At 41.0% G+C, this 253,366-nt stretch overlaps 2 protein-coding genes across 4 annotated transcripts; one reads left to right on the top strand and one right to left on the bottom strand.

Annotated features, from left to right (window-relative positions):
- The first annotated feature begins 39,046 nt into the window (after positions 1–39,046).
- KL (klotho) lies at positions 39,047–87,240 on the top strand. The gene is made up of 5 exons (XM_088522160.1): positions 39,047–39,796; positions 74,205–74,715; positions 79,206–79,474; positions 82,102–83,218; positions 86,915–87,240. The coding sequence occupies exons 1-5, from the start codon at positions 39,047–39,049 to the stop codon at positions 87,238–87,240; spliced, it is 2,973 nt and encodes a 990-aa protein (XP_088378286.1).
- Positions 87,241–98,630: 11,390 nt separating this feature from the next.
- Positions 98,631–237,375, bottom strand: STARD13 (StAR related lipid transfer domain containing 13). Of its 3 annotated transcripts, none has more exons than XM_088522218.1 (14): positions 237,358–237,375; positions 134,994–135,065; positions 133,886–133,967; positions 126,129–126,192; positions 119,921–121,299; positions 118,369–118,542; positions 116,168–116,327; positions 112,023–112,221; positions 108,819–109,026; positions 107,994–108,108; positions 107,060–107,281; positions 104,754–104,971; positions 100,524–100,700; positions 98,631–100,167 (listed from the first exon to the last, which is right to left on the bottom strand). In XM_088522218.1, exons 4-14 carry the CDS (start codon positions 126,159–126,161, stop codon positions 100,050–100,052), a joined length of 3,003 nt encoding a protein of 1,000 aa, XP_088378344.1. In that variant the 5' UTR covers positions 126,162–126,192; positions 133,886–133,967; positions 134,994–135,065; positions 237,358–237,375; the 3' UTR covers positions 98,631–100,049. The 3 variants fall into 3 exon arrangements, with proteins under 3 accessions (XP_088378344.1, XP_010219107.2, XP_010219108.2); XM_010220805.2 differs by lacking the exon at positions 237,358–237,375 and adding an exon at positions 213,261–213,429; XM_010220806.2 differs by lacking the exon at positions 237,358–237,375 and adding an exon at positions 153,359–153,398.
- Positions 237,376–253,366: the final 15,991 nt, after the last annotated feature.

The following is a 253,366-nucleotide window of genomic DNA, read 5'->3' as shown; positions in this document are numbered from 1 at the left end:
ATGACATTTTCAGTAACAAATTCATCTCCAATACAGTTTTTTTTTCATTTTTTTTAAAGCCCCCAGATTTATTTATTCATTCCTTTACTATGTGATAATGTATGCATTTAATGTTGAACTTCAAAGGCACTTTCATGTTTTAAGGAAAAGGTGTCAAATAATGCTGCAGAGAGGTGTTTTTCCATCTGTTCATATCATGTTTGTTTTTGTGTTGCTTTTTGAGGGGCTTTTTTTTGAAATCCAAACTATTTCTGAACTGATTATTTCAGAGCTGTGGTTCTGTTGCTATGTACGTTGTGTCTGCCAGGATTATTTGCCTGAATCCTTTTACAAGAGAGCAAAAGCCAATGCAGAAGTTCCATCAGTAAGAAAAACAAGTAGTAACCTGGGCTAACCTCTTCGGGGTGGGAAGCTGAGAGTTGACACCTTCTCCGTAGAGCAGCTGGGGAAGAGGAGCACTGTGCAGTGCTGATAACACTCACCAGGAACCTGTAGCAAGTTTTTCATTATGCTCTGAGCTTTGTACAGCAAACTGCACTCAGGAAAAGAAGTCCCTTTTCATGCTGCCCTAACAAATACCCAGGAGGACTCTCTCGCTCAATGCAACCTCGTGCACTGAGCACTCTGGAAGCCTGGAAGGATTTGAGAGACATGCAATAGATTCTTCTGGCCTAGCATGGGGCTTGTTTTCCACGACAGCAAGAACATTGTTGATTCAAGTTAAACTTCTGCTCAGCAATAATCTTCGGCTCTTTTGGCACAGCTGCTACATAGCCAATATTTTCCTATTTTGTATGTGTTAATGATTATTTCTGCCTTTTTTTTTTCCTCTCCCCTGACTGTGTCTTCAATTTGTCGGGGGAGCTCTGAGTTCTGTCCTCCACTGTCAAGGTCCTGTTTACCCTTTCTTTAAATGGAAATGACAGTGTTTCTGTCCCAAATAATCTTCAGTGTTTGGGAGACACTTCACTTTTCTACTTGAAAAGGACTTAATGAGGGCTCATTATCTTCTTTGATTGACTACCTTATTCCTGTTGGGAAGTCTATACCACCTTGCTGTGGACTTATTTACAGTGATAAGATCCTCTGAGAATCTGCCGTCTGCCACGCGGCAAGCACAGTATCGGCAAGCTACAAGCTATGCGACCTATCATTGCTAGTGAACATAGTGTTTACTAACGGAACTGTCTTGCATCAGACCATAGCAGGTTGCACCCTACCTCTCTTACAGTCAAAAGAGAGCAGTAAGCATCTCCGGACAGCTGGACACAATTTTATCCCGAGACAGGCACCTACATCAGAGATGAACTTTCAGAGACAAAAGTTTCTTTCAGAGTAACTTTCAGAGATGAAAGTTGCTTTCAGAGTAACTTCCAGAGAATCATCCTCTGAAAGTGCCCATTCCTCTGAACTAACTTAGAGAAGAGCATGTGTCGACCATTTCAGCCAGTCATGGCTCAGATGAATCCTGGTAATTTTAATCACTGGAGTAAAAGCGTTCATGAAGAATCTGATTTCTGACAGAGTTGTGAAGAGGACCATCTTTCTCATTTTGTCACCAAAAAAAAAGGCAACAAACTATTTAAAACTTGTGTGAAGCCACTGCCATCTTTTAAAGCTTCTTCTAGTGCTTCCTTTTTTTCTCTGAAAAGACAATCTGTTCAGTGGAAAGAGAACCAATGTCTTTCTGTGAGCCTCTCCTCTGAAAGGCTTTTCAACAGAGGAAGGACACATATTCAGACAAGAAGGGCAAACTGGACTACAGATCCTAGTAAATGTGGTTCTTGTGGAAAGGCCTGTTGCACTAGTGTAGCTCACTCCTCTTGTTGGTATTATTGTTCTTTGTCTCTGTTATATTTCTACACTTACCTTCTTCACTTACCGGTGGAAATTATTCTGTCTTAGTAGCTCTGCTTCATAAACAATTCTGCTGATTTCAGGTGTAGCAGTTTGGGCATGATGGCACTACTACATATATAACCCTTAGAGCCTCTCCTGTATATATATTCCTTCTGCATCTGCAGTATTTTTGTGTTGGAGTAGTGGAGCTGAGGAATGCTCAGGCAATGCCTTACTGACAATGCACATTTTTCCTTGCTACCACACTCATTTCTCACTGACCACAGCAGCAACATACTTCCACTCAGCATAGTTCACTAGAGAGGTCCGCTTTCCTTTCATGATCAATCCTTCTAGAAGCCGCAAGGACAGATGCTTTGAAACGTGGTGATTTTTTTATATATATATTTTTTATTTTTGTATCAGAGGCATATGTGTCTGCACTATTCACAGCAGTCAGTATCAGCAAATTTTGCAACTTGTTTATATTCTTTCCTGTCCTCATGCCACTGATAGATGTGAGATTTTTTTTTGAAAAGACAGAATTGAAAACCTCTATTTATCATTGTCTTAAAGCAATATAAAAATAAATAGCTTTTCGAGGGGATAGCTGACTAATCAGACAGGCAAACTCTCCACAGGATTGAGTGTAATTATTCCCAAGCATTAATAATGTTGTTATGTTTGTGTGTTTCTCTCTGTAAGGAGATTACAAACATTGCAGCAAAAAGCACTCTCTGAATATAAGATGTTGCCATTGATTTCTGCAGAGATGTTGCATCAATTGGCAAAACTTCATCTATCTTAACTAAAAGATATATCAAGCAACTGTACGTGAAGTATGAAGGCTTGAATTTACTTGTTATCCTGTTCTTACACAGCGCCTGCAAAATCCTCTTTGACCTTGAGAAACTTCGAGATTTGAGATTCTTGCCCAAGATGGCAATAACAAGACTGGGGGATATGCGGGTGGGATAGCAGTCTGTGTGGAAAACTTGTGCTGGTCTCAGTTCAGTTCCCGATGATAAGATAATTTCATCAAGGGGAAAAACAAGTCACTGAAATTTGTCAGCTGCGTTGTGGTGTTCAGCCCTAAGGGAGAACATCAGCCTGCTTGGTGATCAGCCATCCCTGCTCCCAGATGGGCCAGTGCTCATCAGCAAGGTCAACGGTAGGACATGACACAGAGACACTGAGAGCTGTCATTGCTTGAGCTCTGCCTGAGAGGTAGAGAAGTAGAGGAATGCAATACTTTTTTGCCTCCACATACATGTACTGATTGTTCACAAGATCTTTGAGGACTGCCCGTGCTCCCTACTGCTTTTTCTTTGAGTTGAGCTAAAAAGAAGATTCTGACTCAAAGCTGAGTAATGATTTCTTCTATCATTAGTCTGGTATTAGATCCACTTTGTATCAGCATGATGACAGTGTAGACAGGGGTTTAGTATCTTCTTGCTGTGACACCAGAACATCTACACTTGTGTGACAAATGCAATGCAATATTCAATAATGTAAACCACATAATGCTTATCAGCTTAATAAGCAAAAACATTTTAATGATGTTATCTTCACTTTTTATTTATGCTTGTTTGTTTGCAAAATTCAATCACTTGGAATTGTTTTTTGTTGTTAGTGCAAGTTGGTTCTGCTGAATGTTGAACTTAATATAATCTGAAAGTGTTATTAAATATGATGCTTGGTCTATTAATTTCATTTTAATGTGCTGGACATCTTAATAGATAACTTTGTCTTGGTGTCCATTATGAGGGAAGATCATTTTTTGAACCAGCTGCAGGACACACTTTCTGAAGAGAGAGAAAAATAATTATTTAGAAAAATATATAGCTTATCACTCCCTCTTTTCTAGTCTATGAAGTGAAGGGTCTTTTAAGGAGCAAACACATCAGATATCAGCTGGTATAAACAGGCCACGCTACATGCCATGAATTTTAGATTATGTGTCATTTTTATTTATTTTTTTCTTATTTTGAGTAGCTTCCCTGAAGTTTGAGCATGAAAAAAATGCTAGCTGTAAAGAGCCTAGTGGATTTATCACCCAGCAGGTATTCAGTGACAGCTCTTGCCACAGGGATTGTAACTCTTCTGCTGTCACTTTCTCCTTGAGTGCAAGCTACACAGGCTGGGAATTTAAAACGCCAGCTAATGAGGGATTAGAAGCATGTAATTTTTAGAACCCTTGTACTGTCAGGAGAAAAAAATAATAATAGGTTTCCTTCATCACTCATGACAACCTGATCTAAATTAGCTGGAGAGACTGTGGTGAAGGACGCTTCAGTTGTAAACTCTGATTTTCATGTCACTTATGTGGCACTTCCTGGTCAACCTGTTCGCCTCCAGTGATATGACAAATTTCAGCTCTAGTAGTGGCTGGGGACAGATTCGTCCACCGCAGTGTGAGGTGTGGGCTGCGTATGCACCACTGTGCTTGTTAATGGTATTGTAGGCGCTCTCTTGTTAAAGGCAATAGGAGTCAGTAGTCTTAAGGACATGAGGTTTTGGTTTAAACTGTCAAGGGACATATTGGAGAGGACTTAGTAACATGATTTGCAAACAGCAAAAAGACATTGAAAAGTAAATTTAGAGCAGAAAATCTAGCAGTTTTTCTCTCCCTTTCAAATGGAGGCAGCCTGAAGTTTTATCCCTCTTTTCTTAGTGGTGAAATTAGTTTATTAATGAAATGATATTTCGAAGGACATTTTTTTTGTCTTCTTCCTCCATTCTTACCATCCTTTCTTGGGTGACACACCAATATTGGTGTCTTCTGCTATGTCTGTGACAGAGGATAATCTTTTAGGACAAAACACTCAGCTGCAATAGGAAGAAAAATGGAGTTTCTGGCCAACTATCATTAAGTATTTTGAACTAAATGAAAATGTTACATTACCAGAAATCATATTCTTTTGAAATATTTGTTTCTGTCTCCTTTGGATATCTCAACTAGTTTAAAATGAAGGAAGCACTGGTTACATTCACTGTTGATTTGAGTCTCTAGGGAGCTTGGCAGACTTTGCTTTACCTTCAATTGCTTCTTTAACAATCCACATAATTTCATTTTTTGTGACTTGAGCTCTGTTCGCCAAACAGAGTGCCCGTAGAGTATATCCAGATGGAGACCCTAGCACAAAGATATTTCAGGTTTCATTATTCATTTTTTAGCAGAAACTGAAAAGTTTGGGGAGTTTTTGTTTGTTTGATTGTTTTTATGTTTGTTCATGAATCAGAAGACTTTGATACAGTTTCTGGATGCAATCTTTCACTCCAGAAAGTGCTTTTAACAGAGAAACTGGAGCATGCTGGGTGTGAGGGTGATGAGGACATGACCTACTTTATGTGGCGTTAGAGCTCATTGAAAGCAATGACCTTTTTTGGTCGTTTTGCCCTCTTCCTTTTGAGATGGGGATTCAAAGGTCCTTTCTGGGAAGGGAAGGAAAAATTCTAAAGCTGAAAGAGCCCCATCCGCTTCTACTCTTGATAAAGTGAAAACTAGGGCCCCTTGAGTCTGCCTTTAGAAAACGTTTTCACAGGTTCCTAAAACCCTGTTTCTGTGTTACTTACACCTTTGGGTAACCAACTTTTTCCATTTCAAGGATGGGTGCGAGAGAGGTACCAACTCCTCCCGCTTTTGAAACCCAAGCCTAAGTGCTGTCTTATTTCTTGCTTGTTTTCCCAGGGCTCCCTTTAGAGGACCAGTTAAAAAGTTACAAGTTATGAAAAGAGTTAGAGATAGAAAAAGTTAAAATGGATAAAAGCATGAAAGGGATGTGATTTTAAAGGGCTAATCTTCCACACTGGTAAAGATGAAGAGTGTTTCTAGCAAAAGAGCAGAATGAAATGTCTAATATAAAATAGTAGCAGTGACAAGGGGTGAGCTACATTGACCTTGAATTCATATATCATCCTTAATACCATGATTCAAGCAAGTAGGATAAATAACTTCGTGCCCTTTGGACAAAGACTGTTGTGCACAGTGGGTGCTTTCCAGCAATATTTGTAGATATTTTACCCAGTCTTCCCAGAGAAGCACAAAGACTTTGGGTGAAACTCAAACTCTCTCATAAACACTGTCAAGACTCCTTCTTTGGTTTTCAGCCTTACAGCTATTTTAGCTGACATCTGTACTAATCTATCTTTTTTTTTTAAGCCTGTTCTCTTGGACTGCTGCCTAAATCTGAAGTGGGGAAAGGAGCTACACAGGAGTGCTCTGAATAGAGAGATAAGCAAGGGCTGTCACCAAAAGCAGAGCTCTTCTGATAACTTCAGCATTTCCATGCACTTACTGCTTGCAGTGGCGATCATTTCTAATGTACTTCCCGCCTGCAGGTATTGATGGATTTGTTCCGATGTGCGACCTTTGTTTAGTACCGATTACCGCGATCACTTTCTCCGTTGTTGGTTTGCACATCAGCAGTTTAATTACAAAGACAGCTCTTTCTTAAATGTCAGCTTGCTCTATTTTTGCTATCTGTGTAGTCATTAATGCCTTTGGGCCATGATTCACCAGAATGGTTTTACGCAATAGACCTTGATACCAACCTGATGTCAATATAGTTTGTCCTTCTCTTTTAAAAGAGGGAAAAAAGAGGCTGCTTTTCCTGTGATACAAAAAGTTTATGTCATGGGTATTCATGTGCATTTACAGTTGTGCATGAGGGAGATGTGTGTGCCTAAAAATGGGGGCCATCTTATTTTGATGAATGACAATATGTTGCTTAGGGATTCATTAGGTCACATCATATTGTCACTAAGCAACAAGATGTGATCTGACAACAGTATGAATCTTTTTTGTATGTTGTTTACTGGTTCCTTAAGAGTACTATAATTTTGTGCCTTGGCCACTAATAATTAACTCTAAACATTCTATCTAATGCTTTTATTTTCACTGTTTCTGTGGCTGTTATTCAGACTCTGTAGTTTGACATACTTGTCCTTATCTCAAATATCCCAGAAGGCAACATTTGCAGTTACTCCAAGTGTGAATTGCAACTATTTGAAATTAAAAATATTTTTATTTTTATCAGGCTAGCTTTTGTGCTCTTCCAGCTCTCATCACTTCCAATGTAATGCTAGGTAGTGACAGTTACTCACTATTTTGATTAATCACTGAAAAGGCAAAGATATTTTTAGCTTAGGTCATGGTTTACTTGATAAAAAACAATCTGTATTTTTATAGGATCTGGACTGAAAAGAAACTAGTGACCACTTTCAATAGAAGATCCAGCTGGCCACCACACTACTCACTAGGTCCTTCTTCCAAGCCATCCTTTCCAAAGGCTGGAAGATATCACCAGGTATGAGCACTTTCCCTTTCATACAAATAGCAGGCCATTTGCTCTTCAGGGGCCACTGCTGTTCAGTCTCCAGGTGTCCTCCAAGCCATCTGCAGAGACTTGTTGTGACTCCTTAGTTGGGCTCCAATGTACAGGCAGCTCGAAACCCCTTGAAAATGGAGGACTCTTAATGAGGAAGAAGAGTTGGTAAGAAAGCTAATTAAGCTATAACTTGCTCAGAAGTCTCCAGCTGCCCGTCTCTGCCCCTCCCTGCTGTCCCAAGTGTCAAAGCCATGGAAGTGGCATTTCTCTGCCAAGGAGGGCAGCCTGCATGGGGGCACAACCTGCTTTTCATAATCCCTGCTCTTTAACAAGAACCACTTTGGCTTTGTATTTTGTTTTAGGGAAAAGTCTATAAACAAAAGTGAATGATTCATGTTCTAAATTCACTTGGATCACTTGTCCAGAAGACACTTGCTTATTTTAACTTAGGCTAAGGATAAAATAAATATTATTTCCAGGTTGCACGCTGATGAACTGCACTGTGATTAGGCATGTGACTAAAAACTGAATAGCTGTATGCCAGCGAAGAAGATGAACACAAGTTTTGGAGGGCAGAAGTAACCATTAGCTAACTGGCACTAACCCAGCCTCTACTTGCACAGTTACCAGTGGAGTCCTGGTTATGATCAGGCTCCTGGAGGTTTTTGGAGTACAGATATCACCTAAAGCAGGATGAAAATGAGGATGTCTTTTACAGCCCTGCCTGTTTAAAGATTCAAATCAGCTGTGCCTAAAAAGAAGAAAGAAAAATTCACTTGAAACTAGGTAATTTCATCTTTCTTTCAAAAATGCAAGCATCAGCAGTGCCCTCAAATGGTGCTGTTTGTGTGAATGATAGATAGTATATTTGCATTCACAGGTACCAGTACAATTCGTACTGCTCTGTTAACCTCACATACTGGGGATTTATGGCTGTACCAGACTGATCCAGGCTGGTTGGATGTGCCAAAGCTCCACAACGTCCCCTCCACCTCTGTGCAGCGGGTGTCTTCTGTCACAGGCTGTGAAGAAGGAGAGTGAAAACTCATTCGAAAGCATTTTGTGTTGTGAGGGAACAGGGCAGGCTGCCACGCTGCCAGAATGGGTGGTGGACCCATCTGGTGACCTTGCTGGCCCTCATCTGCAGGGGTTAATAGTGTGGTTGTTGTTGTCATGAGAAGTGATATTGAGAGCATCAAAGAGCATTGCATGAGAGAAGCTCCTCAAAGTTCCCCTGGGATTTTCTTGCTTCTAGTCCTCCCTGAAATGGTCCTGCTGATGTTTATAGGATGCTCATTAGGGTCTCATTAGGATCTGCCTTCTTTGGGGTAACTATAGCAAAAGACTTGCCGTGGGATGGGCCTCTTTTTACATGTTCCTATCTTCCCAGACACTGTCCGTACAGAACTGCTGGTGGTGTCTTTTACAATGCTGTGTTCACCAAAGATCAGCTTCCTGAAAAAAAAAAAAAAAAACAGGGAATAAGCATATTGGGTACAGAAACCTCATGCTTTCTGGAGTCCGAGCTTGTGTCATTCTGGACAGGACTGATTCCTTGGAGCCGTTTGGCAGAGCTGTGGGTGGGAGATGAGAGGACTCCAGGTGCCAGTTGCAGGGTCGGAGATGTGGGCGTATCCTGTGTGTGGTCTGCCCCATTCATTTCTATACATATATGTACACATATATAGGCACATAGATATACAGGCACACATTGTCATGTGAGCACTCCTCATGGTGCCTGCTGGCCATCGCACTGCCAGAAGCAAGGTGGTTCATGATACTTCATTTTGATTTGCAGCTAGGACAAGTGGCCAGATATCATAGCTCAGCTGTTAACAATAACTGATTCAGATAGGTTAAGAAAATCACTTAGAATTGATAAAAACACTCTCAGGTTCCTTCTTGCTAAATTTCTTCCTCTGACACTTTAAAGCTGCAGAGCCAGTGAGAAGGCTGCAGATCCAACACCATGAAGAAAATGAGGTGAGCGTGGGGGCACTTATCTCAAACTGGCAGCTGCAGAGTTCAACCCCATCCCGGATTAGGCCTGGAAAGCCCTTCCGAATAAATAATTTACTGATCAGCTGAGGATACAAGAAAGTTGGTGGTAATATCTCATTTTAGAATGATGATTTTGAGTGCAAAGGACCTGTCTTGGTGCTTTGCCAGTTCTTCAGCAACTCGTGGATAGGGTGAGCATACCTAGTCTCCAGATACCTCAGGTTTAATATCTGCCCCAGGAATCAGGCACCGTGCCTCTAAATTGCAACAGTGCCCAACTGGTCAGATTGGAGTGGTTTTGAAATACCTGAATCCTTAGACTCATTTTTCAGACAGGCTCTGTTGGGCGCTATTTACCTATTGGATTCACTTCTACATTTATCTCCAGGGTTTAGAATATAAGTCTGGGCGGGAGTGAGGAAGGAAACTGAGACATTGCTTTCTTACTCCTTTATGAGTACTCCTCAGTATCTGAGGAAAGGCTTGGATTTATTTTCTTACTCCTGTAATGTAAAGTAGATCCAAGCCTTTCCTCAGATATTGACATCAGAAAGATGTAAATTACATCGACAGTATACAGCCACTGCAAAATACTAAAGCTCACTCTGGAAAAGGAGCAAGAAGACAAAACCAGCTATTGTCAACCTTAGCACAGCCCACTAGATTTTGGGCTGAAGGGTGGCACTGCCAGGACGGCACAAGCTACTGTAAAACAGCACAAATGCCTGTGTGCAGATTGCAGCCCAGCAACACCTCACCTGGGAAGTGAGAAGAAAATTCTCACCGGCTCTAGCACAGTCCTGTAGTCACCCGCAAAATTTTGGGGGCAGTCTTCACCACTTTTTTGACCGGGGTCAGCTTGCAGTCTTTCAGACATGTCTAGATCTAGTGTGGGCTGGGGACAATTTCCAATGGGCTGTTTATCCAAAGCACCCCCATCGTGGCGGCTAAGGGAGTTGCAGGGTGCTGTGGCATGTCTCGAGCCACAAGAGAAAGGCCCTAGGCACATTTAGTATACAAGAAAGACTGCACACCTAGTCTGGAAGCACAGCTGGCTTTTTGGCCTAGCTTGCAGATTTGCTGAAGTCACTATTGTAATTGAGACTTGTTGCAAACTCCTCTCTGCTTTCTGAGCCTCACACACAGAACACGTCTCAGCTTTTGGTCTTCCAAAAGAAAGAAGCACTTAGATGAACTTGTTGGTCCTGATGCAACAACAGCCTTTGCTAAAGAAAGTGATATGCCAAGCTCTCAGATGCAAGAGCCGAAGGTGCATCTAGAGGGCTCTCCAATGATAGGCTTATGAAAAGTGTTTATTCCTTTTCAGATTGTCATGAAAGTTTTAATAAAATGTTCCTTCTTCAAACGGGCCCCAGAACTCTTCCTCTCTCTTTGGTATCATGCATTTGCTGGTTATTATTCTTTATCCTGGCTGAGCATGCTGAGTGAAATACTCAGATTGAAGTCTCATTCATAGTGTCTGTGCTCAGGGTCTATGAATACTAACTTACCTCTCAAAGATATCATTTTATTATTTTCAGTTCCTGGGAAAAATGATTTCTTTTAATTTCTAGGAAGAACTAATAGTTAATTGAGATTAATTGGATGAGACAGAAGCAATTATTTTAGCCATATATTACAGCAAGGATATTGTTAATAGCTGATAACATATAGTTCCAGTAAAGATCAAGAAAATTAAATGTATTCAAAGAGATATTCTTTTTGGATTAATAGGTATTTTTTTAATGAAAAAAAAAAAGAAAAATAATATAACCACTAAGGAATTAAGCCTTTCCATCTCTTGTGTATGTGTAAATGAATGTCCACAGATGTGCATGCCCACATGCACACTCCTGCCTAATAAAACTTGCTTCTGTTGAACCCCAAAGTGTTTTGGTGCATCCCTGAGCTCCTGAGACTGTGCACTGCAAGACTTGAAGATGTGAAGCAGCCTGGGAAATAATCCCACCTACGACTAGACCTCCCAAGTCCATTGTCACTATTGCTTGTGGTGGATCTCTGGATGACTTTTCCCTCTAGGGGAGTCAGGGTCTTGCATCAGTGGCAATTAAGTGCTGTTGGCATAACTATAATAACCATGTACTTCTGTAGAGTGGAATTTAAACTTTGCTTATGATACCCCGTGTGAACCAGCAGAAAATCTGAGCTAGCCTAAACAATGACCTGGAGAAGGTCTATGGTCCTGCAAGGATAGTTCATGTCTCAAGATAGCTGTCATGGTACAGCTTTTTAGACACGCTTATGTTTCTTGAAGAGCCCTTTAGAGACTTCAAGCTACACCATGGTAAAGTGTGTGGTCATTCTAATACCACTGTGTGCATATTGGTCTAGAAATTACAAACTACTGACTGGTTTAGGAAGGATGGGCTGGTGGCACGGGCAAAGGCATGTGATGGAGGAGCCTCTTTTAACATCAACTTCATGGAAAACCATAGGTCATTTATGCTAAATAGCCAAGTAATTAACCACTGGACTTTAGTAGCTCAAATGGAAACTGGGAAAAATAATATTGCTTTTCCTTTCCCCTTTCTCTGTTCTGACATATTATCTTGAAAGCCTTCAGAACTGGGGACATCTTTGCTGTTTATAAGTGCAGTGGCAAATATAACAAGGTTATAATCTCAGCTAGGACACTGAGGCATTGCTGTACCACAAAAAAAAATACAAATTATTTGCAAAAGATATTTTTTCATGGAAGTGCACTGAAACATGGCAAAAGCTATTAAGGAAGATGAAAGCCTGCTATCACTTGGCTGAATGTTTTTTACTGGCCTGCATAACTGGGCAAAAGGAATAATTTTGTTTCATCTAATTGTTGTTGCAACAAAGGGAACTTCAGACCAGCTGTTGAATTATTGTCAATTTGTTTGCTAGTTACATTTTATGGAAGCAGCAAAGAAAACAAGCTCTGAGAAACTGGAAAACCAAACTCGGCACATTAATTACTTCACCATCTTTTCTTTATAACTGAAATATCCCACATGCCTTAGAAAATAATTGTTGCAATGTCTGTTTTAAACAATAATTGAAAGACTAAAATGTCCATTAAAAACTTTGATTGAAAATATATCTCCTGAGAATTAAAGTTTTTCCAGTTGTGGACACAGACCTCCATGATTTTTATTCATATTGCTGACAACTAGTGAACTGGGATATATCTCTTCTTCAGTGGAAGATGAAAATTTTCATTATTGCGAAAGTGCATAATTGTTAGTATTCCCTGTTCACTGAGCTTGGTGATGCACCAGCAACAGATTCGTCATTGCTCCAAATAACCTTCTTTTTATGGGCATGAAATATGTAGAGAGAGAAGGAAATGCAAAATCTGAGCAGTGCAATCAGGATATTTTTAAAGATTCTTGCAGTTTGCCTCTATTATCTAACGTTTTACATTTTTTTTGTTTGTGTTTTACAGTAATATTTTTATAATTTTATGCTTAGTTTCCTAAAGAAATGGGAATTTTCACACTGAACCAGCTGTCCCTCAAGATGCCTGCCTGCCTTCCTCACATAAATTGTTTCAGGAGAAAAAGAAACTTTGAGAAGAGCAGAGAGTGAGTTGTTGCCTCTCTGAGAAGGGACAGGGATAAGAGAAACAACTTTAGCACATAGCAGCTTGGAAATGTACCATAAAAACACTGTCTGGGAAAAACTTTGCGTATGCTGGGTATTTCAAAGGAGCTCCACAATACATCTGGACATCAAAATAAACTTTTATTTTTTTAACATTAAAAAGTCACAGGCCTAGTTTTTATGTTTTCTTTTATTTTCTTTAAGCTTATAAAAGGTTTTAAGAGCTGAGCTCTAAAACATCCAACAGGGTCCCCAGTGGGAACTGCTGTGTTCAAATGCTGTTGAAAACTCAACTATTTTTGATACCTAAATAGGAGCTGATCTGAGAAGACCAGATGTCCTCATTCATCTGGAACGCAGGTCCTCATCCTGGCTGTGCAAAGACTTTGTTTGAAACACTGTTTTAAAGAAAATTTCCCCCCATTTTTTCCTTCATTCCATAAAAGGAAAGCAAGCAATAGTGTTAGTTCCTGACTGAACATAACAAAAGGGATGTTCATCATAAGATTTGCCATTTCCACAATAGGATCTTTGACCTAACGCAGAGATCTGTCACTGCACATACAATCAAGACTGAAGGCCTAGATGTCCTAATGTTTTTTTCTAGTTTGTTTAATTTAGACAAATATTGAATATTCTGTAAGATCTGTAGAAATACCAGAAAAAGTAGTTGTCAACCATCAAATTGTGCTTTTTCTAATGGAGTCCTCAAGAATCAATATTTGCCATGCAACTAGTCAACAGTTTTATTAATGTTATGGAAGTAAACCGCAAATAAAATTTTAACTGATTTGTAGAAGCAGTACTGATGAGAGCAGGATGGCCACATTGAGCAATATGAATCATTTGCTGACTAAGGAAAAAGGTCACTCAAGTAAACTGTGTTTTCATAAAGACAAATGCTAGGTTTTGTATCTAGAAAGAAGGAGCATAGACCATCATCTCTGCATGGGAATGGGGACTCAAAATGTTGTGTAATCATCAAACAGTATTAAAATGCAACGTCATGATGAAGAAAGCTACTAAAGTTAATGAGCATATTGGTCTCCATGTGGAAAAATCAGGAGGTGATTTTTGTTTTGTATATGGTATTACTGGTACTGAAATGGGAAGGCTGCATACTCTGTGCAGTTTTCTTCCTAGATCTGAAAAATGGAAAGCTGCAAAGAGCACAAGGCAAATACAGATGGTGCCAGGCACCAACTGCAGCAAGGAACATTCTGAACAATTGGAAGAAAACAGGTTTTTACAATTAGAGTGGCCAAACACTGGCACAGGCTGCCCAGGGAGGTGGTGGTGATCTCCATATCTGGAGATTTTCAGAACTTCGTCAGATACAGTCCTGAATGACCTGCTTTGGCTTTGAAGACCATCTGCCTTGAACAGGGACAGGGGTAGGATCCTTTGGAGTCCTTTACAGCCACAGCCCTTCTGTGAGTCTATGATTTGCAACCTGCAAAAATGTTGTACGCTGAGATATAGAAGGAGTTTTTGGACCAGTTGGTCTTAACGATCAAGTAGCATATCTTCCCTCCAGAAAGGAGTGGGATTTGGTAGAATTCAGTTTTAACTCAAGACATTTAAATTTAGGTGTCCACATTAGTGTTTACATGTGGGTTTACCATCTAAACACCAGTTATATCTATGGACATATTTTCCAGTCCTACATTCCATAGGATGTCTAAAATATCACTAGACACCAGTACTTATGCAACTGAATTGCCTTTATATATCTGTAAGCTATAATGGAAATATAGACATCTATCTGACATGCAGACAGCAAAAAAAAAAAAAAAAAGTGTTTAACTTAATTTCACTCTGCAGGCATATTCAAGACCTCATCCAGTTGCATAAAGCTATGAATTCTTTTTGAGGTATCCTGCTTGATGCCTGACTGCTGATCCAGAAGGGAACAGATCTCTGACGGAGCCTGTGATGTATCTGTTAGCCCGGGGTGGATGTCTCCAAGACCCTAGATGCCTGCATAAGAGAAAGTGAAGTTAGGCCTCAGCTGTCTGCATGTGGGTCTGTAGACTTATTTGAAATACCCTAGAGTTGCCTATTGCTCTGCTGTTGTGTGGAGTGGTTTTAGGATGTCTTACATTCTCAGTTCAAATCTGGGCTGTTTTAAGAAAGAAATACTTTAATTAAAACTTTTTGTTTTGCAACATAAATACATAGCTTATAGTGACAAACTTAGAGTAGATCGTCTTATGGTTTCCTTTAGCCCAAACCTCTGTATATCTGGGAATGAAAATACTGTTGTCCTGTACAGTGAGAAGGAATATAATTTTTGCAGCCAGCTCCAGCTCCCATGTTGATTTGAGCTAGTCTTTGCGTAGCAAAACTACATCAATTAAAGGTCTCCGTGAGCAGAAGATAAGTGCAATGGTCCCTGCCCCCTCTGCCTCTATGCAGTTGTCCAGTGCCTGACAAAAGAAGCTGCGACATTACAGTACTTGGCAGGAAATTTCCGTCCAGCAGAGACATTGCTGCATACATTTTGTCCATGTGTAACCTATGAAAAAAATGTCTGGGTGATTTAAAAGTTTAAAATGGAGACTTCTTCCTAACATATCACAGTAATCTGATCTAATAAATTAGATTAATGTCTTGGTAAGATATTATCCGATCATAGTTGTAACCAGAACATCACTGCCTACTGTGCCTTCTGTTTTTCAGACACAGAACAAGGTCTATGAGCTCTTCAAAGCAGGGACCATCCTTCTCAGTTTTGGGTCCATTTGCAGAATGGTACTATCATACATAATACATGTGCATAATACCTACCCAATGCAATTCCACTGATTTCAAATGGCTTGGGCCATCTGCTCTTTCAGTCCAATATTTATCTCTGTCAGTGTCTGAAATGTGGCTTCACAGCAAGATGTAAATGCTATAATGGGGCTTACACAGGAAGGTATAAAGTCTATCAGTTTTCCTTTTAAGTCTATAAACTAAACTTCCTGTGTCCGAGCCTCCTTCTAATCTCATTTTGTGTGTAGTTGTCTTACCCCCTGGAACATGCCAACTCATATCCCTTCCCCTTCACAACATTCTAATATAGATGCTCTCAATACTTTAATACACCTGTAATCTTATTTTTTAAATCTAATAAATTATTTTCCTCCTGAACAGTCTCTGCTGACATGTTCCCCAGTTAATTTATGGTGAAGTATTTTTTATCGACACGAATGCGATGCCTTTCAATGCCGTCAGAATCTTTCACTGAGGTGAAAGTGGTTCTGAGTGGTAGTTATATATACTGTACTGCAGCATCTTTCTCCTAATCTTTCTCAATTCATTCGGCCCATTTTATTTTTGAGTCCCCATTCAGTACTGGATCCTAAATAGTGTTGGTCTCCTCCCTGCTAACAAAATACTCGCATTGTGCATACTGCTGTTACAGAGAAAGGACATTTTTCTCTGAAACCAAAGCCTCCGTTTTGCTTAACTGGACCAATCCCTTTAGAAGGCAGCTCCAGATGTGAATTTGAGACCAGAGCTAATATGTGGAATATATAGATTTAATTCAAATATTTAGGAGTTTGGAAATTTTAACAGGGCAAGTGAGGGTGAGCACCGGGTTTGGTCTCACACTGCGCTTGGCTCCCTTTCCACTTCTACTTTAACTTGCATTGTAATCACTGGGCAACATAAAGCACTGAATATTTCCAAAAAATAGCTGCAAATATTTAAAGAGATTCCAATTTATTGAAGACTCTGGGGAAAATGTAGCATGCTGCTGTTTTTATACTTGCAGCACTTAGTCTAAAAGAAATACAGTGGTTTCATTCTGGTATATGAAGTATAACTGATATTTTCTGATCATTTTAAACTATAGGATAGAAAAAGAATGGTCTTTCTCTTTCTGCTAATTTTGAGATTTCATTTTCCCAATTTTAAATGTGATGAGCTAGGAAACACTAATCCTATTTGCTAAATTCATTTTGTTTAGCTGCTTTTATAAAATTCTTATTACAGTTCACATGTTCTGTCTATTACGGAAATGTCATTAAAGTCTGTGAATTTTATAAAACATCTGTACTAAGAAGAAAAAGAAATACCATAGAATTACAAACATAACAGCAAAGCACAAAATGGAAATGTTAGAGGTACATTAAACACTCTTTGTAGTAATGTGTCATAGAGAGTTATGGCTTAATTTCCTGAAGAGGAGCAGAAGTTCAACATTTTGGAGATAACTTATCATTTTCTGTGATTTTTTCTTCAAAGTAAAATCTTGAAGAAAAATACCGAAAAGGCTTCCCAACTATTAACTTGAAGCCTATATATCTCTAAAATTCCTTTTGCATTGTAGTCAGTGAAGCAGGACAGGACTGAGGAAAACAAGTCCATGGCATGTACATGCACGTACAAAGTGTGTTTCGCGTTGTTGCATTACAGGAACTCTGAGGCGTCCTCCCATTAACCCTTAATTTTGCCAGATACATTGTAGGCTACCCCAGAAAATAAAAAATAAAATGCTTGTAGTGTCCTCTCTAACCTGCCCCCGAAGTCGTGAGTTGTGTGTACAATAGCTGTAGTGAGATACTTCCAGATACTTCAAGATACTTCAAGGAGATGCTGGAAGAGATGCAGCCATGGACATTGTTCTGGGAGCAGGAAATGGGTTGTAAGATAGGGAAACTATATGTTCCTGTTCTGAACAATGCTGACATACTACAAATAGTGTATCTCCAGCAATTATAAGAGTGAGTACACTATGAAAGAGAGTGGTGGATTAATCTCTTGAACAATTTCTTCAAATACCAAGTTAAGAACATGATGAAGGCATTATAGTGTGAAAAAAATGACATTTAAAATTATATAGGCAGGACGTCAGGATGAATTATATTCTAGCTGGTCCCCTCCAATGTTAAAATATGCAGCCTCATCATTCAATAAAAAATTATGGTTCAGAAACTGAATACTGATCAACTTTTTTTTCTTGGTCCATCTAGAATTCCTAGGGAACTTTTTCATAGGTAAGTGAATTTTATTGTGTATCTTTCCCACTGCTCAGCCTCTATCTACAAGCTTTTTTATTTGGAAACTTTCTTGTAATCTGTAATGGAATAGTTAATAATTATTGCATGGTTATTTGTTATGTAACATGTTCTTATGGTCTTTTATATATATATATATATATATAGCAAATATTGTTCTACTGGGAGATATGAGGTGTGATTTTTTTTTCCATTCCTAGTGTCGTTAGGATTGATTTACTAATTGTATATTGAGTTTAGACCAGTGAATTGAGTACCATGGTGATTATTGTTCATTTCATGTTTTGTTAGTTTAAAAACAAATATGATTGAAACTACTAAGGAGAAGTGATATGTGGAACCAAAAATATATGAAAAGCTTTTTTTAAAGCTTTTCACTGTATCTTAGAGTGAGAACTTACAAACAATAATTATTAGTGAATGTCAGTGAAAGTAATGGCCTCACTGGGCAAGTGAAAGAGCATGGACTTGTAATACTTCCACTGTTTGCCCACCTGCCTTGCTGTAGGTAAACACTTCAAACTGGTGTAGAGTGGTTTTCCAAATTATGTAAAAAAAAAGTCTTGTCAGGTCATGGCATCTCATCTTCGCTGAAAATGGCCAGAACTTACTGTTAAGAGACAAAAAAAATGTGATGGCCTGTTCTGCAGCAGGTTGTACAGGTGAAGCTTCTGTGCTCTTCTTTGAAGCATGAAATTGTCCCTGTGAAGTATTCTCTCTAATGCAATTACGGATGGTACTTTTCAATATGTAATCATACATATTTCAGTTGTTTAAAATTTTCATGAGAAAATGAGAAGCGTCCTTAATCTTGATCTTTTTCTATATTACGTTTTCTTACTGTCTAGCTGTGACAGCTGTGCTCCTTCCCCAGCCCAACCTGACTTTTCACACATAGCCGTAGACCTATTCAGGTGTTAACCACCAGTGACATATCTGATCCTGGTGCTTCCCTCCCTGATCTCTTCCCCCTTTCAGACAATAACCTGACAGACAATAACAGTCCTGATGGCTGCATTCTGAAGGAGAGAAAAGGGCTAATTGAGCATACATCAGCCAAAATTCAACTGAAATGAAAGAATGACTGTTAGTCCATCATCCTGTACATATGAGAGAGCCGGAGAGCCCATTGAGCTCTCCTTGCATGGCAGTGGGCTGCATGCCAGGGTCTCCTGTTGAGCAGTGATGCCTCTCAAGGATACTCCATGCAGTTAAGAGATCCTCGCCGCAATGAGGTCTGTGATAAGTGACTATAGAGCACTTCCTAAACTTGTAAACTTTACTGAATCATATACGTCACTGCACAGAACTCTTTAGTCATAAACCATCAACCATGTCTGGGACCAGGATTAGATCCAGCTGTAACGAGAGTCCTTTCAAAAGGAGTTTGGAAAGCAAAGGGAAACCCTGTGACTCAGTGGGAGAGCGTCCTTGGTAATTTTCTGTATATCTTGTAACCCATGCAGTAAATAGTAAGGGAACATGCCATAGAATCTCATGAAACCATTGCCCATATCAATAACCCTATTACAATTTCCTTCATATGCATGAAGTGCATCATGTCACTCACTCCCCTCCACTGCTCATTCCATGGCACTATCTAGATAGTGCTTTATGTTCAATGCTCCAGTTTCTACATGCTGCTAGGGCACATGGAAAAAATTAAAACATTCAAAACTGAGATAGAATGAAATCTGTGGAATTTGGGGAGTTCATTCTTTCATTTTCTTCAACATTTCCTTGCTAATGCTAACGTAACTTTGAAATAATATGGAATGTGTATGGTCTTATATTATCATAATGAGGAGAGAAGTGTGTGTAGACTAGGTCAGATCAGGATTTATCAGTATGTGACACTGAATTATAACCCTAGATAGAAAATACTCCTGAAGTTTTTTAGGTTAGATTATTATTTTTAATGTTGTCTGCCTAGTTTTCCTAAGGATTTTTTTTCAGGTACTTCCCACATTTTCCATATCATATCATATCATATCGTATCATATCATATCATATCGTATTTATTTAATTTATACTTTTTCCCAGAGGAATGTTAAAAGAGATGGACAGGGTTTAAGATTTCACTGAGGCCTCCAAAAAACAAAAATGTGTCTTTTGTTCACCATACTGCAGTCCAAGACTGTCTAGAAGCACATTATGGTTATTCTATGAGATTTGTGAATCTTAGGGTGGTAATCCCATGAGAATTACACATTTCAGTAGTACTGAATGCTAACACCAGCCTAACTTCATCCTGGTACCCCGTGAGTTTCCACTCTCATCTGTAGAACATATCTATGAACTGTATGAACAATTCTTGATTGTATTTTGTACCACTGGATAATCTTGAGAAGCAACAACTTATTCCACAAGTCCTTTTCATGTCAAGTGATTTTCTGGTTTGTACTTAGACAACAGAATATCAGATGAGAAGGGGAGGATCTTAAAATTGCTTAATATCTCTTCTGGGTATTAAAGTTCTCTGGGACCTGAAATATTTTTGGCAGTCTGCATGACTTCATGCCAGCTCTTCTAGAAAGAATTGACAGTGACTCTCACACTCCCAAGACAGCAGATCTTAATAGTATCTTAATAGTGTATTGCCCAGATGTGGTTTGTCTTCTTGTCTATTTTGATGACTTTAGGTTTTCCCATTCAAGTCTGGGAAGACTCAAGCTGAAAGTCACAGTTGCAACTGCATGAAGTCCAAATTTGTTAAAAGTTGCAGGCCTAATTTCAAAGAAGTCATTCATTATCATGAGTTTGAATGAAATGCAAAAGCATCACAAGTAAAATAACTGATAATAACAGGCTATTTTACCCAGAGTTGTAATTCATGACATGGAGAGATGCTGTCAGTATTCTTTCAGAATTGCTAGTCATGGAAGAGGGATGTACACACAGTCTAGTTACAGTTGTGTAGCTATACTTCATCGTAATTCCAAGGATACTCAGCATTTTGCCGTTTCAGTCTACATTTTTCCAGTTAGAAGCATAAAACAGTAGCAATTAGATTTTTCTTTTACATTTTCTCTTCTCCCGCTCTTGGGCACACACAGAGTATGCAAAACAGAAAACGAAAAGCAGGAGTTTTCTTGTTCCTAATCAACCAGGCAGGTGGTAACCCCACTTCTGATTCCTAATGTGCATACATGGTCATGGAGGAAGGCTGTAATAACCAGTCAGAACAAAGTTCATTCACACAAACCTGTCTTTAAATGATGCCTGGAAATCCTTTTAAGCTTTTGATACCACTACTTTATATTTTATGTATATTTTTCACACAGAATCTCTTTTGGATAAGTATTGTATCTGGTGTCACAGAAAGGAATCTTCAAATTATATATATTAGATAGTTTTGGTGATGAAAGTTTTGGCCTGCTGCTTGTATCTTCCTGTTACCTGCCCTTTCCTACTGGAATCATCCTGTTCTATGATCTTCAAAATGATTATTCTGGAATTTGAACACAATCGGGAAGATCGAATGGATATCTGAGAGTTATTAAATCTGAGTTCTGCTTTTATCAAAAGCAAAACTTATTGCATGATGTTATCTGGCAAAAACCCATGGTGTGGATATCACTGACTGTTTGATGTGGATATCACGGACTGTTCAATGCAAAAATAACAGCAAAAGATGCTTACCTCGAGCAGATGTTGTACAATTCATTACTGTGATGGTAAAACTTTCTGCAGTCCAACCATGAACATATGCAGTTGGCTATCTGGACGATTTATTGATTGTCCTTTGGAAGATCTTTAGAGCTTTGCTTTAGCAGCTGTTGTCATCTAAGCTACTCTTTTCTAGAACTTCTTCATCTGCCAAATGCTACTATGGTTGGCACATCTGAATTTTTAATACATCTTTGTTTTTCTCATTTTTTTCATCATAGGCTTCCATATCATTTTTGTTTCCTGCTTGCCTTCCAGATCTCACTTCTTTATCTCCTTTTGCTTTTTCTCACACTTCTCTTTTTTTGTCTTTGTGCTCTTCTCCTTCATCTTATCTAACTTCTCTTTTCCTTCAAAGTCCCTTCCCCTCCATTTTTTTTCCTCCTAAATCCTGCCGGTTAATATAATATTTGACCATTTAAATATTTTCTGTCTCTGCTCTTCAGGCTTCTGAATTATTTTATATTTCTTCTAAAACTTAATTACCACATCAAAGAGAACCTGTCCTCATTCAGACAGGATTTCAGCCTTTCCATTTTTCTCTTTATGTGTTTGACCTAATTAGAAGCCAAATTTAAAAAGATACTTCTATGGAAATAAGAAATCTTACAAGCTGTTGCCAACATATTGAATTATATCTTACACAGAATTTGAGAAATATGAAAATATCAGAAATTCTGCTGAAAACATGTCCTATATGAAAAGTTACAAATAAGTTGTAGGTGGTGAAGTAGCTCTGATGGTTAGATATAATAGCATATTCTTTTTGTGATAATGACACATTACTTTTCCTATCGGGTAAATACCATCATTTTAATGTAATAAGCAATAATTTTGTGTCAAGACCTGCAATCACTATGTTTTATGGCAGCAACCATTATTTTATGATCTCTTTGCAACAAAACCACTTTTTATCATCTCATACTTTTTATGGCTTCCTTGTTCCTAATGAAGTAAATTTGCTTCCCACAGAGACTACCTAAGACCTATGTGTAATAAACTGGTGGTTCCTGTGGATTTCTGTTCTGTGAGCTTAAACTGTTACATTCTCCAGCTATTAAGCCTTTTTATGTAAGCTTATACTATAACTGCTTGTTATTTTAACTCTGGGTTTAAACAAAGTGACCATTACATAAGCGGTACTTCAGATCCCTTCCAGCCCTTGTTTCTGTCTCCAGTTATTGAAAAATTAAGATTGGCACTAAAATGAAACATTTCAACAATCATTGTTATTAATCTCTGGTACTTAGGGAAATGGTGAATTCATCATTGCATAGGAACTTTAATTAAGACTACATGTCATTCTGAATTGCACAGGGATACTCAGATTGACAGTCCTATCTTGGGTAGCTCAAAGAAAAATTTCTTCTGCAGGAAACTTTCTGGTGTGTGTTATGCGGGAGACCAGATTAGATGCACATCAGAGTCTTTCTGACCTTAAAAACTACAGGCAGCAATTTTTACTGGCTTAATTCTGCTGACTTGGATGGTGCTACATGAGCAGATAACTCATTACTAATCCATTTTCCTTAATCCCTAGGAACACATTGATGCCTTGAAGGTATATCTTACAACACCACAGTGTATCTTTAATACATAAATCAGAAGTTTTGCAGTAAGTATGAAGTACCATACCTGCTCCCTTCTTCTGTAGCTGGGCTCCATAGGGTAGAAGGGATCCCAGCTTGCTTATTTGCAAGTCTCTGAGATAATGACTTATAAAACTGATATTTTTCAGACCTAGCCTCTGCCTAAGATTCATTTGACTCTGCTTTAAAAAAAAAAGGCAAAAAGAAATCTACTCTGTTTTAATGAACAGTTGTAGAGCTGAAATACCTGAGAAGCAGAGTATGGGAGAAAATCAGAACTAGCTAAATAATGTTGTGGCTCTACAAACATTAAATTTAATTAGGCTACATTAGGGAATATTGTCCATCACACTTTCTGCATGTACAGGAGATATTTAATAATGAATGCCCTAGGAAGGTCATATTCAGAAGAAAAGCAGTCTGTGCTGTGGATGTATTCATGGCTAGTTTAGCTGGGTAGCAAATATGGATTTTGAATAGAGGGAGATTATGAAGTTACAATGTACTTTGCTTTCAGTGGTCTCAGTAGGAACCCTGCTTCTTTCAATGTGCCAGATTAATAAATCAGAGAGTGAATGAGCCTCAGTGAATATGTTCCTTGGCTGTGGTTCATCTCCTGATGAAGTCCACAGGCATCTGTCTACAGCCTCCAACTCAAGGGGGAGCAGGGCTCTTATATAAAACAAAGCGTGTGGATGCCCTATAGCCTAGAGCTAAATGGCTCTGGATTATGGTATCTCTGTGTTGATTTCTTGAATGGTACAACCTGACAAAAATGGGTCTGCATTTGACTGGAGCCCACAGACCATAATAACACATTTAAGATGACATTCAAAGTCTTGTAGATCTTACCACGTACATTTGGTTCTCTTTAGTGTTTCTTCGCTATTTTTCTTTTCATGTCTTGGGTGATACAATGCGTTTTCTGGCTGAGGAAATTACTCCAAAAGCAATGACTGATTGGTGAGCATCGAATATGGCAGCAGAAACAATATTAGTAAAAAAAAAAAAAAAAAAAAAAAAAAAACTCAAAGCATAGGGAGCAAAAATCCCATAAATTCTTTACAGGATGTAAGATGTATATTAATAAAGACAGCCCCTTTGTTGGTTAGTAGAGTGGCAGAACTTCCAAGAAATACAGAGCACAGCTGAATTTCTTTCATTAAACATCATTAGAATAAGTAGTATTTTCAGTATCATTTTATGCAGTAGAAGATTAGCTGTGGGAAGCAACTTACACAAGAAATGATAGTGCATATTATGGGAACCATTAAAGTAAATGGTGCTACTGTTCCATTAATTTAAATGGGAAATTAGCATTATGCTAAAACATTATGAGACTTTGCCTGTAGCACACATATAGGGACACACTTCTCTAAAAAATAAGACTCTTAAGCTGTTTCAAATAAAATAGCATTTGGGAAGACAGTGGTCGGTTATTGAGTGCCTGTGTTTTCCACTGGCTCACCATCAACTGGAGGTACTGAGCATCCCCACCCACTGAATCATTAAGTAATTGTGAGGATGCAACCTTGTGCACCAGAGAGATATTTGGGACATAAGTCTTTCCAGAGATGAGTCAAGCTGTTCCCGGGAGTTTCCAGGAATGAGTAATTTCTGACCATGCGATAAACTTGGCTGTATCATGTCCACTGTTTGGATTTTAATAAATACTAATTAAGAAAACTCTTTTGCGTCCTTCCTAGAAGACCTCACTTTGCAAGTTAATGTGTTAAAATGCAGGCTGTTTCACAGAGTCTTAAAATTATTAGCCAGCATGTCCAAAAAATCTTCCAGTATTGTGTAAATGGACTCTAGGAGCAGAAGTTAGATGTAATAGGCTACTACAACAGCTACAGATCTTAGATATATAGAGGGGAATTAGGCATCGCTGTCAATTAAATCAATGGTATTTAAATAATTAATGCAATTTAATGCATTCTACAATATCACTTCTACTATTTTCATTATTTCTTAGAGCACAGTAACACTGATGAGCTAGAACTTCATTGTGCTAGATGCTGTGCAAACATGAGAAAAAGGGGGTTCCTGTTGCGTGTATCTATATTTTTCTGTCTGTTTGAAACACTAAGCTCTAACAAATGGTCAAATACCAGAACAAGTGCCTCAGAGAGGCTGGGGAATCCTCACCCTTGGAAGTATTCAAAAGTATTTTCTAGGAAGACAACCTGCTCTGCCTTGATACCTTGAGAAGTGGATTGAGCAAAAGGTTCAGATGTCCCTGTCAGCATAGCTCTTGTATGATTCACCTTTCCCACATGTTTTGTCACACAGAGGGTATATAGGAAAAAAAAAAAAAAAACAAGAATGAGAAAGCATGTTCAGAATGCCTTTAGCCAGAACACCTTATCACATCACTCACAAACTCAGACTTCACTAACTTTTACATAATGAACTTAAAATGTAGAAAATAGAGCCTGACAGACAAAAAAAAAAAATCTTCCCAACCACCTCTAACCACTTTCCACCTGGAGAATGGATTTTCCCAATGCATGGAAAAGGTGACAGTAAAGTCTTTTTTTCTTTTTTTTCTTTTCTTTTTTTTTTCAATTTTAGGGGTATTTTTTTAGTCAGTCTTGTTGATCACATATGAATTTCCAGCAAGCTAAATTAAGAGTAAAAAGAAACTTTCCTCAGATGTCCTATATGATGAGATTTGCCTGCAATGAGGCTACGCCATGACCTACAAACACTGTGATCCACGATGTTACGCCTTGAGAAAGTCTCTTCAGAATCTTTGTACTATTCTCAGGTCAGTTTTGTGACAGTGCACCCAATTCCTGACCCTCACAAGAGGAGAAACCATGTTCTCTCTGAGCTGGGAGGTTGTTGCAATTTCAAATTTGATATTTCTTTAGCGAGGTCTTTCTGTTATTGCTCAAATTTTTCCTCTTAATCACTTGCCTCATATCAATGGCATCTATATTCAGTACCTTTTATTCCACACAGGAATACATTTGTAGTCCCCATAGTGCAACAACAGATGACCAAATTTGCAAAAATGCTAGAAAATGCATTAGTTAGAAAGAAATCAATTCTTCTCTGCAAACACTACTTCTTTACTATTGCTTGTGACAGCCATGTTTTATTTTGTGCTTTCACCACAAGGGAAAAAATGCAAAAACTGCAAAAGGTAATGAAAAACCCTTTAAAAATGCGTAGATACAATTTTAAACTCTAATAAGTTTCCCTATTGTACATTCAAACAAAACTAAAAGAGTTTACAGAAAATGCTTCTTGCTGCAGCTTAGCTATTGAAATTAATGGGATTGTAATACAATTCAGCTGGTTGAAAATGGAATTTATCTTATCATACTCTTTGGGTATGAAGAAATGTATCAGGCAGAATATATCTTATGAGAGACGTCCATTGTAATGAATGTAGCATTCATTATTTTTCCAAGACAAGTTTATTTTAGAAAAAGAAAATGAATACAAATAGGTTATTGAAAGTCATTTGTGATTCACTCAGTATTTTGAAAAGAAAAGAAAATGTCATGGCTGTTGCCAGATAAAATGGATATCTTTAATACTACAGAAAGATAGTTATATAACATAGTTTGATCTTTTTCCTGCCCCTTGCTGCAATTTGCCAAGCTATTGAGGACCTGCACTGTGGCTTTCTAGCTCTCTGAACCATGGAGCTGAGGGTTTAGAAAGTATCTTGTCCCAAATCTAGTACCACATAAAACTGCAGAAATGAAGTGGGGGGATTAGAGGAGTGATGAAAAGCTGAGGTAGCCAGGAAGCTTCACTGATTTACCTGTGAGCATTTAACCTGAAGAATATTTTGGCATCATTTGGTGGGGACAAATGAGGACTTTTATACCAGTCACGTAACACACTGATAAAAGATTGAAAGTTAAAATAGGCCCTGATCATTTTGTCTTCTTGAGATGTAGCTTGATCTGTGGCATAGGATGTATGAAAAGCTGCACTTTTGCACAGCCCTGCTAGCAATCCTTGGGTGCCTGCAGCCCTGAGACAAGAGGCACAGAACAACCTGTGTGCTGGGGCAGTGCTGGGGAGGTGAGGAAGAATCATTAGTTTCTATCCATCAAAACCAAGCACTTTCCTGCTTTTGTCACTCAACAGAATGGCTTGTGCGTAACAAAAGCTGAGGAATGAGGCCATCAGTTCACTGTGCTTTCAAAGCCTGCGCCTTTTAAATGCATTAGCACCGTTATTCCTCCCCTCCATGACAAATGGCTCAGATATGGTGCTACTGAGCTGCTCTCACACACTGAGGCACGTCGCTTTCGGTAAAAGCTGTGCATCCCATCACCAAAGAGGGGGTTTGGAACTCCTACGTCTTTGAGGTGTGTATCTAAAGTTCAAAGCTATAGGATACGCACATAAAGCTATAGGACATACACATGCACAACTCTATAACACATATGCATCGGGATATCACAATGAAGCGTTGGGATTGTAGAGTTTTCAGTTTTTCAAAAGTAAACATGTCATTGCACTGCCAAAAAAGATGGAGCTGGAGTGGTTAGCTGCCCCATCCATCTTTCCATCTGTAGCTAGGAAACATGTTCAGGCTGGAGTGGCTGGTGTCCCTCTCCTCATTCCTAGGAAAACTAGATGGTTCAATGCTTTCTGCTACCTTAAGAGGCTGCATACTCTGTGCCCAGTGATGTATGTCCCTGCATTACATGTCTTAACATTACTGCTTTGGGGTTCCTTGGCAGAGTTGTTTTGAAACTTCTTGATATATCTGCTTTACAAAACTTCTTATATACTGGCCTCTAGGCTTGTCTTTCTTTCTCTATACCACTTTTCAGTCTTGATTTTGATAAAGTGTCCTTGGGATAACCAAACATCTCTGTTTATGGAGACTCTCTATTTGACACAGATTCTCTTTTTAATCACATAATTCTTAGTTATTCTGACCTCCCTTTGAGTGATGGTGCTAAGTGTTATTTTCAAAATGTGACAGCAGCAAGAATTCCCAAAATGAGCTTCCTGTGCATCATGCACTATTATTGGATAACAACTCCTAGATTCCCACTGTGACTCACAAGGTGTTATTACATGCTGCTCACCTCCGAAGTTGCTCTGATTCTTCCTTCTCTCTATCCTCCTGTGAAAATAACTGCCTCAAAGTCTACTATCATCTCGCCTGAGCCTTTCCTCCTGTGCTAAATACAGAGCTCAGCACATCCAGCACAGTATCACTTTCACAGTCCTGCAGCTGCAAACTGACTGGGGGCACTGGGCTGCTAAGGAGCAGTCTGTGTCCATTGGTGTCAGCTGCCCTGTAGGTAATGTGACATGATGTTAATTGTGCTGTTACCTGTTCAATCCTGGGCCTGCCTTTGCCCTAGGAATTAGGACTGCATCCCTCCTGGCACTGCTGAAATCATGGGATTCAAGAGGGGCAATGGCTGAGATGGAGTGCCAAAATCACACTATAAAAGTGCTCTCTTCTATTCCACCTATTATCTTAAATGTTAGGAAAGAAAGCTCTACAGAACCTTTATATCCCTGCTGAACACATCAAGATTTGGGAATTTCATTTGATCTGTTTGCACGTTGGTAGGATTCAAGTCAGGACAGAAACCATGTGGGCTACAGGGTCAAAGAGAGAGTTCTGGTAATTTTACCTAAGCAACAGGAATCATGGGACTTCTAGGCTATAGCACAACTTGTAAAAAAGCAACCAATCTAGATTTCAAGATTGCCAGTGATGCAGAATGCAACACAAACAGTTTTTTCAGTGGGTAAAAATCCGATTATTTATCGTCTAGATTCAGATCTCCAGAGCTAATAAATGTTTTGTTGATAGACTCCCTCTGTTGAAGTGCTGTTCTCCATGCAGATACTTAGATTGTGAGCCAGACATCTTATAAACACTCTTTTCATTTGGCTATTTATATTGAGATGATGGAGTTTTTCAGTCAATTTTCTTTCAACCGTTTTCATTTTCTCAAACTTTTGAAGTTGGTTGGCTTCCTTCTCAGGCCGTGAACACCAGCACTGAGCTGGATATTCCAGAAGTTCTGACAATGCCAAATACATGAGAATTTCAGACTCAGTTTACCTTCTTTGAAACAAAAGGGGGAAGCCTAGATGGACTTGGATGGACCTGAGTGCAATAATGTCTGGAAAGTTCTATTCACAAAGTCACTGCCAGCTTTCCCTACCAAATGAGGAAATAACTGACTGCTGCTCTCCAAAAGGTCTCCCCAAAACTACCACTGTAATCAACTGAGTAATTGGAAGGAGAGCATATTTTTCTCTTGGAGGTACCAAGCAAGCTGGAGGACCATGCTTGGAGGACCAAGCAAGATGCCAGTGGATTGACTCAGGCCTCAGAATGATCTACTCATATGAGTAGATCATATATGAGCCTGCCACTCTAACAGTTCAGTTCAACAGAAGCCAACACAAGAGCTACCTCTGACTAGGAGCAAATGTGGGATGGGAGGGGGCTGAACGGGCAGTAGCTATGCAGAATGGGATCTGAGGGTCACTATGGATGAGGAGCTGAAAATAGAATCATCATTGTGCAAAATAAGCAAATATCATACAGGGATGGATAAGCAGGAGCTTTAAATATTGGCCAGCTAAAGTAGTCCATCTGCTCTGTTTGGGACTTTAAAGGCCTCAGCTGGCAGACAGCAGGTTGCAATTTTGACATCAAAACTACTGTGGAAGAGAAAAAATAATGTGTTAGAGGAAGTCCAGGGAATGGTAACAAGAATGATCAGCATACATGACTTGTGAGGAAGGATTGAAGGAATTTGCTTAATCTAGAGAATAGAAACTGAAAGGTTAAGTGCCTAAGCGCTGAATGAGTAACATGAAACTGAGAACTGAGGTGCCACTGGGAAACAACAGGTAGAGACTTGAGTTATCAAAGGCAAAACAGGAACAGCCCCTCTATATGGCCAGAAGGTGACACGATGTAGAGAATATGAAAAGGACTGAAGATCCATTCCTTATCTTCATAATAAGAAAAACAGTCAAGTGGTGGCTTGGAAATAAGTTAAAGACACCTTTTTTTCCTATTTTACCAACTTCCATGAGGTGCAACTGAACCATCTGGAGATGCAGCGGTATTACAAAAAATAGAAACATGCTGATATAAAGACATTTTCTTCTGGAGCTTTACCTTAAATAACTTTAGGAGAACCAGTACAGCATAGATTGGTAAGATAAAAATTTAGCAGCTCTCCAAATGCCACTTGAATTTCATAGCATTGAGAAAATGGTCTAACTCTTCCAAAACCTCAGTGTTTTCATATGCAGATTCACTTTTGTGTAAGGCCAGCAAGAAAATCACAAGATCACTTCATCCTGCCTGAAAGAAAGAAAAACGAATTTGACAGCTGGCCTTAAGCTGTTTCTCCTTGATGATTCAAAGAAAATAGAATCCATATGAAGCTGCTGATTACTTCCTCAAATACAGATAGAGAGCAAAACCTTGAAAATCTACCCCTTAAGACCAAAAGAAATGAATATATGTAAGGTGGAGAAAGGAGCTTTTCTTTTACATGAATTGCAAATAGCTCTTTTGAAGGGATATCGTAACTATTTTGTACTCAGAAATGACTTTATATTTTGAAAAAAAAAAGTAAGAGACAGGTTTTAAGATACCCATAAAGGTCATGTGCACTACACAGAGTCCTGACTTTGAGGAATTACCATGGAGCCAAGCAAAGTATTCCTTTACTTTTGATATTGGCCAGCAAGTACTTATTGGAGGAGTGGATGATCAACAATGAAGATCTCTACATTTTACTAAAATTTTAAAGAGAATGGTAATTCTCTTAAGAATTACAGGAATCATAGTCTATTTTTTAACCTAGATGAAGGGATGCATTTCATTTTGAATGAAGAAGACAAAACAAATAAAAGTAAATCAAAAGACTGATGTTTGCTTGATCAAAAGGGATGGGAAAAAGAAGGCTTATCTTAATACTGACTTTACATTTATAAGAGGCTACGTAATGACTAAAGAACATTATAAAAGTTACATGACTCTGGTAAATCAGTAGACTATTTTAGAAGGCAGCAAATGATGTTTACCAGCAGCATATCAGGCCCCACAGTTACTGATTGACTTCTACAGTAATAATTTTTAATCTACTTTAAGCCATTTATTATTGGATTTTTCATACAAAATATGAGCAGAAAAAAAAAGATTAACAGTATTATCTATGCCTATGTCTAGTACAAACAGTATGGCATGTCTGTGAACAACTTTTATGGATAAAAAAACGAAAGCTGGATAGAAAATTTTTTAAAGGGTTCTTATTGTGCCTCAGAACAAAGCCAGAACTTTTTACTGTAATCAAACAGAAACCAAGGACAGACAAAAGAATATCAATTACTGCGGTAAGGAAAGGTTTTCAGCTAGCATCAATATGAAGACATTAATGTGAAGGTCGACTGTTCCCACAATGCAGGCAATGAAGTTCATGACTCTCACGGCAGTTTTTAATGCAGAACAAAACATAGATTAGCAAATGTTTATTTATGGCAGTACAATTACAAAAGGTATGTTTACAGCACTGAGAGAAGGTGCAGCTGACCTTTAAATCCCTCTCCACCAGGTATGAGGCTTTGTTTTTTTATAAGTTTTCCTTGACAAGTTTCATATTTAGTTTCTGACTGGCTATAGGTATTTTTTAATGGGGCTGGTTACAATGCCAATTAATATGATAATTCAAAAGATGTGATTTAAGACTTGTCATAGCGTTTACTTAAAGCACATAGATACCTACACTATGCTATCTACATTTTGTCTGGTCATACAAGATAACACAGTTAAGCAAGTCATTTTTATTATCTTTCTACACCGTGCCTTTTTACTGCAATGGCATGCTTGCCTAGCACTTTTGAGTACCTGGAGAAAACCTGAAATGGCTGCATTTGTCAGGGAATGAAATATTTGGAGGTGAAAGCCTCAAATTCTTACAGTTCACAAGGCATCATTACTGTTTCTCTAGAATGTATCTGTGTTTTCATGGTCAGTGGCTGCCTTGGAAAGATAAAATGCTTCTTCTCTGAGTCTCTTTCGTGTTTTGTAGTCCCTCATATCTTCAGAATACCACGTTTGGAGGGTGCCTGCTTTCAAGTGATTTTTCCCCTCTGTCCTGTGGCTGGTTGAAGCTGTAGGATGGAATGAGCCATCAGACGCGCAAGAGAGATCAGTGTTTGAATCTGTTCTGCCTAATTCAGATCAAAGACATGAACTTGAGTTTCTTTTTGCATGTGTTGATGCTGCTGTCACCAGGCATCCATGTCGGCAATTGCACTGCATGTGTGGGTCTTGACCATTGGGGTGGAATATGCACCTTTTCCTTTATCTCTTGATTATACAAAGTAGAACAGGCTCATCGGAAACGATGAAACACACAATCCATCCTTGCAAACTGGGGGAAAGCAGTGTTTTCCTGGCAGGTCCTAAAGAACAGATTGTTGAGTCTGCAGGCAGAACCATGCACATCCAGAAGTTTTACACTTGGTTTCCCACAGTCAGATAAATGAACCAAAGCAGAAGGCTGTTATGACTTAAACTTCTCTAACTCTTTGATTTTTTGATAAGAAAATCCCATTTGTATCAAAGCTGGTATGTATATTTCCATAAAACAAACAAACAAAAAATAGTGGTTTTGATAAAGTTGCATTTTCCAAACAAAAATACTTTCTGTTGGAAAATTCACAGCCTACCCTAAAAATATCATTTGGATGATACAGTCAGTAAAATAAAATTACCCTATTAATAGCTTGGGGTTTAATAGACATTTACCAGCAAGCAGGTGATGCCTAGTCTCAAGAAATTTTTTCAGAAGTCATTTGAAGAAAGTTGTGCCTCATCTATCTGAACTTGTTTTTGAAGTCATCCTCTGAACTTGTATATTTAACAAGATGCTTCCTGTAGTATCACTAGGGTCTTGAACTCTGGAGACTAACCTCAGTTAAAAGCTTCTGATAACCCCCACAACAATTTATATTATTATAGTGCCTTTAATCTCTCTCCCTTTAATCCCCAAGTCTGACACTGAATACTAGATGATATCTTCATTTTAACTTCCTCCTCTACAGCCCTAGGAAAATCTTTCAGGCTAGGTAGAAGTGAAGATGATTATAGACCACCTCCAAGTAAGGAAAGAGTGAAATAATATGTGTTGCAGATGATATATTAAAAGCGAAAGTAGGAACAAATCTTTTGGTCTTAAAACAAAGGAAATCTGTATGTGAGTGTTCGTATGAAATATCTGCAAATATGACCGTATTTGGAGAACAAAAGCACTGCTTTGCTATATAAGGCTACTCTCAAGTTATTACAGCTTATCCCCATTGTTCAGAAATATGTTTGTATACATGGAATTTCTTCCTTTATCTCATTGATGGTCATGCATGATCAGAAGAGAGAAGATTGATAACAATATTTGTAGATTTTTCTGCAATATAGTAACTGTAGGTGTTTCTGTATTTTTACTGCATGGCTGCTATGCAGTTGCCTAATTGACCGAACAAGAACTTTTCTTCTATCTTCCTTCCCTTTCAGCTCCAGAAACCTTTAATCTCCTTGGGCTCACATGGACAAGTCCTCAGGGGCCTCTCTCTATCCCTCCTGTCAACAAGCACCTCTGATGAAATCCTGACCCTTGACATTTCTAAGAAAGAAATGTGGATCAGCAGCATACAGCTTGTCACAGTGGGGAGCAAGAGGCGAGAAAAGGTTCACATCAGAGCAATAACCTTGGTAGGTTGGGGTAAAGGGAGGCTTATGCCTTAGGAGACAGCTTTGTAATAAACAGCAAAGTGTAATAACAGGTTAAAAGCTGGAAAGAACATTTGTAAGGCCTTCCGTAGATGTTTATACCTAACCTCAAAACTTGGCACAGCATTTTGAACATGAACAGATGTGTCCTTTGAGTAAGAGCAGGTGGAGGAAGACTTTATCGAGCGCTAGTCAGGAAGGTTAGACAAGTTATGGAGATGGTCACTGATTACTGGTGCATGTGTAGATGAAAAAAAATAAGTTTGCTCCCAAAGCAAATGACTAATTGCATTTTTGGCCTTATTAGTGCAGCTAAATAAACGAGAAGAGAATTAAAAAAAATGATTCCTGGGCTTACGGTTAAGTAGCACCATCTAGCTCATGTCTAGGGTGGTTATGGTTACTCCACTTTGTAGTGGCTTAGTCTTGGATAGAGCCAGAGGTAGTTGTCCAAAGCAGAACCAAGGAATGGCAGATGAACAGGAGCGTGATCCCTCAAGCTCAAGCTTACCACACCTTACCATGGAGCACGATCAGAGGATGACTGCTCAAGCTTACCGTGGCCTACTTTTATTTATCTGCTACTTTTATTTATCTGCTACTTCCAACTTTTATTTATTTATTTAATCTATTTTATTTATCTTTATAATTTTATTATTATAAAACTAATATTTTTTTTGTTATTTATCGTGAACCCACTAGCTACTGTAGAAGTTAGTAGCCCTGACAGGACCAGCCTTGTTTCGTTCCCTGTAATGTTTGTTCACTTCATTCAGACAATGATCCTGAAGGTGACCAAAGCCTTTCCCAGTTCCAAATGTAACACAGAAAAATTAAAATCCTTTGCAAATTAAAATGAAGGAGTTAAAACATGTGAAATTTATTTTTAATTAGTGGTCAGTCATTGGTTGAGGAGACAAAACACACAAAGATATGATAAATATGTGGAAGCATTTAGTAAATCAACTTCCTCAATATTGTCAGCGTTTTAAGTTAAAAGCTGATCTGAACTACAGAAAGAAATAATAAAAAGAAATGACCATACAGCCATTCATTTCAATTAGCTATGTTTATCAGATGAAGATCAGGCTTACAATAATTTAAGTATCAAATTAATAAAAAATAATTAATTATTTTTTCTTGTCTGTCTATGACTTGGCTACAGAGTTAAGGCAGAAAAGAGCCACATCAACCAGTCAGTTTTCCTCTATGACCATATATTGCCCAAGTGAACACCTACTCTGACAGCACGACGACAAATATGTAGTCATCTCTTGGTACTTAACAAAAAAATCGTATAAATAAATAGTCTTTCTCCCTTGCTTTTCTGCAAGAAGTCCTTTTTTTTCTGTTTTGGCCAAAGGGAGGAATTGCCTGATGATGCCTAACATCTTTTTATATCAAATGCATTCAAAACTCACTCACTGTTATCTGCTGTGAAGTGTGTTTCACCATACCAGAGATTTATTTTTCTCTCTGTGGGTGGGACTGCCTTGCTGTGTATATATGAAAGAGTTTTTGCTACAAAATAAGTATTTTTGCCATTTTTAAAAAATTAGGTTTAGATGAAGAATATATTCAACATGCTGGCAACGGGTTCATTCTTCCACCAACAAACAAATTGAACTTAGACAGGCTCTGAATCACTTTTTCAACCTAAATTTTTGCATAAATTACATTTTGGGCACCTATGAAAGAGCACTCAAAATCACAGATTTACACTTGGGAAATCATCACTTTAGATGCATACTCTGAGCTGTAGACAACCTTCCTACAAATCTGACAATTTTAGAGAAATAGTTTTCTTAACTTTTACACACACCTCAATAAAGATATATATATATATATCTTTAATCAATATATATATATATCTTTAATCAATACCTTTGTCAGCCAAGTTTTGGGACTTTCCTCACACCTGTTGTGTAGATACACTGAAGAGTGTTTTTGTCAGCATCATACAAATATTGATGTTTTCTGGAGTTACCTGCTTGATGAAAGGACTTATAAATAGATACGTCAGCCTGTCACATAATGCCTGTGGAATCAAAGTTACTCCTCCATATAGATACTAATCACATAGCTCCTCCTTACCTATTATACTGCTCATCCTTCTCTGGCTTGCATCAGAAAAGACACTAGAGTGGCTGGTGGAAATCTCTTCACTGACCTTCCTGAAAATTCAGGTTAATCTCATAAACACCTAATTTTACAGAATTGTGGGAGGATAGCGGTAGCACATACAGATTTGCTTCTCCTGTTTTGATCTATGGAATAGTTTGTTAGCCCATCAGTGAAATTTAAAACATTTAACAATCTATCTAACTTGTGCTCAGAGAGAAGTCTTAGAGCACTCTTACTAACTACTGATCTAATAATTGCATTTTTAAAGAGCTTCAGAAGCCTGTAGGTCTCAAAAATGTTTATGCATTTCCAAATAATATTCTCTAGACATTTAGTAAGTAGAAGTCAATTAGACAGAAAAAAAAATATTATTCTTAAACCTGAATTAACACACCCTCACAATTCTTTCTGAAACAGTCTTTGTATCACATTGGAACAGGCCAGTATTGGAACGAGCTGAAAAGAGAAATGAGCATCTGAGCTAAAGTGTCACTTAGCTCACTGCTTATTGAAATATAGGTACAGCAATCATTAACTTATCCTGCTGCATGATTTTAGCAGGATATATTCTTATCAGTTTACCTTGGAAAAGTGTTCTGAAGATATGACAATATAAGTAATTCTGCAGGAAATTCTTCCCTGACTGAATTTACTGCGTAAAAAATTCAATGTTCATGTACATAAAACTCAGTATTGCATTTTCATTTTTAATAGTAATGCTTTTTATTTCTTCATTCAAGCCCCCCATGGATCCTTCTTTTCACAGAGGATATGGCATTTTGCCGGATGTTTTAAAATAATAAGAATTTGAAGAGTGAATAGAAATGCCTCAGCTGTGCCTGAACAGAAGAGATAGGATGATCATATATAAAAAGTCACCATACATGTCTCTAGAGTGCTGTCAGCTGTAGCCTGAGCCACAGGATTCAAGCTTTTGGGCCTTCCTGTGGAGATTGAATGAAATTATTTTAAAATGATTATGGTGTACCAAAATAGAAATTAAAATAGAAGTGAGAACAGTGAAATGATGGTTCCGCAATTCTTTATACCACAACAGAGATCACAACCTGGGATTTTCACATGTAGGAGTCTCTATGGGGGAGAGTCAGTCTACCCAGATCCCATTTAACTTGTAAAATCTGTTTCACACCCACCAATTAACCAGTTTATCTATTTTCCAGGATCTTCTACCCTAAAAGTTCCTAAGCCATTAGGCAATTCCCTGCTCTGTCTGTACATTCCCTGGGCTTTTGTAACCAGCTGTTCACACAGGTTCAGTGGACTTTTGAGAGCCAGGCTCTGCAACCAATGCACCCAGGTTTGGGCTCCTCTCTTAATCAGAGGTGATCGTCGCAGTTTACATGCTTCATGGCTGTAGTTGACAAGAAATGCTCTTCTCTGCCTTCTCCCCAGCATTCCTGGCCCTCTCCATCTGCTCCAGAGTCTTTCTGCTGCTCACAATGGGGAGAGGAGCCTGTTCCCACCTCTTCTCCACCTTTCTGTCCCAGTGCAGATACTCCTTTTCCATTCTCCTTGCCTATCCATTCTTACACCAGTTTAGCAGGAGGTGCCCAGGTCCTTTTGAAGACAGTGAGGTGATTTCTAAATTCTTATTTCATCATTTGGATGATGGGGAAGTGTCAGAAATAAAATAAATTTTATTGTGTAGTCATCTGCTGCCAGAAAGGTGCAAAGAATTTGCTCTGTTCTGATTATGGAAGGTGCCAGAGCCCATCCTACCTCAAGAGAAAACCTCCAGCAGCTGAGTATCCACTAACAACTGGCATTTAAATGCACTAACTCGTTATTAGCAACTATGTGCAGTTCTTCTCTGAGGGCACTTATTTTCTAAAAATAAAGTGAAATCATTGCAATGCCTTCAAAGTTAAACAATAACTTTATCTCCTGGGAACATCTCTCTGTCCTTAGCAGCCTGTCTTGTAGGTGAGTTTTATTCTTGGATGCCCCCAACTCGTGCTAGAGTTCACATAACTGAATATTAAATATCAACCTTTGGCAATATTTGAAGTTAATTCTTACTTCATAGCCCTGGTCAAAACTTCGTCTGAAGGAGACAAGAGCAGCAGACTGTGACCTGCCTTCAAGAAAAAGTTCATGTGCCACCCCTATATAAGCAGCTAACAGGCATAACTAAACAATTTAAATAAAGGCATAACTAAATAAATACGCAGCTTGATATTTTTTCCTCCCCATGAAGATCTGCGAGGCATTTCTATTTGAAACTTGCTTTGCATGCAGTAAACAGCCAAATACACCAACCTGCAACTCCAGCAAGGGAAGGGCACTACTTGGAGGCGACAGGTCGTGAATTACTGCGTGCATGTGGCTGGAGTGTGTGAAGTCCCCGCTCAGTTCTGCGTTTCTAATCATTATCGGTGCAGCTGCGGTGTCTCCTGACACGATATCATGACGGAAATGCCGGATTCAAGTAAAAAATATATATATGTAACTAATAATAATAATAAAGCACCAGGCACAAAACTTCGATATTGCACATCTTTAATTCCTTGTCTTTCTTCTGCGAAGACGCGGTGGGAGCCCCGTTCGCTGCCCGTCACTTGTGAGATGCGGGGACTTGGGGACTCTCCGCAGCAGCGCCAGCGCTCAGGAGGCTCGTGGCCACCCCAGGCCCCCCGCGGGGGGCGACACGGGTCCCCCGTCCCCGCGGGGCACGTGGGCAGCACCGTGGGGGGCTGCTCGCCGCTCGCCGTCGGGTGCGCTCCCCCGAGAAGCCGCTTTGAGGGACGGGGCAGGGCTGAGAGCGGAGCAGCGGCAGCGCCGGAGCTGCCTCCGACGGGGCGACCCCGAGCAGGTACCTGCAGACGGAGCTGGCAGGCGAGCTCTGCGCGCCAGCAGGCTGCGGGTGGCAGAGGAAGACCCGAAGCGGACACACAAGTTTCTCCTTCCCCCGAGGAACCCCCCGCCGCCGCCCTCCTCTCCTCACCTCTCTTCTCCGATCCCGCCCCCCGGAGCCGGCGGCGGCCGCCGCGCTGCGCTCCCCGTCGCCCCGAGGTAACCATTAACAGCCGTGCCCAGCGGCGGGGGGGCGGCGGGGGGCATAAAAGGGGGCTGGGGGGCAGGCGCTGAGCGGAGGGAGCCGCCGTCATGGCCCCCGCGCCGCCGCCGCTGCTGCTGCTGCTCCCGCTGCTGCTGCTGCTGCTGCGGCCGCTGCTGGCGGCGCCGGGACAGGGCGCGGGCACCTGGGCGCGCTTCGCCCGCCTGCCCTACCCGGAGGACCAGCTCTTCCTCCACGACACCTTCCCCGAGGGCTTCCTGTGGGGCGCGGGCAGCGCCGCCTACCAGACGGAGGGCGGCTGGCGCCAGGGCGGCAAAGGCGCCTCCGTGTGGGACACGTTCGCCCACCGCCCGCCGCCCGCGCCCTCGAGCCCGCGCCCCGCGGGCGGCGACGTGGCCAGCGACAGCTACAACAACGTCTACCGCGACGCCGAGGGGCTGCGGCGCCTGGGGGTCTCGCACTACCGCTTCTCGCTGGCCTGGGCCCGCCTGCTGCCCAACGGCACGGCGCCCGCCAACCCCGCCGGGCTGGCGCACTACGCGCGCCTGCTGGCCCGCCTGCGCGAGCTGGGCGTCGAGCCCGTGGTCACGCTCTACCACTGGGACCTGCCGCAGCGGCTGCAGGACGCCTACGGCGGCTGGGCCAGCCCGGTGCTGCCCGCGCTCTTCCGCGACTACGCCGAGCTCTGCTTCCACCACTTCGGCGCGCACGTGCGCTACTGGCTCACCATGGACAACCCCTACGTGGTGGCCTGGCACGGCTACGGCACCGGGCGGCTGCCGCCTGGCGTGCGCGGTGGCCCGCGCCTGGGCTACCGCGCGGCCCATCACCTGCTGCAGGTAAAGGGCGGCGGGAGCCTCGGCGTGAAAAATAGTTGAAGAGATGAATTAACATGGAGGGATCATCAGGATTTAGCGCCCGTTCTGCTCCCCTGTGCAGTGGGGAACCTTTCAAATGGGTGGGCGATGCCTGGGATCATCCGTTGGTGTTGGTGGTGGCCTCAACTTAATAGAAACACGCAGAGTGTAAATGCTCCTGGTGGACCATAGAAATGTTTAACTGTGGCCTCCCAATATCTGTGAGTGCCATTTGGGATGGGTGATTTTAGACCCGTGGCTGGGCCAGGTCCATCATCCACCTCAGGTTGCCATGGTAATCGTAAACACGAGTGTAAAAAGAGTTCATGTGTTTGATACAAAAGCCTGATCAAATTAATGGAGGTGGAAGGGGTGGCTGAAACGTCCCACCAGAAATATTTCCTGGCAAAGTAGTGTTTTTTTGGACCAAATGAACATTTGTGCTGGAAAATAGCCCTCTTTTCCCCAGCTAGGCTAGTAAGCGTATTTTTATATACGGTATATTTGTAAAGTTTGCTGGAAGCACTTGCAGCTTGTCAGATAGAGTTAAGCAAAATTATGTGCAAATCTTCTCCCTGGCAGGGCAAAGGATTCAGTGTATCTAACTTGAATGATATTTAGTTACTGCTCATAAGATGTTATCTGTTTTACCTGAGTAATGCGCCTTCCAAAACTCTTCATTTGCTCTATATGCCCTCCCTGCTTCTCCTGAGTATCACACACAAAATGAGAATGCTTCTAAAATACCCAGCTCCTTACTTAGTCAACCGTTTTTTTCGTTTTTTTTTAACTTTGCATAATCTGTTGTTAAAATTGTTTCAAGACAAAATAGAGGGGTGTGCATGGATATACACATGGATGCAGTTTGCACAGGGGTAAAAATTTCAGATGGCACTTAAGTTCCTGGTGCTGAAACCTTTAAACTCTTAAGTAGCTCTTTGGATGCACTTGACTGGGTTTGGGGCCGTGGTTGTGCAGTTCACTGAACCGACTCTGCTTGTCACTGAAGTTACTCTTAAACTTAAGCGTTCGCAATATTAGCCCCAAACCTTGCAGCAAGGCTTTATTACCCACCTGTAAATGATTTTTAAACTTTTCATAACATCACTAAATACCTGGTCACAAATTATTTGCTGTGCTTGCATAGTTACTCTGAAATCAGTAGGACTCTGCACAAGGGGAAGGGCTGTAGACTTGGTGCTGGCAATGATCAAATTTTAGGAACTGAAGTTTTATTTCTCTGAATTCTTACAGATTATATGCAAAAGAAATCATTAAAGCTATTAATTTAAGCACTCGAGCTATAAAAATAAAGTTACCTTGCAAGTCTTGCTTCAGCTATGAGGGTCACAGGCATGCTGCCATGGACTTCAATGTTGTCTTGTCACTTTATTTTCTTTTTAAAGCCTCTCCTTTGCTGTGCAAAGTGGGCAACTGCTGAGTACCAATTCAATATCCTGAATGGTTCTCCCCTCCACCTGGTTGTTCAATTTTTGGTTTCACATAAGAATAAAAGGCTATGAAAACAGACAGCTAAAAGCAGTGCTTACTTGCTCAATTAATTTTCCACAACACTGTTTATCTCAAGTGTTTATATTTCACGTCACCATAGAATATGAGTGAGCCCCTCATAATCTCAAGCATATGCTTGTTCTCACAAAAGTCCTATCAAGAAGGAAAGTGATGTCTTTATGTTTTCCTAAATGGGAAAGTTTGGCTCAGACTTTCTTGAGGCAGGTAGAAAGTCTAAGCACTTAGCCCAGGGCAGTTCACTGGTTCACTGTAAGTATTTTAGGGACACAATCTCTGGATTAGTCTTTTCCTAGTGACTATCAATGCTTTTTTTCAAAAATAGTGATCATTTCTTTTTACACAACTCTGTAAGGTAGGAGACTTTTTTTTTTTTTTTTTTTTTTTCGTATTTGACAAAGGTGGATCTGAAACACAGGTGCAATTAAGGTCAAAAGTATCCACTGATTTTAAAGTCTTTCTTCCTGACATCTTTCTTCCTGTCAAGTCCATGCAGAGGAGCTCCCATCCCTGAATCCTTAGGTAGGAGTCTTTGGTAGAGGCCAAGATCTGGCCTGACTCTTTAGAGCAGAATGGTCAATGGCTTTAACACCGAGGTCCTTTTCTTTCCTACATCCCCACAGTGACACCTTTCAACTTTTACAAGCAGTGCGGTAGGAAGCTTCAGAGTACAGTTTCCCTGAATACGCAGTTAGGTGATCATGTAATGAAAGGCCAAGTTGTACCTGCATGTGTTAAAGAGAATGAATTACATTTCCATGTGCAAATGTAATTTTCCTCGCCCTAATTCTTGAGTGATTGACTTTACATCTTGGATAATGTTTGTGAATGGAGGTGGGGATGGATATAAGCTTATAAGCTTGGGAGTGACTTTGGTCGCTCGTTCTCAGGAGCACGAGCAGCCTTGGCGTGGGTCAGAAGGCTGTGCAGTTGTGGGTCTGCCACTTCATCCTGCAACTTGGGAAACATGCACAGCACCGGGCAGGGCTGTTGTGCACTACAGTCCGCAAAGGAAAGATGTAGCTGTTCTCTGCTCTCAAAAAACTCTTCAGCCACCCAAACCGTTGCTGCTTATGTCTTCCATTACCATTCTCAGGCTTCTCCCTTCTCTGGGGCCTTCTTGTTTCTTTTTCCAAGTGAAATTCAGATTGAAGAACATGTTCTTTAAAAGATAAAACATACTCTTGTAAATGCTTTGTTCTCGACAGATTAGATGACTATTTTATTCTCATAGTTTTGTCCATATTTGCAAATGCAAACACTTCTGATTATCTTCTTTTTGCCTTTATTCAAACAAAAACTCTCATGAGGAGAAAGATTAATTGCTAGTGAACACTATTTGCAAGAGATTTATCTTACTGGATACTAATTACACTAAAATGTAATAATTTCCTTTAAATTCTTTAAAATTCAGCAGATATAAAGGTGGATTTTGGACTCTGTCTTTTGGAGGGAGTTGTTTATTATTTGAAAAAGTAATCAAATAAGGGTTGATTCGATTCAGGTCAGTTCAGGTCTGGTGGAAACAGGGCAATGAAGTTTGATCTGCTTAATGACATTCAAATTTGGCTTGATTTCATCCTTTTGAATTAGATTTTTTAATTACCTTGATTTTTTTTTCTGAAGTTTTAATGTGATTTTAACAGTTGTTCCAATTTCTTATCAATACTCTGGAATGGGTAAATTAAAAAAAAATAGTGGTATGGTAATATTTGCAAAATGTAGTGCATGGAACCCCACTTTGATTTTGGAGAAGCAGAATAAAACATGCTGAAAAAGCTTTTTGAAGGACTTGCACATATTTACAGAAGTAATTATGCTCATGTGTTTTCGATGCTTGCTCATATCTGTACATGCATAAACATATATGAACAAGCAGACATGTACAGATACAAGCCTCCCTATCCCTTAATTGCAGAACAGTTTTGAGGACCAGACTTGCAGACTGCGTGTTGCTCAACTCCATCTGCTGCAAGTAGCAGCATCAGCACCTGGAGCTTCAGTGGTTTGAGCCATGCGGGTAGAGCCCCTGCTGTAGTCAGATTTTTTCTGCTGATGACATTTATGTTCACATTTATGTTCTCTTTGAGGGACAAAAGGACAGGTGACAGAAACTTCTTTTCTTTTTCTTTTTAAGAACTAGGTTCATAGAGGAAGTGTAGTACTCTAAGCTTTCCTGCCACCTCTCATTAGTTTGTACTAATAGCCAGCTAATAGTGTTACCTGCTCAAAATGTTAAATATTATGTGTTATGTTAAATGTTAAGTATTATGCTGTCAAAATTACATGCTACCTTGGCATATATAGGATGTTCTTTGGAGAGAGGAAAAAAGGACATCTCTTAAATAAAACTTCTACTTGTCAGGAAGTTCCACAATTGAGTCATATCTAAACGGGAAGCGTAAGGCACAGTTTTTAGAAAGAACAGGTAGTAATAATAATAATAATAACATAAAAGCGTATGCAAGAAAAAAAAAACACTTTATAGATCCATCTTTGGTTGTTTATTAGAGTGGTACTGATTGACATTAGCCAAAAACTTCACCCTTTGATAGTATCTCCACTGACACTTGTTGCTTTTGACATGTCTAAGCCCTTCAGACTTGGTAGGGAATATGTGTTTATTCGCAAAATAAATTGAATAGATCAAGTGGGATTCATAACAGTTGGTGTCCTTCAAGTCAACAGTGAGAAAATGTTGGGTATATGATGCATCGCTTTCTTCAGATAGGAACCAAGAGAGGTGATTGTACAATATTCTGTTTTTTTTGCAAATGCATTTTTTTTTTCATAACTACTTCACAGTATATTGTCTGAGTTGGTCATACTTGCCTTTACTCAATATAAACAGCATTTGCAGAAACAGAAGAACACTGTTTCCTGCAGAAGTGAGTGAAACTGCTGCCTGGAAACCAGGCACATAGCAACAGAATACTGATTTCCTTTCTCTTTCCAAAACAGAAGGTAAGGACTTTTGCTGACCTTCAGCGCTAAACTTAATAAAGTGTCATTAATTGCAGCATGGGGGAGCAGGCTTCTCTAAGGGCATATTGCTTCTTTTAACATTCAGACAGCCTTGAAACTTAAACCTGGTGCAAGTAGAATAGTTTTGGAGTTCTTGAAAGCAATATAACTCACAATAGTTATAATAATGCATGAAGATTAAAAAAAATCTAAGTAAAAACTTTTTTTTTATTTATCCTTTCTTAAGACACAACTCACAGAAAAACAAGAAATTGGTTCTGTTTCTGATCTTGAATATCGATCGCCTTTTCAAAGAATCTGTTACACTAGTGATTATATTAATATTCAGTCAAGTGAATCAAGTACCTTTCACATGTCAGAGATGTCAAGTAAACATTTGTCAGAGAAGACAAGTCATAGGCCAGATTCAAGTAAGATGCTACAAATCTTACAAATCTACAATGGTAGCTGCCTAGGAAGGTTCTGGGATATTCCCAGATTATATTAACAGCTATGACTTGACATGACTTTCTGAAGCTTTACTCATCAAAAGCACAAAAAAGTAGAGTCCGCTTTTAAATTGTGATAAATGGAGGAGTTGGGACTTTGACATTCTTTTTATTCAAATTAGCATCGAAGGGAGAATATGCAGCTTCTTTTTTGCTATTTCTATTTGCATGCATATACACTTGCAGAAATAATGTTATATTCAGGCATAGAAAAAAGCAGTTTGTTATCTTTAAAGAGTACCTTGTCCTGTAGTTATAGAAATATCAATGAATGATGTGGGGATGACATGGGAATGATATGGGGAATGAGGTTTTATCAGGGAAAAGTATGAGAGATTCCATAGCTCAGAAAGTTCTTCAGAGATTCTGGGAAACGTTATTAAGATGCTGGCAGCAGCACTGGGGACAGTGGCTGAAGTGGGATGAGATCCCTCCTCCACACTGGGGAAGCTAAGGCAGAGGGAGGTTTCCTGAGCAGTGTCAAACCACACATGCTAACGGGAGCACTCGATCTGGTACAAAGCATGTCAGCTTTATTTTTACCCCCTTTTTCTCCAAAGTGGTGATGTCTTTTCACAAAGAGTGAGGAGATCTGTTGCTCAAGCAGGAATGGGAATATCCGAGTATATGGCCACCTTTGGTCTGAAGGAAGTCAAGGCCGTATCTCCAGCCCGGGGAGCAACGTCTCTTCAGGAGCCGGGCTCTGTGCTGTGAGTGAATGGAGATGTCTCACGTTGAGTTGAGTTGAGTCAGTCATCTGCTCTCCGCACGGTAGCTGCCGCTCCGGGCTCCTGCTGTGCTGCGGACGGGCCGGCTTCGGCAGGAAAAGCAGCTGCTGTTCATTAGGAGCATTTTAGCGGTGCTGTCTGAATTTTATGTAGTTGCGGGTTTTATAGTTGGGGATCTCTGCTTAATCCTTTTGGCATCCCCAAATCTGTGTTCTCAGAGGTAATTTTGAGAGTCACATGCCATTTTTTTATTTGTTGCAATTGCAGTACCAAAGTTGAAGGTGCCTAGATGACATTGCTGGAGCTTATCCAAAGTAGTTTACTGTGCTTCCATTTTAGACACTGTGCTTTTCATTAAAGATTGAAGTTCTTATTTAACAAGTTGGACAGCGCAATGTTCAGGGCTAGCAAGATAATGATTGCTGATTAACAGCAGCTTGATATAGATAAGGACATTTAGATAGGCACCAAAAAATCACATCTTACAAAGTTGCACAACATGCATGAAAGCAAGGCTGCCTGCTCCTCGATAGCCTTTTCTGTCTGTTATTATTCTCTAATGCCTTTCTTCATGCAGACGAGATCCAGTGTTCGTCACAGTTCTGGGGATCTGAACTGAAGCCTGTGGAAAGTCTCCTGTTACCGTGTCTGCCTTGCTATGACCGAGTCTTCCAGTTTCCGTTCCATCTTGCTGCTACGGAACATTTCCAGTACTTAAGGTAGTGGATGGGCGTAGTTCCATATTTGAGAATATTGTTAAGACAAATTATAAGGTGTGTGTATATGTATTTATATATATATATAAACATATGTATACAAAGCACAACTTCTTTCTTTTCTGCAGAGTGTAGTGTTTATTTTGAGGTAGAGCTGGCGGTCTTACAGTTCCTGCTTTTCCCTTCTGACTGAAGGCAGAGAGCTGCTGCAGGCTCTTCCTGTGATCAGTCAAGTAGAAGAAACCTTCATTTAGGTGCCTTAATCAGGCGGAAGTGCAGAAAATTAGTCTTTTCTGTAGAAATGGACTTCGTCGGGAGGCATAACTGCTGTCTGGGGTAAGAGAAAGTTACTTCACTTGTCACATGCTGAGAATCTGACCTTCAAGAAGGTCACAGTCTGACTTCTCTTAGGTCATTAAATCAGATATTAAATCAGATTGGGACTCTTACAGTTACTTGTGCAAATATCGTAGCTTCATCCCTCACATTACTAAGATCTTCTTCTGAGTAAAAGCATCTCCTTCCTACCAGTCTGCTCTGAGGAACAAAAGATTCTTTTTCCTTTAGTATTTTCTCAAGTAGACTGAAATGTGAGCAAACGGTGAATGTGTCTGTGTAGCTGGTCGTGCTACTGGCAAGAGGTGACTAGATAGGAACAGTGAGCGGAGAGCAGTGCAAGCTGTGGGAGATCGAGATGGAGCGTTTTAATAATTTTGGTGACTAAAGTACATATCCTGCCAGGAAAGAGCACTTATGGATTTGCATGCAGTTGCTCTGTAGTTTTTTCTGCTCTAGTTTGGGGAGTCTGGGATTTGTTTACAGTTTCAGTTTGGGAGAATCTTTTTCAGAAATGTTTGTTAATACTTGCAAGGCAGTATGTGATTTGCACATTTGGTTATTGCAGGTGAACAAAAACTGCTGAGCAAGGCTGATCTAGGCAAAATTTTAGAAAAGCTAACAAGCCAGAAATTGAGGCAGCCTGGTTGCAGGCAGTGGTAAGGAAAGAAATGCTTACAGGATATTTTTTCCCTTTCTTTCCATGAAGGTAAAAATAAACAATAGGAAATGATCCTGAAGAAATAGGGGAGCTGACCTCCAAATGCAAGGATGAGAGGTTTTAGAAATTGCAGGATGTATGTTATCTATTGTTAAATACTGAACAAAAACTTGCCTGCCAAAATGGTAAAAAAATGTCTTAGGTCACTGTGATTGCTGATTTTAGATTAGATCTAAGAATGTGATGGGCGCAGAAGAAAAAATTGTAGAAACATCTCAGGGTATTTAATAAGTTACTGAAATCAAGATCAGGCAGATCCCTGGAGGAGAAGGTATCCCTTGGAATATAATCCTGAATAAAACATGGAAGAAGAGTCTGTCTACTGGCAGAAAAGAAGAATTGAGAGACTCTACTGTGTTTGACAGAGAAAGTTGCCAGCAAGAAGCAGAAGATTGAATATCAAGAAGGAAGAGAAACGAACTAAGCATGAGAGGAGAAAGGAATATTAGTCCTAGGGAAGGACTGGAGGCCTCAGTAAAATGGGATGAATAGGAGACAAATAATGCCAAGAAAGAGAAAGAATAGATTCACAGGAATCCTGCCTATGAATAGTCCTGGTTATAATAGGGGGAAGAAAATTGTGAGTTAAGAGTCAATATGCTCACAAAAGCAAAGGTCTAGAAAATCACTTTCAATAAAATTAGATTGGACAGCAGAACGCATCTGTGGCTTTCGGAGGAATGAGTTGCTGGAATGGCTTCCTGGTGGTGATAGTGTGAACAAAATTCCTATTTTAAGTCAGAGATAGGTCAGTCTGAGAAAAGAGACTTTTGATGCAGTTGGTGACGATGGAGATGACAGATCTCAGTAACCTGCATTCTTCCTCTTTGCTTGCAATTCACAGTAGAATGATATATGGCAGGATTCAAGCTCTGGGAATGTAAATCAATGTAAAAACTGAAAACCAGTATGTATTAAGAGTAAACGGTTTGTTTAGGATATTGGGGATAGCGATTTACTTCTGGCTCTCTGTAACAGCATCAACACTGCACAGACCTGAGATTACACATTGATTTTGTGGTATATCTCCCCAGAGATTTGGCAAGGAGGACCAAAACAATTTAAGAATCTCTGGATTTTGTTGCTTTGAAGCATAGCTATGTTGCCTTCATTTTTGGGCATGTTTAGTCCTTAAGGAAAATAGCAATTCTGTGTTACAAGGAACAAAAACATGCTTTTGTTCTCATTCTGAACAAAAATATATTAAATTCTCCCAGTTCCTTAAATCTCTGCAAGTGTTGTTTACAACGGCTGCTGCAGCATCTGAACCACACAGATTCCCACTGTACTCTCCCTTTGGTCTGCACACCATGATTTTGATACTTGCTCTTTAAAATTGTCATCACAGTTGAGCTTTGACTTCTGTTGAATTCAGGTTAGCACACCTCAAAAAATAACTGAGTGGTTTAAAATTGGCCAGGAGAGGTTGTACTATGGAAATGCCGTGTTATTTTCTAAGTCCAAAAGTCGTTCTGCAGGTTAATCAGTGTCATGCCCTTAGTAAAAGCTAGAAGATGTTGGCATTGCTAGGATTATTCCTGGGTGTACAAATTTAGAAGCGGTTTGCTTTACAGTGGGGCAGATAGCGGTGTCTGTTGGTTTTGATCCTCCTTCTAGAGAAGACAGCAAAGAGTCCAAAGGGCAATAGCCTTTCAGAGGCAAGAACAAAGTTTACTCAAACTGTTTATTTAACTTTCAGCATTTTACAAAATAAGGTCATTTTCACTGCAGGCATGGTTATTAATTAAGTCTTCTGATTGTGCTTCCTTAACTCAGGTATGGTAGAATTATGCAGTATTTATTTTCTTTTGAGAAAGTACATTGGAAATGCATTGCATTGTGCATATATATATATATATATATATATATATGTATTCCTAGTACATTTTATTTAAAAGTCAATTAATTAACTTTGACTTGAAGTTTTTAAATGAAAATTCTCTTGGTTCCTTGCTGTTCAGTGATGACATACTTATTGTAATACTTTTTTTTTTCCTACTGTAGTGCAATGTTAAAATAAGTATAAGCTCTCTATGGAAAAACAGTTCCAGTCAGGTCACTAATTTGAAAGAAAAGCCACCACAACAGAACAGCCAGTTATTTACTGCATAAAGAAGCTACAAGCCAGGCCAGAAAGAGGAGAAAATAGACCTGAAAAGTTGGCGAAATAAAGCCAAGAATCCGTCTTCCACTTGTCCTCCCCTCATCTCCATGGCACTGGGAAAGGGGGAGAACTGAGCAGCCTGAAAAGGAAGCTGCATTAAGGCCGGGAATTTCAAAGGAGCTTAAGGAAACTCAGAACTGCTTTTTCCTTAAACTTTTCTTTAGAACCCTGTTACTTTGAAGTAGTTAAATAAATCAACAGGGAAAACAGATGAGATCCTCCTAACTCAAAGAAAATGTATAATCATGAGATTTGTGTAGAATCTCTACCACAGGAGGAAGGTGTCAAATCTTGGACATGCAGTGAAGTTTATTGTATTACTTCCCTTGCTTGCCCATGAATATGCCTCTTTTTTGAATGAGGAAGCAATATTGGGGTGAACAAAGCAGAGCAAGGAACGTGAGTAAACTGAGATTTTGCTTCATTAGTCATAGTAATATGCATGGCAGAAGTATATTATTTGTGCTCTTCATAACCAGGCCTGACTGCCCATCATGCCAGCAAGCCTTTTCCTCAATTCCTAATACTCTTTGTCTTCCTGAAGTAATACAACGTCACTAGAGCAACTGAAATCTAAATCATTTGGCACTGGAATTCATTGAAATTAAGTTTTTCAGGTAGACACTTCAGTTTCACTGAAAAAGTTCAGAATCCAGGTGCATTAAAAAAACCCCACTTATTTCATTTTGATCTTGCCATGGCAAATCTTAGTTTCCCATTTTGACATAATGTTGAAAAATTTCATTTTGATACAGCGTGTCAGTCACTCATTTCACACGCTGCCACCTGTATTTTTTCTTTGGATGAATGCACATTGCTTCAAACCGGGTCAGCTTACCCTTGTGAAATTGCTCTATAACCTGCTGCAATATGACTGACTTCATGAGGCTGTAGATTGATGCCTTTTAATCTTTGATGAAAGAAAAAAGCAGTCCTAGAGCTGTCAGGACAGCATTCTTGCAGCATAGTGGTTACTCTGTGTCTTGTGTTCGTAGCTGTTCTGCCTTTGCCATTTCTATATGGAACAGAATTCAGTGATTTTTCTGGTTCTTTTTCCCTATTTTGGACGGAAAGGAAAACTGGTACTTGAAGGAGGCATTTACTTAAACAGGGAGGGAATAAAAAAATCTAATAAAAGCAGCAACAAATTGACATGGTCATTTTCAGAGTCTGGATGTTAGCGCTAGCAAACTGTAGCACAGAGCATCTGGGAAACAGCATTTTTCCATAGCACAGCTTAGGGTAATGAAAGAGACCACTTCAAAATTGGTTGGTGTTGGAATAGTTGTAGAAACATTTTAAAGCTAAGTCATGAAAGGAGAGGCATGGAATTTGGAAAAATAAGGATTTTGTACTACATGTTGGAACCCACCCTGAAATGGAATTGCCACTCCTTCCTTAAATGGCAACCCTTACTCTTCCAGGGCTTGATCTCATGTTGGATTCCCCCCAATACAGTAAAGTTGTCTGCTTGTGCTTCTTACACTCTCCTGTTTGACAGACATAACTCTTTTTCTCAATCCTCTTTGCCAAGAAAGTTACATCATCCTCAGCATTGCCCATTTTTATGTCTTCCTCTTCCCAATGATGGGGATTATCTTCCCTTCAGTATTTCTTTGCTGCCCTTGCTTAGTCTCCAATAAGTAGCCAGGGGCCCATTCGTATTTGGCAAGATTGCAGAATCTTCTAAAATATTTCTCAGAATAATCTCTTCTTCCTAAGATGCCTTCTGCTTTTTGGCTGAACACATCTGCAGTCTTGGTTAGAGAAAGCTGGATGATCTTGTATTTAAGACAGCCAGCTTAGCTGAGAACTTGGATTTGTGAATCTGCGAAGAACAGACAGAAAGCTATTTCTGTATCTCCAAAATAGGTACTATTTTTAAAGATGAATTTCCTAGGAGCTTGGATGCAGCACATAAGAGGGCTAGAGGAAGAAGAAACATTAAATCAGTGAGCTAGGTCTTAAATTCTGAGAGGCTTTTGTTTATGTTCCATTCTTTTTTTATGGCAGTGATCATGTGGAAATACACATTGAAAGAATAACCTTGATTTGAAGCAGAGGAGTCTTAGCAGTTGTGTAAGTTGCCCGAATGTGATGTCGTATTTGAGCTCCATCTCGGTGTTCTCTCCTCATCTCCTCCTTTGGTTTCCCTTTATCCACATTTCTTTACTTGACTTTCCCGTTTCAACAAACACACTGAATGGTGTGGCCTTCTTTTTTGTGGAGAAGTGGAAGGAGGAAGATAGGATAAATTAATATTATACGTTGTAGTTTAAACAAGAAATGTGTTTAAATAAGATCACTAATAAAAGTGTGTAAACATTTTCAGTACATGACAAGAAGACTATTTGTCTTAATGGCTGCGTTTCAGTTGTGTGATCTGATGATGTTGAATACAATTCATAAACGCAAGTGAGGAACTCCTGTCCTGCCTATGTTCATGGGAACAATCTGTGAATTCAAAATGTAGTGCTTCATATTAGTTTAAGGAGACAGTTTGTTATGGCCATTTAGATGGAGGAACTCCTTGTTAAAGGAGGTGGCTAAAAACAAAAATCAGACAAAATTTTAAAAAAAGATTGTTAATACAGGTAATAGTTTAAAAATAATTGTGCATTAGAAATAGGAATATTAAAGCTCATCTTTTCCAGTTTAACCTAATTCCACTTGGAGGTCTGGAGATGGTGCCTGGAGAATGAAATACCCTCCATTTACCTGAGGGCTTTCACTTTTTTTTCTGTGAAGCATCTTGCTCTGGATCTTCTGCAACTGATGAGAGATGGGTTAGGGAGACCTATTGCAGTTGTTCTTGCATTCTCTTTTTACCCTTGTGCAAGTGCAAAAATGCTGCTTTCTCAGTCTGCACATTATATTTCTGGGAAGATTAATTACCAACCCCATCACTATTGCAAAAAAACACAGTGAATTATACAGCTGTGTGCAGCTTCAGAAAGCACCTGTCCAAAGCCTTAGTTTTGTGTCCCAAAATCTTTAAAGGTTACAGCATGCCCAGAGGACAGTCTGGCAAAATATGTCATTCTGGAGTGTTTTCAAAAAAAAAAAAAAAAAAAGATTGCATATTCTGGGTTGAATACAGATATCTTTTCATAGCTTAAAAAATGACTTTATTTTGCTGATGGATGTGTTAACTGGAGAATAAACTGTGGAGAACACAAGTATTTTTTTTTATCAGTTTTTCTCTTCCAGAGGCAGCTCTGGGTAGAGGAGAGTTTGGAGGGAAGAGCAAAGTGCCTAAGCCACAGTTTGGTTTCACTGTTAGCTGGCCACCACTTTGGGGTGCTAATAAGAAGGTAGGGCAGGGGGTAGATTTGCACAGCCCCCACATCCATCTTTGTATTTAGTATGAAAGTAATTCATTGGCATTGGGTTCAGCTGGGACAACCTTCAACCTGAAAGGATGATCAGTAGCAAATTATATTTATCCAGCTGCTAGAAAGCAATTTTAAACAGGCTGGAATTCATGTCTACCCTGAATTTTAGCTGTCAGCAGCAAGTTGTTTTTTTTTTTTTTTTTTTTTTTTGATAGCTTTAGTGAGACTGTGGAGTGTCTGCCCAATTTAACAGCGTCATGGTGCTGCCTTCCAGGCAGCACTTGCATCAGCTCTGACACACAGCTTGGCATCTGCTTGGCTTTTCAATAGTTGGCTTTTCAATAACCATTATAAAATATGATTTAGTGTAAAGCTATTTTCCTGAAGACAGTTTGACAGCATTCCCAGGGATCCCAGAGGGATGTGCAGCCAGGACTCATGCTGCAGCTCTGAGTCAGCTGTCCACTGGCCTGGCCAGGGGTGTAGCTCTGTGTACTTTGGCTCTGCACCATGGCTAGTGAGTGGAGATACTCCCTAGGCTGGAGCCTGCAAAGCTTTGGCATTGAGCAGAGTGGTGGCAAGTGATGGGCCTAAGAGTCATGGAGCAGGGCTGTAGGAGCATGGTGATGGCTGTGTGAAGGAATGTGTGTGCTTTGCTGGGTAGACCCTGGATGCCAGTAGAGCCCTCTTGCTTGCAGACTGCAGAGTGCCCTTTCCTGTCTGCTGGGTGTAGAGAGAACCTGCTGTGATAAAACTAGAGTTTTTGTAGACTTTTGCACTTAATTGAATGAGTCCTGCTCCTGAGGTCTGCAAAAATCTTCTGTAGTTGCTCTTAGGGAAATGCAAGCTCCTTTCCTTGTGTTGGGGAGAGGGCAGAGGAGGGGAGTACAGGAGGGTTAGTCCAGTAATTGCCTTAAAGTAGTTTGTGATGTAAACCACATAATTGTCACAATCTCTCTCTGTTTGTAAACAAAATTTTCCTTTAATGTTCCATTATTTTCTCCATGGAGATTGTTGAAGACTATTTCAATTTAGGTATACTTGTTGTATTTAACAGATATTTACTGATTGCTATAAGAAGAAAATAGAAAATATGCTTGTCTTAAAAAAATAAAATGAATTGAAAGTTGTTCATCAGTTGCATAGAAAAAGTGGAATAAGGGAAGACATATAGCAGCCATTCTGAAGAAGATGGGATAAAAAGCATCTATTTCCAAAGCGAATTCGTATTTGTATCTGATATTTCAATACGGGTGATCACTCCTGCCCACTGGGATTCAGAGGCAGAAAGTTTAATGATTTTGATGAACTTAATGAACTATGAACAGAAATAACTGCAGGTGAAAAACTGTTAACTTATGACACCAAAGTCAACCTAGAGTCATTGGATGACTTTTTGTGATAATGTAACTCTTTATCTAGAAAAATAAAATCAAAGCGATCAACCTGTACTGCAATAGGACACTTGAAATGGTGACAAATGGGGAATTATTATTTAAGCTCAAGAGTGGGAATTAGCAGTAGTTAAAAAAACACTAAAGAACATCATGAAGGTTGCAGTGAAAGTGGAAATTTCAGGCTGAAGGGCAGTTGCTAGTGGGACTGAACTTTTGAAGTGTTTTCACTATCCTGCTTTGGCACAGAGTAGGATTGCACCAAGTAGAGCATGAGCTAAACTTTAGGAAACATTATCAGTGCAAAGTATTATCAAGATTATAAACAGATGAACTGAGAGGCTAATATATATATATATATTTTTTTTTGCCAGAAGTTGAGAACCTGCTGGTCACAGCATGACTGTGAGATGCCAATATAAACCAGCTGTGAGAAAGATATTTATTTCTAGTTTGTATCAGGTGCTATTTCCAGCAGAGATGAGGAATTATCTTATTTGAACATGGCTTTTTTATCCAAGCAAGAACATTTGAAAAAGATACACTTGCTTCTCTAACTGGATCAATGGTAGAAACACATAAAGGAAAATAGCTATATGAGGCAAAGGACAGTTTTGTTTTACAAACCAAACTGTTTAGACTGAATGTAACCTGAAAATTAGAAAAATAAAATATTTACCATTTTTGAAGTATGATCCTATCATAGTCTACCAGAGGAGAGAGTATGAACAAAATACCCAGCTAATGTTAAAGTGAAACAGGGGGTTGAACCTGATGCCCCTGAGGTGGTTCTTAATCTCCTAATCATGTTTTCCTAATGCCTGGCATAGAAGAGACACAAGAGACATTGCCTAAATATGGCAATGATTTTCAGTTCAGTATTTTTCATGTTCCTAAGAAAATTCTCCAAAATTAGAATTCTTCATTCGCCTTTAGAAGACTCATCAAATTCTTGTGTTTTAGCAAAACATTTCTAATGCCTTGCCCAGAACATCTTACACTTTTCTGGAAAAGTGTCCTGGGTGAAAAGGTAGCAGCTGGTTAAGCACCATCCTGCAGGAACTTAAATTCACAGTCAGCTGGATTAACTCCTGGTCTGCAGTAAATAAGGTTTGTGGAAGGTCTCTGCTTTAGTTCACTTTTTTTTTTTTTTTTTTTTTTTTTTTTTTGCTTCAGCACATTGTCTTCCCTGAAGATTATGGAGGCAACACTCTTAGAGTATGCAAAAAAAAAAAGAAAAAAAGAAAAAAAAATCCCCATAACATTTATAAAAGTATAGTTGCTAAACTATATACTTTAAATTGGAAAGGACCAAACCATGGTCCTTTGGTGTGATGCACTTCACTTTACAGTCAGCATTTACACCGCAAACATTTACATCTGAACTAGTTACTTTATGCTCCCTTTATGTTCAGTAGACACATTTTAAAGGCATGACCATTTCCAGCCACCTTCTACATGGAGTAAGATAAATTGCTCCTAGAATTTCCTGTTTCTTTTCATGGAGTATAAAAGGAAGCTGGAGTGAACAACTCGGGCACCTTCAGATTCAGCTCCCACTCTCCCACCAAAGGAAACATCCACGTGGGGTTTGGCATTTGTTTCATTTCACCGGTTATATTTGGATTCTTTCCATGAAGACAAACCAAACCAAACAGGCAAGGGCTTGTGCTTTTTGCCGTTCTTACTTCTCTTGGTAATGGACCATATCATGGTAGCTCTTTCTTTTGGCAACCTCTTGGGATTCAGCAATTCTCTGTCCTTTTAGCTGTGCCTGGATTAACACAGAAAAGACTCAGAGATGAACATATACCATAGGCTCAGCAAAGAGTGGGATTCTGCCATATGCTGTGCTGTAGGGTATGTCCCCTTGGATGCAGTCCTGTGCCACATGCTGCAGATGACCCTGTGTGATCAGAGGGGTTGGACTAGATGATCTCTAGAGGTCCCTTCCAACCTTCATGATTCTGTGATTCTATGGTTCTATGGGTCAGTGTGCTTTTCTCCTCCTTACTCATCGTACAAGTCTGGTGGTGCTGCTGCCAGTTCACATTGCAAGACAAATGCCATAGTTGGAAAGCACTGAAGAAAATCATACAAGCCCTCTTCCCTAGCTGGTAAATTTTCCATTTGATACTAAAATACACATTTTGGAACTCTGAAAAATTGTTCTAAAATGTAACTTTATAACTTACACTTTTAACTGTAGATTCTTCATTTAATTATTTCCTGTAAAATGCTGCTAGTTTTTGAAAAGTGCTGTAACACCAAGCAGTACTTTTGAGTGTTTCGTAGCTCTTAACACACATTTTCTTCAGTGAGACTGTGTAATCTAGAAGCTCTGAAAGAAAATGCTGGGCATTATCAGGAAGGATTTTGAGAATCAGAGAGGGGACAGAATTTTCATAATAGCATAAAATATCGGTGTACCCACATTTTAAGTACTGTGCGCTACTTTGGGCTCTGCATTTCAAGAAGGACATAAAAGAGTTAGATAATGGCAATTTAAATGATTAATGGAATGAGCAACTGTTTTACGAGTAGATACTTAATTATGGAGAGGAAAAAGCTGAGGGGAATACAGCCAAGGCCTAGAGAATGATGAAAGTCATGGATAAGGTGAATGCAGAACTGTTATTTGTCACATCCTACAGTACTGGAGCTAGGAGACACTCACTGAAAATTAGTAGTTTAGAACAGAGCAAAAAAGAGGCTGTGAACTTGTGGAATTTATTGCTGCAGGAGATCAAGGAAGATTTTACCCTCGGGTTCAAAAAGGGATTAGACAAGTTCACGAACTGTAAGCAGATATTAAAGGAAATGGACAGAGATGCCCCCTCTCACATGCCCAGTAGAACAGCCAGGCAAGGAGGATCTCAGAATGTCAACGGGCTCATGTTCTGCCCTGAAATAGGATATGAAATGTCCTGCTGCTGCTGTCAGAGGTGGCACTGGGCTGGCCAGACCTTTGGTCTGACCCGGGAGAGCTTTCATTTGCCCTCATATTCTGGGTGCCTCGTAGCTCATTTCATATTAAACATCAGCAAAGTGCCCGAATCTCCAAGCCCTTCAGACCCTGGTTCAGACCATCTTTTTCTTTTCTTTTCTTTTCTTTTCTTTTCTTTTCTTTTCTTTTCTTTTCTTTTCTTTTCTTTTCTTTTCTTTTCTTTTCTTTTCTTTTCTTTTCTTTTCTTTTCTTTTCTTTTCTTTTCTTTTCTTTTCTTTTCTTTTCTTTTCTTTTCTTTTCTTTTCTTTTCTTTCTTTCTTTCTTTCTTTCTTTCTTTCTTTCTTTCTTTCTTTCTTTCTTTCTTTCTAATGGCTCTTAGGGAACTAGTTAGTTACTGATCTGCCAATTGCACTGCTTCCTACAGCATGTTTACTGCAACAAAGATTTCATGTCATCTGTGCAATCTGTGATTTCTTTTAATATCTGAAGCATAATTGTGATTTAATGTGCCTTTTCCTAAATCTTTTTCCAATAACCTTTGTAGACCATGCATGTTGAGGGTTATGCTAGCCTAACTGTAACTAGTGAAAACATTTTTCTCTAGGAAAAAAATGCTGGGTAGTTCTTTATCATATATCTGAATTCCTGTTTGATTTTCTTTAAAAATAGCCTATATTTCATGCTTCTGTAATGTTAGGCTGCTTAAGCATGCAACTACGATAGCATTGCCATTGCAATCAGGAGTGTGTTTGGTATGTGAATCCCTGTAGTTTGTATCCTGAGGTGGTTTTAACTACAGAAGCTGTATTATTTTTGGATGGGACTAACCTGCAAACTGCTCTGCAAGAGCACACCTAGAGTGCTTCAGCTGCTAATACGCTTCTAGTCCATTGGGTAGTGTAGTTATTGCTCCTTAGCACCAAATATTTTTCTCTACAGACCTATTTTGACTGGTATGCTCCATTTGTTGAAGTACGGATAGGCGCTGTGGCTGGAATTAAGCAGCTGCATATTAAAGTTGTATTAGGCACAAGGATACACTTAATCTCCTTTTCCATCTGAGGAGCCCTGAATATATGTAAAACTTCCATCTGCTTACATGAGCTCGTGCTGATCTGAAATACAAAGACAGGATTTAAAAAATATTCGGTCACTGGAGTTATCACTGCTTTGCAAATGGGGAGAGAAGTAGCACAGCTGGGGCTCTGTTGTTGCCCTTTGGTATTTAAGCCTGAGTTGCACGTGAGTTTGTTGTCTTTGGAGTGGGGCTCTAACAACTCCTCAGCTAATTTACAACCCTACAATGTTCCATGAATGTCTTCATGGAATTCTATTGGAAGTCTTTGCTATCACTGTATAGATTTTTGGTCAATCTCTCCAAACCCTTTTCTTTCAACTCTCATTGTTTAAAATAGGCAATATTTAAATGATAGACTTGACTCACTGTTAGGTGTTGATCTGGTCATTGTTACCTTAATTGCTCATAACCCCCTCCCAGTTGCTAATCACAGCATGGCTGAGGCTGGAAGGGACCCATAGAGATCATCTAGTCCAACCCCCTGCTCCAGCAGGGACACCTAGAGCACGTGGCACAGGGTGGCATCCTGGTGGGTTTGGAAGATCTCCAGAGAAGGAGACTCCACAACCTCTCTGGGCAGCCTGTTCCAGGGCTCTGTCACCCTCACAGGAAGGAAGTTCTTCCTCACATGGAGATGAATCTTCCTGTGTTTTTTCATGGTGACTGTGAAGGAGAGCACCGTTACTTTCTTGTGTGTCTTAGCTGGATTTAGGAGGGTGAAGTGATGCTACCATCATTGCATGGGAAATATGTGAACTAGCATTTCTGTTATTCTGATATGTTTTAATGTTAGGACTAGGCTTCCTCACACAAGTTTTCTTTAAATTATCCGAGGCATTATTTTACTTTGTTTTGGGGTATTTACTGGCAAAATCTCCAAAGAGTTGTTTGTGCAGAAACAAATGCCATCGTTATTTACGGTATACGGTTATGGTATAACTGAGTATACAATCTGACCTTCAGTGCCCAGCCACAGAGTTTAAAAAATGTATCTAAATCTATGAATTAGCTGCTTGTTTACAATTTTAGTTTCTCCTTATGTTTCTCCATCTTCATTTACAAGGGCTAGAAAAACTCATGCCAGAAAAGTTTTCAGCCATATCTGGTAATAATGGGAAGAATAAAATGTTGATATACTGGCAATTTACTCCCTAAATTCATAGTCAATGATGACTCTCATTTGTGTGTACAAATCCTTTGATATGACTGGTATTTTAGGGGGATAGGCTTTGTTTCTGGGCCATCTGAAGTTTAATATTACACTCTTGATATAGTACACAAAAAATAAGTTCTGCCATGTGCTAGTTCCTTCAACGCTGAACTGTTTTAAAACATCATTTAGTTTTAAAACATCATTTGGAGTTAACCAAAGTGAGATATGAAAGTTGCTATCTCTTCTTCAGGAGAGGACTATTTTGTCTCCAAAAGAGAGCATGTGTAGAGAACTAGCAAAGAGCCTGTCAGGGAAATGTGAAACATCTGATTAGCTTTGTGAAAACCATGTGGCTGCCTTTGAGAAGCACTGATTGCACTGTCAAGAGTCAAGTCTGAACCTAAATGTGGTCAATACCTTTAAAGTCTGTACAATACTGATAGAGTATTTACGAGTAACACAGTTAATGTCAGTTCTGTTCAGAAACCTTGTAGTACTAAGGAGCAAGAGCATAGAAATTAAAGCAAAGATTGCTGAAAGAGGAGCAGCTGTTCACCTTTTGTAGCCGTATATATCATATATGTAACATGCCCTATTCTGTATGGTTTAGACTAAACAGTTTCTCTGAAAACAGTTCTCCTTGTCTTTTGCTGTTTCCTATTTCTTTTTCTTTCTTTTATTCTTTTTTGTTTTTGTTTTTCTACATGGATTGGATGAAAACTATTTTAAGTCAGCTTTTCCTGTGATTTCTGTTCTTGTTTGCTAAAGCTGAGATTGTAGTATTTTTGTGCAACAATAAAAGTACCTGCTCTGGATTGTATGCTATAAAAATATAGTAGGTAGTTCCAAAGAAGGAAACTGCTAACACTACATGCGATTTTTATACCATAAGATTTAACTTCTTACCAACTATGTTAAAATATGTATTCAATATTCTGACAGCCAAAATAAGCAGATCCCTTGTATACAAACAGATGAAACCTAGTTTATTTTCTGCAGATATTTAACAATATAATGATCATACTCATAAAGTAAGAATTATATGTTTTTGTTTTATATCCTTTTTATTTGTTGCAGTTTTATATTCTCAGAGATTCTACCTTTTAGCTGAAACGGTGCTTTTTATTATGTTTGCAGACTACAAGATTAAAGTAGGAGAACTTTCATTTGTACACTTTTGAGCCAACACTCATATCTGTAGCAGACTAATTTTATGCCTGACATTAAACATGCATTTAGAAACAACCATAAAGCGACTTCTTCATGCTTTAAAAGTATATTTTCATGCTTTCAGCAGGCTTTGGATGAGATTCTTACTGCGTTTTCCAAATCAAGGGAGATATAAATTGCGAAGAGTTTAATCTGTAACTGCAGTGAAGCCATAAGCTCATGGAAAAACATGCAGAAATGCACTTAAATCATTCTTCTTCCCGTAGAAATGCAAAGATCCCAAATTACTCTTTTTTTTTCTACAAAGTTGGATGTCTCATTTTTTTCCTCTCTCTCTTAATTGGAGTCATGGGTATCATAAATCATTAAGAATGTTATACCCCAAGAGTTTCTCTTTCCCTAAGAGTCTACTTGTCCCTTGCCATTCCCTGCACTGGAATTTCTCATCTTCTGGCTTGTGATTTGAACACTTGCACCTTATCTTCTGGATGGCAGCTGAGGAGTGTGGTGATTCCTCAAAATGAGGAGGACAGAAATCTGCCTCCTCCGGTGACTGCATCCCTGCTGACGAGGTGCATTTTGCTGAGTGACCAGAGTAGTTTGGCACAGTAGCCAAACATCGCAGAACAGTAAAAGCGAGTAACACTGAGAAGGATTATAGGTATCCATGGTGAGTGTATTAATTACTTTTCAGGTGCCTTTAAGATTGCTTGTGCTGTTGCAAAGATATGTGGATAACCACTGAGACATCAACAATCATTGGTTATGTGTCACTGCAATCTTCAGAAAGGGGAAGGAGGATCCAGACAACTACAGGCCTTCTGTACTGGAATGCATATCTGGGTAGGTGAAGGGAGAGCCGTGGATATTGCCTGTCTTGACTTCAGCAAGGCTTTTGACTGTCTCCCATGACATCCTCATAGGGAAACTCAGGAAGTGGGGGTTAGATGAGTGGACAGTGAGGTGGGTCAAGGACTGGCTGAATGGCAGACCTCAAAGTGTTGTCATCAGTGGATCAGACTCTAGTTGGAGGCCTGTAGCTAGTGGTGGATCAATACCCAGGGATCAATACCAGATCCAGTTTTGTTCATCTTACTCATCAGTGACCTGGATGCAGGGACAGAGTGAACCCTCAGTAAGTTTGCTGAGGAACCCAAACTGGGAGGAGTTGCTGGCGCCTCGGAGGGCTGTGCTGCCCTTCAGAGGGGCCTGGACAGGTTGGAGAGCTGGGCAGAGAGGAACCTCATGAAGTTAAAGAAAGGCAAGTGCAGGGTCCTGTGCACCTGGGGAGGAATAACCCCAGACACCAGTATAGACTGGGGCTGACCTGCTGGAGGGCAACTACGCAGAGAAGGACCTGGGCATTTTGGTGTACCAGCAACGTGCCCTTGTGGTCAAATAGGCCAATGGTATCCTGGGCTGCATTAGGAGGAATATTGCCAGCAGGTCGAGGGAGATGATCCTGACCTCAACTCAGCCCTGGTGAGACCATATCTGGGGTGCTGTCTCCAGTTCCAGGCTCTGATAACCAGCATAGGTATGAAGGTATCCTGTAGTTCTTTTGAGTGTATAGCTGTCTCTCAACTTGCTAAATGCTTAGTATTCTTCCATTTTGTACAAATGATGAATTATAAAAATGATAACTAGGATTACAGCTAAAGGATGTAGAGCCAAGTTCAAAATTCCTGCAGCTGAAGTGGACCACACAAGAGGGATTCCCAGAGAATGACACTCTGCCTTTTCTATTGCAGTTGTTACATGAGTAATTTGTTTGTTATTGCAGAGCATTGTAATCATTGCATTTGTATCTTGTTTTACAACCCACTGGACTTTAGCTGTTTCATCTGAATGTTTTATTATCTGCCATAATCACATAAAAGCTACTCCAAAAGTTACTGGATAAAAGTTAATTTAGGATACATTTGCGGTGATTTTCACAAATTAAGCATTACTTGCAAAGTTGCTGGGTAATTCAAATCACACCCTTCAATTGATTCTTTTACATGCACACATATTATCAAGCAGGTGAAAGACAATGAAATATTTTGTAGTGATTTCTTTATACTGAGTATGCATACAAACACAGCTGGATCTCACATAAACAGTTGTAGACTGATTAGAAAAAAAAAGAAACAATTCCCTATTCACATCTGGTCAAATTATAATCTAAACAGTTGTCTAAAGATTGAAAGCTGGTATCTTCACACGTATAATGCATATCCTGGTCCGTTTTTTTCTGGCACCCCTCTAAAGGGCTGCTTGGAATTTTTCCATCTGTTCTGTGGTCCATTATCACTGATGCACAGCTCTAATCTCGGAATAATTGAATTTAATACACAAGGTTATAACAGGGTAAACTGGGTTTATTATGCCAGGAGTGACTGAGTTAGAGTTGAATAACATGATGTAAAGTTTGAGAATATTTGTAGAGATTAGCATTCAGGTAGGTCTCTCTCATTTTGGGCTGCATTTGCCCAAGTTATCTCACAAATCTTTGATCCAGTAATTTCGGATAATTAGGATTTTGCCTAATGATGCTCAACTTTGTCCCATGTACAAACCACAGGGTCTTGTTACCTGTCATTGTGTAATGTTAGTAGGTAGAACCAAAAGTTGTGGCAGTCATTAGACAATGTTGCTGACCTCATGGCTTTTATGCTTTTTGCATGATTCTCTTTCCTGTGGTGCTATATGATGATATGGTGATCTGTGACAGTTCTTAATGTGTTGGTTACATATATATTAACTGAATTTAAAATTCCTGGTGTGGTACCAGTTGTATAGTAACAAGTGCCTCCAAGTTACCCTTTTAGAGAGACATTTCCCAGTTCTTTCTTTGCTATTGAAGCATGACAGTGATTGTTATTTTCACAAAGGAACTCACAATGGGAAAAACTGTCTACCAGTGCATCCATCTGATGCAGTTTGGTGGATTGCTACCAGTCAAACCACCACTGCCATGGTGGTGTTTTGCCTCAGATCATCATCGTCTTGCAAAGATGCACCCATGCACTACAATATGACCAGATGGCCATAACAAAATGAGTAGTTCATCATACCTTCCAGAATATTTTACCTGCATTCTCAAGGCCTCTTTGAAAGTCCAGTTATTGTGCTCTGCCTGGCCAAAACTCTGAGGATCATTTAGAGAATGGATCCACTACTACTACTACACAGTATTAGTTATTTTGTTGTGTGACCGATAACCTAACAATTTATACTGGAGTCCTTGCATGCGTTTAGTGGTGAAGTGGAGGTGAAGAGGAGGTCTACCTTATGACTCTTGTAATAAAAGCATTTACTACAGTACACACTAAACAATTCTGTAGCTATTGTTTAAAATCCTATTCCAGAGGAGGCTACCATCCAATTTATACTGCTCCTCTGTTGTTCTAATCTCTTCAGAATAACTTTTGTTCTGAAGAAATTGTATGGGATCCTGACTGTATGCTGCAGGGACCACCCATTCATGTGTAGGTTCATTTTGCTATTGAGCCCACACTACTCTGTTGTTAGCCTTAAATATGAGGAGGTTGGAGGAACTCCTGTCTTTCACCCACTCTGTAATTTCAGGATCACCTTGTTATGTAAGTGTTAGATTTCCCAAACCAAAGCGTTCTTCTTCTGAGTTGCCAATCTTGTGACAGCTGTCACTTCTTCCAGCATCATCTGCAAATCTTTTGCTACTTCCTTTGCGGCCTTATCTTCCTTGTCATTCCAAGAGACTTCTCTGGTATTATTGTTGCATGCAATGTTTGGTTTAAAATTCTGGAAATAGTAATTATCCAGCTATCATGGTAATCCCATCCATTGTGCAGAGATTACTGAGATCCTGATATCACACTAGTAGTTTATTGTGTGAAGTTCATGCTCTAGCTAGCTTGAGCCATCTGGGAAATGCAGTTCCTGTTCTTCGTTTTGTGCTATGTGTTTTATTTCCATTTTAGCTTGTTGTTTTTATGGGTTTTTCTCTACCAGTGGAAATTATGCTGTGTTCCTGTGGTCAGCAACCCTTCTGCTGGAGACTGCAGAATTTGTCCAAGCTTGAGAGGAGTTCCCAGATTCCCTAAAGCCAGGGTCAGCCTTGACAGCTGTGGGCTGGAAACATGCCCATTTTTTACCTTTCTTGATGTCAAATGCCAAATGTCCAGGTTTTGTGGGAACTGTAACCAGTCTACCTCCTGTAATCTGTTCCCTGTGTTCTAGAGGCCATACTAGCACCCAATACTCCTTTTCACACAAGGTGACCTGACCATTCTTTACTTGTTTGTGTGTTAAGAGGACCCCTTACTGCTTCTGGAGGGGTGACAAAGTGCAGTTAAAGTGCTCATGCTAGAACATTGGAAATATTTAAATTTGTTCTGATCTGCACTCATATTGCTGCACCTTCCTAGCAACTTGGTTAAAGGATTAATTGTATCTGCAAGCATAGCACTTGTTTGGTTAACTTGTTCAGCGTTGAGGGTGGCAGTTAGTTAATACATCATCTACTCAGGAAAGTACATGCATCTGAGCAGCCTCTGATAATTTTTCTGATATTTGGATAATGTGAACATGGTTTATAGCTGAAGCATGGTAAAATCCTTAGGGGAATATATGTGAAGCAGTACTGCTGCCCCTTAAAGGTAGGAGAAGACTTCCTCAACACTTTTTTAATAACAAGTTTGCAGAGAGAGCATAGACCAAGTCCGTTAGACTCTGGCATTTCCACTACAGCAGGTATCATTTGTGGTGTTGTCAGCATTCATTGCTTAAACATCAACTGTTAACCAGTAAGTTTTGCTGTCTGCTTTAAGACAGGCCAAACTGAAGAATTTCACATTCATGGTCTTTTCATGGTTATTTATTCCTTGCTGTGGTCATTTATTCCAATAAGCTATGGATGATAAGTTCTGAACTTCTCCTGTGGTTTTGAGGATATTTTTACTGCCTCTGTGTCTCAGGATGAGGACTCATTATTAGCACTTTTGCCTGAACACTCCCATTATCTAATTTGGGGGCGTACTTGGGGGAAAAAAATCTCTTCTAATTCATCTGCAGGTGGTTTAAGAACTTTTGGGCAGCACGATAGTGTTAACTTCCGGGATAATTTCTTCTTGCCATTCTGGCAGCCTTTTCTAACCATAGAGGCATTGATTTGCTTTGCAATATCATTGGATGCGTTTGCAAAAACGACATGTCCAGAATTCCTTGTCATACACAAAATCTTCCTTTGCCACTCCAGCAACAGACACATACTTCACTAGGGGCAATATATTTTGAATGTACCAGTGTGCCCAAGATGAGATTTTGAGTTAATGTCTTACACCCATTCACAGGTCTTTTGTTACAGGCATTTTAGATGCAGAGGTGCAGGTAATGAGTAATACGGGTTCTTTATTCCATCATTCCCACCCAAAATTACAGACCATCTTCAGCACCTTTGTAAATTGGATTGTTGGTTTAGGTAGTTAGATAAGGCCCCCAAGCTAAAATATGTTGGTGTCACTTCCTTGTCTGTCTGGGATACATACTGATGATGGGCTTTAGTCAGAGATCATTTTTCTTCCCACTACACGATTCTAATTACACAGACTTGGTCCTTTTATTTGTTTATCTTCTGCCCAACTGCTCTGAGACTTTCTAAATCCATTCTCTCCTATGCTTCTACAATTTTTCTCTAGGAGAGAGTACTGCCTGTATACCCACTAAGCTGTTGGAAATATTTTTTTTTTTTCCCTGCAGAACACCTGGGTAGCAAACATAGGTCAGCAGTCTGTACAGTGAGCATTTTCAGTGGTGTGAATTCCCATAGATGGGTGTTTGACTTTCCTAATAGAAAACGAGCTGATATATCAAACACAGAACAGTGCTGTCACTTCTAGATTTCTCTCCTTGAAGGTGAGAAATATTACAAGTTCTATCGTTTCCCGTTGTTTTTAGCATTCATTTAATCTGTGGACTCGGACAAAGCATTATTTTATCAGACTTGAGTTTTACATATTTAATTTTCCCTTATTGCTACTGTTTCCAGTGCTGTGTTACTTTCTCTCTATCCAGTCTTTGACTTAAAATCCAGGAATGTTCCTTTTGCTTTTCGGGATAGTACTGCATTCAGTTGCCACAACATTTACCACTGTTCCTGTTAAGGGTTCCTCCAAATTATCGGTGCTTTTGTTATCCTCTTTGTTCAGCACCATTACCCAGTGCTTATAGGCTCTTACAAAATGGTGTTATTGCCTTGGTTTGTACTGCTTACTGTAGCCTGTACTGTTCTGTGTACCTGCTTTTTAGGTTACAACCAAGTAACTCCATGGCTTTCTGCCTCCTCTCTCTTTTTTTTTTTTTTTTTTTGGAGATATTTTGTCTACTTGAACATTGAATCCTGTCAACAGGATTTGAACTTGCCATTTCCTCCAGAAGATCACAGTATAGTAGATGGCTAGTGATGCACACCAGTCTCAGTCCTGGAGCTTTTATAGGTGTATGTAGCTCCAGCATCTAGCCCAAAGAAATGTTGATAGCACTATACATGTGTATTCCACTAAAAACTCCCTGAATATTGTGTCCCAGACTCCAGTGAAAATTGAGTCTTTCAGTGGGGACTAATTTAGCTCCCTGCTATACTGCAATCTCAGCTTTAAATCACTCAAACTTCTCTATAATTTTATCTTCTTATTGTACGCTGCTTAAGAATCTCACATATCTTTAATATTCACATGGGTCACAACATTCGTTGAACTATTTTTATGCAGTTCTGTAAGTAATCTTTCCTATCAAAGGTAATGTAAAATGATTAAAAACATCAAGGGTGTTTCAGAAGCATTTGTTGTCAGAAATAAAGTTATTCTTATCTGGTCTCTCATTGCTTCCCAAAGTCAAGAGCTGCTTAATTCTTTCTGTGCTGACCTTTGTGTTTTCAGAGACTATTAAGTCTCTTGAGACTTAGCTGCTTTTCCAGTCCACTCAACTTTTGGTATTTCTCTTTATTTGGACAGAATAGCTGAATCTAGCTAGTCATGCCAGACTACCTTTGTTATTACTGGTGGGAAATAGGTACTTTTCATCCCACTCTCATCTGGGCATTGAACTGTGGCTTGGAAGTCCAGAAGCTTCCCCCTTTGATGTGAATTGCCCAGGTGGAGTTGTCCATGGTGTTGGTGATGAAGGATGGGAAGGGGTTGTGCAGTTGCTCCACAGTCTAGCTATACTCTTTGGGTGCCCTGTACAGAGACGTGCAGAGGCGAATGGCCTTTCAAGGCAGGATGAGTCTGAGAGAGGCTTATTTCAGGGCCTGCCACAATGTCTAGGCATTGCGTACTTCAGAGGAGTGGTTTCCTTCAGGAGTCATTGTGACACAAGCTGTGATCACCTGTGATCAGGTGGGGTTTCCACAGAATCACAGGTTGTTGAGGTTGGAAGGGACCTCTAGAGATCATCTAGTCCAACCCCCTGCTCCAGCAGAGACACCTAGAGCACGTGGCACAGGGTGGTATCTAGGCGGGTTTGGAAGATCTCCAGAGAAGGAGACTGCACAACCTCTCTGGGCAGCCTGTTCCAGGGCTCTGTCACCCTCACAGGAAGGAAGTTCTTCCTCACGTGGAGATGAATCTTCCTATGTTTTTTCATGGTACCCATTACCCCTTGTCCTGTCCCTGGCCACCACCGAGAAGAGTTAGGCCACATCCTCCCTACATTCTCCCCTCAGGTACTTATACATATTGATCAGATCCCCTCTCAGCCTTCTCTTCTCCAGGCTAAATAGGCCCAGCTCGCCTATTTCTTTTTCTGGTTTTCTTTTCCTTCCCTTGCACTGTAGTCAGTTGGTGTCCCCTACATATCTAAGCGTGATAATGTTCTCTTATGCTTGATTCCCACATGATTACAGCACACAAAAGCACAACGCTTCCCAGACCTTCAAATCAAGATTCAAAATCTAATTTAAAAACAGCTCTCATCTAGCCTCATCTATTTCTTTTGTTAAGGTTTTTGGAACGCCTGTAAGGTGTCTTGGTTCCAGCTTCAGGCTTAGAGGTTGTCTTCTCCTTTCTATTCTAGTGCCAGCAAAGCGCACTTGTTTTCCCTGTGATGAGAGTGAATAGTTCTTTAGCAGCTGTGTCTTCAGACAAGTGTTTGATGCCATCCTTGGTGCTTTTTGTTTTTGTAAAGAGGAGTATCATACCAAACAGGAGCGTTGTCCAGAGGTAATGCATTGCTCCAGAACTTAAGATACTTGGTTTAATTTTGCTTCTTCCATCTATTTCTTTAGTCAGGTCCCATAATTTCCCTTTCCACTTCTTAAAATAGGAATAATAATAATGCATCCTGCCTTTTTGGCGATATAAATTTATTCATGTTTATGGGGCATCAAAATGTTACAGTACCCAGCACAGCAGGAAAAACAGTAACTAAATAAAACACTGTAGTTCAGGTGTATGATCAATATTAAAAGCTATAATTTTAACAAATTGTATATTATCTATATATAAGGCTGAATTATGTTCACTTGAAACATTCTGTGTTTCATTCTGTGCACCATTTACAAGCCTGACAAATCATTGATTGTTGAGATTGACAGAAAACACCTTTTTCTGAATAAAGCATTGGTAGTAATGTTGTCTAACTGACTCTTAAAAGAAAACTTTAAAAAGGAGATATTTATGGAAAAGCAGAGAGAAAAAATGAAATTATTAAATGACTAGCACGTTATCTACAGTAATGTATTGTGTGTTATACATAAAGATTTTATCTTACTAGTCTTATCTCACTAGCTGTATCTGTTCTTTATTCAGTGTTAAGGGTGTAATTTTCTTGTGAGAGAAAATGCCTGCTCAAAGACTGTATGGATAAAACCTACTTGACTGAATCTAAGGATGAAACATTATATGGAAAATGACATTCTTTGTTGTGACTTTTGATTAAAATACTTGCTTCTGGTGATATGAGAAAAAAAGACATTATATTTTCCCTCTTCTTGGTTAAAGGCACATTCTGAGTTATTATGCATTTCCCATGTCAGCCCAATAGTTAAATCCGTTTTCGACGGGCTTTTGACTTGATAGTGACTTTTCTGGGCAAATACATCTGCCCTGTTTCTAGAATCGAAAATCCCTTGCACATCTTTTCCAATTAATTCTTCTCTTTGTATCACTAAACAAATTAAAGTAACACCTTCCTACTCAGTTTCATTAACATGCAAGTAGGGAGTTAATACAGATAGTTTATCTGAGCATGGAGAAGAGTTTATTTGTGAAATTAATGGTTCTTTTATTGGCTCAGAAGACACACAACTAAAAATTGAGACAATGTGTTTTAGAGAAATGAACAGAAATTATGGAATCCTGATGTTCCCAATTATACTTCTCAAACTGCTCTTGTGAAGGTTATGCATCATGATAGACATAAGCACTCGAAACTTGCAGAATGATACATACCAGTGCCAGACTGAATAAGGTCTTGATGATCTTGCACAGGATTTTAGAGGAGCAGTCGGGCAAACAAATATCTGCATATTTCTAAATTGACTTAAAGAGTCTCAAACTGTGTAGATCTATCCTGTGATAGAGTAGGATATGACTGTGTCATGTTGTGAGGTCTCTTTGCCTGTGCTGAATTATTTCTGCTGTCCCTGTGGGAACATGGGCTTTGTAGGACTAGCCCATGCTGTGGAATTGCAGGTGGCTTTTCTGCCTTGGAAGGAGATCTGACAGTTCATCAAACTGGCTTATTGACTTTGACTGACACAGGGATCTTTACAAGGCAGGTCAAATATGGCCCATGGCAGAATTTCACAGGTGGATTGTAGGTAGAGAGTGGTCTGAATAGGTATAAGGAGTGGGAAGGCAAGGAGAAGCGGAGCTTATCAACTTGAAATGAAGGCTCTACCATGAGTGACATACAGATGTACAAACAGGTTTAGCCAAGGACAAGGTACATGAGGAAGGCCACATCATGATCGGAGGCTTTGCCAGTAACAAGATAGCTCCAACCTCCGCAGGTTCAGAAATGTAGGATCATATCGCAGAAGAAGGAGTCAGTCTAGTGTTTGGTGGCTACGAGTAGGCACCAAATTACTGTTCAAAAGCAAGTACCAATGGCAAGACTACCCACATTTATAGACTAGACTACCCACATTTATAGACTAGAAAACAGCATCTAGGTTTTAGCAGATACTTCTTCTCAAAACAGACTGGTGACTGCATGACTCTTCCAAGAACCAGTTTGTAAGACTGTTTGTAAACAGGCATTTTAAATAAGGTGTTTCGTTTCCAGTCAAGCCAAATGATCTCTGTGGAAATGGCAGATGTGGCTTAGGATTTATGGGAGACTCATACCTCTCTGAAACTTTAGTTGGAGAAGGGAATACTCTGACGGGCTTAAAGCAGCATTAGATACCTGGGCATAGGCAGCTGTTCTAAACATCTGTTACAGATGTCCAAAGAGAGTCTCTGCTTGGTCACTGGCTTATTTTGTGTTTACCTCTCTCTCTTGAACTATCTCATTAATCTACACCCACAGAGCCAGGGGACTTTAATACTCTTTTGGGAGGTTTATTATCACAAAGATAGTATTGTTCCACTTCATGCATCCTCTGGAGTCAGATATTTAAGGCAGGCTTCTTCTCACTTGCTTTTGTCTGTGTATAGATCATAAGGCTTGTCTAAACTAAACGATAGGTTCTGTCCATCGATGAGAGGACTCTGTAAGAGTGACTCATCCTGCATATCTTGAAAACTCATCTCATGAGTATTCATTTTCTATAAAGGCAGACAAGTTAACCAGTCCAGAAAGCAAAGTTGTGTGAGACAGTCTCATATCGATACACTTCATATATTTTTGTATTTTTATTCCTGTGAGGGATTAACCAGCACCTAAATACCTTCAGAGAAAGGACTAATCTGTGAGATTCTCCTCCTCTGTGCTTCATGCTGAAATCAGGGATACTGAAATGCTGGAATATCTCTCTGCACTGTTAGGGAAAAACAGGGTAGGACCGTGGATTATGGGGCAAGTCCTCCATAATCCTAGAGGTGGGCGGGCAGTGTCCTCGGAAGTGCAGATGACAGAGAGATGAGGTTGTGTGTCTGGGAATAGGCATGACTGAGACAGGAAATCTGAAGATGAACCAGGCCAACAGAGGAAGGATTTATAGTACCATTATGGGGAAGAAGATAAGGATTTTTTGAGAGAAGTTAATGTGTTTTTAACACATATCAGCAAAAGCAAATGATAGGTTGCTTACAGCATGGGTATACATTCCTATTGTAGTATTAATCCAAGTGTCATTGCTAACAACAGTAGTGCCAATGAAGCAGCCCAAAATAAACTTTAAACTGCTAATTTAGATAAAACAGTTCCAATAGATAAACTACCTGTGCCATCACATCACAGAAAGAAAAGTAGGAATGCATGTACTGAGTGAGAAATTAAGACTCGGTAGCAAGGATAATCCTTTGAAACTACCATCAATAATGTATCTCCAGATTTCCCTTGGATTTGTAAGTGGTGACACATTTGTTCCCTGATAGTATTTTAGAAAAAAATATAGTTAAAGTGCTCGGAGTAGAGCATGTTGGACATGGTGTTTAGTGTCTTTTTTTCTTTCCTCAGCAGAATGGATCTTCACAATAAGATAAAATTAAGTCTATGCAAGTAACATCTCATTTTTGTCATGAGACTTGAAAGTGGTTGCTGTATTTAGTTTTTCACTAGCATCAAAATCCACTGTATTAATATAGACAGGTGGTAGGACTGCTTCTTTCTTAATCACAGTTATTGCTGAATTACAAATAAAAGCATGTATGATAAAGTTTGCAATTGAGGACTTGATTCAGATGTGCACACAGAGGTGTGTATTGTCATTTAAAATTTTCAAAATTGTTCTCTTTGGATTTCAGTGACCACTGCAAAAGGACATGGGTCAAGTTGGCTTTAGAGCCTGCGTCGTAGCTGTCAGATCTGCACAGATGTTTTATATTCCCTGTGATGACTCAATGGCAGCAGGCTTCTCTGTGGGGGCAGTTGAACTGAGTCTTGACTATTGATCTTACCTTTAGTTGCCCTTCACTTCCAATTGCTTTTCTCCCAGCAGTGAGAATTAAAATTCTGCAAGAGTAGTAGAATGATAGAAGTAATTATTTTTCTTGGGTAATTAACAGTGTCTTTGTCAAAAACGATTAATAATCTAGTTGTTTAATTTTCCTAATAATGCAGGGATGTGGAAAACATCACAGTTGAAACCTTGAAAGACAAGTGTATGAAAAGGAAACTATGAACAGCAGTTATCAATACATTAATGATAAAACTCATCAACATACTAACTGCATAGATTGGAGGTATAAGGCTTCCTACATGGCTTATATCACAGGGAGGCCTGAAAAAAAACACTCTGACATTCCAATTAATAATCTATTTTGTATCCGGTACTCCTGTGAATTTGTATAGCCCAACTGAAGATTCATGTTATCCTTATCGAGTATCAATAACACTAACTTAGAAGTTTCAAAATGAAATTGTAAAATGTTTAGCATATGTCATTTAATCCAATATTTTGTGAACAGATCATATACTTTTTATATTTTTATCAACGTCCTAGGAAAAAATATTGCCATTTCTACTGATATATACAGGGATGTTGAATAATAGAGTCATTGAGACCCTGTGATAAGTTAGATGCAAAGAAAAAAAATGTGTTTTAGAAGGTTAAAGCTTTAGCGATACTGTAGTAGTTTAGATGAGCATATCCTCACAGTTTAATACTATGACCATAAGCAGTATATTAATTCTTTCTGGTTTACTGCTGGCAAGACTATTACTGGCATATTATGTCCCATCCTGCTTCTACAGTTTTAAAAGGATGATGAAAAATTGGAAGAGAATCAGAGAAGAGCAATGAGAATGAGGATTCGAGGGCTTGAATGAGGGCTAGAGTGCTTGAAACTATGCCTGAAGATAATGAAAGGCTCCAGGAACTCAATCTATTTAGCTTTCAGAGAGAACATCAAGAGACTGTTTCAATCCACTCTGTAAGATCACAGGAAAGAGAAATTTGGTAAAAAAGGTTTCCTCACCATAACAGCTAAGTTGTATCAAGAATCAGGTGGTTGAAAGCTGATACTGGAGATAAACTTATCAAATTTTAGTAAGATAAATTAAATTATCAAGATAACTTTCAAGAGCTATGAAAAAATATTTTTCAACAGACTTTTTAAAGTCTAGATTTGTAGTTTTTCACAGTGTGCTGTGATTCAGAATAGAGAAAATTCAAGTTTTTTTCTTCCCCTATATATCTGTGGATATGCAAATAAAGTGATATTCCTGCAGTGAGAACATAGTTTGAAGCATGTTATATGAAATGCATTTTAGTTTTTGTATGTGCTTGAAAAATGTCCCATCTCAATAATTAATGCTAACAGAAATGTCTGACTAACAGTCCTATACATGTTCGGTGCTTGCTTTCAGGAAAATGGAGATGCTGTTTTCCCCAAACAAGTGGAGGTTTCTTTCATTAATATGGTATCGATAAAATTGGAATAAGCTGCTGATGAGTGAAAAAAACTGAGCAAAATGCAAGTTGATGTGGTCACAGGACATTGGTGCTTGGCACTAGTTGTGTTACTTCAAACTGAATTTCAGATGCATTAATTACAGTCTTTCTTTTCAACAGGCCCATGCTAAAGTCTGGCATCTCTACAATGATCATTTTCGTCCAACTCAAAGAGGAAAAGTGTCCATTGCCCTTAGCTCCCACTGGATAAAACCTCAAAATATGACTGAAAAAAATATAAAAGAATGTCAAAAGTCCCTTGATTTTGTGCTTGGCTGGTTTGCTAAGCCCATATTTATTGATGGTGACTATCCAGAGAGCATGAGGAGTAACCTCTCATCTCTGCTGCCTGAGTTCAGTGAAGCCGAGAAGAAGTACGTCAAGGGAACGGCTGACTTTTTTGCTCTTTCTTTTGGAGCAACCCTGAGTTTCCAGCTCTTGGACTCTCACATGAAATTCCAGCAGTTGGAATCAATAAGCCTCAGACAGCTTCTTTACTGGATAAGCAGAGAATATAACAACCCCCAAATATTCATTGTGGAAAACAGCTGGTTTGTTTCTGGTAGCACCAAGAGAGATGATGCCAAATATATTTATTATCTCAAAAAGTTCATTATGGAAACTTTAAAAGGTAGGACTGAGGTTGTATTCATATCTGCTTAACAGAATCATTATGCAAAATAACGTACTGAAGCTTATTAATGAATCATTCTGAGAATTAATTCTGGTATTTAATATTCATGTAGGCACTTGTGAAATGAGAACATCACTTTCTCGGGTTTGTTCTTCTGAGCTCTTGAAGACCTTTAATAACTGTAGATAGCATATTGTGTGCTTGATGCTGCTGTCTTTGAACAGGAGCTTTCGTAACTCCTGTCTTCAGTGGGAGGAAGTGCAAAATTGGTGTGAACTGTGTACCCTCTGTGGACAGCAGGTAGTTCACTGTCAGTCATATTTATTAATAGCTGTTTTCCATGTTTTAGATACCTGAATGCATATATACAAAAGATAAGAGTATATATATCAAAAGATAAATTCTACCTGACCAGAAATCCTCTGAATAGACAAGGCTGAAAGAATGCATTTTAAAATGAAAAATTGGAAGCCTTTTCGTTCTGCATCTCAGTTCTGCCCTTGCAAAAATTTTATATGAGCACAACTCTCAATATCAGTCACAGTAATCTGAATTTACACCTATCTGAGGAGAACCAAGTTTTTGAGATTATATAATCTGATTAACTTGTTGACCAATTATCTTTTCAAATATGCTACTTTTTATGACAGGTATTTTCTGTTTTCATGTTTCTTTATGGCAAAACAAATTCTCTCAATCCTGGTAGTCATCAATAAATTGTTTGTGTGATTATTTCCCCATTTCCACCTTTATTGCTGTTATTTTCTTAATTTACTATTTAGTAATTGATTTTCATGTCAATAGTCTGCTATTCTGGTTTTAAAAACATTTTTATTATAGCTGTTTGTTCCAACTGAATAGCATTTGTGATGCCATTTACAAATAGGGTAATACCAAAAATTATTTCCATTTTCTTTTTGGTACTCATAAAAATTTGAAGAACTCATATATGTATCATCTGCTCTTCCAGAAACATAATCATTACAAATAAATGAAAAAGTGATTGAATGTGTGAGTCAGTAAATCCAAAATGGGAGAAATCGTATACAAAACAGTTACTAATTATTATATGTAAAGTGTTACTAGTTAGCATGAAGTGAGATGAAAAACTATAAACGGTCATGGCACCTCTTACCCATATGTCTGCTGAGTTTGTAAATTGCTGGACATACATAAATAGATCTGTTTTCTAATCAGAGGTGTCTGGAAACAATCTCAGTTTGTAGATTTTCATCCTTTTTAATTTGCGACTCAGTAAATAATAATATTAACAGCAGAAGCCAGTAAATAACAATATTAACAATAGCACTAGTCTAGTCATTATTTTTTGAATGCCAACACTTGGCTAAGCTTTTTACAGAAAAATAAAAAGACTGAGGACTGGATCAACAGCAGGGACTCTGGCATCACCGTGATGAAAATTATTGCACTCACCTGCTCATTAGAATCTGCAATATCCTGTTAAGTATCAAGGATCTCTGTGTAGTATCTAGGGAATCTTAGTCAAGAAAGAGATCCATAAAGAAATCCTGCTGGCTGTGAACAGTGTTGGACCGAAATGGTTCAAGAGCAAATCCTCTCAGAGATTTAGGGCATGTCTATCCTGTACATGAATTCAGCACTCTAGTGCAGAGATTCCTGAACTTGTTCCCACCAAATTCACTCCAGCAATCACAAAGTGATAAAAAGCATCAGAGCTATTGCCTTGAGAATAAAGGATAATTAATTTTGACCGAAGGCCACACAGATGTGGTTTTGCTGCTTCCAAGATCTAGCTAATATCTCCTGATATGTTGTGTATGTGTCCCAGTTCATACAAAACTGGTGCATATCACTATGTCTACATTAGCAGCTAAGTACAACCCCATAGGAGCAAACCTATAGAGCAGAAATAGTTGTTTTTGAGGGCCTGCTGTCCACGCTTATGTGCGTTCTTGAGTGTGTGTATGTGTTGGGGGTTTGTTATTTTGACTACTGTTGGTTGCCCTGTGACAGAAGCCCGATCAATTATCCGTTCCTGAAGCACGCTTCTGGTTTAATTTTACCCCAGAGCAACCCAGTTCATGTCTTCTGAGACCACTCTGGGTGAGAACCAAGCAGTAAGCCGGGGAGATCAGGAGATTTGTTTCAGGCGTGCACTCCTAATTTCAGTTAAAATGCTGATGTAGGTTCACATGCTCTTGCACTACACGCTGTAGACGAGCACCATGCAGCCTTTCCTTGACTGTGGGAAAGGGCCTCTGTTCATTTACCATTCACAGCCCCAGACTCATTCACTGCTTCTTTTATTGATTTGTTTTTAAATACCTGGGAGGTTTGAATAAAACCATAATATAAAGCAGTTAAATATTAATTAGAGCAGAATATTGATTGAAGGTGTCTTTTCACTTGGATGAGTGTCTAACCACTTGCCCTAGGCTTGCATTCCCTTCCCTGCTGCATCTCCGATGTTATGGATAAATTGATTATTCCTTGTTAGTGAAGCAGAAGGGCATGAGAGTTCCTGTGTACTGTCATTTTGACTAGCTTAGTGGTTAGGTAATAATCCTGGAAGTTAGCAGGTCTGGATTCGGAGAGTCTTAAGCAGAATGGGAACAACTAGGTCTTTGATGGGTCAGGACTGAGCTCTTCTCAGGCCAGAGGGAAGACAGGGGCTCTTGGGCATCTCCTGCACTGAAGCAGGTGCCGTGGGCTTTGTACATCCCCAGGCATGGACAGCAGCTGAGAGGAGTGTTTTAAGGATCTGAGTTTGGTAGTTACGGATCCGTCATGGTTCCTGGGGTCTATATTTATATTATAGGCTTAGAAGAACATGAACTCAAGGGTTGGTAGGAGATAATGTTGTTTAATAGTTAATACGACTCTGGTGCCATTCTTGCCGAGGCAGTGGCACACTTGCAGGTTTGCTGGGGGACATCATTAGGCCAGAAATTATTTCCAATAGGCAGTATGAGCAAATTTTCAGACATCCTGGCTTCTAGACTGCCAGATGCACACGGAGAAAAAGGGGAGATGGACAAGGGGGAAAAAAAAAAAAGCTGCCATTTGTTTTTGTCCTTGTCCCCTTGTCTTTTTTTTTTTTTTTCAATGAGGTGCAATTCTTATGGATTGACATGTTTGAGTTTACAAAAAATCCATTTTTTTCAAGGTGCTTCTGTCATAGATGACAGAAGTTAATACGTTTTTAAAGAAGATTTTGAGAGTTTTTATGAGATCATCAGAAAATGTGGACATGCTCTTTGGTGATTTACAGAAGGGATGAGATGCTGTTCAAAGAGAAATTCTCATTGTGACTAGTTAACAAAGTGGACCTGTACTGGCCTTTACTATGCTGGTATGGTAGATCCCATCATGTACATGTGCAGAGGTCAGAAAAATATCAATATTTACCATACACAATAGAATGATGCCTGTAGGAGGAGAAATATTCAGTTTCTTTAGGCATTTTCTCATGGCTTGTGAAAGGGACTGGGCTGGATCCACTGCTTATATAACCTCAAGTTAATTTAATTGTTTCAAGCAGGGTTGTAATCAAGAATCCATGTGGCCCTTCATAACTGATTGTAATGAGGTACATTAATACAAAAAGGAAATGAGGCTCTCGATATTCTTGTTGCCTGAAATATGCTTTCAGCATAACTAGGCTGGAAAATACTGTGTTTAGTCAGTACCCAGTTTGCCTTTAGAGAAGATGGTGAGTAATAAAGATAAACTATTCTGGCTATAGAGACAAACTTGAGTTCAAAAGAACGTTTAAGTATGTGCTTAAATGCATTGCTAAACTGGGGTGGGTCTAATTATGTAATTAAAATAAGCACCTTCCTTTGTGCTTTACCAAGCCTGGCCCAGAAACACTTTGCTGAATTGCAGTGTTTAATGCAGCTAAAAGTGAATATCACTTGGAAATCTCAAAAAAGTGATACAAATAGATGCCAGTAGATCCTGATTTTAACCTACAAGGGGTGCAGAAATTCAAAGAGTGGGTCTAGAATACATGCACATTTTTAGAAACCCTTAAATATTTAAGTCAGAAAGTGCTATGCCATAAAAGATGGAAAGAGACAGATTTTTCACGTAAGCACAGTCTTCCTGCATTGTCACTTCTGCTGAAAAATCCGTGGAAATAAAAATCCATCAAAATGGAAAAGTTTTATGAGGATCTTACCAAGGTATTTGTAGTGGAGGGGAAAGAGGAAGAGGAGTCTAGCTTGGTGAGCGTGGTTTCTCAAAGCGGCTGGCTTCAAACCCAGGCAGATGGCTCTGCTGCCACGCGCAACGTGCCCGTGCGCCAGGAGTCTGCCCCCGAGCGCCCTGAGCACAGCTGGAATATCCTCCCCGCTTTGGAACGGGCTTTGAAACGGGGCTGAGATGCTTATCTAACCTACCACGCTGCTCCTGCCCACGAGCGCTGCGGTTGTTGCTGATAAGGGGCAATCTGCGTAGAAAAAAGGAGCGTCATGATGAGTTCATTCCTGTTCTTTCCTCAGCCATCCGGTATGATGGGGTTGATGTGTTTGGATACACAGCGTGGTCCCTCCTGGATGGCTTTGAGTGGCACAGAGGATACAGCATCCGACGTGGGTTGTTTTATATTGACTTCCAAAGCCATGACAAGAAGCTGATGCCAAAATCTTCCGTCTTGTTCTATCAAAAGCTGATTGAGAAAAATGGCTTCCCACCTTTGCCTGAAAACCAGCCCATAGAAGGGGTCTTTCCCTGTGGCTTTGCTTGGGGAATAGTTGACAATTACATCCAGGTAAGTCTGTGGATAGAGCTGGCAGATCTCCAACCACATCGCTGCACAAGACCGTGCCAATGACTTTGCTGCACTGGGCAGTCTTGTTGGTAAGTGATATATTATCAGAGTGCTATGAGGAGATGGGTACAAGGCTTTGGGGTCAAAGATTGTGTCTTTCTGTCTTTTCTAGTCATTTCTGTGTGACCAGTGAGAACCAGTCAGATTGAGGAATGATAAATAACGTAAAAACACAGCAATTAAAAGGGAATGGGTCTGGTGTTCATCTTCCTTGAACATTTATTATGTCATTGGTCACTAAAAGCCAGTTCTTTTCAAATGGAAGTTGATTAGATGTAATGCAGTATTTCTAAAGGGCCTAGGATATGATGTAGGAAATATTACTGTTTATTCATTTCCATAATTTTAATGGCAATATATTTGAGTGCTGTGATATTATATGGTTTAGGAAATTTCCTGACACTGAAAGCTCTTAAAGTTTCCAGTGGGTATGTTTCTGCATGCTGCATGTGTTTGTTCTGGCACCATTATTAGAGCAGTTTTGTGTAAAAAAAAGTAGGGAAGCTTAAAGTTAAATGTCATTTCTGTATTCCTTCCTTGCCATTTTGTTTAGCATCATATCTGTTTCTGAGGCTGCAGTACCCCTGGATAGTACTTAGCATGGACCCAGTTCACAATTCTCAGTCTTTTTACTTCAGTTAGTTAAATTTGATATTTCAGGACAACCTTTCAAATTTTAAGGCTTCATAGCATGTGTAAAAATTGTAGCTTAGTTATGGTCTCTTTAACAGTTTGGCTCTGTAATTCTCAGATGTTGTTTTGGCTTACAAGGCTTCTCTAACCACAGTAAAGATGTGCAGTAAAATTCAGCTTTGAGGCTGGTCCAAGAACAGAATTTTTAATTTAGATTTTCCACAAAGGCAGAATATTTCTTAAGGCTAGAACATAGAGGCCTTGTTTGTTTTCTCTTACTCCAGAAGACCTGACTTCATTCTCCTGAAAAATAATGCAACCTCCCTACCTGGCATGTTGATTTCCAAAAAAATTTAACAGTCGTTGTCCTCCAACCTCCCAGATAAATTACAGATTGGAAATGAAATTGCTGCCTTTGGGATCAATAACTGCTGCAAACCTACTGTGTCAGTCAGCTCAAGACAGTTAAAAAAATCCCTCCCACTGCCAAAACCTTCAAAGCTGAATATTTTCATTTCAAAAGACCGTTCAAACATTTTGTGCTGTGAGGCTTAGGTAGCATGATTTGTAGATGCATCACAGTGGAAAAACTCTTCTGACAGCATTCCCGCAGTATTAGTGGAAATGCATGCTTTAGTAATCTGCAAGGGACAATTCTCCAGAAAAGCAATTTTGCTCAGACATGCTGTTTTTTATTGCTTTCTTCTATAAGCACAGTACTGACCTCTCCAGAGAAAATAGCAACTGATTTTCAGCAGCTTCTTGATACAGACCTGCAGAGCCTGAGCTACAAGTTGAACACTGGTTGTAGGCTGACACCTGCTTTTCAAACAGAGGGCAGGACAAGGAAATCTGAACTCGTGGGCACCGTCCGCCATCACAATAATAAAAAGCACCCCCAAAACAACAACAAAAAAATAGACAGGACCAGCAGACCAGCACCTTGTAGTTTGGATCTTTTTTTTTTTTTTTTTTTTTTTTTGGTAAGAGTTATACTAGAGCATGAATAAGAAGGAAATTTTATGGTGTGTATTGTTTTAATTTCAATTTTTCTTATTCTGTTTTTGATATTTATTGAAAAACAAAGATATAATTCTAAGGGACCCTGAGAAGGTCGTCTTCTATTCCGTCTTGTGGGTCCTACACGTGCTTCCTACACCTGAAGCCCCAAAAGCTTTAGCCCTAAGAGGAATATATTTATTGTTGGAATGTCTTATAGCAGCATTACTCAGAAGTCAGAAAAAAAAAGGATTCAGAGATCAACAACCTGCTGAAATAATTTGAAAATGAGTTCAGTATGAGTTAAATAAATAAGAACTTTAGCAAGAAACAAGAGTTTTCCTCATCATATGAGTTCGTGCTAAAAATCAAGTGCAAAACATTACTCATCTTTAATCATAGTTAGGAAGATGAAAACTGAACACATAAATGATGTTGCATTTATTATTTCTGTTACTGCATTCAGGGAGTGAATGAAAAAGAACCCACTGGGCAATTTCCAACAGGCAATCTCTCTGTAGGCCTTTCAGTATATCTTCTTAAACTTGAAAGAAGAATGTTTTAAAAATCACTGTAGTCTTTGCTGAAGATTGCCTCTCTGGAGATTGCAGGTTTAGTGCCTTGTCTCTCATTTCCACTACAGAATGGAGCAATCTGGAGAAAATATAAACACGATGACTGTTAGCACAAGCTTATGTGGAAAGTAGGATGAATATTATATAAATATATATTTAGTACTTTTCTGGTATCACATGCTAACTGAAGACTAATTCATTCTTATGAGTCAGACATGTTATCGAATCAGAGATGTGACAGAGGCGCTAAATGCGATGTTCTCACTTGTGATCTTTCAGGAAATTGTGTCTGATGGTTACGATGTTCCTACACATCTAGAACTAACGGCTTGTATCTGATGTGTTTCTTGTTCCTTCTAGGTAGACACGACACCCTCCCAGTTTCTTGACCCTAATGTTTATGTGTGGGACGTTCACCAGACGAAGCAGCTTATTAAAGTGGATGGAGTTTTTACCTCCAAACGCAAGCGGCACTGTGTTGACTTTGCTGCTATCAGGCTCCAGATCTCACTTCTGCAGGAAATGCATGTCACACACTTCCATTTTTCACTGAAGTGGTCTTCAATTCTTCCCTTAGGTAACCTTTCTGTCATCAACCACACACTTGTACATTATTATCAGTGTTTCGTTAGTGAACTTCTCAGAGTTAATATAACTCCTGTTGTTGCCTTATGGCAACCTATGACCGAGAATCAAGAGCTTCCAGCTTCACTTGCCAAAGATGGAGCTTGGGAAAACTCAGAAACGGTTCAGGCCTTTGCTGAATATGCCAAGCTGTGCTTTACAAGTCTTGGGGACCATGTGAAGATTTGGATCACAATAAATGAACCCTCTGTGAAGAACTTGACATACACTGCAGGGCACAATCTGTTGAAAGCCCATGCAAAAGCATGGCATATTTACAACAAAGAATTCAGAAGATCTCAGAAAGGGAAAATATCTATAGCTCTGCAAGCTGACTGGATAGAACCAGCTTGTCCCTTTTCCAGAAAAGACCAAGAAGTTGCTGATAGAATTTTAGAATTTGACATTGGGTGGCTTGCAGAACCCATCTTTGGGAATGGTGATTACCCACACCTTATGAGAGAATGGCTTCAGCAAAGAAACAGTGTTGACCTATATAATTTCCACTTGCCTTACTTCTCAGAAGAAGAAAAGAAGTTAATCCAAGGCTCATTTGATTTTTTTGCCCTAAGTCACTACACTACTACTCTTGTGGGCTGGGAGAAAGAAGATGCTCTAAAATTTGACCACTATCTCGAAGTTCAGATGATCAATGACATCACATGGCTGCACTCTCCTGGGCGAGCTGCAGTGGTGCCCTGGGGATTACGTAAAATGCTCAAGTGGGTTAAATCAAAGTATGGAGATGTCCCAATATACGTCATGGCTAATGGAATTGATGATGGTCAGAATATGGTGCATGATAAGCTCCGAGTATATTACATACAGAATTACATCAATGAAGCTTTAAAAGGTAAGGAACTGTAAATGGTTTATATGCCTCAAATCCCAGTGTTAGTATAGACTATGTGATAGAAGTACGCTTTTCTTAAAGAAAAAAAATCAAACTATAATACTCTGCAGATTAGATGTTGTTATTTTCATTTGGCTTATGGTCAATTGATGTTATTAAGCGTCAGGAAGACAGATTTTGCACATATTCTGCATAAAGCATCAGAAGAACTTTTTATGTTGGTTCAAGAGATTTAAATAGATGTTGTGTGAATAACTCCACATGTATTTAGTCAGTTTTTCTTCTTACTGCACTGTCGTTTAGCTGTGCTTCTTTCCACTCTGCTGATATGCCCCAGGGTTCAGTGTGTTCAGTTTGTTTCTCAGCTCTCTGTATCTGATCCAAGTGTTCGTAATTATTCATCTATCTACCTCCTTATGCCATTTCCTGAACTCCTTCCTGCTATTCAGAGCTCAAACTAGTCTTTCTTTCTGTCTTAAAGATTCATAAACTATAAGGCAAAAATAGGGTATTATGACATATTTTTTTTAGAAAATCACAAGTCCTAAAAGAGCAACTTTTACCAATGAAGAATCTCTCTGTAAGCTGGTGCAGTGGCTGAGCAACTACTATTAATTTATGTATGTGTATATATATATATGTATATATAAATCTTATTTCTAGCATTACCTTTTTAGCTTCAGCTTTAATCCGTTGTTTTGAGATGTGTTTCCATTTTTATTGCTTACATAGATATTCACAGACTGAAAACAAGGCACCTCTCAGTCTAGTCTTCGATTAATAATGCAGAGAAAGGTCTGTGTGCCCCTTGCTGTAAACCTGATTTTGAAACTTTTGATTACTGAGCAGTTTGCCATCATTCCTCATGAAAGATATAAATCCTACGTCTGGCTGCACTGTTCCCATAGCAGCCATACTTATGCCCAAGGCAGATAAAAATCTCTTAGCCTTTTACTCCTGTTTCATACATCGAAGCAGCCCACTAGCCCTTTTGCTCGTGGCAGAAGGTTGGTTGCCCTCTGTGGTTATCTATCTACTGCGAATCGAAGTTCTTGTGCAGATCCCTGCCCTCCCTGTGGAGCTCCTCTGAACTGATGCACGGCCTTCTTGTCCCTTGGCATCCTTAAATTTGGTACAAGTATTTGATACAAGTAAATACAGGTAGTTTGCGTGTGCCAAGCATGCTATACTAGCTGTGCTGTGTTATCTGCAGGCTTCGTGAGAAAAAAAGATGTTCTCTTTTTGTTTCAGGTCAGTGAAATATTTAAAATCATGAAGGATCGTGGTGCTAGGAGACAAGACCATAATAACAAAACACGGTGATCCTTTTTCATCTGCAATTACATTTCCAGACCTCTCAGTTTTAACTGAGACCAGTTGAAAACTATTTGTTATGAGCTGGCCTTGATCTCATAAGATAATATTCTATTTCTCTGCACCAGGTGCCTTATAATACCTAATAAACCACTGTATGAAGTTCTGAGCATATTATATCAAACATCATTACATTTATTCATCTACTGATCTCAGGAAAAAAATGTCAAATTAGCTTGACAAGAGTTATTTTCCATAAAGATAAACTGATTGGCATTAAACATAAATGTCTACTGTAATTTTTATTTATCAAGCCTTATATTTCACTGTTTTACTAAAGAGTGAAGTATGGCTGACAGCTTCATAAATTCTTAGGTCATCCTATGCAATTTTTTAACTTTCTTCCCTGGAATTTTCTCTGCTCTCAATAGCTACTGAAAATCAGTATTAAGGGTCCAAGAGTTCTTCATCCTGCATTTTGGAGCTCTAGGTACAACTTTCTGGGTCTGTAGAGTTAAAAACATGCCTTGGATATATTTGGGACTGAGGTTTCTGTGTGGTCTTTTTGTAGTGCTTTCAATCCCCGTGACCACTTTAGGCCGTATCAGTTCTTAGCACTTTGTTTTCCAAAGTGTATATGAATCTGAGCTTTGCTCCAAATTCCAAATAGCCCAACACCCTGTTTTTAAAAGAACATTCATTTTGCACAGATCTGGTGTTAGTATCACCAATCACTTTTCCTTTCTATCCATCCTGGAAGTGGTCACGAGTTTTTCAATTTAAGCACTGCAGGCAAACCAGATTTTACTCTATCCACCTTTGGTGTGAGTGAATACATGCCCGCTAACCAGCCCCAATACTTGCCCAAAAGGCCACTCCTGCATTTGGCATCCACAGGGCTTACTCGGCAGTAATGCCAGCTTTTTCACTCTTTCTTTTCTTCTCTTGTCCTGGTGCTGTGCTTTCTTCTATCCTGTGCTCCCACTGGTGCTCTTAGTCTTGGCATTATGACAGGTGCAGATTTCTCCAAAACTTGCTCTTTTTTTTTTTCTTTTTCTGCAAGACTGGTGTACTAACCCACATGAATTTAAAAAATTCTGTCCTTATCTGAGTGCCATGGAGGAAATGTGAGGAGGGAATGGTAGACATGTGGTCTTGCCTTAGGTTTCATGTGCCTTTTTCCTCCAGCTGTTTCCTGGGACTGTATGTGGAAGTGTTTGGGTATATAGTATCACTCACCTGCCTTGTTCCAAGAGAGCCATTTATGCACATAAATGATTCCAGATTACAGCACAGGGTTCTTTGGGATGAGGCTGTACTTTTAAGTGTTTCGTACAGTGTTTAAGTACATCTTTGCCAATGGAAAACAAAGAACAGCAGTAACCATTTCTGCAACACCGTTACATCCACATGCAGTTTTACAAAGACAAAGTAATTATGCCTTGTAGCAGCTCTGTAAAAGGGCAGGTAAATATTAACTCATTTCACACATAGAAAGGTCAGAGGTGCTAAGTGCCTTTCACATGTCTGCAGAAAGAATTATTTTCACAGGGAATAGGAAAATTCAGCACTTTGTGCCTTTCAGTCATGTGTAAATATGATAGAAGATGTTGCTTTAATTTGTGCAGAGTAGTTAAAAAGTAGTGATTTTGGGGGATAAAGTATTGCATCTTGCCTTTATTACTGCAAACTGTTTGGTTTTGTCAAGGAAGACTGATGGTTCAGGGTTAATGCTGCTGCTGATAGACAAGTTAGCAGAATGGATTATGAACGTGTTCCCAGTAAGGAGTAACACAGCTCATCTTGGATCAGAAGCAGGCCAATAACCAGCGAAGCCTGTGATCTGCACGACCTTTCCACTTGCACTGGTGGCATTCCTGTGCATGAGCTCAGCCTTGGCACGTGTGCTTTCCTGATGTCAGTGCACATATGCTAGCCAGAAGCGCGGCCTCTTGGCCGCCTTCCTCAGCCTTCCCACTCCGAAGATTCTCTGCAAGGGAGAAACAGGAATCAGAAAAACATAAACAAAGCTCAGAGTGTGCAGAAAAACCAAACTTACGCTCTTTTGTAAATTAGAAGAAAAAGCCATCACACGATAGGCTCTATGCTGATCAGTAAACAGTCATACATTCATTATTTGTCTACAAAATAAATAAATTATAGAGTATAGGATCAAAAAACTTAGAAACGTTTGGCAACCTCTTACTTTTTAAGACAAACACTCCGTGAATGTACGCATACATTATCTTATCTTTGGGCAGAGAAGTGAGGATCTGCATTTGACATCTCCCTTGCTCTTGCTCTATGTACTGGCATATTACACTGCTCTTGAATGCCAAAATGGCTTTTATTCCTTTTTCAATACTTTGTTTTGTTTTTCAGCTTACACCTTGGATAATGTTAACATACAAGGATACTTTGTCTATTCTTTTAATGACAAGACTACTCCTAAGTATGGTCTCTACAGTTACTTTGCAAATCGGTATGAACCAAAGCCCTCTATGAAACATTACAGAGAAATAATTGATAATAATGGCTTTCCTAGACCTGAAACTGCAGTACTATGCCCTGAAGAGACTGTCTCATGTCCTGAATGCCACTTTTTCCGAACCAGAAAATCATTATTAGCCTTTGTTGCTTTCATATTCGTTGCTTTTATTGTTACTATATTCCTCATTAGTTACTATTCCAGGAGGGTAGGAAGATGATATAGATAAGAGTCTTCTCTCTCTCCCTCGGTATGTCACTTGCTACCCTTTTGTTTGCATCCCATTGGAAAATCTGCAATAATAGCACACAACATTGTGATTGCTTCAGCACTAGGAGGCCATTTAAGCTGCCTGATGCTGCCGGACATGGGCATTGAAAGGAAGATTTCTAGCATGTGGCCTACAGAAATGTCTTTCTGTAGGTTAGTACATTCGGTTTGTGACAAGTCCTTAAATCCTGAGGTTGGAGTTATCTCACAACTTTGCTTGGGATCCTCTGTTGAGCAGATACTTTTCCCTCACTGACTTTCATAGCTGCATTTCTTGAAGACATGGAATGACAGAAGAGCCTCAATGTCAAATTCTCAGAGAAAAGACTGGGGACAAGCAAAAATGATTTATTTTTCCAAATTAAGGGTGCAGTCCTGAAGTTCAGTGTTTGGCACCAACCCCTGGTGAACAGAGAATGGGACTGCGTGGAGACCGGGCAGAAATACCTGCCGTGCCGAGCAGGGAAGGGACGGCCCCGCTGCTCGAGCAGGTTTGGAATGAAGAACGGGGCACTCCGGTCTCTGCACTGCAGTTAGCCACAAATCAGGCTGCCAATTCCCTACCGGCCTCGTACTGCTCGTCGCACACGCGCCTCGTTCTCCATGACCCTTTTCCAAGTCCTGCTGGAGGCTCCGCTCTAAGAAACCGGGACTCATATGGACAATGCTTGATTCCCAAAGTATTACTGAAAGTCTGTGAGCCTCTCCTTTTTCCTCACCAAAATACCAAAATATTAGCAGTGCTGCTGGTAATAGAAATGCGTAGTAGAATAGAATCCAGTGTTATTTTGCCTGTCTTGTGAATTGCTGCATTAGGAGAGTGTCCTGTATGAAGCAGTGTGGTCCTTTTCCCCTGCTGTCTGTTTGCAGGCCTGCCTTGCCTTCAGCTGTAATTGTGTTCTTATTGCCCTATGAATAACGTCAGTCACTGGAAGGAAGTTTTTAAAGCAAATGTGCTCTGTGTCAATTAAGAATTATTTATCTACCAAAGCATATTATGCTGTATTAAATGTGATGTTTATCTACTGGATAACTAGTAGATGACTAAATGACCTCCCAAGGTTCTTTCTAACCTGAATGATTCTACAGTTCAGTGATTTTATGCTGTAAATTAAAATTTACATATGAAATGTGTTTTTCATTTATAATTTAGATTGTATTTATTGTTAAGGAAACTATAAAAATAGAAAAGGATTAGCATCTTATCACAGTGATTAATATATTAACCCTTTAGTTCCGTATTTAAAATTGTCTCTCTTTGCACTAATGTGTATTTTGTTATCAATATTAAGATGAAAAATTCAGGGTAATTAAGTATTAAAAATATGTATAAAAATTATATATAGCTTGACAGGATTTGCCGAAGAAGAGCAAACTTTAAACTGCTATGTATTTATGTATTACTGCCTGGTGCAGTGTGGATTACAAAAAAATAGCACTCCCTAAATAGAGGCCATGCCAGATGGCTTTCTCCATGTCACAACAGTGAATCACCTTGCAGTACATTCCCTTCATTGTGTCAGATGCCATCACAGTACATAAAAAAAAAAAATACATTCATTTAGTATAAACTTTGGCCAGGTCACGTGTAACTTTTTCCGTTATGCTGTTTTGCCAGTGGATGAATAGTAAGGGGCTGGATCCTTTTGAGGAGCTGAGTGCATGTGTCTCTGCTCGGTTTCACTGAGTTCAGTGGGTCTGGGCTGAACCTTCCCAGCATGGCAGGGCCAGAACAACATTGGGGCTAGCCTGATGGTCCCCAAAAGTGTGACTGCATCGTGCTGGCCCTTTAATAACAATTAATCATGCAGTAAGTTAAATAACAGCTATTTATCTTCTGCTCTTTAATAGGCTGGTCACAGAGCGATGTGGGAATCGGGCAGTCCTAGCAAATGCTGCAGGCTCTCCCGACACAGAGGCTGGGTGATATGTAACCACCGACAGGCAGATGGCACCAGCTGGATATCTAATTTGTAGATAAATTGGGATTTGTTACTCTGAGGCAGTATTATCACATACCGTAATGGTGTTGTGGCCTGTAGAAATAACACAGCTGCTGGTGTTCTTCCCTTCGGAGGAGCTTTTAAATGTCACTGCAGAACAGTAACCGCCTGGATTTGGGCACAATAATTTGCCCCAGCAATCTGCTGACAATACTGCATGTGCAAAGCAATGTGTAACTCGCAGGGAGTTAACTCTGCAGTGATGGGCCAGGCGAAGCACCGGCCGCTCCGATGGAGATAACGCTGTGGTTTTCCTTCAGGAACCCAATTCATTGTGTGTAATCAAGGTCCAGCTTCTTGCAAATTTTCTTAGGAAAAAAATCATCCCGCTCCTACAAACCCCAAACCTCCTGCGACACCTCTCTGTGCACGATGAGCTGCCCCTTCCCCGCGACCCTTGTGCATCTCAAGCAGCAGCAGGATTTTAGACAGAGCGCGCCCCCAAACTCAAAGTGCAGAAACAGCCCAAGAGAGCCTGGTTGTATTTTCTGAAGAGTTGCAGGACGGTGCCTGTGGAACAGTGGCTGTCGGTGTGATGAGCAGACGCGTTTCTTGGTTTTAATTGTGCTTCTAGAATGTATCATTGCTGCCAGTTTGCTCAGTGCTCCAAATTTAACATGCCGCAAAATCCAAAATTATATTTTTATGCAAAATATTTTTGTGGTGTGAGTGCAGAGCTTCTGTTTTATTTCTGGAAAAAAGAAAGATTGAATAGTGAATAGCAGGAGAATGTGTTGGCTAAATGAATGAAAGAATTGTATGTGTTTTTTATACAATCTGAACAATGAAATAAAGATACTGTACCATAACAAATTGCAGCATGATCTTCCTTTTTAATATCTCGAGTTTTCTGTTGGCAGCAAGAGGTGAACGGTGCCTTGGGAGAGGCGCTTCTGATAGCACTGTAAGGAGCTTGGGCTGCTGCTTGCTTTTCCAGTGCCACATAAATAACCGTAACTTTTGTTGGGGATTGGTAGAGACTCGGCTCATGCCCAAACTGAGTATTTTGTTTTCCAGCAAAACTATGTCACTGGGGCTTTACAAGGGTTTTGTTGTTGTTGTTGTTCCTTTGTTTTTTGATATTGTTATCAAAAATAAAACCCTGTGGGAGTAACCATACCAGTGTAAAAGTTCTGGTGCAATAGCTTATTCCATTAGTATTATAGCAATGAATTTTACAGCTCTTCTCTTACAGTAAAGTTAATCACAGCTTGCTAGGATTTTGTCAGCATAGTTGTGGCACTAAGCAGCCACTTTGTGGCATATTTATTAAACAACCTAAGGAAAGTGAATGTCGGGGTTAAAAACAGTGGGAGCAGAAAGGAAAGAAAAAGATGAGTCAGACAGGGTCCACACACGGGTGAAAACCTTTAAGCACCCAACCATGATTCACTTTTTCTTGTGCTTTGCTATTTTGCTTTTGAGTCACTCGGGGAACTCTCTGTTGCTGCTGTCTGCAACACCCATATTGAGGAGGGGGTGGCAGAGGTAGGGGCTGTTTCGGCTTCAGCTCAGGAAGTTCGGCTTGTTCCTGCTGCAGCTGGACAGAGCTGAGCCGAGAGGGCAAGGAAAAGAAAGGGAAAAGCTGTTCCTGCCTTTCATGCTGCTCCTGGATTGCCAGAGCACCCTTACCAGCCACTGCAAGGTTTGCTTGGTGCTGGCTGGTTAAACCTCCCCCTTGCCGCCCTTCTAAAAGATTAAAAAGAAATAATAAGGTGAGATGAAACTGGCAGAGTCTGATATATCAGAGACTTTCATTTTGTTTCCTGGGTTGGACAAGAGCACTGTGGTCTGTGTCAGAAAGCTCTAGGAAAGTTAAATTCGTTAAGAAATCAGAAAGTTGGAATAATAGCAGTCTGCAGCCAAGACACTTGTGGGTGGTGACATTTTGCTGGCTATTATTTTGTGATGCTTTGTGTGTTTGTGAAGGAGAGAGGCAAAAGAGGCCACAGAAGTAGAGAGAAGCCAGGGGGAAAGTCAGAGCCGGAAAAGCCGGGAAGCCGGAGGCGCAGGAAGACATGTGAGCTCCTCACCCGGAGAGCACAGTCCCATGGCAGGCGGGGGGCCCTGGATTGGACATTCAATAGTCTTTGTCAAAAGAACAACAATTTTTAAAAGAGGATGTAATCTGAAAAGTGCCTGCACTCTTCCTGTTTGCCCCTTTATCGATAAAGCTGCTACACGGTGAATTTTGCTGCAGGTGGAAAGGCTTGTTCTCGTCTCCAGAGTTGCTCAGATCACTGCAGGGGGAAGCGGCACTGCCCAGTCCCCCCTCTCCGGGTCTCCCCGTGCCGGAGATCCTGGATGACGATCCCCCGAGGTGCAGAGGGGCACTGGGCACAGGAGTGATCAGTGTCACCGTTTCAGGGAGCAAAAGTGCAGGAGGGACAGCAAAGGTGCTTTCCAAATGCTGCAAGTTCCTATCAGTTCCTGCTTAAGCTCTTTTCTATTAAAGGGAATTTCTTCCTCGCTGAAAGAAGGGAGTGAATAGCACAAAAAGCTTGTTTTTTTTTTTTTTTTTTTTTTTGGTAGGGGGGAAGAAGGATGATTTTTTTAGCACTCCTCTGCTGTCGTGATTTTTATGGCTGATAGGTACAGGGGAAAGGACATGGGGCAGAGCCTTCCCAGCCCTCCCGGTGGGCTGTGCAGAGCCTGAGCTGCCTCCAATGGAAAAGAGCGGCCAGGGCAAATGTGGCTCCGGAAAAAAAATGGTGAGGGAGCAGCAGGCTCGTCCTGAGGAGAAGCAGAGCTGGAAACTGCCCCGGCCGGGAGGCAGCTGCAGAGGAGGCAAAGCAGAAGCAGCCGCCTCTTGCCCGGCCTCCTGTGCGCCCCAGGCGCTGCGAAGCGCTTGGTGCAGAGCTGAAACTCGCAGGGCCACGGCAGCAAACCCCCACGGCCCAGGAACCTCTTTTTTCTCCTATGAGTGACCAGGTTTTGCAACCTGGCCATAGGGAAGACCTGCAGGTTCGGGAGGCTCGTGCCTTGAGGGAGCAGGGAGGGAGCATGAGCAGCACTGCAGCCCCTGGGCCATCCCAGCTCCGTGCCTGGTTCGAATTCCCTCTTTGGGCGAGGGACTATGAAGCGGGGATTGAAATGCTAAGATATGACACAGGCAAGCCAGGTTGCATAGTTTGTTCAGAAGATAAAATTTGGTTATAGCCCTTATGAATCTTTTTTGCTTAGAGTTACTACTCTGTGGTAACACTACCTCATTAGGATTTGTTTTTCCCTCAAAAGCTGAGAATATAAATGCCCGTAAAGCGAGAAGACGGTGTGGCAACTGCCTTTCTCAGCACTAACTGAGCCTTTACGTCCACCCTAGAGGATGTTTGTGAATTTTTGACACATTTGTAACACACTGATCAGTCACATTGCTGCAGGAGATGTGACTGGAGCTTGTCCTTGCTCCTTGTACCTCCTGGTTGCAGTTCCTGCACTGGGCAACACCTGGTTGCCCCTACTTGATGTTCACCTGCACATTGCTCCAGCTGGTGACGTGTTATTACTGCATTAGAAGGAAAAAAAAAAAAAAGCAACCAAGCTTTTATTAAATTCTCCTTGTGTCTGTTTTGTCATATGAATGCAGGATAATCATTATATAAATGCACAAGAGACAGTCAAGGACATATTCATTTTTAAAGTCCTCCAGTGCTCCTGTGCTTCAGTCATTCGTCTTCTGTCTTTAATTACAGCAAGTGATCTCAGAGGCACTTAAAAGATTAAATTACTTAATTATTTGGAAAAAAAAAAAAAAAAGGAGAAGCAATAACTGTATCTCTTTTCTGATAAATGCAAGCAATGGCTGAAAAAAGTTTCCTGTGGCACAAAATGCTGGAATACTGGAGCAGTTTGTCCAAGAAGACCAAACTGGAACACTTCAGTTTAACCCAGTATTACCCACTTAATTTTTCATTATTTGCAACAATTATTTTTACTTGTGTTGATAACAACATCAAACTTTTCCATGCTGTCCTCGTGTTTTCAGCGGTGAGCTGTGTGTCATTCTTCAGTTGTTTACAAATCTGGGGCATCTCTTCCAAGGACTTAGAGAACCAACCGTACAAGACAACTGAAGGACAACCCCACCTGGCTCTGTTACATTAGAGACACTGAGCAAAGCAAGTTTGTATCCTCTTTCGTGGTGTCAGGTTTTCCTGAGCAGCCAGTTTTGGCAGCCTTGCTCCTCAGAGATGCCCCTGAGTCAGATCTGACCTGGTTGCATTGGGCAGAGCTGGAGATGCACTATTCTTCACCCAGCTGGCAAGTGTGTGGGACAGGCAGTGGGTTGGTTGGTTGGTGGGCGAATTGGTTGGTTGGTGTGTGGGTTGGTTGGCTGATGGGAAGGTTAGTAGTTTGGTGGGTGGGTGGGTTGGTTGGTTGGTGGGTCAGCTGGAGGTTAGGTTGGCTGGTGGGTTGCTTGGTTGGTTTGGTAGGTTGGTGGGTGAGATGGCCCGTTGGTTGGTTGATGAGTGGGTTGGTCAGTTAGTGGGTGGGTTGGTCAGTCTACCTGCTGCTCTCAAACCTGTCACACCAAGGCCTCTACCAGCAGCGCTCCCTTTCTTGCAGAGGAGAAACAAACAAACAAACAAACAAAGCCCATCTCCTGCTGTGACTAAGCAGAAGTACCAGGCTCCCTAAGAAGCAGGTAAGACGTCACCCTGCGTAGAGGTACAGCTTTCAAAGTTGTGATGGTGCAGCAGGACCTGGCTTCCTGCACAGCTGAGCTGCTCAACAGACTTCTCCAAATGCAGCTATTTTCTCCCTAGAAAATGGAGATTTTCCCAAATCAGGCTTTGCTGAGCTTTACAAAGCTGCAAAAGCTGTGATGAGCACAATGCTTTTGGGCCAGAAAAGGGTCAAGACTTCAGTGATCCTTTTGTTTCCCTGACCTGGAGAAAAGGGACGTGACTCTTGAGGGACTGAAAGCCACACAGCAGGGCTTGTGCTTGCTCTTTATAGGCCTAAAACTGAAGTGTCCCCCTCAGAGCAGGCAGACACTAGGCAAAAGCCTGCAGCCGCTTCGAGGCCAGGGAGGTCAGCACTAAGAGCGGCGGTGTTCTCCTGGTGGGGCTTGTTGGGTGACAATGTTAACCATGGAGGGGATACGGCTGTTTATAGTCACACTGCTTGCTTCCAGCTAGGCCCTGTGGTGAGTCTGGAATATCTCTAGAACAAGTGAGTCTGGGGAAAAAAGACTCTTATTTTATTTTATTTTATTTTACTTTATTTTATTTTTATTTTATTTTATTTTATTTTATTTTATTTTATTTTATTTTATTTTATTTTATTTTATTTTATTTCTGGTGCACTATCTGGGATGTGCAATTCTGATTTCTGATGTGCAATCATCTGATGTGCTATCTGGAAATGAGCACTGGCTGTGTCAGTTAGTTGAAGAATAGAACATGGAGGAGCAGATGGTGATTCACTTTCATACCAAATACTCAGATGTTTGCTCACCAAAATAGCTACAAGAATAATACAGAGAAAATAGTTTTCAAAGAAGAAAGAGACCAATTGCTTGCTAAGTTCCATTAGCTCATGGTTCCTGTTAGTTGTTACACCTCCACAGTGTGTAATAAAGGGAGCTGGGGTGTGTGCAAGATGAATAGCCTAAATTCTAGAGATTTCTGCCTGGCTTGAGGGCTGCCATAACTGAGGCAGCAAACGAGTCTTGCTTTTCTGTCCCCTCCCAATCCTGGTGTCCTCATGCACCAACTACAGTGTTCCAGAAACCTCCAACACTTCCCACAGACCCAGGATCATCTCCCCAGAAACCCACCTCCTGCCTCTCTCATCCTAAATTATTTTATTTTATTTTATTTCATTTCATTTCATTTTATTTTATTTATTTTAGTTGCTGGTTGTTGGGCTGAGCGCAAGGAGCCCCCAGCCAGCATCTGTTTGGCACACGCGGTGGGGCGGTTACTTCTGGTGAGCAGATGCTGCTGGTAGAGTTTCTGTTGCCTGGTCAGCCACCTGTGGTTGCCACATTTATTTAATAAATAAATGTATAATTTGATATGCAACCTCTCAAGAAAAAGGGCTTGTTCCAACATGACTCTGGAGTGGGCCTGACATGGTTCGGGGGAGGAACAGGTGCCCACATGGCTAACTTGCTCCCATAAACTTTAAGCAATTGCAAAGCCTCTCTGTGCAAGTGCTGGTGCTGTGTTTCAGCAATGTGCCTGTGCTTGAGCTGTGTCAAGCAGGTGGAAAAGAAGAGCGGAGTCTGCAGTTTTAGATGGATGCGGTTTAGTTTCCCTAACACCAATTTGCTGGATTAAATACTTTGATTAAAAAAATAAAAAATGTCTGTGAAGCTCCATGTAGCTAAGCAGGGCATCTTCTTGCTGGGTAGAGGATACAAACTCATTTCAGGATCAGAGGGGATGGAAGGAGATAAGCGTCTAGGTTATTTTTCATGCAAAAGACGCTGGTCTTTTAGTCAGAAGCATAGAGAGACGCTGGGATGTGGGTTCCTTTCCTCTTCAGCAAATCCTCATTTCACCTTGGAGTCCTGATAGTATCTGGTCTAACCTCATTTTATAGCTTCCTTCCCCAGTAAGCAGCAAATTCAGTGCATTTCTCCTCCTTCGCGTCCAAGGTGAATCACCCACCACTGTTTTTACTACCATCTTTTCACAGATTGGGAAGTGTATCTGGGAATGTGTGTAATCTTTCCCAACATCAGCCTATAAAAGATAGTCACACAGTTATCGGTAATGTCGTTGTATTTTCCTGACCGTTTACTCATTAACCCAGATACATTGTTCAGTTTGGTATTAGTCCCTGACTTCCATGCATTTATACATTTGCTGAGTTGAGTTTGTACACACTGAAGAGAGACAGACTAGAACTGCTACGTATAGACCTGCTCTGCATTCATTACATTTGGGGGTAACGTTTTTGCTATCTGCATACTACATGTGAGTAACCCATGATGTTGAGAGTATTGGGACTCACAGTTTAAATGTGTATTTTAGCAGAGTGCAAACACTCACCGTGTTCTGGATGTGGGGCCCAACACCCTACATTTCTGGTCTTGGTCCAATTTCAGGTGTAACAATATGAGCTGCTTGTTCTAGCAGTCACTAAACGAAGCCCTTGTGCAGCTCATCTGGCAAGGAGACCATGATGTGGACATGCTAAATCCCCAGGGAGTGTGGGTTGTTCATGCCATATAAGCACTGCAAGGCCTGTATTTGCTCACCAGCTTTTCCATGTCACTCTTGAGCTAGAGTGATAATATAATTTTTCAACCTCTCCCATTTGATTTGCAGGCTCTATCAGTCTTTTCCATATTTCTCCCAATATTTTCATCTCACTGTTGTTTCAGTGTGTACATCCTGTGCAATATCCTTGTCTAACAGGTACCTGCCATTTTTAAGAACAACACTTCTTAGGGTTGCGAAGACCCTCCAACGCTGACGCTGGTTGAGCAGAGCAAATGCATCTGACAGCAGAGTGTTTACAACTTCTGCTGGGGTTACACGATGTATGGGTGCCTGAGAACTCAACATTATCCACACTACACTGCAATACTAGGAGTGGAAACACCAGTGTTGTTAGTGCTAGGACAGTTTGTTTGTCTTGAGATAGCTGCTGGAGGGAGAGGTGGGAGTGAGAGCACATCACCTACTATACTTTGTTGCAAGCAATAAAGGACTTAAGATGTTCATCTCTGCTGTAGCAGGAAATTGGGGGGGGGAAAAAAGTACTTCCTTTCAGACTGAAATTAAATATTTACTTTTCCATGTATGGTGGCACAAAAAGGCTTAGTCTCTTCTTGGCAGCGCCTACGAGCTGGCTCCCTGCTCAGTATGCTGTTTTCTAAGAAGACACCTTTTTTTTTTTAGTACTTCAAAGGGAAAATCATTTGATCTGTAAATATGTGATAAATAGACCACACGAACTGTTATCCTACTGTTGAGTCTTTTTCCCTTCTTCAGTGGTTGGATGGGCTTGGGGTGGCTAAGGTCTCATGAGGTGAGCCCAGCCATTCATACAACTCCTGTAAATCTAGACTTATTTCTGACAAGAAAGCAGGTGCAGAAACAAGGTTGAAATCCAGGGGGAGTCAGGCATCTAAGCTGCTGGAGGACTGAGTTTGCCTTTCTCAAGTTGGCCATCCTAACTTACTGGCTTCTTTAGAACATATATTCCTCACACGTATTCTTCAGGAAGCTCTTGTCCCATAGCAGAACAGCTTGGCATGCAGCGGCTTGTAATAAAAAAGCAAGGGCTCAGAAGCACCATGTTTGTTCCTTGCAGCAACGGATGAAATGAAGACATAACGTGATTCTTTAGTGTATGCAAATTTATTTAACTCTGCCAATATTTATTTACAACTAATGACTGATACCAACAGATGAGGTAAAAATATGAGGTATTGATATGAGTATAGCATTTAAAAAATGTAAGTGTCATAACGTATTCTCAATGGCAACGTAACAATACAAAATACTGTGGCAGCTGAACGGTAGAGGTGGCATGCGGTACATGTTAAAGGAAATGTTATTTCGTTGGCGCATGGCTTGGAGCTGGTAGAAGTGCATGATGCAGATTCAGCAATGTTAGAGCGCAAAGCTACCTTGTGAGCCATGGCACGTGGCACAGGGTCCCTTCCAGCTGAGTCACCACTGCCCATGTTTTCCCTTCACTAACCTAAGGAATTGCTTAGTGCCAGGCAATTGCTGTCTCCATTAATCCTGAGGCTCTCTGCTATACATTTATGCAAACTAACGTGGCAGAAGGGCTCTAACTGCTCATGGTTTGGGAAGCAGCCGCTCATCCTGCCTCCATGCGAAACCCGCTGCCATGGCTACGGGCCGAGGGAGGAGGTGCCCGTGTTGGGAGTCATGGCAGAGCTCGCCCCCGGCCCCACAGCTCCTGCCCCTGGAGCTGTGCGGACCTCCCAGGAGGACCCAGACCTCCTGGGCCTGCCGGTGCCCCAGAGCTCTCCCACCACGTCAGTTGTCATCACGTAAATGCTCGAAAGCGGGCACTGCTTGCACCTTGGCACCCAACCTCCCTCAGCCCGTGAGCCGCTCCGGGCCCCACAGCGGCTCTCGCACCGAGCAGGGCACAAGGCCCTGTGGCTTCGCGTGGGAAAGGCCTCTCTTTGAGCTGACCTCATCCCAAACCTCAGTGGGTTTCGCTGGAAGGACTGAGCTGCAACCCTGGCAGTGAGCGACTCAGCTGCTCCCCGCAGCAATAAATAACACCCAAGTGAGCACACACGGCTAACGAAGAAGAGCGTTAACCCTCCCTTGCACTTCTACTGACTCACAGACATGACTCCATGTTGGGTCTTAGATTAGCTAAAAACAAAATGGAACCCTGTCTCAAAGGGAGCGCCAACAAATTGCTATTATTACTTTTAAAGCATTTTACATTAGCAGATAACAGGTCCCTGAAAAGGAAATGATGTAATGAACATAAATGGCTCTTACTCCTCATAGACGGGGCTGATCCTGCTCCCACCAGTACTGCCAGAGGCAGGTTTGTGCAGATCAGTGCAATACAACATGTAAATGCTCGCTGGTATTACAAAAGTGATCTTCCCAAGCATAGTCTGCATTTCATATTTTAAATCTGAGAGGTGTTTAAAAGCTTTAAAAAGTTTAGATATTTTATAGCAATAGTATAAAAAAGGGCAGGATATTTATCTGCACATCTCTGTGGTCACTGGGAGTGGAAAATATCCGCTTTAGAGTTTCTTAATAATTAGCCATCTGTATGGAAGAAGGAAAGCACAGCATAGAGCCACTTACTGAACAAAATGCTGAACAAAAGATTTACAGCTTAATAACCTACCAGTTTGCCTGCAGACAGGGAGGTCACCTGAGGCCACCTCAGTACATGCAGTGTTATCTTGCATTTGCTAAGAACAAGAAGTTATGTTGAACACTGCAGATAGTGAGGTTCTCTAGTGGCAAATACATCATTAATTAAGGCAACAGGTAAGATCTCACCACCTTGTACTAACAGTCACAAACCTTTTTCAGCTGATTAGAAATGGCTTTCAGTATGTCTACCTTGGTTACCTTTCCTTTTATTTTGCTTGGTGATACTGATCCATTCTTCATTTTTAAACGTACAGTAATCTCTCTCCTCCTTAGTTCTTTTAATTCTTCCTACATCTATTTGCAGGTACCTCCTCGTAGCATACACAAACACGTAACAAATTTAAAACAGGTGTTTCTGTTATCACATGTCTGGTAGCCCTGTGATAATAGTAAACACAGCTTATATAGCAGTGTCACACTAAGGAACAAATGACAGATTCATTTAAGGTCCAACTGATGCAGGTGATTTCTTCTATAATGCACTGAATTATATACAAAATAATTAATTTATACATATACATATACATATATATATAGATACAATATAGATATATACATACTGTACATAATTTATTTACAATTAAAATATGCTTCTTAGAAGCCTTTAAATACCAGAGTTATGTAACACACAAGTAACAGTAATAATTTTTAAAAGGTAATAACGATAAAATCTCTTTGAAAAAACGCTTACTTCAATAACTGAAATTAATGCAGGAAGGCTGTGATGAGGAGAGGTGAAGTCTCCACAATAAATGAACTTTCCTATAAAACTTCTGTTTCACCTTTGTTCAGACCTAGGTCTAATCAGATTTCCATTGCAGGTAGCTTGAAATAAGGTCTTTGCTGTAAGTCCTTCTGCTCTGTCATACCCTGATTTACGCTCACACACTTCCAGGAACACTTCCTCAGATTTTCGTTTCTGGTCCCTCGGCAATCAGAGGCTGAAAGGAGTTTCTGATCCTGGCCACTTCTGCTGCACACAGATGTCCAAAGCCCTTGTTGTACCACTCTGGGGAATGTCCTCTGAAGGAATGAAAGGACACAGTTGTTAAGAAACCCAAAAACCCAAGAAAAAATGCTCCACAGGAATGGTCCTGTCATGCCTCCTATCCCTTCCTGCCCATGGTGGTGCTGGGAACTTGGAACACTTGGCTCTGCGGTCGCCTTGGCAGAAATCAAGTAACCAGATTTTATTTCTATGACCACAGCATCTTAACAGTGCTGGCCAGAGCTTGGTGGATATAAAAGATTGAAGAAATTCTCCCTTCAAAGAGGTGAAGCTGCACTAAGCATGTTTCTGCTCCTGACACCTCCCCACCCTGAGCTGGAGATTTTTGCCCTGGTGAATGCGCCCCTGATTCTGCAGATGGGACACTTACTTTAGGTCGATTCTGCAGATATGGGTCAGCCTGGCTTTTCCTGAGCCACATGGCTCGATTAGGTACTGGGAGTCCATCACGATGGCTCGCACGCCTCCCATGAGAGGGGCCTCTTGATGCTCCACAGAGATGGCCACCAGCATACACATCCCCTTTGGCAAGTCGGTCCTCCATGTTCTGCAGCGACACAGTCAACACAGACTGGCTTTAACAACGAGGCTTTTTGGAGTACTTGAATAACAACCTAAGTCAAAGCTGCAGTTTGTTAGTTTGCTTATCACCTTAAGGCTGGAAAGCCACATATCAGACGGCTACTGAGAGAATATTGCCTATAAATACAAGCAGGGAAGAAGGTAAGAGCGGGAGAAGGAACTTGTTGAAATTAAAACACAGTGTTGGCATAAGATCACAATACAAAATGGACAAGACTGTAGGCTAGCAACTGCTGGAGGTATAATGCCATGAAACACTGGAATAGCCCTCCAGGAGAGGGTAGGAAATCTGGCAGTTTTCAGGGGGAAATCTATTGATTTTTTTTTTTTCCTATGGAGTTGTTGCCTATGATGTCCCTGAACTGCCCTAGAAGTTCCTGGAGGAGTTTTGTGTCACAAAGTGGCTGGGACTATTGCTCAAATGAGGCCACAGAAACTAAGTGAGTTTGGTTTTCAGAGCTAGACTCGCTCCTGTAAATATATTAACTTTAACAGTTTGAGAAGTTCTCACTTGTACAGCAGGGTATGAATCCATATCCAGAACAGCCCTGGGCGCTCAGACCTTCAGGGGTGACTCAGGAAGGACTTTGCTATGCACCTTATTTTCCTGGATGAGAGTTGAAGATTCCATGTGTCTTACCAGTGAAACATTATTAGATAACTCTGTTTCCAGAGTCAGGAGAGGCCTGGGAATACTGTAGGTCAGTTAAGTGGCTGGCATAGAGCATCACTTCAACAACATTGTAATCCTTTCGGGTAGGAAATGGCCCATATCCACCAAGTTTGGAAAGGACATAAAGGGAGCTCCAGCCACCCAGCAAAGGCTCTCCAGGTGACTGCTCGTGTTGCTGTGGCCTGCTTTCTTACCATGGGTTTTCGTTTGCTGTACAGCAAATATCTGGACCAGCTTTCTTGCCAGCTGTCCTGGAAGGACTGGTCACCCAGACACCCCCAACACCAGGGCTGTCCTTTGCTTCACTTCTCCCTGACACACTAGAAAGGGTCTCCTCCTTTCAAACTCCAGCTTTCAAACCCACATGCTTTTGCAGTTCATTCTAACACAATCATAGGCTTTCGTACCTCTTCCCCCTCCAGGATGTATGGTTTATGGTGTTGTTTTTTTTTTTTCCTCCCCTTACAGGAGGAAGAGTAGAATTTTCTAGAGCACAGAAGCATATTTTCCCTCCCCAGCATTACACAACCATTAGCTTGACTTGGGAACGAGTACTATATCTGAAATTTCATGAGCATGTCACCATATCTGTCAGTTAGCCAGTGACATAGAGTTGTTTTCTTACTCCCGAGGTATTTCTTTTCACAAGCAGTCAGGTTTTGCATTGGTCAGTTAAGATATATTTTTATTTTGAGTACAGTCAGTCATTTCACTTTTTTTTCTACCCCAAGTTTCTAGTCTCTCTGGCATCCTGCAGAAGATTTTTATTGTTCAAGAGACCTGCAATTAACACCTTTTTTTTTATTCTACTATCATTTTCTACATATTCTAGTGTCTTTGCATGTTTCCTGTTTGGCAAGCTGCTGGAATAATGTTGGACTTAAATCTCACGATAGTCTATGATAAATTCTCACTGAAGATGATGTGTATCATCTTTCTGTGGATTGTCTGACACAGGGACTCTGTTACTTTGCAAAGGATCATGCTTTGGCAGATAAGCTGCTTTCAAGGACTGTGAAGTTTCGGTTTCAGCAGATATTTTTACATTCTGCATTTTGCATATGAAATTCTGTCTTGCAGCTATTACTCATGTGCAGCTGCTAATCAAGAACATACAGAAAAACACTAATATCAGAATGTTTTATGTATGTGCACTAATAAAAATGCTGAGCTATCTCTGGACGTGAAACTTATGGACGGTGAGTTTAAAGGTTGGTGGGAAGTCACACCTCAGATATATTACGAGCTGCTGAACCACTTACTGCCCAGTGACCATCTTCTCTGCTTTGCTATGACTGTCATTTTGGCACCTCGGCAGCAATTTATTGGGTCTTTCAGGAGCTGGAGAACCATCCATATCAGAGGTCATAGCAAACTTACAATTCCTATTCGTGGTTATACAGGTTTAGGCCAGTCACTTCGTTAAGTATCACGCAGTAGCAGAAATGCCATGACATCGCCAGGATGCTACAGTATTTCACATTAATGCCAGAGGAATCCTTTATGAAAAGTTATGCTTCTGCAGGGCAGCTGCAAATTGCTCCAGGTCCCACATAGACAAAACAGGGTCCTCCCCTGTCCTCTCACCCTTCCAGTCTCCTCTAGGGATTTCGATCACTTTTCTGTGATGCTCCATTGAGAAAGATCAACCAGGAGTGTATTATTTGACAGCCCAACAGCTATACAGAGAGAACTGCTGTGTATTAAAATATATTTATTCATATCCCCAGAAGGGAATGATAACTTCACCGTTCACTTCCCACCATCATAACGCATCAAATTGACTGGGATATCACTGGCTAACCTTGCTCTAGACTTAATAATATAAATTAAGAGAGGTAAACAACAGGACCTGTCAGATTTGCCCCATGGCTGTTTTCAGCCCTTAATAACCCACCAGGATTTTGTTTTATGACATATATTTCAGTCCTTGGGGGTCATTCTGCCTGGGTTAGTGAAAAGAATGAGAACCTGACAGCAAGATTTTTCTATAACTGATGTGATTGCACAGCGGGTCTTTAAAGAACATAAAATGCCATGAAACCTAATAGTGAGTTCAGTGCCAAATAAGAAGGCAGAATTATGGTCCTTGGAACCCTCCCACTGCTCTCAGACAATCTTCTTGGTGCTATGCAGCAGGTCAAATTGATCAATATTATTATTATTATAAATCAATCATATTATATGAGAAATTCATTTTAAAAATAAATTAATTTAGTCCAGTATACAGTGAGCAAGCAAAAAGAACAACAACAATAAAAACCCAGAGTGGAATGCAAGGACCAGTGTTTTCAGATTATAAGGAAATATTTTAAAAAGCTTCCCCAAGAGTTCCAGTAATTCCTATTCCATCTATGTCTAAATGCTATTATTCTGTAAAAAAAAAAAATGAAGTTCACAAGAGGGATCTGCTATTATATTTTACCGACTTTGTCTTTTACCTGTAATCTTTGTTCCCTCTAATACAATTCTGACTCACTGGGCTGTTTTCTTTGTCAAAAGTGCTTATTATATGTCTGGCTCATCCTTTCAATCAAAGAAAGCAGAGACCAAGCATGGAAATGCACAAAACCATCCTGAAATATATAACTACAGGGTTGACTTCATTGGGAGTGAGATATTTCAGCAGCTCCACTATCTCTCCTAGCAAGCAAGAGGCGAGGGCTTCAAAGGCTGGAGGAGTTTTCTTTGTCCATTCTACATGGGCTCATAGAAAACGGTCGAGCTGGGGCTGAAGTGGGAATCCACAGCTGCATTTGAGAGATCTCATCACCCGGTAGACAGTCAGAATAAATATCTAATATCTCTTTCTCTTCATTTCCACAGTAGGATTTTTACATTAGCAAAAGCATTTAGCATTCCTTTGTCTAGCAATATTCTGACTGCAAATATAATATACTTATAATAAAATATACTTATACTGTGACCACATAACAACCTTGGCTTAAAAGCATCACCATTTTCTGAACTAAACATTTGGCTCTTAAGCATCAAACATTCCCCAGAGAGCAGCAAAAGCAGGATAAAAAACAACTGGGCTCTATTTGCACTGTTTTGACAACAAACAAAGCTAAGAGAACAGCAGCTATTATCAGACATCTGTTCTAAGGAATAAATGATATTTATGGCCTCAGGAGTATGTGCTGCTCAAATTATACCAGAAAAAAAGGTCAGCATGCTCTAGGTGTACAATTTTAATTCAGTCTAAGAAATAAACACTGCTGCCCAGAAGTAAAGCTCTCTAAGTACAATTATATGGACACTAAGGCTGAAATGAGATGAGAACAGATCTCTCTTATAAGCACTGCAGGAAGCAAAAATGTTGGAGAAGTGCCTTCAGCTTACCTTAGAACCACGAAGTCTCGGACGGGATGAGGTGCCATGCTGTTCAGAACGTACTGGTAAACTTCTGTCTGCTTGTCCAGGCTCTCGACAATCTTCCACTGCAAGAAGTCCTCATCCCAGACGTGCCGCTCCCTCAGCACTCGGTTCAGGACAACCGATGGGGGAGCTTCCACTTCCACAGAAGCTTTCCAGAGCCGTAGGGGGTTCCCATCCCCAACCTAAAGTAAATCAACAAACATAAAACCTCATGATTTATAAGCATGTGCTCTGTGGAGGATAACTGAGGACAAAATCTTGGAATGAACACTTGACTTCAGTGTAAGACGTGAAGTTATAGAGAATACATATTTCCTTGCTATTCTTCAGTATTATTGCTACATTTGCTGCTGTTTTGTATCTAAAAACACACAGATGCTAGTCTTTGATGGAAAACTGAAGTGATATATTACTTCTGCTCTCACACCAGCCAGGATTTGGACTGGGTCCCATAGTGTCAGAGGAGCTGCTATAGCATTTCTGGTATGAAAGACACTGTCTCAAGGCCAAAGACCCCAAGCATAGTGAGGAATATGTGAAGTAACAGCAGATGAGTGGAGACACTGCAACCCAGGGCCAAAAGAAGGTTACCATCTCGGGCAATCTGATGTGCTATCTGGGAATGAGCATTGACTGTGCCAGTTAGTTGAAGAACAAAACATGGAGAAGCAGAATCACTGAATGGTTGAGGCTGGAAGGGACCTCTAGAGACCATCTAGTCCAACCCCCTGCTCCAGCAGGGACATCTGGAGCACGTGGCACAGGGCGGCATCCAGGCGGGTTTGGAAGATCTCCAGAGAAGGAGACTCCACAACCTCTCTGGGCAGCCTGTTCCAGGGCTCTGTCACCTCATACGGAGACAGAACTTCCTGTGTTTCAACTTGTACCCATTACCCCTTGTCCTGTCCCTGGCCACCACCGAGAAGAGCCTGGCCCCAACCACTCTACATTCTCTCCTCAGGTACTTATAAGTATTGATCAGATCTCTTCTCAGTCTTCTCTAGGCTAAACAGGCCCAGCTCAGTCTTTCCTCATAAGACAGATGCTATAGTCCCTTAATCATCTTTGCCGCTGTATGAGCAGAAGACACAATGATTCACTTTCATACCAAATACTCAGATGCCTCCTCATTAAAATAGCTGCAAGAATAATACAGAGAAAATAGTTTTCGAAGAAGAAAGAGACCAATTGCTTGCTAAATTCCATTAGCTCATGGTTCCTGTTAGTTGTTACACCTCCACGGTGTGTAATAAAGGGAGCTGGAAGTGCTGGGGTGTGTGCAAGATGAATAGCCTAAATTCTAGAGATACAGCATTTCTGCCTGGCTTGAGGGCTGCCATAACTGAGGCAGCAAACGAGTCTTGCTTTTCTGTCCCCTCCCAATCCTGGTGTCCTCATGCACCAACTGCAGTGTTCCAGAAACCTCCAACACTTCCCACAGACCCAGGATTATCTCCCCAGAAACCCACCTTCTGCCTCTCTCATCCTAAATTATTTTATTTTATTTTATTTTATTTTATTTTATTTTATTTTATTTTATTTTATTTTATTTTAATTCCCCCTATTTCTCCCGTCCTCCTGCCCAAGAGCCTCAGCTGCTCCTATTCCACCCTACAGCCTCACCTGTCCTTGCCCTCAGACCTACACAGTCCTATTCCCTCACTATCCTCTCTCATATCCGACGCCGGGTCCTCTTAGTAGCCAGTGCAGGTCTCCATTCTGCCTTTGTGTCTCCAGCAGCTCTGAACTGCCACTGTCCACAGGGACCCCAGGACACCCCTTGCCTGGGCACAGTGGTCTGGCTTTCCCTGAAGAGCTGACCTGTCTGGGAAAATTTCAAAGATGCTGATAAAGGTCGCAGTTACCAAATATTCAGCTGGAGCAAGAAAAAGAAGATCAAGGATAAAAGTGGACATATGGCAGTCCTGGCCAAGTAAAGACTGTGCTCTGTGAACAGGATACTGAAACTGCTCTGGCAATGTTATCCGTTGATAATTCTCATCACTCTCTCTGGTTGCACTGCTTCCTCTACCACTTACTTGATCTATTTTTAGAGACCTTAGCTCACTTCTGCATATCTTTCCCTGGAATGTCATAATTGAATCATGTTACATTTTTATTAACTTCTTTTAGTGATCTTCAGTAAAAGCTATCTGCTTCAGCAGACAGAAGGGTATGCGCTTAGTGGCATAATAACTCATGTGCCCTATATGTAGGATGTATTTTGCTTTGGTTTCTTTACTGCTTCTTCCATGTCTCCTTGAAATTACCTTTTTGTAGGCAAGTTCTGTGTTCTCTAAACTGGAACATGTGACCCATCCTTTGAATTTCTCTTTTGCTTCTTTCTGGAGAGTCTGCATGAGACTTTCAAGGTACATCTGATAGTTCCCGCCTCCTTCATCCACTTGTTTCCCTAGTTCTTCCAGGGTTGGAGAATGCACTTCCGCATCAACATAGGAGTTTCGAGACTGGGTGACCATCTCATGTGGCACCTGCTCCAAAAAAAGGAGAGAAGTGCAGAGGAAAAATCTTCTGAGAACCGGGAAAGCAAATACCTATTTTTATATTTCGTTATTATACAAGGTAAGCAATCAAGATACTATATTGAAATAGTGAGTAAGCCAAGCACTGCTCGTACAGTATCAACTGCAAGTCAAAATGTTTGTATTACTGATAAGCTACTCCTCTAGCCCCCAGAGACGTTGCCTTGCTCTCCTGGGAAAGCAAGATGTGAGCATTTTTTCTCCAGTGTCTGCAGTGAGAGTAGCTCTAGGAAGGACTTTCCTCCTATGTGATTTCAGCTTTTTTCCATGACACAAAGAAATAAAATATGTCAACTTCCCTCTTTTAGTTGGATTAATTTTAACTAAAGTGCTAAAAGCATATAATAAAATTAAATATTAAAATAGCAGATTTTGCTTTTAATTAGACTAAAATTTCCTAATCCTGTAATCTGGGTTGAAAGCTGTCACAGCATAATTACCTTGCATTTTTAATAGCTGCATCTTCGAATGCTAGAAGGGAGCAGTCATAAAGAAATCAAAATCTAAAGTTCCAACTTTAGATGGAACAGATTTACAAACAAGTGAAACACCATCAGTCTCTGAGCTAATACAAGACAGAAGATGTAAGCATAAGTGCAAGTACTTCAAAGGATGCAGCATTATGTGTCCATGAATAATGCTGTTTGAGACTCTCACTCACCTCAAAAAGTTTGTTGCATTCCATTATCATGTGAGCAAGTCCCTGAGTAGCTGCCAGGTTTTCACTGAGGTCCTTCTGATCTGGTTTCCCTGTTGCATATTTTTTCTGTATCACTCTGTAATTAAAGTGAGTGTTTTAGGTAAAAAGAGCTCAACATTTTTAATATGAAAGCAAACATAGTGGCAGGTTGTTCATGAGAGAATAGTTTGTCCTTAGTTTGCACCTATCACAAAGATGGTTCAGATTGTGTTGGGCCTTTTTTAGAAGAGAAAATGTTTATCTAGAATGTGCTGAGCCAAAGGTGAAAAGGGAAAGATCACATATGTCCTGCATATGTGAAGCCCCTTCAGTAAACATTGTGCTTCCTCTCCGGAAACACCTACTGACCTCTGCAAGGATATAGCTTTGCACCTTGTGCCATTCACCTAAAATCTGCATGTTAAAATCCTTTAAAACATTTTCCCTCTTCACTACTGCCAATTTTAGACTTCAATCGGAGCAAAATTGGGCCCTTGTCTTTGCATGACCAGCCAGCACCGATCACACAAAACCCACTTGCAGCCCAGTGAAATTTTGTACGAAAAGCAGGCACTAGTATATGTGCAATACACGGCCAGAAACACCTGCTGGGCTTTCAAAAATGCCTTCTGTGCCTGTACCAGTGTGCTTCTAGCTCTGTGGTACTAGCTCTACCCTCTCCCGCTCCTTGAAACTTGCAGTAGAAAACAGATAGTTGCTGAAAATTTTACTCTTTAGAAGCCCTGAAAGCAACATTTTGTATTAAGTCGAGGATATGACTATGCATAGGACTAGAAAGCAGCTCACCTTGGGGAGCTTTCCTTCTTCACGATGTTCAGGTGGAAGAGGGAAGGGGCCAGGCAGACGGCGATGTTCATGGGGGTCATCTGGTTCTCCTCCACGGAGGTGACGTCGCTGAGGAAGCAGAGCAGGGTCTGCAGGACCTCCCGGTTCTCGTCCGCCATCAGCATGACGGCCGCCTGCACCGCCTGCAGCCGCTGCTCTGCGGGGACATCTGAGCAAAGGCACGTGCTCGTCAGCGGGGTCAGTTGTGACACCAGAAAACACGGGAGCAGGCTAAAAGCACACTTGAACAACGGCTTTTTGAAGAGGCAGAAGAAAGGGCTGAGACCAACTGGCTGCTGGAGCGCTGCTGTGTTTGCTCCTCCGTCAAGCATAGCGTGCCCAGCCAAGTTTATGACATTTCTCTGTTTCTTATACATTTAAAAGGCTGTTCCCTACACAAAAGTCTGAATTTCATTTCAAGTTTATGAAGTGAGAGTCATACTCACTAACTCCTATCTCTGATTGTTACTTTTCAGGTTTCTTTTGTTCCTTGGGAAGACAGCTCAAAAGTCTTAAGAAAGCTTTGGGAAAATGCTAACACTTGTGTCCTAGCCCATAAAAGCATTTAATGAAATCAGTAATGGATGTGCCTAAATAGCATCTAAGACAGATTCATTCCTAAAACTACCATAAGTTTTCTCAGTTTGGATTAGGAGCCCTCCTCTGGGTATTACACACACTCTATATAATCGAATGAAAGAACAACAAAAACAGATTTACAGTGCAGGGAACAGCCAGCTTTTAAGCTCTTCCTGTTAGGCTTGTGCAAGCACTTTATTTTAAAAGCTTTCAAACATGAATGACAAACAGAGCACGGTGCCATGTTTCCAATTATCTACAAGTGGAAAAGCCAGGTCTTTCTGAGACCTTGGAGAAGTCTTTCATAAATATGTACAATCTGTCCTTTCTCCTCATATACCCTCCTCACGCTCCCTCATCTGTGTTCTTCTCCTGGCAAGTCTGATGCATACAGAAGAAGACTGGCCAGACCTTCAAGTCATAGGCAGACTCTAGGCAACTGAGGGTCTTCAGGAAATGGAGAGTTTCATCAAGGAAGGACCTCACTAATGATCCCCCCCCATTCCTGTGTGTAATAACAAACTAAGCTATCCCCAATATGTGAACAAAATTCTATCATAAGTTCAGTGACACCCCAAAAAAAGAAAAATCCCTTGCCAATATGCTAAGAAAATAAAAAACCTTTCTGATCTCACATTAGTGATCTGTGAAACAGAATGAATGGGAAGAAAAACTCCCAACTACAGATTTATTTAATTGCAGACGTTATGAAATGCTATTGGTATCTCAGCAATTTTCAGCATTTTTCTCTGTGTGAAAGGGGTTCTGTCAGTATTGTCTGAAACAGAAAAATATATTTTTGTTAATCATAGAGAAGAAAACACTGATACTCCTTTTTAATCTGAAGTTTTGTTCTCCAATGTCTATAAAGTCTGTCTTTTCCTCTTGTTACCCTATGGGTAGGGATTTAAATAGACCTATATGCAAGTCTTTCTGATATCCTTTGAAACTCTTGCACTGTTCAGGAAAATCTTTCCTGGCACCTTCTCTTCTCCAACAGGGAGTTCTTTAGACTTCCTGCTGCTGTTCCACGTCAGGTGGAGCCAGCCCATACCCCTCTTTGTAGCCTTTTTGTTGGCTGGTAGAAATGTTTCACGCTTCAGCCTTTGGTTGTTGTGAATCCTGATGCCCCAGGAATGGGAATTCCTACTGATTGCAGGCCTGACAAGACTGCAATCTGCCCTGTCTCGTCTCTTTGGCTAGGGGAGAGTTCACCTGTAGTCACTTCGATGCCAAGATAGGACATTCCCAGTCTTGATCAAGCAATAGCTTAAACGTGATTTCTTTCCAGGAGCATGTGGCCTTCTAGCCAATAAGCTTCTCCTGGGTCACTTTGTTTATGGAAACTAATGGACTGCAAAGTTGTTAGTACTGAGAATTCTTGCTGCATTTCTCACTGATGCATGTGCAGGAAGCTGTGACCTGCAACCTGTGAGCATGAAGGAAGAGGGGAAAGAGATGGTCCAAGACTGGGCACCAAGAGTGACCCAAGACATCCTGTGCAACCCAATCCACTTAATTTATTTGTGATGCCACCCCGATCTGTGAAACCAGAATTGCAACACTTCTCTATCCCCTCGAGACATGACACTGCTAAATACACTAGGGACTAGGTCGAACACATGGATTTTTAGGGGAAATGGAGGCACAGAAGTGACTTGGATTCTTTAACACTGGGTTTATACAATATTTCAAAATGGCTTTCTATTGTTATAGCTACTGAAACTTCTGTAGCTGAAAAGACACTTCTCTTGAGTGCTTCCAATTAGCTGGCTTAGGCTGGCAGAGTATGTGTCTGCATCTGCCAAAGCACTGGCTGACGGGTCTTCGTAATGGACATTCTCAAGAAAACTCTAATTCCTCTGGCTCTTCAGCCTTTTTGACACTGCTTATTGTTTATTCCACCCTCAGTCTGGACAAGAATTACAAAGCCATTTCCCGATTTACATGTTTTTTCAGCCTTCTGGTGCATTTGAGTCTCAGATTTTGCTGAAGACTACATACGCTGAAAAGAAGAAATCCTGTCGTGTGTGTGTGTTTTTTTTTTTAATCTGTTAGATCTTTACACGAAACCTATGTTTGGAGGTAAATGAAGGCAGCTGGTTTCTTACATGAACTATAAAGAAAAGACAAATAATCAGAAGTCCCAGTAAAGAAGGGAGCAATACATTGGTCAAGTACCACTTTTCATGCTCAAAAGATGCAATTGTATTGAGATGTTTGCAAGAAATAGCCTGCAATTTAAAGAAATCTGACAAAAATATGAGTCTCTATGCATTTTATGGCTATGGCACTCTGTTCTCTTGGCTTTTTGTTAACAAAAAAGACTTTTTGAAAGCTTCTTAAGATTTGCATACTGTCCTTCCATTAAAATTTGTGGCATTTTGACACTGAATCCTTCAGGCTGTTCTAAAAATCTCTCAGCTGAAGATTATGAGGGTAGATAAATTCTTTTTAGCCATCTTGGTGGTGAACACAAAGAATACAACCCAGTGTTAACAACATATTTAAAATTATTATAATATCTTATTATATAATATATAATAATTTATAAGCATTTATAATAATGAAATTCTTTCAACTTACACTGGTAGATGTGTAGAAAGGTCTCTCCTAGCTTGCTCGTGAGCAGAGGTTCTGGCAAGTCCCTGAAGAACTGCTTCACCATGTCTGCCACGTCGTATGCCGACTGGTCTTCGTAACAGACGTTTTCCGGGGAGCTTTCATTCATCTGCCGAAGGGCCTGGATTCGGGATTTCACTCCGGATTTTCGAAAGAGACCCACCTAGAAAGATGCCAGGCTGGGTTAGGTGAAAGGGCAATTTACTAAAGAACATAAATATTTGTTACAGGAGGCTTCGCTTTTCACCAAAGCTACGAGAGCTTGTTTTACTCTAAGTAATAGCAGGAGAAGCTTGTTTTGTAAATGCCCCTGTCCTAGTTTGCCCACGGTCTCATAAACAGCCTCCTTTCCTGGTGGCAGGACTGCAAGAGTTAATAATTCTGCTGCTCTATATCAGATGGCAGACGAGCAGCTCAGAGTGCATGTGGTTACGCCGTTGCCTGAAGAGCTCAAGCAAGATCCCGAGCTGATATAAATCAGTGACTTGCTTTGCTTCAATGACTGCCTGTTGATTTACTCCAGCTGAGAATCTGGTTCCTTGTGTTTATTTGACTATATATTTTGAAGACTAACACGAAAATATTATGTTTGGCTAAGTCATAAATGCTGTGGAAAAAGATTTGCACATCCTGGTCGAGCTTGAAAACCGAGACCAAATCTATTTTTTTCCCCTTCCTGCTCTCTGCTTCCAACAGTTTCCCCAAATTCCACCAAAAAACCCAGTTAGAAAGCAGAGGCCGCAGACAGATTGTTTCTGTAGTGTCACTGAGACACATTTTTATCTTGTTTGCTTTCTATTCCAAAGGAAGTGGTAATTCTTAAAATGAGGCCTGTTGGTGCCTTCACAGCAGTGCTGCCCTTTTACAGTAGTTCTCATAGGTGGAATTCCCCGGAGGTGAATTCCTGAGCATGAACCACTTTATTTATTCCCAAATGAGCTTACAGTGTTTCATTTGGGAAGTATTAGCACTGTTTTCCTTCAGTTCTGCAGGGGAAAAGGTGAAATATTGAGAAAGATCTAAACAAAAAGATCTAAAAAAAGAACATTTTTCTGGTTTTGAATTATAGATTTTAGCTCTTCTGTGTCTGCTGTCTTTTTAACCACCAGTTCAGCCTCCTGCACAGCACAAACAACTCAGGAAAAAAGGCAAAGGCAAGAAAATGTGCCTGTCTTCCTTATTCCTCTCCCTTCTGCCAGCACAGAGTTTACTTAGGTCTGTCTTCATCTCAAACTGCCTCTCTAGAATGCTCTCCATGTTCAGCTCTAAGGCATTTAAGTATTTTTAATAACACACATAACATATATCATACTATATCCTGTTCTGCAAGAGGATGTATTCACTTATACAGGGATAAACTAGCATGCCAGGTTGGAAACAGTGGCTGTGAGCTGCTGTTCTGCTGTGTCCTCTTATTTATGGGTTCAGTGCCACTCATGACCTAAATATATATTTCAGAATTACAGAAATGGAGCTTTCCCTGTGTGCATCCTGGTACACTTCTGTTCAAAGGTGAAGCCCTCAGGAGTTTTGACAAGAGAACCCAAGAATATCTTGCGCTTCTTATCTAGTTTTCCCTTTCCCTTTTTCTTCTTCCTCCTCCTCCTAATTTCTCTTCTTAGTCACCTGTGTGCTGAAGACATGGGACAATGATGTTAATTCTATGCAAAAATACAAGTCTGTCATAGAGTAGATAATGGTGATCGAAAAAAGTTCAGCTCTGTTTCTGATGGAAAGTGTCCTTGATGGCATTAAGAACCTTTCAAAGCTCGGTCTGATTTGAGAGGTCAGACAATAAATCTCATCAAAACAGTCTGCTGCACATCACTCTGCTACTCCCAATCTGCCTTTTTGTTTAATGATATTTATTCAAACTCTTCTTTTTCTTTTTTTTGGGGGGGGGGGGAAAACCATAATTAATCAAAAGCAGACAGTTTATTTTACAGAGATGTTGTAGGCTCTGTTCTGCAATATTACAGACTCATTCTCTAAATAAAATAGGACTGCAAATCTAGTGATATATGGGAGACTAGTTTGGCCAAATCTCTTTATTTTCCTCATGCTGTGGATCACCTGCAACTACCCGTATGATGCATGATGGAAATAAACATGCCGCTGAGAAAGGCAAAGTGTTTTCCATTTTGCAAGCTGAACAATATATCCTACACATAATGGTGAGGATTCTGCTATCATTCTGGACATTTCAAGGACAGGAGACAGACCTTCTGATGATTTAGATCAACCTGAACTTTATTAAGTGCATGCAGTAGCAGCAATGTGCAATCCTGCAGCATGCAGAACAGATACACAAACAAAGTATGGGCGGATACGGAGGTTGCTTGGGCCTAAGGAGGCACCAAATTAAATGGGAACGAAGGGAGCAACTGTCATGCCAAGAAGCTGAATTACCTGGAGGTTTTCAGCCCTGAGCTGAGTGGAAACATATTTTGTTTCCCAATTTGTACTTCTCAGTGTTCCCAATCTGTACTTCTCCGTTTTTATCCTGTTTTTCACTGTTGTTGTTTATTTTGTTTTTCAATTTCACTTAAGCTGACTTGAACTGGTGCTTCATGTAGCTCTGATACTTCCCAGAAACTAACCCCCTCCTCTTGGAGCAGATACTTGTCTGAGACTGCCCATGGATGCTCCTTTTGACTGTGTCAAATCTGTTAATAGTTTTTTCTTCTCTTCTCTACTTTCTCCTGCAGTTACTTCCCTTTTCTTCTCCCCTATTGTTCTGCTACTTAGCTGAGAAATCCATCCCTACCTTAAGAGGAATCTCCTATTTCTCATACTTAGGCAAGTGCCTTCTCCTCCAGTTTCATCTCTGATTCCAGGCCTGCTGCATTTTTTTTTTCTCCTAGGTTTCTTCCAATTTAGGACGCAAACCCAAATTGCCACAGACATAACCATGAGTGTTAGCTACTGTATACATTGTTTCTACCTGTCTCTACTCATCTTGCCCTTCCAACGTTGTTAATACATTCTCTCTCACTGTTAATATAGCCTGTTAATATAGGCTATTCTTCCAGCTCCTTTACTCCCATTCTACATACAGTGGGAGGAAATCTTCTTACCTCATTTTAGACATCTGCAACTTCTACAGTAAATGAGAGAAACAGTGGGAAGTGTCTGTGTCTTCCCACTGGCTGTAAAAGGAACCTGCACTGACTCACAGCCTGAATTTCCAGATTTCTCTTTGGGAGAGGATGCCTGTCACTGAGCAAAACAACCTGAACAGCAACAGAACAGTGATCAGAAATGGAAAGATTCAGAAAAGACCACTTCCACTCCTTCTGTGTGCAGAAAATTGCTGGTTTTGCCTTTTGAGCTTATAATTAGCTAAAAATAACTACAGAAGAGGTCGTACGATGTGATGCTAATAACAGTAGAGGACTGGACCCAGCAAGCCAGAGGGTTTCTCCCAGACCTGTGTTCATAAGGATACATACCCTTATCCTTAGGGGAAGGACAGCAAAAATATGATTGGTATGATCAGGAGCTAACGTGAAGCAAAAAGTTTGAAATACTTTGAGCATACACACCTCTCTATTAGCTTGCTGCAGCTATGAGCACTGTGAATGGAAACATATGGTAATGGCTTTGCTGTTGAACACCACTGACCTAACTCTATCTGGGTATATCTGGCTTTGTCAACAGAACACTTGGAGTAGTTTGCTGAGTTTGCTCTCTATTCTTAGTTCTTTCTTTGTTAAATAAATAAAGCTTTTTATACCATATCTTGTGAAATTATGAATATGTTGAACTCTTACTAGTGACCATCAAGTGTGAACAGTGTGGATATCAGCAAAACCTGGAGTTTTAAGATCTTCCCAGGACTGATTCAATAGATAGGAAGATTTCACGTCTTTCCTTGCATGTACTATTGTGTACAAATCAGTAGCACTCTTATAGCTACAAGAATTCAACAAATCAGCTGAATGCAAATCTCAAATGGCAAATCATTGGTATTAGCATCAAGTATCAAATCACTAGAGGAGATTTTGACTGAAATGCACAACATGAGATATTCTGGTACTAAAGAGGTTCACTACTGCTTGCTTAGGGTGGTTTTACAGTCAACAACATCCATGGAGTAAAGTTCATACCTGATCCAGACAGGTGCTGCGCAGGTAGCGTAGCGCTTGCTGTATGCTCTGCGGAAGAGGCTGTCCCGTCCTCTGCACATGGACTATCAACGGCACACCAAACACGTTCTTGTCCTTGTAGTCAGGGACTTTCATCCTCTTCATGAACTTTGGGACAGACCTGAAAATCAACACGAAGAAATTGCATGAAAATAGCAGAATATTTACACAGTCTTTCTGAGTAACACTGCTGGGAGAAATTGGTAACACAGAAGACCTTTTGTTTCATAAAGACGGTCAAGTAATGTTAAAAGCACAATATGAGGATGCTTTACAGCCTGTACAATTTTCGAATTTCTTAACCACTTTTATAGGTAGATGGCCTCTGGCTCTAAGATACAGCAAAACAACTTGTTCTAACAAAAAAAAGCAACTGTGCAATTGATATCCAGCTGAAGCTGAAGTGGTTTAAAGTATCTAATAGGGACTCACAGGAAAAGCACAGAGAAGTGTAGCAGAGAAGGTAACAGAGAAAAGGAGGATCAGCCATCTAACATGTAGAATGATTTTTCATCTATTCAAACTATCAGTTTTCTGATCTAGCATTTCTGTTGCCTAAAAACTTGAAGTAAAAATGATACTGGGAAATCCTTATGTGCCAGGTTGATCCCGGGTGTTGCCCAGCTGATTTCTCTTTAAGCTACTTTTGTGAAGCTGGTGAGCTTTCTTCAGTAAATGACGGCGCAAACGAGAAGAGGCTGGATTCTCTTTGAGGGAGTCATGACTGCAGTGGGATTAAAAAGATGGATGAATATGACCCAAATATGACCAAGATTTTCTCTTCTGTGTTGGAAGGAGATAAACCTTGGATTAAATGACCTACTGAAGGAGTACAGAATACAGCTTTACAGCTATTTAGAATCCCACTGCTTATAAATTCTTAGAGACTGAATACACAAACCGAAGAAATATTTGTCAGGCGGGAAAACCTCTGCACAAACAGCAAGATCTAACATTTGCTAATTCTAATCTGCTTATTTGGAGCTGGTGAAGGTGAGATTTATCTCAGTACAGAGAGCCAGAGGAACTGCACTGAAGAACAGTGAGCAGGGGGTTTATTCTATTTATTTTTAGCTATGTAAAGGACATTTAGACAGAGTTAGCAGTTCCAGCTGACTCTACTTGTTTTTTGGAAGACGACCCAATCTATCTGTTCTGAGTAGAATAAGTTGCCTTTGGGATTGCCTGTCTTTTTCCACTAACAGAGCCAGTTAACCAGACTTGCTCAGACTAGGCTCCTAACTTTTGGGAGTGGCTGATATTAGTGATGCTGATCACATATGTATTTCCTTGTATCTATTTTTCTATTTCTAAAAGCAGACTTGCCTTATCTAGCTCACAGCATAATTCAGTGTGATATTCGGTGACGCACTTTGAAAAAGGAAATCCCAATACAAACGTTGTCATATTACTTTTGGACTTAGTGTCTCTGAGCAATTAGGGAAGTTTCTACTATCTTTTTGGTTATTTCTCAGATATTGATTACCTCTTATCTATGTGTATTTCCATTTCAAGATACTTCAGTATGCATGGCTCTTTAGGTTAGCATGCTATTAAACAGGAAGGCTTTTGTAGCTGGTTGCATTCAAAGGGGAGGACAACCCAGCCATGTCTACCTGCCCTTGACTCTGCAATCTGAATGCCCAAGTAGCTGTTATGTCTGCAAGCAACATAGAACACAAATGAGATCTAGGCTAAAGCTGTCATCTTTCAATCTCTACAGGAAAGTCCTTTTATCCAGTTCTAACTACTCTTTTAAAAGCACAAATAGGGCAATATTGTGTAGTGCATGTGTAGTATTATCAGCAGCTGTCTCCTCTGAATCACAAAATGAATATGGGGGATGACTTATTTTAAACATTTCCTCCTTTTAATCACTCTCTCCTACTCCTGTTTATGTTTCTGGAACTTGTATGTTGTTAGAGAGGCTGGGGTTGTCTCACTGTTAGGGCACAGTAATGAGGTCAGATCTCTAGGATCTATTTCTGACTTTGCCACTGAGTCAGTAGGCAGCTATGGATTAAAAGGGACAGTCCCAAACTCTGCAGATAAAGTAAATTGTTCCTCCTAACTCTATTTATTGATCTTGCAATTAGAGCTATAGAATTAGGAGAAATTCCTTTCTTCTAAAGATATCTCTTTTCCAGTCCTCTTGTACTCACCAGGTCCAACCATGTTTGTTTGACATGGAGTATTTTTCCATGATGGCTGTAAGACGAAGTAGAGAGAATTTTTGCAGTAGATTCAGTTGGGCTGCTGACTGATTACTGATGTAAAGTGATGCTATGGAGTGACTCGGGCGATGAGAGATTTGGAAGCTATGCCACCGTAACCGCCTTCAACAAAAGAAACAATAGGAATTCAGACAGTTAAGTGTTTTAATTGGGCAGAAAAAGGTGGTATACTGTGAGAAAAGACAGAGCAATACATAAACAAACATACACATATGCATACAGTATGGATCAAGGTGTGTCAACTGAAAGAAAATGTAGCTTGGAGGCCAAAGAAACAATCTGTTTACTTAATTTTGGAAATGGCCATGTTTTAAATTCTTTATGCTAGATTCAAATGAGGTATGGGCCCCTTTTATGCACACAGGGAAGCAGTATTGCTTGTTATGTTCTCTGGCTCACACACTCCCAACAGGATGTGTGAGATCCAGATTCAAATATTCTCTCCTTGACTCAGAGCTGGACTCGATGCCTGGTCCCTCACCTCCCAGGAGACCAGCCTGGCCACTAAGGTATTTGGAGATGGCATTCTTCAAACCTCTGTTATAAAACTGTTGAAGAATTTTTTTGTCGGGGATTTGAACCCTGTGTCTCCTAGGCAAGCACCATAACCACTAGGCTACTGAGCTATTCTCTTCTCTTTACCCCAATAAACTTTCTCTATGTACTGGATATATTGGAAACAACTTGTTCAGTTTCTTATTTTGTTAAAAATGAACTTTGGCTCAAATCCTACAAACTTTGGCACTGCTTATTTACTTAGCAGTTTCCTCGAGTTGCTTGCACTGGTGGTGAGCAAACATGGGTGGAAGCAGACCGTGGCACAGCCGAATCTTTTGTGAGGATGTGGCAAGACTGACACCAGATCAGAAAGTGTCAAATATTTTCTTATTGCCTCTACACATATGAGCCCACACTACACAAGGCAGCACAGATGTAGAAAGCGCTTCACTCAGAACAGTGCTCAGCTGGAACTCATCCCTCTGTTTCATAACAGGTCTCCAAACTATTAGCAAAGTCCTGCTCTTCATTTTTATTAACAAGTTAATCATATATGATCATTTTGTCCAGCTGCGTAAAGGAGTGAGTGAGTGAAGGCAAAGCAAGGAAATTCTCTGTGAGAACAAAGTGCCACAATTCTGAAGCAGATCAGTGTGTAAAAACATGCACGAGGCTAATGACACCTACATAATGTCTGTGATATATACATGGTCTTCTTTTATAATAGCATGGCTCATGAAAGAAAAAATATGGGTAATTTACACTGTTCCTCCATTGGTTCCACAGAAGAATTTCCAAAGGAAGATATCCCTTTCCCAGAAGTACTCCTTTGCCTTGAGAAGTCTTTTTCCTCATGCGAGCAAGTACTATAGTGACACCCTACATTTGTGATGCCTAGGCTTCACTATATTGTATTTCACAAACTATTGTTTTGTTAATAGAAGTAGAAAGATGGAATTGTGTACAGAATCTTGTCACCTACCTGCTTGGCCTCGTGAGAGATGCTCCCACCCCAGAGTCCCTCCTGTCCCTAACACCGGTGGCTTCTGACTCATTCAGTGATGTTCCATCTCTCTCCATGTCACTTGGTGTGGTCCGGCCATCAGAGACAGAATTCCCTTCAAAATCAAGTGTTATCTGTGTGGGTGACTGGAAAGGCAATGATGGAGATTCCTTCACGGACATGTCATCAACTGGCAGACCTGGCAACACATTCTTTGACCAAACATCTACCACCTCCTGGAGTCCATTGACATGCTGCAAAATGTCATCTAAATGAGGAAAAAGGACATCTTTCTCTAAGTCCAGGAGGTCCCCAGTGCTGGCGTACAAGTGTGAACCTGGCACATTGTCATAAATACTAACTCTGCTCTCTTTTGGACAGCAAGCCATCAATCCAGCTTCTTTTGGAGTAGAGCAATTCTGTTTTCCCAAGGAGATGCTGCCTGTCCTCCAGTTTACATTATTACTGTCGTCTGTAGGTGAAAGGCTTTCAATAGAGAGTGCCTTTGGGAAGGTCCCTGGTTTGTGATCCTTGGGAATATGTACAACCAAGTTCTCTTGGGAATGAAATTCATTTTTTCTGTTTTGGTCTACCACTTGCCGTAAAGCTGTTCCTGACAGAACATCTAGGTCCTCCAAGTACATCCCACCTCTCTTGTTTGCTTCATGACCTTTGCGTTCCTTCAAACACGGTGTGCTCACCCCACTGCTGCTGTTTTCAGACTGACTGCTGTCACTGCTGGATTTGGCAGAAAAGGAGAGTCCTCTTTTGACTGAATCTTGTCCTAAGTTTTGAAGACCACCATTGACTATCTGTACACAGTGCATGTCTTTCAAGGACTTTGGCTCATACTGAAGTACAGGTCCACTTATCTCTAAAGGACCTGTTCTTCCCGAGCCTTTTAGTTTTCCATGCACACCTTTCGCTTTTAGTGTCTCCATACGTTTCAGAAAGGTTTTTGCTCTTGTTCGTGTTGGTTTCTCATTCTTCAGGTTCTCCTTGGGGGCCAAGGCAGTGCTTATGGAAGCAGAGTCTTGCAGAACTGTGTTTTCTACATCATGCTGGCCAGGGCAGTCACAGACCTCCCTGACAGTGCTGCTGATGCCAGAGTGACTCCTGTTGTCACTTCCCCCACTGCTCTCACTGTGAATAGATGAAACCTCAGGTTCACTCAGATCTGTAAGGACACTCTCACTGCTTGTTGTATTTTTCATTTTAATGTCCCCAGAAGACCCATGTCTGTCTGATCGGTGAAACAAAGCATCAATGTCGTCCACTCGAGACCATCGCTTGCTGGTCCTTTGGAAAGTCCATTTATTACTGATAGCACAGAGGTCTTCCTCATCTGAATCTTCACTCTGGAAAATAGCAAGTAGAACATATTAGAGCAAGTGCTTTTACGTATTATTTCCATCGATATGACTGTACTACTCAGGAGAGAAACAAATGATGCCATGCCTCTAATCTTGGGATACTGGTCATCAATACTTTCATTCCAGCCTCTATTGCTTCACTGCAAAAAGTGCAGTGAGCAGGTTACTGGGTAAACACTAAGCCCCTGCTCTTCGTTACAGATTCACGAGTGGAGTGGAGTGGACATGCTATATCAGCACCTTGTGGCTTCAGTGGGATGTTTGGCCTATGCACAAACCTGATGCCTACAGTGACTGTTCAGAATAAAGAAAAGGTTTTGAAACGTGCTTATATGTGGAGCCAGACTTGCAGGGAAGGTGCTAAGAAACATACAGGAAAGACTGTGGAGTAGCTGGAAACTAGATCAGCATGGGCCATTTAAGCACCCAAGGCAGCATATATTCTGGGATGCACTTACTTTTGCAGTGAGAAGTAAGTAAACATTTCCAACAGCAGCAACAGACCTCAAAGACATGCAAATCTTACAACATTTGGATTTCAGGAACCTAAGTGGGCAGCTGTGGTCGAGCTCAGGGTGCTCTAAGGATATGGAACCCCCAGCTGATAATGAGCAGCCCTGCCTTGACTTTGAACAGGGCTTATACTGTTCCCGTGCATCTGTTTTAAGGCAGAGCAAAGTATCTTCACCTACATGACATCCAAACAGCTCTTCACATTCTTGGAAGCAGTATGAAGGCAGTAAAATATGACAGGCTGTCAGACTAAAATGAGGTGCTAAACCAAAAAGACTATTTTGGGACTGGAAAAAAAAAACCCTCATTTTAAGGGTCTATATTTAGAAATATTTTCTATGGAGTTTTAATGGTAAAGTTATTTTCTATCTCTGAGTAGATCTTCACTGACTTGTCTAATTGAAAAATGTAAAATAAATTTTAAAATAACCTCCAAATCTTAAATAACGCTAAACTTCAGAAGATGAAGGCCGTGATCACTGTGTCAGGTCTCTCTAATATCATAAGCTTTTGCCAGTTTATCACTTTAAGTCAGCCAGATGTTTCAGATCTTGTCCAAATAATAAAATAAAATACTGCTTGTGAAACAAGAAATTTGGATTTTTGACACTGCTGGTTTATGTGTTATGTTGAGGTGAGCAGTCCTTCTTCAGCTGATGTTAGCTCATAGGAATGAGCAGATGCCTTAATTCTGCTGCTAGCTACAGAGAAAAAGTAAGCAGCTGGAGAAGCAGCAGGAAGGGAGGTAGAAATGCCTAAAACTACTCGGATTATTTTGCATCAGGAAAGAGTGGCATATTCGAGAGCTCTACCTTTCGCTTCAGCCCGACAGTTTGCTGCTAGACTGAGCATATGCAGCAGGACTGCACACACTCAGACACTTAAAAATCCATCCATTGTGGTCTTAGCAGTGCCACAAAGTGGATATTTTAAAAACCGCAAGGGCATGTACTTTTAAATATTTAGCAGTGTTAATTATATCTACAAAGCATACCGTTGCTGAAGCTTTGCTGGCATCAGCCAATAGGATAAAAATATACAATTTTTTATTTATTGTACATCCACAATATGCCAAAAGGACCCTAAAGAAGATTCTTGGCTGACACAAATCCCTGTAGCTACACTGGCATTACTGTACGAACTGACAGGATTTAGCCTGTCTTTTCTACCAGCTGGAATCTATTAAACTAGCCAAAATGCTAGAGACACTGTGTGAAAAACACCAAGAGGAGAGCAGAGACCAGGATAAGTCGCTAGAGAAGTTGAATAAAGAAGAATAAACATAAATTCAGTGGTGAATCTATTTTAAATTATTTTTAGAGGAAAATAAGTATTAAGATTTTTTTTTAAGTGGGTAGAGATGAACAGAAAAGGATATTGGTATTGAACAAATTGTGCATCTGACCAAAACACAGGCAGGCACAGTCTGCCCAAGAATCAGTCAGAAAACACAGGAGGGTTTTGCTGTTGAAATATCCAACTAATATGGAAAAAGAAAAAAAAAAGTTAGCTTAGTTAGTTTAGGGTATTTTTTTTAATATGTAATGAAATAGGCCTGCTGTGCTTCATCCGAAGGAAGATCAGACACTCGAAATATCTGCATTCTGAAAGGCTGCCAAGGTGACTCACTCCCAATTCTGCGGCACTCTGTGTCCTGTGACATAACGTGCTTTTCTGTGCAATGGCTGCAGGAGAAATTCTGGAGCCCACAGACATTCCCAATGACCCGCTGTCCTTGTTAGATATCAGAGTGCCGCCGCAAATGAGACAGTCCTAAAAAATGCAGCGAGGGCTTTGCCAGCCGCCCGCTGCCAGCTGTGGTGACAGTGGGTCAAGAGTGGGTCTGAAAGTAGTGATTCATTTTACACACATTGGGTAGTATCTTATAGCAGTGACTGGAAATTCCTACTGACCGAGGTTGAATTCAAGTAAATGACTTCGGAGCATTTTCAAAAGTCCCTTTAATACCACTATGTTTGGGAAGATGAGAGGAGGCAGGTTTCTTGGGAAGTGACATATTAGTCTGATAACAGACTAACACATTAGACTGATAATATTAGCCAAGGAGAGAGAGTTTTTGATTCATGGATTTGTCACAGTTGGTTTCAAATAGTATGTTCTTTTTTTTTTTGACTGAGTGCCTCCTTTCCTCAGATACAGAGGGACGCTAACAAAAGACAAAATGTAGGTTAGGTAAAGGAATTTTGCCACATTTTCCCAGCTGTGGGCAGGAATTCTCATAAATTGACAGCTGCAGGAGGCAGTTAATCCAAAGACTTTGTCTGTCCAAATCACTTATGGACATGGTTGCAACATATATTTGAGGTTTTCTCTTGCTTCTCAATGAGGGTAATGGCAGGAGGGCAGCTAACTCCTCACAGAGTGAACATACATCTTAGCACGAAGTGGATGGGAAGCTGGCTGCAGAGAACACTCACCCCTTGTTGGCTTTCACACTGACCTTGTCTGGTAGCTTATTTTGCCAGATTTTGATGAATTACTCAAGCAACTGCATGGGTCCTATGCAAACCTGTTACGCTAAACCTCCAAACCAAGCTGACTGTGCATTTTCCCACTCAGAAGACTACAAAAACTACTTGTCAAATTTACTTGAGCGAATGTTCAGTTCCAGCCCCAATTTCCAGGCTTTACATTGACCTTTCATTGTCCTTCTCTCCTGCATCTCCGCCTCCCTTCACATCCTCTCTGCAGCTGTTGTCCCAGATCTCAGTCATTCCCTCTTTCTGAGCTCTGGTTCTCCCTGGCCTCATGCATGGACAGACCCACTAGCTTCTGTCCCACTGAACAGGTAGCCAAGTAAGACCATCTCACTTCTATAGCAAATCCTGGACTTATGTGAGGACAGCAGTCAACAGCTTCAACCCATTCCAAACAGTGAGGGGTGGCAGTAAGTTTTAGTTAAAGACAGCAAGAAAATCTCCCTCCTCCGGTATTTTATTTTCTGATATAACCAGGAGTTTAAAGAAGCATGCAAGCAAGCAAACATGCAAACCTCCTAAGAGAACCAGAATACTTGTTGAAGAGAAGGAGAGGAGCTACCATACAAATAAATTTTCCCTGGGACAATCAGCATTCATGGGTATGAATGCTGAACTTTTTGCAATTCTGTCCCTTGCACAGTGCCAGGGTCTCTGCTTGAACTCATGTACATGTGCACAGGCAACAGAAAGGAAATCACTCCAAGCAGGTCAACGATACAATGGATTTAGTGAGTTTGTTCTCACTGAATGAGCTCGGCCTCTTCCTATAGTGCCTGCCTGCCCACAGCATAAAGTTAGCATTGTAGTCAGGGGATTTTACCGTTCACTCTGTCAGGCGTGATGTGGGTATTTGATGTGGAAAGTATTGGCACTTATCAAAGACATAGAAATCCATCAGGTCTGAAGCTGTGAAGAGATGGGATCCCTGTGGTTTCACTGAATGGACAAAATGCATGCTGAAGAGGCTATATACACCAAAGAACAAATGCGAATGTGCAGAAGGTGACAGACTATCCAGACATTAAATCATTTTTTGTCTGAGTTCCCTCACACACTGAATAGGGGATAAGTAGACTGAACTTGCAATGATACCAAAAAAGCAACTCTTAGAGGTAGTTTTCAAAAAGCATTAGACAAACTTTCTAAGGAAGGAAAAACATGTACCAAGATTTCTCAGAGGCAACAATTACCATGGTGCACTGCTGAAGAGCCTTGGGGAATTTGTGACTAGAAAACCAAATGCTCAGCAGTTCTGCTGGACATGTTACGAAATTCTCAAAATCAATAGGCAGTTTCTGCATTCCTCTCCGAAACCCTTTAAGTCTCAAGTAATTCCCATGTTACACAGGAGTTTGTAAGGATGACAGGGTCTATTTTCATATTCTTAACTGGGAATAAGTCAGTACAAGAAATAAAGAAAAGCTATTGTTTTCATTTTTTCCCTAGCAAGATGTTCCACTGAGTTCTTGCGTGCATACACAAACAAGCCAGTGTAATGAAAAAACACCATCTTTTCACCCACTAATTTAACTTGTTCACACATAAAGTTTTAAATACTGCATGTGCCCTTCTAACACACGTAGCATTTTTTGTACTTGCTATAATAGTCTTTTTTTTTCTTTTTTAAAATATTTTCAAGATTCTGCATATTTTTGCCCTTCCAAAAAATGCTGACACACATGCTCAAAGTCAAATATGCTTAATTTACTTTTAGGAGCATTACTGACTTACAGCCTAATTTGGGGCACTCTTGTAGAAAAGCTCTGAACAAAGCCAGCATATTTCATGATGTTTTCTTACCTTTTTCCTTTGTAAGTTCACATCGAGTTTCATTGAGGCGCACTTGTTCAGTGTGTTCAGTCGTCTACAGGGTAAAGCAAATTCAAAAGATTAGCAGTCGCTGATTAAAGGGCAAAACTTTTCATAATTTCAAAAGCTTTTCTCTTATCTGCCTGTAGGGTGCTAGCTCCGCGCTACAAGCTTTAGAAAACGATATTGTTCATTTTATTTCATGCTTTAAGGCCACTGCTTTAAAACGGCATCTTACCTTCACATTGTTTGATAGCCAGCTTTTACATAGTGCTTTTTAATTTGCAGTACTTTAAGTACTTAACAAAGGAAACAGATATGAAAAAATGTTTTTTTTTATGGATGGGGAAATGACCAGAGCGAGGAGATAAGTTGCCTTCTGCAGGAATGCAACATAATTAGTATAAAATGATTTAATGTAAATGCTCGGCATTTCAAAGCACCACGTAAATGCTAATTTCAAAGCACTTGGCAGAGATAAAAGAAAAAGAAAAGGTACTCACTTTAGACAGTTAGTACCTCCTTTAAAGAGTCAACATAAAGGAGAAATTGTAGTAACTATTTATTCATGGTCAATAGTTCCTCCCCTAAACCTATAGATCACACACCCAATGTGCAACGAATTTAACACGTTCTTTAACTAAACACTGTTTAGTTATTTTAGACTACGCTCTGCGTGTTAGGATTTCTGTTCGGCTTCTGCTCATTAAATCCAGGGCTACCCCACGATGATACTGGGTTGAAATGACAATCATCTGGTAAGCACGGAAAGTGAACACTGCATGTGTGTGTGCAACCATGTGCAGAGGGAGTCAGAGCACTGCAAAACGTGCCCTTTCAGTAATGAGAGTACTATGCTAATCATAACCACTTCATTTTTACTTCTACTTTAAGGTCCTGATACATGAAACTATCCATCTTCCAGAAACAACAAAGTCTCAGTGTTAAATATGTTCAACTTTAAAGATTTTCCCATTTTAGAGCTGAATTTCAGAAAGAGGAAGGGAAGAGTTACAGAGACATGCATCCACACTGCTCTATGTATTAGATGTATCTTTGCAGCACGATTTCTATTTTGCCTTTGGGTACCAGGAGGGAGCCTGAAAATCTACAGAACGGGCAGAGTTGGAAATGTATGTGAAAAATTATGAGGGCATGTGAAAAAATATCATGTCAGTACTAAAATCTGTCATACAGAGATCTTATTAGTATACGCTTCCCTGGGACACGTTAAAATGTTAGAAATCTTCTCTAACTGCCACCACTTAAAAAGAACCAGCCTACCAAATGAGGATCTTCTTTATAGAATTTCTCTCACAAAATAACACCTCCTCATTTGTAGATAAAATACTCTTCCCTAACTTGAGCTGACAAAACCTTTATACAGTATCAGAAAGCCCTGCACTCATATTAATGTGCGTGTGATGTATGCATAAGCATATCCCACGTGCATGGTAGTAATGTCCTTGCAATAAATTGCAGGCTTTGTGGTTCTGTAACTGTATCTTCAGCCTTCTGCCCACAAATCCTCCTCCTCGGGGATTACATCTATCATTGCGGAACTCATCTTTTGCCCAAACATGGAATTTCTCAACCCAAAGTTTCATTTTGTTGGGGCCCTGGCTGAATAACATTCAATGCTTCTTCTGAGTACAAAATGTTTAAATTTGGATATCTACGCTGATTCCAAATATACTGAGGCAAAGACGTATTTTCTATTTCTTAGCTTTATTTGTGGAAACAGTTTCCTTCAAGAGGTGAACTGAAGGCTTAGATGTGAGTTCCTCCTATTAGTACGGCTTGTGTTAGTGAGACCAGTTTGTAGAAGCATTTCTACATGTCCGTGCTGTTGTCTGCATCACAGCTGAGCTCATCAGCTGTCAGGGCACTCACACCTGCACATCTAAATCAAGCCACTAACACTAGCCTTTAAATTGGATAAACCAAGCTATTCTGCAGAATGATCCATTAAAAACATATCTGAATGTCTCTACAGTGGCACTTAGTTTTACCTGGACGCTGTTGAGTCCCCTTGGTTTGTCCCCTTATTTTTGTGTTCCCATCTGAGCCTCAGGGCTGGATTTCCTTTCTCTTTCAGAGAGGGTGGGAGGGAAAGGCTGTGTCTGTTGGATGTTGTCCAGCTGTTGTTGTCACAACATGGCTGGGGTGCTTGGCCAGAGCAGGAATGGGGAAGCGCTTCCCAGAGAAAGGAGACAACTAAATTAATGATGAGACACTCAGAAATTCTGAGAAACCATTACCTCCTTTGAAGTTGCACATCAAATCTGAAAATGAAGCCTCTAATTTCTAACTCCCCCATCTCTGTGAGAATGAGCACTGAAGAAACAACGCCTGAAAACCAGAGCTGCAATATGGGTCTTGTGTCGTGGGTCTGTGGTTTAGAAAATAGCCCTGTGCTTATTGCTCTTTTTTTTTTTGCAGTTGCTCTTGAGGAGAAGATAGAGAACAAAACATTTGAAATACAGGGGCCTGTGAACCTTCTTTTACTCAGTATAATCTTGCATGTCTTCTAAAAGCAAAGGAAGAAACAATGCACTTCAGGAACACAAAGTAGAGAAAGTAGCAGCCAGTGACTTATACTTTGCCCTGCTTGCAGCTGGGTAACTCTGGAAGTGCGGCCAAAGCAGAATGTGTCATGGAACGTGTCAGGGCATTTCTAAAAATCTTCCACTTGGGAAACTGCAGAAGTCACAGGGTCAAACAAATAAAACAATTTGAAACGATCACTAACCATATTAGAGAGCAAGATCAGTTCAGTAGAGAACTGACATGTCAGTTCTCTAAAAGTGAATGTCATTACTTAGACTGGAGCGTTAGAAAACTAAACCATTATCCCAACTGCTTTCTAATCTGCTTTTTCTATGAAGAACCCACTCCAACAGAAACAGAACTACTGTTTAATGGGAGCCAGGGGCTTAACCTCAGCTCGTAAATGTATCCATCTACAAAATAAGGGCATGCTTTCTGAGGCTTTTTCAATGTGAAAAGATTTGCCAGTAAATTAGAGAACTAATGATGAGATTTGTTAACTTGTCTGGTACTAACAACTCCAAAGCCAGTCTGTTTCAACTTTCCATATCCTGGTGACGTGCCAGTGGTGGCAGAGAGCTTTTCTTGTCAGCATATAGCTGCTAGATGACTGACAGCCAAGTTCTCAACAAATCTCTCAAAAAAACAAAAGCCTTTGGCTACAAACGGCTGCACTGATGTCCCAGACAAGTGAGAGAAGCCTTGGACACGCTACTTATACTGTTATGTCACTAAGAAACATGGGAAAAAAACCTTGCCTGCGGCTAACCAAACCTAAACTTTAAGGAGAACACCACCACCACCACCAACAAAGTAAAATAAACCATGTCTGTATATAACACAGGAGAGGTGCGGTATTTAAGAAAAAAAAAAATCATATCTGGATGCTTTTGAATGCTGTCTGGGAAACCGTGCAATGTTTAGGGGAAGCCTGCAAAATATTTACTACAGCAAGCGCTTTGCTGATGTTAACCTTATTTCTTCTCTAGGCCATAAACACGAAAGATATCCACTGATAAATACTTAAACATCAGAGGGGCAATTCAGGTGCCCAGGTGGAAGCGTCTTAGTGCTATTTCAGACCCCTTTAGAACCAATCTTGCCTTCAGCTGCTGCTGCTCCTGTGTCAGCCAGCCCATGGGGAAGTCTCAGATAGCCCTGGAGATTTAGAGTGGCATTAGATGGCATTGGGGTACTGAACCCTACTCACGGTGATGTATGACTATCTCTCATGATGGAAGTGCTTCAGGAGCAGGAAGTCTTTCCCTTTTACTACCTTTGCAGCACCAAGCAGTGTTTGCAAATAAACACAAACTTGTTGCGAAACAGAACTGTGAAACCATGTGTCTGGCCTATTGCTCTGCTTAAAGAGCCATCGAGCTACTCCGAGGACAACCTTAGAGTGACTTGGAACTCCAAGAATTTTCCTGAACCTGTCTGCAGCTGCTGCCAAGCTGCTGGTGGGAATACAGCCAGTGGCACCAGAAGGCCATGCAGAGGCCATGCAGAGGCTTTTCTGGCAGGAGGCAGTAGGATGGGGTGGCATGGCTGCCTCTGGAGACTGGGACATGTCCTCTGTTACATATCAGGAGAACAGATTACATGGTTGTCTAAACTCTTCCTTGAGGGAAATACTACGCTATTTCTTTGTTTTATCATTATTCCTAGCCAAACTTAGGTGCAAAATGAGGACGCATGTCGCTGGAGGGCTGCTTTTGGTGCTGTATAATGTGTGAAGAGGGTATCTGAGCCCCCTGTGCTGGGTTCTGCTGAAGACTCAACACTGAATAAGGATCCTCGTGGTATGGGGGAGCTGGAATGAGAAGCTCACATGGCTACACGCCTGCTCCACCAGTTTTGTGGATAGAGACTACACTATTTTCCAGTCCTGCCACTTATTATCATTGCTGCAATGGGCTGAGCTACTTCACAGGAAACGTTCACCCGAGGAGACCCCTTGACATCAACGGGAGCCTTTCTACTGACTTCAAAGCTGGGCTTTCCATAGTGCGAGTGGAGATCTAGGCTTATCTCTTAACAGCACCTAGAGCAATATAACCCAACAGATTGCACTGACTACGCAAAAACTGTTGCAAAACACTAAAGCGACCTTTGGATTATTTACAAGGCATTGAAGAGGCTCCAGAAAGAGCCTGCTGGCTGCTTCCTCACTACAATTTTTAAGAGCTTGGTTTAGGGGCTTGAGTAGGGTCTTAGCAGACTAGTATTACATATTTCTCCTTTACATTCTTTGTTGCTGTATTTACATTAATACAAAAGTACAACATGGCTTGATTTTTCCTTCTCACCCTCTTATCACAGCAGCCACAAAAGTTCCCAAAGCAGAATCCGTTGACTGCTATTTTGGAAATGACATAGAAACTCAGCTATAAAATTTTCATGCCCAGTTATTGTTTTGGCAGGCTGACAACATTTGCCTGCAGAATGCATGGCAATTTTCTATTGTTCGTTAAAATGTGAATGGAATCTCATGATAGGGAAGAAGATAGGCCTCTAACCCAAAGGCCCCAGATTCGGCCTCCACTCTGCCAAATTTTAAAATGATCTTGTAAACAGGAGCATTAGACTGTCTCAGAAAGGTCACTGAAATCTTTTACTGCAGGGAGTTTCAGGCATTCTGCATAGAATACTACCAGCTGCCTCAAAAAAGAAGAGGTTTCTCTGCATTTGTGCCTCATACTGTCTCATATACTACAGTGTTATAAGAAAGGCAATTATAAAGAGTCTGATTTTGCTCCATAACTGCAGAGAAATTCAGTGCTTATTCCAGAGCAGTTACGATTCAGAGTGAAAGCTCTCTTCAAACTGATTATTTATCCCATCATTCCATCCTTCAAACAAAAAAGAGGGCCCCATTTTGCCCTACATTATGGGCTGAATGCCCTATTAATCAGTGTGAAGGCTGGATGTTTGAAGAATCGAAGTTTGGGGCCCGGCACAGTAACCAGTACATACAGAAATCATAATCTTTTTGGCTATTTCATGAAAGTGTGTCCTAGCCTTGGTCTCTTGTGTGATATCCTGGCAAGCACCTTGTAGTGAGGCCACTGCTGAGCAAAGCAAAAGCAGAAAACGGGCCACGGCGGCCAGCCAAGCTGTGAGGATTTACAGTTCACTGGCAAATGAGGAAAATGCTGGTTTGAGAGCTAACACAGCAATGCTGTTTGTAGTGGAGGTGCGGCTGACACTGCTTCTGTTCCACATGAACCAGAACCTTGACATTTGGCACAGTCGCTTTTATGGTTTGCTCTCAGTTAAAGATTTGGAGCTGCTGAATTGTAACAAATGAAAACATCACTCTTCCATCTATTTAACCTCTACGTAATACTTCTTCTTCTACCTGACTAATACATGAGGTCTTTTCTCTCTTTAGATCTACCTAAAAACTCCCAACAAAAATTAGCTGTGAGAGTCCGCAGCAGCAACAGGTGAACTGATGTCATGTAGCTGTGTAGGTGCTGAATGCTAATTTAAGTACCTAATTTAAGTATTACTGCTGCTAATTACTTCAGAGAAGAAAGACTGGGCAAAGTCACAGAGCTGTATGATGTGCCACATGCAGCTCACCGTCTGCTCTCGCAGGAAGGAGATGGAGAGAGAGACCAGGCTTTTTTCCCTCAGTCTAGAAAGTGGTCACATAAGTGAACGGGGTCCGAGGACATATTTAAGTGTACTCAGGCCTGAAAAGGCCTGCTCAGGGCAGTTCAGGGAGCAGAACAAGCAGGGTTGGAACTCGTCACATTTAGATGCTGCTTAAACTTTGTGAGGAAAGGGAGGAAAAGAATATTTCACCCTCCCACCCCCAGTCCAGAGCAGAGCACGTCTCTTGCCATGCTAACCCGAAGCAGTGGGATGGATGTATTTGTGGGAGGAAGCTTTATTAGACACTGGTGTAGAAATCCCTTCCACAAGGCTACTGTATAGAAGAGCAGTAGGTTGTGTCTACAGTTACTCTGCCCTCTGGCATCCTTGAGAGCAGTCACTGAAGGATCCGGGTCTTTCCTACCAATTTCTCATCAGACACAGAGAATACCCTGTTTTCCATATCCGTAACTGACAAAACGGGAAGCCATACATATAAACAGCTGCAAGGGAGTTTTGGAGAAATCAAATGGCAATGGTAATCCCAGTAATCCCTTGGGAAGGCTGTGACTCCTCAATGACAGAAGACATCTTCTGGAGCGCAGAGATGGCTGAAATAAACTCTCTTCCAGCCTTGTTTTCTGCAATTAGGAAATGCTCTCTGCAGTCTTCTGTCTTGGACTCATTAATCCCATTAATGCACACTGCAATGGAAGAGCATGTACCCTCTCATGTCCTCAGCTACAGTCACAGAAGAGGAAATAGATTTTGGTCTAATTATCCTGATGTTAGTATTGTGAAAATTTCCATAACATGTAACAAAGTCTGTTTTTTTTCCTGGGCGTCACTTTACTGAAGTGGAGTAGAACCCAGCCTGAGCTGAGCACAGGAGTAAAAAGAGGGAAACATTGTCTCTGCAATGTGATTTTGCAAAACTACCATGGAATAGCTGCTTCTTAACTCTTGGAGGGCAGTTCTGGAGCAATGCAATATAGTCTATTCATCACAGGCAGAGCATAAGAGGCTAGACAAACAGCAAAGGGAATGCCTTTAGGAGGGACAGACCAAGGGCCGTTGGTGGTAACTGCAGTGCGGTAACGAAACGGTTCTGGTCCCACAGTTATTGTTACTGGTGTCAACAGAAGAGCACCAAGGGAAGCAGAGCAGCATGAAAGACGGGTTTCCTGACAGAGAAAGTACCTGCTGAATTCTCAATGCATCTTCTTGATGCACCATGAGGTTTCATCTTTTTTGCTGTGTTTGGACATAGGGTCATTCATGCAACACATACGTTCCTTAATTCTTTTCTGTTTTCTCATATCTGGAAGGTATATTTGTATTCTCATATTCATTGGTTTCAAATCCAATGGATTTTTAAAATTTTGTGATGTTTTCTATGAGTGGGCCCTACTCTAGGATTTTCCACAAGACAAATGAATCCAGAATGTTATCATTTATTTTAAAAAAAATGAACAGTATCGTTACTTAATTAATACGGACAAGCAAACACCTCTTCTGCTGGGCTGCTTTACTATGAATAACACATCAGCCAATGTTTTTAAAGCATGAGAAGAGAAATGTCAGGTGTTATTTACCTGCAAAGAGGTTCTACAAGGTCCTTGTCAAGAAAATCATGATCTTTCTTTACTGCAGCAATGTCGATGGGAAACTGGGAATCTATAAAAGGAGACACAATATTAAGACAACTGCTTGCTATTCAAATGAAAACACACTGTCCTGTCCTAAAATGCTTGGCAAGTGATTACTCACTGAAATGCAGTATAAGCCCTTTAACACAGGCCTGGTTCCTTTTCATGTCTGTGACCCTTTCACTTACTGCAGATTTTTTTTTTCTCTATTGAAGTTGTACATCTTGTGCACCAGACAGAGTGCAACATTGTGCCTCTTTTGCTTTAATAAGATATACATTATTAGCTGTACTTTCTACTGCCTGGAACCAGGCAGGGCTGTGCATGGGCTAATAAGCCCTAGCGGGCCTGGGCTGGCTGAGTTTCTCTGGCAGAGACAGATAATCTGCAGCGTGAAAAAATGAGGATGAGCCCCAGTTTTCCTCTCAGCTCTGTGCTGAGGGCAGCAGAAAAACACAGACCCGGCGCCCAAGCTGCTCCTGACCGCAGCAGCAGCGCAAACCCCCGCCGCTTACCCGAGCAGGGCTGCTCAACCGCTCGCTCCAGCAACAGCAAAGCAGGGGAAGAGGCTGCAGGGAGGAAGCCACAGTCGTTCCCAGAGCTGAAAACTTTGGGACAGTGATTTGACACCCACATGCTTTGAGCTAACACCAGAAGCTTTTCTTGCTTTGCAGTGAGGGGAGAACAAATGAAAGCACAGCTCAAACAATTCACTTCTAATATCTTCATACTTTTAGTATTTTCAATCAATCAGTATTTTCAATTTCAGACACAATTCAGGAGATTTTTAAAAATGAGACCTATGTCTTCGGATTTTTTTTGTATTTGCTTTTGCTAATTATTACACAAGGTCCCCCTGTTTTCTTCCACAGCTATGAAAGCTAGAGTCTTACTTTTCTTTATGCATTTGTATGACTCCCGCAGCTAAGGCTTTGTGAGCGCAGCCTCCCACTGCAAACTCTCACTCCTATGTAGTGCTGCCAGACTGTAAGCTCTCCTGGCAAGGACCCAATGCACTTTCAGTCCTTCACAAATTGGAGAAAAACCTCCTTACCTTCATAGAACTGAGCATATTGGGGAAATCCAGCTGCACGTAACCAGTCACACGCTTCCTTTGCTTCGATTTCTGAGGAGCAAGAGAAGAGCAAATAGTTCACATTTGGTCATTTTGCATTAGAATTTCTTTTAATGGCAATTGGTAAAGCTGGGTAAAGCTGTTAGCTCCTTAAAAACACCGCAATCATTCAGCAGTAATTGTTGATAGCATCAGGAAACAAAATAATACATCTCTCAAAGAAATCTACCTCCCTCCAGAGGATGCCGGGTTGTCCAGCTGTTTGGTGCCTGGGACAAAACCACAACCACCTCCCCATGCAGGGAGAGTTGCTCAGCTAGGGTGAGTCTCCATTTCCTATCCTTCCTCCCTAGCACTTCACTGAAGGGACTTTGTACAGCGGAAACTCTGAAGAAAGCAAGTCAAGAAGTGGCAGGGTGGAAGTGGAAAGACAGAGGACGTGCCTCTGCTCCAACATTTCTTGGACAGAATAATCAGTGCAGACATAGAAGGATATCATCTTTACACTGTCCCCATGCTGCCCTCTGTGTAGGTGTAATAATCCTGAAGGGAGAACTGAGAAGGTAGGATGCCCTTCCCTCCCTTTAGCTGATCAGGGCAGCTCTCTGGACTCCCTCTGCAGCCAAAGGAGAGCTAGATACCTCCACAGAGCGATTCATTTCATCTCAAAGAGTTTTGCATAGGACAAGCAGATCTAGCCTGTGCAAATACTAATCAGCAGTAAACAAAAGGCAACTATATAAAAGCAGAGGATACGTTTTCAGGTCTCTCCAGTGAAACAGACTTTGTGTATATTTGCAGTCACACTCATGGTTATTCCCCTGAATGCTGAGATGACCCATATGTGTTGACATTTGGGTCACTTAATTTTTAGCAAGCTCCATGAGCTGATTCTACAGAGATTTGAAAGCAGTGCAGCTCTGCCTGCACCCATACTGCCTTCATGAGGGGCACTTGTAGGTTGAAGCTGCTTCCAGGGTGTCTGGAAGGAAAATGAAAAAAAAAAAGAAAAGGCATCCTCCCCGAAACATGGATTGTTGGTGAAATCTGGACATTACAACATTTCCATGTGCCTTTTGAAGAGACTTGATTTACATGATTAAAACTAAAACATGCATGTGCACATTTCTTGTATTTGCAAAATCTGCACGCATGCCAGCTAAGGAATAGAGTCTGTAGGCTGAAGAAAACAGACATTTATGTTCTTTATTATCCAACCTGAAAGAACCAATGAAAAGTTTTGGCACATTTGTTGTAAAATCCAGGCAGCCATAATACAAAGCCCTAAACACAGGACAAGCAATGGAACTAGAAAAACAGTCTCGTTTGCTCTTCTGCCCTGTATGCAAAAATCCCAGCTGTAAATCTGCTACGTGCTAAAATGCATTTTTAGAGATAGGAGGTACAGGCATGAATTCCTCCCCATGCAATTCCATTCAGATCACTCATTATATCCCTAATGACTTCACCCACTGAAACTCACTATAAAACCTGCCTTGAATATATTTTGCAGTATGTGACCCACACACCTTTTGAATACTGAATCACACCAGCAAATTTTGTTACAGAGATAAAAATTCTGAATATACGTCTACTTATCAAAAGCACAATTTCCCAAAGACTATTACACAGCCTGCAACAGCTCAGCAACGGCCACAATCATTAGCAGGGCTGAAAAGGATTTACCACCAGGTCTTCATTTGCTCTGACATTACTTCTTGTCAAGGCCAAAAAGGGAGTATGAAAGTACATTCAGTTCTTAACACCACACAAAAGAATGAGCAGCTTATACAAAACGTGGCTCTCACTACTGCACATCTGTGTGCTGAAAGCACATCTCTATTATGTTCCAGCGAGACTGAATATTTTTATTAAATGCTTGGAAAAAAGACAAGTCTTTATACTTTCGCTTCAGCTTAATTCAATCTCATGAAACACAGATGAATCAATCCTGTTTCAAAATGTATTTTACAACTCATAACAGCTGTACATTCTAGCTTCATCTGTCCTGAAAGCACAACTAACAGAGGCAGTGGGTGATGGTGAATGCTACTACTTAATGCTCTTATATGCTTATCATATTTCAATGTGTTTTTCAGTTGGCTGCTCAAATCAGGGATTGATAAGAAATCATCCTGAAGCCCAAGTGAGACCTAAAAATCTCAGGTTGCAATGGGTGAATAATTGCAAAGAATAACCGAGGAAGTAAATCTCACCCTTTTTTTGCTGATGTTGTTCAAAGGCTGTTCATAGCAGGCTACAACTCTCTTAAACTCCTCCATTACTCAAAATGATTGTCAGATTAACTCCGGCTTCAAATCTTCAGCTCTAGCTAATATATGAAGGCATCTATTGTGAGTATTTTCATTTTCTGAACTATCACATAAAACAAATAGATACAGCCTCAAACAAGATTTTCTAAATCAGCCTCTGAGCCACTGGGTCACAGACATGTATCAGTGGGACTGTATTTTCTTTTAGGTCTTTTTAAGAGGACAGCAGAAGGATAGAGATGCAATGTACTATTGGCTCAGAACCAAATATGATTCTGCTCATAGCAGCCTGTTTCTACTGGTTGAAGGCATCTCCTCTGGTTCTTCTGGGCAGAACCGAGTACTCACTCCTCAGCAGAGATGGAAGGTCATTTCTACTATCTCACTTAGAGCATGTAAGCCAAGTTACAGTTCAAAACGCAATACATTTTTTTTTCATTACCGGATATTTCAGTGCTTAAAATATGATTTTAGATGCTTAATTTAACATTCACCTTTAGTATATATACTGTAGTGTATATATACACTGTATATAACACAGGTGCAAGAACCAGCCTGCAGCAGCTGCACTATCATCATGAAGTGAGCAGGCAGGCTACCAGGGAAAACCAAAGCTAGGGAAAAAAAAAAAAAAAAAAAAAAAAGTGGAACAAATCTCTGAGACTGCAAGAATAATAAAACTCACAGCCCATGCATGAGAGTAAATCCTTCTTCTAAAAGGCATTACAGCTTAAGGAGATTTTGGATCCTTTTGAGAAGTAAATTTCTCTCAGTTTCTGAACAGGACTAGATTCTCTCCAAAGGTTTATTTCTCCCCCAAAAGACCTGCTTATGTGAGGATCCTGGACCTTTGGACACTGTAGGGATATTCCTGAAGGGAAAAAGCAGGTGAGTTAACAGGAATTGCACCCTGCAATACAGAGGTGTGCATGCTGCCTCCTTGAGACAGAAGTACTGCACAAGGCAGGCAGAGAATCCTAGGAGAACAACTGGAAGTGACCAATGGAGGAAAAATGCCCTGACACTGGGCTGGGTACTCTTTAGGCCGAGAAACCAAGAGTCCTAGGTTTCTCCTGTCCTTGAAGAACATGAAACCTGCTTGTATTTGCGGCTGGCTCCCAAGCACTGAGAAGGTCTGTGTGGGGAGGAGAAACCCTGGTGGGGCCTGACTCAAAGGCTGCTGACCCTCGTGTCCCTGACGGCAGGGTCCTGCACGGGCCCTGCTGGCCTGTCCTGCTATTTGAAAAAAAGTCATGGGCAATTTACACGGTGGCTTTCCACTTGCTCGAGCAGCAGTTACTGTTAATCATTAATTATGTAGGCTAAATAATAACTCAGTTGCAATATTGGCAAATGTCAGTGTGTTTAACAGGAGTGGAGTTCTCAGGGATTTTCTCATTTTTTAGTTGAAATAACCATGTGGCTCAACAGAGAACACTTTTTTTGCCAATCCTGTTCTCTACCAGTAACAAGTTCTTACTGAGACGTCCGTCCTCAGAAGTCCTTCAGCAACATTTGTGCCGAGACCAGGGTGCTTCATGGTTACCTGCACCCCTGTCACGTATCAGCTCTTGCCAGGGGGAATGTACAAAGCTACCCAAGCACAGATGTTTCTTTAGAGCTACGGAGATTCCTGAGGACTCGTCTCTGAGATCCCCACTTGCTTTACCAGAACTTTTCAGTGCACATATATAAGCAAGGACCTCAAACTTTGTCACCTCTTCAATCAGGCAAATCAACGGATTTCTCCTCTACATTTCTTCCATCTTTCCTCTTGTAATTGTCACTGTATATTAAATTAAATGCTCACACTGTTGCTGTAGCCCAAACTATCTATGGCACAGCAGACCTTGAAATGCAAAGTTCTGGTCCATTTTTTTATTATTTAAGGTATTCAAGTAGAATAAAATAGAGATTCACGGAGAAAACTTAAGAAAACTCTGGTCAGGGTACAGCTGGAATATGGCTTCAAGCTGGTGCTTAGCATTTAGCAGGTTTGAATTTGTCACCTCCGTGTCCAGCGAGCACTCAGCCACGCCGGGCTGCAGCGGAGGCGGCCGCTCACGGCCTCACTTTCCCATCACCTGTTTTGGTACTTGAGGAGCTGCCTCAGTGGTTCTCAGTACCAGGTGCACAAAGAAAACTAAACCCTTGGGACAGGCCTTCTGCACAGGAAAGAAGCAGCAGGACTGTCTAAGAAGTTGTTTCGGAGGGTATTATTTTGTCAAGGAAAAATCATATAAGCAAATTCATTTTCTAGCACAGGACCTTATCACTGTCCAGGAGCATCATGACAACTTGTCACTCTAAGATCTAGCTACTACTTGTTCTGTCTTTTCTGCCCTCTGTTTCCCTGATTCTCTTTTTTTCTACTCTAAGTTTTTCTTAACCTTCAGATATCCCTTTACACGATGCAATGAAAGAACAGGTGCTGTAGACCATGATAAAACACAAAACTTCTCATGTTCCTTGTGGGAAGAGTCCCATGCAGTTTAACAGATACAAGTTTCTGCAACATTTTCAGTTGCTTCATATCCACCAGAATTCTTTAAAAGGGAAAATGAATTTTATTCATAAGATTTTATTAATTTTTGTGCATGTGGTATCTCTGAAATTATTTAGGTTTTAGCATAATTTCCACAGAACTCCCTTTAAAAGAATACTTTTAGCTAAAACCCTAATGGTTTACCTTATTCCATTCTATTTTGTAAGACTTTTCCTGAATAATTCCAATAATAACACAAAGGTAACTGTGCTTTGTGCCATAAATTTTGTTTGTGCCATAAAATTTCCGTTTACAGTACAGAACTCTCGTAAATAAAATAAAACATAAGCATACAATGAATTTATATTATTTTACTACACTATGGGGTGTATTCTTCAATAAATCCAGATAATAAGGTTTTCAATGGTGGAATTTCATTGGAATTATTTTATATCATGCCATATAATTACTATTAGAGACAGGGTTATGTTTTGCAAGCAAAAAACAAATAAAGCTGTCAAAACGTTATTTTAATAGACCCTAAGCTTTTGCAGAATACTGTGGTACCAACAATAATACAATAAAATATGGACCTTTTAAACTACTGTGGCTGAAAATAATTCAAGTGACAATAGAAAAAAAAAGACCTTTTCAGGCTCAAGAGCCATTTCTTTCTATGTAGCTCTTTACACTCCATGTATAATAGTCAGCTGACATGCGTTCGCGCTCTTGACTTCTTAGAGAGGTTTTAAGTGAGAAATAAGATTATTTATGAATATGAAAAAAAATCTCATATGGTGAGAGGTGAAAAAAATTTGGACTGTTTACCTTGGAGGGCAGATGAATAAAGGTATATGATAAAAGGATGCAAAATAATGGGTAAAATAAAAATAGGAAATTGGGAACGTCTATTGTCTGTGCCTGGTGGCACAAGAACAGTGAGATTAATGAAAAAGGCAGAATGAGAAAGAAAAAAGGCACTCTGAACTGATAAAGAAAAAAATATGCTTTTTACACATTTTATAAAATTAATTGTCAAAAGACATTGGGATCAGGAGATAAGCAGGTTTAAGCCTGAGTTGGAGTTTTATCTGACTGCTCAGTGCTAACATCACCGATTTGGAAAAGGATGCAGCATTGTCCAGAGTGGGGGAACAGAAACCTGACTAATGACAGTGCCAAGAGATTTTTTTTCTGATTTAATAAATCTTTCTACAGCTTTTTGTCTCGGGCAACTCACATGTCCAGTGTTCAGGGACAATCTGGAACTATACAGAAAACTTATTTGACCCACTATGCATCCTTCCTTCCTTCCTTCCTTCCCTCCTTCCTTCCTTCCTTCCTTCCTTCCTTCCTTCCTTCCTTCCTTCCTTCCTTCCTTCCTTCCTTCCTTCCTTCCTTCCTTCCTTCCTTCCTTCCTTCCTTCCTTCCTTCCTTCCTTCCTTCCTTCCTTCCTTCCTCCCTCCCTCCCTCCCTCCCTTCCTTCCTTCCTTCCTTCCTTCCTTCCTTCCTTCCTCCCTCCCTCCCTCCCTCCCTCCCTCCCTCCCTCCCTTCCTTCCTTCCTCCCTCCCTCCCTCCCTCCCTCCCTTCCTTCCTTCCTTCCTTGCCTCCTTCCTTCCTTCCCTCCCTCCGTTCCTCCTTCCTTCCTTCCCTCCCTCCGTTCCTCCTTCCTTCCTTCCTTCCCTATTTTCTTCCTTCCTTCCCTCTTTCCTTCCCTCCCTCCCTCCCTTCCTCCTTCCTTCCCTCCCTCCTTCCCTCCCTCCTTCTCTCCCTCCTTCCTTCCTTCCTTCCTTCCTTCCTTCCTTCCTTCCTTCCTTCCTTCCTTCCTTCCTTCCTTCCTTCCTTCCTTCCTTCCTTCCTTCCTTCCTTCCTTCCTTCCTTCCTTCCTTCCTTCCTTCCTTCCTTCCCTCCCTCCCTCTGTTCCTCCTCCCTCCCTTCCTCCCTTCCTTCTTTTCTGAACAGTAAGCTGGGACACTTCTGCTCATCAGCCTTCTATCTGGAGCTCAGCTACATCTCCCAAGATGCAAGACGTGTTCTTCTGGCGAGCAGTTAGGAACTTTACTCCCCTTTGGGTGAAGGAATCATGCTCAATACCTTTCCTAAATTAACGGGATACTGGCAGAATTGCTAGGCCTGAGATTTACGGCAGGTTCACCAGGATGGAAATTCTAGGGACCTGGAAATACTGTGCCCATATTACCTTCTCTTACATCTGGCTTCTGTCAGCACAAGGAACCACAGCACAGTGGTTTCACTCATGCTAACATGAAGGAAGGCAACAAATAGGACAACAGGAAAAACAGTGACAGCTTGCAGTGTAGGAGAGACACTTGTATAATGAGCTATACCACTCTTTAAGCTAAGAGGTGACTTGCAGGAGCTATTAAAGCAGGAAGAGGAACAAAGCAGCAGGGACACAGGCCTCAGGAACGAGGAATAACCTGAGGGAGTCCCAATTTGGTGTAATTACCCTCCCTTCCAGGAAGAAAGACATCAGTGCCTTTAAGACTCTTTTGCCTTAAATCAGTTCCCCAGGGAGTTCTCCTTAAGGTGGATTTCTAAGCAAACTTGCCATGCTGAGATGCTCAGCACAAGGTACCTAAGCACCGTGGGAATGTAATGAGACTTGCACAGTAAGTTCTCACAATATTTGAAAGTCTTAAGACATAAACACACAACATTAATAATGCAGCAAACATTTATAATAGAGAAAATAGACAGTGAAAAGCCAGATTCCCTTTATGCGGTTCAGCTACATGATGTAAACAAGAGATTCGGGTCTTCCTTTTAAATTTTTCCCCATGTCTCCAATAGCTGGTTATCATCATGATGGTCTGTATTACTAATGATTTCACATTCTCCTTATCTTTCTCTATCTTCCACCCTGAAGTCACTTCAAACTAACTCTATGTCCTTCGTTTCTCTAACATTTTTGTGACCCATTCTCCCACAGGTCCACTCCTTTTTTCTTTTTTCTTTCTTTTCATCTTCCTTTTACATTCCTAAACCAGGACTTAAAATCCCTTCTAACCCTCCAAAATCTCGCCTATCTTCAAGCATCACTTCAAAAATGCTTTTCTTCTTAGCTCACAATTGATTTGTACAATGCAGCACTTTGTGATGACACTAATAAAACAATAGCTTGCATCCCACATCTCATCTTGAGGCACTTTAAACGGTTATAAAAACTGATGCGAAAGTTATATATAGGGATCACTTCATCCCTGGGTGAAATGCAGCTGCATTAGGATGAAATGTGGCAGCCGCATAAAAGAACGCTGCAGCAGTTTATGACGAGAAACAAGAAGAACACTTTATCCAGCTGAAACTACTACAAAGGGGATTTATGAGACAGATAAAATTCAAATAATATATATATATAGGGAGTTGACAAGGACACCAGGACCTCCTCCTTCTAGTCTACGGGAAAGTACGCTAGTATTGCTAATGGCTAGAAGTGATTAAAAGCTCAGGTCCCTGTGCCACCCTCCTAAGTAGTATTTATATTCCTTTACTTGACTTCTGACAGCATCCATGAGCATTGGTTCAGCACAGATTTAGAGACCAGAGTAACATCCACTCACTCACCAGTATTACTCTGCACATCCCATCATTTTGGCCTGCCGCTCAAAGAGCTGCCCAAAGCTGTTGACTTGAGAAATAACAGGGCACAGATATGAAATTGTGCACAAGTACTAGAAATTGTGCATGAGTGCTGTATGTCCCATGAAAAATGTGCTTGGAAAAAGGTATGGAAACTGTGAATTTTTAAAGACTCTAGCATAAATTATGTTGTGTTTTTAATGTGGGAGGAATATTATCAAGTAGATAAAGAAGGAGTAATGGTCACATCTCTTGGGAACTACTTCCAATTTCTTGTGACTCATAAAGTTACTATAAGTCAAATTTTGCAAACAGCCTCTCATTTTATGAGTTTCTGCCTTTGGCTTCCTAAGTTAAAGAGATAGAGGCTAAGCTTATAAACTTCTATGCAGAGCGGTCAGAGAGTGGCCTGAAGACCAAAACAGCTGTGGAGCTCATTTTTAAAAGGGAAATTTTAAGTTAGGTTGGTGTTTAGAACCCCTTCAAGCATATGCTCACTTGCTACCCAGATGTACTGTAAAACAATTCTAATAGCATACCAGTGATACTTCTACAACCGATAGACATTAATAATGAATCAGCAAAACATTGTGTCTATATGTGCCTATGCATATGCATGTTATGCATCTTCTATTACACCATCATTTTTGAAAAGTGAAAAAAGGAAATGAGTTGACTATATTAGGAAAAGTATAAAAACAACCTCAAGTCGACCCAACAGTGAGGAGGAAGAACTTTCCACTGGCAACCTCGTACTTTTCCTGGAGCAGAACTTCATATGAAGACTTGCTGAAAGCTCCTCTACACCCTTTTCCTTCCTGAGGAAGACTAGGACCATTGATTTTGGGAGCCGGAAAGTCGTAGCAAGGGCAAGCATAATGTCAGGGAGAAGGGTAGATAATAGGAAGCAAAAATGTTTTAATTCCAACTACATTACTTTTAGGATCTAGGCATAGCTGAACACTTTGAACTAGTAGTGTTATCATCTTTGCTGCTGGACTAGGTCTGACTCTTTGATTGAATTACTAATATTTTGGATACACTGTCATCAAATTTCTGGATTCCTGTTTCTTCAGTCCACATGAATTGTGTGTTTGCTGTGGCACTATGCCCTTGAGACCAGGTTTTAACTTGGGTGCAGCAGATGGCCCCTGCCCTACAGGCAGCTTTCAGCTACCCTTTGTCCTTGCAAGGGTTTGAAATATATAATTTCCTGTAAGGTTAGAGGAGGTTAGTTTCCAGAAGCTGCCCAAGGTCTCTGGAGTGGCCTGACATTCACAGGGCTCTCAAGAGGGTGTAATGCTGGTCAGAGCATTAGTTTCAGTTACCACAGATGCTCATAACTCCAATTACAAACACAGATTCCTCTGTGTCTCTGGAAGCCAGGGCTTCCAAGCACCGTATCCTAAACTGGTAGCCAAGATGCAGACTTCAACACCGCACCTGCGATTTTTCCATAATACCCACCATGGCTTGTGTGTGTGAGGCACTGAAGTCAATTGGTCAAACAGTAATAGGTGTTCCTAGGACAAAAGGCACTAAGGAATGCAGGAAAATGCTTCATGTTATAACTTGAGTGACAATGTAAACAACCCCTCAAAAGATAGCTGTCATAACAGTAAACTTTCTCCTTGAATTACGCACGTAAGTAGTTCAGAACATAATTCCTTATCACCATATTTATTATTGTTTGATTGTACCCTTCACATGCTGCAGATTCTCAAATTACATATGGGTAATCACATATATATCTGCTCTACCTACCCAACCGAGGTTACTTCATGCTGCGAATTTATATTAAACACTGAACAATAATATAATACTACCTGCCTTTAGAGATAATGCTTTGATGTATTAATAAAAAAGACTTTTCAGTTCTCGTTTATAAGAATTAAGATTAAAGCCATTTGGAGTTCTGAGCGAGATGAGTGCTAGGACCATTGATAAGATGCAGAAGTTAAGGAAGAAAGGTAACACTCAAGACAGATGGTCCAGATCCTTGGCTTGTACAGAGTGACTGCAATGCAAATTGCTGAGTTCCCAGGTGGTGTTACTAGTATTACCTGCTCTCAGCTTATCAACATTACAGGCAGATCCATCTTTAAATCCCACTGTAACCTTATTAGCTGTTTCCTGTTGGAAAAGAGGTTCTGCATATTTCTTCCCTAAAAAAAAAAAAAAAGGAAAGGAAAGGAAAGGAAAGGAAAGGAAAGGAAAGGAAAGGAAAGGAAAGGAAAGGAAAGGAAAGGAAAGGAAAGGAAAGGAAAGGAAAGGAAAGGAAAGGAAAGGAAAGGAAAGGAAAGGAAAGGAAAGGAAAGGAAAGGAAAGGAAAGGAAAGGAAAGGAAAGGAAAGAGAAAAGAAAAGAAAAAAGAAAAGAGAAAAGAGAAAAGAAAACCCACCAACCACGACCACGAACCCCAGACTGCAGAATGTCTGTAACTCATAAACTTTGGAAGAAGCTGTGATGTGCATTCAGTCCAAGAACAACAGCAACAGACCCTCTTGACTTTTTTTCTCTGATTTCAGGAATCATTATTATCATTAAGGTATATCAACATGATTAACATTTCATCATGCCTCAAGACTGTTAGTGAAGAATAATTTATAAAATGTCAGTTAATATAATTAGTGAATATCCACTTTAAAAAAATTGAAGAGGATTAAACATCAAACACCCACTTGTTTCAGCTGCTATTTATTACATGAATATTACTAATGAGAGCTTCCAGGGTGTCTTCTTATATAGAAAGACTTATATAGACTGTAAGAAATGAAAAATCAGTAAATAGTAAGTATAATTCATTTATTTTTGAACTGAACATTTTGAAAAATCCATCTTCTTTTTCTGGAGTTAGACTGAGCCTATATAAGCATAAGATGTGATGTGGTATGATCTAAGTTGGCTCTTTTATGAACTCAGGTGGACCAAAGGCACCTTCCAGACTTTACTATCCTATGATTCTACTACATTTTTGGCTTTTTATTTCATGTGATTAGACAAATAGCAAGTGTTCATGTAACATGTTATCACAAACTAATTTTAACCTGTTTTGATGGTATAATGCTGTTAACAGTGGGGTCACAGTAGTGTGTTTTTCACTACGCTCTTGTCCAGAGCTCTTAACAACATGACTGTGCACTGATCTTAGCAGAACCATGAGGAACAACAAAAAGATTAAAGAATGCAGTTACTTGCATACTAAAAAAGAAAAAATCCTTCCTCACTGTCAAGAGGTGCACCTTTTGTCAAGAAGGTGCCCTACAAAACCGTTTCTCGAGAACATAAACAGCAGTAAATGTGGAAAAGTCAAACTAAAGGTTCTGTTTTACAGTAGCAGCAAAGCTACTCTTCAGACAGCTGGACAGATTTCATCACCCATCCTATGATGGATGTTTTCTTTAATTTTATGAAATAGCTACAATTAACTTAATATCAAAATGGTGAATTCAAAGGCCAAAATTTTAAGAATATTTAAATTTTCTAACTGGTAGGGTGCAGATCTTCAAAGATACTTCAAAGTATTTAACTCTCATTTGCCTCCTGAAACACCTACACACCTCTGATTTAAATTCATCTGATCCTGCCATTCTAACACCAGCTGGCTTCAGAAATGAGAGATTAGTATTGCAAGAGTTGGGCATCCCGCACACCTTGGAACACATGCATCTAAACACACTTACACGATCACAGAGCAGAACAGCTTTACTACTCTAATGAAATGGCTTTGATATCCAAACTAAAATGCTTCCAGAATTTTCCAGAAAAATCAATTTTTTTTTTTCCCAGAAAAAAAATCATAGTTTTCTTTTGGTCCGTTCACTTCCAATGAAAGATGCACCCCATACACAGAAACATACAGAAATCACAGTAAAGTGACTCCTACACGGTAGCTGTACATAAACATTTATTCATCCATATTGGAAGGAAAAAGGAACAGAAAATATTTGACTGTCTTGGTATAGTTGTTATTTTTAGCATTTTGGCTGAGTTCTCTAGTTTCCTTTCCATACATTTTTTTAGAGATGGCAGTGGGGGGTTGATATGCTTCTTCGAAAAAAGATTCTTAGTGTACTGAAATATAGGTTTTTCATTCTGCAGCTCACCTAGCTTCACTTCCAGATACTAAAACAGTATTACCAAGTAATTGTTCCCTATAACACATTATTCTGCTATAGCAGAACTAACACTGGGTATCTGTAGTACTGACACTTCTCCTTTCCTTATCCATGTTACACCACAGAGCAAATGGAAGCCAGACTCGTAGGAACCCTGTAATTACTTGACAGTAATCATTGCCAGCAATAAAGCAGAATTAGCAAAGTGCTAATTAGCACACCACCCAGGACTACAACACTCACGCTTTTTTTACTGTTATTTTTAGCTACAAGCAGGAAAGACGTAAATTGCTCTTTATCAAATAGCATGAAAGTGCTTAGGAAAGTTAGATGTGTGCAGTTATCAGTCTATAAAGCTGGAGCCTGCCCTTCAGCTCTGCAGCGTATATTGCCCCAGGAAGGCTGGAGTGCCTGCTCCCTGGTGGGTCAGGGAACAGGCTCTGTGGCCTAGATGGCAGGAGACACCAAAGCTAACCAAGTACAAACCCTGTTGTCATGTACATGTCTCCAGCAGAACAGCACGAGGTGATGCAGGGTGGCTGGTTCTGCACACGGCAGTGAAATGCAGAACTTCGCACTTTTTAACTTGCTGGCTGAATTTCAGATATTTCTTAATCCTCTAGCAGTTGATGAGAAATCAGTTGGAGAGCTTCAGTTGCCACCTGACTCAGTGAGTCCCTCTGCTCTGGCTCATAGATAGCACTGTCTGCCTGCTCCAACTTCATGCTGGCCTTAGATGGATACAGGAAAGAGGGTTTCTTCACCTGACAGGGCTACTACCTAGAAATATGGAAAGTAAATGGCTAGCTCCCTGCTCAGCCAGACTTCTGGTGGGAAATGAGACATGTCATTAACACCCTTATGCTTCAATTCAAAATGGGGAAAGCTGCCCCTAGGAAGGAAGCTTGCGAGGCCCTCTAGGTTGAAGTGTTCCAAGCACCTGTGGACCACATAGACATTTCCATGAAGTGGTCTCCCCTCCTCTGGGACTTCAATACGTGGTTCTGGATACAGGATAGGAGATTTTTTTTGTGCTTTTAACCCTCTATGGAATTCCTTGATTTCTTTATGTCACAGGAGTGTCTGGCCACAGTTACACACACACACGTCCTTCTTGGAACACATATTTTCTGTGTGAATTATTTAGCTACAATCCTAAACCATGACCTGATTCCTGCTCATTTAGAGAGTGTTCACCAAAAGATCAACAAATAAAACTCCATTCTGTAGTCTGAGTTCATTTTAGTCCAAGGGAGAACTTTAGTGCACTAAAAATGAATAAATAAAAGCTTTTTTATATGTGTATAAAAATGAAATGAGTACTGAAGTGCATGCTTGAAATATTTCCTCTGAACTCTGCAGTGCTGGTAGCACGGCACCCTTGTAGCACTTGGTGCTGGTTCAGCATGCGCTACGTGGAGGCACCCAGTGTCATTTGCAGAATGACAGAAGTAATGTGACTATATCTGAAAAATGAAGTGTTTATGGCTCGTTCAGTTTCAGAATATGTTTCATAATCTTCAGCACTCACAGTGTGCTGCTCATGGGCTTGCAACATGCTCCCTCCAAACAGAAGCTGCTTTGTGCTCGCCGCTGAAGAAGCATGTGCTGTGCGACGTGCCATACTGTAGTTTGGCAGTAGCTGTTAGAAGTAAATTTACAGTGGATTAGGAGATGCAAGGCAACGTGCCTGGCACTGTAATTCTGGAGAGCAATAACTGCTCTGTTTAAAGAAGAGATGAGAGATGGCTCCTCTTCAAAATCTTGGGGATTGAGGTTCAATTTGTTGGGCAAAACATTTCCATTTAGTTTCTGAGCAACAAATGCTGCCCTGCCCCTGAAGGACGTGTGAGGATATGTTCTTCAGCGCGAGGTGTGAGCGCTCCCCTGGCGCAGAGGGCTGTGCTGGCCCCGTGCCAGCTGGAAGGAGCCCCTCTGGATGCAGCGCTGCCTCCAGGACGGGCCAAGCGCCCATCCCCACGTCCCTGTGAGCTCCGCATGGAGCACAATCCTTGGCCTTCACCCTCCTCTCAAGGCCAGGACAAGCCCTGTGCTGAGGACACGGGCTGCTTTTTGTCTGCCCAGTGCTACACTAGGGGGATATGGAGATAAATGCCAAGACAGAAAACTGGTTGTAGAAGTTGGGAAGGAAAAGAAGCAGCACTTCGTTTTCCAAGCCTTTCTAGACTTGACCTGGGATTGAACTTTTAAGATTCTGATTTTTTGTGATGGCTTATTTCACTTTCAGATTTTGGCAGGGACTAGCATCAGATATGCCAGAAGTATGATGAGATAAATTGTTCTCCAGACAGAAACAGAAGCAGAAAGCAGGCAGTTGCCTACAAAAGATGGCCTTTTCTGCAGATTTTACTGTAAAAACTGCTGGCTCCATTTTCAAAAGGAGAAACCTAAATCTGACAGCAAAATCTCAACAAAATGGAATCAAAAGATTTTAAATAAACATTTTAAGAGCCCACATGCTGCTCTGAAATCACTGGTTAAAACTGAACACACGATAAAGGTATTTTGATTTAGAAGTTGGGCTCTATTTTATGACACTTCTTTACTCTGTAGGGGTAGTAAGAAATCCTGGACCCACAGTAGTCTGTGGCATTTACTACTAAGCAGTTGCACCGAGGAATGGAAAATTACTGTTCTTTACTTTCTGCTAGGGCTCTATCTTTAAAGATACATTAACTCAAACAAACTAGTGCCAACTCTACTGATTTACCCACGTTAGAGAATGTGGAGGGAAGGCGAAACTGCTCGAAGTGAAAACTGCAGCTGTGATGCTCCACCAGCTAACTCGGATTTGGGGAACAGAGCTGGGGTTTCCATTAATCTTTTTGAACTCCATACTAAAGCCAATCAGTAAAAGGAGCCTCAAAATCTAGTTTGCAAAGCTACTATTTGTTTAATGTATTTCAAAACGTTTCCTTCATTCATTGTTTACTGATCTGGCCTTTTCTAATCAGGGGCAGAAAAACATATTGAATGCCCATCACCTGCAAGCTAATCCCTTGGAAAACACTTCTTTGGGAAAATGTTTTTATGGTGAATACTTTCAGGGAGTGCTGGAGTTTTAAAGTTTCTCATGATGTTTTGCATTCTTCTTCTAAATGAAGAGGAAAAAACTCATCTGGCTCTCATTTGAATTCTCAGTAGACCTTAAAAAGGAAATTCCAAAAAGAAGTGTATTCCTACACCTAAAATCTGTGAGAACGATGCTGTAAACTTGTCTCAAACCAGTGGGTAAAATCAGAGTAAAGGCTGGTCCTCCATCAGGAGCAGATCCAGTTGTTGCACAGAAAGTCAGAGATCACAGCAGAGGGGCTGATTTTATAAAAGAGACTTTGACAGAAGTCATCTGAGAAGCTTTAAGCATGTATTAAGCATGTGCTAAGCATCTTGTTAAACTGTCTTGCCTGCCTAGCACCCATTTTGTCACCCATGAAAACTATTTACATACAGATTTCTGGACAGAAAGAATGGGAATCACCACGCCTCCAAGCAACTGCATTCACCCCAGATACTGCTTAAGTCCATGGGGAGAAGGAGGCACTTCCATGAAAATATTAATCTTACCTTAAAGGTCTAAAGGAAGTCAAATGCATTGTGCCAGAAAAATCACCTGTTGTTCCTTAGAGACAATACAGCGAATTTAAGATGAACAGGTATAAAAAGCAAGAGACATTTCCAGTGAGAGGAAGTGGAATCTTCTTTGAGACATCTCCTGTCAATGCACTGTGCGAGTTAGGGTTATTAATTTCATCTCTTTGCACCTGCTTTTCTCCATTGGCAGTGATGGTCTGAACTCGTGTTTGTGAAGGGATTTGAGATTTATGTAGGAACATTCCTGTGTAGGTGATCAGTGTTTGCCACAAGTAGCATATCTTTCCTACACAAAGCGTTTCATTCAGTTAGTATTACTTGAGCTCAGAATCCACTAATCTCAAACATAAGCAAGGAAGTAAGTACTGGTGTTACTCACCCCATCTGTATCCTATTCATCAATTCACCCACTCAAAATGCATCAGCTGGTTTCCTTAGGATACACCTCTGTCCCGCTTACCAACTTACGCTGTATTTATGGAGACTGTCCCTACAGCTGATACTATACTTCTTTGTATTCAAGTTTTTAGTATTTTAATCTCATGAACAACTTAAAGCAGTTTTTGAACCCGTCAGAAAAATGCTCTTCTTCTCCTAAAAATGCACTCAGAGCATAAAGCCAGCATATTTAGTCCTAAATTAACATGAAGGAGAAGGCTTGTCTTCCTAAACCTTTCAGAAAACCAAGCATCTCCCCTTTCTCGGTGCCATAAGACCACTGCTCCTAGCGCTGTACCAAGTCAATGGGTCACTCTACAAAACACAGCAGCTAATGGGAGAGCACTCCCGTGGCCAAGCCCCACCAGAGGATTCTTACCACTGATGTGCAGACAATAAAACTGATTTGTGAACACACAGCTATGCACCTTGCTCACTTTATTGGTTTCCTACAGCGGTTATTGATTGCCTTCTTCCCTGTGCTTTCCACCTCTTTCAGTTTAGAAACTTTGGGGAAGAAACTTTTAATAGGAATTTGTTTGTGTCATACCTACTTGGCAGACTGCGCACTCCTATTACACAAATAAACAAGGAGCAGGATGCAGCATCACAGCAGGAGACTTAACTAAAGATCCAAGTGGATTTGGAAAAAAAATTGCCTTAAATGAAAAACTTAGTGTTGGATCTCCTACAAATAGCAAGCTGACTCTTCACAAGTATATATCAGAATATTGGACAGTGCACCAGCTTTGACTAACGCAACTTCATCAGCAGGAAATTGGCCTAGCAATGGTATTTCTCCTCCAACAAGCAGACACACTCTCTGTGATACAGTGTTCCTTCCACACAGATCTGAATTTAGGGTATCCTTCACAGTTGGTATGAAGCCACTGTTTGCTACGAGGTAGTAACCTGTCTTACATCACCCCTCAAATAAATTACCTCTTGCCAAACTGCCAATGTTAGGATGGTTCTTAATTTATATTATGAGATTGTCAGCAGGCAAAACAAGTAGTTCATATTTCCATGCGCAATTTATCAAATTAGCTGTCTTAGCTATTTTTAATGTGTTCATCACAGCAGAAACCAGTGACAGTCTGAGTAAATGCTTTGACTTTAACACAGTCACCTAAAAGAAAAAAATGATGAGTTCTTTTCCCATAGGACTTAAGGACAGAAAAATTTCCAATACTGAGGCCTCTGAAAAGAAAATACCTCAGGAGAATATTGTTGTTAGGTGACACTGAGCAAATACTTAATCAGGAATGATTGAAGCAGACTTTGTATCCTGAGGATTTAATGAGCAGCTTGGAGGAGTTGATGGCCTGAGGCATAGCCTCAGGTCATTAAACTTCAAATGGTTATTAATCCCCAGGAAAAGCTTTCTGTCAAGGTCATTAATGCGGTTATACGGAGGAAACAGAGGGTGTATAGAGGAATTAGCATATACTCTGTTTGCAGGAGAAATGCTTTCAGTAAGCATGGGCAGGTCAGTTCTAGGAAACTGCATGTCTGTTTAACTTTGGGTACCATTTCTAAGCTAAGTTGCTCCTTTGCAGAGTGTTACCACAGGAACTTTATCATTTATTTAACAGTTAAATTAGAGATTCAGCATAACTCCACTGGCTATCAACAGACAGTGGAAGTCTCTCCTGATCAGAAAAGGTATCTTAACATATGTTTTTAGGTTAGACTCTTCTCCTGCTATTGCCTCTTTTTAGAATAAAAACAGGCAAACGGTTGACATATACACTGTTTTGTGGCGAATATAGCACATGACTGAAGATTGAGACTGTAAAGGCGTTAAGATCATTACCCTCTTTTCCTGCCAGTTTTCTAGGATACAAGTCTTCTTCCATCTCACTGACTTCAGCAGCAGAAGTATCTGGAACCAGAAAGAGAACAGTCACTGGTCCCAGCCAAGCTTTGCTGATTGTGCGACGGAGAGACGGCGGCAGCGCCCGGAGCGCCCGGCATGCCTCGATCCCCGGCTGCCGGGAACGGGAAGCGCTGCCCGTCACCGTGACTCGTTGTGAGGGGACACGAGCACACGGTGACATCCCAGCGCGGGCTGACGTCCACCTCCCCGGACATGTTCTTTGTTCTGGGTCCTCGCGACATAGTCACTAGGGCCACAGTGACAGTCACTCCTATTTCTGGTGGACAGATCTCGTGACTTTTTATAACTAGGCTCTAGGTTTAGGCTTTTATTTGCTTATTGAATTTTGTGTAGCCAACAGTCAACACTCAAAGCCAGACCTATTGATTTTTTTTTCCCCCCAGATTCTGCTGCTGGTATATGATTTTACTTAGGCAAATAGCTAAATTATCCCTGTGCATCAGATTTTCCTCCAATAAAAGGGTTATAAACATACCTACCATAACAGATGTTCTGAACCTTAATTAATTAGATCTATTTACAAGAGACCTGAAGATCTCTGGTTCCAAATTGTATTATAATGATCAATGTTGATTTTTAGGGCAATATCACAGACTACAAATGCCTAAAACTGTTCCTCCTGCTCTAACTGAGCTGGGAAAATAGAAAATTGTTAGCAAGATCATTTTGATTATACCCTTGAGGATTATCTAACACCCCAATTACACAGCTGTTCAAATTAAGAGAAAAAATCTTTCTTTATTAAAGACTCTGAGGAGATTTAGAATGTGATGGTTTATTATCTTAAGTAAAAAGAAAGAACAAAAGGACATTTTGACATATTTAATTCTTCTGACAATGTCTGCATTAAACAATCAATCCTTAGAAGTGCATGGTTATTTATTGTGTGATTCAACGCCCTATCGTTCACTGGCATCAGCCAAATGTATCCTCACTAAATGGAATTTATGCAAATGTTATTTCAGTTAAATGTCTCAACCTAGGTGTCAATAACATACTCACCTACGTGAAACCTGAGGGCAAATTCACTGTTGTTTTTTTAGTCTAATTAGTTTCCCGGGAGATATTCATTAAATGAAATCGCTAAACTATTGGAGTAGAAAAAAGTTCATTTACAATGATATTATGAAAAAGATCCCCTTTGTATGATACAACTACATAGCTTTTGCAAGTATTTGAGTCCTTGATTTTGGGGGGCATACAGTGTTTTTATTTAGAAACTGATACTGTGAAACATTTAAGTTACGCTTCTAAAATATAAGTATGACTGATTATTTCGAAAATGAAACTTTCACTTAACATATATATTATACAATGTTCCAAATAGCTAAGGAAGAACTGCACACAAGTAACATTAAAGAAAATTTTATTTGGCAGTTCTGGCTTAGGCAGAAGGTGAAGCCATAAATCAGATAAAATAAGTACGTGGGCACTAAATTATCTTCTGGGCTTGGAAAATTCCACTGATGTTATATTTTTATAGCAGTCTGTTCCTGCAACCTAAGTCCCAACTGAGGGATACATTTAAGCCTTTTTCTGAAGCAGAAAAGATGAATTTACACTTCCACTTTAAGGGAGGGCAGTCACAGATTTAAGCAAGCGCTGCCTTGAATAAGATTGTTTCCTGATCAGGGTTTTCAACAGATCTGTAAATGTCATTGAAATCAGTGTCCCTAAGCAGGTCTAAAGATTATCTGCTTGTTTGCTTTGCTGGATTATACCATAAAGCATGCACACTGTTATTGACACAGAAGTAGATTCGGGAAAAAAAATCCCTCCTGAATTTTCGGGATAATTCCTTACTGTTGGGCTTTCTCTATTTTATTTCCATACATACACTTTCTTTTCTTGGCTCCTCAACTGTTACTTTTTAGGCTTTATTTCTACATCTCTCCCACCAACGACCGGGATAGTTCAGTTGGTCTCTGTCCACATTCATTCCTTCCTTTGCTCCAGTCACTGAGTTATGCTCAACTGCTGCAGTCACAATTCCTTGAATGGATCTTACCCAACACACAACTGGTAAGAACTGGATAATACTTCCCTTTCACTTGCATACTTTGGATTGATAATCACTGTAGCTGTTTCTGGCAAAATGACTAGTTTAAGATGACTGGGTTTGTTTACTTCTTGAAAAGACATCATATTGGAATTTAAAATTAACCGTGGAAAATGAGGCCAAAGTGGACATTGAAAGTTCATCTAATCCATTCTTTGCCCTAACCTGCAGGACTAATATTTACTCTTCCTTAGAGGAATCTGGGATTCAGAACAACTCCAAAAATAAATTCTTCTATACACCTGACCAAACAGGTTGCTTTGGTCTCAGACAAGCCAGGTGACAAATTTACTACTCCACACTAAAGCAGTTGTTTTTGTGACACAGCTCTGGCTCTGTTTTCAGAGGCAGATTTTAACTGAATTGGCCCTCAGTTGCTGCTCCTGGAACACACTGCTTGCTTTTCCAGCCCCGGGATTTAACTGCCTCTGCACTGCCACATCTGTGGCGATTCGGCAGAAACTCGGTAAATCTCTCTGTGTTTTCTGCAAATGTTACCTGACATTCCTCCAGCGTTGGCATCTTAACACCATTTACATTCCTGCTCGCAGAAATGGGGGCATTTTTACAATGTGGCTTTTGACGACTGGCAAGGATTCCTGGGGGGTAACATCACTGCAGACTGCAGACTGGTTAACGCTCACCTCTTCTGATCCCTACCAGAGAGCAGTCCTGCCCAGCAGCCCCAGGCTTCTGGGGATGAGAGGTCTGCACAACTGCGAGCTTTCTGAAGGAAGAGAAACATGCTGGCGAATGAAAGGCTAAGAATATACTTCTAGATGAAACATGAAAATTGCCAATTTCTCAAATAACATTGTTTATTAAACAGTTTCCTGCTGGGGGGGAAACTACGCCACTACAGTGACTAAGATTAACTCATGAGTATCTACGTCATAGCAATGTCACGGATTGTCGTGACTTTCAGCCTACTCCTGACAGAAGGGTATTTGTGTCAGGCAAATACCGCCCTTCTAAACAACCCACGGTTATACTGTACGTGGCATACTGAAGAAAAAGCACACCAGATGAGTCAGAAGTATGTTCTTTTAAATAAAGAAAATCCCAAATTATAATCCTTGTACAACCTACACTAGACATCCTCACTATTGATAATGTAACATGAAGAATGAGTTGCTATTTAATGTGAATGAAAATACCAGAATTCAGCCCTAAAAACTTTTGTGTACAAAGTCTTATGAATGGTTCATGGATAATGATGAGTGATTTTTCTTTGCTTCTGCAAAGAAAAAATGTTCTATCAAATAACACATTTATTTATACATAAGTGTTCATAAAGATTAAGAAGATTTGAAGAACTAAATCTCTCTCTCTGTATATTACCAAGTGCCTATACTTAGATGAGGTCTCTGCAACGCTCCACCTATACAAACAGTAGAAAAGCATTAATTATAATTCCGCTGTCATACTACAGTTTTTCTTCAAACTAAGCATGGCACACAATGCTCTACTTACTCTACTATAATTTTTCTTCAAATTTAATATGAGCCTGAGCGGTACCAGCCCCCGATGACCTTTCAAAACAACACAGAAACTGTTCACCTCCTCACCTCCTTCTTTTCTTTTTCTATTTCCTTTGATTTAAAGTTTGTCCGGTGTGAACTTCTAGTCTTACCCAGCAGCACATAGAAAAGATGACATTTTTTCTCTTCCAAAGCAGACAGGCTTTCAAGCAATGCAATAGGCATACTCCATAAAAACATACTTTTTTCATTTCATTTCACATGCTGGGTGTGTATGTTCATAAAGCAAATTCTTATATTACTACATTATTGTACTAAACGGCGACATATCTGCTTCCTTACTGTTGACTCAGTTTTACACCTCAGTTCACAGACTCTCTTGGTAGTTCACCCTATGTGCAAAGAACAGACCCCAACTAGATTTTTCTGTCCCTCAAATCCAAAAGAGAATAATTTTAGTTTTTAGTTATGTTGTTTTCCATTTTTCATGGTAAGGCCTGTTGCACTGTACTAAAAGTCATTCAGCTTACAGGTGATGATGATATGTTGACATTTTGGCCAGCAAGGGGAGAAATGCAGATGCAAAAGGAACTGTGGAAAGAGGTCTCCCTAGAAAAAGTTGTTATGTATGTGTCTGCCTGGGCGATCAAGTAAAAATGCTCTGCTCCACTCATTTTTAATTACCTCAAGAAACCCATCTCAGAAGTCTCCAAGACTTCACTATGCTTTGAAATGAGAAGACTAAAACATTCTGCTTCATCATTTAGAAGGGATCAGTGCATGGGCATCTGCAGTAGGCATTAAGAGCCTTCCCAAAGGTCAAAAGGATAAGACCTGTGAGCTAAAGTGGCTGATTAAAGTAGGGGCAATAGTAAATGGTGAGATCAGTAGAACCAGTCAGTCTTAACCATAATGATACCAAACCCCGCAAGGCAAATGTGGCTTTCAAAATATGCAAAAATAAGCAAGGATAGTACCACAAAAAAGTCCCAAGAATTTGTAAGATGGATGATGATCCTTAACTAACATACATAAAGTTCATCCTAAACATGATCAGAACCTGCTTCTAAAAAGCATATCCTTTGGCTACAAAGACTTTCAGAGGCTCACTCTATAACATATTACACTCATCTCTTCCTTTGTCCATTTTGGATATTTTTACTAAAATTAAGTATTAAGGGTAAACATTTCATTTGCAATTAGAGCACACTACACTGAGACCAGAGGAACTCTTCCTCCATTTAACTACTTCCTAAAGATGGTCAATTCAAATAGAAAATTGTCCACCTGCAATCAAATTTGGAAATTGTGTTTTATGAAATTTGCCTGTTTTATGAAATCAAGACAAGAAACCTAAGGCAAAGAGGTATCAAAAGCTCTCAAGTTCAGGCTCCTTTATTAAATATGCCCTTAATTTGAAGTATTCTTCTTTAAGATACTTACTAGTTCTTTTGAAAACCACCTTTTTAAATTCTATTTTGAACTTAAATTGCAAGATACTCTCTCCCCAAAGTATTTTGTGACTGTGAAAACATACACAGTGTTTTCCTGAGAATTTCCTCAGTCACACGTATTTCTTCGTGAGTGAATATTCTGCCCCTGAAAAATCTCACCTATCACTCCTCACCCCAAGAGAAGTTACATTTTCAAAAGCACGATTTAACTTCTATCAGTTTTCCGAAGAAATAAGAACGGCATTGCTGTGCTCCTTTATTCAGAAGGGTTATTTTGCTGTCAGTCTAGGAGATGAGCACTGAAGAGGCTTCAGATTAATGCTTGGGTCTTTCAGGTTATGGTGTTTTCTAAAGAGTGCTCGCTAAGGGCATCCTTAGGGAGATAAGGGTATTAGTCACCCAAGATGGTACTTAGCATCTTCTCCTTGAGGAGACTCTTTCTGACATAGATGGATTCTGCAATGACAACCAACACCATGAAAACACAGTAGAAGTCTTATGTGAGAAGTAATAAATATGGGTGCATTTTTATTACTGTTTTCATGCAGACATTTTAAGTTCTGTAATGCAAATCCTAAAGGATGTTCTCCTGAAGATTAACAGTTTGGATCAACCTTTTCAAGCAGCACCAATTGAAGCAGGAGAATAATTATACAGACATGAACACACAAAAAATCCTAAAATAAATTTGGGAGGAAGGTGCCAAGAGATCCAAAAGCATAAGATAAATCCTAAATTATTAACAGTTTGATAGGCTCCATATGCTAAACATTTTAGACACAGTAAAATGATTGATTGATGTGTGTTTTATTAAATAATTGTATTAATTAAGCTGATTTTCAAGATTAAAATTAATTTTAAAGAACAGCTAGTAAGAAACAGTGTCTTTATCTCTGTGTGGTTTCCTTGAATTGCTGGTAACTGAATGGCTGCTGGATAGTTCAAGACCAATTGCAAATCAATGGGAAAACTCCTGCTCATTCATGGTTAATCTTTTTCTTTATAACTGGAAGAATGAAACAGATGTGGGCTGTGATGTTTTCTTAACTGAGCACTGGGAGATGCAGAGGAGAAGGAAGGCTCAACACAGCATTGTCGGACTTCTAAAACTCTTCTTGACTCTATGTGCATTTGAACATCATTTAAAATTTTATAAGCTAGTTTATTTCTCTAATAAATACTATTTAATAAAAAGGTACATAGAATTATTAATACCTTTTACCTGCCATTTTTAGGTTCAATGTACTGATTAAACTTTAGCCATCTTTAAGCTGTATAGTTGTTTGCTGTGCCTGATCATTTCAAACCAACCCTATTGTGGAATATCCACTTGCAGAGCTGATATACATAAAGGATGAACTGACACTATGGCTCTGCTATTTTCCTTACGTCAAGTTATTAAACAATTTTCACTATAATATTTTAACAGATTTCAAGGCAAACCTAAAGATGCATCCCTTTTCTCCTTGACTTCATAAAACAAATTATAGTGCTTCACTTGCTAATTTCCACATAACGCCTGTAATTTTTGCTTGCATTACAACTTATCTGTGCTATGACTTCAGAAGGAAATATGATTTCACCTGTCTTGCTGGGGTGTCCCACCTGCACCCCAGTATACTTTCAGAATCTATTGTCCTCTTTCATTCAGATTTGGCAAGGAAATGCAGATCTCAGAGACTTTAAGTTGTATAAGAGACAGTATGGTTAGAGAAAACCATATAGAGTAGTATTCCAGTAAGAAAAAAGCATTTGTAGAATGATTCATTATCCAGAAGAATCAGAGAGTTGGCAGAAGAGTGTATGTGACTGGATCACCACAACATTGGTACCTTTTCCCCAGAGAAATATTTAAGGGTATGAGACAGATCTGGGGAGTAGTGTGGAATAAGAGAAGCAAGGACTCTGGAAGCAGTGTGCTAGGGGGAAGGAATCTGTTAGGGCATTCAGAATCCAAATCCTTAGGGAACTAGTTGTCATTGATGCCAGTGCTCAGAGAGCAACTTGTTAAGCTCAGTTGTACAATACTCTCTATAGCAGAAATAAAGGTCAGCTACTACTCATCACTGGGCTATGAGCTGCTCCAACTTTTGACAGATCCAGAGTGATTAACTCGAGAAACACATCACTACTGCCTTTGTCACCAGGGTTGCAGGAGTCACTGAGTCACCACGTTGTCCTCACATTCTCATCCCTCCCACTGCTTCCTTCTTTAGAAGCTCCGAGAGAACAAGACAGTAAGGGGCTGCTGCACTGAGTAGGAGCTCTACAGTCTACCTCTGCCCTGAGCTTTGTACGTTCCCAGTTTCTAAAACAGTCAGTTGCAATAAAAGATCCTGGAGGATTTGCTATTTCCTAGTTGTCCTACACATCTTAATAGGTCTCAGCGCAACCTCTCTAGAACAGACAAATAGAAATGAGAAAATAGTCATGTCCATAGAGGAGTAACAAGAAGCCATTCTCTAAATGCACATCAAGTTCAATATCGCTGGAGACTCATCCTCTATTTCACCAACCATATCACAGTCAAACGCTGAACAGAGCTTATCTTCCACAAATGCCAATTAAAAACAAAAACATACTATGCACCTACCAGGGTTTTTTTGTGGTGCGAAGGGAGAAACTTGCACAAGTGTTACTGTTATTTATATTTCATTATAAGCCTCAGCCAAAATTAGAAGCTTATGACAGTCGCAGCTTCTCAAGCGTGCAGCTACAAATAGGCTGTGTCCTTACAGAATTTACACTCTTCACAGACAAATGGAAAAGGAAAGCAGAAGAAACAAAACCATGGAGACTTACGGATGGTCATCCTGCAAAGGCAACAATTTAGCTCTTCTGAGTTAAATGTGGAGTATGTGAGCTCAACCCACGCAGACAGCTAGAGCCCAGGACCTCCTGCCTCCTGCGTGAGTGCTCTAATTCTTAGGTTATTATGCAAAAGGAAGATAAGTCACATCCATCTTCAAATGAGTAAATGGATCCCAACTGGTTGGAGGTGCCAGCATTTATTCCCTATTGTTCTCTGTATTCCCCATGGAAGGGGCAGTTACTTTAATGAGGGAGAATGACTCATCCTTGGGTGGGTGGATGGACTGAGAGGGGGAATGGTCTCCTTCCACGCGTCTTTGGAAGCAGCTGCTTTCCGTTGGACAAGGAATGTAAGCAGCTATGTGAAATGACCTGGATCAGATGTTTAAGCCCAAGTACCAAAAAGCTTGAATTAAGTGGACTGGGTTCTCCAGAAGACACACTGCTTCTCTAGCATATGCCATCTTTTCATGACTTGTTTTCTGACAAATACCATAGTATTGCTAATTATAGTGGGCCTAACTTTCATCTGGAATAAATTAGTGTTGTCTGTACTAGACAGTCACAGAAAATGCACGTAAAACTGCAGGATCCTCGCAAGAAAATGAAGCTCTGTGGTAGGTGGAGCCTTGTTGCTAAGCGGGCCTGTTGGTGAATCTTTTAACCCCAAAGATTAAAAACATGATTGCACATTATGGTCTCTGATTTAGCACAGTAGACAGCCTAGGAAACCACAGTCTAGTAACACTGTCTTTGTCCCTGCTTGCCATCAATGGAAGGCCCTTTTTTTCTTTCCTTTTTTTTTCCAGTTATCCACAAAAATAAAACAGAATAAAACCAGAAAGCAAGCATTTTTTCAAAGGTAGAACATAATTTAATCTTGAAAACAGAGGAGAGAAAAGCGTGGATTTTCTCTGACCGTGGACTTCTTGTAATTTAACTGAAGATAAATATTTAGATAATAAGCAATGGAATATTTAATTGTCAGGAACTATTATATTTAAAGAAAGTGCTAGAGTTATTCAGACTTGTTTTCCTATGTGTGTTGACAACCCATTCCCATCATTTATGGTCTGTATGACATACGAATACTATCACTGTTATAATTTGTAAATTGTTAATATTAGGATTGTAGTGGTCGCTATGCTTTCAGCTCTCTATAAAAAAGACATTTTCTACATCAACATTTGGCTGAACATCCATTACTTTCTCATTCATTTTTTGTACACTTTCCCCTTCTTCTTCTCAGTCTTTATAGTTTATTTTCTTTCTTCCTCTGCTGAATTCCCTACTTGATTTGATCTGGGAAGCTGCATACCTTGCCTGCTCTTGGATGCAGTGATACTTGTGAACCACAAAATACATAAATGAATGAGAAAATGGACAGAGCCAAGAGTAGGAAGATATTTGGTAAATCTAACTATTTGGGACTCAAGTCGTACAGGTAATCAGACACTATTTGAATTTGCAAGTGTTACCTCTCCTGTCCTTTCCCCTAGTGCTTTTAACATTTACTTGTGCCTTAGTTTGCATGAAAATGTAAGATTTCCAAGTCAGGATCACAACTTCTCATACACGGGTAGAGCACCTAAGGGGACAGAATGTTCTTTGAATATTACCATGATTAAGTCAAACCCTGACAAACGTATAACAGATAGGATGGGACTAGAAGATTTGTGTTTCAGGAGCTGTTCTCATTACACTTTCAGAGTTATTCTAATTTTAGGACAACTTTAAAACTTTATGGATCTCAGCTTATCTATGTATAAAATAAATTCTATAAGAATAGTTCAAAAAGGTTATGTGAAGTATTATTAAAATGAATTTGAAATCTTTATATGAAAATCCCTGCATAATATCTAATAAGTAAAACTGTATGGAAAGAATCTCCAATTCGCTCACGAAATAAAACATACTACGTTAAAAAATATCACAAAAAGACTTGGAGAAGAAATACATATATCAGCATATAATGTGTATAACAAACAACTTTATAAGCCTATGTTTATCAAGCTTTGCTGGGTCTTGTTTGTAATCACAGAAACTCCTTCAAAAGGATTCAAGAAATGTTTTTTTTATCATATCAGAAAAATAATTTTACTCAGAGAATAACAAAGTGAAACCACTTTTCCAGAAAAAAAAAACACATGTAAGGCAATGCAGCTCTGATATAATTTTTATATATTCTACTAATCAATAAAATATAGTCACTAGGGCAACGCTGACATCAGAACGTGAAATACGGAGGTCCATCTTACATAAACACATACACATTCCAATATGTTATGTGAACTTTTGCAATCTAGCAGTGACTTCAAGGAAAAATATGTTTTTACAAAAGAACACATATTTTCCCAGGCTTGATAGATTCTTGTGTAAGAGCTTTTATGAGATTTTAGACAAGTTGTATTTTGTTTCGTAGTCTTTGTTCTTGTTCTTTTCTTACTGGAAACAAGGAACTGTTGGGAAAAACTTGCTTTCAATGAAAATTAATTCCCTCTATTAAAGCTACTTCAAATAGTGACAACTGGATGGAGAGACTAAACCCTACCAATGCACTAGAATATAGATCTTGAAAATAGCTGGAATTGTAGATCCTATTCGTATTATGTGGTTCTTGGGGGACGGTCTCAGTAGCAAGACTGTAAGTGAGAACAGATAATTTTTGCACAGCGCCTATGTTCTAATCATATTTGTGTCTAACTTGAAGCTTAATTCTGCTGCCTTTATAAAAGATCTGACAATCCCATTGCACCGAGTGGAACTAATGATAGATTCTGCTGAGGGTGACTTAGAGGTGATACCATCCAGCTCCATCTAATCCCTGATTTTGTATTTAATAAGAACTGAATTTCAGAGTTTACTACCAGAGACTCTCAGTGCAAATGTAGAGTTCTGGTACAGTCTTCACCTTATACTGCAGCAAAATAAAGCCCATGTTTTAAAACAATATAACAAAATAGTGTTCAAAATTCCCTGCCTGTTTGAGCAAAAACCATGGTTAGCACCTGTTACTTTTAGGACACCACCTCATGGCTCCCTACATTACTCCTCATGTGTCACCCACCTAAAGCCCAGTTCGTGTGCTCAGTCACCTGGAGCTGGCAGATATTTTTCTAACTTTGGTGCTATAGCAACCAGGCCTGAGGAAATAAGGCAGAACTAGGGCTGCATGCCGAATTCGGACTGGAAGCTTGGATGAATAATATAAATGTATTTATATTGTCTATATAGTTTAGTGTGTTTATACAGTATAGTGTGTTTATATAGTTGTGAGGGTGTTCAACTGCTGCATTAAAGGCCTGTGGGAATTTTCATTATCAGTACCAAGCTTTCAAGACTACCCTCTGAGAGATGATTTTCAAATACATTTACAAATACATTTTAAAAATGAGCTAGTTTAGCTCTTTCAGCACCCAAGTCTATTGAAAACCTCCCGTTGAGATCTCCCAGTCAGATTTGGGTCAGGGTCTTGATTTTCAGGGGAGATGCTTCATTGCACAACTGCCTGAAATACTCCTGTAACCGCAAACTCGCTGTGTTTTTGCAAAGAGCTGAGACCAAGAAGTGGCATTTTCAGGTATGTATCAGCAACTGGAATCCAAGCAAAATAGTGTCTTCATTCCTCCTTGAGTTCAGTGATGAAAAGGCTGACTATTATGTATGATTACCTCTTCTATTAATTTAGATGTATAAATTAGACATGTTTCTACAGGCCTGTGGAGATCTCAAGCACCGTGTGAGCATTAAATATTAGCATGCATCTGTATTTTGAGCAGAGGCACAGGAGAGGTACACACCACAGTACCTGCATCCATAACATTTGTTCCTTGCCATTGGTATGCATAGGCCTATGTTAAAAATAAGAGGAAAGAGCTACCTAAAAAGGTCATTGGGTAGATGGATGTGCAGCTGTGATAATAAAAGGTCTTCTAAGTGAACTAAATGCTTTGCCCATTTCTGCTCTGCAGCTGTGACCTCCTCTGTGTGTCTCAGCAGGGACACAGAGGAGACCAAAGGGAGGAAGATCGCCTCCGTGTTATCCTCTGGGGATCTGCTAAGAAAGGAGCAAACGTGTTTTGGAGGGTGAATAAGGGCATGCGAGCGGGGCAGGGGGCCCGGCCACGGCAGTGAAGATGGTTTCCGTGCAGGAGCAGGCCGCAGTGAGCACTGTGGGGACGCAGGGGTGACAGCGAGGGGATAGAGAGCGGCCAGGGAAGCTCTGCTAGGACAGGGACACCACCATGCTTGTAGAAGCTCTCTGAGAAGCTAAGCCTCCAAATATTTTCCCAGACTAAAGCAGGTGTGCCAATTCTGTGCCTTTTCCAACTGTAATCTAGTGCCCGTAAGGCCTCCACTCTCATTTGCAATTAAGTAACTTAATTCCAACTCTAAAATGCAGCTATTGCTGTTTTTACCTGCAGGTGGAAGGCCATCTCCACAAAAGTCCCTTCAACCAAACCTCTTCTTGTGTACATAATGTGCACAGACTTAATAGCAGCTTTTATTTTACTCAGTGTGATTACTGAGGCTACTTGCTTTCGAAAGCACCAATAAATCCACAAAGCTGAAGGTAATTAAGGGACAAAACAGTGCGAAGGGCTTGATTTACAAAAGTGTTTGATGCACAAAACCCAGAACAGTCTGGACTCAACCTCAGCCCATCCTGTCTGTCCCTCTATGTAAAAATGTTCTTCACACAATGTCTGATCTTTGCTTGTCAGAATGTGTTCAGTGGATGGAAACTGGGTCTAATGCAACTCCCCTAGCTTTTATCTGCTTAAATCAGAATCCTATTATTATTTTAACTTTACAATTACTTAATTAAAGCAATGCCCTAGCCAAAAAAAATTGCCTGGGTGGCCTGAGTATTATACTGCCATGTTTTTTATGATCTGACCTTTCTGCTGAGTTCAAGAAATCACGCTTGATCACTAGGCCTGGGTGGGAGTTTGGCTTGTGAGGATTATGAGAACGTTATGGGCAAAGCCTACTTGATTTATGCACAATTTTTCACTGAAACTGCAAAACAAGTAGCTGTCAAGTTAATGCCACTTAATGCTGATGGCTTTGGAGGGTCACAGAAAGCCATCCTTTTTATGGGGTAGCAAAAAATCATGATTCTAGGTTAGAGTTATAAATGAATAAGTAAATTATTTACACATTTCATTCAATTGGCCCCTGCTCCAAATTCATTTAGTATCTAACAGTTTTGTTGTTGCCCTATGTCCTGCTTAGAGATTCAATGATAGATCGTAAAATGTTCCACTGCTTGCAGAGCTTCCTGTCTGGTGATTTTTTTTTTAAATTTTATTTTCTGTTTTTAACAATATCTTGGCTTTATCTGATATGAAAACAAGAAGCAGTTCTAGTTCTAGCACATGGCTTGTGTTTGCTGAACACTGTATCATAAAGTACAAATTGATTAAGTTTATCAAAAAATACGATAACGTGCAAGGTATGTATGTATGTAAAATACATTTCAGGATATTTTGCCTGTAAAAAGTAGCCCACTCAGGAGTGCACCTTTGCTCTGGCCACATGAAAGATTTTCCTAGGCAAGGAAGAGACTTAAAGCAAAATTAGAACCTTCATGCTTCCTGCCATATTTAGGAAACCTCGCTGGTGTCACTGGAGCTCAAATGTTATAGAAAGAAGAGTTTAGGTAGACAGGGGTTTGTTAGGTCACAAAATAGTCTTAAGTGAGGTCTAAGCAGCTAGGGAGATCCCCCTGGGCAGGAAGCAGCTCCACGCTGGCTGGGCAACAACAGATCCAAGTGTAGGGACTGCGCTGGTCCCAGCAGAAGTGGTTGGAGCCCAAACTCACTCTGCCTTAGGGACTGACAGCTCACATATCCTGCTAGAAGAGGAATGGATGGGGTCTGCTGCTTCCTGAACAGGCTCTGAACTACCTTCATGCCCTCTACCAAGTGCAAAATTAAAGAAAGTCAGGAAGACGTCACGTCAGATGCAGCTTTGTTAGAAGACAAAGCCAACTGCCAAATGGCAGCTGTGCACTTAATGATTCCAGTGACGGAATGAGTATTTAACTTGGTTTTGTTAACAATATGTACCACATACTTACAGTGCATGTTTTCACCAGCCTTATCTCCCTAAGAGTTCTCTCAGCGAAGAGGACAGTCCCCCTCAGGAACCCTATGACTAAGTGTAGATCTTCTAGAGAAGTCACAGGATTTGCTCCGTGTCATATCGCAGCTCAGCAGCTTATAGAATGGGTATCTGAAAACCTACAGCATGAAAACTGCCCTCCTTGATTAAATCTGCCTAAAAGCAGGAAAAACTCGAATTTAACCAATCAAGAGCAGAACTGGCCACCTTGCCAGAACAGAAGAAAAGTGCTGAGAATAACCAAAACATGTGGTAGTTTAAAAGGAGGATGAGAGTTAACGCAACAGAAAAGATAAATCTAAATTCCTGTAAACTTACAAATCAGAGGTCAACATGTGACCAGCAAAGAGATGTTGTGATAATTGCAAGCATATCCTCAACATATTAAATAGACATGAAAAATGATTATACATATACACCATGACAACAAGTGAGGCCAAAGAACATCAATGGACTGAATGACACCAAAGGGAAATAGCGTCAGAAGATGTTTAGAGGGGTTTATTCCTGGGATATTGTTAAGGTCCTAGGTCCTATCGGCCGGATAAAAATATTTGATAAATATGTGAAGCTTCCTTGGCTTTCAGGGTAATGTAGGACATTTTTCTTTTCTTCCCACTCTATCAATGATACAATCTGGGTGTGATGGCATAGGTACACTGTTTTTTCCTTTTTCCAGGTTTTCTATTTGATCCTTGCAGCACGCGATGGTGTGACCATTAGTAGAGGGCCTTGTGAATAGATTTTGGGGTATAAAATGAAGTAATTCCGTCATCTAAAAAGTTTATTTTCCTCTTTTTCCTTAAAAGAGTAGCAGTGTATTGATTAGTAAGTGTATAACCCCATTCTTGTTTCATCATCAGAAACTGCTGGCACCGATTCCCTGCGACAGGAAAGCAAACGTCTGTAGACACGCTGGGTACGTCACGAGCACTGTGACTGTCAAGCCGTGATGTGAAACTAATTGATTTGAAGGCAAACCTGTACTGTGCTCGGCAGGCCCTTCGTTCCTTACAAATAAAGAAACTCCAGATATTGGGGCTATTTTAGCAACAGCCGCCAGAAGAGAGAGGCACGATCGTCTCAGCACACGCAGCCCCTGTGCCAAGGCGGGATGAGCTATTTCAGAAAGCCCTGCATGCTAAAAACAGCCTTTTCTCCCCTGACAGGAAATCTCAGTTTTTGTCACAAATTCTTTCCTCTCTCTCCAACAGCAGCGCCCGCTGTCAGCCAAATACTGACAGGCTGCACAGGGTCGTATCCATTTCTGCCCATTCCCCTTCAGACTTATTCCCGATTTACCCTCTGCTGTCGGGCACAGGGCACCTCTGGTGAAAGGACTGGGAAGCAGAACCCGCCGCTTCGGCCTCTCTGAGACCAGCAAGAAAGAAGCAAAAATTCGAGAGGGAAGGAAAAGCTTGCACGAGAAGCAGCAGCAAGATGTGTGGGATTGCCCAGCGCAGCACGGTCTCCTTTAAAGGTGCCAGCAAGCCTCACCAGAACAGGATGTCAGGATAATGTAAAGAATCCACTTTTTTTTTTTTTTTTTCATTTGTCCCCGTCATCAGTCCCCATGCCCCCTCCCCCTAAGTAAATGAAATCAATCAGCAGGGATTTCTGTAAAATACATAAAACAGTCATCTTCCAGACTCTACCAGAAGATAAACGGTTCCAGACATTGGACCGCAGCCATTTTCCCACACATGCTACAGTGTTTTGTCATCCATATTGGGCCATAAGAGTGAGTCTTTTTTTTTTTTTTTTCCCCAGTCAACAGCCAATGCTTCTCCTCCTAGCACAGAGCAACTAGTACATTAAAACCATTGCAACGAGAGTCGTTTTATTTCTGCACAGTTTTTAATAGAAAGGTTTCATTCCTAATCTTACAGTCTTTGGGGATCTTGTACATAACTGTCACACAGATCTGCTCTAATATCACCTAATATTGCCACTGCCAGCTAGGGCTTCACAATCCTTCCAGCATCAAAGCACAGCAAACCAAACAAGCCACTGAGCCAAGGGGAGCAGCAAACTCTGAGCAGGGCAAACCTCATCTGAGAACTTTCTAACAAGAAATAACAGGACTGTGCACAACAGCTCGTACTGTTTTTTGTACTCCTTTTCGGGGAAAAATACAAATACACGACAAAAGATGCATCGCAATATGAGTTCACAGTTCATTTTAATGAATTTTCAAGCAAGCCCTTAATAGTCTGCTAACATAAAATGCACCCTGGAAAGAACCATGGGGTTTTCTCTTTATTAAGAAATGTGCAACAAAATTCTATCCTTAATTAAAACAAGAGTAATTTTATTAATGGCAGTAGACTTAAACCTGACTTACCTCAATGTAAGTGAGGGTAGAATTTAGCCCCGGGCTGTTTATATGCTGTAGTTCCAGTTAGTTTAGATCTATTTGGGTGGGAACATCTTTTCCCTTTCCAGAAAAAATATTCTTGCCCACCCCTTTTCACCTCATATGAGGCCAAAGCATGCTTTTTGTTTTAAGATATTTTTCAGAAAGGTTACAAACAAATCCTAGCCTCCACAGGAGATAACCTTACTAAACAAAACCACCCTCTGAAGTGATGGACACCAGCAGTTTTAAAGTTTGTTTACAAGTTTTCTAAACAAGCCACCTCAAACAGATAAGCTTATTTACGTCTTAAAAATAAATAAAACCTCTAAGTAAAAGCTATGTAATAAAAGCAATACTTATGCTTGTTTTCAAAGCTGCAAAGTGCTCCCAAACAGTACTAGCTGCTGTATTAAACATCACTGCTACAGTAGAGAAACTTACTGTCTACAGATATCCTTAGGCTTCACTGTACCTTTGAACCAAAATCACTCTCTTCTGTCCTTCATTTTCTGGTTTCTTGCACTGTGAGGCTCAGATGCTGACAGATGGCTCCTCCGTCACCGAGAGCCGCTTCCGCCGCGGTATCTGTGCCAGCTAATACTTCCACGATGCTTAGCTGTTGTCTCTGGAGCTGTGCTCTACATCATTTCTAGTCTGATCAATGCTCTGCTTGGTTTTAGGTTGGCTTCTAGTCCCGCCTCCTGCTCTTGAAGAAACGAAAACTCACAGCTGGATTTTCTATAAATCATCCCTTTTAGCAGTGGCTGAGCAAGTATGGCAAATGCTACAGCTAAGACCTACTGCTGTATTTGAAACTTCAAAAACAATCCCTCATCTTAATGATGCACACATGAAAGTTGATCATGTACTAAAATCACTAATTCTGAAAAATAGCGGCCAGATAATTGTGACCTTCAGGGCTTAGAAGCTGATTAATGTAACGCAAAGCTCATCTCTATTCCACAGGGAGAGCAGGGTAAAACATATTGCCTTAGTGGATTGTTTTATATAATATTTTGCTTTGAAAAGAGGCTTGTCATTCTTACAAAGAAAAAACAGTATTTACAATATAGACCTTTTTTGATGGACTAACTCAGAACACATACATTCGGGCTAGCAGCCCTTAGCTAGAGAGTGCCTTTACTATCAATCTTTTGAAGTGTAGGCAGGAAATACTTTTATTTTCTGTACAGCGCTGAATGCACTATACTGCCCTGAACTCATTATTGTGTTTAACAAGGAATAAATGCAAGGTGGTACCATAAAAATAGCAGGACGAACTTTGTTCCCATGAACACGGCACGGCAGAGCTGAGTTTCTGTGAACCGTGCAATGTTTTAATCCTCCACCCTCTAGACTGTGCTGCAGAAATTAAGAACTACCAGGCAACACCTGGATGCAGCTGGAATGAGCTGTTAAATCCAGAGGTTCTCGGATTTTTCTAGAGCGAGAGTCACATCCAGCAGAAAGTGTCAGAACGGCTCTGTGTCCTCCGCCTGATGATTAAAGCGGTCGCCTTTCTCATTCATGACCGATCGTGTTCCTGAGGCAGACGCAGCCCCCAGCCGCTGTCTCAGGCTCGCTTAGTGGTGATCATTGGAAAAGAAAAGATGTGCCACCATAGACTTGGGCACATGTGGCTTTTCCCCAGTGTGCCCCTTCCAGCAATTGGGATGTGGGGGCTTCCTGACGTAGATGATGGAGCAGGACAGCTCTGTTCAGTACTCGCGACAGACTAGTCTCCTATGAATGACTGAGTTCCTATCTGAACTTTGTCATTTGCTGGCATTTGATTACACTGAATCTCAATGAGTTCCAAAAATATAGTGGAAAAAATATGGAAAAAAACAGTACTTCTGCCTATTTACACTTATTGTCAAACCATTTTATTACATGCCACATCATTGTTCTTACAGGTTCAGTTTTTCCACAAGATAAATGATTTCTCAGGCTTTTAACATATCCCAGTTAATCCTCTCTTTTTCTAAGCTGAAGAATCTCACCTACTTGGTTTCTCTGCTGATCAGCCTTATTGCCTCTCCGTATGTACTGCTGCTCCTAATAAGAGATATACTTCGGTTCAGATACCAGAAGCTCCTACTACATGCTCTGTGCTCAAACCTTGCTCCTTGTCTGCGATGGCAGTTTTGTGGAAGTGTGGAAACGTTTCCTTTTCTGTTTCCTTGATCACAGTTTTGCAGGCAGTAACTGAGGATCGTCATCTGGTGATCTGATCGCTCTCTACAACCACCATGAAGCGGTCTGCACGCAAGAATTTGAGGACAACCGAGCCAGACAAATTTCCAAATTGCTGCTAGCCAGGAAGAAAACAGCACGGAGTAAGCAGCCAGGAATGCTCCTAACTGGAGGCAGCGCAGCTCCCATGCAGCTACTGCTCTCCCAACTGGCAGCCACGGGCCCTGGGCTCGTGGCCAAGCAGCTGCGACTCCGGCTCCAAGCGCTGCAACGACAGTGCTCTCCTGTGGATGCACGAGCTGGTCGATGCCAGCGGCCAGCCGGAGGGGAGCGAAATTCCCAGGGCAGAATCACCGTCCCTGCGCCCCATCCAAATACGTGGAGGCAAATATAATTAATCTGCATTCCAGGTGCTGTTGTACATTTGATACTTACTTATCAGCTGTCAAAACAGACATGACTGATTACTTGTTCGACCTTTAAAAGGTACTTGAAAATCCATAAATAAGACTAATCAGTAGTACATACCCATTTGAATAATAATCAAATTTTGAATCAGTAGCAAAGGTTGTAAGAGGCGATTAAAGTCTTAATATTGCAGTGTGACGTGCATTAAATATACCCAAGATGGGGGATCTTCCAAGGACTTTTGTCCAGTGGCTGAAGTGGGTTTTACACCACATAGACAAGATTTGGTCTTTCTCTGCCCTGAGACTTTTGACCATCACCTGAATAACTACGAAAAGCACGCTGAAGGTGAAAATAAATACATTTGTTCTTCTCTTTGGTTTCACATTTCACACTGAATTCCTTTGGGATGAACCTAAATGGGAAGATCTGCTCCTGCCACTAATGAGCATTCAATTCACAGGATCAAACTTGATTAAATACAAAATAAAACAAAGCAAAACATGGAGTTATCAGAACTGCAAAATCTGCATTTACCACTCTGCAAAATCGCTCTTTCTGAGACACACTATTTGCTAATTGTAGACACTGACCTACATTGGTATTCTGTGCACCAGTATGCCTCAACAGAGAAAAAGCTGAGGCACTGGAAGCTAAATCACCTGCCTTTCCTATTTGCAATCTATTCGATAGTTTTTCCCCTGATTCTGTTTTGGATCACCCCACAGAACTTTCTCCAAAGAACTGTTGACATGAATCAGTCTCTGGGCTTGGGATCCTTGGTTTAGCAGCACTGGTGCAGTCCAGTAGGATAGGGCAGTAAGATAGTTCCTCCTCCACCCATCTGCAGATGCTGCTGTTCTCACTTCTCCCTGCTCTTGAGCAAGTTGAGAGATCTGCCAAGATAGGATACCAGATCAGACCTCAGTAAAAAATCAGAGACTTCTTCCCAGACTGTGACTCTGGAGGTCAGATACAAGAGATTATGTTACTAACTGATCTCTCTGTAAATTACCATTTATAAAGACTAGGTATCTCATAAATGGTCATGTAAAGTGAAGAATTTGGCAATGTATTAATTTATTCTTTTGGTAATGTGAACCACAGGCTAACAAGGCCTATGGGTGAAGAGATTACAGTGCCCCACAGACCTTCATGCAGGCCTTCTAACCCACTAAATGTCCTTGATGACCCTTTGGGTACCACTAGAAGAAATGTGGGCATATGTTTTGATGGATAGACTTATGTCAAAGACGGACCTTGTTCCTAGGTGTGCAGAGCTAATTTTTAAGGAGCTAGGACTCTAGAAAGGGACCTTCAGTGCTCACACAGTGCTCTGTGATGGAAATATGGTGAAACTCCACAGGCTTTGGTGAAAGTTTGCCCTATCTGGCTCTTAAAAATGCTGAATCATAGATAGGATAATTCAGGTCAGAAAGGATCCTCTTTGCTCTTCTGCCCATTCTAAATACCAGGTTCACAAACAGTTACAGATTCCCATAGGCGCACCGGAAAGAAGGGGAAGAGTGAATTATTTACCATTTTTTGCCACAATGACTTGCGGAGAGAAAAGATCTCTCTTTTCAGTGCATCTAGGATGGCTGCGTCTGCTTGTCCCAGGATTCTGTTTTGCAATTGAATAAGTTTAATACTTTGAACCTTCTACTACAAAGTTGTTAAGGGAAAGGCTTTAATAGTTTAAAGGCAGTCTGTAATCAGCTTTCATACTGTGCAGTGCATTTGCTTACAATGTGGCAAAGAGAACTAACAGAAATCTGTATTTCACATCTCAAAACTAAGAACATATTAGTTATTCATATAGTCAGAATTTGCTTTTGCAGTCATTTAGGGGCCACTAGTTAGAAATACCTTGAGCCTTTCAAGAAGAAAGAAGAGATGCAAGCACACTGTGCAGGAAGGATCAGCAAGCAAGGAAGGATAATCCAAGCACGACGGGAGTTCACGTTGTACAGCCCTCGACATCAACGCACCCAGGCCCAGACCAACACCTTCTCCCTACATCTGCTCTTGGGAGGCTGCTGTGGTACCTTCCTCCTCTGGTGGTCAGGAACTTGATTTTCAGCTGCAAGTTGTTCTGTGCCAAGTTACACACATCATTCTTTGGCCAACACTGGCCTCCACTTCAAAGAGCTTTTTCTTCTCACCACTGTTTACTTTCTAATTATAGGTAATGAGAGCGGCCCTGTTCCTCTTCACTTTGTTCTGCCTGCTGACAGAAGACTAAAACACAGCCCACCTTATTAGTCATTTTTGGTAAAATAAGCTATTTTACCTCCAATCCTAAGAGCCTTTCTGAGTCTATGAATAACAATTAAATTCAGACTAGAAGATGGGGAAGCTGAACTGAACACAGTACTGCTGATGAGGCTGTACTGTGTCCTGTACTTGGCTCTCTTGTGGGGATACACTGCCTGACAGCCGAGGGTGGCACCGCCTTGTTAGGCCGTATTTTGTTGTGACTTGTAGTTATTTTCTAATCTGCAAATACATTCAAGTCTTTGTTCTCCCCGTCACTCCCAACTGCCAGCCTCCCAGATTACGCTAGATATTTCCTGCTGCTGTCCTTTAATCAACTGATAACCGCGGTACTACCGCAGATTGCACCGCCCTGAGAAGGAAGGTACACAGAGCCACAGTGCCCGTTCCGCACTCCGGCTGCGCCTCTGCCGCTTGCCAACTACCTTTGATCCCTTTTGCCTTTAGTTTAGGCTTTGCACATCCTCACCTAGTCTGAAGTCTCTGGAAGACTCCAGAGGAAGCACCCAAACTCTCATTACGTGTCCCCAGGACATCAGGCCCGTCTGGAGGGTGAAGCTTTCGGTGCTGGGGGTCCTGATGGAGCGTGCGCTCTCCCTGTTACACCAGGTTTAAGGAAACATCATCTCCTACCTAGGGCTGCTGTAATGTGCTTCAGAATTAAAACTGGTCTCCGAAATCCTGGACGCAGGAATATATATACGCATCTATACATACATATGCCCATATGCATTATGAGAGCATTAACAATAGCCATTTTTGCTTTCCTGGAGTTCAATTAAAAAAAAAAAAAGAGTCACATGAGTTTAGGCTTCCCCTGTAAAGGTGTTGATTATGAAAGTTTCCAAAGTTCTAGAGATGAGGAAGCATAAAGAGGTGGGCAACATGGATGTGATTCATCCTGTCACATTTAGCAGAAAAAGAGGAGAAAGGGAACAAGAGGAAAGGAAAAGAATTTCCTCACACTCACAACTCTGTATCACAATGGATATTTCATGGCAAAATCAAAATAAGAAAGTAATATGGAAAACAGCTATCTAAAGCAGAAAATTATAATGATAATTTGCTGAGTTTGATTTTCTGTTTTTCTTGGGCAGTTTTCATGCTCTAGATGCCCTTACCAAATGCTGCCATTTTCCCCAAAGGCATCTTGAGCTTTTTGCCATACATTTATTACTGCAGCAGATATGTAAAGTAGTTCAGCTATACTACCACCATTTGATGAACAACCCATACACTTTTGCATTTTCATCTAAAATGCCTTCTTTGAAGGATTAAAATATGTATTACCTATCTTATTTTTCAAGAAAACCTCTCTCACTTATATTTGGTACTCGTCTGGGTTTTAAAAGTTTCTCTTCTAGTGGAAAAAGTCTCTAGTTTACATGGCGTATCTGTGTCATATGTACTCCCCTTAATAGCCAATATAAATGTTTTTCAACTCTAAACTCTACAGCTTGAGTCTCACTTATGTAAGTTAAGCTGCTGCTTTACTCATCACACTGCAGAGCGATGGCTGATGAACCCACTTGCCTGGCTGCAAGATCAGGAGCTTCCCAAGCCGAGCTGAAAGCACCTTGGTTCTCTGACTCAACTGGGTGACAAATCGTATCCTGCTGCCCAACTCCTTGTTTAAAATGTTCCTCAGCAAGCTCCGTTTCCTGCCTCTCCTTCTCCTGTAGGATGAAGAATCTAGATGCCTTAAAATGTCACTTTCTGTATCTATATGACATAAGCCTAGTTTAACATGAAGTTCAGTCAGTCCATGGCAAGACACAGTGCTTCATTAGATCATCCAGATGCTTCAAAGAGCTCAGAAATAAAAGTTCTTGGAATTGCTGCATAACATGATTCAAACTTTTTTTAAAGTTGATACTAAAATGTGAATCATAGGCTTGCTTAAGGGGAAAAAAATCTTGTTTTCAGCAAAAAAGTTAATTGGGTGGCCTGTAAATCAGTAATTAAAAACACCACTAACAGACAATAATCATCTGGAAGCGCTAATTTTCTTCTGTACATAAAAGGATTAAAAAGGACACAGGAACAGAGAAAAATTCAGCATCAGCATTTGTCTCAAGACACAGTGCGCTCAGAGGCTGGCTTACTGCACCCCTGCTGAGACCCAGGAGCTACAAAAGGATTTTTCTGTTCCTATGGGAAAAAAAACAAAAAGTTGGATTTCTGAATCCACATATACATGCAGTTTTTAAAACGATCTCAGTAACCCACTAGTAAAATGTCATCCTGAGGGACATCATCACCATCAGTATCTTCCACAGAGCACTTGCAGATAGAAGCACCGCCTCCGTGGGTAGAAAACAGCTGCTATTTCGAGTGTGCAGCAGCGCTATGTAACAATAAAAGACTGGAAGCGAAGAATATGGTTTCCAAATTAAACAGTAGGAGTAATTTCTGCCGACAGGATGCAATTACTCCTCTTGTAAAAGAACTGTGGAAGACTTAATGGTTTCAACACTAATACCTAGGGAAACAGTGTTCCCTAAATACCTAGCCAAGCGCTAGGTTGACTTGGAGAATAGTCAGTCTTTGAGAAGACATCCTGTACTACCTAAGCCTTTAACGGCCTGATTCCCAATACTGCTCTAGCTTGACTGCTTGGTTTCTGAAATCAGGTATGATCATTGCCCAGGGAGAAATTTCTTCAGTATCTCACAAGAGCAGTAGTTCACGTCCTGACTGCGGTAGCCTGAAGCAGAGACTTTCCACCATCGTATCTCAACGCCAGCTCTAGGACTATTTTGGGTAGTCTTCTGAAAAGACTACTCCCAAATGTCCTGGCTATGAACACCCACACAATCTGAAACTACAGAAAATATATCAAAGTAAATACAACATGCTTCTGATAATAAGTTTCTTATGGTCTGATCAAAATATATTTCCAGAACAGAAAGAAAAGCAGCATTTAAATGTAAAAAATATTTTACTTATGGCTAAAGTGCTTCTATCATCTGAAAGTTTCTTTGTAGATAAAGAGTTGAGTGAAGAATGCCAGGCCTTAAATACCCCATGGCAACTCTAGCTCTTACATTTATATGCAAAAATTCATAACCATACTTAAGATAACAGATAAACAGGATTCTCCACAAAGCACTCAGCCTTCTCCTGCAAAAAAACACCAAACCCTCCAGACAAGGCTATTGGTTTACCCAACCTCTTGCAGCATATCATGCATTTTGCAGATATTTTAAGGTGGGTGTTAATTAAAACAAAGGTGCTGTTTACCACACGTGAAGATTATATCTAAGCAACAGGAAAGACAAAGTTTTTCTGCCTAGTCCTATCTCTGTCCTTACAGATATTACCCCCCAAAAAAGCTTATATGGTGGCAATTTGTTCGATGACCTGCTTTGCAATTTAATTATACTGTAATCAACACGCTGAAGGTTTATTTTGAACAAGCAGTTGTAAGAATGGGCATGAATTCTCAATGCTAGCAATGCCAGGGAATAAACGATTCTCCTATCGTCTGACTGAAGAGAGAGCAAGGGAATTTGGTCTGTGATTATTTCATAATGCAGCATTCGTTTTTTGAAATATGTAGTGAGTAGTATTGAGCAAAATTCAGTGTGTTTGTGGCATGAAACCTTGTCCTTCTGATCTTTCAGAAGCTGAAATAACTAATGGTTGCTGGTTTGGTAATTCACATTATTGACATTTTTTTTTTCTTTCATCCCATGCATGGATGCACACACATGCACAAAAAAGCTATACCAATCATATTTCTGTCACCACAATCCTCCAGATCTCTTATCGTGCTTTTCAGAAGGCAAAAAAAGACAAATTAAAGAAAAACAAAAACTGACAGTATGGGAATATGGATTCTCCCGAAGTTGTTTCTTCCGAAGTAAAATATGCTTTAAGAATCTCAATTAACCATATTGATGCTAGGAAAATACGCAGATATGTGAGGCTGTCATTTACAGCTGATGCAGCCAAGGCAAAGGATTTTAGAAATGAAGAGTCAGAATACACGGGAACAGAGAGAAGGCATTTTTTTCTTAAGAGTGAGACACAATGAGATTTCATTCCATTTACATCATTCTGCTATCTTGTAAAAAGGCCCAAACTAGGCCTATTTTTGTGTACCAAGAGAATACGATGCCATAGGAGGCCTTGTCCTTCCCTAACTCTGTTGGAAAAGCAACAAAGAGTTCCTAGTACCAAAAAAAAAAAAAAAAAAAAAAGCCATGCTGTGGTTTTGTGTTTTGTTTTCAAGCATCACTTCTAGGAAAAAAAAAAAGACAGAAAGATATTTTGCACCCAAGTACCAAGCCAAATGGTTGAATGGGAGTTATTTTCAACCTTCCCAGCATGTCATTCACAGCAAAAGCTCAGCAAAGTCATTGCTGGTAATTCTATCATTTCAAGTGTTTATAACACATGAGAAATAAGCACTCTTAAAATGAGGAGTTTGATCCTAAGCACTTCATGGACGCTTGCAGATCAACTTCCAAAACACGAGCTGTCTCACCATGCCTACAGAATTTTTTTCAGATGTTGTAAGTTAAGATGTTGTAAGTTGCAAGGTACCTGACATCCCACTTGAAAAGGGATCTTCACAGGAAAATGAACTGCTGCAAGAAATGGAACCTTGTCTGAACTATCAGGAGACTATCTAAAAGCTTCACTTTTATTTGCTGTATTCTAATGACTGCTGTTATAAACCAATATAAATAAGTAAGCTAAAACCAGAAATAAATATAAGAATCAGGTTGTCTTTCGAACACCCTATTTAAATACATAACTAACAAAGTATAAAATTCTCCGTAATAGTATGGGCAAGATCAGCAACCTGATATGCCTTCCATCCCACCAGGATTGTATGGCAGTGTCATACAAGAGGCACAGTTCTCCTTGAGGACACACTAACCAAATAATCAAACAAAATTAAGGGCCAGGACTTCTGTGAGCACACGAATTAGCCTGATTTACAAAGGATTTCCAAGCAGTTGTTTTTTATCCTATTTGTAGTCTCCCGCTGATGAAGATATTTTGTTATCTTGTACTGTGCAACAGCCTTTCTGTTAAAAGGAGCGTTAAAAGTTTCCCCTTCACTTAGACACATCTATTGACACAATATGTAGGAACTGGTTTTGAAATCTCAGCACCTCCGTTGGATTTAGTTGAAATCAGACAACAGGCGCCAAAACTAGAGTGTTACCGAGGGAAGTGGGGCCACAGCACAGAAAGGATTTTCATAAAACTGCTGTTTCCCCTGGAAACCAGAGAAAATACATACTGATTAAAAAATAATAATAATTTGTTTCTACAGATTTTACTGGTTAAAAATTCCTGCAACTCCATCCGTTGCCCACTAGAGGCCGTGAAGCCCTTACATCTCTCATAATCATTTTTTCTTTTTTTTCTTTTTTTTCCAGAACCAAATGAAATGAGAAATGGAAAATGCATTAAAACCCACACTGAGAATGTCATCTCTGAGCATTAAAATCCTCGAAGCGCTGGCTTAAGGCAGCGCGCTGCAGCCTGGGCAGGCCAGGGCCTACAGCGGGAGGCAGCGCCGGCAGCCAGCGGCTCTTGTGCGCAGCGGGAACCTGCAGGGCGCCTGGGATGCAGGAGGAGGAAAAGGAGGAGGAAGAGCATCAAGAGAAGGAGGAGGAAGAGGGAAGGAGGAAGAGGAGGAGGAGGAAGAGGAGGAAGAGGAAGAGGAGGAAGATGAGCAGGAGAAAGAGGAGGAGGAGGAAGAGAAGAAGCTACTTGTTCCTGACAACATAAATCATGAGCAGTGGAACACAGTGGGCCACTTTTAAAATTAATTCTTCCTTCTGAGTATCACGTAACTGCACCAGAGCCTGGTGAGCTGTAGCAGTCCCCCGAAAGGAGGTCGAGGGCGAGAGGGATTTAATGGCTGGCGTTATCTGGAGCAAACACACATATCCAGAAAAAGCACTGGGAAGGCTGATGTGCTGGGGAGAACCTTGGGGATGTTTCCTGGTACTTGGATTGAGGGCAAGGGCAGGGAAGTGCAGACAGGCCTGGCCCAGCAGGACGGGAACCAGCTGGGCCGAGCGAGGGGAGGGAAGGGCAAGGAGCGGCCTGGAGACGGCACCGGGACCCGCTGGCTGAGTGGGTAGAGCGGTGCAAAGGGGAGAAGGAGGGGACACACGGATGACAGGCGATTTACCCCTACGTTACTCAAGGGCAAAACAAGGAATTGCAAAAAGCGAGCGACACACTGACAGCTGCGCTTTGCAAGACACCAGCGACCAAACAACACAAGTGCCCAAATACACTATTTGGATGCAAGGATTTCTACTCTTGCACTCCACTTTTGCAAGGATCCTTGACTGGAGCTGCTGGTAAGGCCAACCTCCCTTCTCAAACAGATGTCTGCAGACCTGGGGGTGCCTTGTCACCCCGTGCACCTCGAGGGGGAGCTGGGACTTCATCTCCTACTGGTGTCTCCTGTATTGCAGCTCCTGCTGGGCCCTGAGAGCAGCCACAGGTGTTCACATACTCTTTAATCCAATTAGGGCTCTTCTAAAGGAAATTACTTTTCTGTTGTCACACAAGTTACACTAAATGGGTTTGCAGTTATTAGGCAGTTAGAAAAGTTATTTGCACTTAGCGATTTGCTGCCAGAAACGTAGCAAGACACGAGCACTGATGTTCTTGTGAATCCCACAGCTGCCGTGACTTTTCCATTTGAGGACAGAGCAGTTGCCTAAGGCATTTTAGAGACATGCAAGAGCACAGAAATGGTTTATTAATACTGGAAGTGAATCTGCAGTTATTGAGAGCAGATGGTCAGTTCGCACAGGGAATGAACCTTAAATTATCTAGACTTGCAGGACTAAAGCAAACAGTGAAATAGGACCAAATTCACAAGCAAATATGCCGCACGTCCAGTCAGAGACTGGCTCAAACCTGCGTCCTAGATAGTGTGGCTTAAATCCAGATAAAACTGTCAATATTAAACTGAGTCCGAGTTCCAGCCCATTCTTTTTATTTTCACAGAAGTCAAAGCTAATCTTAAATCATAAGGACCTTAATAAAATAACTTTATGAGCATTTTTAATAAAGCTAGGAATCAAGATCCTGTGCACCACTATATTGTATCAGGGATGTAAGAGACAGCAGCATTATCAGGAAGGAAATATAAAGCTGAAATTATATGAATAAGCATTTCATCAGTCCTACAGTCAGTTAACACAAATAATCATATACACATTGCAGTAATAACCTTAGCTGTGATGCACTCCAGAGTTTTTGATTTCTTTCAATACACACACTGCTTGTAGAGATTCTATAAAATAGCCTGAAAGTATCCTGAGAGTACTCTTCAGGGCAAGTCATGGCCAAATTAGAATTATCACTACTACAGACATGTAATAGTGTGTATATGTAAAGAGAAGGACCTCCTTAATGCTAGGAAAGAGCCGAAGGCTCTTTGTTGGCTTAGTCAAATCAGAGGGTAATTACTGGGGGGAAGAAGAGAGGCTTCAGCCAAAGAGGTTGGTTGTGCAGATCTTCCTGCATGTGTCCAGGGAGGGAGTCCAAAAGGCAGATCGGCCCCTGACAGCAGGGTGTCCACTTGCCAAAACCCATTTGTGAGGCAGACACTGGACTGCAATAGAGCTCTGAAGGTCAGCCCAAAGGTTGCAACCACACGAATGGCAGAGACTAGCCTTATATGTGATGGAAAAGGGATGGCAATTCAATTTGAGGAGGGCAAGGGATGTTGGCTTGGTAGCATTAGCCATCAGTGCAACTTGGTGACTTGGGACTAATGATAACTTAAGTCAGATCTCTGCCTTTCAGATCAGTGACTGATAAAGCATGCAGATTTTGCCTGATCTTGGGGGCTGTAGCTTTACTTATCAGTGTTGGTCTTGTATGGAGCTGACTATGCCCTTCTGGCTTTTGTCCCCATCACAGATGACAAAGCCACCCGATGTGTGGCAGTCTAGTCATGAGGACTTTCAATCTTCATTGTAAAATCTTCAAATTTAGCGTAATACGGGCACTGCATTCTTTTTCTTTTTTCTTTTTTCATCTTGAATGCTTGGGATTTTTGTGATACTTTGCATTTTGTTCCTGTCAATGACAACTACCGCAGATATTTACAGAATACCGCTCATTGCATCAGCTCTGTATTTCATGGCTTTTAGCTTATCCAGCCTTGACGGAACTTGCTCAGGAAAAAAATGGGGTTTATTTCCTTTTCATAGGAAAGAATTGAGATACAAGCAGCAAGGGACTTGGCGGTCACCCATGGCCATACGTGGTCACACAGGGAGCATAGGAAGATCTCTGCTAGTCCTAGTTCCCAGTTCCTCCTGGTCATAACCATGTGTTTCTGTGAAAATATTGCCTGTTCCTTCACCCTGCTTAGTGTGTAACCTCCATGGAAGGTAGTCGTCTTAGTCCAGTATGAGGAACACTTTTCTTTCAGAAACCAGTAAGGTTTCTGCATTAATACTTTTTATTTTAATGGAAAAAGCTTCTTTCCCTCACTGTCCCTTCAAGAAAACTCACCTAACTAAAGTTACATGAACTTTCCCTTGCAAACACGACAGAATTTGCTTTTTCAGGGATATACTTATGACAAAAAGCTCTGTTTTAGATTGCACAATCAATCAGCCTTTTTTTTTTTTTTTTATGCCAGAAATCAGCATAGCAGCCCAGTTTGTCTCCAGATCACTACATAATTCAGCAATTTCATGTCTGGCTTTGCGGCGCAATGTGCAAAAATACCCTGGTGTAAGTGACAAGCTTTCACAGCCAAAAGACTGTTCCAATACCTGTAAGCGGGGAAAGCTGGAAGTGTTGTGGCCATTTTCAGAATGCTTTCCTTTACCCTTGATCTTTTAACACTCAAGCTGGAAATCACATGATACATCCAGAGCCCTGCGGTGCCAGCTACAACATTGTTAGGACATTGGTATTTTGGCTCAAAACCTCAGAAGTGCTTTAAAGCTTTCCAAATGCTTAAGAAAGCAAAGTTGATACAATACTTGGAATGCCCAGATTTGATCCAGAATTCTGACAAAATGTGATTTACATATGTATGCACATGATGAAACTTAGTATAAAGAAACTATAAAAGAAGATTTCTAGTAATATCTGAATAATGCTGGCTATTCTTGGAAATATTTTCTATTTCCCTGAAAGGTATGTGGTCCCACAATGATTTTAATAGTCCACTGCTATTGCATATGCCATGACAATTCCATTTAGCAGTGTGCAGAGACTTCCCAGCTTTCTAAATATTCTGCAGATGGTTTTGGTCATAAAAAAATTCTGTTTCTTCAGCTGATGTTTATCATTGATGCTCATTGATTAAATATGTGGCAGCAACTTCAACAAAAAATCTAAGAATGGTGTATGGCAAGTCTGCACTATAAGTACTCTTTCTATTCATGACTAAGCACTAACTACTCTGGCCATACACATGAAACGTAAACATAAAATGTAAAAATGTAAATGTAAAACTTAAATTTGCAGAGTCTAAATAAACCGAACTGAACCAAGCTATTACAAACCATTTTATTTTTCTAGAAGGTTATATAAAAAGTTTTGCTATAGCTACACTGTGACTGCAGGCAAAATGGGGAGGTAAAATCTGATAATGAAACAGTTGCCAGAGCATTTGTACCTGTACCTTGATAGCCTCACCTCGTAAGCACTTTTTTTAGGTTGTCCTCATTGAGTATAGGTAACATTTCATCTGTGGGATGCCCTAGCATTAATAGTCCCATTGAATGAGAATACAAAAAATAGCAACCCTAGCAATCACCCTGGTGTTTGATGTGGTCACTGTGAGGTTGCTATCAAGAATGGCCACTTGAAAACTGGCACTTGTGATTGCACAGGACTTGGACCTCTGCCCATTAGCAAAGAAAAATTTGGAGCAGACACTGTCTTATGTACTCGAAGATCTCTGATTTCCAGACACATTTCTAATTTCGTGTAAGACTTTATTTTTTGGTGGCCTTTTAAAATCTTCATTAAGGGCTGGGATTTGGAAAAAAAAAAGGGCAGAAAATCCCCTGGGATTGAAAACAGCAGATGTTGTCTGCTTTAATCTTCCTTTATTCCAAATTGCTGAATTTAGTGCTTTTAAGATATTTCTTCCTCTCTTTTCAGAGTCCTGTGATTTGATATTTCAGTGAATTTTCAAGAGGCTTCTTCTGTCTGTCTGAAAAAATATTCAACTAAAAATGTGGCATTTTTCAAGGAAGTTACTAGAAGCACATTAGAGAAATGATAGACCAGTGTGAGGACCATACCACAGTGCCTCCATACCTGAGCAGTTAGCCCGATGCGTTACTTTCCCAGCCAATGTGTGGCACATGGCAGTCCCTTCCCACCCAAATGTCCTTGTTCTTCCTGCTCCTCCATTTTAGCATTGCTGATCTGTCAAGCTGAAATACGCATCCTGCCTAGTGACTACTGCAATAGGATTTTCAGTCTTCTCTTAGACCCAAAACAGCTTTTTTCTTTTTTTTCCCTCCTAATCTGTAACTTTCCTTTTCTTTCCCATCTGCCCTCTCTTAATCACAGCTCCTGCTGCAGAGCCTGTCTTCTGCAGGTGACCCACTGCAAGGACGTGGACACAGACATGGATCTACCAGAGTGAGTCCGGTGAAGGGCCACGGAGATGATGAATGGTCTGGAGCATCTGTCATGCAGGCAGAGGCTGGGAGAGCTCTGAATATTCAACTCGGAGAAGAGAAAGCTGGGAGGGATCTTATCAACAAGTAAAATGACCTGCTGCAGGGAGTAAAGATAAAACCATTCTCTTCTCAGCAGAGCCCAGTAACAGGACAAGAGGCAGAGGGCAGTAGCTACAGGAAACTCCATTTAAAAATGAAAGAAAGCCCTTTCAAGGTGCTAAAGCCCTGGAATAGGTTGTCCAGAGAAAGGGTGTGGAGTCTCCAACTTTGGAGATAGTCAGCCCCTGTCTAGACAATGTCCTGAGCAACCTGCTCCATCTGACCCTGCTTTGAGCAGGGTGGCTAGACCAGACGATCTCCAGAGGCCCCAGTCTCAACAGTGCTGTGGTTCTGTAATTCTAAATTTTGCAGTGATGATGGCTCATCCTATTTCAGTTTAGGCAAGGAAATGATGTTATTGCAAGATGACTATGAAGATAAGTGTGGATGGTTTAATGATCAGTAGATTGGTAAGAAATGATAAGAACAGGCTGACAGACTGCTGAGCTTTAAATGTATTTTACTATTAACAAAAGCAAAATTACAAATATATAAAAAAAGGAATGTTCAAGGCATCCTTGAAGTAAGTGATTGCAAAACGGATTGAGTGGAGAAATTGCTATGTAAGACTGAGGAAAAACTGTAATACAACTTTTCACATATATCATGGGAATAATAATTAGCCAAGGAGGCTGGAGACAGTTTTGACTTCCATTTTGAACAATTCAAGACGTTTCCAAGAACAGCCACAGAAAATTCTTTGAGGATTCTATAAATTATTGTGTAGTAAGCAGAACTAGTTCTGCCCATCAAAAAAGAAGTTTGAGAAATAATTTTACTGCGGTGTAGCAGTACCAGACAGTTGAGATCTCTTCATTCCAGGAAAAAAGCGTAACAAGAACCATGTCTGGAATGTGAGGACAGACACATTCAAATGAGAATCTAAGCATACTTTTTTTTCCCCTACAAAACTTAACTTTAGATCAAACTAAGAAGGGAATATAGTATATTTTTCTTTTTTCTTTTCTTTTTTTTTTTGTCTTCAAGGCAATACTAGATATCTGGGGAGAAGGGATATTTAAGCTAAACAACCAAACACTGTTCTCAGTAGGAGGTATGAGATATACAGGAAGACAGGCTAAATGAACAAATAGGTTTAAACTTTACGAGGTCAAATCTTTCTGTTTACAGTGATTATAGCTGCGGTCATTAATAAAAATAATTGGAAGTGACTATCCCTTTGATGTAATCAGATTTACATTGGTGCATGTTCACTGAACTGTAAATGGGAGAAATATTAAACCTCATCTCTTCATAGATGACGCTATTTTAAGAATGCCTTCATTAACCTTGGATTCATATTTTATCCCTTATATATGCATTTTTTTCATAACAATACATGCAGGACAGAAGCAAAGAAAATTAGCTCTCATACAGTTTTGATGGTTGACAAGACTGAATGAAAACATCAGCACATCAGCCTTTGAGGAGTTAATGTGCTACGCATGTTCTTTTAGAAATAAATCTGTGTTTTACAGTTAGAAAGGGCATAAAAAAATCTGTTTTCCAGTGCAAACCTCTCTGCTTCGTGTTTTACTAAGTTTTTGTTCCTTCTGAGATTCATGAATAGTTAGATACTATTATTTCTCATATTCTTAGTTTTGCTCTGGGCTTGTTGAGCAACTGGGAAGGAATGTGAATAAGGTATGTGCCTCCTGCAGATGTAGAAAATCAGTTTAATTTTTATTGAGATCAAAAGTGACTGTGCTAAATTTTCTTTCAAAGTGAAATTGAAACATATTCTCCTTTCAGAAATATCAAGAAAGAGCGTCTGAAAAGAAACATGCTTTGGCTCTGACCTTTGCCAGTGTCTCTTGATTTCATGTCTGAAAGGTAAGGATGCAATGACCTATTCTTTGATATGAAATCACGAGCAAAGTAAGAGAGACAACAGCAATACCAGGAACAACCAACACCTGGTGTAAGGTATAGGCTTGACAGCTTTAAGATCTAGCCTTGCTAGGCAAATTTCCAGTCTACTAGGCTGGCTATCTCTCTGGGATGAAGAGATGTGTTTTAGGTCCCTGGATTCCAAAGACTTTGATACAAGCAGAAATGCCCTGAGCTTCAGGTAAGGAGGTCTTTAGCAAGACTAGAGCAGAGGTGATCTGGAAACTTGAACCTGTATCAACACAAGGGACCCTGAAAGCTCTGGGTGCCCCGGCAGCCCACCAGCAGAGCTGTTGAAGGAAACCTCTGCTCCCCAGAAGGCTGCCAAATCTGGCAAGTTTGTACTAAATGCTTCACTCCGATCACTCCCAGCTTTCCCATGTCACCATAAAAGGCTTGAGAAACTCTAACAGAGAGTTCGAGCAGTTAAAGAACACGAGGTCCAGTAAAACTTCAGCATGTTTTGTTTGGAATGAGCTGCCAGGACAGCTGAGATGGCTGAGGTGTTCGAGTAGCAAAGGATGATGAGAGGACAACTCAGCACTTACGGGAAAAAGATTGCAAAATTATGTTGAATGTGAATATCTAGACTACTTAGGAAGCAGTGGCATAGACGCATGTCTTAGAAGACCACCAGCAATGGGACAGCTAAAGAGGTAGCTGAAGGCTCGAGAAAGAGGACTGAACAACAGAAGTATTTTATATTACCTTGAACTGATACGGCACTCCAATTAATCTGCAAATTTCAGGTTTTGATTAACAACTGAGGGATCTTTAAGGTAGTTCAACTACTTACTGCTACTTTTTTTTACTCTGAAAGTACCTATTAAAAGTGTAGGTAAATTTACCAGGTAAATGGTGGTCTGAATGTGTCAGCATTTGCTAACACAGTCACCCGAATAGGCTGGCTTTCAGAAAGGACTCAAGAATTTTGACTCATTCCTCCTTTGCAACTTTTTCTTCTCAAATATAAAATTAATGTTCATAGCTCTGTAAATTTACTGACAACTCAGACCTGTAAATTTTAAGCTGCAGCTCTGAAATTCATAATTCCTTACCTCTTGGTCTGGACCAGAACTATGTTCTGTGGAATATATGGCAGGCTTTGTTTCTCTGGCACCTGCTCCCCGAAAGCTTTATGGAAACGACACTTATGTCTAACCAGCTATGTGGACAGGACTGTTGTCCTGTAAATTTCTGTGATTTAGTTTTATGGAAAAGGTCCAACAACTTAATAAGTAGTAAGGGGGGAATGAAACTGAATTAAAAATGCGTCCATCATCTCTAACAAAGTCAGCTGAAGAAGTCAGCTGCTGTGAAAAGAGACATAAAGATAACATGTTTTGAAGGAGCAGAAGCAAATTCCACCCTTCCAGGGCATTCGTGGGAGCAGCCTGATGAGTGCAACGCGAACAATTGTGAAACCTTAAGCATACTGCTAATGTGTGAAGCCCTATGTTGGGGGAAGAGAAGAGCATTCAGCAGTAATTGAATCATTCAGGGCTGTGCTCCGTGGATACCCTAAGGTGATTGTGTTCAGAATAGAAGCTTTCAGAATGTCATTTAGTAAATGAAAACAGAGTTGGATACCAGTAATAAACCAGTGCCCTCAAGCTACTCATTTTTTATAGCAACTTAATTGAAACATGCAATCTGTTTAATGCCTCATGCCTAGGAAAGGGGGCACCACTGAGACAAAAATGAGAGACACTGAAATCAAGTGATAAAGTACAATTTTGGTTCCAGTAAAGAACAGTTCATGGATACAATTTTCTTCCGTCAGTGATAAACAGGAGCATGAGTTTGTCAGACACTGAGAGCTAGATTCAATACCCTAGAAAAATGCTGGGTATCTGTTTTCAACTTTTCAATTGCTGGTGAACCCAGTAAAGTGAAACCAATGTCAAAATCTAGTTTTCTGCTTCTTCATATAACAAGAAAGCTGTTTTGGTCTGCATTAGCCCCTTAATTACAGGATTTCTATGAGGTAATTTGCAAGAAATAGGACTGAGTTGTCTTTAAAAATAAGCACATATTCACAGTATGTTCATGCTATTATCATTTAAATGATGTATAGCCATTACATTTTGCCAAAGATTCCTGTGCTTTTACATACACTTAGTAATTTGGGGGGGGTAAAATTAAAAGAAAACTTCAGCAAGATTTATTTGGAGTTTTTCTAATCGGTAGGCTTCTTGTAGACAGATGTCCCCAATATAGGTCTTCTATAGACAACCAGGACTATATAAATAAGAATTACTAAAGCTTGAGAAGAAGAGGCATTTCTTTTCTTCTTAATAATTCATTAGTGAGAGTAAAATAGGAAGGAATCCTCTCTCTGCCTGGGAGCAGAGGATATTCCCTCCCTTTCTAGCAGTGTGCTTCAAGACCCAAAATCAAGCCCTAATGCACAGGACTCCCCATCAACTGACAGGCACATCAGAGCAGTGAGAAACACTGAACCTGAGCCCTAATGTGAGGTGAGGCCCTGCCACTGCTCGCACAAACCTGAACTAAGCCATGGTGGAAGGGCCACAGGCGTGAGAGACAACATTCTGTGCCCCAAAGGCAGGAGCAGCACCTCGCGCGGGCCCGCGGCCTGGCCGGCCACGGCCGGTTGCCTCACGCTGCCTCACGCTGGAAGTTTGGCTGCCAGATTTTGACAGAGCGGCCAGGGAGTCTCCCACACTCTTTTCTTGCCTGTTCTCAGCCTCCTTCTCCGTTGCTGAAGATTGAATGTATCACATGCCTGGAACTATAAGAGGTTTTTGTCACCTGTCTTTCCCAAATAACAGAACTGCATCATTTTGTGCAGATTAGTTAGTGTTAGTAGCTTTGAAGATAATTTGCCCAACAACAAATTCAGTTCTTAGCCCTCATTTGCATTTCCTAGAAGTTCTTTCTAACTACTGCCTTGGGGGGTGAAGCTTTCTGTGCCCAGAGGTGATTTTCATGCATGTAAATATGAATTCAAACAGTTTACCTAGTCTCAAATCAGTCACACGTATAAGACAATTTTCCCCAGGAGCTGTGCCCAAAAAGTGCCATAATTGCTCAGGATTAGAAAAATATTTCACAGATCTCTTTGAGCTCTAAGGAATAAGCCAAGTTTGATGAAAATATAGTTTCAGAGAAATGCAGATATAAAAGCAGAAATATAATTAATGCAGAACAAAATTAGGCTGCCTGCTTTTCCCATGTAGGTCATCCTAGGAAACTCTAGTGACACAGCATGCCAGGAGCAAATAATTAAAGTCGAGTTTGATGATACACTCGATTCAGTCCAAGGTCTCTCTGCTGAAACTACAACCACCTCTGTTCTGCTCCGCACTGACCCTGGCGATAATATCAGCACATAGTGCTGGGCTGTGCAGCATCTGATCTGCAGATGGAAACCTGGTAAAGGCAGTGTTAGCACCACCTGATGTGGGCAACAGCCTCCTCAGGCTGTATCTTCTCAGGCAGCCACTATTAATTACTTGAATTTTCAACAATTCAGCTCCAATGCCAGATACATATAGCATGAGTTGGAGTTTAAAGGGAAAGTCTTTACTTTTCTTAAAAGATGGCAGCTTGGATAAAGATTGTGTGCCTATTCAATCCATTACAAAACCCCGAAACTCTTATTTTTTCCCACTCAGGAGATGGAGTCTTAACTTCACAGCAATTGGTGAGGTGAAAATAATGATCATCAAACATGGTATAATATAAATTCACACTTTTTTGTCTTTCCCAAATGATCTATTGGTAGATAGCTTTTTTATGATTATATTTCTCTCAACTTGTGAATATTAATAAGGTGGCAAATATTGGATAAGTGTATCAAAGGCTTGGAGACAAGGATCTTGCTAATGCAGGACCTCAGCAATAACGTATTATAACTACCAACAAACTGATTTGTGGGATGCTAAGTAATACCTTTGGTCTAATGCAATCCTTTGTTTTTTGTTCTGATACTTGTTTACCTCTGTCACTTTTTATTAAAATACAATCCTGCTGTAATGAAAAAAGACAAGACCACAATAACCTTTAGTACCTCTTTGCCATGATAAATGAGGTACTTTAACAAGAGATCAGACACTTGACAGACGAGTTTAAACGGGGCTAAATTCACTCTGATTAGCTGTGTGATGGATTCTTACATAAGTGAGACACAGTGGAGAAGCAGGTCATTAGAAATTACACTGCAATAGGATGACTACGGTGCACGGCGCTTGCAATCCTGTTAAGCAGTTGCCACCAAATGAAAGCACCTGCTCATTACAGGGTTAGTGAGGAGATTTTCTATGTACCTTACATTGTCAGCTATGTGGGCCTGAGACTCTGTGCCTGGGTTAATATACACACTGCCTCACATAGCTGGACTCTGATCCCGATTCAGCCTCCGTGGTTATGCATTTATTAAATTAATTTCCAGACATGCAGCTATCGCAAATCAGAGTTCATGCTGAAAACTTGTATCACTGAAGCAGTATCTGAACATGTAGAGTAGAGAATAAAATAAATAAGCAGTCTAAACAAAGTGTACACTGTAGTGCCATCTTAAAAGCATGGGCCCCTTGGGCCTGGTGGCATTAGACATTATGTGTACGTATCATAAACCATATAGACCTAACATGAGCCCAGGCCTTGCTATGCTGATAGTCCTGTCTTCCTCAGCTCCTCCCGTGGCTGCAATGATCGCAGTCTCTGAGCCCAGACTTAGCTGCAATCCCACAGTGACTCATGTAGCCACTCGCTGTCACCTCCGTGGTGCCTGCAGAACTACACAGTGCATAAAGATAAGGGTAAAGGCCGCTCCTCATTAGTTTTCTGAGGCAGGAACTGCATCTCGTCCAGTATCTGTTGAAATCCTGGACCAACGGTGCTGCAGCTGCCCCCTGCAATGCAAGGGCACTGGTGCCCCCAACTGCCATGGGCCAAGCTGAGGGTGTCTTGGTCACCCTGAGCAGCTTCTCACTCTACAAGCAACTCCAGAGCTAGCAGGCACATGCGATGCTGTGTGAAGCAAGACACCCATGTCAGTAAGGGGCAAGTTCCTAAGCAGATCCCACTAACACAGCGGGCTCTTCCTGAATAAATACCACTGCTGTGCTTCAGCCCTTACATTTTGGACTTGGCTTCCTGCTTCACGGGAAAAAAATAGGAGAAAGTTCCCATTTATAAGCTGACATTCTCTCCCAGTGATTAAAGCCAGTGGCTGGTTTTCATTTAAAGCTTTCATAAAATGACGTTAAGGAGATCTTGTCCACAAAGACTTCTTCCAAGGACGTGTTTGTGCAATGTATTTTTAGACTGATTTCCTAAGGAAATGACGCTGCCAGGACCGTTCCTTCTGTGTTGGTGTGTCTGCGGCTCCGTCAGCCACTCCTCCTCCTCCCCTTCCCTCCCTTCCCCCCGTAGCTTTTGAACCAATTGGCTGATTTGGAAGAGAGACAGATGGCTCCAAGGTATTAAACTCTTGCAAGTTTCATGAAAAGAAGCAGCTGGGTAATGGAAAGAGAGCCTCTTAGTGGCCTACTATAGAAAAGGCTTCGGCATAAGCTCAATCCTAATTAAGCAGAAGAAAATCCGCACGACCACTCAACCTGGCCGAGCAAGCTCATGGCAAACAAGCCTTCACGGGGACGGGTGCTCACACAACTGGCTCTTGTTATCTATTGCTGAGCAAACTTGCTCGTGTTTGCTGCAGAAAGGGCAAGATAAATTTTTAATAAGGACACTGCTAAGTCAGTTAATGTGCAATGCAGCGATAGTCGCTAATATGATATCCTAAGCCATGAGGCTTGCTGTATTACCACCCAACCTTGACAATGCGTTTGAGAAAGTATTAAATGTTAAGATATTTGATTAAATGTTGAGATATTTGACACCAACAAGTGCATATAGCCCTGCCGAGTCAGCTTTGCATTAAGCAAACAGCACTCAGCACTGTCTGAACAGACCTTGAGCGCTCCCCCCTCAACGTATGGTCCTGTGGAGAGTCTGGGGGGTGAATCCAACACACGCCTTTGATCACACAGATCACACCAGGTTTTTATGTGGCATTCCCTGCTCTACCAACATGTGCATGAGAGCAGCGTCCCTGCTGCAGCCTCCTGTGCCACTGTCAGCCACCGCTGGATGTTCAGCTTCCAAAGGACACTGTGCTTTCCCATTTCCCTTCCTCTTCCACACTATTTACTTGCTACAATATTTATTGGTATTTTAATGCCTATTTATTTCTTAATTAAGCATTAGGACCCTTAACCATGCCAATCTGTAAGAGCTTACTGAAGAAAGAGGCACAAGCCTCTTTCTAGAGCTTCTGACTCATATTTCAGTCTCATGCATGACATATAGGCATGAGTAAATAAACAAGATGCCAAACTACAACACTATACAGCAGTGTATTACCAGCTGGTAATACATGTACAGTGGTACATGGTACCGTGGTAATACATGGTACAGTGGTACCATGGGATGCTATTAGGATGTAAGTACACAGGACACCTCTTAGTTCCATTTCTAACCTACATGCACCTACAGTGATGAAAACTGCACTTGCTGGTTACCTGTGGGTTCAAAGACATTGAGCAGGTCTCCTAACTGGCACCTAGCAGGTCTTCCAGGCACCACCATCCAGCCTGCAGTCAGTCAAATATGCATTCTACCACCCAAACCCGTGATGATGTTTTATTCCTCTGGATAAAACACGAGCAGCAGGGGCCATCTGTAGTACCTCAAGGTAAGCATGGTCCCTGTCACTCAAATGGTAATTACTCTCCTTGGAGGAAACTCCTCCTCAAATAGGTAAATATCAGATCTCTTGTCATTGTAGCATTGTGCACACTGCTAGTAGATCCTATACTGAGGTTAAAAATCTGCCTTTGGGGCTGCTGACCTCTGCAATCATTTGTATGGATATCTGCAAGCACTACCCAGGGCAAACAAGTAATGCTATGTGTGTGCCACTAGCAGCCCAACACAGCTAAGCTAACTCTTCTTGAGGCAAATATTACTTTATACACTAGCCATATTCACCATCCCTGTGTCCTCTCTCAAATCCCCACTATGACTCTACTAATTGATTTCAAGCATCACGACAGCCACTAATTAAACCTGTCACTCTGTTGGGAAACAACTGACTAACTCCTGGGCTGGAATGAAGTCAACATCTACATCTGCAAGGTTGCCTCTAGCTAGGCGCAACTCTGCTCCTAAAGCCACTCCTGGTCATCTCAATCTGGGTGCCTGCGCAATGCCACCGTTGCAACGCTCACTCCGCACCAGACATTCCTGTCTGTACACAGCAGTGCCACCAAGATTGCAACACGCACGGGCTGCCCCCAGGCGCTCGTGTCACTGCTCAACACGCAGGAGCTCACCATGCCTTTTCAGGGTCACAAGCCATTTTGAAACACCCCACAAATATCTCCTACGCTGCCCTGTATTTAAGGCACAACAGACAAGCAAAGAACCCAGCTTTGTGGGCTGGCTTCATACCTGGACACAGCCAGCACAGCTCCTCACAGAACAGAGGAGTACACACAGAGTCTGGGAGCACAGCTCCGTGGGCCTGGCCACAGTTCTCCACAATAAATTGCCAGACATTTTATTGCAGGATCAAGTCAAGAAGGTGCTGAGAGCTCAGGGATACACCTGCTGGAGTGTTGTCCTTGGGCATCGATGAGGCAGAGTAGAATTTCCTGCCTGGGTCTGAACTGTGACATTCGCAGGTAGGACCAGCAAGCCTTGAAACAAACAAAGCCAGCATTAGGGCGATGAAATAGATGCCTGCTGTCTTGTTGCTGGAGCCCTTCCAAAACTCTCACATACAAAGTCAACAGTAGAGGGTTTCTTTCATGGACGTGTTTCATCTTTTCTCAGACGTGCGGAAGTCATTCAGGGCACAGTGAGCTTCTAGGTTGTGTTTGTAGAGCTGAATCAGGCCTTAGTGCAACAGTGTCTTGCAACATGCTAGTGACAGACAGGAATTTCTAAATGTGGTCTACCTTCTGTGAGATTTAATAGTCTACTTATTAATACAGCATCTGAATATCTAACATTATGTTTGGCAGCATTCAAACACAGCACGCGACAGCACATGGCTCACAAGCGGCCATTTTCCTATAGGTATGATCTCTTCTTTTACTGCTTCAGGCCAAAGAACAAGCTACGGACAAAAAAAATCACAGTTACCTAAAGGAAAAAGAACTGAGAACACCTTGAACGAAGTAAATCACCCAAGCCTTGTGAAACAAGGAAATTGTTCTGCTGCCTGTCTAGTGCTTTCCCCCTAGGTAAAGCCATTCACAGCCCCCCAGACAAAGCCACTGGAGAGGTTTACCTTGAGTTTCCCTCTCTCAGGGAGCTGTCTCAGCGCTGCCTCGCAGACTGTCCTCCCTTCCTGGCTGCATTTGTACTACAGCCTCCCCATATGACACTAACTTGGAAACATGGGTTATTTTTGCTCCTGAGTATATTTGCAGACACATGTTTGTCTCTCTGATTTGTAAATGTTTAGCAAAGTAGGCCCCAAATATAAAGCTACATTTTTTTAGCTATACTGAATGTATAATGGAAACATTCCAAATCTGTGATTTTTTTAATGATCAGCCTAAGGGTATATTTGCATTTCATTTTGTTTACGGAGTTGGGAGATGGGCGGAGAAAAAAAAAGGTGAATGGGGCAACTATATAAGAAAGCTCTGTGCAGTCAAATTAAAATATTCATAAACATTGAAATAATCTGTACATAATGGAAAAATAAATATGAAGCTTCTGCTTAAACAGCTTATTTTTTACTGATCAGTGATGTTATGCACAGTAGAATTCTGTTTTAGACATGTAAAAACACATCTGTTAGCACGCTTTGTAAGGAGATTTGGAAGAGGTAGCATGTGCGTAGTGTGATAAGGAAAGGGAAAATATCAAAATGAAAAGGGCAACTGCAGAAAGTTATCTCTGTAGACAGATGCAAAATATAGGACTGAAATCTGTGTTGTTATTTCTTGCGGTAGAGAGTGATAAGGCAAGGAAGCAAGCAAATAGAGGAGAAAAATCAGACTAGTAGAAAGATAAGCAATTAAATCAAGAGCTTAGACTTGTTCCGAACCTATGCATCAGTATGCTCAAGAGCACTGTGATATTACTGGCACATCACAGCTTCCTACCTGCTGATTCACATGAGCTCCCAATATATTTCTTTATGACAAATGCCAATAGCACCTGGCTTTCCTCTGCCTAAGCACTGTGTGCTTTGCTTCCGCTCATCTCGCTTGAAATGTCAACTTTACATTTCCAATATCCATGAGGAAATTCTTAATAAAAAGATATAATCTGCATTTCAGAATGAGACCTTTAAATCCTTTAGCCATGCCAGCTTCTAGGGAACTTTTGTGAAGAATGATAGACCCTGTTTCATAACACTGTTTTCCAATAATAATAACGAGAGTCGCAAACATCAGCATGCCATAGATAATAAAGGGAGCATAATCTGTGTTAACTAGCCATGGAAATGGCTCAGAAATGACAAAAAAAAAAGATTTTTATGAGGTAAATTCTTGACAAAAATAGCTGTGAGCTGGTCACTTCTCCAGGCCAGCACCAAGGTCTTATATGAAGCGCTATGAATTAGCTCCAGTCTTTGCCTCGCTCCCTCCCTGACCCTCAACCATTGCTCCTGCTGCTGCCAGGACAAAAAGCAGTTTCCTTCAGGTATTTTGCAGAGAAAACTGTGGTTATGCTTTCAGTTAAGCTGCAGGGAAAACAGGCTATAGTTTTTATAAAAAGGTCAAGGCACCCCTGCAGGGTGCTCCATGCCACACACATGCCTCTGACTGGTACCTTCTCACTGATGTGCGTAAATGTTAAGCACTTAGGGGCTGCCGCATCTGGCACCCAGCAGTATCTTTGCTGCTTACGAGTGAAATGTCCTGTGCTTGTCTAAATACTAAAATGACTTTTCTATTGTTTTCTGTTCAAAAAAAAAAGTGATCTAATGTATTTAAACATAACATCGGGAAATCTATCCTTATTGGACTCTCAGCTGTGGCACGTCCATATTCCCAACTTCGAAGTGCAATGCTAGTTATAGATCCCACGTTACAGAGCCTCTGTGAAAATAAACCGACACAGACCTATTTTCAAAGGTGCTGAACACCTGTCACATCTATTTACCTCCAATGTTTGGGGAGAGGGGACTGGCACTTCCCAAAAAACACATCTTTCAAACTGTGCTGCACTTTGGAAACGCACAGCACCACCTCCAGTAAATGCTAAGCATTGGTGTTAACTGCATTTTTCTTTTGCTTAATTGTTTCTGCTAGCCAGTGGGAGCTATTTCTAGTTTTTGATGTGGTAAGAAACATTCTAATTAAGAAGAGACTTTTGCAAGTTCTTCTAGATGCAGAATCACAGTGGACTCTTTATAGTCTAAAATCCTTTAGGCTTTTTTAGGTCAAAATCCTTTAGGCTAGTATTTCAGAGATGCTTTTATTTATTGAGTAACTCACCGTATTGGTAAAGACTTGAATGGTGAAAAGCAGTAAAAGTATTTATCAAGTTAAGGTAATTTCCAAAGACCAATTAGCTAGAGCATAATAAAAAAATCTTGGACGACCTTCTAGATGTTTGTTAGAAAGCAAAAAGTAAGCAACTTTTTATGTATTTGCTATCTAGGATTTTTTTTTTTCCTGTGCTGATATGAATTGTGGCATAGGAGATAAAAAGGGTAGGTAGCACTAATTACATGGCTATTTTTAACCCAAACTTTTTGGTTTTCATAGGAATACAGTAACAGGGAAATTCATTTTCTTATGTGTACATATTCTCTGCGTTAGACTTGCACATACTTGCCCTCATTTACCTGAGTCATATTTGTAATACTGAATACGTAATGGCAGTTTAAATACAACTCTCCGTTGCCACTGGCAAGAATAAGACTCAGAAGTTTAGGTGGAAAACAACAGTTCAGCAGCTCTGGATATTTTCAGTTGAACCTCCATTCCTTGCAGCAGGGACTGTAGTGACCATCTCATATGTCTTCTTAATCCACACCCAGTCTTCAAATCCATGCTCTCTTGCTAGTTTCTTTCACTCTTTCACTTTATACGTGCATATATGTATATATATCCTTCATTTCACATTTGATCTCAGCTGTGGCTCCTTCAGCTGCTTTGCTGGGGTGGCCCCACCTCATGCTTTCCACTGCAGGTGAAGATACCGTGCAGGGTGGGACAGCCCTGCCTATCCCCTGTTATCTTGCCCTGGAGCTCTCCTTTGCTCCATATTTTCCTGAGTTCATCAGCAGCTCCTTTAGCTGGTATAAAACAATTTAAGGCAAATGGCATCAGCTCATTGAACTTGACTGAACTGACTACACTGAAAATGTATCAACAGCTTACCAAGACAAATAACAACTAAACAAGACTGCAGAGCCAATTTATTTTCCTCTGCTTTCATCAGCTTTTCCTATGTAAAGACAACTTCAGAGGAACTGCAAGTTATTTCCATTCTCAGGCCTGCTTGCTCTCGTACAATGAATTATGGATACAACATGGAATATCTTACAGAAGTGAAAGGCATATGGAGACTGACTTTGTAGCTAGGAGCAAATGCTAGTGAAGGCAGAGGTCCATGTTCAATTCTGTGTGTTGACATATAGTTAATTATTTATACAAAACTGAACAGAAGAGTAACAAGTGAGAAAGGTTGGCCCTGGCATAAGCAAGAGCAAGGGGGTGTGCGCAAGATCCTGAACTCAGGTCACCCAGACGTGGTATATTTTGTTCACTATAACCGATGATCTATTTTATGGTGTTTTTTTTCTGTCTCTGGAAGGAGACAGAAAAAGCAAGCTTATCTTTGACATGGTCTCCCATATCATCCAGATAGCCAAATTAGGTAAGTGGATAATAGGGTGGGTAGAAAACTCACTGGACCACTCGGCTCAAAGATTGTGATCAGCAGCACAAAGTCCAGAGGGACACAAGTTTCAACACGGGAAATTCCAGTTAGATACAAAGAAAAAAGATTCACCATGAGGGTGGTCAAATACTGGCACAATTTCCTCAGAGAAGTTGTGCCGTACGAGCCCTTGGAGATACTCAAAACCAAACTGGGCAGGAGCCTGAGCAGGCTGATCTAGCTGCCCATGCTTTGAGCAGGGGTTCGGCCAGAGAACTCCAAAGGTCTCCTCCAACCTCAGGTATTCTGTGATTCTATGATGTCTTTGGTCTCTGTGCTTTCCTAGTCTTGTTCACTTTGGAAGGTTTAATAAACTTGAATCAAGTACACTGCCAGCAAATCAGCAGTCATGTTTTCTGAACAGCAGACTACAACCAGGATGTAATTCCTGCACTACGTGAAGCCCCTGCACAATGTTATTTGCCTATGAACTGCAGCTCTTCTGTTTTAGCAGAGTCTTTTTTTCTTGGCCTCCCTGTACCAACAGGCTTCTGAACTTCGGATTCAAACTTAGGCAAAGGTGCAGTGCTCGGGATTTTGCAGGAGAAATGGCAACTGCCACAATGATTTGAGTGGAACAATGTTCAGTTTAATCAGAAAACACTATAGGAAAAGAGTTTCACATTTTTTCCTCTACTAGCAATAATAGATATAAATCAGGGAAGTCTTGCTTTATCATAAAGATAACAGAAATAATAGCAATTTAATTTTTTTTTCTCAAAAGATCTTAACAGATCTTGTGTTGGTGAAATGTCTTGTATAATCCCTCTGTGATACCAAGAAAAAATTATACAGATGGTGTGAAGACAGTATGTAGCCAGATTTATATTGCCTATTTTCTGCGAGTCAATGTGACCTGAGTCATACTTAAAACTAGAATCTGAACCATATTTCAAAACACTATATCAACTGACTTAAAAAAAGAGGGTGAAAAGTCAAGTCCAAAGGCAGTAATTTTCTCTCACTAAAATACAATTACATGGGGTGAGACACGTACTCTTAATCCATGTTGAGAACTCTCTAAGTCCACTTTGCTGAATGTAGCCCAGCACCCTAAACCTCAGAATAGAAACCATCATATCTCAATCACTCACGTCAACAAGAATGAGTCTAAAATAACAAAACATTTTACAGATTGCCTGACACCTTGTACTACTGCAAAAGTAAAGGTGATCACGGAGATTTTAAGGTGGTAGATAATCAAGTTCACCAGAAATCTTTCCACTTGGAGACAATTCAGGCTAGATATATTGGCAAAGAATCTGTCATACCTCTGTTTCTTTTTATATGAAAATGAATCATAAATGCTCTATATATTTCTCAGTTCCAGATTTTTAAGAGTTTGTTAATGTCATTAAAACAAACAAACTGTCAGGCAAACTCTTCTAAATTCTGAGTAGATTAAACCACAACATCTGAAAACAGCCACAGTCATAAAGCTCTGGACTTCGCTAATAGAAGATATAAAGAAAAACATAAAAGATAAAGATATCTGTTTAGTTCAGCAAGTTAATGTGTATCTTTTTCATTAGGAAAAAGCTGTAGCAATTGCTGCCCACAGACATAAAGAAATATTCTACATTTATACAAATGCTAAAAGCCTTGCAACAGCGAACTTGATGTTTTTAATAAGTTGCTGTAAAAATAGTATGATAGAGTATTTTCAAATTCCTATTTGCACCTTTTATGTGAAACATTAATCATGACTTCGTATGACTTTATTACAGCTTAAACAAGGATGTGAACTAAAATTCAGTATGAATGACATCAGTAGTTAAGCATCTAACAAGAAATGATTATCACTATAAATCTATTTTATGTTTTACAATGATTGTTTAAGACAGCTGAGACTCATATGAGCTGAAAGAGCATGTCAGCCTACAGCAGCTGCTGCTAATAACCAGCATGTGTTGGCAAGAGCTTTTTGTTTTCCAAAGATAATTAAAACTTGCTATAGTTTTCCAGCTGCTACATAGTCAATAAGGAATACTTTTAAAGAATGCGTGGTATATTTTTGATTCATTTTAATGCATTGTGACCATGTTGACTGAACACTGCTGCAAAGACAAATATTCTATGATTTCCATTCTTCATACGTTTGCTACAAAGCAAACTATATGGCCACAGTTTGGGTCAAACAACTGCTGACTACAGCTTCAAATGCTCATGAGGAACCAAGCATAGTAGTGCTGCAAACATTTTGCTGAACAATCAAATATTCACGTATTATTACTTTTATCCATATCCTTCAAAATCTGTATAATATGTATTCACTTTGTATTTTAGAATCTATACTCTCTCTTGACTGGGACCAGCTCTTTTGGGAAAACATTCTGCTTTCAGCATCATTCATCTCGCTTTATAAGGCCTGTTGGTGTGGGGAGGCCATGGGTCTGCAGAGCTACAATTAAAATGGCAGTAATTTTTCATCGCTCTCATTAGAGAAGGCCAGTGATGTAATCCTTCCTGGCTTTCTGACTGCAGTCACCCGCTAGCTCTCACATCATGTCACACACAGCGGCCGGTGGAGAGTGATGTCAGGCCAGGATTGCCATAAAATACCATTATTGTCAAGGAAGTAGGGTACACCCCCAAATTATTATCAGAACTGTTACCAAGTCAGGTAAGGATTTTCGGTAGCTCCTCCTCAGCAAGGAGGGACTGGGAAGCTCCTAAGGAGCTCTTCTGTAGATACCACCCTTTTTGCAGGCTCCCTTTTGTGCAGGCAGTCCAGAGGAGCAAAGTCCTACCTAATGAACACAGCTTTTCAGAGTCCAGCTCCCACAGAGCCAGCAAAGTGAAGACAGCAGGACTGTCAGAATAAAGCAAAGCAGAAGGGTGAAATTACAGCTGTGTGGAGCAAATTATTAGGCCTCCTTGCTGGCTTGGGATTGCTCTGCTCTACTTCTGAATTGGGTACATTAAGTCTGTTGAGGAATAGGCCTATTAAACCAATTTGAATAATCCCTATTTTTTTATATTTTTTGAAATATTAATTTCTCCAAGCAAACTCTGGATGCTCAGCTTCTATATCACATCCCAGCTAGCTTACATGATCTTCCTCTGCATGTCTGCAGCCCTGGTACGTCATGTCTAAGGGGAGCTGAGCTATGTTCCCTGGCCAGGGTGGCTGCCAATAGCCAGGGACGACATCACGTCACGGCGGGTTTCGAGGCAGGCGCAGGGTCTTGGGCCACCGCCTCGGTGACAGGGGTGACTCCTGGCTTGGTGACTGCGGGAGATACCACTGGACGAACTGGGTACCTGGAACATCTTAACGCGCCGTGGGAGACATGGCCAGTGACAGTAAGTGGAGCGTTTCAAATCTTGAAATATGAAAGAAAAGTAAAGCATAAAGGAGAAGGGGAGGTGTCAAAGCTTTATGCCTGCCCATATTCTGCAAGCTTACCCAACCAGTCCAAGGTGGGAACTGAATCACATGGGCAGTGAAGAAGGAGCTGACATTATTACCTGCTTTTGATAGATACTGAAAGGACCTGAAAACAAAAATTCAGTCACGTCTTTGGACCCAAACTCTGCCATAAGAGACTCTTCCTCAGACCTTCTAACTGCTGCCAACGTACTGTGAGCACATGAGGTGTGAACGCTCCCTCAGGCTAAAAATGCACTCTGGGTACTAGATTTCCATGAGACATTTAGTTCTCTTTTCATTTTCTCTTCTCCATTTTCCAGTTCTCTTACCCAGATAAACAACTCCACCATCGATGTCAAAAGCCAGATTATTCCCTTAAAATATGGATCACCTGCTTTGCTTTTCTTAAATACACTTTCAGAGCTTGATATCATGAAAAATGTAAGTATTACCGACATCAATTTTAATTTGAAAACATATTTAGTTACTGAAATTGTTTCCTCTTGAACTTCAGAGGACAGAACTGATGAATTGATCGTAATAAAACAGACCATTTGAAATAATAAGACTTTCAGCAAATAACACTGCCATTATGTGGCCATGAGCTGAAGCATTTAGTATGTAATTCAGCTAAAGCTCAAAGACACAAAGCATTGGACATGACTGGCAGCAGGAAAAGTCTAAAAATAGTTTGACATAAAAGGGAATTAAAATGTCACCGGAAATCTTTTCCATGAAAATAGAGCTGCTTGTGAATGGCTCATTCTGGGCTGGAACAGATAAAACCCTGTGGACCATGTGCTCTGTGTGCACGAGGGCAAAGGCGCCCGCTGCCTTCTTTAATTCCCTATGACCGGGGGATGAAGTCAGAACTGATGAGGAGCGACTGTAAAGGAATGACCTCAAATCACTCAGACAGGAATTAAAGCACCGACCCCAAAGACAGCGAAGCTCATCGGCCCATAGTAATATTCACATAGAATCACAGAATCATTAAGGTTGGAAGGGACTTCTAGAGATCATCTAGTCCAACCCCCCTGCACACGCAGGGTCACCATCAGCAAGTTACAGAACTGGGTCCAAGCGGGTTTTGAAGATCTCCAGAGAAGGAGACTCCACAACGTCTCTGGGCAGCCTGTTCCAGGGCTCTGCCACCCTCACTGTTAAGAAATTTTTCCTTAAGTTCCTGTGGAACTTTTGATGCTTCAGTTTGTGGTCTAGCTCTGTTGGTGGCCACCACTGAAAAGAGGCCAGCACCATCCTCCTCACTGCCTCCCTTGAGGTACTTAGAGACACTGATCAGATCCACCCTCAGCCTTCTCTTCTCCAGGCTGAACAGGCCCAGCTCCCTCAGCGTCTCCTCACAGGGCAGATGTTCCAGGCCCCTGATCATCCTTGTGGCCCTGCGCTGGACTCTCTCCAGTAGTTCCATGTCCCTCTTCTACTGCGGAGTCCAGAACTGGACACAGTACCTGATGCTTTCGCTGTCATCAGCCACCAGCCCGTCTGGTCAAGGCAGAAGGAAGAGCTCTTGCTTCTGACATGAAACGCTGAATGAACAGCAGCTCCAGCAGAAGCTCTGGATGTCACCAGGGTTGTTTGATTCAGGATACTTTACTAGCAGTGCTATGAAACGCAGCTTCTTGCTACAACGGCTTGGGTTTTTGCACGGTTTAATGCCCATGAGCTGTCTGGACTGTGTTCTGAACATCTCACCCTCTTAATTTTGGTGGGACTTTTAGGCCGGCCATATGTAGTCCCAAACTTGCCGAGTTTAATAGAAAAGAAACTCCTTTTAACTTTAAGACTTATACAGAGGGCTGTTCATTTTAACTAAGTGAGGCTGGTAGGATTGCAGTTTTTAAAAGTTGTCAGAAACATAAATATAGCTATAAAAACAAAAAAGCCTCCAGGACTGACTGTCTCATTATGTGTGCCAAGAATTAACTTTTGGATTTTAGATTATTTCCCTCGGAAAATGTTTGCAGGAAGAGAAAGCCATTATCTTTGAAGTTACAAAATGATTAGATATTCAGCTGCTACCGTTAGATGCAATTAAAGAGACAAAACAAAATTTTGCTTTGTCCAGTTTGCCAAATGCATTATGAAAAAGCCACATTGTGCTTTGGAGGCCTGTCCTGTCCAGACTCCCACTCCTATGCCCGCTGGAGACTAGAAAAAACTAATCGTTCTGCCATTTCCTGAAGTGGAAAAGGACAAAGCAGTACGATGCCTTTTACAAAAGTTCCATGAATGGATGCTTGATAATGTTGCATTTATTAGGAAAAATTTGGAAATATGATATGCCCAAATTATTTGGGGCGGCCTTTGCTACACAAAGTTTCAATGCTAATTGCAAAATAAGAATAGGGTTGCGGTGGCTGAATGAGACCTGCTCGCTACAATATGAAATAAGGAAAAAAAAATCCTTCAAAATAGGCTGCTTTTTAACAGAATTTACTTCTGCATTTCCGCAGGACGGGGAAGGAGCTTCAGGATGGGGTGTATTTACTTTTGAAATGCCCTTTAGGATGTTCCAACATTAGAAAGCATACTGTAGAAAGAAGCATTTACTTTTCTTGAAGTAAATAGTGCAGAAAGAGTAATGATGAGATTTTTAGAGCCCTGCAGCATGGATTCTGTTCATTTTCCATCTTTTGTGGCAATGGAAAGAGTGGTTATGTTTACACCGCTACATGAAAGACAGACAGATTCCTCATTTTACAGTCATGTGGCATTGTGTTGCTCACGTCCCTGCTGCCTTGGACTAGTCCTCTCTCCCGTAAATCTGCCTTTGGTAGAATTATCTGGAAGACCAAAACACAGCCAGGGAGGCGTCCACGGGGGGCCAGGGTACACAGACCAGCATCCAATACCCCAACTCACTTTCCAACCCTCTAATTCAGCAGTGCAGACATATGCAGGAGTTCCACAGAACTGGCAGCTACCTCGTAAAAAAGTGTTAGACAAGATCAAAAAACTGTACTATCGTCTTAGCTTCCAGATATATTTGGCAGCAAAAGCTGAACTGTAGCCTTTAAGGAAATGTCTTTCCTTAATGCAAGGGTGTAATATTTTCCCACAAGTGTGATTTCAAGACGGAAGCTGAGAAAAGTCACGGAAAGATGTCAGATTTTGAGAAATCTGAACGTACAAAGTGTATAAGAGTTAGGATTAACTCTCAAGATCCCACTTTTACCTTTTTTTCCTCCTAAACCACTCAAATGACTGAGCTCTGAAACCAGCATGATACAACCAATAAAATAATTAGGCTTTGAGAAACATTAGTGACACATTAAGGGAAAAAAAGTCAGCACCCTTTAGATCACTAGGACTGAATGAGTGAGACAACAAAAAATACACAGAGAATGAGACAACAATAATACACAGATTTGCTTCCAAATCCTGAAAACTTTGCCCAGAAGTTGCTCCAACCACAATCCTATTCGAAGAGAGAGCAATCACTGCTGAAGGCACATAACATCTGTCTCATTGAAACACCACCCATTGACCTTGTTAGGATTTATTACTTTACCCCTTTAATACAGAGGAAGATTCATCTGAATAAGTTGATCTCAGAGCTGAGTCCTTCTTTGGCAAAGGGCTTGAGTGGGAAATGAAATGTCTGGTATGTCCCAGCAAGGCAGCTTCCATGCTTGGCAGATGAGAGCTACTTCGACACACTAAGTTTCTCTGATTTCAGACACACTGATTTCAAAACAATTATCACAAGGACAGAAATTTTTGCTCATCAATGGGTGCATGTTTGTCAAACTCCCGTGTAATCTGAAATGTTATGAAGTGCTGCTCTTCTCCCCGTTGAATTAACCTCCTCAGCCCTGTAGCTGATTGGAGCCGAAAAGCCACAACATGTTTCCAGGCTGAGTCATGCACATTCTTTTCAGCTAAGCCATAATGCTCCAAAGGCCCTTGCATCTTGCTGTCTGCTCTTCAATAGTTGCAAAATCCTCCAGCTCAAGGTGCTCAAACCCTCCTCTCCCTCAGCAGATTGCAGTGTACATATTAGTGTTGCAATGATTTGCTCTAGTAACTTCAGCTGACCTGGGGAACTGAACCTGAGAGAAGAAACTCAACATTTTTTTAAGCAAAAATGTACACAGTTGAGAGTTTATTGACTTGCACACAGCCAAGTACTTATATAAAAAGTGTAAAGAAAGAAGACACAGCTGGCAGATACTGGATCGAGCCCACAGGCTATAAAACTCAATATTCTGTCCTTAAAGTGGCTAGTACAAGGTGTAAGAAACTCAACTACAGACAATTTGTATAATAACCTAACTACAAAGCAGCTCCTTTCCCTCTCTCTTCAATTAGAAGTTTAGGCACTAATCTAAATACATGTTATACTTGATATGAAACAGTTTATATAATTGTTTAAGTGCAACTAAGAGGTTGAGAACTAATATTGTGCGATTGAAGTAAGACACCTATTTATCTTAGTAAGGCTAAGGTGCTATCAACAACTTCACAGTGTTAGCATTTGAAGCAAAGCTAAAAGAAAAATCCCCAAAGTACCTATTGCCCAGAGAGAAAAATACTGTCTGGATGGACTTTAAAACTGTAGATTTTTTAAATTAACACTTAATGATACTCAGGGCACAAATGCTGCACTTTATTTTCAGGGATTTATATACAAATACACTCATGCAAGTCTCTCAGTAACAGAAGTGTCATGTCCAGATTCTCCTGATTTTTTTATGAGTAATTTGTATTTTACTTTTGTTACATAGCATTTTATAAACCCAAATGATTTACCACTTTCTCTAAATTTAAACTAAAAAAATATTACTACACTAATGATTCATTTATTGATCATACATCTTGCAGTTATTGGATTACACATCTTTTAACACTCTTGGCTCCAATTGTGCAATAGAGCTAATTTGAAAATTAAAATTATCCACGGTGACCAATACAGAAGACAAACAGCAGATAGCTACAGCTGTTCATTTCATCACAACAATTTCAAAACACAAATGTCTCAAACTAGGTTTCACCTTGGCTGAAATCCTGCTTCTAATGAAATCAAGAGCAAAAGTCCCCTAACTAACAAGCCAAGATTTACTGTGCTATGCTTAATCTGCATATGTCAGCAAAATTACCAGCTCAATGACTGTTCAGTTAAAAGCACAGAAGGGGCCGTTACTATTTAGTCTGAACTGTTGTACACACAGCCCGTAGAGTTATAGCTAGAAATCATCATCAGTGTTTCTGGTTCTGCAAATGTATACGATCTTCTAATTTGTCCTACCTTTCGTATCTCTAGGTACTTTCTGCTTGCTTCAGTCAAACATCCTTAGTCCTTCTCTTTATCCAGTTTTCTATGAATCACCGCTTGGCAAATCTTTAATTGGCTGGACCAAGATCTTCATTGGATATATTTTTTTTATGTTATAAACATACTTCAGGGAGTTTTGAGGTTCTAAACACCCCTCAGGATGTTCTGATTTTTTGCATGAAAAAATCAGCACAAGTATTTCAGTTATTTCTGAATAAAAGCTCATAAAAGTTTAAAAGAACAAATTTAAAGCAATTCTACAATTCTAATAAAAGATTCTAATTTCTCCATATTGTAGGGAAAGACTTTAGCATGGGACTTGAAGAATGAAAGTCTGTCAGGAAGGAAGGAAAATCAGCTTCACGTAATGTAGAGTGTCAGTTTTTAATGCAGGTTTCAGATTATCTAAGAAGGTTTAAAAAGTTTAAACTCCAGGTTTAAAAGGGTGCGAAACAACCCTGGGACAGGCCAAATGGGCGGTAAGTCTAGAAGGACCTGAATATTCTTCCCACTTCCCTGCTGGCAGCAAACACCTATGAGTAACTGTTTACAAGCTGATGGTTTGTAATGGTTCATAGGTAAGAAGTAAAACCAACTATTGCCAGTAGCAACTCTGCCAGCATGAGCAGGAGGTCAATGTCACAGGTCAGAAATGACTTAGGTGAGGTTTTGTATCACCAGCATGATGGCTGAGCCTTGTTGGGTTTTGTTTTGCTTTCTTGTATTCAGACAATTGGGTTGTAAAAGGTGAAGGCGAAGTGACAGGCATCCAGACCGTGGAAGTGCTGCCTGCCAGGTCGCCTCAACAGCCATATTCTGTCTTCCTTGTACATCTGGACAACACTGCAGATTTTAATGACATAATCTATTCTCCATCTCCAGTGAGGGGCAGCTAGACACACCTGTATCATACTCAGAATGTGACCCATGCTTTTTAATGCAGATCAGGGCTCCACGATTTTCGGTATCACGATTTCAAAGTTCTCAATTTGAGCACTACCTAGGACTCTATTACTCACCAGCTTATCTATTGCTGTTCATGGTATTTGTTGTATTCTAACAGCTCAGATTTGAAGTCCCTGAAAACACACACATTTTTGCCAAGTCACTTACATCCCTCTGTAACACTCCTCACAAAATGCTGTCAGACTTAGAAAGGAGAAACATATTGAACTAATTGCAAAAGGAAGCGTATAGATAGAAAAACTGCATTTGTTTGTACCTCTAAGGCTTACTCAGAGCAGACAAACACAGGTGATAAAGAGGTAACAGTAGTCATAAAAGATCAATCCTGAAATTACAACATAATTTCAAATCGCACTGCAAAACATCTGCTAAACACTGAGCAGAGAGAGGGTCGTGAAAACTTCTAATGCGCTTTTGAGACCGCTTTGCTGAAAGACTCCTATGCTGTTCTTGCCTGTGGACATTAATTGAGAGAAATCATACAGCATTTCTCATTGTGGATTGGAATTTACTCATTGACAACAGGAATTCGCCTCAGTATTATTTTTTCTTTATACTATTTTCTTACTGGAAGTTCAGGCTAGGAATGAAATTCTGGTGTAGATGAATGTGGACAACGGCCTCGAATTTCTCTGACAGTGATGCCCAGCTATGCAGGGGAGGAATGTGGCTTTGTTCACCTTGACTTACGCTGTACTCACGCTGGACACTCAATGATTGCAGCTTAACGTTCTCAGAGCACAGCCTTACTTCTTCATTTTTTTTGCCTCACTCCAACCACTTTTTCAGATTTTCTGTCCTGTTCTGTATTTAGCCATGTACTCTGAAAGAAGTAACAACTTCGTGACTCACGTCACATAAATTCTTGAGAGTCACCACCTTATTTATTTAAAGAGAACATGAGTAATCATTAATGAATTCTCACACAGTTACTGCATACACACTTTGAATAAATACTTCAGACCGAGCGTGCTACGCCCTGTTCCTTTATGCTGAGGCATGTGTCCCCTTCAGCATGGAAACTAACGGGCTTATAGGGGAAAGGGAATCATCAAAGGTTACGTTTTGAAAATACCTATTTAATATCAGACAGATAATTACTACTCACATTCACAGGCCACCACATAATTCTGCCTCAAGGAGTCGGTGGTGAACTTAAACCAAATATTTAGGACTTTTAAAGTATGATCTGATTAAAATACCAGTCTAGCTCATTTCATTTCCCTTGTGGTGGTTTTCTTTTTAGAAATGATTAAATAACATAATTCCTAGAATGATTCATTTAGTTTATTTTTAACTGACACCAAAGGAAAATACAAAGGAAAGCTTCTTCAGCAAACATGTTTTGAAGGGAGGAAGAAAAGCTGTGTTGCACAATATAACAGAGTAGTTCAGCATCGTTTAGATGCGTACACGCACTAATGACTGAGAAGCTGAAAGTGTGTGCAACGTAGTATTACATTATATTAGTCAATCAGCCTTATACCCTGGAACTGACGTTTTGACTGCTTTGTATATTTATATATATATATTTGTAAAACATTTATTTCAATCAGGAAAAAAACTCCCTGATGTAAAATCTTTAGTATTTACTAGTGCGGGTGCCTACAGTTTGAAACGCAGCAACTGAAAAATATCTGCACAGAAGCAGAGAGCAGCTATTCAAACAAGCCCCAAGGCAGCTTAGCCCTAAACATGTGGCAGGTCTCTTCTCAGCAGAGCAATTAAGCATACAGGATTCACCATTTTGGTGGTTTTAAGATGAAGAGTGGATGTTTTTCTAAACATATGCTACAATTCAAACACTGATTAGACTGGGGAGGTCCTAACACAAGAACTGGGGTAGCAGGGTTCGAACTGCTTGTCTTCGTGGTATCCTCTGCCCTTAGAATGTCAGTTTCAGTGCCACATGAATGCAGGGAGACTACTGAATTGGACTGCATAAAGCAAATTCTTTTTTCCATCTCGCATCTCCTAATTTACTTTTACATATATTCCAAGTAAGCTGCTCTGTGGCACTTCATTAGCAGCTAATCACTCCTGCCAAGCTGGTCAAACCCACTTGGCTCTAAGGGAAGGGGAGACGTCTCCACACACGTTAGCCGGTGCCCTGGCTAAGCAGCAGCAGCAGTTGCAGGTAATTCTGCAGGACTTCTGCAGCCCCGCACGCCGCAGCGCTGCCTCCTCGCAGTCTAAGCAGGGCAGCACAGAGGGAGACCCAGGGAACCTCGGGGAAAGTCTCATCTGTGACTCCAAGGGGCCTAAGATTTCACCCACTGGAGGGTTCAGGCTGAACTGCACCAGCTAGACTTGCTTATTTTCTGGTATCCCTAACACAGCTATTTATATCCAAATTATTATTCATTTTTGGGGCACTGCAGAAAAAAATGGGAACCTTGTCTGTGATTCTCTTTTACATATGTACACTTCTGCACAGGGACTCGGAAACACTCATCAGCATCAATTTGTACATATAATTTCGTTTTTTATAATGAACTGACACTTAACCAGCTGTGGGAACTCTGTTCACAGTTTCCTACAAATCCAAGTGAAGGAGGCAACAGTGTATTCCCAGTAGTACCGAAAACACAAATCTCCTACAGTGTGGGTATGTGCTGAACTGTAACACATCACATCATCACAGCACTATGCAAATAATAATTCCTATGACTTTGTATGGGATATATTGAAATACTACAGCAGAGTAGCAGATTTTTTTTTTTGCCACATACTGATCATCCATGAAATAAACTGCAAAAAAAATCCCTGTTTATCCCACTACGGAGCCCCTCAAGCATCTTGGTGTTTCTTGTCTTCCTTCTCACACACGACTCCAGGACCGATAGCTACCACTGTACGATCTAGGCCAGGCTAAACCTAAAATGTCGAGGTTTTCACAGTAAGTGTTCGTCAATGAAAGCCTGAAAGGCAGCGGGACAAACCATTTCAGCAGTATCTACCTGATGCTCCAGGATTAAGTACGTTCCGACAGTGTGCCTGAAGTATTTTCAAATAAAACTGGAGAGAAATAAATTACCTTTTCTTTCCATTCAATCAAGGCTGCGCACTGGGTACACAGAATGACATAATATCCTTCCTGAAATCAGAGCTGGAGTGAGGACCAGCATCCTTCAAACATGACCAGTTCCTGAGAGCGCGTTGCAAACAACAGCGTTTTTCCTAATTGCCACAGAAACTATCTTTTTCATCTTTTTCACAAGCTGGCCCAGGCCATATGCATTGTTTTCTTTATAGAAGGTTTCATCATTATATTCCCATACTTCTGCCAGAGTTTGACAGCTACATATGCAGTCTTGCTTGAAAGCAACGCAGAGCAAGAGCCAGTCTGTTTAACTGCTGCTGTTGTGATGAAGCTCACGCTCACTGCTGCAAAATATTCCAGATACAGAAAGCAAACGATGCTAAATTTATGATTGTTCCTAGTTAACAAAATCAAACATATTTCTGTAAGCTGTCAAAGCAATGACTGCCGGGGAATTTTTCTCTTCCAGACACAGGAGGGAAGAGAGGAAAGCAGGTAAGAAAGGAGGAAAAATGCATTATATTTTCTTTCTCTTTTTCTGTATGTAGGAACTCTTTTGGAAACAGATACTCCTAGAAACGGTGTTCTATTGTTCTGTTCTATTCTACTGATTTGCTCTTTAATATAGAAAAAAATAGCACAGCTGGCTTTTATTTTTATCTTTCTTTCACAGCTTCTCTAGATGATTTGGTTTTAAATTGCATATACGGGCCAAAGCATTTGTCTTGAGACCCCTCTGTATGAAGGTGCTTAGCCTTAGCACCGCAGACAGATATTTCGGAAAAAGAAAATCAATCTGTCTGTAATGGCTAGCTGGGCAAACGTATAAGCAGCTTCAGACAGCCAAGTCAGCAATTATCCTTAAGGACATGTGACAAGTTTTCTATTCCTCTGACAGTTACACATGCTTGTTTCCAAAGAATGCTGCCGGAGCTGCCTCTCTCCAACCGGCCTGGACTTTTGCTTCATTTTTAACTGGACTGTCACCTACTCCCTGCCTCTCACTTGAGGCAGATTTTACCTGGAGCAGCAGGGACAGACGTGTGTCAGCAGCTGCTGTTCGAGGCAGCAAAGAGGAACTTCAGCACCCAAGCTACCGCTTAGTTTATAATTAAAGGATATTAATAAATGCCTAATCAGGCACTAGACTGTTGCAGTCTCTGTGTGTATGTGCACACGTTCACTGCATAGAAGCATAAAGTTATGAGGGACCTTTTCCAAGTAGGGTTGTAGTCAGAACCGTTCAGAACGCAGAAAGGAAAAAGTCTGGAAGTGCAGGAACGGAAACATGTTCAGGTTTGCAAACGTGGCCCTGCAGAGACACTGCAACAGGGACAGGCTGCTAAGAGCTGCTGCCAGTAACTCACCTTGCTGGATTTTCGTCAGCAGCTGGTGACGTGCGAGAATCCTGCTCATCCTGTAGGGAGGGCGCCTGGCCGTCTGATCGAATCGCACGTACATCTCCTGGCCCTCAGGTGACACGGAGTTGAGATAGTAGCAGCCTGTGCCGGGCGTCCTGGACACCTGCTTCAACATCCCTGCTCCTTTAAAGTGGCTCCTCCGCTCTCCTGGATGGCTATTCCAGATTATAATCAGGGTAGTGAGAGGAGGGAGGCAACAAGCCCCAGGGAGCTGAAAGGAGCAGGCGCTTTAAAAGAGAAAGGAGTGCCAAAAGCTACAACTCAGGATTCCAGCTGCTCCCACATGATCCGAGAGGGCCAATCGCTCCCGGTACAGTCTGGGAAAGTGCCTGCGCGGAGCCGGGGCGCGGAGGCTGCCAGCAGCCGCCGTCCCGCGCGGCGTCGAGCGAGACCCGGAGCCCCCGACGCGCGACCGGCTCCAAAGGGCCCCTCCGGGAAACGGGGAGGAGAAGGAGTGAGGCATTCCGGAATACCTGTTTGGGTCGTGACGCGGGGTGGTGGAAACCTTTTCCTCCCCTGCAGCCGCACGGCTGCCTACGCGTCTCCTGAGAAGATGCCCTTGCTCATCTGCTAAAAACCGTCCTGCCGTTTGCCAAGAAAACGGCCGCGTAGGGATGGGCTGTCTGAATCCCGAAGCCACAGCGCAAGGAGCACTGGAACAAATGACGCCCTTCCAAAGGGAAAAAAGTAATCGCTTAGCAGCAGGCACGCAGCGGTAGTAAACAAAACCCAAATACCCTGATAATGGCTTTTGGGGAACTGCCTGCAGTGTGGAAGGAGGGAAGAGGCTGGAGAGGATGTCCACTCCTCAGGCTGCCCAGCCTTGGGGCAGAACCACCTTGGGGTTCTTGGCAGACAGGGGAGCATCTGCCTTTACTTGGTGTCATACATCAGCCACTGCATTTGCAAAATCTGTCATTTCTTCAGCTATCACGTTATCATGGAAGCAGAACTTTGCCATTTTTACCAGCATCTAGGCAGCAAATTCGGAAAATATACTGAGTAGTAGGGAAAGCGCCCTGCCATGTCAGTCGATTATTTTTTCCAAACTTTTTAAAATATCAGTATTTTGGCCAGCACACGCCCAGCAGGAGCTCCCGAGGGAGCAGCATCCTTATCCACCCCTAGCAGGAGCTCCTGAGGGAGCAGCATTCTTATCCAACCCTAGCAGGGGCTCCCGAGGGAGCAGCATCCCTACCAGGGAGCGTGCTGGCACCTCTGCCACCTCCACCTCGCTCTGCCCGCCCCTGGAGAGCGCTCCACCTGGGACAACACGACCACATGTCTCCATGTAATGCTGGTTGCTGGCAGCATAATTCTGGGTGTTGGGAATTTGAAGCACCATCCCAGCAGCTCTGCGCTTGCTGCCTGCCTTTCCCGGTGTGGCTCAGGCACCACAGGAGTGACTTTTAATCCAAAGCAAGGCAGGTAGCACCGGTCCCGTCTCTACTCCCCAAAAGGCCTGGTCATGTTCTGGTGATCTGCAGCCAGAGGAGACGAACCGCCCATTTTTTCCTCCTTTGCTGTGTGAACATGAGAGGAAGGAGAGCAGCTGAGACGCGAGTGGGACAGGATGTGACGAGTGAGGGAAGGGATGATCCTGGATCCCACCCCAGCCTGTCCTACCTGGGAAAAGTCAGTGAGTCACTCACTCACCTGCCGTCCTTTGGAGAATAAATATCCCAGAGACTCCTGAATGTCCGTTACAGGAACAATATTCATCCAAGGCAACATTACCACTATTAGGAGATTTCCTTATTTGAGTAAGCCACTCCTTATGGCGTGGAGTTCTTTGATGTAATTTTACTTACAAAATGCCATTGCAAAAAGCAATTAACATTTCATACCACTCACTTTGAATTTTCACCTGGAGTTTTTCTTTTGGAAAACACGTATTTTTTTTCAATTGATGGGGTTCTGCATTGCTCCTTGCAACACTTCTGCAGGCTTGGAACCAGTTGAACAGAAATGCAATGCTTAAAAAGACAGACAAAAAAAATAACCCGAAAACTAAGCACCAAAAGTTCCACAGGAACTTAAGGAAAAACTTCTTAACAGTGAGGGTGACAGAGCCCTGGAACAGGCTGCCCAGAGAGGTTGTGGAGTCTCCTTCTCTGGAGATCTTCAAAAGCCGCTTGGGCACAGTGCTCTGGGTGACCCTGCGTGTGCAGGGGGGTTGGACTAGATGACCTCTAGAGGTCCTTTCCAACCTTAATGATTCTATGATTCTAAGGTGACAGCCTGAGCCAAGGGATGAGCCAGAGCTGAGCCCGGTCGTGCCCGAGCCCGGCTGTGCCCTTGCCCGGTCGTGCCCTCGCGTTGCAGCGACGCTGGTGCCGCGCCGGCCCCTCGCGGAGCCGCCCGTCACCCGGGCCCCAGGGCAGCAGGAGCAGCATCCCCTGCGAGGCAGCGCTGGCCCCCAGGGCACGACACTGTCCCCCTGCACGGCTGCTGCTCCTCGTGCAGCGCTGCCGAGCGCTGCCTCTTCCGACGCTGAATTCTTTGGCAAGGATCCAGCACTTGCATAGTAGTCAAATAAAACAAGAAACAACAAGAGTTAACTGCTCTTTCAGGGCTCATTTTAAAGCTCCTATATGTCTATTTGTGTGCAAGGGAGAAGTCCTTGTTACATACTTTAGAAATGACTGTCTCCTTGTTCGATGACTACCTCACCACTCACTGTTGACTTTCAAACATGCAAACGCCTGTGGCCACCAATCTTTCCAATGAGAAGTCCTGCAGAAGCCTGAGCTCTTAGCACTGTGCAAGACACCTCATTGATGTTCCCGCTTAAACTCTGCGCAGGGAGTCTGGAAAACTTCACAGAGTAACACAGGGCTCTTCCAACAGCAGTAACTGCTGCAGCTTCTCCGCGAAGGCCACCTGGGAACATCTACCTGCTACAGCAGCAGCCCAGGCTGCGAGGGAGAGCTGAGCTTCGTCCGCCCGGGTTGCGATGGATCCATGTCAGAACACAGGCCCTTTCATAAAGAGGGCATCTGAAACCTGTATTTTTTTTAATCGGAATCGGAAATAGCTGCATTTGCAATTAGAGCTTACTTATGCCTCCGTGTCACAGCCAGGCATCTGCCAGAGGCAGCGCTAATTTGATGGGACTCTCTGGGAGAGCGGGAAGCTTTCCCGAACGGCGCCTTAGCGCAGCACAGCGCTGCCGAAACCAGCACAGGGCTTGAGCAGCCGTGAAACCGGCACCACCCGCGCAAGGACGTGCACTTTGCACAGGTGGGCCTGAGTATCTGACTTCTTGTTCATTAGTTTTTATGTTTCTCTTCCTCCTTTTATCATGGAAATTGCTTTCGGGGTGAGGGGGAGAGAGTGAACTATTTGCAGAAAAAGCCTGTCCCCAGGGCTACTCACACATACCACAGGCTCATAGGTAATACTTTAGATCCGCTTCCATTTTCCTGAAAGCAAGATTCCATAATAAGATGGAGAAAACAGCAGAAGATATTGTAGAAACTCTAAAGTTTATCTGATATCCACTTACTTACAACCAGCTTTTCTGAATAAAATGACTGAGAGGTTGTACATCAGCTTCCAGTCTGACTTTAGAATAACACTATTCCACATGAAACAATACTGCAGCATAGGGGAAACTGAGATAAATGGTACTTTCCCATTTCTATCCACACATATAATAGAGCTCAATTTTTTAAATAATATACCCCTTCTAATTAGCTGTGAGATAGGTTCATGACATTGTACACGACATACAGCTCTTTTGGCTTGTATTTAACCTACAGTCCTCACACACTAATCAGACACTTGATCTTACGGCTCTGACCCATTTCCCTTTTATTGTTAGTCACACTTATCTGGCTATATCGCATCTAAGACTAAATGTCAACTCGATGGTTTCTCTTCATTTGGAAGCACTAGTGCTGTGACAACAACATGTTTCCCAGTCACTGGAGTGGCACAGGTGTTATTAACATTAATGACATGTAGCAATAAGAAGCCGGAAACCCTGTTTTCAAGTCACAGAAAAAAAAAAATAAAATCAGGCTCCTCATTTTAACAGGTTGATCTCTGGATTCCCTTCTGTAGTTCTGCTGAAGAATATTTCATTCTTGGATTTTAGTGGTAACTAGGCTATCCTACACAATTTCTTACCTATTTCTGCCTTGGCAGATGCCTGCAGGGCACTTCATCCATGGCCAGCAGGCAATACCTCCTTCCTCAAATTTAGGAAGGGAAAAACGTCATTTGTGGCAGAGCTCAAAGCTGTGCTTGTCATGAGGGGTTCCCTTAGTCCACAGGCCGTGAATCCTATTTCCGTGGGGGGGATTTTTAAAAGCAGCAGTTCACTCCTAATACTTAGGAGAACTGTTTTATGTTTAAACCCCGGCACTCCTCTGGGAGCTGAGGGGGTTCATGCAGGCTGCAGACGACACTGCATGTGGCAATGAAAGGCTTCGCTCCGTCTCCCCGTTCGCCCCGAGGCTCCAAGGCTGCTCCGCGGCAGGACACAAATCGCAGCGGGGCAAAAGGAGAGGAGTTTGCAGAGGGCTCCAGCACGGCTGGGAAGCAGGGTGGAAAAGGCTGCACTGTGCTGCGACAGAGATTGTTGAATTGGAAAGCCCCAGACTGATGTGTTTTGGAGGCAAGTCAGCTGCTACGTCAACTGATAGCGAGTTTTGAGAAATGAGTACTGTTAAACACTGCTTTTTCTCTTTTGCATGAAAGAGAAGCTTAGAGATACCCTGGATAAACTCCAAACCAGGGAAATTGATAAATTTCAAACCAGAGAAAGAGGCTTCTGAATGATTCAATATATCCCCTTCCCCTGTTCTGGTGTCCCAGTTCTAGTGTAAGAGGATTATCCAGTTGTATTTTAAGAACCCCATGTTTAGTGGAAGTACCACGATAAAACGTATCTCCTGATTATAAAAGCATTAGTGGACTGGCCAAACCACAGCAGGCAGCTCTACTGTAAGCAGAGGATTAGACATGACCGTGCACTCTGCTCAGTGCACGAGTGATATATTTACAGGCATAGAGGATGGTGGGGAGGAAGGCTGACAACTGGCCCACCTGGCACCAAAACAAGTTCCCCCGTTTGCAGGAATAAGGACAAATGCAAAAACCCAAGAAGATGAGGTCATGGCATGAAAACAGAACTGATTCCTCCCATCCAAATTCCCTTGGAGGAACTTAGGGATGTCAAACCAATAAAATGAATAGCGACAAATCTTCAGGCCTGAGCAGGTCACACCAAACTCCTGAAGGAGATCAGATATGAAATTACCACGGTACCAGGGGTGAGATTTAACTCATGAGACAAGTGGAAAGTAGTAATATGGTGCAGTTTTTAAGAACAGTTTCACAGGGAAGTTAAAGAACTAAAGTCTATAATGTATGGTGGAAGAACTGGAACAATCTATAACAAAGCACAGAGTTACTAAAGTCTACTTATACGATATAATGGTGAAAAATTAGTCTCTTTTCTTTAGAGATAAATGCCTAAAATCTGTTTTTTAAAAGAAATTTGTTTTCAAACAATCATATTGTTTATACAATGTTTTGGGAGTTTTAAAAAGCTTCCAAAAAGATCCTCTAACAAAAGATTTTTTTTTAGAAAAACTTGGCTATCAGGGATAAAAAGGAAAAGGCCACTTGTGGTTTAATGACTGCTTAAAAGATAGGAAACGAAAGTAGTAACAAATACTCTGCTTGTGCTTCACAGTGATGTGTGGTTCCCCGAATCCCACAGAGATTAGCACCAGGACCTGTTATATCCATCAGTAATTTTTTTAAAGGGACTGTGTGGTAAGGTGACAAAAGTTAGTGATGATGCTAAATTATTCTGCGAGTCTCCAAAAAGCCAGTTGGAAACATGCAAGGTAATTGAGTAAGAGGCATGAAAGCTGTAGTTTTTGAGCACTGATATATGCACTTGGGTGGGAAAAAATCACTCTAGGAAATAGATCTTGAAGAGATTTATGAAAAAGCCAATACAGGTACTATGGGAAGTGGGAAGAAGAAAAAAAGAAAAAGGATTTTAAAGCTTGGTAGAAAAAGTAACTGAGAACAAAACACCATCATTATGCTGTTATAAAGGTTGACCCATCACCCGGTAATTCTGGGTTCTTTTCTCACAATTAAGGAAGTAGGAAACACAAAGGGAAATGACCATGGGGCAGGTTCAAACAAATGAACAGAAAAATTTCTTTGTATTAGGCACAGATAAAGCTTGGAGCTCATTTGCCAAAGGATGACAAGAGGTGGGAGAATTCAAAAAAAACGCAGAACAATCAGGAAAAATTCATGAAAGAAAAAGCTGTGAAGGACTATTACTTAACACAGTGGCTGAAGCAGCCCCTCGAGCGCGTGGCCCGGGTGAGCAGCCCAGGCGGGTGCTCTCGCTATGAGCTGGCAGGCACGAGGTGAGCCAGGCCTGTGGTCGGGCTGCGAGGGGCTGCTCTCTCCTCTCACATAAACCAGGGGCACCCGCCCCACGTGCTGTTTAAAAACTGCCGCCTTAGCTGGGCTGCTCCGTGAGGAGCGCATGAAAATAACCCCGCTGTGGCCTGCGGCCGGGGATGCGGAACAGGCCGCGCCGAGGCTGCCGCCGGCCCCACGCGCCCCGTCGCGCGGCCGCTCCGCTCCCCGGACGCTAGTTTGGGCTTCAGGGTCTCACTCCTGCTCCGGTTTAACCACAGCATTTTTCCTCAGTCAGCCCACGGCAGCACGAGAACACAGACGGCCCTGGCCCCGGCTGAACCGCTCACCTGGTGCCCCAGTGCAGCCACGAATAGTCAGCATCCTGCCCAGGGAAATCCATAAAGACAGCGTTTCTCAGCGGAAAATTAAGAAAAAAAAAAAAGAAGAAGGATAATAAATAGAGTTCAAAATAGCGGTCACAAGAGGGAACGACACTGCAGGTGACAGAGCCCCTCTGCCAGGGCGCTCCAGGAGCATCGTGACAGGAATAGGCTAAAAGTGGCTTCCATACCCTCAGCTCAACTCCATCTGCTCAATCCATACACAAGTTCCTAAAACTAACCCCACAGGAACTGTGCAAATATATTTAGGTAGTGGTGGGCTAACATACATGATTATCACCCAGCCTCACTAACAAAGTGTTTGGATAACACAGTGATAACATTAGAAAGTGTTTGGATAAACTCGGTTTATCCAAACACTTTCTAATGTTATCAAAACATATCCTGAATCCCTGTACGGACCTACTGCTCGTGTTAACTGTGAGCCACAGGCAAACACTGCTGTCTAGCAGAGGTCCTGCCTTCTCCCAGGCTTCACGTGAGGGTTTTGGTATTTATTTTCTTTTGAGGGTACCACAGCAGCACTGTGGTGAAAGGGATAAGAGAGAAAGATTCTTTTTTCACAATTTGGTTACTGGGTTTGGAGCATCTGTGTCAGAGAAACAAGGACAAAGCTGAACTTTGTAACACCCCCCTCCTTCCCCAAAAAATAATACAGAGCAGTAGCAGCCAGTTACTGCTCATTTATTCGCCGGAACACTGCTATTTCTAACAGGGCCACATGGGAACATGAAGGATGCTTTCCTCAGAAATTCTCCAGCCCCCTTGAAAGCATGAATATCCATGACATTATTTCACTGCCTGCTGCAGCAAGGCAGGTTGCTCGCATGATTAGGGCACAGGACTCACTAGAAGACTTTGGGGAAGACATACAACCTGTCTCTGCAGTTTCCTATCAGTTTCTTATCTGATAATAGTGATCTTTGCATTTATTAAATATTTCTTTATCTGAATGTGAAAAAAGAAATGTAACTTTCTAGGCAGTTTTGTTTTCCTTGTTTGCAAGACGAGTATACTGGAAGGAGAAAAGAGTCCAGTGTAACTGTATGAGGAAAATAGAAAAGCTCCTCCAAATGAATGTACACCTGCATCAGGTTCCCGCAGATGACAAGGCCGTTGCCTAAACTTGCCAAGTGCCACTGACCTCCCAATACATTACTGGATATTATCAACTGCATAAAAACTGTGATGCACGACATGTACTAACAGAAAAGCTGGACTGCAGCCTAACACAGATTTACTTTGCAGAGTGCCCATAAAGAACTTATTAACCAACATATAACTTTGCCAACCAACATTCAGCTGAAGTATTTCCTTTATTTCTATACTCTTCAAACCATCCCCACCAAAAAACTGGCACACAGTAGAGGCAATGGAGGCATTTGGCTGGGGCAGCGGAGTGCAGAAGAGCAGCAAAACTATCACTTCACTGGTTACTTGGCTTCTACCCAGACCCAGGAAAGTTGAGGCTTTGCCTGATGAGTGGAGAGAGTTCAGGCTGTGTGGGACACAGTTCTAGGAGAACAGACAAGTAGCAGGGCCAACATCCACCTCCACCTCTGCCATCTCCATAGAAAGCAAACTGAGTTCAGCCTTGTGGCAACCAACATATTCAGCACGCTCCAAGGCCATCAGACCAAAGATGAAGCAAGGAAATAACCAGGATGAGCAACACACTCACACTTACCTAGCTGTATAATTTTTGGCATATTGGTGCCCAAATAGCAATCTCACACACAAAGAAGCTGAGGAAATAGGGACATGCGTATATCATTCACCTCTCACCCAGAGGTAGAATTTAGCATGACCTACATCAGTTATTCTGTACAGTAGATTAATTCTCCCTGAAAAAAGAAAATCTCAAATTATTCTTTTTTTATGACAAAAGATTTATAAGTATAAAGGCATCATAATATTTTTGATAAAAAAAAAATCCATGGCAGTCCTTCCACAATAAACCAGCAGTGGAACAACGTGGGATATAAATAGATGCTCATGAATGAGACAAGTCACCCATCAGGTTTCTGTCTCCCTGAAGCCCGCTGTTCTGTGCCCAACTTCAGCTCTCCATTTCTGGCAGCAGTATTTCCTCGCACTTTACAAAAGACATCTCCTCCTTTCCACTCACAGTTTGCAATGCACGATAGACACACTGTAGAGCTCATGCATCTAACCTGACAACGCCATTCTGGCCAACACACTGCAGGTGGGGTTTATTTTTTTGCAGAGTGGTAGCCAGTCAAAGAGCAGGAGCCCTGTAAAGGAGAGGGCTTCGCTGAGCTCCCTTACCAGCCACCACAGCACTCCTCACCTTCCCAATGCTCTGCTTTGGAAACTGCGTTTAGTGAGTGGGAAGGACCGGAGAGCCTAAAGCCTCAAGGGCAGCACAACGCAGACTGTGCAGCTCAGTCTCCAGCAGGGCTTCCCTCCCTCTATCCGCTGTCCTACCCTGGATCCTCTCTCTCCGCCTCTACCTCCCAACCCCTGACGCCCACGCGTGCCCTTGCACGTCCCCCTCCCTCTGCCACCGGCCGCTTACCAGGGCTTCCTTTTCTCTGCTGGTTTCTCCTCGGTTCAAAACACGCGGACCAAGAGAGCTGATTGATGAGGTCCATACCAGGCAGGGATTTCTTTTTACTACCTCAGTTCCAGCCTGATGGAAAATATTCCTGCCTACACTCTGTTTGTCCTGGAAACCTATCAAGTCACTCCACCAGCCTTCCTCCTTGTCCCACTTTCTGAATATCCAGCTTTCTTTCTAATCAGCCTCACACTGTTCCTCATTTGCTCTTGTCTACTCAAGGTGTTGCTCCATGTTTATGGAATGTAGTTTTACTGGAAAAATTCCTTGGCCAAGGCCTTCAAAAGGAACTACTCATCCTGGGTAGATTTTCCATGACACTTTCAAAGCCCTGACTTCCTGGAAGTGCTGATTTCCTCAGGCTGAACATCAGATCTCTTCAAGGTATCTCATATGGGGCAATTAAAAATTGCAGAACTTAAACTGCACCTGACCTTTGAAAAAGGTTGGTCCTGCTTACGTTGCTGGTAGATTTTTTCTTCTTGTTCAATTGAACTCAGCTACAAAAACATGAAATTAAGGCAAAGCTGGGCTCTAAAGGAGATCTTTCCAAGCCATTTGACTCATGGAGGTCTTCTCTTCTGAACCATAACTCAGTGATTATCTATAATGTTCTGGATTTACACTTGTGTAGCTGAGATTAGAACTGGTTTAAAGCACCTTATATGTACTCTGTATTTGGATTGCAAAAGAACCAGAGATTCATGCATTTCTGTCTTTAAGATTTCCTCCCTTCATGTGCTGTGGAACTTACGACAAATAATAGAGTCACTGGTTCATAATATGTTACTAAACAAACAGATTGTATGATAAATTAGAAACAAACGGAGTTCTGAACATTCTGCTTTCAAACCACTAATAAGCCTGTATTGCTTTTAAAATAAACTTGTTCCAACTTTGCTCAGACTGGTGAAAGCTCACATTAAAGGATGCAATTCCGGTTGTGACACCTACGAATGTTTTGAAAATAGCCTTTTAAAATAGCGATTGTGATGTGAGGGATTACACGTTTCCAAAAGATTCCAAATGGGAAACAGACGTTGTGTCTCACTGGCCCGGGAATAGCTCAGCTGGGACACACGGCCACATCACAAACCTCCCTCTTGCTCTTGCTCTGCTCCTAATTGGCACCGTTGTTAACAGCATCATCAGGGAATTATTTACTGCAACCTGCAAGCCGAGGGGCTACTCCATAAATCTGCCATGTTCTTACACACTGTCCTAAACACCCGCTAGCACCTATTGCGAAGCACACAATGCCTGAGGCTGGTGAACTTCTAGACTGACCACAGATCCTGTACCAAGCACAGTAGCTATTTAAAGATAGATAATGAACAGTTGAGTGAAGAGGGAGCCTCAAAATGAACTTTAAAATATGCACTACAAAATTTGTATGGCCATTACCCTTGTTGCTTTGCTAAGGCAGTCAGGGAACAAAAATCAAGGCGCACAATTTGTATTACAATAAATACAGCATAAGTTCTAAATATGTGTAATTCAAAATCTGGAATCCCAGAATTATCTGGAAATACAAAAAGCAGAGCTAAGCAAATACATTTACGCAGGGTTTGGACATACTGACTGGCATTTGAAGCAGTACCTTTAAGCGTGTAAGTGCCACTGAAGTCAAGGCGGGCTTGTCAGCTCCATCTGCTGCTTTCCTTACTCAAGCAGGTATCTTACAATGATGGCACAAATGCTACGAGCAACTATCACTAAAATTAAACGCTGCAATGGTTGTCTCACTGATTTCCATATCAAATACACACAGGTGGCAGCTGAAGAGGTGGCTTTTTTCCCCCACCTGTCACTGACACAGACACATCTTTGGTGCTGTCACTTTGGGGAGGTTTATGGACAGAAATTAGCAGCACCTGAGGACAATTCATCCCACCTGTCTCAGGCACCCATTTAAGAAAGACAGGACTTGCCTCTGAACGTTATCATTTCTATCCTGATTGTGGAGAACCTAGCGACTCACTCAGTGCTTTTGGACGACATCCCTACTATACTCCTTGTTTATGTGTCAGGGCAGATAAATGTCACTTGTCTGTTATTTGTAACACAACTCAAGGCAGCGTGGTTCGAGCACAACATAATAGCTCTACATCCAGCAACAGAAACCTAAGTGGGAATGGAGTGAAGAGTCTTCTCTTGTGGATTTCTGTCTCTCTGTAGAACAATTTAGCTGACCTGGCTGCTACATTCCCCATCTTGGGCCTGGCCTTGATCTGTCTAGGAAAGTGTAAGTGTAAAGAGTGTTTCAACAGGGTTGAGAGACAGATAAAGAAGAAACTCTTCCCTATGAGGGTGACAGAGCACTGGGACAAGCTGCCCAAAGAGGTTGTGGAGTCTCCTTCTCTGGAGATCTTCCAAACTCGCCTGGATGCCACCCTGTGCCACGTGCTCTGGGTGTCCCTGCTGGAGCAGGGGGGCTGGACTAGATGATCTCTAGAGGTGCCTTCCAGCCTCAGCCATTCTGTGATTCTGTGATTAGTGGATGTGCTCATCACCTGTTACACACCTTGGACACGCCAGTGAAACGTTCCTATATTCTGCATTCACGTTTTCACTGGCAAGGCGATGTTTAGGATGTTGTTCTTGGAACTGGTGTGTTTGCTTCCATCGTTACACAAGCACGGTCTTCGTAGAGAAGGCCTCAGAACTGCTACATGCCAATGAGTCCAGCAGAGAATTAACTGCTAACTTTATAGAAGACAACTGACTGCACAACTTTTCTGCTTTACTATACTAAGATGAAAAGGACCAATTTACACAAGTTTTAGTTACTAATTATTTCCTACTTACTGTATTCTTCCTGACTGATTCTTCCACGTAGCTGTGTGGACATGTACCTTTTACTCAGGCATCTACTGGCAAAAATAATTCCGAGATGAGACTTCCGGCGTAAAACAATGCACTCTATTAAAGAAATAAGTCATGAAGCAGGAGCATCCATAAATAGAAAGATTTGTAAAAAGAAATAGGGGAAAGCATGTGGTTTGCAACATCTTTGCACTGTTTGCAGTAGCTAAATCTGGACCCAATTAATGACCTGTTTACTTTCAAAAATTTCAATAAAATGCCTTGGCAAAAACTTAATCTGTCTCTAGAGACTGCCTTATTTCCTTCCATATGTTGCCTGATCTGTCACAGCAATAAACTTATTCCCATTTTCAAGCCCGCTAACAACTGCACCTACTGATCCCTTCCATAAAAGAAGAGATAATTGTTCCAATGCTCTAAAAGTCATGATCCTTCCTAAGCGAAAGCAACATGAAGGAGCGAAAGAGTGAGGGCTCTGAATAGAAGCTTCTGTTGTGACCTAGAATCCAGAGATTTAAAATAGCTCTGTGCATTCTCGGGTTCCTACCTCGAATTCATCCCAGCTGTTTTATAATCCTTCTGCATTTGTTAGTTTCTTTAAAACGCTGCCATGCTGGGATTATCATATATGCCTTGGCTTGATAACACTTGTCCTGCTGTCCTTGCTGTTTGGGATGCATTCAAAGGAAACAGCTCAGGCAGTTTGATAATTACATATTTTTATGTTTCTTAAAAAGAAAAAACAAACAAACAAACAAACCAGATGTTTCAGAATCAATCTTACTTTCCAGTGTCCTTCTCTAAACTAGGTTCTAAAATGTATTTGGTATCTATTTGAATCCTATTAGGTATAATATCCTCAGCTTTCTTATATATATCAGAAATATGTATCTTCTGGTGCCTTCCTGTTTCTGATGAACTCTCAAGCATCCAAGTGCACTGATTTCAGAGATCAGATTTTTAAAAAGGAATATATTGCTGGTTTAGATGTTAGATGTAACAGCACAGCTTACGAGCCCTCCCAACTGCACTGAACACTTAACTATGGGTTGAAATTTATATTGTATGTAAGTGCTCTGCTGAATTAAGACCATAATAAAATCAGCAGCTTTGTTCTGAAATAAAAGCACTTGGAACTTTCCACCACGGTTATAGGAGAGCTCCTGTAATTCCCAAAATCTGCATTTGCCAAGTTGATGCATGAACATGTTTCTGGTTCTCGGTGAGCTAAAGCAACATTATTTTCAGTGGTGATGGAGTGAGTCAAACCAGCCTGATAAAAGCCATCATTATATCAGAATCCAGAGTGTTTCTGCTGATGTGGGAGGAGTTGCTCTGTATTTTGACTGGTGTAACTGGAAGAAAAACTTGGTCCTAGTCTTTAAGTGATTAGGAAGTTTTAGGTGTTCTTCCCAGGAAAGAAACTGGGCAAAAGCCAAACAGCCCAGCCCAGCCAAAAACCCAACATGTGGCAAAAATTAATATAAAGGTTCAGAGGACGAATGTCAAATTATGTATTTTAATTTTGATTACTGACATTTTGAAAGCTGATTGGGGCTTTTTGGTCATATAATTTCCTGGTCCGTTCAAAGGTAGCTGTTTAATGCCATATAGGGCTTTGGAAATCTTGACAGAGACAAATAATAGCAGATTTGGTGCAGATGAATGAAGTAATAAATGATCTGGAAAAGAAGAATCTGTTGCCATTTTTACCTTCCCATGACACCAGAAAGAGAGTGATATTCAGGTAAGTTTTAAAACTACAAATCACAGTCTGAAAAAAAAGAAAAAAAAAAAAAAAAGGGAAACCCTGTGTGCTCTGCACTGGCTCTCCTTGAACGGACATGATCTGGGTCACCGGCTCTAGCAACCTTCCTCCCTTCAGTTTTCTCACAACTCTACCAAATCCTCTAGTACTTGCCCATCTTGTATCATTTTGTTCTATTTCAGCTACTTTATTCAGAGAGCTAGCCTGAAGATGGGCCATTGCTTTCTCTTAGTGACTTCTGTAAATGGAAAACATTTTTGTTTCCTGAAAAGAGTAGTACCAGCTGTTGCTGAAAATCCTCAGTCCCTGCAACTATAATGATACCCACCCTCGAAAACCGTCTGTTCGCCATTCAAACCCACAGTACTTTAAAGATTCTTCTGTTTTGGGCCTCCAGACAGACAATTCTGTATTTGTTTCTGAAACACCATTTGCAAATTGGGATTGCTGCAAAATATTTGCTATAAAAGAGTGTGAATAGTCCATGGACTTTTCAGAATGCATCTGCTTGAGTCTATTAATGGCTGCATTCCCAGCTGTGGTCTTTGCAATGTCATAAATAAAAAAGGTTTCCTTCTTACTGCAAATCCAACGCTGAAATTCCCCTTTAAAACTGGCTGATCTAGCTAAAATCTGTTCTTATGTTAAAGAAACCTCTTAGCACAAGCAAAAGCAAAAATGCCTAAGAAGACAGAAAAGACTCAGTCTCAAATAATTTACAATATTCCTCTTGATAACCTATTAAATAGCATGCCATTCTGATGGGGGAAGAGGGGAGGGAGAGGAAGAGGAGGAGGAAGAGGTGCTTTTTCCGGAGTAATGTTATTTTCATTAAAAATAACCTAAGTGTGGCATGTAGAGAGAGATGCTCAGGCCCTCTCTCCGCCATGCAGTGAACCTAAAATAAACTCTAATATGTTTGCAACACACTTCTGGGACCCTTCGGCTATGATTCAGTTGCAAGTGGCTCCTAAATCTTTAGGAACATCTCTCCTCTCCTCTCCTCTCCTCTTTTCCTCATTACTAAGTATAAAAATTGAGTATTTTGACTAAGGAAGGTATCATTTGCAACACTGCAGTTTTTATTTAACTCCTTTGGCCTTCCCTCAAGCTACCATCTTCCTGGAACTGGCAGCAATCCCAATTTTCTTCCTAAACTGCAGTGACAGAAGGTCAAATACAAAAGCATTTCAGGCTCCTTTTAGGTCAGATTCAGACTTGCTCCTTAGCTTCCCGGGAGCACCAATGCAATTCATTTATCCCAAGCAACAGGAGAACCTGTTTTTCCTTGTTTTATCCTAGATCTGTGACAAGCAGAGTTATCAAAATATTGATGGAATTAAAGCTATTTTAGTGAACTTAATTTCTTTAGGTTCAGACTTCTGAAAATATTTACAGAAATGACCCTAAGATATTCCTGCAGTGCAGCCACATAGAGGCACGATCTAGAATTTGGGCAGTCTCGTACGTGAAGGGGATTCACAGAACTCTACCCACCTGACCACACGTTTGGCAAAGGCTCCTTTCACGGGCCAGGCCTGCGATGCCTCAGGGTCCTGACCCACTTCTGTGGCCAGCTGCATCCTTGGTGGCTCTCCCAGGTAACCCCCAACTTTGAAAAGCTGCTATATTCATCCTTAAAATCTTAGTGTGCAGACAGTCAAAATTTCCAAAGTTCTCAAGCCCAACACACTTAAAATGTTTTGCCCCGTATCAGCTCAGCTGAAAACATTCTGATGCAATCTAATCTCATAAACTCTTGAAAATAATATACTCAGGTCATTCACTCTCCTCAAACAAAGGAGAGTTTGCATGCCACCTTTCAGAGGACAGTCTGGGCAATAAGGCTAGAGAAACACTTGCAGTTTAAATATTTTTTTCAACTTAGCATATTTTTTTTAATGGTAAGAGCTTTGACAAAGATTAGGAATCAAATTGTTTCAGTTTAAAGAAACAGATTGATTTTGAGGTCTGGGGCCTCCTCTTGCACTATATTCCAGTAAGTTGCTGGCTCTGTAAACACCTCAGGACACTAAAGAATTCTGTGCACTTACTGTTCAACAGCACCAGAAAAAAAATCAGTATCGGAATGAAATTACCTGATGCAACAATTCACTCTGACCACTTTATATGCGGGAAATTATGTTTTAGCTTTGATTTGCACACTAGCTGCAAGCTTCTCATTTTTTTTCCTCCCGTGAAATCCAGACTACTTTCACTCTGCTAAATATATGCTCATTCTGCTAAATATATCCACGCAGAAGCGATGCCAGGACTGCAGGCCAAGCAATGCCGTGGTGCTTTGCCCACACTGTTGTAGGCAACCCGTGGAGGAGATGGGCTACATCCATGCTGGATCCTACCCGATCCCATTGGGATCCTTAACACTTACTAGTTGATGTGGTTTTCTTGCTTTAGGTGTCTGCAAAAAACACAAGTCCCTCGGGCAGTGGTTTTTATAGCACTAAAACGAGGGCAGATGTTGGGCTGCCTTTGGGCATGGGGAGATATTTGATTCAGTGTAGTGAGCTGGGCACACTAATTCTAGTGGCATTAGATATGCTTAAGGCCTGCTGCAAAAGTACAGAAATTGGATGGATGGTAATCTGTACTTGATGGACTCCGTGTGCCTTGAATATTTCACTGTCTTAATAAAGCTGGATATTTGTATCCAACAACTACATGGTATTTGTGTCATGTATTTTGCGGGGCATAACACATGCACACACGGATTCATGTGACTGCGTGTAAATTAGTGCCCTCTACTGGAAAGCCTGGCAGAATATTTCACAGGCAACTCTTGACTAAATTAACTCAAATGGCCTTTGAGTTTGGCGTTTGGGGAACCAGCTACTGTGCAATGCTCATGTTCCTGCTTGTACAACAGCCTCTTACAGCACGTGTGTCTATATGTGTCCACCCTGAGCCTACTTGCAGCACATGCTGCATCAAGATGGTTTTGCTGCCAAAACCTTTTCTGTTAGGAAACATAAACAGGACTGGCAAAAGAGACACTAAAGCACTAGCTTTCCTTTACTACAGTAACGCAAAGAACACCAAGTGTTCTTAAGGATGCTCTAGTGCCAGGGGAGGAGCCTCTTGCACTATCACTTATTTTTAACCTTGTAATAGTCAAAAGAAGTCATCGCACGTTCTGTATTACTTGAAGATAACATCCCCCAAAGTAATTTTTAACTAGTAAGACAGGTACCACTCCTCCAAACTCAAGAGACCAGCTTAAACCTATGACATTTTATAAAACATACAGATTTTCTTGTTTCATTCAAAGAAAAATTCATTTCAAAATTGAGACTTACACTAACCAACACTGATTCCTTAAATTAAAAATCACATCCTACTGCAGTTTGGAAAGCAGGAGAGTAGCAGTCCAGTTTTCAAGGCCTTACTGAATGCAAGAATTTCCTCTGCTTAGGAATTTCCTGGCCAGCCACCAATGAGGCTGTTCTGATGCAGATTAGCAGGGTGTTCACTTGAGAGCTAGAAGTTTATTGCACTGCTCCATATAGACGTTCTGGCAGAGCTATATTATAAATAAATTCAGTTGCATGGGGATATGAAAAGTGGATTAGAAAGTCACACCAGTAAATACAAAAATACCCAATAGGAAATTACTGAGAACCAAAGCATACAATTATGATTTTCAGGAATGGAAGATACATAATTTAACATTCCATGACTGATATTAAGAAGCAATCTTGGAATGGAAAAATGTCATTACAGTTTAATGTCAGATAGGTAAGTTAATAGCTACACCAGTCCCTATGAGCTCCAGTATTTCACAGAAAAATATGACTGCCAGTAAACACATCCATCTAAAGATATAGGAACTTATACAACATGGTATTTTATATTCTGCTTCTGGGAAAATACTACTGTATTTGTTTCAAATATGATCCGATCTGCAAGCCTCAGCAATAATCACAGTGCTTACAGGAATCCTCTGTAGAAGTTTACGGACACAGAATCAGCATTCCCGTCTTCAGGCAGCAAATACCTACAGGTGGAAAGAACTGGGACATGTATGTATATGGACAGAAATAAGGAGAAATATTTATCTTCTGAGAACTGAAAGAACCCAGTGGATGCTCAAGCAGCCATATGAAATCAGGAGCAAAAATATAAAAACTAAACAAAACAAAAGATGTACAAGGACAAGCAGGAGCTTTCCAGAAAAAAAAATATGGGTGTATTGTAAAGATCAATGTGCCTGTAAATTAACAGCAAAGCTACAGCAAGAATAAGATTTATCAAGGAGCTTTTATAAATAACTCTCATGTAGAAAGTGACTAATCCAAATGCTATCTGTTCCTATTATCACAACTTTTTGTTGTGATGGTTTACCATCTTATCAGCAGAGCTTCTTACAGGGTTTGTATCTCACACTGCTTGGAAATTAAGTAATCAAAACTGAATTTCTCTTAGGGAAAGAAAAGTTTCTGGTATAGTTCTCTGATAGAACTTGTTCAAACACCGAAAATATGTATTCTTGTAAAAGCAAAAGTTGCATTTTCTTGTCACTTTCAGAGCCTGTGCAACACTTCCCAGAGTTACTCCCCATGATGCTACATGGGAAAACGAGAAAATCACAAGAATTTTGAGGCAGTGAGGAGTCCTCCACCACCCCCCTCCTCAGCCTCACAGCAATACAGAAAGGCTTGTGAGGACGAGCATATTGGTAGGTTGGTAACTGCATTTCTGCAATGAACTTTTTGTTCCCAAGGGCCATGAGAACCCAGCAGTAACAGAGCTGACAATGGTGCCATTTTGCTGGCACTGCCCCCTTTTCAGATTCAAACTGCTGGTCCTCAGGGAGCATCTAGGGAAGGAGAACTAAATTACAGAATATGGATATAATGTGTGTGTAAAGAAAAAAATCTCTATATTTTTTAAATTCACCTTTAAAAAAGTCCTAACATTAATGTAGAATATATAGCATAACTACTATAATTAGTGAGATGAGTAAGACTAATTTCTCAATCAGTATAATTTTTTTATAACCAGTCATAAGTCTTTCTCTTTCTTCCCTGCAGCACTCCATCCTGAATAAAGAAAATCCTTCATAAGGTTCCTCTGTGACAAAAGGCAGTCTTTTCCCATTGAGGGGCTAGGGGAAGGGGGAATTCACACATAGATGTCTTATCTGCACACCTTGAAATGGCATCTTATACTCTCTGGTGCCAGGAAAACAAGAGTATGCCTGCCGAACACAAGATTTTACACATGTATCTCTCATAATCCCTAATGAAAATGGGCCTTGAAAAATTATATTAAAAAAAAAAAAAGTGTTTTACTGGACTGCTTTAATTAGACTAACTTGCTAAGGTCGCACTGTACAAAAGGGTCTTAATTAAGAATAAATCTCTATAAGGATAGTAAGATGCAGCAGACAAGGTTCACCTTATGTCAGGATTGCTCAGGAGTCCTTCCCAAGAGACTTGGGAGCCAGGTATGCTCATTTCCTTTGGGTTTCATGATAGATACATCACACAGCAGAAATTAGGAGCTTCAAGGGGGATAAATTATGCATAAACAAGTTGCCTAATGACGTTTGAAAAAATGCTCAAGTTTAATTAAAATCTAAAAACTATGGGGTACCCATAGCACTTCAAGCTTCCTTAATTAGACTTCAGAAATAGACTTGGTCTCGGTTTCACACCCACGCAACCCAAATGCTAAAATTCATGTCATGGTGGCTGGCTCTGCGGCTGGGTCTGCTAGTTGAAGAGCCACTTGCTCTTCCAAATCCCGCAGGATCAACGCACCCCAGCTGGGTGCCAGGGCCTGGGTTTGCAAACACGAACCCAGGTCTGATCCTTCGCACTCAATAGCAGCAACACAACCCACAAACAAACCACAGGTTCCTTCACAGCAGAGAAGGGGCATTGCCTTGATATCCCTGCCAAATTCTGAGCTCAGTGGTAACTGCTTTCTGCCTTACAACACCTTCCTGTGTCTTCAACAGGACAAATTATTCTCCTCTTTCCAGCCTACTTCAGCTAACACTCACTTCCAACTCCGACATCAACGCATTTCGATCAGAGTTGAAGAAATATCGGTAGCTGCAAAAGAGTATAAAAAGTATAAAAAAAAGTATAAAATTTTCTGAGTAGTTAAGGATACTTAAACACTAAGTTTTTCCCTTTCACTTAAGAATCCCAATTCTGGCTGCAAAACTTAATTGCCCAGTCTAAACTTGACTTTGCCAAAGGCCCGATTCATGATTCTGGTTTGACTTTTGATGCTGCAGGCCCTCCATTTCCAAGCTAAAATTAAGCCATGATATGTTGTCCCATTGCAAATCTTAATGCTGTATCACTGAGAAACACTAGTGCTTCATCCTTTGAAATGTAAAACTGTAATTTCACAATGAAGGAAAGTCACTGTAGCATCAAGATGCCTTTTAGTCAAGCACTGAAAAAAACTGCCCAAATTTGTTAATTTACAGATCTTTGAAAATGGCACTTGGAGCAAAGCACTGGAAACTTGTTGCCAAAATCCACTTGTGTAGAAGCTGGCCAAACCCAAGAAGCCCAGGCCCAAAAAATCCCTCCCCAAAATGACACCAAAGTAGTTGCTTCAGAGTGCAGAGAGAGAGTGAGTCTGGGAGAGGGCCTGTCCCACATGCACTGCTAATGATCAGGACATCACATGCATTTCCATAGGATCCCATTTCCATATGGGGATGTCCATCCTCATGATGCCCTGGGATCTAGCAATGCATCTCATTATTTCAGCCAGTGATTCTCTAACTCCTGTGGCAAAGGGTGGGAGACTGAGCGGAGGAAAAGAAAGCAGTTTGTGAGATTGTGCCAAGAAAACAGCGCCCTAGGAGCTGAGCTCTATCCCTGCCTCGCTGGTGCTGAGCAAGGCTCTGCACACACGCTGCAGCAGATGGCCAGTAATTGCAAGTTACTTATTTCCTCAGCGTCCGACGGGTAGAGCCGGGAAGCGGATTTGCAGGAGGGAAGCTCCTCTGCAGCCAGAGTCACCCAGAGCAGCAATTTGAAGAGCCAAGCGTTACACAAGGAGCAAAAAAAGTGAGGATTCACGTTCTAACTCAAAGTTACTGATGCTCCTGAGTTCAGTCTCACTGTTGACTATCTGTAAAACGGGAACAATGTGAGCTCGCAGCTATTAGGGATACATTTAAAACATTAATGGTATGAAGTACTCACACACAGCGCTCAGACACGCCGTAGAAAAGCACCTGAAGAAATATGAAATTCTGAACTCGGTCCAGGATTCAGGAAGGCAATGGGGATCTTATCAACACATCCTTATGCACTGAAGGAGGCAGAAAAAATCAGTGGGGAAATAAAACAGGGTGCAATCACGTTGCTGAAGGACAAAACTACACTGCAAGGGGACTGAACAACGCGATAACCTTTCCTCTGGCCTTCCCTGACTGTGAAGCACCAACCTTCAAAACTTGAGGTTATTTTAGTATATATTTTGCAATATATAATAACTAACAATGCCAGAGAATGGGTGGCACTCTTCGGTTACAGACAATGGAAATAACAACTATAGCTTGTTGTGCTTTACTATGACAGGCGATCATGATTTGAGCAGGGATCTCAGAAACACCTTATAGTTATTACTTTTAAAGAATCTGTTAAATATGTAAGTCGAATTCCTAAACCAGTGGATTCCAGTAACTACCTCGTGGCTCAGAACCACACCACCACTGAGAAGCGATGTATTATATGATATTTCTGATCAATAAAGCCCCACCCCCACAATGGAGTTAAAATCCAACTTTGCTTCATGATCAGTTCTTTCAGTGTGTTGAAATCAGATCCTCCATCATGGCCTAAATTACTCTATTCTGCTACCAGAAAAAAGCCCCCAAAACTCAGTTCACTGGGGATTTCTTTAAAAATGCAGTCAATGAGGATTAGGAGTGAGGATTAGGAGTGAGGATTAGGAGTGAGGATGAGTGCACTAGAAACATTTTAACTTCTTAATTTATTTTTCCAATCTGGAACTGACACAAAAATAAGCAGGCTAGAAAAGGAATTAATAAATTTAAACTTAATAAATTTTAACTCAACGTAAACTCTAACTTAAAATGCAAGCATATCAAGAACATAACCGGAGTAAAAGCTACCGCTGCAAAAAGTATAAAAAGCACAGAAAAACTAAGACTGGCATTTTTGTCACCGCAGTGGGTACGCTCAATTATCAAAAAAAAAAAAAAAAAAAAGAATCCAGGTCAGTGAAAGAGGGGGATGATTAAGAGCTGCTGGGCACCCCAGGGCTCAGCTCTCTTGCTCTGGCCAAGGTTCAGCTCCTCGCACCAGCTCATGGACCCACAGCCCTGCCGTGTCCGCGTGGGAAAACGGGAGCTGCTCCTTCCTCCAGTGCATGGACCATGAATGCAGACGAACTTCCCAAGGAAATCTGCAGAAAGCCCCGAGCAGCCTGGTGCTGCCCTGCGCTGGGGAGGCTGGAGCAGAGAGCTTCCAGGGACCTGTCCAACCCGAATGATTTCGCAAAATAAGCAATGGGTGCCTTGTGCTTACTTTCTCTACGGGGATATGTTAGGCAACTGGTGTCTGAAACCTAAACAAATAGACAAAAATGTAAAGTAGGCTGAAAGAGTAATTGGGTAAAGAGCCGGCAAAGCAGTCATCACAGTCACCATTTGATCATAAGCTTTCGCTTGGCATGAAGGGTGGAATATGACAGCAGACTGACAGTTAAAACTGCTTTTCCTCTGTCATTCTTCTTAAACACCAGTTAACAGTCACACTGTGCTCTGACTGTCATTCAGGGCTGAACCACAAGTGCCAGCCTTGGGAGGAAGGGGAGCTGTACACCTACCCATCAGGGAGATGTGATTTACTGCGATGGGAAAGAAGCCGGCAATCAGCAGGTAATGACACACTTAACCCAGCGTCAAATCCATGACTTCGCACGAGCGAAAGCTGGGAAGAAGAGGCACGGAAACGTGCACTGCAGCTACACAGGCCAGTGAGATAAATAAGTATATAAACAAGGATTGAAATCCCAGAGACGTAAAAGCATTGGAACAACAGATCATCTTTGGACTCAGCAGATGGTATTTGTACACATTTTACACATTTGCTTAGGCTGTCAGATAACTCAATTAAGGAGCACCTAAATCACAACCTCACCAGCATGTTACGAATCGCATTTATATTGCAGCAGAACTTAAACCCAGGACTTCAGTATTCTATCCACCTTAACTAAGAAGTCAGACTCCATCAATTTTAATCCACAGGCACTTCAAGAACTTGGCTACAGCTTCGTGGCAGCCCGCCCAGGTCCTTTGCTCAATCAAGCAATAGTTGTCTTTGACCGAAAAAGAAAAAAATAGCGAACAGTATCTTGCTGAATGTCTGCTTGCATTTATTTTTAATATAGGAATAAGTAGATTACGTGTGAAGACAGATTCATATTTTGGGTAACCATAACATCACCAAATTAGCGGGCTTGGCAGTTCATTATGGAAGCTCCCCACTTTAATTTTTGAAAAATTACTGTGCAATTTATACCCATTACTTTAATTGCATGCACACATGAACGCCTGCGCCGCACACACAGGTTGGGCACGTCCGTTACACGCAGTTCACCTCAACGCTACTCCATCGCGCCACGACGCCCTAGCAAGGTCACCGAGCCAGCTCACCGAGCCGCCAACACCGCTGCAGGGGCAGGCGGCGGGACCCGGCGCTGGCAAAAGAGCCTTCTTCGCACATGGTCCTGCCCATAAATCTTGGTGCATCTCCCCAGCACCTCTCTGTCCCGGGGTGAAGCCTGCGCGCGAGGACGGGAGGAAGGCGCCGAGCGCCCCGTTCTCCCCGCGGCGACCTCCTGGGCTCCATCCACCCGAGGCCGGTCACGCCGCAGCGGCCACATTTGCTGCCATGAAGCTACGGGGGGAAAAGTGCTTGACGTGAAGCAAAACTTTATTCACTTATTCCCCCCCGAGGAGCTGGGGTCCTCCTCGAGGGGGATTCCCGCACGACCCCTCGCGCGCAGCCCCGCGGCAGGTGGCGGCGCGGCGGCACTGACCTGCGAGGCGCCGCTCCCGGACGTTCCTCCAGAGCAGCTCCCAGGCTCTGGCCGTGGAGTCGCGCAGCTGCTCGCTGAGCGACCTCCGCAGCTGCGGCTTGGCGGCGGCGCGGCGCCCGCTGCTGCTGCTGCGGCTGCTCATGCTCGGCCGCCCCGCATGCCGCCCCGCGCGGCCCCGCTCAGCGCCGCCGCCGGCGGCTCCCCTGGCCGGCGACGCGCGGCTTCGGCGGCGGCCACATGGGGCCGCGGGGCAGCCCCGCCGCGCCGAGCGGCGCCGCGTCACGGCCGCTCGGGCGGCCCCTCCACCTGAGCGCCGCCCTGCGCGCCCTCCTCGCCCGCGGCCGCGGCGCCGCCGGCGCCCGCAGGGTGCCCCCGCGCCCGCCCCTTCCCCGCCGCGGGGCGGCGGCCGCCACCTGGGGTGCCCCGGGCCGACCCGGCCCCTGGGGAAATGGCGGCCCCTGCCCTCGCGGCGCCGCCGGCCCGGGGAGCCCGCGGGCGTCTTAGGGGCGGCCGCTTGGGAGCCGGCCGGGTCGCGGGGCAGGACGGCCGCCTCGCAGGGGAGGCTTTGCCCTACGGACACAGAAATGGACGCAGAAACAGATGTTTCAGCCCTGCTCCACCACATCATCCTGCTCACGACACCCTCTCCCCCATTGCTCTTCTGCCCCATTCCTGCCATGTTCATCCTTCTTTCCAGATCTCCTCACACTCTCCAACCCCCTCCTGACGCTTCTCAAAACTGAACTCCGGGCAGTCCACAAGAAAAAGGCGACTTGAGTTCCCCTGTCCCTTCGGCAGCCAGAGGCACCGTGAGAGCCCTTGCCCCATTTCCGAGACGAAGGCTGGGCCTCTGCTCGCTCAGGGAGGTGCTGTGGTATCTAGTGCCCTTCCCTACCAGGCTGCCCCACTGGGTGGTTTGCAGCAGAGACCGGAGAGTTTTACTAGTAGAGAAGGGCAATGGGGACTTCTTCAGTTCATTGAGTCATGAACCATAATTTCTTGTTGTCAGGAAATGTCAATTAAGTGTGCGCCATATACCAAAGCAGCTGAACAGCCTGGTGAGCCTGTTGTGCTAAGCATTATAGCTATCCCTGTCTTGCTTAAGTTTAAAAAGAGGCTGTAATATGAGGAAGAACTGAGGAAGAATATGAGGGAAGAATAAGAAAGTACGAAGGAATATGAGAATATCAGGAAGAATATGCGGAATATGAGGAAAAACTTCTTTCCTGTGAGGGTGACAGAGCCCTGGAACAGGCTGCCCAGAGAGGTTGTGGCATCTCCTTCTCTGGACATCTTCGAAACCCGCCTGGATGCCACCCTGTGCCATGTGCCCTGCTGGAGCAGGAGGGGTTGGACTAGATGATCTCTACAGGTCTCTTCCAACCTCATCCATTCTGTGATTCTGTAACGCCACCAATACTCAATACACCAATAAAAGCCAACAAACAGATGTATTCCAGGTTACCACTCAGTTTTCATAACTTTGTGTGCTCACTCAATTTTGTGTGAATTTGTAAAGAAGTTTTTTAATGTCTCCACTGTTCAAATACTCAAGATTCGTCTTAATCTAGCACATTTTATCTGACACGATGGAGACGATACACTTAAAAAGTACAAAACTTGTAAACATTTTTTACAACAATTCTCCTTCTGCAATTTTAACTGCATTGACTTGCAACTGAGAGACTCTAAGGAAGGAAGGGACATCTTCTAGTGCCAGATGCACTCATGGTCTGGAAGGACATCAAGACTGTGCAAATGTTCCCATATCCCATGTTCTAGAGCTGATCCTAATGGGAGGGGAGACCCCTTTGGTCTCCTGCTTGTTTGTGGTCATATTTCTGTTTCATGCTTGTTTCTGTGTCCGTTTGGGAACACGACTGACATTAGCAATTCATTTCTAATATGGGAAAGTTCACAAGTAGAGATCTGTAAAGATCATCAGTGTCACAGTCTACATGTGAAATCGTGGCACCAGTTTTGAAGGGTTTGTATCGTACTGCTGTGTCATTTCTCTCAAATGCAGGTCAGTGTCAGTCAGTAGTGTAACCTTCAACAGTGCTCTTCTGGCAGCAACATTTAATGTGCTGTATGTCTTCATTTCTTTCTGTGATGGCCAGAATACAATAACAGATGTTCTCTTCCCTGTAGACCACTTATTTATTTATTTACTTTTTTTTTTATTTCTGAAATTCTTTATATTATCTTCCAGATAATCTTTATGGTCATTTTGCTATTCAAGTTAAATCAAGTTTTTCCTTTATTTTTGATTTAGTGTACCGAGCCATGAAATATGTTCAGAGATGCTTATTAATCTATAACATATTTTAAAAAATGGTGTAAGGAAGGAGAGGACCATTCTACAAAGGCAAGTAGGAGAGATGCAGAGGAACATGTTAAAACTAAGTTTGGGAAAAATAACTTTCCCTTAATGCTTAAAAAAAAATCTGTTGGAGGACACGATTTGATCTATCAATCAATCAGCTTCATTTAATGTTGTTTTAAGATGTTGTTTTAAGATGTTATTTTAAGTTATGCAGTATGTTCCTGACCTAACAGGTTTAATGGAAACAACTTTTAACAATGCAAATCAAATTGACAGGAATTAGCAATTGGCAATATCTTATTTTCTCTTAGCAACCGGCAGGTCACTAAGATGAACTCCAGTGACCTGAATGCCTTGGATAACCAGCAGCTGGACGGAGCTGGCAAGACCAGTGCAAACCCAGGGGTGGGCACTGACAAGAACCGGACTAGTTTCAGGGACTTGTCATTACTGTGGAAAACAAGATCCAGGAGCAAGGCCAGATACTGTAGTTTTTCTCCCCACAGAGAACAGTACAATGGGAGCAGCGAGAATATATCCCATGCCACCCATTCCTATTTTATGCCTTTAATGATAGCCAACTGTTTGGAAGTCCAGTTGTCAATACAGGTATTTTTGATGGTAACCGTTACAGTAAAAGGTGTCCTACATAACCTGCTCAGATAAAGGTGTGTGTTAGAGACCATTCACAGGTCAAAGATGTTCCACTTCCTTTTGGGATGTTAGAAAACATGACTCAGAGATAACGTTTTGCTGCTCCTCCACACGTTTGCAGCTGCTGGTAGGGCATAAGGACCTAAATGATCACTGCTCTTGTCTCCAGCTGAAAACATTCCGGTGTCCTGAACAAGACAGATAACATTTACAGGGCAAAAGAAGAAGGAAAGAACATTTTCCACAGAAGCAGCAGTTTTTCCGCTTCATACCAATCATTCTAAGATGTTACTGTGTAATAAAAGTACTGTATGTGATAATCAGAAAAGGAGAAAACGTCCAGCTGCCCTAAAAGAAGTTGAATTACAGTATTTGTCTTTTCTAATAATAGATATTTTTCTATAATTATTCTAATAGATAATAGATACTGAAAATAGAATATTGGCAGGAATGAAAGTGGCATTTGTCTTCCTTAAAATCCTGCATGCACATAAACTTCGGGGAAAAAAACTCTAAGCTAATTATATTCATGCTCCGATGCCATTGTGGCACAGAAGTCTGATGTTCTAATTATATACTTAGCAATTTATAGTTCCTCCCAATCACCATGGTAATTAAATGCCAAATTAATTGATAGTATATAATAATCTGGCCACTAATTATCACTATGTTTTTAATTTGTTACAGGTTTTATTATGTATTCTAATCCAGTTCTAATAAAGTCATTGTCCTGTGCTTTGATAAGAAGGGAAGCAGGCCTAAAGAAAGAAAAAGATGGCAGCATCTTGGTTTGCTGTATGTAAATTATTGATGTAATACAGTAAAAAACAAAATTGCTTTCATTCTTCTAAACTTTAGATAGAAGGGTCAAGTCATGTTTTTTAGTAGCGTAATGACTTCAATATATTTATTTGTAGAAAAAAAAGGAGGATATGTTTTGCAGAGAAAAACATCAGGAGAGTATAAACTTGGTTATTGTATGCTGCTTAGTGGACATAAGCTCCTTATGCTGGCATCTCTTGAAAGGAAATAATAAGAGAGGAAATCAATTTGTACTACAGTATCATTGATACAATCTGATGCTAATCAGTGTAATACCAAGTTTCAGAATATGTCTACGACTTCAGGAGTTGTACCTAAATTAACAAAGCTTCTTGAAGTTTATTATGCTCAAAATGATGTGGCTGGGATTCTACAGCTTCAAATAATAGCTCAGACAGCCTAGAGACAAATACAGCAAGTAATATTTATAACTTTGGCAACAATCTTTATTTAGGAGGTCCTAAGGCTCTGGAATTCGTTCTCTTTCAGAGGCCAAATGTCCTGATGTTCTCTTTCACCATTTGAAAGCAGGGAAAATTTGTAAGTCTGGGTCATCCCTGCAGGGGGAAAAAAAGGAGTTGTGGTTTTCACAGTTTCTTGGTTTCCCAATGGCAGAATGAAGTGAATTGCATACCAACTCTGGGTTTGAAATGATGTGAAAAGTGCCAAGGGCGTAGAGGGTAGGTGCCCTCTTTTATATCTAAGTAAACAAACAAGCAATTTAGAGAGAGTAAAATAAGACTCCTTGTGAACAAGGACAAAATGTCCCAGCTTGTTCCCTGGCACTCTCGCCTTGCTTATTTTTTACATATGCAAATTATCATCATCTTAAGGTACCTTTTCTAGTAATCAGTTATAAAACAGTGTCACTCTTTCCCTTATGATTGACACTTACCTTTCCATCCTTTTCAGCTTTATAAAGTGACCCCCCTAAAAAAGGGTCACTCCACATTTTGCCCACAGCAGAGAACTGGGAATCCTTTGCATGCTGTCTTGCATTAGTTGGGGGCCAAATTCTTTCAGTTTTGTTCGTAGTGATTAACGCTGAAATAAATGGGACTTCTTGCAGGATGCCATGTGAAAAGGCTCTGATTATGCTCAGAGACAAAGTACAGTAACAAAGTATCTGCTGTTTTGCAGCTCTCCATCTCCCTTTCTGAAACTGGGAAAGGGAGGGGGGAGAGGGCAGAAATAAAGCTTTCCTTCTGCTCATATGACAGAGGATGGTTTATTATTCTTCATAAGAAACTGGATTATCAAAGCACCTGGAACCGGAAATGGGATGGAGCAAAAGTATAATCTTTGCCCCGAGGAGACGATACACTAAATATAAAATGTGACCCCAGTGGAGAAAAATGGCTAATTGGGGTAGGAAGGGTGGAGTACAAGGGAACAATAAACCCATATTGGCCAGTCTAATAACTGATGGTGTAAACGGGCGGGAATTGGTTTTTGGAAGCGCTGATGCAGAAGAGAGTTAGCAAGAGGGAGTCAAAGGAGGTTAATGTGCTCTGTTCATATACACAGACTCCCAAGACTCCCAAGAGAATCCCAAGAGGCTTAGGGAAAGCGTGCCCATTTGTGTTTGAAAACTGAGGAAGCAGGCAATGAGGACTGGCATCCTCTACAAATGGTCTGTGGGAGTCAAGCTTTTAATGGCGAGCGAATGACAGATGGGTAGGGAAAGGGCTGTCAGCGTTAAGCCAAGTACTTCACAGAATCAAAATTTCCTGATAGAAAATCTACACTTTTCTGGCAAATATCTGCCTGTTTTTTTTCTGCGTTTACCATGGAACAGGATTTTCACATTCTGGGCAACCTTACCTTGGACTTTTCTCTACATCTTACACCTCAGTTTTATCTAGTTCTTTTCGAATAATACCTCAGAGACACATCTTTTATCTTGTCTCCTTAACAGAGCCCAGGCTGTAGTGGCAGAAGGATGAATTCCAGGTGAAGGCCCTGTGTGAGCGGTAGGAAAATGGTCTATTCTAGGAGAGACGTGAAAAAGCGGCTAGGGAGGTGAAGTAGCACAAATTCACAGAATTACCATCTTACCAAGTAAAGAGCATGTTTAGTGAATGGTGTAGGACAAAGCTTATTAAGGCAAGCTAAAGTTTTCTCTGAAGAATTGCAGCCACAAAACCCTTTGCACATCCCTCTGCTAACAGAGTAAAATAATGGACAGAATAAACCACGTGCCGAAAACCTTCTACCGTCTCCGGTAAGACGCTATGTGGATATCTTTAATCTGCAGCGTGGAGCCTAGGGTGGGCAAAGCCAGTCACTGCTGAAATAGTTGGTCCTTCAAGCAACTGTCTGGAAAAGTAGGACATGTTTTATGTTGCAGATACAGTGGTTTTTTTCTGGATCAGAGCTTGAATTTTGAAGTGATTTATGCCCTTGAAACAGTGAACAGCTATGCTGAAACAAGAAGTGTCTCAGCACAGAAAATTGCCCCTGTTCTTCCCATTTCAGCTTCTGGTGTCTGTTTTCTTTTTCTTTCTTTTTTTTTTTTTTAGTGGCTTAAGAAAAATATGTTATTCTAAATTACATCTTTCTTTGCTCTTGAAGTACTCACTTCTTTAACACTGCCTTGGGACCTTGTCTAAACTCAGACTTTTTTCCCCATGCTTCCAAACTGCTATTATCATCACAGTAGCAATAATGGGAACATTGGGGTAAACAAAAAAGTAAAGCAGTCAGTGGCATTTTGGCCCATGCCATGTCTGGATGCTGGTTCAGTGAACTGGGAGCTTGTTCTTTCTTTTTTCTTTTTTTTTCATAACTCTCTGGATAGCACAGAAAACATGACCAGTCTTGACAACAGGTTCTAACAACAGTGCAGCTGAATCATTGCCAGAACACTTTAGTTGTAGGAGTCAGATCTTTTTTCAGGCACACATGTGCACACACACTTTCCCAGTATTCAGGCTACTGACTGATGGGGTATCTTGCCAAAACACAATATATTGCAAGTTATGGATTTTTACAAGCTTCCTTCATGACTTACTGCATAGCTGTTTTTTTCTAATGGACTTAACATATTTAGTAAAAGATAACAGAATTGAAACACAGCCATTTCTGCAACACAGCAGTCATGTAACAGTACAGAGCAATGCTGCTAGCACTGTTGGACAGGGAATGAGGATGTTGTGTCCCAGCACTAGACAGAATTTCAGTAGTGGCAAATAGCAGCAGTAGTGGACAGAATTTCAGGTAGGCAAATTGTAACGACCAGGTTCAAAATTGGGCCCAGGGCCCAAATTAACCTCCATTAGCCTAAACAGGATCTTTAATAATTGTGTTTAGGGTGACTAACCAGTTTCTAACAGTATTGACTGAGTCTTCAAGGGAGGGATGGTGGCTTCTGAACGTAAGGCTCATTTCCCACACTCTCCTTCTGAAGGTTTCCCAGCCAAATCTGGAGCCCATCTAAGTCCCCTCCAACACCAATTCTGGCTTTAAAGAACTGCATTTTAGCAGCCTAAGTGATACCACAGCTCCTGCTAGGATATGGGAGCTTGTGGTTAGGAAGAGTGCTTGTTTCATGACATTAACATATCTGGCTATTCCCACTGCACAGCAGGATGTTCACGCTGTGAAGAAGGGGCTGAACTAGTTGGATCTACAGTTCTCTATATCCCAAAACGTTCCTGTTTCTGTGAGAACATTTTGGTAGCATCAAGCAACACCTGTATTCCATTAACTCCCAAAGCATTTCAGTGTTTACAGTAACCAGGAAATGTCAGTGCCTGGGTTATATTAACAAGTCAGCAGTAACAACTGCAGTTTCAGTTTTTTGGGCTGAGCAGAGAACAGTTTCCTGAGACTCTGCGAGTTTTGCGTTTCCAGTTGAACCACCAGCAAGCCTATATTACTCTCCTGGAAGCTTTTTTGGGAAAAAAGAGTTATCAAAAAAGTCCAATATTCATTTAGCAATGACTTCATATCATCAATCATGCAGAAGCATAAATATCTAGAAACTGAAAGTATAGGAAATATTTTGATGCTAAATCTGTGGCTTATTCACCTTTGTTGCTTTCTTTATGCTATTTATATTTGTTTTTGGTTTTGTTTTGGTTTTTTTTTTGGCTGAGGGTGTTCAAAAATAGTTGATAATGAAGTAATTTCATTGAAGATTTAATATCTTGAAGATAAAGTTATGTTATGTTTGTCTAAGGACAGTATCACATCTATGAAAAGAGAGAGATAAGCTACAGTCCGTGGTATTATTTTGTGGACTTTATGAGAGTACCAGATCTGTAGTGATGGTCTATGGAAAAGGATTCCACTGTGAGAAATGAAAGAGTCTGCCCCTCACAACGTAACTTCTTGTGGACTCCCAGATAGACTCATGTCTTTTGCATGTACAAGGCATGTATTTGTTATGTATGAACATAACAAAAGAAATCTACCTTTTTACAGAACTGAATATGTAGTAGTGACATTAAACCACTGTTACATCAGTAGCAACATCAAATTCTCAAACTCCGTTGGAGAAAGCTAGAAAATATGAGTTTTTGTTTCTTTGTTTGTTTTGGGATAGAAAATGATACTGTGCAAAGCAATTTAAAAATTCCCAAGAAAGGCAGTGGCAGAGACTAGTGTGCAGCCAGCCCACGCTCCAAAGGCAAAGGGGCAGAGAGAGTGTGAGGAAGTGTCCCCATGTCCCCCCCGCAGGTGCTGCTGGGTGCAGAGGTGGCACCTGAATAATGACCAAGGTCACAGCACTGCATTTCCAGAAAGACACTTTCACTCTTTCTTTTTTTTTTTTAACCTTAATATTACTTGGAAAGTTGACTCTAGGAAAAACAAAGGGCAAGACTTCACTTGTGGTTGGCCTTAATGTTCTTGAAGGTCTTTTCCAACCATAATGATTCTGTGATTCTATGTTTCTCTGTTATGCTCCCTTGGAGCACTATGCCCAAGCTGACCTGGCAACTCCTTTTGCTATTGAGGACAACTTTTTTGACACTTCACTTACAGAGTTCCTAACAACATCAGTTAAGTGCCCTACAAATGTAGATATACACGTGCGACCAGGACCATGTCTCTAGAAGGCAGCAAAAAGTTGGAATTTTACTTATATATACTAGTGGTTCCAAAGTTCATTTTCAGTATCGCAATAGTTTCTCATTAAATTGGTTTCTATGAAGATGTCAGAACACCTTTATTATGCTGCAGATACAGATGTAGTTCATATTGATTACTTTCCCTATAGTCACACAAACTCACTTCAATAGCTTTTTTGTCATTTTGTGCTGATGTAAATTGGTTCAGTAGTAATTACCTGATATTGCTTTACATTTCATTGATTTTATTTTTTCACATTAGAAACAGCCGTGTAGATTTCTTGGAGACTAAGTGCTAAATGGATTATAATTTAGCAGGGTCCAACTCAGCATTTGTTTTAAAGAGGGAAGATGAGTTGATTCTCCAACAGAGAGAATATTTATACTAAGTAATCCTTAATGTTAATTTTACCAGAATTATCGGATATGTAGTTTTGGAGTTCAGGCCTTAAAAATATTTTAGTGTATGACACTGTTAAAGGGGAAAAAAAAGCGTAAGATGTAAATATGAAAACCATGCACTAGTCTTATGGCCTCAGATTGGAGGCTGTACCTAATTTCTGTTCTGCAATGTGGCTAAATAGTTTTGCAGAGATCTGTAGTAGTTTATTGCTGTCAGTTAAGACATAAGGAATCCTGTTTCACCTGGAAAACCTCCTCCTCCCTTAGGACTCAAATACATTGGATTTATCCTCCTCCCTCCTCTCCTATAGGTCATCTTTTATGGCTGGGCAAGGTAAAGGCAAAGTAGTATATTGCTTTAGTCTCAACACCTAGAAACTATACTTTTACCATAGAAGTGATGAAACTCAAGGTTTCCACCATTATCACTTTGGGCAGCGTCGTACATGAACCTCTCCGGTCATTCCTCAACTCCTCACCGCCCCTCTCTCCCCTAGTTTTGTCCAACCACTGAGCACTAATGACAGCCTTACTTTGCTGGTGAAATTCTTGACTTGCTGAAGCAATAATTGTCAAAATTCCAATGTGCTTCACTGGAATATTTAATTCAGTTTTGGTATAGCTTTTCGCTGTTCTCTCTTATGGTGATTTTCAAGAATACATGAAATTAAAGCCTTCAGTATCTTGCTGATTTGATGACACTCATTAGCTGGGGGAATGAGTTCTAGGTTCCAGCACATTAAGGTGCTACTTGTTCTGCATCTTATGTTCATTGGACATCTCTGTGACTTAAGGGTAAGTAGTAATTTACTGTCACAACTTATTTTATTAGTTCTTTAAGTAAAATAATTATATATTCCCCATATATCATTCTTTACTGCCTTCTCATAATGTTTCTTTTTGTAGATATCTTTGTAAGGTTGACAATGTCGAAAGTCACTGTGATACACTTCCCTGAATTTATACGATGACATTATAATAATATCAACACTGCTCTTTATGGCTTATATAAATTAGCATTCTATTTGCTTTCATGACCAGTGCTGCATATTGAACAGCTGTTTGCATGGAGCTGCTTTAATTAAGCTGTCCATAATGTTGCCTAGCTATTTTTCTGAACTGGTGACACTTCATTAAAAATGCCATATCAATGAATGGTTCAGATCATCCCTGAGCATTACCTCGCTCTTAGGTAAATTGAAATCCCATCTGCTTTGAGCCTGTCAAATGACCTTACTTCGGTGATTTGCATTTGATTCTCAGAAACCTTTCTAATCTTTACACCCCTTTGAAAATCTTGAGTTTACTACAGATTTTGCCATCTGTTTACACTCTTGTTAAGATAATGAAGCTTTAAATGGTATTTGTCTTGGTCAGAGTCTTTTAGGCAACTCATCATTAGCCTCTCTGCATTCTAAAAATTGACTAGCTTTATTTGGGGGTTTATGAGCTATTTTGTAAAGTGCCCAAAGTTTCCTTCCCATACTTCAGTTTCTCAGGTCCTTTCCCGTATGCTTTTAAGATCTCTGGAACACTAGTTTGGAAAGCCCAGATAAGATATTTCTCTTCCTGTTTTTTAGAGCAAGAACAGGGTTCTTTTCCTTTTACAGAGCAATACTGTATCCTACATCTGTATTCTCATCACATGCGCTATAACTTGCTTTGTTTCTTTCAGAAAAATATATGATAATTACTGTGAAAAGCTGTAATTATTTTTGGTGCCCACAGTAACTTCTTTTCATCTTCAAATAGGGGTATCATTCTGGTTGCCTAGGACAGCTGAACCGATGAGTGCACTATTTAAAAAGCTTATTCCAACACCTCCTCTCTTGACAGCTCAATTCCTGAGAGTGTTTTCTCTAATTTGCAAAGAGGAGTCCAGAATGTGGTCATCTCTTCCCATTAAGTCTGGAAGTACTCTGCTAGATACCAGAAATATTGGAGAATCCAGAACGGTTGAGGTTGGAAGGGACCTCTAGAGATCATCTAGTCCAACCCGCCTGCTCCAGCAGGGACACCTAGAGCACGTGGCACAGGGTGGCATCCAGGCGGGTTTGAAGATCTCCAGAGAAGGAGACTGCACAACCTCTCTGGGCAGCCTGTTCCAGGGCTCTGTCACCCTCACAGGAAACAAGTTCTTCCTCACATGGAGATGGAACTTCCTGTGTTTCAACTCACACCCATTACCCCTTGGCCTGTCACTGGCCACCACCGAGAAGAGTTTGGCCCCATCCTCCCTACATTCTCCCCGCAGGTGCTTGAACATATTGATCAGATCCCCTCTCAATCTTCTCTTCTCCGGGCAATACAGGCCCAGCTCACTTCTAGTCTTTTCTCAGATGATAAATGCTCCAGTCCCTTATTCATGAAAAAGAATTTCTAAGATTCTTATCTTCAGGTCACTGTCTGATTTTCAAAAGTGCTTGCCACTCTCAAAGTCCTCTCTGTAAATCAGATAATTTATTTAAGGGAATAAACAGGAGTCGAGAACTTCAATGTTTAGTCCCCAGTTTTAAAATTTGCTTCTTAGTAGCAAGTCAATGACTCATCTGCAGTCAATCAATAAAACATCACCCATGGGTGATGTCAGAAGTCATGATAGGTCCATTAACCAGCAAAACATACATTTAACCAAGTAAAAAAGTGAATGGAGGAGTTCTGGACAACACAGAAGTATGAAACAGAGGTAATAAAAAAGGCAAATGGAAAGGAAGAGAAAAAAAATTATAAGGCATCGTGAGCAGAAGAGGAATAACCAGACTATTTAAAAGGACACTGAATAGTGAATGGGACAAGGGAAGAAACTATAACTGGAGGCTGCAAAGACAGAAATAGAAAATGAGCAGCTATAACAGAGTCTGGAAGATTGTAAGGGACAAAAATGATACTTAAGTAGGAAGTGGTGTGGAGAACTATGCATGGCAATTTTTAACTGGCTATTATTACACTTTGTACCTGAATTTAATATGTGACTCAGAAATACTATGAAAATCTCAAAAGCAATAGGTATAAGATTCATTAATTCTTATACCTATTCTTAATTCTAGACACTAATTGTTCAAAGAAAAAGGAAGAAGGCGAGAGGAAGGGAGGGAGCAGGATGTGTCTCAGGGGATGACTTATTCCACCAAAGACAGCTGCTTAGAAGAGGTGCTAGAGAAGACCTGCAGAGATGAAGATGTTAGCCTCTGAAAATGCCTCTCTCCCCCCACTGACAGCAAATGTGCCTAAAAGATAGACTTCACTTAAAACTGGAGGGGTGAATTCCCATTTTATGTCCTGTTCACTGTGTAATTTTCATGGGATTTCAGTAGTTAACCATTCTAAGCTTATTTGAAAATCTCAGTTGGAATATGTTTCAGTTTCACTTTTTTTTTCTTTTCATATGCCTACAACAGATTTAACAGCACATTCCTAACAATTCTCAATAGAATTTATGCTCTGAAATCCTATGACTTATTTTCCTTTTTGAGTTTTTTAACTCATGCTACTTTTTGAAGTGGGGACCCTGTAATGATTTTGCTGTTGAATAACAACTTTTCTCTTGCAGCACCAGCTGTAAAACACAAACACCTTGTTGGATCACACTCCAGAAATCCAAAATGGGAATCCTGCCAAAGCTCAGGGCTTCCTTCTTGTTTTGACTGCCGCACTGCTCTTGATTCTGTTAGTAGCACATTCTTCCCACTTGTGTTTCTCAGACACCGAAGGCCAAGCTCATTTCCAGTGTAACTCCACTGGACTCAGCGGAGCTGCACCAGAAGGGAATTTGTCCCAGTATGTCTGTAAATTAACCAGTCATTGAAGTTGGAGTGTCACTGATAAGCAATAACAGCATGGGAGTGGTGAAAGGAAGATATCTCTAGTTAGTTTTGGACACTTGACACTAACTCCATTGTCAGATAACTCCTACTGACTGTGGGAAAGGTTGACTGGGAAAAGTCACACTAGCAGCTTGCTAACCTTAACAAGAAAACAGATCTGGAATGCAGAGGAAATCTTGACATTTTCTGTTCCCTCGAGCCCCTTCCAGCCAGGCAATCCAAATAGCTTAGTATCGACTTGAGTTTTTTGCTCACTTTTTGGAGTAAGAGAGAAGGGATAAAGAAGAGTCCCAAATGTGCATGGTAGTGTTTCCTACCAAAGACCACGAGCTGCTTTTCTGTATCATATAAAATAGTAATCATGAAATAAGCTTAACACAGAGGTGACTCTGCAGGTTCTCAGGACTACAGTACATGCACAACAACCCAGCAGCCCTACGCAACAAGGCTACAGAATTTAACGGTATCACCTGGCCCTGTTGACATTGTCAATAACAGTTTACCACACACTTCGTAGACAGCTTAACCGAGACCAAGGGAACGAAACTGCTGGAAAAGAAAACATTTTCCATGTGTCCACCCGAACTGCATATAAAGTAAAGCTCTTACAAATGAACACCTGAAGATCAAACACATTTCCTCCCCACTGATTGAAAGATATGGGGTCTAATCAAGACCAAAGAAGCATTTACATGACACTTTTATCAATGTTCTATACACATTTCATAGCAACTTACAGTCCATCATATATTTCTGCATATATTATTTACTGAAATATAACTTAATATACATTTTTGACCTCTGAATGTTGTCCATATTTGGATGTTGTTTTTCTTCCACAATTGCGAGGCCATGGGGCCATAACAGAGGAGCACAGTGACCAAGGCAACAAATGAAAATATGTACTTCAAAATACGCCAGTGCATAGTTTAACTGACACCTCCAGTACTTCGTCTAGTCATTGGATGCAGCGCACCAGTTTTGTGTGTCTCGTAAGTAGGTGAAAGCAGGGGGAAGTTTAAATTTAAAGGAGTTTTAACTCGAGAAGTTTACATGTTGAGTAGACAAGAAGGGAAAGAGGGTGAAAAGTAGGACTAACTTTGCACACTTCATTGGTAAAACAAGCAGATGCCTATGGCAGCAGTCTTCCAGCAATGTCAAAATACCAATGGCTTTGTGCCCATTTTACCTACTAAAACACCATGGAAAACAAAACTAGTGGCTTCTCTTGATGGGGGCCTGGAATGGTTAGTAAGGCAACTACTGCTGTGGCAGGCTATAAGGAATAATAATCAATCTTGGGATGTTGGATTTCCTTTCCACGTTCCTTCTCCACTCCCCTGGGAAGTAAAAATGGTAAAAACAGTTCTCCGCTTTTTCCATCCTAGATCAGTCTTTCTTTGGCCATTGTGGCCCAGCAACATGAGGCCTTAAGCCCTCATTCTTTGATGTTTCCATACTAAAGAAGCCTTCATTGAGTGGCTCAGTCAGTGCTAACAGTTCAGCTGAGCGTGCTGGCACGTGGACCCGGAGCCTTGCTGTGCCACCCGGCTGTGCCACCCTGGTGCTAACGTGGGCCTCCCAGGCCATGAGCTCTGCATGGAGACAGGGCACAGCAAAGCGCTCCAGGTAACCCGTGTGCCAGGAGGCTCCGTGAAACAAAGTCTGTGAAAATAACCTCTCCACGAATGACCAAAGCGTTGAACTGCAAACAAACGCGGATGTCTTAACGGTCACCTTTTTGTATAAAAAATATCAGTGATGATGTAAGGCTGCAAAGGTGCACGAGGCAGAGACTTTCATTATGCAGTGCTTAAGGTGAAAAGGATACTCCTCCATGTCCTCGGCCCGTTGTTACTACCTCAATACAAAGATTTTAAAAATAATAAATAAATAAAGTAGCAATCTAGGTAAGTTTTAGTTTTAAGACGTTGCTAACAGAACTATGCATATTTTAATGAAAGAGAAAGTTCTTGAGCTTCACATTTCCTCAGGTATTTTGAGGAGTTATTCTATTCTGAAATGTGTGGTAAGTGGATTTTCTTTTTCATTACAGATATAAATTGATCATTAAGAAACTAATCCTACCCACCAAGTTGCCAATCACTGCAATGAGCACAAAATTAGGCTGTACAAATGGAGAATCCTTATTGTATTTCAGAACTTGCTTACTTTTCAGAATTAAGGTGATTTTAAAAAAGAAATTCATAATTATAAACTTGAAAACCATTCACCCAGTCTAATATCTTCAGTGATAATTACAGATTGACACTTTCCTATCTTCTAAAAATCAAGTATTATTTCGCTGACAAATATTATCCTAATGTTAACTGCATATCACATGTAATCACACACTGCAGAAAGGATTAAGTAAGGAGAAATCCTGATGAGCTACAAATTCCAGAAAATGACAGTTATTACTAGGCAATATACAATGATAACTTTAACAGTCAACATATACAGATGGGGTAATTCAAAAAATATAATCAGTCATCGCTTGTGAAAGAACTGAATTTTTAATCAACTTTGCCTAACGATAAATTCAGTATTTCCTTACATTTTCACCCAGAAGTCTCCAAACTACATTTCAAATCCTACATACTTCACAGTCTGTCCTTCATACTCATCAATTTGTAACTGCGAGCAAAAATGTGCAATGCCAGGCAAGTATACCCATGCCTTACACAGCGTGTGCTGGGAAACTACAAGTTTAATCATAATGCTTAATTTTAAACCAGGATTAAATTGGTGCCTATGCCAATGCTGGTGTAAAACCATTAGTTTTCAAAGAAATTACAATAGGGAAGGTTTGTCCTTTTGCTTTAAAACAAACTTTCCTGAAATACGTACTAGCCTTATATAACAGTGTCTTTGGGAACTGAGAAATAGTCAGGATAGGTATGTAC

Source organism: Tinamus guttatus, unplaced genomic scaffold, assembly GCF_059628265.1.
Source record: "Tinamus guttatus ecotype Peru unplaced genomic scaffold, ASM5962826v1 Tinamus_guttatus_pri_ptg000150l, whole genome shotgun sequence".
NCBI lineage: Eukaryota > Metazoa > Chordata > Aves > Tinamiformes > Tinamidae > Tinamus > Tinamus guttatus.
This window is presented reverse-complemented; position numbering and strand designations above follow the sequence as displayed.

Excerpts from the sequence above, each read along its gene's own strand:
- STARD13 (XM_010220805.2), bottom strand. The coding sequence starts at position 213,429 with ATGTTGAAGCAGGTGTCCAGGACGCCCGGCACAGGCTGCTACTATCTC. Across the intron at positions 135,066-213,260 it reads GCTGACGAAAATCCAGCAAG|AAATCGAAGCAAAGGAAGCG; the intron begins GTGAGTTACTGG and ends CTTGCTCCTCAG. Across the intron at positions 118,543-119,920 it reads TCTCTCACGAGGCCAAGCAG|GCGGTTACGGTGGCATAGCT; the intron begins GTAGGTGACAAG and ends CTTTTGTTGAAG.
- KL (XM_088522160.1), top strand. The coding sequence starts at position 39,047 with ATGGCCCCCGCGCCGCCGCCGCTGCTGCTGCTGCTCCCGCTGCTGCTG. Across the intron at positions 39,797-74,204 it reads CGGCCCATCACCTGCTGCAG|GCCCATGCTAAAGTCTGGCA; the intron begins GTAAAGGGCGGC and ends TCTTTTCAACAG. Across the intron at positions 79,475-82,101 it reads TAGTTGACAATTACATCCAG|GTAGACACGACACCCTCCCA; the intron begins GTAAGTCTGTGG and ends TGTTCCTTCTAG.